This window comes from Eutrigla gurnardus, assembly GCF_963514095.1.
Source record: "Eutrigla gurnardus genome assembly, chromosome: 11".
Taxonomy (NCBI): domain Eukaryota; kingdom Metazoa; phylum Chordata; class Actinopteri; order Perciformes; family Triglidae; genus Eutrigla; species Eutrigla gurnardus.
This window is the reverse complement of record NC_139925.1, coordinates 11799850-12051472: the sequence shown is the minus strand read 5'-3', so window position 1 is coordinate 12051472 and position 251623 is coordinate 11799850. Positions and strand designations below refer to the sequence as shown.

Below are 251623 nucleotides of genomic sequence, written 5' to 3'. Positions count from 1 at the left end.
AATGCAGCGTGCTCATTGTCTATGTTGTGGGTAAGGAAATGATTGAGAACACCCTATACCCTCAGCAAACAGCCATGTTGAGGTTGCTGACTGTGTGTGTCCTCCGTTGTGGGTGGGAAACATCATATTACTGTCACTCTCACAGCTGACATTTTAGAGAAAGGTATAAATCACAAACACACACACACACACACACACACACACACACACACACACACACACACACACACACTCCATCACCAACTGTCAGCCACAGTCAGAGACAAAGGATTATGTTCATTGTGCATGACATCTTTTCCCCTAATTTTATATATCGTGGACATCTTACGTTCACAATACCCCTGCTGGTACAAACCACAAACGACACACGTCTGTTGGGGGAAAAAAGCCACTGTTGCATTTAACATCACTCTGAAGCCTCAGATCTCACATTAGATAAAAAAGGATAGGTATTTTGGGGGGATTGAAAGAAAGTGAGTGCATCTTGGGAAAAAAAGGAACAATTGAAAAGTTGTTTTACAGTTGAGCGACTGAAGATTGAACCGTCATGTGAATGCCAAGAGCTCTCAACCCTCAGCGTTGCCGCTGTTCCTTACCAGTAATGCAGGCGTCGAAGAATATATTTCCATATTTATTATTTCAAAGGCTGCCAGGCTTGTTAGAGCGCATTTCTCAGCAATAACTATAAAAGAAGGAAACTTAGACTCCCTGCCTGGTGTCACCGTTTGCCTTTCTCTGTGTGCACGGGCCAAATGTGGGATTGCAAATAAGCATCTCTATTTTTAGGGACTTTAAGACCAGTAGCACCCGTCTGGGTCATTCTATATCATTAGAAACAGCTCCAGAGATGAACAATTTCTCCTGGCACTCAAATAGAATTCTGGTCTTTTAGCCCACGTTGATTGAAAATGCCCACTACTTTGGTTATCTTGCACATCAAGTGTCCAGCTCAGCACATTCCTGAGGGGCTTGAATGGCGCTCAGAAGCCTCAATCTAACCCCCTGTTACCGAAATGTACATTGCAGCCCTTCTTTATACTCCGTGATTAACCATTCTAGCAGTCTTCATGGCTCTTTTCTCTGCCTTTGGCTGTTGGTAAACATTTGCTAGACTGCATTCAGAATTGGTAGTCCAATGTCTCTTTTGCATAATAGTTGTTGTGAAGGCCTCTATTGTCTCATTTAAACTGGCTACATAGTGTATTTTGGTGATGTTGGCAAGGGCTGGCTTCTCTACAACTCCAATTAGCATTCCTTCCAGATAAAACAATGATCACTTGAATACGACTGAGCTAAGCTCGCAGGAAGTGATCTAAAGAGCTGATAGGAACCCGTGATTACCAAGCAACTGCAGTCCTCCATGCATAATGTTTTAATTCAACACCCCCCCACCCCCAATCACCCCGTTTTGTCCCATCACTAATCTTGTCTTAAGTTATCTTCAAACTACCGCTTTGCCTGCGGCTACGGGCCTTATCATTTATTGATTATGTCTCTTAGATTAAAGGACCCTGCTTTCATTTCCACAAGAATGTGCCCCACTCTTTGTATCCATATGGAAGCGTTTGCCGGACAGATGGAGTTTTTCCCCTCTAGAAAAGGTCCCACTGGCCAGAAAGGGATTCACAGGGACTTGGTAACTAATGGTGCTGTTGATATCCAATTGTTGCTCGCTTTGAAGTCCATCTACCAGGTGATCTGGATTTGACCACGAGAGAGAACAATAAGAAAAAAACCTAAAACGAACAAGCAGTACACATTAGCATTATAGTGAAGCTAAAAATCTCCACATTATTCACCTGAGACAGTTTTCTTAATTCCTCCAGACAATTCATGGCTGCATAATAGTCCCCCCCAAACCCCCTAAAGCCTCCAAAACTTAATTCCATGTGCTGAGAAGCCGAATTGCCTGAATGTGGGTTACACACAAATGACGGACATTTTGTCTTGGGGTAATTACTAATATGCCACTGTTGTTGCCCAGGCTGCCTGTATCTGGGTTTTGGTTTAAATGTTGGGTTTACTCTCCTTGGGCTGTGTGGTTTGCAGCAGCTTAATCACAAAGCCACAAGCATCTCAGCCATTTTGATAGGAGCCAAACTGGGAAGGCTTCATATGTAACACTGTTTTTGCTTGTGCTACATATAGTAGTCTTTTCTGCAGAGTCAGCAGGGCAACTACATTGAAATAATTTATGTTGACAAATTGAAAATGTGCAAATAAAATGAGAAAATAAAACAAAAAAATCAAGGCAGTTATATAACTCTAATGAAGGAGGTTGGCAGAAACGTTTTAAAAAGCTCTGTGATTTTTAGTTTACTGGAAGTGAAAATCTTAAACTTTGAAAACATATAATCAGGATCTCAATAATGCTAACGCGTATTTTATATATATATATATATATACAGTATATATATGACATTTGATATTGCTATTGGGCATGTTCCTCTTGTTTTCTTTGCTTCAACGAATGGAGTCAGTGACAACAACTGGAGCATCTGGAGACAGTTAACAGATCAGCTTCAAGTTCGGAATGGAAGATGAGTAAGAAACCAAAGCACGGTTTGAAGATTAAAGAAAATAAAGTGATAAAAGACCTTAGATTGGACAAAAAGACCCATATGACGAGATAAAAACGGATCACCAGCCTGTGAACAACACATTGGCAGCTTTTCACTTATTTGCCCGAGACATATTACTCAGCATCTGAGCGTTCCGATCACAAACAATATTTCCCAGCACGCAGGTGTTTACGATCCCTTCCAAACAACCTTGTTTACAAAAACAACAGCGTCAAAAAAAAAAGGGTTGCAAAAAAAAAGTTACAGGCAACCAAGCAATTAACGCCTGTGTACCACGTTGAGTGCCTCAGCTCGCTACTAATGGTTTGGGGCTGAGTACCAAGTCTGCTTTTTATTGAACTTTCTTCTTGCTAGACGTCCAAACGTTGCCACAAGGGAGATTTGGGAACGCTGGCTCGCCAGAGACACAGAGGCTTTTTTGTTGTGCTGTGTATGTAATTTACAATCAATCTGATGAACTTAGAAAACTTGCTACTGTTAGACTCCTGCGGTGAAATCACATAAAGTACTTTTTTTTTTTTTTTTTAACTCGGTGCACTTTGGAGCTGTGAGACATTACATTCAGCGCGGTGCCAAGGTTTGGCCCTCGGAGCATGAGTTTTTCCACGAAGGAGAATAGCTGATACATTAAAAAAAAAAAATAGTGGCTCATTTATGATAAAGCTAAGTTAAAGTTGGGTGCGTATCAAGTTTCTCTCCCCTCGTTTCACCACATCTATTTATCGGTTCCACTCAAATATTGTGCATCGCTGCTCCTCTCATCCTTCGCTCTTTTTATCCTTTCTTACTTACTGACATCACGCACACAGCGAGGAAGCTAACCCGTGCTCCTCAGAGATCTGTGAGTACATCGTGAGGAATGTGTGTCCTTCCTGACATTACAACGCTCTTTATCAACTAACAAGAGGAGTAGGAGGGGAGTCAGGAGGAAGAGGGGAGGATGTTGAGATTTTAGGTCTGGAAGCGGAGGGGGGGGGGGAGGGGGGGAAGGAAAAAAAAGAGGGCTCTTTGTGGCCGCTTATCTGACAGGATATGAAGCCACTCAATGGCTTTGGCATTTGGCAAAATAGCTTCCTTCAATAGGCATTCACTACAAGAGGCATCCCCTGACATGAGGCCACATATGTCTGAGCAGCTGAGAGAGAGAGAGAGAGAGAGAGAGAGAGAGAGAGAGAGAGAGAGAGAGAGAGAGAGAGAGAGAGAGAGAGAGAGAGAGAGAGAGAGAGAGAGAGCATTTCAGGAAGAGAAGCAGCCAGAGGGTGTTTTAGAAGTTCCGTATTTTGTTAATTGCTCACGATAAGATGCAGCAATTTGCCGGTAGTTGAGATGATTATCGATGGCAGCAATTTAACAGATGTTGTTGGACTCTAGAACACATTATTCTTTCCAGCGGTAACTAAAGGACTGCACTGAAAAATATATACATTTTGGAGCAGTTATATGAGTTGAAGAGCCAAATTTAACTCACCAAAAGAACACTAAAAGCTCTTCCTACATGCACACACACACACACACACACACACACACACACACACACACAGGCGCACACACACACAGGCACGCACACACACTCACACGCCACAGTATGAGTATTATTTTTGTTAATGGGATGTGAGCGGACATCGTTTTCCTGATGTGGTGTAATTGAAGCTGCTGTATTAAAGGGTAGTGTTCCTCTCCTGCTGCTGAGACACAAAGTAATGCAAACCCCATCCCAGTTATTAACCCAGGAAGTCCCCACGGTGCACTGCACTCTAATGAGAGAGGCCGATACGTATTTTATTTTTTTTCTTTCTCTCATTTAGATGTTGCCCCTTTGACCCATGTGATGCTTATCCAGCACTCGGTGTCTCGGGAACTTACTATGTCTAAATGCTCTCAAATGCTCCCTGTTTTCTTTCTGATCAAATTAATATTGTAAGTTTGTCCTTTTCTAGTTAACCATATGTATACTTTTGGGACAGATCTTTGAAAGTGAAAGGAAATACAAATGAAGACTTTAATGCAGGTTTCAACCTCTTGAGCGTTACCTTTTGAACTTCATGAGAAAGACACACAACAGATTTGCTGCTTGTCATCTCAAAGCATCACATTTTATACCATCTCATTACGTGGTTAGAAGATGAATTGTATCACAGGCAGTCCCCATTCTCTCATGTTATGCTTTAATATCAAAATGTTTGCATACATTTATTGGCCTTTCTTCTCTTTAGCCTCGAAAACACACAGTTCTAATTGATTGCATCAGTGCACAAATATTTTCCATTCGTTAAGAATTGACGTATTCATTTGCCAACATTTGCAGATAAGTCTAATTGACGCTGTCCCAACCCACTCTCAACACAATAGGCCTCCTTCTCGCAACACAACAGCTCCTTGTCTTTAAACAAATTAACACTAATGCATCTTAATGGGGTTGAAATTACAACCCCATGTTACCCGGGGAACATTTCTGACAGAGATTCATCTTGTTTTTTTCCCCGATCTCCCGAACATCTGGAGTTTTTAACAAAGTAGATTTGTTTTATTGGTCCTCTGGCTTTTTCTCAGTTGTTCACCTGATGCTTCATACAGTGTACCTCCGGAGGAATGCCATCGCTGTTGTGTATCCAAAGGAGAGATTAACTCTACAGCACTCAAAACACTCCTGATTTTCTCACACAGGGCAAAAAAAGAAAAGCCAGCCACAGTTGTATTGTTGCGTTGCTTTGATGTAGGACTTTGAGCCCTGATGGACGTATAATATCGTTTACAGTCAAAAATCAGGGGTGGTCTTACCCGGTGTTAACAGCTCACCCCTGCTTTGTGTCGCGCTGATTCCAAAAAAAGACCAGATTTTTCTCAGGCTGTTGAACATTCACCGAGTGGTTTAATTGCAAGCAGACTCAAAGAGATGGATATTTGAATCATGCTGAGTAAAATATGTCTCCATCTGGATTTGATGAACTCATAAATGAATGCCATCTGATCCTGATTTTACACTTTACACTTCAAACAATTGCATTAATTCCAGGACACCTACTATACCATGACTGTGGAGTGAAAAAGGCAGTAATCATAGAGTAGACACGCGGTTAGAAAATACGTTGAGAATACTTCGTAGCTCCGGTTGTATCATCACAGGAAAAAAATAAAAACATTACGTGTTTTCTAAGTATAGTAAATAAATTAATTACGGATACGTTCGGCTTTGATGGAGAGTCTCATCCTTGGAGAAAAGACGTTGAAGTATTTCCAAATTTTAGGACCAAAACAGTTTTTACCCCATGTTTGGAACAGCAAAAACATTTGCTTAAAGATCTACTGCAATCCCCGACTCAGTAACATTTAGACACCAATAGCTCTGATCGCAAGAGTTCAAGAAATATGTGTCAAAACAGGTTGCAGAGGAAGCATGAATCTATAATTACACAGATGGTATAATTACGAATCAAGCACGTATACAATTCACGGTATAATTATGAACTTCTGCAGCTATAAGCCACTAATGGGAACTGGGATTGGGGAGTTATTCAACACGCAGACAGCGAATTACTGTGTAGGCCTCGTTAATTGGTTATGCCCGCTGTTTAGAACAGGAGCGTGATACGGTTGGCAGATTTATGGAGCAGGGCACGTGTTTTGAAGAAAGATTCTTTTCTATTTTTTTTTCGGGATCATTCAACTGTGTTTACCAGAAAAGGTATGTGTGACGGAGGGATTGACCGCATAGCGCAGGGAATTTGGCTCACAGCGAAGAGATGACACACACTAAGCCGTGACGTGTAGCAACAAATGATAACGATAAAAATCCGCTACCGTGTGTGATCCGGAGACTTTCACACACACACGACGAGTTGAAAAAAAGCAGCCGTGCAGAAACAGCCAAACGATTAGCTTTGTGGTAGTAAAAAAAAAAAAGAAAAGAAGAAAAAAAAAAGAAGCTTTGGGATCACCAAAGCAGCTTGGTTTTGTATGGAAACAACTGTGGCTGAATGTTTGGTTCTCATGAAAGCCACATGACAGGGAGGTCATGAGAGAGACAGCAGGCCCGGCACTGTGTGCGATCTCACCACACTCGTTCCCCACTGCACTTTTGATGTTTCCCTCCTCGACTTTTATCATTGCTCCTTGAGAGACCCCTACTCTCACTGTGAGGACACACACACACACACACACACTGAAGAAGTAGCCACACATTTTCACCTTCACAAAAGGATTTCAACAAGCATAGAAATCATGATGACTCTGGGATCCTGTACTTTTATTGATCTGCTCTCTCCGATCAAATGGATACTTCCTGGGCCAGGCCTGGTCAGCGTGGAAGAGAGGAAATGGGGAGGGTGTGCAGGACGAAGATGGGGAGTTGGGGGGGGGGTGCTCATGTGAGGCTGAAATGTGATCCGGGAGCCTGTGTCGCATTAGCCTTAACAGGCCGTGTGGCAGACGCACTGGCACCACAGAGTGGAGAAGACGGCTGGAGGAGGAGGACTGGGAGGAAGACGAGGGAGGCAAATCGCCGGACACCCTGACGCAGGAAAAGTATGTGGTTCTAAGCAGGAAGGAATGCCATCATCCAGACTCGAGTGTTTTTCTGCCCCCCCCCCCCCCAAAAAAAAAGAGACAACAGCAAGAGAGAGAGAGGGAGAATGATTCTTATCCCTCGATCTAAGTCACCTTTGTACCCGCAGCACACACATCATCACACATCCCCTGTCAGCCTGTCATCCCACAGGGTCACGGTCAAGCTGGCGCTCCCTCTCCCTGTGTGTCATGTTGTCTCTCTTCTGCTCTGTAATTTCCTTTTTTTTCCCTCTCCTCTTTCCCGGAAAGAATGTGTCTCCTGTCGCTCCACCAGTCAGTGTCAGGGGGCTAAACAGCCCATTTCACTGTCTGACTCAGTTACGGAGTCCCAGAGGTGCCTGGAGGATTCCAAGAATTCCAGCTTTTGCACACACAACTGTGACGCCAGCTGAGGGAATGCCATAGAGATCACACCAGACACTTCCTGCACCAACTCGGGATTCACCTTCGAGCGGCAACTCCTTCATGTCCAGGTGACAACATGATCAGGGTGAACTACAAATGAACTGCACACGAAGCATGTTTCTGACTGCAATACTGAATAAAATGTTCTTCTCGTGCACACACATGACCGTGAATGGAAGACAGAGTGATGATGACAGAGAGGATGAAGGAGCAAGAGAGCAACGGAGGAAAAGAGAGACAGAGCCAGAGTGAGAAGAGTGGAGGGGGTAATGACTAGGTCTGTTCAGGACAGAGGAGGCGACAGAGGGGGAAGCGTCTCCGATCGTCTCCTCGTGGCTCCTCTTTGGCGTCTGTGATCCTCGGACCCTTCACGCAATCTCCCTTATTACAAGGCTTCCCCTCTCCACACGGGCACCACTACAAAATGGAGCAATTACATTTAATTAGGCTGCAGAGGGTAGCTACCCTGCCCCATCCCAAAACCTCAGAGAAGCGTTCAGACTTCAGGTAACACAACGGTCGGGGAGAACTTCAAAGAGATGTAAAATTACAGCGCCATTAGTGGAGCCACCACAGAACTGATGTGAAGCCAGGGAATCATTTGACCCAGAGAGTAAGATTCAAAGGAGTTTAAAACTGAAAAGCAGAGCCGGAGAGACAAAAACATCTCAACTGCCAAAGATTAAGGGGCAGACTGAGCACTTCTAAACACTGTTTGTGTTGTATGGGAGACTTGAAAAATCAAGTCTTTAAAATGCCCATTAGTTATCTCATACCCCTACGGCCTCTCTGCAAGGATGCTCTTTTGGGTCATCACTATTTTGTGGTTTTACAGTTAAAAAAAACAACTCAACATGTTTTTATTCTGAAACAAACGGACCTGGATAATGTGTCCTAATTAGACATTCAGGCTGTCCTTGAAAAACGATATGCAAGGAAATCCCACTTTATTCTCTTGCTGTTTGAAGCGCTGGATTTTGGCTCACAGAGGGTATGATGGTCCTAAAATGTTTTTATTGATGCTGACTCACAAGGCCAGAGTGGAACATTCAGACTTCAATGCTGTTTGATCTGTCTCTGAGACAGAGGGACTCTTGTTTAAGTGCACATCCACACAGGTGAACCTCCAAACAAATATTACTCATTCTGCATTTTTCCAATTTTTCCTCTCAGCTGTAATGCAAAGTACGGAGGTTGAGTTAAGTGATGAATCACGGCTATTTACAATGACTTATTTACAATGACTTCACTCCAAACAATCTCTTCCAACATCAAAACACTGCAAGAGAATACACAGCCCAAGCTCAACATATTTCTTGTGGCCCCTATGTGGCATTTCTATACCCCTGATGTGTTTTGAGAAGGTGTGGGCCATAGCCCTTTAATGCACATTCTCCATCGCCAACCCAGAACCTTAACAAGACACATAATGTTGGCGTTTCCCTTAATTTGTCTGTACATTATTTCACGAGCATAAAAACAATAGTCGTTTTTTTTCCTCCGCTCTTTTCGTGGAACATTCTTTCACACATGTTAATGTGTCTTTTGTAGTTAACTGCGACTCCATAAAGAAAGGGCTGGGTCCAATTTTTCCCCCAACCACAAATTAGTCTCATGCTGCGTCATGATTTACTGTCTCTGTTATAGTAATCACAACCAGATCTGTGCTCACCGTAGACTACCAGCGACTGCTGGAAACTTTGACAGACGACCGGTTGTACTTTTGTCGCCTGTGTCACCAGTGCTCGGTATGAGAGAAACGCTCATCATATTTCAGAGACTGGGTTGATGGCTACCACAATGTTCAAACGTATTTACCCACTGGAATTAACATTTTGTTTTCTTCAAGTGGTCAACTAGAATAAGGGATTAAAGTAACATTCCTCATGAAATAGTGCAGAGATTATCATAAAATAAATATATACTGAAACTGAAAGAAAAAACAAGACCACTGGAAAACAGTGAGGTATAGCCCATTCAAATGATTTGGGGATCCTGAAGAGCAGCTTATGTAAAAAGCAGGTTCCTCATAAGCCCTTTATTTTAACCAAAAATTCAGAATAGAAAATACAGTGCAAGTGCAACACAATCACACCACTTAAAGGAGAAATCCGGTCATTTTTGACCCCATTGTCGTTGTCGCCAGGGTCATCCGAATTTCAGAAGCAAAAAACACGAAATTATCTTGACCTAGCCCGAGATCTGTACCTGCCTGGCAGACTTCCAGAATAGCTCCAATGCTAACCCAAATAAAATAATTCCAAGACCTATGCAACACAGGTTGGGTCCTTACGAGCCACGACAGCGCTCGTTTAGCTCAAATAGTGTGGCAAAACGACATAAATATGTGTTTTTGCACGGAGTTACTCACCTCAAATCACCCCGTAGCCATTAGCAGTAGAGTGCGGAGCACGCGCTCGTCCCTCCCAGTCACCGCAGAAACGAAAACGTTTTGCTCGTAGTTTTGATTTTGTATCCATAAAAAAACGATCGAGCAGTGCAGTCGTCATGTCCATAATAAATCCATGAAGCTGTTATGTCCATATGTACGACTATGTGACAACATAGCAACAATTGCTTACAGCTAAACAGCAGCTCATAGCCAAAACAATGCAAGTCTCGCTCGAGTTCCCGTCTGCCGTCCTCACTCTGGAGCTGTTTTCAAGCCAGTACAGTGACAAATCTTGGACAGTCGCGCGAGGGTCACTTTGACTACACCTGGAGTCGACAGCGACAATGGCGGGTACTAGCTAGCTAGCTTTGGAAGCTCTTGCTCGATCTCACTCTGCTGAGAGACTGCAGTCTGCACACAAGCCTACTGAGACTGCGCAAGATTTGTTGTCACTGTAGCAGGTTCAACTGTCACAAAGGCTAAGCAATCTTACTATGTAGTTACACTGTCATGTGGACATGACGGCACTGCTCGATAGAAAGTAGTTTGTCACTGTACTGGCTTGAAAACAGCTCCAGAGTGAGGACGTCAGACGGGAACTTGCGTGAGACTTGCATTTTTTGGCTATGGGCTGCTGTTTAGCTGTAAGCAATCTTTGCTATGTTGTAACATAGTCGTACATATGGACATAACAGCTTCATGGATTTAAAGCCTTTAACGTGTGGTGTGCGATTTGGCGACATCTAGCGGTGAGGTTGCATATTGCAACCAAGTGAAACTTCTCCTCTGTAAAAAGCATGAGCACACAACATGCAAACATTGGTCTCCTGCTTCAAAGTCCTGTGATTGTTTGGCCCATCCACTACACCCCCCAACCCATCATGGATGGGTTATTTTGGTCTTTATATCATGGCATCAACCTCCCAAAAGCATGTTTCTTATTTTCAGGTGATTATACACTAAAGAAAACATATATATTATTATTATTATATTACATTCCTGCCAATAGATTCCCCTAAGGTCCCCCTTGAACATTTAACAAGCTGTCTTTTATAGGATTTGGAACCATAACTGCCACAATTCAACGCAAAAAAACATACTTTAGATTCTCCTGAAGCAGCTTATTCTAATTGTCCTCACAGAAGTTGGTTGTGTGTGACGTGAAGCTGTAAAAACAGCAGGGGGAGGTTGATTTAAAGTGTGACTCGTGGCGTGAACCTTCAGAGTTCAAGATGACATTGAGTCTCGCTTACGTGTCACTCGGACTCGGCCTGCTGTGGCTGTATCGTGACGGCAACACGATAAGACCAAAAGCATTCCAGCGTTCATCAGCGACTATCTGAGCGAGGCCTGTCTCCACTTTAGACAGGATGGATCTCTTTAAAGAGAACTTAAATGCAGTGTCTGATGATGGGTGCAGCCTGTAGATACAGTGAATGATATAAATCTCTGGATAAGAGAAAGAGACACAAATAGATGTGAAGCCAGCGAAGTGAAACAAAGGCAGGGGCAGTGTCTTGTCTGAATGGTTCATGGAACACACCAAGGATATGAAGCATGTGGTGCCCATCGGAGTTAAGCCTGAAGCAAGTTCTTCCTGGTATAATATATGGCTGTGATAAAAGTGTTCCTAATGTGCTTCTATGCGGATACACTCATATATTCTCCTGTATGAAACAACAAGGCAAAATCTAAAGAATACATCATAATGATCGGTGTAGTGAGCCAACTAAAAAATAAAATGGACAGTGCCGGGTTATCAAAAGTAAGTTGAAGCAAAAATGCAGGCACACATTTAGAAATTAAAGATGATATCCACTTCTATATGGGGTTTGCTTTAAGATGTGGAGTGCTGGTTTGCGCCAAAGCCCACAGGAAAACATCCAAACAACGTCTGGCATGTCCCCCCCACAAGATGTTCTTGAATGTGAGCAGACGTCTAACCGCCTTTACAGCTGAGGGAGCGCACTGGCGCTCACTCATCTATGCAAGCATGTCATTGGTCACATGTGCATGGCATTAACAAAGACACAAACTAAGCAGGGGTGAACCACAACCCTATGATTAGGCTGATTTATGAAGATGTCAGAATGCACTCCACAAAAACATGATCCACTTTCCCTAAAAAGCTAAATGGATGAGCGTTTAATCCGGCGGCCTTCCTTTGGTGACATCAACTTGCAAATTGCTATGAATTAAGGAGGCTGCAAAATACTTGAATGTGATAGCAGAGTTTGAAAGAAGGCTTGAATTTGAAAGAAACTCACAAAAAAATATCTACTTTTACAAACAACAAATCGCTAAGGCAACAGGGGTCAAATAACTTTGAGGATCCTTACTGCAAGAGCATCAACAACAATGGCATCCCGCCTTAACAAAAAGGCCTCACTGCAGCGCTCCATCACATCACCGATCAATGAAATCTAGACAGACACAAAATACACTGCGGGCAGCATTGCCGCAAGGCCCTACTGTATCATAAATCATCGTTGAGACCACCGTGATGCCGAACCGCACAAGGCTTAGATTAAGGCTACTTTTAATGGGAATCATTTACGCTCGAACCCCTGTAAATGATTAAGAGCTGAGGTTATGAATGACATTTTGCATGTCGACAGCCGATTCTAAGCCTAAACTGTTTTCTGGAGTTTCAGATGCAGCTTTCAGGCCTCACTCTCCCTGATATATTGTGGAATTATTTCACTTAGAGATCTAGAGCGTGTCTCATAGCTGTCCAACACTCTACTGATGCTCCACTTTAATTCCCGGAAAATTGTCATTCTGTTTGCCACATTTTCGCCACACGCCAAGATGTGCAATTTGGTTTAGTGTCAATATACATCATTGCAGGATCATACGCAATCCTCCCTCTCAACACCTCTGCTATTTCTGCCCACAGTTTTTGAGTTACTGACTCTAGCCCTGATTGGCCAAATTTAGCAGCCCTGCTCCTCCATGGGAACCCTGGACCATACAGGTTGCATAACTCTCCCTCTCAAGAGGTCTCTCTCTCTATTTCTTTTTCTCCCTTGTCCTCCTTTCAGTAAACACCTCTACTTTGACAGGGGTGGCAATTTTCATCTCACTGATTGAAGAGTAAAGCTGCTGCTGGTCCGCCACACAGACTCCTGCCCTGCCCTGCCTCGCTCCCTCTCTCACTTTGTGCTATCAGTCATTTAAAAGAACCTCCCCCATAATCTTAATCCTTCAAGTCTCAAGGCCCCTTAAGAACGGAGTCTGAGCCCTGAGTGTCTCCTCTGGCCTGTTTTCATTTGCTCCGGAGATACAAAGCAGTGCAATTTTAAATAAGAAAAACGTCTTCGGCCACTAATCTGTTTTTCCAGCAGCGGGACTTTGCGCACAAATCCCCACATGCAAGTTAATAAGGATATTTAGACTCATGGACAAACAAACAAAAAAAACTTCACTAACTCAACCTTTAATGAGTTGACTGTTTGCAATAACACAAAGAGGCACTTTATTCTCTCCTCTTTTAATCTGCCAGTAGCCTGTCCCTTTAATAGCACTGCTTAATTGTAATGACTGTGTCTGTTTGTCTTGGGATGAATGCAGCTCTTGGATAGAAGGGAGGCGGCAGGCCTAGACCACAGCAGCAAGGCTGGGCAGTGGTGACGACTAACAGCTCATCAGTATTGGAGACGGAGGGCACCTCATCAAAGACTAAATCAACTAAACTGTCCCCCCGCAGATTAGAGCCACGAGTGGCCGAAGCCTCGAAACGATGTCTTTGGATAATCTTAACCTCACCAAAGCCTTAACTAATGTGAAGAGAAAACAGAAAACTAACCACAGATTGTGTCTAGACGGAGCCTTAATCTACTCTGATGACTTATTCCAAGAATTTGCAGATGGGGATATTGACATCACTGGTTTAGTTTAGAAAGAAGATTACACATGGAGGAACACAAGTGTACACTTATGCTTCTGTTTAAAGAAAACTGACTTTAAAACACGTTGGTATAATGCATTTATGAAAATAGTACAGAGATAAAAGTCCATGTCGACAAAAATAGCTTTCCAGTTTTTCTCAATTGTTTACACACTAATACTAGGACTCATCCACTCTGACTCCTCACATGGGCAAACGCAATTGTTCAAATGAACAATCTGAGTATTAAAAAATAAAAGGGCCACAGGTGAGCCCTTCTGTTTCGGAGCAATGGATGCCAACATAGTAGCGAGAGGCATGGCAAGGGTGAGGGAGGAGGACGGGAAGGAGGAGCAGGAGGAAGAGCAAGACCAAAACCAAAGAAAGTCATGATCTGTGATGAGATTTGGGCCACTTTAATCTAATGATGATGGACGCTGGACAGAGAGTGCATCCAAACTTGAGCAGGTTCACTGTAGGTAAGAAATCTACTCTCATTACCGTGTTGTAGTGCTGCGTATACAGTACACAATCATTACTGTAGTACAATATTGCAAGTGGACCGTAGTTGTAACGTGTACGTTACACATCCGACTTTGTGTTTGTTGGGATACTTATATTGTATTGTATTGTAAACAGATGATTTTGTTTGGCTTTATATGCGAGTATCTTTGTGTTTCTATTCTTTCCTACAAGTATGTGGGTTTTTAGTGGTAACTTGTGTTCTTGGCTTTAAAACAGTTATGAAAACATTGCTCAATCCCACAAAAGTAATTTGTACACACAAATTACGATCAAATCTGTGTGAACCTTTCAGGAATGAGGCCCAATATTTTCAAGCGAATGTGCGTGTCAATGAGAATGATAATATTACTACAGTATATATCATTTGCTGCAATATTACCTAGCTTTTAAGGACACGTGTATAATATATTCGTCCCTTGCGGCTGGTTAGAAGGAGTTTGCCTGCTCGCTGTATTTGCTTAGATGAACAGGAAAGCAGCAACAAAATAATAATAAGCTCTAAGGAAAATTTCAGACTGCAGCGTTCATTACAGCATGTGATGATAACACTATGTGTGATGACAGGAGCAAAACAACATGCCTCCTTTGCATTTCCCCCACTGCCTCAGTTGAGGTCCCTGCATGATGAAAGCATCCCATAATCCCGCTGGAATGACAGTGGACAAAACATGGATAAGAGCGAAGAGGAAATTGCAGTACAAACAGCCTGATGAGTGCCAGAGACACGGCCCAATGAGTATGGTCTGATCTGTGTTTGCACAGGACCGAAGCATGCAGATTGAAGCTCAAAGCCTTTGTGAGTGTGTGTGTGAGTGTGTGTTTGTGTGTGTGTGTGTGCTTCATTGAGCAACAAGTTGAGGTTGGGGTAACAACAGCGAGCGATGCCAACAGGTGATTCAGGAGCTGCGGAGATGGATTCCCATGGGATTTGTGGCAAACCCCCCCTCCCCAATGCTTGTTTCCTCTCATAGATCCCAGAGGTGTGACCAGAATGACTTAAAATAAGAGTGGATTATTGATAGGCAGTATCCGACGCACAATTAACATCTCTTTCTTCCGCATGAATAGAGCAAGGCACAAGGTTTTGGATGATAATCTTTTTCTTCCTCTCAAAAAGCGTCTAATTGCATTGGCTGGCGGCAAGCCCACACAGAATGGCATGCAGTTATGAATGGTGTGTTTACGCAGGTCGTTTTTATGTGAAGTGTATGTTTGCTCTCATATTGCATATAATTTGCCCAATAACACTCACATCTGCTATTAACTCCACCACAGAGTGACTTCAGGCAAAAAAACACAAGGGATTAACTCTTTGTGTTCCAGTCTGGACAGCAATGAAATGTTCGCAACAACAACAACAAAATACTGTCATTTTTCTGCTATAGAAATTCAATTGTAGGTTTAGAATGAAGAATTCAGCTCTTGTGGAGCACAGACGTCCCCTACATCATATTAAATTGCTGTCTTTTGAACTCTACATATAACCAGCCATCCAGTGGCTATTCAAACTGTCCCAGACGCCACGGGCACAGATATTAAAAAGACATTCATATTCAAAATCATTGTTAGAGCAGCTGTTATAGGTGGATAGTGTCTATTCCCATGCTCACATTGTCCCCCCACACATAGCCACGGCTAAATCAGTGGCGCCACAGCCGCCGAAGCAGGTAGTAATAAGGCCCTGGAGGGTGGCCCATAGATGTGTTAGCTGATGTGTTACTCAGAGGGCCCCTATGAAAAGACCCCAGGCGCCTATCCCAGTGCCTGTCTCCATAGCACTAAGCGACCATTAGGCTGGATTTAAAGGGCAAGACATTTAGGCTGCTGTCATCTTGTGTCAGTCCGCCACAGGGACCGCGCCGTGGTTAAACAGGCTCGTAAATAAACACCACACGCATACAGGCAGGGAGCTGGGCTATGGTGCTGCTGCTGCTGCTGCTGCTGCTGGGGGAGCCGACCGCAGGTTTGGACCAAGGCTCCTTTCAACGCCCCTCTCCCCGCCCCCGCCAGCAGCTCCGTGAATTGCCAGACCATAACCTTCAACTTCATCAGTCATCGACAAGTCTGACGGCTCCCCGCAAGTCGCTTTGTCCCAGAATTGCTTTCTCTCCTCCATCTTTCTTTCGCGTCCTCTCCCACACACACACACACACACACACATAGTTTGCATCTGCCCCACACTGTCCCCTGGCTCGGCTCACAGGCAACACCACCACCATGGTGGTGGCGACAGCAGTGATGGAAAAACTGAGGGCTTCTTTCTGAGCAGCCCTGGGGTCCGACCACCCCTCCCCTCCCCTCCCATGCTCCTCACACTCTGTCTCTCCCCTGTCTGTCTTCTTCTGGAGGACTGGGGACCACACAGATGTTCCAAACCACATCCAAGCAGTCTGGCTGTGATGAGCACATTTGCACACAAAGTGTTAGCTAACAATCTGCCAACAGCTAAAATGTGTCTGACTATGGCCTAGCACTAATCTTAGTCTAAGACAACGGCCACTGGAACTAAAATTGAAGCTGCTTGCGTAACTCTGGTAGACTTACTGGGAGACATGCACATAATGGCAAATTATCACATGGAATATGGGATGAGCTGTTGCTTTGGAAACAGGGCGAACAACGCGACGGCTCCGGGTTTGCCTTGTTGAAGTCTCTCAACTGTCAGCAGTAATGTTTTGATCATCGAGAAATAAGACCAAGTATAACACTGTTTGCAGAAAGGCTTGTGCCTGAAATCACTCATGAAATGAATGTACCGAGGAAGAAAGCCATGGATTAGAAATGTATTACAGTCAGGAACAGCCTAAATGGTGCGATTCAGTCAAAGTCCACTGAATAAAGAGCAATATAATACAAGTTACCGAATGCCACGTCCTCTTTGAGTAATCAGCCATCTTTACCAGCCTCACAGACATCAATGCAAGTATGTCTCACCCCTGTCATTTAAAACAGCTACTGTTTTAATGCACCAAAAACTAGTCAAACCCCTCAATTACTCTTCATGTGAATACTGTGTGTGTGTCTCTCTCTCTCTCTCTCTCTGAGAGTGTATGTGTGTGGTGCGCATACTCATCTGAAGTCTGTGGTTTGGTATGGTTTGGCGGGTGTGGGAAAGTGTGGTTAGAGCTACACTCACACAAATAGCGGTTTTCAGTGTGAGCAGACAGTGAAATTCTCATTTTAAGACAACAACACAGTGTGTACCTCAAGGCTCGCCAATGGCCAAACCGCACAATGTTTAAATCATTTTGGCTTAATTGCTTTTTAACAAGGTTCCCTACTGCGTTGACATTATACATTAACACTGTGGGTGCTGAAAGCTTGCAGTCTGACAAGTCTGGCCACGTACTGCTTCGTCTGACTCAGAATAACACGGGGGGCCTTTTCTCTATTATGTGCTGTTTATAAAATCACAAACAATGACAGCAAAGAAGGCCTCTAAAAAGCATTAAATTATATTTTAATGCCTCAAGAGCTATAATTTTTTTTTATGTACATATTTTTTTTTTCCAAATAGTGGCTTCATATCCTGGAATTACGTCTCCACGGTGTCTAATAGACTGAGCTCATTGCAGACTTGCGCTGCTGGCAGATATAGGATGAGATATAATCTGACCTTGTATCCAGTGATAGAGCGGTGCACGATACATGGTACATACAAACACAGGACTACCAGTCATAAACCCCTTCATTAGGAGAGCCAGACAGTGTGGAGCATGTATTTTACTACACACCCAACATTTCGGATAGAATATAACCTTTGGGCGGGATGTCGAAGGACTGGGCTCACTGCTGCACTGTGTGTGTTTGTGTGTGTGATTGTGTGTACGTGTGTTTGTGTGTATGACCTGTCTGTCAGTTAAACCTTACTTTGGGTTTTGAGAACATTTCCAAAATAACAATGTGCAGCATAGAAATTATAAAGCACTCAAGATGTACAATATATAGTTATGGGAACCCAAAAACATCTGAGATGACTTCTAAAATGGCATTAAGTCAGATGGCACGCGCTTCGTACACGACGGCCGACGAAGGTATAGAAATGTCAAAACAAAACATCCTGAGACATCCTAATATCCTTGAATTAGAAGTTTGAAAGCAGGTCCCCAGATAGCTTCGTCTGCGGTCATTGGGCGCCTATTTTGGAGAGGCACAGTCTTAAATAGCTGCAGGAAATGAGGAGATGATGATGGACTTGAATCTACCCTCTGCCTAAGCACCGCTCTCCTAAAATAGGAGTGATCTGTTGTCCTCTACATGCCAGAAAGAAAGAAGTGCTGACTAATTAGGCAGACAGCAGCAGTAACAAATCAGTACCATCATGGCCATGTTTCTAGGCATAAAGGCCCCCAAAAAATCTATTAATTTAATGCATATTTAAGAAATACTTAATTGGCTGCCACAGAAACACTGAAGATCAACATCAGCATCAGGAGAAGAGAAACTATTAAACTGTTGAATGCAGCAACAACTACTTTGTTATTAGTATTGCCATTTTCCTGTTTTGGTCAAATATCAGTTTCATCATGCTACAGCATGTCCTCACTTAGTGGAGAAATAAAACCCACACAAGATAAATAAGAAGCCGTGCTGCAGGGAATCACATGTCAAAAGAGAGTAAAACTCAACCATATGCATCTTTCATTTCCACTCTGCCAGTAACATCTCTTCATTGTCATCACTTCATTTCTCACAGGCAGAGATGAAGCCACAGTCGTGAGTTTGAGGCGCCATCTTGTGGCTGTGTGTATACAACATCAGTGTTCACACAACACGAGGCAGAAAATACATCATGAATTAGGTTTTATAGATGCACAGTATATATATATAATGTATATATATATATATATATATATATACAATATAACAATGTTACCATGACTGTGGAAGCAAAAAGCCCATTATTTCAAAACACAATATTTATTATCACATCATTGCTGCTTCCCTATTTATGATAAATAAAGTGTCCTGTATGACATGAGGAATACCCAGTGTCTGAGAGATAATTAGCATTTCATAACTGTGGCAATTAATACTATAAGTCCACTCTTCAAGAGAAGCAAAGGCAAATACAATATTATCCTTGGAAATGTTGCTGCTGCCAACGCTGGCAGGATTAAAAAAAAGAAAGAAAATTAAGTATATAATATGATGCAGGGCTGCATGGGAGTAACTTGTGCAACTTTATTTAATCCAATTTTACTCCAAATACTTTGTTCCATTGAAATATGAAGTTTAGCTCATGATGTTCTTGTTGGATCTTTATCATTTCTCAGGTGTCTCTCCGTGGGATTAACAGTTTTGGATGCTTCCACAGGGTCATGCAGGGATTCCCAAAGCTGTTCTCAGTCGGCTTCTTCTGCCATCCCTCCGATCAGACTTTAGACTCCACTGCACTCCGGCTGAAATCTAATTAGCAAGCAGTGATGTGCTGAAATGTGAAGTTGGGTTAAGTGTAATCTTAACAGGTGGCTGAGCTGCAGGCTAAAGCTGAAAAAAGGTGTGTGAGCCAAATTGATCGGCAGTGGCATTAGTGGCTTCTGAGGGCCCCGAAGAGTATTAACAGAATATTTATGAACTGGACTGGAGCGTGGTTAATCAAGTTGTCACCATTATTAAAGCTTCGATTAATTTAGCATCGATCAATGAAGGCCAAAGCTCAAACAATACTGTCACATGTCAGCAGGATTAATGAAAAGCTGCAAAAAAAAAGAAAAGAAAATCTAAGTTGATAAGTGTCTCAGCTTGGGAAGAAAAGGGCACAACAACAACACAACACAGTAACAGACACATAGGCCTACCTATGATATACTTTATCATTTAGTAAGGCAAACCTGATCAATTTCTTGTTATTGTTGTCTGGTATCCTTAGTGTAAGCTTGAACGGCATCCACAGGAAAAAAAAACTAAAGTGGCAGATTACATGCCATATTTATAGACATAAATACATTAAAGAAGGTACCCTGTGCAGAAATGATGCATATTGGAGAGGTCTGTGTGTTCCAATATGATCATGATATGATATGGTCTGTAATAGACATGGTCAGTCAGTGTGATGGACATTACTCAAGAATAGCATTGTCTCCAAAACTTCAAAATACCTGAAGCTGACATCACACACCATTTGAGGAGCGTATTCATCTTCTTTGTTGGTTCTTTCCACCAATGTTAAAGTATCCATAAAAGCACAATATACATCCTATGCATAATTATTAATCTGTGAGCACACCATTCCACAGACACAAGTCAAAATGTAGGGCTATATATTTTTTAAATGTCATTTATCACAGTCAGAAATGAACCAATCAAAAGTAGTTCCTGACAATTACAGAACAACATAGAAATTGTGTATTGTTTCTATAATATTCTATTTTGTTTTTGTACGTTATTTTATTCTTTTCCCAGGATGTACCCCGGCTTCGCCCAATGACAGCTGGGATCGGCTCCAGCCCCTCCGTGACGCTGAATACAGGATAAGCGGTAAACAATGGATGGATGGATGTAGTCATGATAAATTTGTACCGTGTAATAAATCTGCACACACTTACTGCTGTAAATAATGTGTAAAAAATCATCTTAGTGATGACACCCCAGATCACAAAGAAGCTGGCCCGGGACAACCCTGTGGGTGACCTTCATTGGAAACGAGGTCGGCAACATCCTGAACAGCATCCTGGCGGTGCAAGAGGGGCCGGAACTGGACAATGTGGTCTCTGGTGTAATGTAGCGTTCTGCCGGGCATGTTTTCCACACCCAGTGCCGATATATATGGACTCTGGCTGCTGCGTGAGTGAGGGGACGAGCAAGCTGCACGCCAGGTTTGCAGAGTGGCCAGACCTCCACATACGGCTGGACATCTGGCATTTTATGAGGCGACTGGCCGTCGGTGCCTTTATGGGCTGCCTCTCTGCCTGCATCTTTGAGTGGGACGCAGGGGACCTTGCTCTGTTGCGGCAGGCAAAACGAGAGCAGCTCAGGCAGGAGGTTGTGCCAGCCCTTACCGATTGAATGGTGGACAAGAGAATCACTAAAAGGAGCTGTGCCAGTATTGGCCCAGGAGGAGACGCGGGGAGGAGGCCAGCATCAAGAGAGAACTCATGGGGGTGCCGCTGCTAGACCAGGTGAGCATTGAGCACATTTGCCGTGTGCAGAAAAGCCCAATTAAATTTTTTTATGAAGGTATATTCGGATTGAAACGCAAACCCTGTTTTCATTGCCATCAATACTCTTTCTTGTTTCCCCAGGAAATAGTGCAAATACACTAAATTTCCAACTACTTCCTGGAAGGCCTGAACAACCCTGACTCAAAAGAAACAGATGACTTGCTGGAGGATTCAATAGTCTGCATCCAGCCAAGTACAGTCCAAATGCCTGGATGTGACTTGCTCCGCCGATTTTGTCAAAGACACATCGGATGTGTGGACTTTGGACAGCCAGGTATCCCAGAATGCATTTAACATTAACAACAAAGATGGCCCAGGAAAAAACACACAACTGAAAGTTATCATTTTGAAACACTACTGTTGCTGTGTCACAAAAAGCAGATGTAAGATTATCGTTGTTTTAAACCTGTGGTCAATTGATCAAGATAGAGCCTATTTGAAAATTTACTCCAACGTTTTCGGAAATGTGCGGTCTGTGGGATAGCTAGCATGACCGGGCAGTCAGCGTTCATGGTGCCGACTGAGAAAAGCCAAATTCGCCGTGGCAACTAATGTCTCTTTAGTGACTTATAATAATGTTATAAGTTATAATAATGTATTCTTTTTGGGTTTATCTAACGGGCACTTTTGAGTTTCAAGCTATTTATTGTTCCCGGGCATATCGGTTTAGTGATTGGAAAAGTTAAGGTTCATATTTTACTTCCTTTTCCTTGAGGATATCCCCTGCTCCCACACAAACGTTGTGAAGGATGCAGCAGACGCCAATCACCTTCGGGACGAACAGAGGCCGGATCTCCAGGGCCCCTCAAAAAGATGGCACGCCACCGCGTTTTGAGGATACCAACGCTCAATGATGTTCCTGCCTCTGGCACGGTGCCTGTTGTATCTTGATTCCACTTGGCCTGTTAATTAAAATTAATGGGGGAAATGTATGATGGATTCCAAAGTCACTAAAGTAACTGTGTGTGTGTGTGTGTGTGTGTGAGAGAGAAAGAGAGAGTGAGAGAGCGACCTGCTGTACTGAGGCTGCCAGTATGAGGTCATGATAGCAACAGGACGCTGCAGGCATGGGTACCCATCTCCTAATTGGAAGTGCCCAGCTGGTGGATATAAAGAGCCTGTTGGTACATGGGTGATCTTCTTAGGACAAGTGCTTCATGCACCGATCCTGGATTGCCAATGTACACATATAGAAATTGGCATCACAGATGCCCTGCAGTAGCACTGATGCAAAAGGTTTTCTATTTATATAGCATTTCTTCCGTGGCTCTGCAGGAGGAAGGACCCTGACGCGGCACCATCAATGGCACCGGCAGCACTGCGGAATGCCTCATGGCCAGCAAGGCGAGCAAAGCCGGCCCCCACCTCCTCCATCTCTCTTCAGGTTTTGGGAAATGAATAACTCGGTGGCGAATGGTCATCATTTCCTTGACAACATTGTGGACAGTCCTGCAAACCGTGGATATTGGTGAAGATGTCTGCAGTTACCCTGTAGGAGGCTCCACCTCACAGTCTCTGGTGTTGCACTCCTTCTATCAACTTGTGTCCTTTGACCCGACACTTCTTTTGTCCATGTTTTAATGCACCACCTTTATTGGTTCTTTTTCTCCTTAATGTTATGGCCTGCGCCAACATGCCATGAGTAAAATTAACTCGCCTTTAAAAAAAGATGTGAAACTTCTGCCTATGTCAACTTTAAAAGCCTCTAGGCTCTAAATTTTGATTGAAGTGTAGATTAGGTTATAAATACAGGTTTGTCAGGAGTTTAGGGCGATTATGTACATAAATAGAGTATAAATAGACATTTTATATACTATATATATATATATATATATATATATATACACACACACACACATGTAGTACATCTTATATTGCGCAAGTTTTGGTCTGCAAGGCAGTAAATGTAAACAGGTGAACATTGCAGAAAGTGAGATGCAACAGGTAAGCTGGTAACCATCTAAAAAGTCCAGACCATTCGTTGGTTGTTCCTCTATATTTTGAATAACATAATATTTCTGTAGATTCTATTATTGCTATTTTGTTTTGAGTTATTACATTTCTGTCCATCTTCAACTCATAATTGTACATGAATGACTTTAGGCCACTGGAAACAGCCTAGCATTTAAAAGGTATTAACCACAGTATCCTGTATTGTAACTAAGATACAGATGAAGAACACCCCAGAATCAGGAAAACTACCAGCATCCACCTTATTTGGATTCAAAGAAAATCATCAAAGCTTCAGCTTGTTAAACCTCACACCTCACAGCTGTGCTGTTTACTAAAGAAATGACCTCTACACCAGATGGCGTGTTTGGAATAAACAGTATTGCACAGCACCACCTAATGTAGCTCCGCTGTAATAATCAACCTGTGACCAGCCTCAGTCCCCCTTGCAGGATTAAACTATTCCCATCTGTCCCTGTGCCGGCTGCAGGGCAGATCTGATATAGTTTAATGAGTGAAAAGGCAGAGTTCACTGCATAACAAAAATAATGACACATCCGGTTACATGGCACACGCTGTAATTTCCCCAGTAGCTGTGCTCACAAAACATATACTCAGCCTCTGAATTTGGGCTCAGGAATAGACAATCTATATATTTTTGTAATCGTATTCCTAACCATAACTGATTTTGCAAAAATGAATGAATATGTGACCTCCAAGACTGAAGTAATGAAATGGATCATTTTATTTTGGAGGAAACGAAGAGTCCTGCCCTCCAGGTCTGGGCATGCAATAAGCAATGGTGACGGATAGGTATTATGAGGAGTTTTTCCTGCCTCCGTTGGGGATTTGTGATAATCTCCTTTAGAATGAGTCATGGGTAGATTACCATATTGCCTGCTGTAGGCCAGGATATCCTATATAGGCTATGCTAATAGGTGAAGCTCAGGAGGCTTGCCGTTGGACTTGGAATGAGAACAGTGCTTACCTGTATCTGGGAAACACATTCCTGAACAAGTGGAACTGGCATTAATGTATGAGCCACTCCTCCTGTGAACACAGAAAATCAAATCTGCATGCTTATGTTATTGCTTAAGCTATCAAACATCTCTTTACACATTTATGACATGGAGTAATAACATGCGATAAAAGAACACGCACAAACACACTCAGGGACAAATCAAATAGTAATCTTAATATTATTACTATTCTGTACATGATGATACAAACACCTAAAGGTCTTCATGAGGACTCTTATTGACTGCTAGTTCTATATATGCAGTATTTGCAAGGTTTTTGTTGCTTTTGAATTGAAGTGTTTCAAGATTGGACAGTTTGCCAAAGTGGTGCAGAAAATGATTCATTACCTTGAAAGAAAACATTCCTGAAATGTGAATTGTGTTTTTAAACGTTGGTGATAACAATAGGACTTCTATATCATAAGGAGCAGCTATGTAAGACAACCTTTTTTGACCCTTACATCAGGAATGCTCTCTAGTGCATAATTCGTGTGACATCAAATGCCATGAAATGGCATGAAAAAACAATGCCGGCAAGGGAACATTACTCCACAGGGTTGCTATCAGTCTACTAACACTTGCACATTTGAAAAAAAAAAGGAATAAAAAAAGAAACTGAATTCCTATTCCTATTGAGCGTATGTTTCTATTTTACATTCACTATGAATATTTGATTATGAGGTGATTGAATATTGATGCATTTCTGTGAAGTTGCTTCCACTTCTTCTTCCTGTCAAATTGAATGTTAACATATCAGGAGCTCCATCTGCTAGAGCGATACTACATCCTGTGCAAGCCAATGAATTTGTTCACTTGTTAAAGAGGCGTCAGGCATATCTGAATGCATGCACAAGCGTGTTGCACTGATTAAACTAAGGGCCAGGAACAAGGCCTCAATAGACCAATTAGAATAAGCAAACTGTCACAAGCTTGCATAGAAACAGAGCAAGATTCTGCACCATTGTTCCGCACATGCATTAGTAACTTTGCAGACTCCCCAGTGTATGAATAATAACCCTCTATAAAACCTTTCAAGATTTATGAATCTCTGTGAAGCACAGCAGTATTTCTGCGTGGTGATTTACATCCACGGGTCTATTACAGAGTTACTGCTTCAGAAATGGCTTCGCATAAACACAAACTGTGGCAGAACCTCTTTGGCGGAATGTAAAATACATTTAAATGAACCCTGAGGTGAAGATTATATGATACAGGGTGCAGAAATACGGCTCGCCACTTTTGTGATCAGTTCATAAAATTGAATTTCTACATATCTGGTTTACAATGAGGCTGAGATTACTGTCATAACAATTTACAGACACAACAGCTGAGGCTATATATTACTGCAGATGTCACCCATTTGCACAAACTGTCGCAACCTCACCTGTTCATGTTTGGAATCACTTGAAACGCACCTGGATATCTGCATTCATGTAGTGAATTGGCTTCTGAGGAAGGTCATAAGAGACGTTTTCAAACAGATTAGTAAACGGTTAAAGCAGATTATCAAATGGTTAGAAGGCCCTTTTGGCCCTCCCTTGACCCTGGCACCCCCCTTTGTCAGCGGCCCTGATGAGAATGTTATTCATTTTGAAAAGTTACCAAAATTGATCACCAAAGTCTAAGATGAATCATCTGGGGAACATGACTATCTGTACAAAACGTCAAGGCACTTGGTGCAGATTATCACGTTGTTTTTCACTCTACTCTCTTGTCCATAGGAGCCAGCCTCTGTTATGGCCGATAACCGATGTGACAGCGAACAGTAATGAAACTTCAGATCTGCTCAGAAATTTCCGGTAGGTGTGCAACATTTAATCATCTTTTGACACGTCTTGTTTTATAAATATTAAATGCAAATTACAAGCAAATCCTATTTGAGGAGACATTGGGTTTCAGGTTCTCTCTCGAGCAAAAATCATTACCATAGGGATATGTCCATTCTTAATGCTGTAATTTAATCTACTAAGTGAAATGATCAGGGTGAAGAGTTTAAAAAAAGGCTTGGGACATAATCCTGTGACAGACAGAAATGCTCAGTTGAAGCGCTTCCATTATTCGTTGAGCCAGATTTAATCCAATTCATCAGGAGAGTATTCCAAAAAGTGATTGGTGAAGTATGTCCTTGTGTTTGAGAAGACGGGGAAACTGATGCATTTCAAATCTACTGCTGATTTTTTTTTTCCGGAATACACATCCATTTTAAGGCTTTGTTAAATAATACATGCACGTTTTATGAGAAAATAGGCACAATATGGCAAATGGCACAATATGGGGCTCCATCTGCACTGAACAGGGTTTGTACAGTGCTGTTCTCCTGTCAGCAGCAGCCGTTCCTGTAAGAAAGCATGAGGAGAGGAGCGGGTGCATAGACAGCGAACACTGGAGAAAGCCTGTGCACATCCAAAAAAAAAAAAAAAACTATCCACACAAGATGTCAGTGATTTAACAGCTGAAAGAGACACAAGGGACAATTAAAACAGGCTCATCGTTATGTTCTCCTTTTACAGGTCTTGCTTGGTCTTTACTCCTCCTCCATCAGCACAGTGCAGAGATTTGTTTTGATCCTGTAGGACACCAAACTTGTTGTGGTGGGAACAAAGTTCCCTCCTGACCTATTTCTTTTTTTTTTTTTCTAAGCAGCTTTTCAAGCTACTTCACTCTGGCATTCAGCTCCAGTTCTTTTCTGAACTTCAGCCTCCAAAGAACTCTGTGAACTTGATTGGCATGCTCACAGTTTGATTGACTGCAGGACACTTTTTGGGAATGTCATTCCGGATGCCTTAGATGTGTCAATCTCTGATAAAACCAAGAAACAAATAGCAATAGGAATTGCTTGAGATTTCCGTCACCTGTTTTTGGTTGCAATCACTGAAATCTTTAAAAAAAAAACTTTTCTTAGGGGGGGTTGTTTTGTTGTTTGTTTCTGTTGACAGGTGAGAGAGTGGGCTCAAGAAGAGTGTCAGTTTCTCAGACTTCCCGGCATACTCCCATTGCTTTCCAGAGATATATTAACTATCCACATCCCGATGTTCGGTGACCTGTCGTTACTCTTCTTGAGAGAGAGCTCACTGCATGGAAGGAGCCCTCATTCTGACAAGCCCTTCTCTGCAGACATTTTTTGGCGTTTTCTGCTGAGTTCTACTGCTGTGTGCTGCCTTATATTCAACTTTCATTTCTATTATGAAATCCATGGACTGTATCTTTATAACCCCAAGCGTTCTGCACATAGTCACAAAGGCACACAATCATTTATATCTATCTTTTCATAACTTTGAGCTACTATTAACATTACCTACGTTGCTAAAGCACCTTGGCATTGAGGGTAGGATGAAGTGGCAGAAATAGTCAAATCCTGCAATTATACTTCACAATTTACGTTAAAATAGGTTAGAACTTTATTGTTGAATCTGGTACATATTTTTGTTGTTGTCCTTTTCGTGGTGTGCCAGTAAATAAATTATCATGAACAGAGTGAATCTGCATCATGTGAAGGAGGTAAGTAAATTCCGTAGTTACAAATGTCCATATAAAAACACTATGATCACACTGTCATATCTCACTGTTGAAATACAGTGATAACAGTCACGTGGGTATTATGTCTTTAATGTCATATGTTAGATTCTCCATCTCTGTTAGATACAAAATAGACAAAAATAATTTCATATATTTTTCAGAAATTTTCAAAAACATTGTCAAGTGATCACAACATAAAATAATCAATGACAATCTTAATCATTTGCAAGTGAAATGCGATTAGCAAAATAAGTTTCTTTGACTTTATCATAGACTATATAATCACAATTTCTTCTTATGTTCACCTTGATTTCTCTGTAAATATCTTCAGTGAAATGACTGAAAAACAGACAAAACTGAGACTGGAAAAAAAGAAAATAAAATAAATCATGGAATCACTCAATAAAAGAGTCCCATCTGAACGAAGAGTTAAAATTACAGTCAAAGGTTCACATAAAATTTCAGATTTCTTTGAGGCACTCATTGCCTTGCAGCTCCCATCCATAATAGCCCTGTCTTCGATAAACACTTGGTACAAGTAAGCTCATGGTTAAATAAAATTTGACAATAAGTGCAATCATCTGTCTTAGACAGTGATCAGAGCGTATCCAGTTGAGGCACACAATCATTTTTCTATGACCATTTTCTGAACAAAAACAACAACACGATAAAGATAGGAAAATAACAAAAAGGAAAATGTTTTTTCTGTATGGTCAGTCAGAGTTTTGTCATTGGTATGTGCAGGCTGTTCCAGGGTCCCATCCACAGTTCCTCCTCGTCTGATAATGTGTGGTCACTGTGGGACTCCAGTGTCTCCCTACTGTTCTTGTGGTTGTCAACGGAAGTATCCTGCTCCTCGTTGACACACTGGGCGCTACTGTTTCTGTCAATCAAGGCTTTGTCGATATTGATTTTGGACCCAAAACTTTTCAAATCCGTGATGGTGGATCCGAGGGAGCCACAGGAGGGCCGGGTGTTGAGGTTGACGTCCACGTTAGAAGAAACACACGTCCCTGCTTCATTTTCCGTGTCGTTTCCTACGTCATCAGTGCTATTTATGGGAGCAGGTTCTTCATGAGTCACACCTAACTTGTCTAGTTTTTTAAATTGCTTACCAAGCCGGCACGGTGAACCCAACTTCAAGGTGTTTGGGTGGGGAGGCCGCCAAGTTCGGACGATAGTGCCGTTCTGTGCGAGGTAGATGTTCCCGTTGATGTTGCTGTGGCTGTTGGGGAGTCTGCTCCGCTGGGTCTCCGTGGTGCTCTCCTCTCCCGTGGAGCTGGTCTCATTCTCCCGATCAACCACCAACTTAATCCGCTTCTTTTTCCCGGGCTGAGGGGTATAGAATGGGTCAAAGTCAATATATTGTTTTTTCAGAAGGTACTGTGTATGTAGGTTTATCTGGGGGAAAGAAGGCAAACAGAAACATTGCTGGTAGCTAGCTGGGTTGTACACCAGGTATTAATAATCCATTGCCATAACTTAAACTAAACCAGCAACTGTACTGATACAAAGATGCCTTCCACAAATCTTGTTCATGCTACCAAAAAATATAGACATCCAACCATAAAATGGTATTTTCACATTACATTTTTGCGAATAACCTCACTTTTCTACGTTAAAGACTAATACTGTATATCCCAAGAAAGTAATAACTTCAAGATCACAGCAAAACATTCAGTAAAAGCAGACTGCAACATGCAAAATCTCACAGCAGAAACAAGAGCATAATGGTATACGAAAAGTTAAGACATAAAAACACACCCAGGGAACATCCAAGAGATGAATAAGTGTGTGGGAGAGGTGTAAGGTGTAAGAGAGATATTTTGCAGCCGGAAACCACCAAAGTTTTTCCTTGCTTAGGGGAAATAAGGAAAAAGTGGACATTTGAAACACTCTGCAGCGGCAAGCAATATTTCTTCACTCCCATGCAAGGGTAATTGATTTTATTCACTCTTACTTCACAGTGGACAATATATCTCCCTAGAAGGCAGTTGAGTTTCCTTCAGACTCTGAATCAGCATCTGAAGTAGCTTCTGTTTCTCCTGACTCCTTCGATGCACTGCCGCTCTCGGATCCGGTGCCGCTGGCTGAAGATTTGTCAGAGGAGATGGCGTCCTCGTCCACCTCGGTGATAGGGGAAAGTCCTCCATATGTCTCTACAGAGGTGTCACCGATGCTCCTGATCTCAGGGCTGTATGGCGGACCAGAATAGGAAGCAGAGGGCCCAGGGTCTCCGGGCGCTACACTGGACCTAGCTGCCGATACATCGTCACTGACCTCGCTGGCTGATTCTTTGCTCTCGTCAGAAGTCTCAGATTCTTCCTCATCCTCTTCTTCACTCTGCTCTGTGATTGTGTCCTCAGATCCTTGCCTCAGGATGGACTTTTGGGAACGGCGGCTGCCACCGGTGGACCGGGAAGAAGCTGAACTCTTCTCGCTGCCCAGGGAACTCTGGTCTGTCATGTGGCTGCCAGAGGAAGAGCCTTCACCGGACTCTGACCCAGACATTTTCCTCTGGCTGGAACTCCGAGATATCGAGAGTTCACTTCCTGACCCTGACGCTGACTCTGCCTCGCTGGCTGTCCCTGTCCCTGACTCGCTCTCACTGAGTTCTTCACCGGATTTTTCAGAGGTTACTGCGCTTCCTGATGATCTGGTTTTCTGTGATGACCTTGAGCCAGATAAAGAGGCAGATCTACTCGCGCTGCCACTCTCACCTGTACTTTCACTTTCTCTGGTATCAGTCTCGCTGCCACCACCACTCCCACTACCACTTCCAGTCCCACCAGCACTCCCACTACCACTCCCACCAGCACTCCCACCAGCACTCCCACTCCCACTCCCACTCCCACTAGCACTCCCACTCCCACCACCACTACCACTACCACTCCCACTCCCACTCCCACTTCCACTTCCACTTCCACTCCCACTACCACTCCCACTGGCTTCAGTAGCTGATGATCTCATTGAAGAGCGGGCAGAGGACCCACTTTCTCTAGTACTCCCCGAAGCCTCTCCTTCCTCAGACTCTTCATCAGAGTCTCTCTCTGTCCCTGAATCCTTTTCTGTGCTTGTTTCCTTCTCTGTTGCGGTGCCTGTTCCTGATTCTGTTTCTTTCTCAGATCCAGACTCTTTCTCAGTTTCCGACTCTTTCTCCGTAGCCGATGACCTATCTAACTCTGACTCTTTCTGCGACTCCGACTCTTTCTCCGAATCCGAATCTTTCTCCGACTCCGAATCTCTTTCAGTCCCAGATTCTTTCTCACTGACAGATTCCTTCTCCGTTTCTTCTCCTTCAGATTTGGACTTGCTTTCCTCATCAGAATCCCCCAGCTCTTCATCAGGCTCTTCCTCTGAGTCCACGGTGCTTTCGTTGGCATCGTCCCGGTCCAAATCTACTTTGAGATAATCCGTGGCAACACTGCTTTTCTCCGAGGATTCCCCATCGGAGTCTTTCTCCTTACTGCTTCCACTTGCACCTGCTTCTGGCTCACTTTCTGTAACACTAATGGACACTTTAGAATTCTTGTCATCCTCACTGGCTCCTTGTGAGGCCTCCTCGTCTCTCTCGCTGCCTGTGGCTGAGCCACGACTCACGCTACTCTGTGACTTCCTCCGAAACTGCAACTTGTTGCCTAAGTTGATTTTCTTCAAAACTTTGCCAAGCCGGCTGCGGGTGTCAGACTTGCTGTCAATTGGTCCCAAAGCTGCTGGTCCGCCAGTCAGACTCTCCTGGCTGTCAATGCGGCGGGCTGACATCAGTTTGGCATAATCCTGGTCCTTCTTCCCGGCACCAAACATCCTGAGCATCTTGGCTTTCTTCCATGGAGATGTGCCGGAAGGACCGGCTTCAGACGGCTGCTTGCTGGCTGCCAGCAGTTTGCTGAGTTTCATGACAGACTTCAGTTTCTTGGCAGCCTTAGAAGGCTCGCCTCCCTCTGCTGGCTCAGCTTGTTCAATTTCATCCCCTGGCGGCATGTCCCTAAATGCAACCCTCTTGGTTGCACCTCGACCACGACCCCTGCCTCTGCCTCTGCCCCGGTCCTAAGACAGTCATATTTAATTCAGCAACTTCTTGATATGATACATCTGCAAAGTTTGTCTAAGACGTCATACGTCATACATCAATTTAGGCAATAACATCTCTCTATCTTGACATTTTCAATGCAAGTATGACATTTTTGTAGATAGAAAGATAATACCTCGGGGCCATGTGGACTGTAGAAATACCCGTCATCCTCCACGATCACCTCTCCATATTCATCATACATGGGAGTTATCAGCCTCCTCCGACTGCCATATTGAGGAATGTCATACCTGAGGAATAGATTTAAACAAAATATGAACACAGTTGTTAGAATGACTGTGGACTACCCTGATCATTTGCTTGTTTTAATAAATCCTAATGTACACACCATCAGCAACAATGATTTAATGATTTTTAATTTTAATAAACGTATTCATCTAAATCTCCTAAATATCCCTCTATTTTACCAGGCTATTTTACCTACTCACTGTTTTTTTTTAATTAGATTTGGAATTATCTTCATTCAGTTAGGCAGTAAATGCTGTGGTGATTTGCTGCACTTATGGGCACTTGTTAGTCTGGGGGGGTATAATGGAGAGAAAGAAAGTTGCAAAGGTGCAAGAGCTCTTCCAAAAATAAACATAGTGGAGTACATATTTGCCATATCAAAGGGGTGTAATAACTTACATGAATGCAAACACATGCTGAGATGGGAACCTGTGGAGTCATGAGTAATGCCTAAAAGCCCATTTAAACACTTGACTAATATCAGGTTGCATAACTCATCTCTATGCACATGTTTTTTAAATTTTATTCCAGTTTGCCTACATGGCTTTTGTCAGGGGAGTGTAAAAAGAGATCTAAAACTCTACTCGAGAGAAGAATGCAGTTTTATTTTATTTTTATTACCATTTAAATGAGAGATAATAAAGAAGAAGAGATTTAATCCTTTTATCTATTTTTTTGTCTATTATTTCAACTGCATCCATCATTAAGTTGTCTGCATTACTGCGTTGAATGACCTCAGTTAGATTGCGTCATTGATATTAAGCATGTGAATTATTCCTCTTAGTCTGCAACAGTGAATTACAGAAAAAGCCTAAAGGAAAGACGGTCTGGCGGTCGCTGGAGCAAAAACTTGACCGCAATGATGATGATGGTACACTCATCGGCAGTAGCGGCTTACACACTGAACTTTGTGACATGCTATTAAATTATAATTACAGCTTGTTGACAATGAAGACCAGCATGATTCAGACAGCTTGAGCAGATTAGAGTAAGTAAAGATTACATGAAGTAAATCGCTGAGTCACTATGAAGGTGATTACGATGCTTGATCTCAACATGGGCAGTTTGGAACATTAAGCCTGTAAGGTACAGCATCTCCTCCCTCTTTTGATACACTAGTAATTCCCCGGAGTGGTGTAAGTCACCTGCCATGGAGCGGAAGCGTTTAATGAATAACAATTTCTCAGCAGCTGTTATGGCTTTGAGTTCCATGTTTTTCCTTTTTAGACCATATGGGCTGTGTAACAGGCAAGCCAAAGCAAACCCTATCCATTAAACCATGGGAAAACACATCCACACTCTCAGGTGCCCGACTCAAGGCTGTATAATTGATCTAATTTGACGGGAGCAGATAGGGTAAACGCTCGGATGTTCTGTACAGCTGAAGGCGAAGTGCGAGTTATGCTCATCATTTTATCCTGAACCTCTTTAAAATGCTCTGCTCTCCCCATGGACCTGAGAAATGGGAGCTGGAAGGCAAGGTCGCAATAAATAAGTTCTAACGATGTTATTTTTCTAAGCTTTAAAGGAACTGATCGGTTCCATGGATTAGAGCAAGAATAATGAGAGATGAGATGGTCAGCGGGCCGCATGCTCACCCTTGGTCGTAATTATAGTAGTCTTGTGTGTAGTAGTCCTGGCCCGGGTCGATACCTGACTCCATGGAGAGTTCCTTCATTTCAGAGAGGCAGAGAGAGAAATTACTCAGCACTCCTCGGAGAAAGGCAGAAGAACCAGAAGAGCAGCAGCAGCACACAGGGTGAGTACACAGCAGAATGACTACAATCCCTCTGAATTAAGAAAAGCAGGAGTTTTTCTACCTCAGGTCTCAGAAGAGATGGCCTCAGCAGTTGCTGTTGCTGCCAAAGATTAGTACAGAAGAAGGATAAGGCAATGGAGGGAAGGGATGGCCATGAGAGACACAAACACAAGGAAGTGTTCACTTCACATTTCAGATTTAAATCCAGATAATGCAGGCCTCTGTTATGTGCATTGCTAAGTCTGTGTTATACACAATGGCGGAGCAAGGCGAAAAGGTTGATACGAAAATTGATGGAAATGAAGCAAGGAAAAAAAGAGGAAATACAAGAAATGGGAGTATGTAAGAAATATAAACTATAATGACATGAAACACCCTGCCTGTGTTAGATGCTGACAGGTTGTAGATTATTGGAAGTTGACAGAAAAGTGTCATTTTGTTTGGTTCCTGATTAGTTCTTCCCAAGCACAAGATTAAAATTCATCCAAATGCTTATCTGCCATTTGACAGGAAAATTGGTGAGTACAACAGACTTTCAATCAAACGTAAACTGTAATGTCAGAAGTCCTATCTTCCGGGATCTCCGTCAGTCTCATTCAGTGTTTTCCATCGAGTGAGTTGTAGATAAGAATAATAGGATATAAGCTGCGTCAAGCTGCTTTGAGTGTGACAAAATGTCTCGGTGCAACAATAAGATAAGAATACATCACAACAGTAGTGCTTACCTGTCTGCCGTAGCCTCGCCTGCTGTGCGCCGCCGAACGGGAGGAAAACAAGACAAATAGTGAATATGGATCGACGGCGTCATTTTGAGTGCTTTCAGATAAATGAAATGTTGAATCTACGGGACTTTATTCTGCTGACCAGTGAGGAAATTGCAGGCTTTACTTACTGTGCATTTTCATGTGTTAAATTACACAGTTGCAGATGTTTTTTCAGTTTTATAAGATGCCTACGGCGACAATGTTATCGTGTTGGTGTGGGCTGTTCACCCCCCCGCTGTTATCTCAACCAAAAACAGAGAGGGGTAAAAAAAAAAAAGATGCAATAATGCAAATATCAAGAGGCTGGGAGGTTTTGAATTTGAAAAAAAAAAAAGTGAGTGTTTCTACAGACATATCTAGAGCATCTCCTAGCAGATATGAAAAGGACATCGTGATTCAGGGAAGAATTACTGACTCAAAGAACGTTAATAAAATTGCTTTAGTTATCACATAAGAATAAGCCATTTTCTATTCAACAGTTTTTTGTTGTTAAACTGAAGTAAGTAGATCTTAGGAATTTCACTGTATCACGTGAAATTGCTTTAGTTATCACATAAGAATAAGCCATTTTCTATTCAACAGTTTTTTTTTGTTAAACTGAAGTAAGTAGTTCTTAGGAATTTCACTGTATAACATGAAATTGCTTTAGTTATCACATAAGAATAAGCCATTTTCTATTCAACGCATTTTTTTGGGGGTTAAAATGAAGTAAGTAGATCTTAGGAATTTCAATGTATCACACACATTAAAAAAACAACTCATAGCTGCTCCCGAGGACAACAATGCATCTGCAGTGTATTCAGTACAAGTCAATGAGAACCGGCGAGTAATGGAGCAGCCAGCCTGAACCCTCCAGTTTCACAAGCGTACAACTGTAACCTGTCTGGGCCCATAAATAATGACGACTTTCACACTCAGATATATAGCCAAGCAATGATGTGAGCTTCCTCTGGAGAGCTGTAATCTGTTATTATGGGCAGGGACCAGGGGACAGGGCACGGCCATATGGCCACACCTCCCAGGCAGAGTGGATGATGGGAGTGGGATCTGATGGATGACCTGTTGGCTTGGCTGCTGGCTACGGCTGCTTCATGAAACATCAAGAAAAATGGCCCAGTGGACGGCAGCCATGGGGAGTTTGCACAAGAGGGGACTTGGGGGTGGGGTGGGGGATTGATGGGTGATAAGGTTGGGAAAATAGAAGAGGTGCAGAACCCAGTGCAACAATAAGGCGATCTTCACAAATAACCAGCTTTACAGGTTTTAACTGCATATTTCTATGTAGATAGATTGTATTATACCGCCAACAATAAGTATTTACCCAACCCACTGTAGAAGAAATCAGTTAAGGAAATAGTTTGAAATATGTGTATCCTTGCAGGGAGTTAGATGAGAAGAATGATACCACTCCGTACTCCTTATGGGAGTGGTATCGATCTTCTCATCAAACTCTCGGTACAAAAGGGAATAAATGTATTTCCCAAAATGTTGAATGATAGTAAAAATATGACGCACTATGAGCAGATGTATTCTAGCCTAAAATGTTCCCTACCATATCTTTGGTTGGTATACCATGCAGAGATCTAGTTAGTTGAAACAGGTACATTTTGAAATGTCTACTCGAAACATACTTTTATTTTTAGGCTTGTCTTGATTTGCGTTATGTTTTAAATCTCTATTTACTTCCATTTATTAAAAAAGTGCTCTAGAAATAAAGTGTAGAGCTACTTAAACGGCATAATAATTGAATTCTGTCTTTCATGTGATTATTTTTTTTCACCTTACTGCAATTAATTATCAGTCACTCAGGAAACACACACACACACACACAAACACACACACAATGTAAAAATTGGGTATAAAGAATACCATCCATTAAGGCTTGCTGCTCTTTGGTTTGAAAAAAACAACAACAACAAAACACCACATGAGCTACTTGCCTTTCTACAAAAGAAATTACCCCATGAAGTGAACATGGAATGCAGAATTAACAAGTCTTCGATCTGCCTCGTCAGGGGAACGCGTGATGAATCAAACATCGCATTGCTCTGGAAGGGAGGTATGCTAAGCCAATTTGCCTTTGGGCATGGATGGTGAAACAAACACATGAGGGGAATGTGGAAGAAAGACGAGGAGGAGTGGAAGCGAAAAAACCTGAGCACAGAAAGGAAGAGAGAGCGGGGGGACAGAGGCCGCATTGCAATGAGTGTAAAGAAGGTAATGGAATCTCCTGAGGACCACGGGGAAAGATTAACAAGTGGAGGCCAAGCGTTGGAAAGTATTAGAACCAACTACAGGGGGAGAGAAAGTGAGAGAGAAACACAGATAAATGGGACAGGCAGAAGGTCAGAGAGACGGGGGGGAAAAAAGAGAGGGTAACTGTAGTTGACAGTCCCAAAGGCAGCGGCCCTACTTAACGATTGATTGGTTCTCTAATTAGCCTTTTCCAGTGTGCACCCGGACATCACAGTGACTACTTTATCATGCTGGGAGGATCCCTGCACACATGTGAAAAGACAGGTCCCCCAGAGGTTGGCTCTCCTCATTCAACATGAGCCTGCCGGGAAACCCAGCTGAGGTATTTTTATATGTGATGTTTCAACCGACGTTGATGTTTTCACTTAGGAGCGCCCTGTCTTTATCTGCATCTAACTGCATACATTTAAATAAAATTATTTACTGTAGCCTGCCTTTTGCTATGTAACCCCCATGCTCATTAGCGCGAACAACAATTTCTCTTTTCACCGCATCGTACATTGGTAACGTTTATGCCTCACATATATTCATCGCAGTTAGTTGTTTAATAATGCTTGTTTCATTGTATCTGCATACCTTTGGGAAACAGTTATGGTAATTTTCCCTTTCAAAAACATTTTTTTTTTTTTTTTGTGTGCCTAATTTGGATTCTGCACATAGCGTCCCAAATGTTCGTGTTCTTGTTTTATGTGGAAAAGTAAAGGAACACTTTCAAAATCGGCAACATGCAGCCAGCAAAGAGTTTAGGAAACAGTTGTTGGATTTGTAATGTTGATGTTAAGTATAATTTAATTAAATTATCTTTGCTTATGAACTGTGAACATCATGAACTAACAAATTAACTAACATATAAATGAATAAATAACATATAAAACTTATGACATGATTTCTGAGGTATGCGTAACACTATCATAGATCTTATAGCAGTTCAGATCATTCTGCAAATGAACAGAGCCGAACTGACACTGTGCCTCTTTTATGTCCTAATGCAAGCATGTAAGGATATCGTAATCTGAACTGCAATTTGATTTCCACACAAAGTAAAAAAAGCATTTGGTCTGAAAGACTGAACCTCGTCAGACATGGCTAAAGCTTCTATAAATATACACACAAACAATTAAAACAACAGAAAAACAGGAAGGAATATGCAGAAATGGAAATAATGATGGTGTGGAGATGAAAAGGAGAAAGTCAGAACACAGTGGATTGAGAGGAAGAGTGCTCAGCGGTGTTTGGGCTGTTGGAGTTCAATTGGTTCGTCTGCTGAACATCTGCTGCCATGTTCAGTTCACTCGTTCCATTTTCAGCACGGTTCGTACTTGTTGTCGAGTTGATTTGGACTGCAGAGCTGGAGACGGCTGTTTTTGGCGGGCTCTGCTCATCCCGGGGATCAGAGTGCTGCGGTTTGTTAGCCCCCTCCGATTCTTCAGTCACTTGTGGTTTCTTGTGAAACTTGGGCACCTTGGAAGTTTTGTCTACTTGGCTGTACAGATTGGCAACAGACCTTTCTATGTCGGCTAGATTCTGGATGTTTTTCAGGATCCCTTTAAGCTCCTTCTTCCTGACATCCGCTTGTGACGGGTCAAGGGGAGGAGGGCGTTTACGCTCTGAGACGGGGCGAAGCGAGGACGCGGGCGGCAAGGACGTCGGGACAAACTGGACTACCGGCCGCAAATGATCGCTGATAGCCGGCGAGGATGGGAATTGGGGAGGAGGAGGAGGAGGAGGCGGGGGAGGAAGAGGCGGGGGAGGTGGGGGTGCAACCTGTTTATTGACTGGAGGAGGGGAGGAGTGAGGGGTGTATTGAGGTTCATGAAGGTAAGGGGGTGAAGGTGGAGTAGAAGGTGGACTAGGGGGAAGAGATGCGGGCGGGGAAGGTGGATGTTGCTGTGGGTTAGAAGGAGGAGGAGGAGGGGGATTTTCTGGTGGGTCTGGTATGATCTCCACAGTGATCTGACATGACGGCTGAGCCGTCATGTAGCTGGAGATGCTGGAGCTGAACTTCCTGAGGACGGGCGGAGTCGGTCTCTGGCTGGCCAGGGGCCATGAGTCGTCTCCCTGATTAATGATAATGCTGGGGGGCACGTCCCTGCCCACCGGAGTGGGGCTGTAGGGGTAATCCAGGATGGAGAGCAGAGTTTCTGAGGTCAGCTCCAGAATCTCATCGCTGTCTCTATCTCGGACAACGATGGAAGCGAGGGAGCCTTGTGAGCCTCTGTTTTGCCTGAGGGTCTGTTCATGGAGGGCCTGTTGCTCAAACTGCCTGGCCTGCTCACGGACTGACAGCTTGGTCTCCGAGCCGCCGCTCAGGTGAAGCGTTTCCAAACTCTGCGGCATCCGCATGCTGCCGGTCATGGCTGCTCTGAGTATGTGAAGCTCCCAGTCGTCCGGGTCCATGAGGGCTTGTCTCCTCGGCGCCTCGTAACTGTGCAGCCCCCCGTGAATGCGAGCAGGCATTGACCAGACACAGTCCGGCCCCTCCGAGTGGTGAGGAGAGAAGGCGAACCGCTTCTCAAACGGACTCTCCCCCCGCGCCGAGACCTCGGGACTGCTGTCGTCGTACATGGGGTTGTGAGTGGTGAGCGGGTTGCAGTCAGAGAAGAAGGTCACGTTGCTCTCCGACTTGGGCAAGTTGACGTGCAGCGCTCCGTTGCCGCGGGCTGCAATGGCGCGACAGGCAAAGGTGCTAAGAATCCTCTGGTGTTCGGCCTCCTGAATGACAGACTTTTTAGCCCTGCCCCATTAAAAGGTGGAGGTGAAGAAGAAGAAAAAAAACGTGAAACAGGTGGAGATTGATGGGCTGAGGGTGAGCGAAGCAAAGAAGAAAGAGCGAGGCAAAAGCAACACTGCTATCGTTTGTACCTGCATCTTAACTGATTATGACTCCCTTGTATTGTGACTGTTGCTGAGAACAAGTGAAAAAGATAAGTATTCGAAAGAATTTAAATGAATTCTATTTCTAAACTGTAAAAAGATCATGCCCACAGATGTGCTGGGCTTCGCAAGAGTTGGTATAACGTAAATAACCAACCTCAGCTCATATTCGATGCATAAAGGCAATCAGTCACAAAACTAAGAGGCGTGAAGCTACAAAAGGAGTTGGATGTTTAGTGGGAAGGGAGACTAATGATATCTACTAAGTTCAGTATATGTAAACAAACTTTTCCTGAATACATGGAAGTTAAAGAGTTACTGCTACCACTTCACCAAGGTCAATAAACAAGACAGGGTTTGCCAATTAAAATGTATTAATACACAAGGGTATACAAGGTAGAAGAAAAAACCATCCTACCATTTGAACCAAATAATATCTATATATATAGTCTATGCATATAAGCTCAGCCAAAGCGATAAGCAAAGGGGGAGCTGAGGGTGCTATATTTACAAATTATGATCATAGACCTCCGATGTCATATGTTTGGGGATTACTTACTGCAGTCTGAATCCAGAGAGACAGGGGAATAGAAATGATGGAAAAGATGAAGAACAACAGATGGTAAGAAGACTAAAGCAGAGGTGTAAGAGGTGTCGATGAAACGTGAGCTCAAAGGTGCGTCAATACTGTACTGATTTATTAGCTGTGTGCATCTGAGTGTATGCAGGACTGGTGGCACAAACGTGTGAACACACACACACACACACTCTGTTTTTTATAGAAAACTACACACTAAATATGGAGATTTTAATGGGGATGTTTATAGGACTCTCTCGTCTTAGAAAATAACCTCTAAATAAACGCTGCTTGGCTGCAATACAATCCCCTTTAGAGCTCGTCTCCTGCTCGTTGTCGAGTGTTGGTCGACATCTGTTTTAAAAATTACAAAAGCTCTCGACAGCTTGTTGTTAACTTTTAATGTTTTAATTTTTTTACTTACTTTTTTGCTGTGATTGTGATGCTTATAATAGTATTCTTTAACATGTAGTAAATCAAAATGATTACACCCATTGGGACAGCAGTTTCAATTCAATTTAATTTAATTTACTAATTTAAAATGAATTGAATCAGCAAGTATTAAAAACTCATTCAAGATTCAGGGTAGTATAAAGTGAAAGGTGAAATCGGAGGGCAAAACGTTGGACATAAAGCTCAGGAAGCATGCAATATGGGTTTTAATCAAAGGACCGAATTACATTTTTTTTTTAAAAATAGATTAAGATCAGGCCAGACTCTCTGTTTCTATCTCTAGTTTAAGTTTGTCTAATTTTATGAATGTAAACACACTCTTACCTTAAGAAAAGGTCTTGCAAAAATGCATACACGGTCAAAATAAGAACCTGGTGTTAGTTAAAGTTTCGCCACTGACTACAGTGTGATTCACTTTCATCTAAAGTGGATGATGGTGGATGTCTGAGGTCAACATGCAGAGCTGCCAGTGGTCATTTTTCGAATAGCTGAGGGAAATGATTTTGAATCCAAGATAACAGTTGGAGTAAAAGGCAGTAGTACTAGAATTCGACATGAATTCTTCTGGGTTTTGACTCAGAAGCTCAATGAAAGGAACCAGCAGAGCAACCTGCTCATCATGGGAACAGGTGGTAAGGGAGCTAGATATAATAAAGGGCCAGGGGTTGACTCACATGCTGCTGTCGCCCAGCTCCTCATACAGGTTAGCACTGGGAGCACCTGCTGGAGCTGCTTTCCCTCCCGGTGGTAAAGCCATCTGAATCCTGGCAGTTTTGGCACACTCCGCCTGTCGCCTGTGCAAAGTGTTAACATTTACTTTTACCAAAATATGTGTTTCTGGTTGACATGCAAAATGAAATAAAGAAGAAAAACAAGGAAAAACAATTGCAAAGAAACACACAGAAAAATCGACCCAAAATAAAAGTCCAAGTTAAGAATGAATCCTACTTGGTAAAAAAGTAAGCAGAAGCCAGACACATCACTTATGCATGAAGTCTCTACTATGAATTAAACATGTGTTTTCACAAGGCAAAAAAAAAGAGGCACATGCGCTAACTGTAGTAACATCTATTATCTTATTTTGACTCAAAGCTGCATTCAACTTTTCACCCAAACAAACCTTTCATTAAACTATATCAATGGATTTCCTATAGATAACATGCTAGCAGTCTACTGCAAGCGAGGCCAATATTCATTGCCATCTTAGTCCTGGCTTGTTCCACCGATGCCTGATAAAAATAAATAGCTCGTTCAACTCTCTTCACCGGCTACTTGTTCACCGTGAAAGCTGCACGGAGCTGCAGGTATTGATTCTAAATCGGATTGGCCATGTGAGCAATCCATTCCCCTTTAGGCAGCCATTTGTTTCTGTACTAACACCAAACATGAGGCATGCAACACATGAGTGTTTTTGATGATATGACAATATCGTCCTCTAAGTCTCTTTGAGGAAAATCATGGGAAATTATATTGACTAGTATGATACATAAGAACTGAAAAGTCATTGTAGATTTTAGATATTATAACTGAGATACTAATATACTTTTCTTAACTAGGACTAACATTAATGCACATGCAGAACTGATGTTATCAGGTTTTCTTCAGTATGATGAATGTACAATTGGATGAGTGGATTAAGAGGATATTAATACACAACTCTATGTCTTGATTTTGAGTTGATTTCCCTTTTGAATTTCCAAATGAATCCAGACATCCAAATTAAACATTCATTCCGTAGCCGACGTTTTAAAAGGGTGGCGTAAGCCAGCATGCATTTTCACCATCATCTTTGCACAGTCAACTCATCTTTAAATAATGGATAATGAAGGTGAGAGAAACTATACACATACACCCACTTCAAGGAATGAAAGAGCAATCACTTGTAAAACACGACGAAGAAGAATCACTTACTCTTTGAACCTGGTTAAAGGTTTTGATTCAGAAGAAATGACAGGAAGAGAAAGAGGTTGGAGACAAAGAAAGACAAGTCATTATATTATTTTTTAAGAGTGTAACCCTGTAATATGTTAATGCTAGGAAGTACTTAATGTTGAGAGATGACAGACACATTTGATTAAATAATCAACATCATTCATGCAGTCCTTTCTCAGACAACAAATTATATTCATATTACATCCAATTATCGTTTTAACAACAAAACAGGAGAAAACTTTCTGTATGTTCTCTCCCATTTCCATGCAAAAGCAGGAAGCACTCAAGCCTCCAGCAGCGACTCCAGGGCTACATGCAAAAAAAGCTGTGTGTGTGTTTTTTTCTTCTTCTTAAGTGAATCTTCCATGCTTCATATCACCATCACTTATTCACAACATTCGATTATTCCACATGAATAAACAGGATCATGTTTTAAATATTGCGCTCATTCCCAAATTTTAGGTGAATTATGTTGGAAAAAAACGATTTTCCGAAATTATTTAATTTCACCAAAGAGAAACGTGGCATCAAAGTGCCATCTGCCGTGACAGTTTGTGCGATGGGTCTAATGTCACCATTGACAGCTTTCTGCTGTGTGTTTGGTCTGTTCGTGTGCGAGAGGACAACCACTCAGCCCCATCTGCCGCGAATAAACATTCCGTGAACAGTGATGTTCGGGGGAACAGTGATGCCAGCATGCCAACGAGGGGATATAGGACGGCCCGGCTCCTGCCAAGCAAGAGTTCAACCGTCTCACCTTCGAACAGCGTAAACTGAACACTCACGCGTGTGTGAGAGTGGTAGAACAAGCCAGACGCTGTGTATTGTGCGCGTGCAAGGCCCTAGGAGAATACGTAGCGTGCGGACGCGCTGTGACGGTCACAAATGGCTGTAGATATTTGTCACAAATGAGTGTTAATTAATCTGCTTTCACAGAGCATGAGCAGGGAGATTAGCCCAGCAGAGTGCGCAGTCAGCATGTCTGATAAGAGAAAGACACAGATAGAGAGGCAGAGAGAGAGAGAGAGAGAGAGAGAGAGAGAGAGAGAGAGAGAGAGAGAGAGAGAGAGAGAGAGAGAGAGAGACACAAACACAAGAAGGCAGCAACCAAGTGCTCTCGATTTATCTTAAATGCTTGACAAATGCCCTTTTCATCATCGCTGTTTGTGGGGTACAGAATGTAAACAATAGTTTACATTATTATGATAAAAACAACAATAAATATGTGATTTGTCTGTGAGGAGAAAACACTTTCCCTCAAATCAAGTGTAACACAGCATCTCCTATGACAATGGTCTGCTTAATTAAAATGTATTCCCCCCTCTTAATTCCATGACAACCGGTTAAATGTGATTAATCTATCGCAGAAGCCAGCGATGATTACTGTGGGCGAGAGCACTCACTGTTTGTAGGTGACCATGACGATGAGGATGGCGGGGATGCAGCAGAGGATGATGATGATGGCCAGGGCCAGGAGGGCTCCCTCCGTGTAGCCCACAGCCTGGGCCGCCTTCTTCACACTGGCCACGATGTCTGGGGAGCGGATCTCCAGGATGCGGCCGCCCTCGCCCAGGTACGGCTGGAACTCCTTGTTTATTTCCAACACGTTCCCATCGAGAAATCTGTGATTTATTATAAACAGTGAGAACAAGATATGAAGTGTTTGTTTTTTTTTGCAGCACAGTTATTCTTCTTAATCTTAATCTAGAACTCTTGAATATACTTTTTATCTTAATGCAGCTATAATCTATATTTTTGGGGAGAAACAATGTATCAAATGATTATGTGAAAACAATGAGAGAATGTGAAAGGAGTTTCTCACTAGTGATGAACCTAACAAGAATAATCACCTGAAGCTGCATCCCTGCTTTACAAAACTAGCTATAAAACAAACAATAGCTCATTGTTTCATTGTTAAGCTGTCCGACCTACTCTCACAGTTCTTATAGTGTCTTTTTTCATTGCAGCAGGCAGCTGTTTTCTCAGGAAAAGTTTGGAAAACCACTATCGACTTATGGCAGATGGCACAGTTAGTAACTTGTGATGAGCTAAAGAGTCAGCCAGCCGTCAGAAGTTGGTACAGACCAGACTGCAACTTTGGGGTCTGAATAATGAAGCATAAGTGCATTCGACTTGCATTCTTTCTAATAACCAGCAGAGGGCGACTCCTCTGGTTGCAAAAATAACTAAAACTATATTTATGACTTCAATAAACATTGCAAACATGAGCTTATGGTCTCATTTGCTACTTTCAAGTTTTATTGAAAGTGTTGCCTTGCCTTATTAAACACAGCAAGATGTTCATTTAGTAAATTATGGTCCCATTTACAGCAATATAGCCGATAAAGCAGGGTATGCCTTAGGGCATACCTGTGATTCTGGGTCTGGGAGTCGTCTGTGTTTTCGTTTTACTACTTGAGTTTGAGAAAGTCAATTATAACCTTTTTGGTCGCCTAAAAATGTCTTCAGCGTTCAGTGTACTTATCTCCACCCTCTCGTGTCATATCTGGTTGCAAAGAGCCAAGATGGTGATGGCTAAAATACATAATTTGAGGCTTCAAAACACAAACAATGGATGACATCAACGGTGACTATATCCTCTTCTTAAACTATAGTCCAGGTGGAGACCCAAAATGGAGCTAAAAAAAGAGTGTCTCCAAATTAATATATGAATATACATTTTATGTAACTGCTGGGTTTGTAAATACCATACGTAACTGCTTACTAAAAAGTTTGCCATCTCAACTCAAATGGTAATATGTCAGTGTTGTGTACAACTTCTTTCCGCTGCCTCAAAATTGACAACAACAGCAAAAAATTAAATATTGCAGGTTTAACTATCTAATTTGTTGAGAAGGGATTATTTCAAGGTCAGTGGCCTCTGGCCATTTAGATAATCTCATTATGAATGTGACAGGCGATCTGCATACTGCTCAGAGAAATTCATTTGTTATCTTGAGGCTCAAATGATTTGTCAAAAGTTAGAAGATGAAGATAAATGATATACTTCATGTGACCTTTCTACTAAAGAAATGTTATTTTTAACTTCTACAGAGTTTCAATAAGAGACATGCGGCAAAATTTGCATAAGTATTGTAGTAAAATAACCATGCATGCAAGCACTCCACGCGCTGTTCTTCCGTCATTTTCCTTACAATAACCGGGGCGGCTTTCAAACATTCTGCTTCACAAAGGAGTGAGCACACTGCCACATCCAATTACTGTCATTTTTGTTTTTCTATAGGTGAATAAATGAGACGAGATGAAGGTTATCAACTGGCTTCTTGGGCAATCTATCCTCCAGAGAAGTCAAGCGGTAGAGTGCGCTGTATTCAAGGTGGCATAAGGACACTCTATAATGCAAGAATTCACTCACTATGTTGCCTTTCTCTTTCTCCCTCAGTGATCTGACAGCAAAGTCACAGATATATTACATGCAATTACCCCACAACACTGTCAGACATGGACTGCATGCACAAGAAGCCTTTCTCCTCCACTCTGTTGTTCCTGTCACTATCTGTATATAAAGTAGCAGACTCGTATTAAAGCTGGGCTGTAGCAAGCCTCTCCTAAAATTGCCTTGGCTCTCTTAAAAGCTGCCACTTGTGATAATGGCTAAAATGACTAGTTTTTGGTTGAAGCTGAGAAGGCTGCTCTTATGACACAAGTGCCGCACTTCCAATGGCTCCAGCCTCCATTTAAAAGACAGCTAAGGCACCTCTCTCATAGTCAAGGACGTCAAGATAGTGCTTATAGATGAATTCACTACATGCACAAAGCACATCTTAATGTCATTTGAGTGGAGCATTTACAAATGAACACAAATGGTCTCATTTCAAAGAGAAGGAGGGTGATTTCCTCGAAGTCACGCACCAACGCAAACCAACATTTGCAGTTATAAGGATTCAGAAAGATAGAGGGTGGTGTCAGATAGCTCAATGTAAGGCAAGCAGAAGAGAAAATTGGCAGAGTGAAGGGGACAACTCAGAAGTGGGGGGGGGGGGGTTTCCTACTGATTGGAAACTCTCGTGCTCTGATGGAGTTGCCTTTATAATATCGGTGTCTGATCGGTTTCAGAGAAGGGCTGAAAAACAGGAGCGAGCCAACATTGTTCTTAGGTGTCAGCCTGTGTATTTTCTCTTCTGAAGGGATGAAAAATTGTCATGTAACGGCAACTTTTTTCACTTTTTTCTATGTTGTTTAACAGCACGTGAACATGGCCTCTCAGTGGTACAAGGAATAAGAAATATGTCCCCAAAGAAAAGGAATAAATGTATTGCTGGCACATCTCCAGGCTCTTTGAGGCACTGACATGATGGATTGGATGGACTGATTGAAATACTCCCCGCTTCGCTCTGACTTTGCCCCTCCCTAACATCACCCCCTCCCTTATATCTGCCCCTTTACTATGACATACGAAAGATTTGCTGCACCTGCAGGATAAACAATGTCTTATTAAACAAGTAAAGGCAGAGGAAAAAATGGAGACGCTGTTGAGGAGGAAGCCTACGGGAGCCTGCTGATTCACTGCATGGATGAAGGGTAAAAAGGAAATGTGGGGGAGAAGACATGCAGGACAGCAGGGACATTAGGACATTCATTTGAACCCAAATGTTGGATCGTCGTAATCAAATTCACCCACTCACGTGAAGAGCTCCTTGGGGGAAATGGCCCGGTTGGTGAGCGGGTCAATGGCGTACACCATCAGATCGGACTTACTGTAGTCCTCTAGTTCATAGCCATCGCCATGACGACGCGGCCCGATTGACTCTACAATCACCTTGGCACCTGGGATCTGGTCCTGGATGTGACGCTCCAGGATACTGACATGAACACAAAACTACAAGTCAAACTTGTAGAACTATAAAGAAAGCAATAACGGCATCGATAAAACAAAAAAGAAGCAAATTATGCCTTGACTTATTTAAGCCAATATCCCGGTTGCATTAATTTCTGGCACCTCTGTGCCCAAAGCAATATGATTGCCACCAATCTTAAGTACTCCATTCTGGCAATGATTACGTTACTGGCCTGCATTTTGATTCTCCACATTGGGCTCTTGGCAAAGCAAGGGTTTTGATAATCCTTTTTCAGGCACGGAGAAATCCACACCTCAAATCACAGCCACTAAAGGAAAGCCTTGCCATCTGCCTTTGCCAAGGTGGATAAACAGTTTGAGCACTCAGGTAAAATGGCCCCTCGGTCTTCACCAGCACTGTGCAAAATTGTAGACCTCTCAAATGTTATCAATTCAAAGAGCTTAGCGTGACTAAAGAGCAGTGCCACTTGTGTAGGAGAGACAGAGCATGCTCTTGAAAAACAAATATTAACTCCCAGTTGCCTTTCAGATTGACTAATTTCATTAAACACGGTGCCACTAGAGCTGCAAAAAAGATATTTCATGATTCTCTATCATAAATTAATTATGACCTAGAAAACCGACTATTAACTCTTTGGTCTATGGATACTGAATAACAACCGACAAGTTGTGTGTAACATTAATTTAAATTGGCTCCTGGCAATTATCATGTGAGCAAGCAGAATCATATATGTCACTCCAGGCCTTGTTATATGCAAATGAAGGGTCCACATTGAAACAAGTTCACCTTATATAATAGTACCGCACAAAAAGATACAAATCACTTTTCAGTGTCAATTGCTCCTGAGATCATTGAGCAGAGAGACTATTAAAGGGTAAGGAAATGTACAGAAAGGATGTGTTGCATGGATGAGAGCGGGATAAAAGACTTTTATATTCAAATAAATACAAACATGTACTCCTAACGCTGATATTGGTCTTCTCATTGAGCATGTTCATTTGGTTTCTTTTTCATGTCATTCATGGTAAATGCTGTCTTACCTAATGAGCTGCTCCTTATGCTCTTCCACTAAAGTGGGCGGGACAGTGGAAACCACAACCTGCATGTCCAACGCGTTGACCACGGAAACCTGCGAGAGATTAGAGTTGAGGGAAAGAGAGAATATCAAAAGGTGAAAACAGACAGCAGAAAATCATGATGTTAAAGCTATTAAGCCAACGGGTCACATACAGTATGTCCTGCTGTGAGTTTGGTCGACTCATTCAAAATACTTCTGTCGGTGGATCAAAGGAGATCCTGTAATTGCTTGCTTGCATTGATGCCATCGGGAAAACTTAACAGGACTTAATTCTGATGCTGCATTTAGGTGCATAGGCAAACAGCCTCTGTGGTCCGAAGCCAAATCTGCCATGCGACTCCTGTGAAATTAAGTTTCCTCTTGAAAATTAACGAGCACCATGGTTACGCACTCGCTGCTCTCCAATATCCAGGCAATGTCCCAGACCCGCCTTCTGTCTTGTTAGAGGCTTGTTAGCCAGACATATTTCACTGAAATGAAAAACAAGCCTTCGTACAGCCAGGAAAGATAAGCATTGAATTGGGAGCAAAGATGAGCCCAATCACAGCGTGTGCATGGGGAAATTATTGAGAAAAAGACCGGCACACATAGACGAAATACATTACGGCAAAAACACAGACACAGATAGAGACACGTAATGTCTATCAAGTTAATGCACATGGCTGAAAGAAAGAGTCTAATTGGATGATCAGCCAGTGGCCGAGGCCACATGTTGTGCGTCCTGTACCTACTGTGAATAATGTAATAGACTGGAGCCAAAACATTTAGCCCACACTTAGCAAAAACAGAAAAAAAGCATTATCTAAAATACATCATTATAAAGAGTAACAGAGCAGAAGTTTCAAACTGAATGGACCAAATATACAGATTGTGGTTTTTCTTCAGGCATCTTTTGATGTATTGACAGAATTGAAAAATAGCCTTTCATTCCTAAATTTCTACTCTACTGGATACTCCAGCAATTTGACGTGATTGGTATCAGTCTTCTCATCTAACTGCCGATTAAGCGTACGTCCCAAAATGTTCAACATTTGTGATAAACAATGTAAAATCCTAATCCAAGTTTACTAAAGTGATGTCACTTCAATAGTTTTCTTTCGTAAAACTCCTCCAGAGCTACAGAAGACCTTACTACCTTGTAAAATTGGTGGGATTCTCCTTTGATAAGGCTACTCAACATTAATTATAGACACACAATTAGAAAATTATAGAAATTTCAAACCAGTTCCATATTTTAATGGACTGTTCTCTCCAGATTTACCATGTTGTGAATGCCACATACACCATGCAATCTATCTGGCACTGGTGTTCAGGCACAGTGTGCATGTGCAGTATAATTATATAGACTAGTATAAGCCACAATACTACTTACCACCACTTCAGCACTGCTGCTGAGACCTTTCCCGTAGTCATCCGTGGCAATAACTTCAAACTTGAAGTAGGACCTGCGCATATTTCGAAACATGATGGCCGACTTGACGATGCCCGTGTAGGTCTCGATGACGAAGCTGTCCTGGCCCTCTGGTGTGGGTGGGATAATCAGGCGGTATGCCATCTCACTGTAATTCCCAGTGTCCTTATCGGTGGCCTATGACACACATGTAGCATACACAAACAGTTAGAAAGGGGAAAAAAAACACATTTTATACCCAAACCAATAAGAACATGAGAAAACAATGTGTGGATATTTCAATACAGCCTGAGCTTGAATCCACCAATCATTGCTTGAGCATTTGGCCATCATGGTGGCTCTTTGGTTCCAGATATTATACTTCTGGCCACTTTCCAAATAGCCATATCACAAGAGACATTTGGCAGCTGACAGGGAACACCTGCTGTGACGTCAGTGGACGGGCCGGAAGAGCAATGCGCTTGAAAGTCCAGGCAGGCAGGGTTTTTCTTGTGTGACCCCCCTCATCCCCCAAACCCCAACCCAGCGGTGCATCAATCTTGCTGTTCTGCAGCCATGTGACAAGTCAAAATGATTAAACTTTCCCATCACGATCTGTCCAGTTATAGAACTTATTTTCTTGCATTGCCTTCATTGTACCCACGATTAGTTATCTAATGATGTCATAACCAATGATGGATAACTATTATGACGTTGTTATAAGCTTGCTGGAGTGAGAACCACCAACAGGTTGGCACATTTTTATTAGCTATTAATTGTTCGCCTGTCATGGTCTTGGGTTTGGTCATGCTCCTGTTTTATTTTGAAGTTCCCTGCCTCTCGTTTCCTGTCTGAGGCACACATTCTCACTGGCCACTGAGCTCACACACACAGGCATCAATTTTCAGAGCTCTTGTCTGTAGCAAGTGACACTGATAAATAGGAGCAATCTCTATTTTTTTCTCCAGCTATTGGAAAAGGAGGGGAGCAAGGTCCCAAATGAAAGGACTGCACAAATCAACAGAGTGAGATATCCTCATTGGGTAAAATCTGTGAATATATGTACCGGTATATAAATGGTAAATGGTCCTCATTTATATTGCGCTTTTATCCAAAGCACTTTACAGTGTTGACTGACATTCACCCATTCATACACACATTCACACCGACGGCGGAGTCAACCACGCAGGGCGACAGCCAGCTCGTATGAAGCAATTAGGGTGAGGCGTCTTGCTCAGGGACACAGGACACACAGCTAGGAGGAGCCGTGGATCGAACCAGCAATCTTACCAGCCAACCCTGCTCTACCTCCTGAGCTAATGCCCCCATATACATGTCACTATAAACAGACAAGAACCAAAGAGATGCTGAGAAAAACAAAAAGTAGTCAAATTACTAAGTGATCAAGTAAGTGCCACAAGGAGGGTGTAATTATGCAAACCAACTTTTAATCTAAACAGCGCACTTTTACCTTGTTAATGAACTTTTTTCAACATAACTTTTCCAAACTACTGCAATTAAAAATAAAGCAAACGTGTCGAGCATTTGCTTCCATAAAAAATAAATAGTCTGGTAGTTACTGCTCGTGACTACTTTATATTAGAGTATGCCAAATGTTGATGGTATTTCTCCAGAGGAAGGGGCGCTCAGCCTCATTACTGATGAAGTCAAGTACAAACACTTCACACTAGCCATACTCCAAAGATGCCTTGGCCTCCGGGGAAATTATATATAGCACTTGACCCATAATTCTACACGTTGGTGTCTACTCCAAGTTAAAGTAAGACTGGGAAAGGATTGCAAACTGGTCGAGTTGTTCAGCCGATGATGATCTACCGTATATCTGAGCCTACACAAAATGGGTTTATACATATTAAGATGTCGTGTGCAATGACGCATCATTTCTAAAACATCTTCATCATTCATGATTTGAAAACAAATTATGATTTTGCTCTGCACTCCTTATCTGAAGGCAGCAATGACTTCCGTCCCTTCTTCAGATTTTAGAATCAACTTTACATATTCACACACACACACACACACACACACACACACACACACACACACACACACACACACACACACACACACACACACACACACACACACACACACACACACACACACACACACACACACACACACACACCAGATTTTAAATTGCTGCTGGACCCACAAATGTATTTTCATTCGAAAGACATTGCAGGTAATAACGTTTAATGGCATCCATGCCAGGTATATATAGTGTGTCGCAATTTGTATGAAGATCATTTTCACTGTAGAGTTTCAAAAGTAACAGCAGGAGGAACGTAGCTCAAATATTTTTATGGGTATCTGTTTTGACAATTGTGTCATTTTTCTAGTCTATCACGAAGGAACAAAGCCCTCATGAGATGGTTAATGCATATGACAATGTGGGGTCTTGATTGAGACAATAAAATATTCAGATATTTTTACTTTTAGATTTCTTTTGGGGATTTCTAAGATGAGTGACAGCTCCCTCCTCTGTATCCTTTGATGATTTGGAACGATTTTCATCTGCAGGAAGGCCTTAAATACTTTTTATGAATCTCCCTTTGTGACCTTTGTAATCCTCAACATGCCTGCAAGATATTATATTACACTCTCTTCTTTTCTTAGACTTTCCCTCGACACCATGGGTGTCCATTATACTGTAAAAAGCCCCCATGTTTATTGCCAGGTCCCACTTTAATATAAACTGTCTGCAGCTCCTCCCAATGACGTTTCCGTTCGCATCCAAAATATTTGAAAAGGGGTCCTGAGATCCATAATACACTATAAATAATAAGGCACAATATTTAGCAGTTTAAATGATTTCTGAGCATTCTTATGTGGAATAAAAGTCTTGAGCCAAACAGGCAAATAACACTTAAAGCGCACCGAACAGATAAGGAATGAACATCACCTTATATCCATTTCTCCACATTTCTTCTTTCTATCATTTTGTGGACAGTCAGCCCAAAACCACGCTTGAGGCACAAGTTAGCTCATTATATCAAAGATACAGCCTAGTAGCCTCGGTCAGACAACACTACACACACTATGTGTTATGCAGGTGGCAGAGTCAAGCTGAATGCATTTTCACTGACATTGACAGCAGAGATGTTTGATCATGGTAGGCACTAAAGTTATTCTGCCTCAAAATCCTGGTCTAAAATTGTTTTTGACACCGGCTTTGGTGCCTGGGGAGAAGGAGAATTCAGGGACTTTAGTATTAAAATAATCCTAACACAATAAAGGCGAGGGGAACAAAAATAGGATTTTTTTTTGAAAAACTGGAAATTACACCCTTTTATGGCTGTAAATACTCAATTATCCAATTGGAAAAAAAATGGATACATAATGCCAACAAATCCTTAAACCTTGACAAATACACACATCTGTCATGAGATATTGTACATTCGCACATATATGCATGACTGTGTGTCAGCTGTAGTGCTGATATTCAAGGTAGGCTATGAAGACTCTCGGTTCCGGATGGATTTTTTGCACACAACCACAAAACCAAGTACACACCAAAACACCCACGCATAGAGAAAATAGACCTACAGGCTAGTATGCGGGATGACAAAGTGAAACCTTCCTGGCAGAGCGGGCTGCTAATCAGACAGGATGTCCAGCCATGCTTCTGTGAACATACTGGGATTACACTGCTCGACTCGCTCTGATCCCACCTGCTCTCGGAGAAGGCAAGACAGCGGGGAGAAACGGAATTGAGGAAGAGATGCAGCGAGCGATACGGGCGAGGAGATGAAACTGCGTTGCAGGGAGCAGCAGATCGGATGGATTCTGGCGCCGTGGCCGCAGGGTAAGCGTTGAAGGATCGGAAGCACAAACCAACAACACCAAAGATGTTTTTCTCACCGCTATCTTGAGCACAGAGCTGAAGATCTTGCTGTCCTCCGTCACGCCGCCGATGTAGAGCTTCCTGGAGAAGACGGGATGGTGGTCATTCTCATCCTGCACCTCAATGTACACCTTGGCTGTGTTGGCTGCAAAAAAGCAAACGGCATCTCAATGCATTCAAGTTCCTTGGGAGGTATACATATCTACTATGTGTCTAGCATATTATTAGACCTAAATCCAGTCTGTGTACTTCAAAGACCCTATTCACCTGCTGCACCATCACAAAATAAGAATTGGACCACGCAATTCTATAAAGTTTATACTGCCATGGCCTCTAACTGTTGAATAACCACATCTCTGAAATCATCCGAACTGGAGTTGATCAAGTGTTGCATAACTTAGCCCCAACTCGGTCACGTCAATATCATTTTTTCCACGGTCATCAGCCGGTCCGCAACTTCAAAAGATAGCTTGAAATCATTTCCCCAGAATGCTTTGCAAGTAAGTCATCGCTGAAAACATCACAGCGTCTTTTCAAATGAGATCCCGTCGCTCGCCATCATCAATTGTAAATAAAGAGGGTGGTTTGACGAATTTGGAAATCAATTTTAGATACCCGAAGTGAGGAAAACGAGGGCACATTCATGCCATTTGCTGTTTTTTGTATTATTATTTTTATTATTATAGCAAAAGTGTACTGAATTAATTTAGGATAACTCCTTTTAATTTAGCAGACTAAATTAAAGACCATTTGGATTTGATTCGTAATTCCACGCAGGAAAGAGAAACATCCTTTAGTCCTATCGGAATCCTTTCTAATAAAATAGCATGAGAAGCAATTTAGGTGAAGCGGACAACTTTGCATCAATAATGAGGAGGTTAATTTTGTTTTGATTACAGCAAAATATTCAGAATCACTCAACAGTGAGTCTGAAGTGTGTTGATGACCTCTCTCTCACTGTCCCCCGATAAGTAGTTTTGGAAAACAACCGAGCAAGTTTGCATTCAGTTTACCAACCAATTACTGAGAACACTCACACTTTGAGTAAAATATGGCGCTGCAAAATAATAAAAAACGATGATGAAACCTTGCCTTCTGAGCCATTATTTTTAAGTGAGGTCTACCTTTGCATCATTCATTGTAGAGGAGTTTGTTTTCCTCACGACTTGGTGCACTAAATAAAAGAGTCTGAAAGTTAAACCTGCAAACAATTTCCCACATTATAGGGAATAATTGTTTGAAGGGCAGCCGACAATCAAGCAGCAGAGTAAGGAAACGCTGCTAGAAAAGAAATGGGGAATGGAAGCAGACAATTTGGCATTTTAATAATAAATTGCCCCATAACTGGCCCTTTTTTGGCTTGTGATATATTCATGCTGCCCCTTTAAAGAGCAAAAATTGTCACTCACACCTATGCAATGAACAGCATAAATAAATAGCACAAACATCCTTCCAACTCTGCAGTTTAGGTGAAAATAAATATGCATAGTCAAGGACCATTTTTCTTCTGGTGGCATACAAAAAAATGTAAAGCCGTGTGGCATTGGAGCTAAGGATACACCAGGGGAATTGGACAAACAAAAACACAGCACATCAAATTACAGGCACACAAAGCAGTGAGTGTGAGGCACAGAGGAAGGACTCCAGGGGTTTGGAAACTTTCTCTCCCTTCCCTCTCTTTGTAGAAAGTGGATAAATTCCATCCGCAGAGCGTCAGGATATAAAAATATAAATACAGCCCACTCCCTCCTCCCCTCACGCACTCATAAAGATGCATGAAAGTAACTGTTAAGAGGAGGCTAAGGCAGGGAGAGCTTGAGTGGGAATATCATTTAGAAAACATGTTAAATGAAATCTAGTCTGGATTATCACACGCGTGCATGCACATTTAAATGCATGAGTGCATATTTGCCTTGTGCATACATAGACAGTGCATTGGTCTTAGTCCAGAAATGCTGTGAGAATTTAAATTCAACACAGAGAAGAAAGAGTCAGGGAGTCCTGATCTGCACTGCAGTACAGTAATATAAGCGAGAAAAGACAGTTTCTCCCCACTCTGCCAAAAGGCCAATGTCAGCCTGTAACGCCCCGCAAGAGAGATAGTCCCCGTCTTTACATCCATCAGATAAGTGCCGTGAGTGGGTGTTTGTGCCGGAGTGTTGTGTACGTGTAATTGCCGTCATCAGACAGGCGGACGAGGGGAGGCAGGTAGAGTAGGTCATTGATTATTCAGCTCAAATGGATCCAGAGTGAGGCATGAACCCAACTAGTTGCTCGCACTTCATCCATCATTTCACAAAACTTTCGTCCGCGAGCGAGCCTAATGATATTCCGGGTGAAGTTTGGCCGTCTGAAGGTCTCCGTATTTGCGCCCCACATCTGACGATTGAAGGTAATTATCCGAAACGGACGACCTGACAATAACGCCCGCTTCACGGAGCAATTGGCCAGGTATGATAAAAAGTCAGTGTGGACATTCTCTCTGTCGTCTTCAACTCTTCCTACTTCCGTCACTTTTTGTGTGTGCACAACCGAGCGCAACATTGGGGGAGAACATATATTATTCACCTTATGCAACGCATCGGACCCGGACTGCGAAGCCATGAAAAAGACACTGGAGAGAGAGATCGGGGAGGCGGTGGGACACAGCCAGGAGCAGGCTTTTAGCCCCTCAGAATGGAAATGCACAGCGATTTGCATGAACTTAGAATTTGCTATGATTAATATCTTGTCACCCGCCCTCGTTTTGGGGTTGGTCTCGCCAAATTAAAACAAATGGGCTATTTCTGATCGTTAGACCCCCCCTTGCAACACATTTAAACCTAATGATTTTTAAGGATTGATGAAAGGCTGCTTTTTGAATATATGGATAAATCCTATTTTTAAGGTTGTTTTTAACAATCGCTGTGAGTGGCAGATGAGAGTCGAATCTGCCTCTGCATTTATTACATAATTCATGTTTTCTACACGTTCACACTCAACTTTTCACATTGCGAGCAGTCTAGCTGTGACAGTTCTAGGCAGAGCTCGCACCCGGCGGCGGGAACGGAGGGTGGTCAAATATTAAACACGTTTTAAAAGCTTTTGAGATATTCCACAAATTAATAGAAAATAACCGCTGGCACTGCGGCACAGTTACTCAAATAATATGACATCTCATCTTAGCCTCCACGCATGAAAACGCCATAGTGGTCCAACGCAGTCAGACAAACGGGCAGACTGAAGTGTGAAGCTGAACCCCCAATTACAGGCTGAATAAAGCTGCCAACAAGTATACAAATGGATCGGTGCAGTTGAGAAAGGCAACAGTGCATAAAGCATGAAAGTGCAGCTATACACACTGTGACACAATATTTGCCTGGTTTTGATCTGCAGCATAACAGTGCGGGCAGCACATGCAGATTTAACGCGCACACGGGCAGAATTAAGCATGTGATAATCCACACATATGGACAAATATATAATGCAGGATATAAATAGGCTGCAACAGAATTTCTACGTATGTATTTAACCACGATCTGTCACAGAGAGGGATTATTAAATATAAATGCAACATCTGGAATAATATGAAACAGAATTTCCTCCCTGATCTACGGTACAACTCAACCAGCCACGTGCAGCCGTTCACCGGATGCTATTTCTTACTTTTGGAAGGCACACGCAGGTTGGACATGACAACCAGCATCGAGTCTGCCTGGACCCGGAGGACATAGCTGGTCACGTTTTCATAATCCAGAGGTTTGGCTGTGAAGATGACGCCCGTCCTGTTGTTCACCTGAAAATGACCTAGAAACAAATCAGAGTGCATTAGGGCTGTGGGAACAAGACGAAGCCATAGAAGATATGCAAGAGAGTGGATGAAAGCAGATGTTTAACCTGCATAGGTTAACTACTGCACACAGTGCTCCTATCAGAGCTATACGGCTCGGCTTTGTTCTCGCTCTTGGCCCTTCACATTTCTAGGTCAATGTCGTTTAAACGTGACTCTGCAGGTATTAAAACTGAATACATATACAGTATAAACTCCTTCACAGGCTTATAGCAAAGTGGTCCTGATGATGAGCTGAATAGAGCCTTTTTAGCACCTTAATTCACACAACAAAGTTGAATTCAACTATCTAGATGCCAAAGTCATTGTAAATCTTTACACATGTGCAATAGATAACAACAGCTTGGATTCTGATGGAGGCTGCTGTCTTAAAAAATTTCACTGAAATACAGCATAAATAGCTGTTTCCACCTGTCAATGGTATGGGCAGACCCTAACAGCCCATAACTGCGGCTATGTAAAAAGACCATGCTTCAGAAAGGCTTTTGCTTTGCCTGAGGATATCTTTGCCAGGTGCCTGAAAGTAGATTCATAGCACTCTTATTAGGTGTTCAACCTGCAATTTACAGGAGCATAAATGATTCTAGCTGACGATTCCATGACACAGACCATTACAGGAGCACTTGAGATGCATGGTGGATACTCACAAGTGCGTCTCCAAGCCATCTCCTAAATACTTTCTCTCCCAATATGCAATTCTGCTCTTCAGACTTTCAGTTTGAAAAGCAGAACACAGCTTGATGTATGTCACAATGTACTTACTTCTAAGCAAGGACGGGACAAACGCTAAGATGTGCATCCTGCAATTTTCAAAAATGATCAGGAAGCTTTTCCAGGAGTATTTTAAATATATGATTGCACACCTTTTGTTGTCAGTAAAAGCACATATTACTTTTGCAGTTTCCATTACAGCGAATAAAATCTGGTTTGTGACATCTGCATCTGTCAGACAAAAGCTTCTGTAGAAGTTGACACACACAAAAGTATGTTTGCTTTATGTAGAGAAATAAATAGAGAAAATGAACAAGAGGGTTTTTGTACTTCAAATATAGAGGATGCGTTATGATTGTACTAAGTGTAAGAGTGTTGGGAAACATATATGTTCTGTAGCACATACCTAGTTCATTTCCTGCCACAATGGAGTAGAAGATGGTCTGATTGATAGCAGCAGCTAGAATAGTGCCCACCGGTGTGCCGAATGGAGCCAGTTCGCTCACTAGTGGAAACCTGGAAAGACATAGAACACAAATTATAAGACAATTAGAAGGTAAGACTTGATGGACTAATTAAGCTGCGTACTCCAATAACACAGGGAACATGGTTAAAATGAATACAAAGGTTGTCACGGTGGCTATAGTATCTACATACATCATAAGAAACAATGCAATGATTGAGTATTGATTTCAATCATTGAATTCTTACATTCATGAAATGCATGAAGAAGATTCAGTACATTACAGTCAAAGTACATGGAAAGTATTAATAACTGTGTAAATGTCTGTAAATAATGTTGCCATTTACTATAATCATTTATAATATCTTGGAAAGAACTGTCTGCCTTAGGCACAGTTTCGCAGTGAGGTTTAGTGGTTTCAATTCTAAGCATTTATTGGTAAATAAATTTGTTTTTACAGTTTTTTTCCTCTTAAGAATTCACTGTTAATGAGCTCTTGTTGTCATGTGTATATCTTTCAAATCTGCTTTGAATGAGATATACATTGACAAATGCAACGTTACAACATCTAAGTGTTAAACAACAACCATTTATTTGTTCCAATGAACTGGTTTCGCTTCAATCTATTATGTCTTTTCTTCCGCTAGTTTTACTTCGCTCCAGTCCCCAGATAACAATACAGCACATTATTTTTTTCACACTGATAAATGAATAAGTAAACAATTTTCCTCATAAGGAGCACAAAGTAGTTTGTGGGGGGAAAATATGACTAGTAGATAAATAATTCACCACTGCTTGGGCCGGCGCCAATTTTCCACACATATTCAATAATAGCTACATAGCGAGGCGGATAGGAACCTTCAATGGGCTAATGGCGCCTTTGTATCCAATGTGTGGTGGTAAGGAGAGAGCTGAGCTACGAAGCAAAGCTCCTATTTTTCTGCTCGGCCTTTGTCTCGACTCTTAACTGTGGTCAAGAGGTTTAGCTAGTGGCCGCGAGAATGAGACTGAAGATTAAAAGCAGCTGAGATGAGGTTTCTCTGCAGGGTGGCTGCTCTCACTTCACTCTATAATGCGAGTCGTTCAGCAGTTCAGTTCAAGCAAACCTCTCTATTGAGCTTCTGCTCCTTTCTATTGGAGGAGAACCAGCTGAGCTCGTTTGAGCTCGTTTTGAGATGCCTCGCTTGGCTCGTCCAATGATGGCTTGAATCGCGACGGCAGCTGCCAAAACGTATGGAGGAAAGGAGAAATGCTTTTTACTTGCACAATCAATTATTTGGAATATGACATTGTTTGAGCAAAGACCTTTTCAACAATAATCTAACTTCTGCACTATTTTATTATCAGATAAAAAAATCCAAACAAAAATATATGATCATAATTGCTCTGTGGACAGATTTGAATGTTATTTTCCCCCTGATGAGTCAGACTTTGTATCGGCTAATGACTATGCATGACTATCATGTACACAAGGAGGCAATCATATCCAGCAGATATGATTGTCTCCACAGGAATTACCGCTGCCATAAATGGCAGGGAAACCCCGTCTTGGCGGTTTGTCTGCATTGGGCTGATTTAAGCCGATAATGTCATCTCACTCCGACAACCCTGTTGCGAAACTGTCACTGCTTTCTCACTTGTTCTCTCATCTCTGCATATGCTGTGTGTGTGTGTGTGTGTGTGTGCGCGCACGTGTGCGTGTGCACTGTGCGGTACGGCTTCTTCTGCACTTTTCAATTAAAGTTTGACTATTATTCACAGCAGCAGGAAGAAATCGGTGACAACGTCGTGGGAGTCATACTTAATACTCATAATCTGTGACAGTCAGGTACTATTATACAGTCAATGTCAGCGTATTTTGGGACAAAAAGATGCTATCTTGGCAGTTGGACTTACAGACATGGGCCAAAGGTGATTCGATGCCTCCAGTACATGTTTAATGCTTTCACTGATTCCTTAATTCTAACACATGATTAATAAAATCGTCCAGAGAAGGAAAACGCTGTGAGCCACAATTTTCCCTTCAGGCTTGATTGTTATTTTATGTTTGTGGTCGTGGGAGGTTTCACAAGGGAGATTGAACCAATCTCTCCGGGTCTGTCAGATGAAGAGTGGGACAACTTTCATTCCCGCAGAAACAGAGACGTGGGAGTAGGATGTGCAAGTGTAGCAAGTATATCAATACACACTCCGAAACTTAACTTGGCAACAGTTGGCAAGGATAACGGTCACTGTAAGAATGTGTGTCTTCCTCCTCAAGGTTTCTGAGGCAAACAGAATGTTCTTAAAGGACGTTAGAGGAGAAAAAAAAGAGAGCCAGACCTATTCATCCTGGGGGCAACAGTTGCTGTCTCTGGAGACAAACAATCCCCAAGGATATCTCAGGTGGAGAATAATTCTGGAAAATTCCAGCCATTCTCCTGGACAGAGGGTGATGTAACACGCCATCCTGAGAGATAATATTGTTGAACCTAACTCACAAAGCCTTTAATGAAAAATACACAGATGATGTGTGAATAATGCGTTGTTTGGATAACACTAAATGACTTCTGATCAATTTCCCTCAAGGTGTGCTGCTGGCCTGTCACTGAATAATTGCCATCTCCGTGGCGTCCAGGAGCATTAAGCCCCACCACGCTCCACAGTGATGGGAAGCAATTCATTAATGTGGCCTCCACACGAGCAAATCAAGCGCTTGACTCGGGAATAGGCTCCGCAAAAACACGGAGGCGAGACCTTGAACAATGTGAGCACAGCGAGGTGCAGCACAACACGTCGCAGTAAATCACTCACATACAGTAATGTGCCATTCACTGGAACCGAGGGTTGTCACTACATGTATCTGCAAATGTGTGTGCCTTCACATTTTTGCTCATTATGACACGTCAACAATATACATACAGGTTGTTAAATAATAACTCCTTCACTTTTAACACACTTTTCAGCAATCTAATGAAACTCCTGCAAGTGTGTGTGTGTGTGCGTGTGTGTGTGTGTGTGTGAGAGAGAGAGATACAGTTGTTTTAAGCTGCTCAGTAAGCTTGAGCAATGGCTGGCTGGCATTGCTTGGATGTTGCTTTAAGTGGTTGGTTGCAATGCAGTAAATATTAATATCAGGATGGATGATGTGAACAATGAGGACTCATTTCATCGATCACTCAAATCACCTTTTTCAGCCTCTATCTCCTGTTGCACCTGTGCATACATACCACGTGTCCACCATTTACTGCGAAGGCCAGGTAAAGTCAACCTCATGTGTAACATGGCTGAAGCCCCGGAGCACGATTTTTCCTCCTCAACCCTTTCCTGGCAGTTATTGCAGCCAGAAAAATAAATTCTGGTCTCAGTGTGGAGACTGAGTGAAGAGCTGGAAGCAAGCAAACCACCCAAGCTGAATTTTATCGGTTGAAAGACCCCCAATCAAGGCCAAAAATGCCCTCAAAAATACTTGTTATTCAGCCTTGCTGCTGTTAATAATCACTTTCAAATTTACCACCAGACATGGCACACATTGCTCCCAGCCCAATTCACCCACATCTCTTAACTGCAGAAACTTAAATAGTTCTTTTCAATCTGATTAACAACACCTATTCACGAGGAGGTTTGCATTCATGAGATCTGATCATTTGCATACTCAATGCCTCCAAATTGCTATATAGAGCGAATGGAGTTGAACAAGACAGCCCTTAACAAAAGTGTTAACGTGAACGTCACACTGTCAGCATATGAAACATAGCACATAGTGAATAGAGCGACATGAACATATGGCTTTCTTAAGCAGAGCGGTCTTGGATTGAAGGAAGTCAAGGGGATGTGACAATCACCGAGATAGATGACAGAATATTGTACAATATCATTTTACGCTGTCAGGTGCAAACGAGGATGATCTTTTAGACAGGCGTACAAATCTGAGGTAGCTGTCAGAGTGAGAACAAGTTCCTCGCAGCGACTGTTGCAAAATATGCCAATAAAATCATTGAATCCCCAAACAATAAAAAAACCCGAAAAAAAGTAGTAACGTTGTAGTAAATTGGCAAGCCATGCTGCACATCGCACGGATATGACTAATAAATCATTCATTTTATACATAATGTTTTATTACTTAAGTCCATTTCTGTAACACATTAAACTCTAAACACTGTACGATGATTGCATTATAAGTCAAAAAAGGTAGACTGAAGCATCTTTTTTCATGCCTGAATGAAAATATGATGATGGAAAATAGTTAAAATCAGATAATATGACACATTTTCTTGTGTTTTTGCATGACGTGCTTCAGAGATGTTCTTGGAGATTTCAGATTTGGTGGTTGGAACTTTGATAAAACTCAGATCTGGAGCTTTGGTTGGACAGTCTGTTCTGACCCATTCATAGCTTGTTTCTTCTTTACTCCGTATTGTTCTTTGAGTGAGTGGGAATATGCAATCCTGAGCCGAGCTGACGCGTTATCACTTCCCCTACAAAGTGGCTCTGCCTGACGTTTGTAAGCTGCTGTGACATGCCAAGGGATGTGCGCAGGTGTAAGAAGTGTGCAGATTAATATTTTCGGTGTATCCACGTGTGCACCGAAAACATGACAGGAAGGAAAGATACAGTAGACACTGATAGGCAGATAGAAAGACTGAAGGAAAACAGACGGAACAATGCACTGTCGGCAGATCAATTATCATAGAGGAACAACGATCTAAAGAGCCGCCGGAGCACAAGCGCCCTAATAATATCCGATAATTGAATGAACTTGCTGATACGCTGAGACTCGGAGGTACTCCAGAAGGTAAATAAGTTGCGCATTCAAGAGTCAAGCGGTGGGCGAATTCAAAGAGTCAATTATGCATAATGCAATACCGTGTAGCAGTGAGCGGGGCAAAGCCACATTTCATTCCTTTCATATTCAGATGAGGGAAAAAAAATCCCATCTAGACAGAGCGAGAGGGAGAGAGAGATAGAGAGTGAGAAGGGGAAGATGCTGACATGTCTACAGGCAACTGCAGAGAGTCCCGGTGTCAACATGAGAGCGGGTGAATGACACGCCACTGAGAAGCGCGGGCGGCACACAGGTGTCAACGAGCACTCTTGCCCCTGGGCCAATGGCTGACTGATGCTTACGAGACAAGGCAGAGGCGTACAAACCTTGTCGTGCGCCACGGGGGCCTCTGTTACCGTGTTGACTCTCTTTCTACCTGCCTCCCCTCTCTATCCACGCATTGCATCACCGAGTGAACAAGCTGCGCCGGGAGATGGGAGGAGTGACCTCGCCGCATGCAAGTCTCTGCTAGAGTCGGAGCGGATACGTCGATGCGGCGCCGAATGAAGGTTCTCAAAGAGCAACGGAGACACGAGTCGTTTAACTGACTCGCCAGCAAACATCATAAACAGCGTGCGGATGCGATCCCCATAAATATTTACTTGCAAATGCGTTGCAGCACATTTCTGCCTGACTACTGATGGCGGCATTACACGGCACATTTCGTTTCAGCAATTATGAACGAGCCTAATTCGATGATCATTAAAAAGGGGGGGGGGGACATGCACTGTTTGTTAGCGAGCTGTTATGTCACCTTGCTGTGAACTTGTTTGTGAAGGATATTGAATGACAAACAGAGAGTCCTCTGACTTGAATGAATTAAAAATGGGGACCGTGTTTCAGCTCGCCCCGGAACACGGGCAGACAGAAAGGAAACTCCTGTCCTCCATTAAAAACACAGTTCTGAGTGATTTTGACAGCAAAGGCAAAGTCAGCTCAGTCACACAGCATGATTTACGTAGGGAATAGGCTTTTAACCTGAATCTCATTATTATTCATACAAAAATTGAAAAGAAAGAGATACTGCATGCTGATTGCTTTTATTTAACATTAACATATTACGTTATTCCAAGCTAAATGAACAGCACAATAGTGTCTGCCGTCTGCTATCGGAGTCATTAAAATCTATTTCACATATTGATTGTGACAGGAAATCTCTGTCTGAATATATTAAGCAATTATATCAAAAGGTCGAGAAAAGCTCAGTCTTTAATTATTTAAGTGTCTATGGTAATATAGTCTTTATACGTGAATAATGACAAGTTACATTTTGGTATATGAAGAAGCGATTCATGCAGCCGTGTAACTTATTTCAGTTACTATTGTAGCAATTAGGTCTTTTGTATATAAATTACAATTGGTAGCGTTTCATAATCGTTGAGACACAAAGACAAGGCGATGCACTGTTAATAAAAGAGACGATGGGGCAACTTAAAAAACGCTCTGCATCAAAGGCTCATCTAAATGTGGAGTTTCTGTAATGGATTAAGTGTAAATTTTGGCCTTCCAGCTTCCGAGCATTGCACGGCTTATGCTAAATAAGAAAGCCCCGCAGCTTTCGAATACAACATTGTCCCTTGCGACTCCAATTCACAACTATTATTACGCGTTTATTCATACCAATCTAGGCTTCCTCAAATTCCTAAAATTGTGTACAAACGAACAATTCATCACCTCCTCCAGCGAATGCTCTCGCAGTTGTAAACCACATTCAACATGAGCCGATATTAGCATATAATGTTTATGAGCATTTGGCTCACTTGCTAAGAGGATTTTGCAAAAGAAAAAAAAAAATCCTCTTGTGCTCACAAACATTTCAGAAATGCAACACCTCTGACATGAAGTATTGCTTCAGCAAGTGTTTGTATTAAAACCACCGTGTTCTATAAAACAACTGGGGGGAATGAAAAAAAATGCTTACAACCTTCCGTCTGATCATGTTCCTCCCTGAGCTATTCCTCTGATCACTTATCTTGCCACACCAGACCCAGAGTTTCTTTTGTGTTCACACTGAGCCATTTTTTTCCTGAGTTCCACAAGAAATACAGGCTGCTTCAACCAAAATTATCTTCCGGATGGCAAGATGGAAAACATCATGAAAAAGCTATAGAAACAACGCTCGCTGTGCAGCCCAGACAGTGGTACCGCTCCGTGCCAGCTCAACCATGTCAGCCCACAGGACATCGCTTCACATATCATCCGCTGGTCCATTTAGTACACAAGAGGAGACCCGGCCAGCGAATCTCTGGATGCCGCTGAATGAGCGTGTTGTCCAAACCGGCCCAGCCGCTGAGGCTTGCAATGTGATACCCACGGTGCCAATGGGGACTGATGCCACCCTGTATGTTTTACTGTCAAATTGTGTTCTATCCCACAACACAGCAACACCTGGATGCCTGACCCACAGAAAAACAAGAGTACCTCTAACGGGAATTGTGTGCTGGACTTATTTCTTAAAAATGACAGAAACCCATTTTTTTTTTTGTTTCCGATAAGCATCCAGTCACATCTAATGCCGTGTTCTCATATTAAGACTCCAATTTCATGTCATCAAGGTGGTTGTATGATTACAGAGAGACATCAATTATTGTGCATTGATGATATAACACCATATCTATTACAATGAACAGTGGACTTCCATATTATTAATTCCCAAGTCAGATCAATGAAATATGTTTTTAATGTCCCCCTTGTGCTTCACTGTGCTGCATGTAGCTCAATTTTCTGACATGGATCTCAACTCATAACAAGACTGGAGAGAGCTGCATTATTTGTCTTTGAGTAAAGTGATAAAACCTGCACATTCTCAGAGGCATTTCAGTTATCATGTTAAAATTAGAGGACAGATAACTTGTTCCTGCTAATTATCTGGAAAGTTAGCCTTTAATAACAGGTCGTCCTGCTTTGTTCCCTGGCATTCAGCACCGACCTTTAGCTGATATGTGGGATGAGTACAATGAGTGTGACTCAGCGGCTGTGAGACAGGTAAGTGATACCTGCCTACTTGGCAGAGACGAGTGAAAGGTCAGCGCACCCCTGATGCTCAGAGGTTCAACACTCAGGGCAGCAGATTCAAACCTGCGGCTGGAAATCAATCGTGCTCTCCATAAGTATGAAAGCACTCACTTTCAGCTGTGATTCAGAAGAGGAAGGTGATGGCTGAGGAGAAAGGAATACGAGAGGGCTGAGGTTGCTTTTTTTAAATGTTTGCTGTGAGGCATGAAGACAGTGTGTGGGATGGCACACTGTGGGGTTTACAGCTAACCCTTTAAATGCCTGGCAATGAGCACGGATGAGTAGGCTGGGAGCACCCCCATCACTTGTATGCACGTCTGGAAAGACAACAGTTGCAAGAAGCCTGCCTCTAAAAGAGCTGTATGCTATGAAAGCATGTCATCTGCCTAATTGTGGGAGAATTACAGCCTTGTCTGAATCAAAATATGGCTGGATTTGTTGAATGCTATTTCCTCCACGCGTCAGGAAGAGTTGATGAAGGGGACGGGAGGGAAGGGGGAGTTGGGTTCTTCACTTTTCCTCAATTGTTTTCACAAATACTGGTACTTGGGACATGAGGACCACAACACATAACAACCAACCCACTGAACCAATTCTGCTAAAACACAAGCACATTCCCTGCTTTACACTTTTTTTCGTGCTTTGCTCAAATTTGGCCCAATCTTCATGAATGAAATCTCTTGTGTTCACATGGAACAGTCAAAATGCCAGATGCACAAGTCCGCCCACCCACTTGGGACTCCTCACATGTTGCACAATTGTTCAAATGAACAATCAGAGCTTTTGTGATAGGAGCGCCGCAGGTGAGCTCTTCTATTTGGAGCATTGGATGCCAATATTGGAGAGAGGCATGGCAACAACGAGGGAGAATTGGAGTGGAATGTAGTACTACAAAGGGAGAGTATGTTTCATATATATGAGATTGGGGAAAAACGTACATTCATACCTATACAGTGTTGGCCAGAGAGAACATTGACTGTGATGTTAATAAGCTCTTTTTATACCGTAGCATCATAGGCACAATTTCATAGAAATATCTGTCTATATGATGTCGTCCTGATAATACGATGAATGCTTTTAGAAAATGTGCCTAAACAATCGAGAACAACCGTAATGAGCAGCAATGTTTTTTTCCTCTTTAATTGGATGACACTGCATTGCTTGTATGAGGCTAATGGTTGCAGAGTCCGGTGTGGCTGTAATTTCAAGTGACAGGATATGTCGACTTCAGGTACTTAAGGTGCAGCCATTTGTGAGTCAGATTCATTATGAACATTGAATCAGTGGTCACACTGTGATCAGCCTCCATGGTGTGTAAACATCAAGAAGGAACGAGACATGCTGTATAATATTACGCAGTTTTGGGCTATTGCCTCTGATATTTATTTTAATGGCCAGAGTAACAATGTCTGCAGGAGAAATAGGAAAAAGCTATGTCTCAAGGTTGTGCACGACTGCAGGCTGCAAACAAGGAGATTTTCTATATGCTTGTTGATGTATGAGCGGGGGGGGAGCAAGGGCCTACACGGCCATACTGTCACTGTGTAATTAGTGGGGCGGCAAGCATAAGGTGACAGCACTTTGTTAATTGTAATACTCGACGTTGACACTGTTTACAGTACTAACAGTATAACTAAGAGCATTGCTCCATAATGGGCCGCGGTGCTCTTCTCAGGTTGGACAGACTGCATATTAAAGTGACCGGTATGGCACAACATCTGCTGTCTGTGACTACAGTGAACGCTGATTAATGGCTTGACATTTCACGCCCATAGATATCCTGTTTGATCACTAAAAAGACCACTTATTACGCTATGGAGGCAACATAGAAACAGCTACCTCTGCCTTGTATGATGTATACTTTGTAAAAACTTACTATACAACACTCAAAGCAAAGAGTTTGGGCCAAAATAGGTGGAAGTGAGGACTTTATCCCCTCGCTGAGGAGAAAACGAAGGGCTACTGACTGAACAGGGAAGAGAGTAGAAAAGGGGAGACAAAGTGAGAAACAAACTGACAGAGATATAAGCTGAGAGGGAAAAAAACTATTGCTATGGGGGCTTGGGGGGGGGGGGGGGGGGGGGTGGGGTAAATGGAGGAAGAAATGACATACTCAGGAGCGGTGAGGCAAAAGTCTCATGTGATTTAGAGTAGATTTAGAAGGGAAGTGCTGAGAGGGAGATAAGCAGCACAGAAAACTGCTCACAGACCACAGGTTTGCAACACCAGGCCAATGAAGTCGCCTCGGTACAAGAGCAGGGAATTCACATTGTGGGACCATGTTAAGATAGCGGCTTCCCTCTCCTCGTATACACACACACACACACACACACACACACACACACACACACACACACACACACACACACACACACACACACACACACACACACACACACACACACACACACACACACACACACACACACACACACACACGGAGGGGGGAAAATAAATATTCATTCTCCTCCCATGTGCCCAGTGCTAAAGACTTCTGTGTCCGTGAGTTTCATGTAAATGAGCCATTCGCAGCAGTTTAATGATAACCGCCCCTCCCCTCTCCCAGCGCTAAGGCAAGCCAAGGCAAGTTTATGTGTATTGCATCTTTCAACAACAAGGCAAAGCAAAGTGCTTTTCGACAGAAAGGCATGAGCACAACATGAAAAAGATACACAAAGCGATAGACAAAGGCAATAGAAGAAGACACATGAATAGGATTTCCAAAAGGGTAGCGCAACTATAAAAGAGGAGAGTTGAAAAATAAGCTGAAATTGAAGAAGGCAAATCAAACAGTAGGATGAAAATTGCAGCGCAGTGCAAGATATTAATAAATCGTCCCGAGTTAAACTTGATAAGAAGCGGTGGCAAACAAAAGACATCCGTCCTAATTTAAAAGAACAAATCTCAAGTTTCCTCTATTTGTTCCAGAAATGTGGTGCAAAGAACTAGACTATACTGCTGTTTAGTTTTGATACTGTGTTGTGAGTTAACTCCTCGGTCACGACATGTTGAGGTTCAAATCATTGTTGAATCATTAATTGAAAATGCCTGCCAAACTATTTTAGTTCAGAGCTGAAGACAGACTGTGTGTGACAAGGAATTGATCATGCGGCTTCTGTGTTGATGAGAAATCGAGAAGAAACAGGGTGAAAGAAAAAGCTTTGAAGAAAAACCACAACATCAATCAGAATAAAGAAATATTATAATGATGACAGTTAAAACCAAAAATATACTTTGCAAACGAGTTGCAAGCAGCCGATGCAGCTACCGAGATGATGCTAACAAGACTCGCACCCAAAAAGGTATAGCCACAAGGGGATTACAGAGTCAATTACTCATCACCTGGCTGGAGGTAAAGCTATAGAATAAGACAATTCTGTAGTTATTTTGGGAGGGAGAAGTCTGGGCAAGCGATGCTACAGGAAAAAATGGTAAAATAATAAATTAGATATACTAGTTACAGTGATTAGTATTTGTTGTGTTTATATTTAGATACAGACTAAAAAAAGAAAGCAATACATAATTCAATCCAAGATTTTTTCCTATGAATTGAGAGAGAAAATTGTAACATTAAATCTGAGTAAGAATGTTATTCTTATTTTTTACAGAATCATGCAGCCCTTGACAGAAAGACACATCGCACGTACGCATTCAACAGATAATGAGCAACATGAACATTCCATTGAGCTCATTTCTGGCCACTTTACAGTTGAGACTTCACTCTCCCTTTTTGGCTCACTGGCCCAAAATATGAGACTCCGTCTTTTTACTTTATTCACCAAGTAGTGTTGCACTTCAAGCTGGGTCGGCAGCACACACTTCAGTATTATACTGCAATCATTTAAGGGTGGTTGATGGGGCAAGTCCGACTCATATAGTCTACCTGAACTAAATCTGTGTAAAGCTGCAGCGTTGTGTGACAATTCTCTGTCAGTTCAGCACTAAAAGCAACCTTATTCACATGACACCATAATACCAACAATATCACTTCATGCGGATTTAAAAATTGTTGCGGAAGTCTAAACATATCATTTCCCACAACAACAACAACATAAGGTGTTTTGCTCAAACCTTTTGAAACTGGCAACATGCTGCTACAGTAGCAGCCGCGATATGAGCCATTTATTTTAGCCAACAATGACTAGGAGCCCCTCATTTCCCTCTGACAGATGGAGGGGACCAACCATAAAGCAGGCGCAGAAATCATTAAGTCAGCCAAAGCCCCGCAGAGTTGTTTTAATTGTGTGCTCTGGAGCTGCAGGCATAGCTCACCTGATTGCTGCCATAACTAACTGCCTTTACAGAGACAGACGAGATCTTCCGTGGACATTTAGAGAGTGATTTGTGTCCAGAAGGTTCCCCGGGGAGAGGACGATGGGGAAGGGAGAGACGGAGAGGTGAAGGAACGAGGAGACAAGTCCTTCACAGGGGCGAGCAGATTGGCTGTCGCAGAGAGAGCCGCGTCCAGCAGGAGAGGCTCGAGCACCTGGTTAATGCTTCGGCGGCTCACGATTTACAGCGGGGCCTGCCACTGCGTGCGGTTGGCATTGTCAGCGTGACACCTTGCAGAGGTCTGTGCCTACGGTCCCGACCTTCTGTGTGCGTGTCACACAGAGCACTCATTCAAAGTGTTAATCGATGGCCTTTCAACCGCCGCGCCGCCGTGCCTGTGTATCAATCACTACATAAAGCTGAGCAACGGGAGAGGACGTGAGCTCACACACTAAGTGCTGTATTACAAAAGGACGTATGCAACACATTCAGACTCATCAGCATTAGCGAGTCGCCCACACAAACGCGTACACACACACATTCGTGAAAGGAAGTGAGACGGGCAGAGCGGCACTCACCTCGCTTGTTGACAGGGCGTGTTAGGACTTAAATAGCCCCGTCTTATGCATAAAGGCGTATCAAATTCCATCACAGAAGATGGCCTGCCAACACTCCCAACCTCGCCTGACATGCAAGTTAGTAAAACAATCCACTTAAAACAAGCTTTACTTTAAGCTCCTACAGACCGCATTGTGCCAGGCAACTTTGCCATCAGACCTTGAGGCTCCAATCTCCTGAACAGCACAACAAACTAGACGGCATGCATTCAAACTAGCACGCTCGCAGTGGAAGATTTTTCAAAGCAAGCTTCAGCTTGGACCGTTAATAATCCATGTTTATTTTTAATTATAAATGACTTCTTGGCCTCCTCCTGAGCCACAGTGCAGAGAAACTCCACCCAGCTCGGGCCCAGCATATCAGCCCTATATCACATGTGTAGCAGCATGTCATCTCAGAGCACTATAGATTATGTTCCCTCACCCTGCATCTCTCTCTCTTGCTGCCAGTTTAACAGTCTGAACACTTAATCTTGTCAAAGAGGAACTCTTAATAAACTCGGAGGGGAAACCCGGCTTTAGAAGCAAATGTGGTTTACACTGGTGATGATCTGCACTATCTACTCAACGCTCTGATGCATATTTATAATCAAAACTCATTAATCAGTCATGATTGGGAGACAGCGCAATAAAGATGGAGACACAGAATCTAAACCGGGGGCCTGCTTGATTGGGTGAACACGGTAATTTGGGCGGCTCAGGGGTAGAGCGAGTCTGCATGCTGAAGTGCCCTTGGGCAAGATGCTGAACCTGAAATTGGCCCTGATTGGCGTAAATTAGTTAGATTAGATTAGATCCCGATGTGCACCTTGAGTAGTCGAAGTTTTGTGGCCATTGGAGGTATATTATATAATTCACCTAAAGACTGAACCTTATTGAGGTTGATGATAACACAAGCTGAATGGAAGATGAGACCACAGGTGTAAATGAGTGTCATGGGGTGTTTTTTTTTGCTGCGTCTACTACCTCCTCCAACCTTCTTCCCTATCGCTCCCTGTCTGGCACTACAGCCCCAGCTACCCTTTCATGTGTGAATTTACAGACGGTGGCAGCTGCGTTGACGGCGTGCCGAGGAGACGTACCTGTACTCTTCCTGGGTGAAGATCGGGATACGGGAGGGCTGAAGGACAGTGATCTCCACCAAAGTCCTGTTGGTCTTCACCGGCTCCCCGTCATCATAGGCTACCACGAACAGCTGCAGTGGGCAGGAGAGCACACATGAACAATTATTATTATTTTTTTGTGCCATACTCACTACATAAATAATTCCCTTTCTGAGATTGCCAAGTATTTTTCATCTTTGGAATCGTAATAAAGACAGACTGGCAAAATATAATCTGGCGAGCAGCCTGCAAAGCTCCCAGTGAGCGAGTATGAATGTATTGATCTACATTCATGCACTGTGGAGAATGGAGCCTCGGGGAAGGCATAAAGAGAATAAACCAGACAAATGTATAAAAGCAAAAAAAAAACAGAAAGACAAAAAACAGAGGAGAAATAAGAAAGAGACAGAGGATGGAGGAGAACAGACAACATAGTGTAAGTGGCACTTCTGCATTAGGACCCAATATCACGAAGGACCTGGTCCATTGTTCAACATATAGTTCTGCAAAGTCACTTTGAGTTGGTGAGAACCCTTCATGTGAGCACTTGGGAGGGAATTTGTTTCACCGATAAAAAAAAAAACTCTTACCAGTCAGACACAAGAGAAGCAATGGAGTGATCACTGAGACGATCGCGTTATAATGCCCTAAAACTCTCCTCCGACTTTAAACAGTCAATGTGCACATTTCTGACCCATTGATCTTCACTGCATCTTACACACACTAACGCAAGGCAGAGCACTAAATATCTATGGAGAGTAGATGCACTATGCAGTGTGAAAGAACTCTGATTCTTGTATCTGTGATATAGGATGAGATTTTAATGGCGCTTATGATTATCATTATAATGGTATCATGAATTCTAGCAGTTGCCTGGGTAACAGTATAGGGCTGCACCTAATTATTTATTTTTTTATCAATTAATGCAACGACTGTTTTATCCATTAGTCAATTAATATATTGACTAATTTATTGATGTTTCTAAATATTATTTTTAAATAATTTAATGTAATTTAAAAGAATTGTAAATCTAACATTACAGACTGCTGTTATAGTTTCTCACTCATACAGCCATCAGAGTGAACAAATATAAAACGTTAGGTGACTCAGTGTAATTTCACATCACCATAACAACAGCAGTGCCAAAATTACATTTAATATGTGGTGATGAAGAAACATTTAGAAAATCCATGTTGAGTGCCTACTACTAAAAGCAATAGTTTGTGTGTTGATAATCCGGACGCATCATTTTTTGGTGGGGATGAAAAGCAAACTGGACATGGCGCTGTCTTGCTGCTGCTGCTGCTGCCTTGACAAGGGACTCCAGGTGCTTTCACGCATAACAGTCGTGCTGCTGTGATAAGACATTTCCAATTTGCAGAGCTTACAGAACGCTATGTTGTTCGATTTCTGTCCAAAATACATCCACATTTTTAGGGGTTTACGTTTTTCAACTTGTGCAACTTGTTCTCTGGGGAGAATGCATGCTTTGACAGGGCGGCGCCATACTTGTACACTTGTACAGCATCTGACTACTTATGTCCTGCAAAGGAAGTATGCTGGTGCACAGCGTGGACAAGAGCCTCCTCTCACTATCTGCTGATACGCCGTCCTCCACCACCCTCATCTCCTCCATTGCTATTGTTGATTTTCATACCGGCATTACAAGCAGCAGCCACCATATTCACCGGCCACTCACCTTAAAGGTGACACTGGGCTCCTCGTTGAGGTTGACCTTAGTGATGACTCGTCCGGTTTCCTCTTCCACGTCAAAGATGCTCCCGCTGTAAGGTGACCTGTCCAGGTCCACTCTGTAGCGGACGAAGCTGGCCGGAGTGCCCTGGAGGAAGGAGAAAGGAGAACATGAACCACATCAATCCACTTATCTGGACGCCACCTCACACGGGGACAAGCTGCGAAGATGAAGAAAGGACATGTGGAAGTAATTAGGTTCTGTAAAATCTATTAAGCCCGTGGGTGTAGCAATACTGTTTGCTTAGGATTACAACTCCTTGATAATTGCTACATTCATTTTCTCATCGTGTGACAGAGCTGGAGTTGTAGCTCTCCTCTATGAAACATGGAAATTACCTTAATGTCTCACACGTCTGTCTCCACATCAGACAGCCTAATGTAAACTTACTGTTATTCATTGATTCGGCTGTTCTTCCCTTTCATTCGGAATAAAAAAAAACCCATCTCCATTAAACTGCAAGTCTCCGGAGATACTTGCATTCATTAAGCGAGAGCCTGGACTTTAATATGACCCTTTGATTAAGATTAATCAGGGCTCGTGATTACCAATCATCTCTATAGCATATTTGATTCCCGTTTCATCCCTTTGGACCTGAAATTTGCTCTGTTTTTTAATAAGCTTTTTTTTTTTTTTTTAACTCTGCTCCCTTGCCTAGACTGATTTTGCTCACCAGGGACAGGGTAGAAACCTGCGGCTGGAGAGAGAGAGGCAAATCCTGTAGCAGCAGCGGATCCCTCGAGAGGCTTACTCATACAAATGTGTCTAAGAGGTTACAAAACTATCTGAGTGAATTCACAGAGGGGATTCTCAGAAAACAGGGCCTCGTCCCTAAAAGCTCTTCAACTTGTTTTCCAACATGAAATGGAAAAGATGTCAGGACAGGGTCATTAATAAGAAAACACCTCCCACAGAAGAATCATGGCTTCATTTGCCTTTAAGAACCCTCAGCGTTAGAACATCAAACCAATAATAACACAGTACCATTCAAAACCGTAACCTGAGTTTTCCTGAGCACCATCTCAGATTTGACAGACATTTACTTGCAACAGAGGCTCAGAAATGAGTGAAGAGCTGAATGCACTGTAGTAACAGTAACATCTCATACCATCTCCTTCTGCAGACATTACCAGCTGCACGACACCTTTCTTGTCTGGCATTTGACTCGCAGACTATGAATGTTTTATGTCCACCGCTGACTGACCTCGCTGTGTCATTAACATTGCAGATGAGCGACAAAAAAAAGTAGACATCCGGTACTTAGTTGTTGCTATCAAAATAGTTTTTTTTTTATTGCAACATGGAGCAATTTTTTTTTTCTCCGAGAATCCAATTCTCTTTGGTATAAAATAGCCAGGACATGAATTAAAGAACAGGCTCAAAAGCATGCGGAAGCACCGACTGATGCTTTGGAGACGCACAACGCAGCTTGAGCTGCGAGAATAAAAACAGCAAATTCAACACATTCACACAACTTCATTTGGAAAGGTTGAAATGGTGACTGACTAATGACTGGTGGACAGGGACAAAGAACATTCACTTAAAACAAGGAGAGATGTAATGTACTTTCGTCTCGCGAAGAAATGGGAATCTCTAAAAACTCTGCAAAAACAACTTTCACTGTCACAAATAACAGACTCAAATCTTGTGCTGACAAATAACCTGTAACGTTTGTTTCCATGGTTTCCTCACTGAGGGCGATACAAACATTGAGGTTCTGGGGTTGAGTGGCACTGCCAAAATACACTTTTTAGAAAACCATTAGTATCACTTTTCCACAAGGTGCAGGTGGATAGATATAGTGCCCTCTTTCCAAAACATAGAAAAGCGTAGGAGAGGGAACGGTCTAGTGCACCATTATAACTTCCAGACAAAATATGCATTGACTCATGTTTGTCGCATCGAGACTCCGAGCCAAAGTGAGGCTCTTCCTCTCCTTCTTTCTTTGTGCACGCAGGTCTTTATGTGGCTGAGTAATAGAGAGAATGCGTGTGTGTGTGTGTGTGTGCACATAGTCGTGTGTGTATTTAGCAAGCACTCGACTAAGCCCTGTTCAACCATGAGGTGTCTATGACAGGCATCCTGTCAATAAAATGCTTTGAGCTCCCGAATCCAGGTCAATACGAGACTGGGTTAGTCAGCTCCCGTTTGAAAACCTAATCCCTCTGTCTGTCACTCCCATGTCTCACTTGTAACCACTGTGCTGGTGGCGACATCGGGATGATTTCCTCCTATCACACAACCTTTTGATGCGCTTTAATTTGAACACCTGTCTTCATTACACTTCATACCCCGATGAAAGCTCGAGCGCTGGTTACACGTAAAAATGTTAACTTATGATGCTTTTTCTAGACTGCCAACCAATACAACGGACTGGACTTCCATTAAAAGTAAGCTGGACAATCCCTGTCTCTTATTTTTACTCGACTACTTGTCCTAACCTTGAACAGCACCTGATTTTTTTACCAACTACAAGTTCCTTGACCCGTTACACTCCCTAATTTTCTTCATTATCAGTGGTGAGTTGCACCGTTCTGCTGCTCCAGAACATATAGTGGGGTCTTTTCATACTAGTCATGTCACGGAGGCATAGTTATACATTTTTTCCTCTGCAATGAATAAGGCAATGATCTCATTGTGAAAGATCCTTTGTTCAACATCACGAACCACCGAGGCACAGGCTCTCACCTAGATTAAAAAAAAAAAAATCTTGGAAAAGGACAAGGAATTTAAATTACATGTTATCTCACTTTCTGACTACTGGAGAGAGGAAATGATCCCCAGAGGTGTTAGAATTACAAAGTTTCCCTCCTTCGGCGGGGACGACCCAGACTTCAAAAACAAATGGGAGGCGGCCCTTAATAAATGTTCCCTGGATTTCAAAGGGCAAGTAAAACAAAAGCTCTCGCGCCTGAGCACGGTGAAATAACTGAATCGACGGAGAGGAAAATCTGCGAGGACACTGTCAAACATTCCAAATCTCTGGCACAGACTAAAGTGAAAAAAAAGAAAAAAGCAGGACTCCAAGGAGGGGACAATGTATTCCTGATCACACACGTCTACCTGTTCATCTTACAGGAACGGGCAAGTTCGCTCCGTATCATTTAGCCTGCCTAGCATATCCATTGCTGGAGAGGATAAGGAGGCACTACCCTTCACCTCAGTTTTGCCGTTTTTTAGACAATGGAATGGACACAGACCACAAAGTAGGAAATCATGACGCGGCAGACTGAGGACACAGACAGCCTCAGGACTACCATCTACAGCCATAAAGCTTTCCCCGAAAACAAACCATGAGACGTGGATCAATATCACAGATACACCTCTTCCTTCTGACCATGTACCAATCCTGTCCATGTCTTTCCATTGCCCCTACCTATAATAAAAACTTTCTGACGAAAGTGGATTCATTTTTTTATCATAATTTACATAAGAAGGAATGGTATAAACCCATAGTCCTTGTACTAGAAGTTCTTCCTGATCATCACTCAATGGTGGAACCGAGGTGGTGCTACACTTTCAGCATGACCTATCATATCTGACACTTTATCTCTATAAAACTGGGATATTTGGCTCAGTGACCCCCTACCTCCAGTGTTTGCTGAGCCTCTGCCTTCTCTTTCATAAACACTGAAAGACAGCCTGATGGGAATACACCTACCAGCCCTCTAAACTAAACACCTTTCTGTTTTCTGTCTCTGTATACCATCATCATACCTTCCTCTTAGTATTTAACGTCATTGGTGTTACGTCATGTCTCTGGACAAGTACTACTGAGGGTGATCCATTGTAGTAGGGCCCTATGGGGTTACTGTCTATTCAAACTATTGTGTATCTTTGTCTGATTTTCCTTGTCGTTATTTATTTGTTGTGCAGGGTTATTGTTGTTAGTAAATCATTAGTTATTTTCACACTCATTGTCCATCATTTATTAATTTGGGATTTACTCACTGTTCTTTGCCAGTGTACGTTATAGTACATGTTTACACATATTTTGTTTGTGTCATTTCTTGTAAGTGAGGGCAAGTGGGCAGTCGTAACCTGTCACATGACCTCTTTCTCTTGTTGCACTTTATATGCTGATGAAGACTTGTTGAGTCATTGGTTATCTACGTATAGATAAAGGAACTTTAACTTACACTTTAACAATACCATGGACTCTTATTTTATTTTTTACTTTTCCTACCTATTATTTAGGCCTCAGCACTGTTGTATATTTTCTACTGCACCATATTTCTCTGCAGTTCAGGGAATAAAATCCTGTATTGGGGAAAAAGTTCAGATTAAAAAGAATGATTTCATATCTGCACAGACCGAGAGGTTGAGAGCAAATAGGCAGGGGAAGTAGAAGGAGGGAGAGAAGTGAGATGTACAGCCGTTGTTGTGGCGCTCTGAGGATGTTTTACCACCCACAGCTTGGACTGACAGGCATCCATATCCCTCAGCGTTTATGTGCTGTGGAGAGTACATAAGCTCACCCAGCCCTGGTGAGATCCCATCAGCAGGAGGGCCACTGATAACAAGCATCGAGTCCAGCCGCACAGAGCTTCACTGAAAAACGCATTCAGAGCTGGAGACTATTAGGGCAAGGCAGGAAGGCCGCTGGGCGAATGCTATTTCCCGTTTTTATAGAGGAAATGTTTCAAATTAAATAAGAAAAAGACACAATGTGTCATGAGAAAAAAGCTGGTTTGGGGAAGTGTCTATAAAAGAAGAAAAAAGTTAGTAGCACAGCCCAAAAGAAAGAGAAGATTGGAGCAAGAAGACTGCTGACTCACCAAGAGCAATAACATAAGGTGGGTGGTAGTGCCCAATAAAAGAAGTTCAGCTGAGGTGAATGACGTGGAACCAAACATGACCAGGACCATCCATACATACATCCAATGCTATTGACAAACTCAAAGCAATAAACTTTAAAAGTCACATGCACAACACACAATGTTCTCCATGGCTCCTGTGTTGCCTCCTTCTATGACATAGAATTTCTAGTCTACACAGGGTGGCACGATTTCTCTTCTGCATTGTGTGATTGTGCTCCTCGGTTCGCAGATGCCATAAAAAAAAGAGAAAACACTCCTCTTAGCTCCATTCCCCGGAGAACCTGCTCAGACACAGTGGTGTGTGAAGGCGTCTGAGGAATTGTGACGCTGTCTGAGACAACCGATAGATGACTCACACAAGTGAAGACCCCCTTAAGATATATACACACACATCACTGTAGCTCTAATGAGAGCATCAGAGTGCTGAAAACATCTTTTAAATCCATCTATGAAATGCTACGGCTGAACGTGGCTGATGTTCCGAGAGCACAACATGCAGTGAACCGCTGCCTTCAATAAAGACAGAGATGGAATCAACATGTGCTATTTAATACAGAGATCTTCAACAGGGGGTCCTGGACCCCTAGGGGGTTTGCAGAGTTACAGCAGGGGGTCCCCAAAATAATTTGATCTCTAACTTTCTTTCTTCCAAAATTTAAAATGTCGAAAATACCTTTAATCTAAACATCTAATAAGCAAATATAAATGTTAATTGTTGTGTTAATGTGAAATTCTTATGTAGAAAAACAACAACAACCAACATAGAATTACAATATGTTCTATACATATGTGAATTTGTCAACAATTATTATTTTAATAGCTTAGCATTGTATACATACATCATTACAAAGTACCTTTATACATGGCCCTATAGGCTGCACATTATTATTGGCCCTGTTTAATAAGAAACACAATTTTATATGATATGTAATAGGGGGTCCCCTCCACCGTCACTATCAGCCAAGGGTTCCTTGGCCTAAAAAAATGTTGAAAACCTCTGATTTAATACTCACCGGTGGGTCTTGGTCCTCAGCAAACACGGTTGTGATGACCGTTCCTTTCTCTGCATTGGGGGCCACCATGCCCTGATACAGGTCTTGGGTAAAGACGGGGGAGAAGTCATTCATGTCCTAAAAAAAAATTAAAAAAAGGGAGACATTCCATAAATGTAGGCGTATTAAATGCATTGGTGATATTTGTAACCATGGTTAAATTGCAGTTATACACCATTATCGACTCGGCAAAGTACAAAAATGTTCAGCTACAGTGCAGATTAAGAGGTAATAGAAGACGGGCAGGACAGATATCCCTTCAGACAGGTCAGATTTGGCATTAAAAGGGTGAAATACATTTATCAATGTATTCTACTACTACTTTTGCTGATGCTGTCAGCATGCATAAAGAGACATATTATTTGCAGATTTTCCGGCTGCTTCTTTTTTTTGGATATCAGCACTTCCAGCAAGTTATTGTGGATTCAGGCAAAAATATCCCACTGCAGAAATTCACCATGGCCCCAGGCTTTGTCCATGTACTTTAAGAACTGTGCATCTGAGCTGAATGTGATCATGTGCATTCACTGTAATCCACAGTATTACAGATGAAAAAAATCCATCTAAATTTAAAATATTAAATTGACCCTCAAAAATTAGACCTTGCATACTATTTTGTCTGGCTGATTAACACTAAATAGTACATTGTGGAAATTGAATCAATAGAACATTTATTCTGTTTTCTAAGCCTTGTGTTGATATATTGGTCATTAATCATGCCATCTAATTAAATGTTGACAAAATACTGCTGCTGCTATGTAATTTTTCATAATTAACGATATGTTCATAATGGTATGTTTTCATTAGTGAGTAACTGAAACTAAGGATTACAGTTTTTTCGTTACTTTAGAATGAGCCCTTGATATTTCGGAGTACGCCATGTTGCACCACTATGTTTCCAGCAGTCCGAACTAAAAAAACAAAACACTGCTGTAGCAAGGGCCTCTCATGTTTTTCAGTTACCTGAAGGCCTCCGTAGTTCTCCAACACATGTGAAACCGCGGTAATGTAAGCCAATGGTGTGACAGTGTGGTACGCCTAGCTGCCGTCTGATTTCCGTTGCTCCTAAAGTAGTGTCATTACGGTAAGGCTGGCCTCTGCGGCTCACGTTATCGCAGTTTTAGAAAGGGAGAAGCTGGTTGCAATCTGCAACCGCACCTCTAGATCCTCCAAACTGTGCCATTAAAGCATTGAATAAAGCAACATACATTTAATACCTGCTTTATTCTCTCACGAATCATGGGGCCTGAATCCTAAGCACCCTTATGGGCATTTACATTTTCTTAAGATGGCACCAAGAACAAGGTTTTCTTATCTTGCTGAATGTACAGTCTGATGTTTAATTGGAGAGCAAGTGATCTCCTATCTTTTCTACCCCTTTAGGCAGCGAAACAGTTTAGTTGGGATTAAGTGATATAGCTTCCCTGAACACTCTAAATATCACCTATTGCTTTTAATCACGTTCTCCCTGTAAATAATGCACAGCACAGCCCGACTTTATGGGCCGGCGAAGAAATGAGATCTTGTTAACTGTGTGCAACAGTTTGCTTTGCTTTGTGAGGAAGGCAAACTGGGTAAGCCAGTCGCACATCTCTCAGGAATAGATTAGTTCTGTGGTATAACCTCTGGAGCCTGATCTTCCTGTCTCTTGACTTTTTCTCTTTACTTTCCACTGTTTTGACTGTGCCACGGGCAACGGAATGTGTTCTTTTAAACTCAGTGGCAGAGGGCAGTCTCACTTTGATCTATACATAGGTTTAGTGTTCCCCAGCAGAAAATCTATGATCCAGCTTTCACTTTGAACAACAAAGCCTAATCATTGTGCTGCAAGCGTTCACAGAATGCGAGCCCAGACACAGTCATGTTTGCTCGAGTCATGCATGTGCTCCATACACACACACACACACACATACAAAGTCAAGGTGTCTGTCTTACATTTCTCAAGTGCAAGAATAGAAGAAAGGGTATGGGATACTTGTTCGGAACAAAAAAGACACGAAGGACACTCGATCTGTCATCGCAAGGCATCCGACAACAAAGAGGCAGCAACAAAACAACACGTGGGGAAATCAAACACAGACGACTTCAAATAACCCTCTGGAGGTGTGATATGAGGGCGGAAACGGAATGAGTCGTGTCAGCTCCGACTCCACAGAGAAGCTTGTGTGATTCCATTAGGCTCATTCGAATTCATGTCTGCCGTTTCAAATAGCAGACGTTGGTTAGATATCAGCGGCTGTGAAAATGCCTTATCCTATCAAACGCAGTTCCTCGGCGACGGCGTGAACACACTGCAACAAAGCTTTGGTCTTATCAGAGGACAAACTCGATCCACAGGTTGGCAAGCCATTCAGTGAGCCTGCTTGAATGAGCTCAGATGCTTTCATTCAGTGTAATATAGGAACGCTTGATTCCGAACAGCCGGGTGGACTGAATTTACACAGATGTGAATTCACAAATTTTGAAGAGCAGAATTATTCACAGAGGAAAAAACAACACACACACACACACAAACACATGTGCACACACAAATAGCAGCACAGTGTAAGGTGTCTAATCCTTTCGTTGGGATTCGGCAGTTAATCTCTTGAAAGGTTGTAAAGGGAATACAAGCTCCTGAAAAAAAACCCTGACATAATTGCTGTCACAAAGCTAATGAGTCATTCAGATCCGGCATAGCACCGTGTGCAAGGCGGAAAACACCTCTCCCTCAAATTCCTTTGTCCCGGTAATGCTACCAGGGCGAGCGGGTCGGGAGGCCAAAGCATGTTTCACAAAAGGAAAATGCATTCAGCTTTTTCGCACTGAATGGAGCGAAACTCAATTTGATGTTGCAAAAGCAGCACAGGTGCAGTCCGGTACAATATGTCTCCAATCCCCTTTTGGACTGTAGCTTGGAAGAGCTGCTGTTGCTGTAGAAGTCCGCTAATGAGGGGCCACGTATTCACAGCCAGTGCTGCTGCTCCTGAGGGGACGATGAGGATGGATGGAAGAAGAATAGATCACGGAGAGGTCGTGGTGCACTGACTACCAGGGGGGCTCTTACCGTGATGCGGACCGTGACGGTAGCGAGCCCCGGGGGCATGACCCCTCCTTGGTCGACAGCTTCCACCTGGAAAGTGAAAGAGGCCCCCATGCCCATGGCTGCCAGGTTCTCGAAGTCCAGGGTCTGCAGCATCGCTATCTCCCCTGTGACGGGGTTCAGTGAAAACAGCTGCCTGGCCGACTCAGTCTTGATCCGATATGTGACGTTGGAGAAGAGGTCCGAGTCCGTCGCCTATGAGGGAGGAAGAGGAGAGCTATTAGGGGAAACGGTCATAGTACACAAACAGAGGGCATGCGTGGAGAAAAAGTGAAGAGAGAGCGAGAGGAAGACACATACACTTTAAAAAATTGGACCTTACATATACACGTAAGCACTGGGGCTGCGGATAATAAATATTAATGTTTCTATTTGAATTCTACATTTTTATGCTGCAGGGGTTACTTACATCAATCATTAATAGGTTCTGATTAAATTAAACCACTAAGGGGAGCTTAAGTTGGTCCTCATTGCATAAAATCACAACTCTCAGAGTAGATATCATTCGCAAAGGCTACTGCAACACACACACACACACACACACACACACACACACACACACACACACACGCACACACACGCACACACACGCACACGCACGCACACGCACGCACACACACACACACACACACACACACACACACACACACACACACACACACACACACACAGTTCAGTTTCAAGCTACTGAACTCGCCCACTTCCTTTTCTCAGAGTCTCCATTTAAGGCTGAGTTATGCTTCCGCGTCGACACAACGCAAGGGGGCTTGCGGACCCCTTACGTCCTTGCGGACCCCCCTTACGTCCAACGCAAGGGCCTGACGTGCACCTCCCAAAAATCCTAGACGCGCGTCGAGGCGACACAACACCAACACAACACCAACGCAGCGGCATTGGCTGTGATTGGTCCGCTAACTACATCCGCTGGAGACCGCTTTCCGGTGTCCACTCATAAACACCGCCATTTAAACTTTTAAAAGGCTACTTTTATTGTTTTCACCTCGTTTTATTGTTTTCACCTCGTTTTATTGTTTGCACCTTGTCGCTTTTGCACAAAGAAATAAAACACAAAGTTCTGAAAAATTGTGGATGTTTAAAGCCGGAAAGTAAACAAATAGGCTATAACGAGGCTAACGATGATATATGTCAAGAGTCTCGGTCGGTCGGTCAGTCTTTACAAAAAACATAGCGCCCTCTACCGGTGTGGCATTGAATTGCATTTAGACACGTAAACCCAACGCAGAACCATCACGATCTCCCAGCAACTGCGTGGCCGTTGCGTGATCACTACGCGGAAGCATAATCAGGGCTTTAGAGTTAACGTGACGTTGTCTAGGAGATTAACGGTGTCACAGTCCTCACTGTCACTCACACCGCTAAGCCTCCCTGCTCTAACGTTATCCCATCCATCCATCCATCCATCCATCATCTTCCGCTTAGCCAAGGGTCAGGTCACGGTGACAGCAGGGCATTCCAGGTGTCCCTCTCCCCAGCAACACTGGCCAGCTCCTCCTGGGGGATCCCCAGGCACTCCCTGACCAGTGTGATTCCTCGGTAATTTGAGCACACTCTCCAGTCCCCCCTTTTTTTTTCAAATGGGGACCAACACCCCGGTCTGCCACTCCACAGGCACTGAACCCGCCTAGCGACATTAAAGAGACGTGTCAGCCATGACAGCCCCACAACGTCCAGAGCCTTTAGCATCTCAGGGCGAATCTCATCCACCCACGGCGCCTTGCCACTGTGCAGCTTATTAACTACCTCAGTGACCTCTGCCAGGGATATGGGTGAACCCCCCCAAGTCTTCAGGCTCTGCCTACTCCATAGAAGACGTGATGATTGGGTTCAGGAGATCCTCAAAGTGTTCCTTCCACCACCCGACATCGGCGGCTGCTGTTATCCCTCTCTGGGAAATGTCACTCACAATATGCCAGCAATTAGTCTCTCCTACACTCAGTGGCTCTGAACACACATGGTTTCCTTTCATTTCCAAATAGAAAAATGTTGTTTTCCCCCCCATAATGTATGGAGCATTATGTTCATGTTTGTCAGGAAGGATGGGAACATATAATTAAAGCGTGTTGTGAAAAAAAGAAAAATCCAGCTTTAAGTCTCCTTCCATTTGAGTCTAAAATGCCCAAACAACTGTCACGATGACAGTTTGGAGAAAAAAAAAAAAAGTTCCTCTCTGCTGTGTATATAAGGCCCTGTTTCTGCCTGTCTCTGTAAATGTTGCTGCCAAGAAGATTTTGACATTTAAACACCTAATTGCTTGTACTTGAAGTTTAGAGATGTTAAAAGCTTGTAACTACAGCGGTTTACAGAAACTGTGTTACATTATATAAAAAAAGAAGGACAGGCGATGTTTAAGGATGAAGAGAGAAAGAATAAATGGCAATAAACATGCACATAATTACTCACGCTTAGCTTCAGGACCACTGTTCCCACAGGGCTGTTCTCGGGTACGTTCACCACGTACGTTTGCTGGGAGAACACCGGGCTGTTGTCATTGATATCCGTGACCTGGATCGAGAGGGTCAAGGTGGTCCGCCGTGGATCCACTGCCCCATCCGAGGCCTCTACCACCAGGTCATATTGGCTCCTTAGCTCCCGGTCGAGAGGCACTCTGGTGTAGATACTGCCGTTAGCGCTGATTATAAATAGATCTGGATGATTCACGATCCTGTAGCGCACCTGGCCATTAAGCCCTGCATCTGGATCTGTGGCCTGAGGAGAAAGAAAATCATCATATGGCTCCATTATGGGTATATACATATACTTATCTTTGTTTACTCAGTGTAGGAATATACTAGGAAATGTTCCCCATGCTACAGTAATACAAGTGTTTTTTTGGACAGTTAAGGTGATCTAATGTCTGACATTTTCGTCTTGCTGATGTAGTTTTCAGCCAATCCTCATATAATTCAGCCAAGCTCATAATGCAAGTAAGTGAACTTTAATGACTGTAATTCATTGGTCTGTGCCGACGCAGACTGAACAGACACGCAGAGTGAAATATAGCCTGGATAATCAAATGGAAGCATAATAGTGAGTTAATGTTGCAACGGCCATTATCCTACACTGGACTGAGGGACGGCATATGTTGGGAATAAAATGCGAGTTAGTGGGGTTGCAAAATGAAACATCAATATACATCAATAGTAGCAGAGAGGTAGAAATATTCACCAACACAGCATAGGAACAACACATGTTAATTCTGAATCGCAGAGGTATTTCCCTTCAAGCAAACAGCTGTTGTGAGTCCATTACATGATCCATTAAAGCCCGGCTTCACCCTAACACCTTATATATTTACAGAGGGTACTGTTGATACTATTGCTTCTGTTAATACTACCACTACTGCTATGTACTAATGTACTAAAATGTACTAACTCTGACAATCATGAGCGTATTCTACTCCTGCGCAATGTGTTAGGTGTTCTGCTATGACATCTGTTGTGTTATGACACTATACATAAAATTGAATTGAAATTGAAAGCACAAGGCCATGTAAGCTAGAGTGCAACCGAGCATTATCAACTGTTGATGCATTTGAGTCCTGTTTCCTTTGCTTCATATTGAGATAAGAGTCTCTGGCCTTCCTAAAAAAATATTTCAGAGAAACAGTTATGTGAGGCACATGTTACTATTGGGGGGGTTAAAATAAGCTATCTGCTTGACAAAAATGAAAATGCGTGTGTGGTGTGTTTGCGTGTGTTTGTTGTAATTGAGAGAGACAAAAAGAGGGCGATCAAGCCACATTTCATCTGGCTGTTTGGCAATATTTTATGGACCTGAGTGCAAGTAGGGACAAGGCAGCACCGGGAGGGAAAATCAGGGAACAGTTGAAGAGGGAGGAGGCAGACATATGGTTGCTAAAAGCTAACCCCAATTTGTTTTACACGGAGTGCCTGACAAATATTCAAAGCCAAGGCTAAAAATTGAACCTCAGCATTAAGCCTTTGCAAAACAGACTAAAGCGCATCATGCCGATATGTGCATACGGATCACTACTTCTTTGAAGTCATTACATAACAAACATTCTCACAGCCCTTGCCTTGTAAGGCGTGTAATCCAATTATTTCACAGCCAATATAAGCAAATAAAATATGCATTTTTCCATAGCCTCCAATGGACAAAGTATACTGTGTAGGTATTGTAGAGATCTGTGCAGGACTAATCAGATGTTGGCAGACGTAACAACAGTGGTAATGTTGTACTGCCTGGCCTTGGTGGAGGCTGGAAAGCCTTCATTTGTTTGCCCAAATTATTATGAACATAATGATTTGGCCACTTTTTTGGCAATAAATCACAGCTCATCGTCTTCCTTAGACTGTAACAGCATGGTGTGGCAATCTTTGACATAGTCTTTCAATCAAGACTCATTACTGATGGTAACTGGCACAGACTTTGGGTTGTGAGCTGGCGGGCAGGCATGAAGGGGAAAATGGAAAAACCTCCTGCAGATGATTTCAGCACAAGAAACAGCTTGAGCAGGTGGCAGCAGTCCTTAACAAAACATGCACACGCTTTGCAAGATTGATGCTGAAACCTAAAATTTGGTTTAAATTGCCCACTAATACCGTCGGCAGAAGGATGATTTGCTAAACCCTGGGCAAAGTGTTTCCTAAACATAACATAAAGCTGTCAGCCCCTTAAAATCAGACAAAAAGATCCGATACCTAGAAGTGTGTTAACCAAGTGAAATGCATCCAATCAGTGCTTGAAAATGTCTTCAGTTAGGAGGAAGATAAAACCATCAAAAACACTTCATCAAGGCATTTTTCTTGGTTGGAAAATAAATGTGCATTATATTGAACAGCCTCACCAATTAGCGAGAATTCCACATGAAACAAAAATCACTCTACTAGCACAAACAGCAAAGCATTCAATTGTGATAACCTATGGTGTAGAATGAAAACAGGTGAGAACCAGTTCCATTTACTGGAACAATAATCCCAAACGCTTCAGGGCTAGCATTAGGCTACTTAATAGCATTATACATTTGCACTGCTGTCATCTTCACCGTTGGCAATTGCCCAAAGCCTTGTGGTTGACTGCATTATTACACTTTCTCTGAAGGGAAATTCAAGGTGCTACAGGAAAACAGTTAAGTAGCCCGGTAACCTATCCAATGTAAACACAAAATAACAAAAATAGCAGCTTAATCTCATCGATTCCTCCATCGCCACTTGACTTTTACTTAGCAAGTCATGTGACAGCAAGCTGTAAGCTTTTATTCTGATGATGCTCTCGCTCCACAACTCTTGTTTTTTCCCCAATATTCTCTTTCACCATTGGCCCATCATGGTGTGTGAGTGTGTCTCCCATTGTACAAAACCAACAGATCTAATATTCAACAAGTGGTCCTAAATGGTAAATGGGGTAAACTGGTCCTCCTCCTTTGTTGAAACCTTGGATTGGAGAGTCTGTTAAACAGAAAAATCCCTGACATTTTCCCCTCTAAAACTTTGAATTGTATCCTTCTTGACTGTCTGTGTACCTTGTGGATGACATAATGGGCCTAAGTGAGAATTGCCACATCTTTATCTATGGCTGGAATAGGGAGGGGGATTCATTAAAGCAAGACCCATAGTTTATTAAATCACCTTGCGACTTGCTTGCAACTAGACATACAATCTTAGAGAAACACACTCTCACTTTACAACCTATTACAAAAACAATTAAAAATTTGCTTTTGGGTCATTGCCTTGATAAGACGCTAAAAGATTTCTAACTTGGTGTTTGGTCTTTATTTGCCAAACGAGTTCAGGTGAGTTCAGGTGAGTAATAACGTTCCTCCTTGTTGAACTATATATATATATTTTTTTCGTTTTCTGTAACTGAAATCCCTTCTAAGTACCGACTCAATAAGTCTAGATAAGCACACTCTTTTCGTTTAAGAGCAAAGTAAATCTGGGTGTCGTCTGCGTAGCTATGGTCTTGCAGCATTTTGCCCAAACATAAGAATTCAGAAAAAAGAAGGGTGCCTCCAGTTAACCATCTGCAACATTTGCAGTGAAAATGAGATGCCCAACTCAATATCATCATATTATCTAATCTCTATTTTTCCATCCCTTCATGATCAGCTACAACAGCCTCCCTATGGGCATGTGCATGGACAGTAGGATTGTGTTGAGCTAAGTACTTTTCTTTCATTCAGAAAGGCACAGCTTCCACTCAAGTTGGCTGAGAAAACCTTCCAAGGCAGAGTGTGAGAGAGAGAGAGAGAGAGAGAGAGAGAGAGAGAGAGAGAGAGAGAGAGAGAGAGAGAGAGAGATGATGGAGGGAAAGGGTGGGGTGGGCTAAGCTATAATCTAGCTGCTGGCTGCATTTGTGAGGAAAGACTTGGGAGTTAGCTTTACCTCTTTCAAACACCGAGCTTCCCCACATGTCCTTTTGTCTTATTTCACAGTTCATAAACTCCCAACATTTTCCGGTGGTTCATTCTATTACCTCCTGAAAAATGTAATGGGATGGCTAATGTTAAAAGTATATATTCTGAAAGGCGACCAAATGTGACTCATGTAAGAGTGCCTGTTTACCCTTGGTAAATGTATTGTTTGCATAAGCAATTACAACATTTAAATAGCACGGAAACAAATACTCCAATAACAATGTAACTTTCTGGATTTTTTGTAATGTTTCGAATGCTTAAAAAGGTACAAGACTTCAAAACTATTTTTATAATATAAAACGTAGAGACTGGTTTTGTAATATCACCTTAACTCCACTGTAAATCCCCCCAAATATCTCTTAGTCCAATGTTTGTAAACTTTAATCTGAACTGAGTTTTAAAATGATGTTTCAGAACAGTGATTTGGGAGAAAATATGGGGATTTGCGGATGCTATTTGATTCGAAAGAGAAGAGAAACAGATCCAGCTCCTGGATCATATTGCCTCATCGGCCACTTTGTAAGCATGTACTGTAGGTGCAGAGGATGTCTGCTGTCATTATTCCACAAGTAATCCACTGACAAACATCAGGCCAATTCATCTACAACAGCAATTACAAAAGTCTGGCTGCTCGGTGGAGCTGAACAGAGCCAGTTAACAGGGATGCAGCTCCGGGTGACAAATCTGCCCAAAAACATTGGCCTTGTTGGGGAACATGGCAGGTCATTTTTTAATGGACAACAACAATGAGAACTGAGACACAGTTGCGATTCAGCGGTTTGTACAACTAAGGACACATGGATATACATCAGTGGGAAGAACAGCTGATCTACTGTGGATTGTTAAAAAAAGAAGGATATGTGGATGTTGGTGAAACATCAGCTTAGTCATTTCAAAAGAACACAACAACATACTCACCACGACTTGTCCGACAAATAAATTGGCCTCTTCTTCTCGAACGGTAAAATTAGTGGGTATGGTGAGGTCAAACTCGGGGTCGTTATCGTTGACATCAGTGACTACCATGTTCACAGTGGCAGTGGATGTCTAAAGAAAAAAAGACAATAGAGACCAATATTATTCAATGTTCATTTTATAAAGTAGACCATAAACACAGATAATATTATTTGGCCAAAATCTGGAGTCAACTTTTAAAATAAAAACACGTGTTGACTTAAATTATCTCACGCCTAATTAGCAGAAGCATTAGAATGAATTAAAGTTGACTGCTGAAAACCATAACGAATGAGTATCAAGTAGCATCTTCTCAATATTTTGTACTTATCGCATCCAGTACAACCTCGCGGAGTTGCTAAGAGGCTATTAGTGTTGTTGACACATGAAACACCAATTAATGTCAAATTACCGACAACAACATAGACAGTGTCACAACCCCTATGAAAGTGAATATTACAATAATTAAATACGCAGAGGAATACGCCTCCAAGCACTTACATACTATCGGGGACATCAGGTGGAATTTGAATGTCAACACAGATGCACAGATGTGTGCAAACAGTGTACTAATTCAGTTTGTATTGACCTTCTGCTTCTTGTCGAGGCAGATGCATTGGTGGTTATTAAGAGCAAACTGTAAAAGGTTGTAAGATTGGGGGGGCGTAAAAAAATAAATGAAATCAGATCTATCACATCTTTCGTCCTCTCATTAAACACCTTACTTTTAGAGCCATGGTTCCGCATGCCAACAATGCAGAATTGTGTTACTCAACCAATTTGTAACATCACTTTTTATGGTATTAGAGGATGTCATGGACTATATTTTTTTAATTTACTTGAGTAAATCAAATTATGTGTCTATTTTGTCTAATGTTCACCATTTGGTTTTGTCAGAATCATTTGAGGTGCTCATTCATTTGCAGCTCAATAGCGAGGCAATGCCGTTGACCTTCAAACAAAGACACAGAACACACAGTTATGGCATTTCTATAAATCAAACGTAGAACAAAAATGACTGAATAATATGCGTAATCTATAAACTCTCAGTGCAATGAGACAAAGCCACATGCAAATCATGTTGTAAACGTTCTCCCTTGTGGCTGAAAGGGTGGGCGGGTTGTGTTGGCCTGGGTGAGAGAGAAAATAGTTCCTGGAAGACAGCTGTTTGAAGTTGCCCTGGCAGTGGAGACACTCAGCAGCAATGTCGCCAAACGAAATGACCTAATTAATGTCACCTTCATCTCTCTGTCTATTGGGAACTCCTCCGCCATTGTTGCTCTCGTTGCTCCGGCTCCGAAGACGAACATAATCAGTCCTTTCATGAATGACTCGACATGGCAACCGATGCTGAACAGCATCACACTTCGTGCCTCTCACTACCAGGATATAAAAGAAGCTGCGGCTTCAACATCAGTGATGGGATCTACTTATTTTCAATTTCACAGAGGACCCGAAGCCAATAAGCGTCTCTGTCCTGGCGTGGGCGTTCTTATCAAAGCCAAAAGTCTACCTCGACGACCGGGAGTGTGATTAATGAGCCGCTATTATTTATTTAACATAAATTAGACGGGGCTCTGTGAAGTCTTCTGTCCTCGCTGTCTGAGAGATCCAGAGGTTGCTGAAGGTTCTGTTGCCTTTCAAGTGAACACTGGCCCAAAGCCATGTTGCAGGGATATGATCAGGCTGTTATGTAGTCCCTCCCCTGAGGGGAAGGAACACCTTCATCCACCATCTCTTTTAGGATCGGAGACTGCTTGGTGGTGATGATTACAGCTTGCCTGGTTGAGGAATCATGTTTTGAACCGGTCACGCACGTGAGCACAGTTACTTTCACGCACTAGTAGATGCAAGAGTTAAAATTCAACGGAGAGAAAAAAGTTGTGTGTGCAGATTTGACGATTCTTAAAGAGCACGGGGGGGTGGGGGTGAAGGCGGCTTCCCTCTCTCCTGGTGTCAGGTTCCCATGGTTACCGAAGGTCTGTTCTAATTACACATATGAATCCCCGGTGTCCCCCTCCTCTCCTCTGCCGCGTTGTCCTTTCTGTGCCCTCCTCCTGTGTTTATTTTGATCCCCCCCCCCCCCCACCCTTCCTCAGCACTTTGTCTTGCTGAATGAGTCCATCACCTGCACCTTCCCACAACCCTTTAACCCTCTCAGACCTTCCACTTCCTTCCTGTTGTGACAGCATTTCCTCCTGCCTGTGACATGAATCCGCCAGTAATTAACTCTGTGGTCGAGACAGCATGCACACACACACACACACACACACACACACACACACACACACACACACACACACACACACACACACACACACACACACACACTGTACAGGTAAAGTTCTGCAAGTGTTTTTGCATGTGTAGGTGAGTGGAGGGCCACTCGACATCACTCCTGGGACGGTTCATCGGCTAATGTTCATTACCTATCACACAAGGCATTTTACAAAGAGGAAACCGTGTTTCACCTCTGCCTGGAACAGAGAGACAGCTGTGAAAACTGAGCCAGCTGAGGTGAAGTCTAATTCAATTAAGATGGTTTATATGATTATCTGCTCACGATGGGAGACGGAGAAGCCAGCGTTGCGTTCACTTTCAGTTATAGCGTCTGCTGTATCTCCGGACTAAGTCACAGAGACAGCTCTGCGAATGTAAACACTTAAAAGTCGCAACGGCTCATCTTCTCTTCATATCGTACAGGCAGTAGTTTTAGAAAGGAGCGCTCTGCTGGTTTTACAATTAAAGATGAGATACTAGCTGTGAAACAGGTTATTCATGTCTGCAAACATAACTTAGATGATGTCACAGTGGAGTCGTTAAGGTTATCACATGGGAAATGTAGGATCCAGTCTTTTTGGAGCTTGACCATATTAGGATCTAAAAGTCTAACATTCTGGCGTTAGCTGCTTGGAGTTTGACCATTTTCATTAAAATTATGTTAGCTCATGTTGTCATTAAAAAATTCTCACAGGGTAGTTTTGCCCATTGCATTAGTTATTGCAAAGCGGAACAGTTGATGAGTCAGAATCACTGTTGAGGTTTGAAAAAAAATAAGTTAATTAATAAAAGACTGACGGACCTGAATGTCAGTTCTGATGAACACATCTGTGGGAAAACATAACTCGAACAACACAATTATATTCACAGCGGCCCTTTTTCGCAATTACTTTTATCATATCGAATCGCAAAATAATAATTTCTTCATGAACAGGGAGCCCTTCTTATTCTGGTGTCACATTGGTTTGGCGCAAAGAAGCGGTCCTCCTGACTCCCAGTGCCACCACATATTTTATGCATCTGTGACAAAAATCACACTGTATTTAAGTCTGCGAGTTCAAACGCACTATTAGATTTCCCAGGCTAATGAAGCACTTGGGTTCAAAGAGACACGTCTCTGAGCTAATAAGATTGCACGAGAAGATGTTAATGTGTTTGAGGATCATGGACTCCGGAGGAATCGGGCCAATAGTTTGATAAAGAGGGTCGAGCCTCACCCCTCCTGGGTTGCCGTCGGAGGCTGTGACGATGAGGCGATACTGATCGGTGGTCTCTCTGTCCAGAGGCTCTCCCAGAAGCAGAAGGCCGATCCTGTGGAGAGGGATCAGAGAAGACACTCGGATTACTATCCCACACTCCATAAGGACATAGCAAATTCACAAAACGTGGCACAAATCTCACATTGCTTTGTTTGTCATATGAAGAAAGGATATTAATTATACAAAAGTTTTGAATACTTTTCCCACAGAGAGGGCGGCACTTCAGAGTTTATTTACTTCCAGATTAACCAGATTTATGAAAACACGGTGGCTGATAGAGGAGGATGAGATCCGGGTTTAGAGTAGGTGGGCTTTTAAAAGCTCCCACTCTCTGGCTCTCTCTCTCTCTCTCTCTCTGTAGCCTGCCTCTTGCTCCCAAAGCCCGAGGACTACAGACGGAAAGATTCATGTTTCCCTTCCAAAGACTGCAGCAGACGCAGCGGACCTCCTGCTCATTCACAAGGTATAATTTGGCACTCCGACACGGGAAACACAAAGTGTGGATGCATTCCCGGAGCAGAACGCCCGAATTATCTTTGTTTGCACACACACGCGCGGGCGCAGGAGCACGCACGCCCACGCACGCGGCGTGCACAAAACAATTTCCCTGCAACACTCAGGCTCTGCCAGAGCCGCCGACGGGAGGGGAAGACGAATGCATCCAAACGCAATGCGAGATTAATGCCTGTTGCAAGTCTCTGCTGTCCCCCTTGCTCCCTCACATTTCTAATTTAAAGCTCCTTTGGCCAAACAGTCCATGCAGAACCTGACCGAAGCTTCCCTCCCTGCCTGGCCCATAACCTTCAAACTATAGAGCCTCATCTTAAAAGAAATCTGACAGGCACATTGCAGAAAACTTTTTCCATTTTCAAATCAGTTACCCCAAGTTTAGTGAACACATTTCTTTCAGTCTAATGCCTCCGATAGTTGATGGTTCAAGAGGGCAAACGCAGCTTTAAAAAAAAAAAAAAAACAGCATAAAAATGTGGCGCCGCATCCACACTGGCCGCTGTGCTCATGTTTATTTATAAGAGACGGAAGAAAATAGGCCACTTTGTGCTCAGTTGAGCTAAAGGTGCGATGATGCGAACGTGATAATGAAGATGCACGTGATAATTGTCATAATTACGGTGTTAATGATGATGATCTGGATGCTGATGATGACAAAGATTAGAATGATTAATGTCCTTTAGCCAGCCTGCGGAGTTTGTTCCTTTACCACAGCTGGAGTGCCGCACTACACTCGAGAGGCTGGGGCTGAGAGGTTCACTGATCATGTGCGATAGCGTCCTGCCTCTTCTTCCCAGCAGCCACAAATGAAAAGATGTTGTCAGGCTGACAGGGCGCCTCTGGCAGCGTTGTCTAGAGCGACCACGGCGCAGGTTAGAGGCTGTCCATCCAACTCACACTCTAGACGAGTCAGTTTCTCATTCTGTCTCTAAATGGTGAATTAGACTCGATGTACGGGACGATAGTGCCGGGTGGCAAGAATGATTTTACCTCTGATACAATAACAATTGTGTTAAGCTCTGTATCACCATGAGGGTAGTATATGATGATGTTGAACGTCCCTCGAGGTTCCCAAAGGCCCCCGCTAATTTACCAACACGTCATCCGCCGACATTTGCCTCTAAAATCAAAACAACAACTGGAAGACCAAAATGTTCCTGTCGATATGGAAGAAAGCGATTTTGATAGTGTAACGCTAGAATCGGACACTCAGGACTACGATATGAGCCAGGATACAGTGTGGAGGAATTACAGCGTATGGAGGAGGAAGAGGCCGCCACAGCCAAGAGTCACACACTGCCAGCCAGGGAGGATAACAGGGAGGGGGGGGGCAACTCATGCACAGATGGAAACTGAAGTTGCTGTGCTGCAGAAATGTTCACAGAGGCGAGTTTCTTTTGGATGAAGTTGCGGAATTCATGGTTATAGAATAAGGGGCAAACGTTGCATCCAAGCTGTGGGCCACATACGGATGGGGGGGGCTGCAGATATATTTCAGGATGTAGAAAAAAAAAACAACCGAAGCCAGCAGGGGAAAAACAGATGTCTATAGACTAAATGCAATAGGGACAATGCTTTTTTGTTTTTTTCTGAAATGTCACCATAAAACTGGTTTATCGTTGGAGATAGTATTGTCATTTGTCTACTCCGCGGCGACAACAAGCTCAGTGCATTCTGGAAGGAGATTGAAGTTTGTTTACCCTCTTGGGAGAAAGGGAATACCACAGCCCTTTTTCTCCGTTGTCTCTGATCATGTAGCACTGATCTAAAACAAATAATAGCCATTTTTCAAACCTAAATACACAACAAAAACCAATCTTGAAACAAATCCTTTAGAAATCATGTATTTAAAGAACTCCTATCCTATTTTCTCAGTGTAAAAATAAACTCAGTGGTCTTTGATGGACAAACTATGTAATAATGGCACCATCTGCAATAAGCTAATATCAATCTGGCTGATTTATCCATAGCTATATTTACTATTTGCACACTTTCCATTGAAATGCTAAACTTCATAAAGGATTAACTATAAATAAAGATCAAATTGTATTGAGGCTGATCCGATATAGATACCTGTGACTTTATATATCTGTATTTGAGGGTGACATATAGGCTGCTGTCCTTTTTTTTTTTACAAGGATCCCTTAAATTGGTGTTATTAACAGTATTTAACTGTAAATCGACTTGATATGAAAAGAGCTCTATAAATAAAATGTGTTATTATTATTAATAATTCTGACAGTATGTACTGAATTGGACATTTTACACTTAAAAATTAACTTTTCAATCCTCTCTAGTAGACAAACTATAAATTTGACACAGTGTTAAGTCTAAGTGACCTCAAAGAAATCTTTGACATTTATGTGGCGACATTTCGACTTTATTGCCTGAAATATACGCCGACGCCCATATATCTGTGAAAAGCTACAGTGGAGTGATATATTGGTCTGGCTGTCATGCATATTTCATCAGGAAGCATTTTTCCGGGTACTTGTATACAGCATAGATTGGATTTATTTTGCCCTAAACCGACACCGTCCACGATATTCAAAGTTCATGTCAGTCAGTGCTGCGTACGGGATGTGTGACAAAGTCGTAAGCGCTTATTAGTTCCACCAGACCTGGGACTGCATTAGATACACTTGAGACTTGTTTATGATGTGTGAACTGTGATCCCGCCTCTGCCGTCTTACGTGTCATTACCCGACGCTCTCCGTGTCGCGTCTGGAGGCTGACAGACTCCGAGCCGCCGATTCTAGGGTGCTTCTCTCCCGCTGGCGACCATAATGGTGAGCGAGTCTGAAGCGTTTCCCACCTCACACCCCTCAAAAGAACCTGCCCCATTTATCGGAAGTTATAGACTCGGGAGCTCATTATTCATAATAGCTGGATTGAGCCGGCCGTATGTAGCCTGGATCTGAACATGCAGCAATGCGGAAATCTCTGCCACTGAATCACACTGGAGTTCTGAAGGGTTGAGAAATGAGAGCGTGAAATAAGACTCTGTATACTGCGCACTCATCAAGCATACCAGCTAATCATTCTTTGATTCATCGTGTGCTAAATCAGCACCTGCTTGAAGATATTATATCGCTTGGTTGGTGAGAGCTCGTGATGGGGCTTATAATATTTTTGCTTTATGGAGGCTGCACTGAAGGAGGGGTATCTATTTCAACAAGATTTCCCTGATATCTGGTTTTAATAAGCCGGTAACGGCAGCAATCACAATCTCCCATTATTCGATCGTGTCAGCGTGTGTCCACTTACCATTAAGTGTACATGCCTCCGTAATACAAAACCATTTAAACACTGGAGCAGATTAAGAGTAAACAAAAGGCACTGCTGCGACACAGCTTGTCCTCGCATAGCTGGGAGACCGAGGATGCAGACAAAAGAGGCTTTAATCAATTAGTGGAAAACGTGTCTGGCAGGCTCTTGCATTCTCAGTCTCCCCACGTCTCCTCTCTCCATATTTGCTTGCTTATTTAATGCTAAAATGCACGGACCACTTCAATATTTTATGCCTTAATCTTGATTGACCGAGGTGGGTTTTGCAAATTATTCACGCTGATTGTGAAGGTTACGGTCAAATATTTTGGATATTTCCTGTCTATCCGACAGCAAAAGGCTGAGAGGGGAATCGAATCTGAAAAAGAACCAGCGATCAAATCAACGTGATATCCTGTGTGATTATTTCCACAGTTCTTCTATGTTGCAAGTGAGCTCTGCCTATAAGCTTTTGCTAGCTCTGATCTAATCACCCCAGCTTGGTAGAAATGAACGTCTCTCGTTGTTTTCTTTCGGCTTTAATGTATATGAATGGCAGATGGAATACGAAAAAGAAACTTTTCTTTTAACTTTTCAATAGACGTCTGATCTAAGACATCGGCCCTCGAAAGGTGTTTGGCATGTTACTTTCAAAATGCGATATATTTCATATTACTAGTTCCATTTGAAAGTTATAAGTTGTTACCTGTCCATATGTGTTAAGTAATGCTGATAACACTACTTTTGGGATGATTCATCCCGGCACTGCATGTTGGTTTAGTTTCTATGACAACTACATCTTTACATGTCACCCTTCTAAGCACCGTTGTATGACAGACTAAATCACCACTTTGCTTTTTATGATCTATTTCATGTACTGTCTATTTGTTTGACATCGTCTTTGTCCCGGAGGATGCTGACCCTCATGCTTCGAGTGGATAAGCATACAGAATGCATGGCGGAAATCCCTTTGAGGCAAATTTGTGTTTTGCTTTTCAACTTGGTTCATTTGGAATTCTTGATGGTGCCAGCATCCGGCACCAGTGATCATAAAACAAAGTCATATATTGGCTAATAAATCAGCCAAAACCAATAATAGGCACGTCAGCATCTACTCCCTATCATCGCAATCCCTTCTCCTCTCGTTCCTTCATCCTCGCCAACCATCACTCGCTCTGGCAGTCTGTATCATCAGAGGGGAGATAATGATTATAGTCAGCCCCTGCCGATGCTGTTGTTCCACGGGCTTCTTCCTTGGCCATTAGAGAGAAGGCAAGAATACTGTGCTTTTCAATATATTATTACTGTTTGACCGCGTTTGACCTTCAAACTGTATCTACCAAAACATTTAACAATCCATCTATTTTAGTGGGCCACATGATATATAGATAAACATATTCTCACAGTTCACAGACAACTGCCGACAAGCTGTTGGACTTTGAGAGGAAACCAGAGGACCTGGAGGGAACCCATGATGAACATGCCGACTCCTGTTTCCTATACCTATCATCATATTAACAAACGTTAAACTTATGAGAAATACTCTGAAATCAATCAATAATTTACTAGCCCATCCATCCATATAAATGCACAACCTTCCTTCCATCTCAAACAGAGGGGGGGATATCGGGACTTACGTTTCAGAGAGATTGAAGACCTTCTGGGAATCTCCGCTCACGATGCGATATGTGATCGGATCATTTTCTCTGTCTGTGGCCTGGGGGAAGGAAAAGGAAAAACAGGATCCTGAAGATCAAATAGTGCCATTAAAGTTGAAAGCTATGAGATATGACAGCTGAGCAACAACGATGCTGGTCTGGAGTGAAGGTGAGCATACTGTATGCTGGAGAGAAGGGGAAAAAAGGGAGGAAATGTGTTGTTGCCAAAAGGTACTATATACCTTAACAAGGCATTAAAAATGTCACCAAACTGCAGCATCATCCCCGAATGCCTCATTAAATTCCCCATTGCCTTGTCTGCGTGTGTGTCATTTGAGGGTTAGTGAGTCACCTGCAGATTGAGCAGAATAGCTCCTATCCTCATGGCCTCACTGACTTCCAGGTTGTAGGTGAGGAGAGGGAAGCGTGGCGGGCTCTGGTTGTTGGGAGGCAGAACCTCAATGTACACTGTGGTGATGGAGCTCCTGGCAGAAAGAGAAGCACACATCAGCCCACTGACAGCACCATGACAACCTATTGAACCATGCCAAGTGTCTCTCCCAGAGCATAGAAAAGATGTTCCTATAATGCAGAATAGAAGAAAAAAACTGCCATAAAGGTACAGATGTATCTGATGATGTTCAGTAATCATTTTGCATTGGATCATTATGTCAACTTGTAGCGTGCTGTAGCTTGTTTTAATCCTGGGCGGTTTAAATGTATCTTTGCCTAGTCTCTTCTCCCCCCCAGATACAAGGCATTCTACTTTGAGCTGATCTTGCATTGCACAAACTGGATCCTTGGCTTTTTAATCACAATTTGAGACAATGTATCAATGTACCCGTAACCGAATTCCACGGTTTTACATGAAGCAAGACCATCTGTTTTTTGATTCACAACCACTAAAATGTTATTTCTTCACAATTCAGCCAAGCGATAACTTCCAAAAACATGTGAATTATTCTGACAAAATATTGTATTAAACAAGACTGGTAGCTCCTGTACACATCTGAGGAAGCAGGCTTGTTTTTTTGTAATGGAAAAATAAACCTTTCATTTTATTGATGGAGACCTTCTTTTCTTTTAAACAAGCAAAGAAATCACACATAAAAACAGAGCCACTGTACAATACCTTCTCTGGGTCTCTGGTGCGTTGTCGGAAGCCTTGACAGTGAGTGCGTAAGATCGTCCCACTGTTAAAGTGACACCAGGCGCCACAGTGATGCGTCCAGTGCGATTACTGATGATGAAATGTCCCTGGGCACCCGCCAGTATCTCATAGGTCACCAGGCCATTGAGTCCCTCGTCAGCATCTGCTGCTGTTAACTGGAAGAGAGACATCTTCGCATTATAATATGTTGACGTTTTCTATCTTTCTCTTTTTGGCTTTACAGGTAGAGTTCTGCACAGCTGCCAACAACATGCTTACTGACCCAGTCAAGCAGTAAAATGTCTCCCAGTAGGGGGTTGTGACTGACTTCAGTCAAGTTGCCCACCCACAGCACAATCCATGTCGCTGCCCTATTATCAACTAATAGAGACGTGACCTTTGTTTCATGTGAAGATAGGAACAATTGGTTGGCATTTAGCCAAAGCTATATATGCTACTGACTAGCAATCTGAACAGCTGTTTCTGCTGCCTGCAATGTCCTCGCTCCCAGTGGTTACAGGTTAAAGTTTAGATTGGATGGAATTAATTCTTTACTACCTCTCATATGGATTACAAAGATGCGGAAAGACAGCTGGTGGAGATGGAGAAAAAATGATATAGATTTTTGCAGTCTCTTATCAAATGAATTAAGCGGCCACAATTTTCTTTGAGCCCATTATTTAGGGCATCCCGCTGCCTGTAATTATGAATCCTTGTGGTGTAGTTGGCTGCTTATCTTTAAGGCCTTTAATCCAAGCTGCCCGTACCTCCCGTTTCATGCTCCTGACGCCGGAGTAAAAAAAGCCGCAGCATCAAATAAGCAGCAGCATCCTCCGGTGGCCTGCGGCTCTCATAAACGGCTTATAAAAATCGGTTAGCGTTCATACCAGACACTCCATGACCCTTGGCCTCATTTTGGGGAGGGCGAAACGGCTGATTTTTAAGACAGATTAAACTTGACCTTTTCAGGGTCTGACATTTATTTTTGGAGAGGCTGCGCTGAGAGGACAGATGAACTAAAGGACAGAAAAGATCATGCTCCAACCACCAAATAAGGGACAGTGAAATGATGCAACTCCCCACATGAACAGAAATAGCAGAATGGGGTTATGAATTTACATGTTGAAGACTGTGTGCATAGTTTATGTCCCTTCCACATGTGCATGAAACCTTGCTTTAGCTGGTTTTACTATGTGCATGTGTGCATCCGTGAAAATAATTTTTCACAATATTTAAAGCCAGTGCTCAAACAAATTTCTCAATACAAAACATATGAAATATTGCTTTTAAAATCCTTTTCATGCACAGGAAAAGTTTGAGAAATGGTCACCGATAGCAACCATGGTTAATTCACAATTCAGTAATAATAGCAGCTGTTCTGCAGGGTGAAGTGGTCCTGTGCACTGGAGATGGAGGGAAACTCGTCTGACACTCGTTATGACTTCAGATGAGACGAAGGGAACTGTAACCGTGCACTTGATTGTTGTGGTTATTTACTTCAAGAATGAAAGAGTGTGTGTGTGTGTGTGTGTGTGTGTGTGTGTGTGTGTGTGTGTGTGTGTGTGTGTGTTTGTGTGAGAGAGCTTCTGTGCAACAGGGACAAGGACGGTGGCAAAAGCAGAATGCCAGAGCCGGGAGAAAGGCGAGAGAGAGGTTGTTGAATTGATTACCTGCAGTACCGTCTCCCCCGGCTGCATGTTTGTAAAGACCTCGACGCTGTAGGAGACCTCGGCAAACATGGGCGTATTGTCATTGGCGTCAATGACCAGGATGTTGACAGTTACTGGAATACTCTGCTGGACGCCATCTGATGCCAACATCTGCAAACACGAGAAAGAGGAAATACATATTGTAGCTTCAGAAACAAGTCAACAGTCCGTCCGTCTAAATAAGGCTTATGCTTCCGGGACTGTTTTGCTTTGATAAGACAAGGCCTCAAACTTCAACATGTTTTTTTTTTTTTTTTCTTTTCCTTTGTATACAGTATGTATGTACGTTTTTTTTCTTTCCCTGAATGTTGGAAATGCCTTAAAAGAGAAGAGAGAGCTTGTACAAAGCTTGCCCAAAGGACAATTTGTAGACTGCATGTTTATTTGTCCTTGGCAGCACAGATCTCCAGGACTTGGCAGGACTAAGTAGAACAACAAATGAAGTGTAAAAGAGAGGAACAACAACAACAGCAGCAGAGGCAGCAGCAGCAGCAAGACATACATGTTACTATAGGGGGAAATAGCTTTCCCCCAAAACATTTGCGCTGAAATGGAAATTAAGCATGTTGCTGGTTATGCTGTACATAACGAGATGCCTTTAGTAGCAGACATTCACAGTGAAGGTGATGAGAACATACAGCAGGTTCTTTTTCTCCTATCAAACAGTGTCTCTGTTATCCAGCCAAACCAAGGAGAGAGATGCCAGACACTTTTTGGGAACCAAAGGGAGAAAACAGATTTGGATTCACTGAGTCATCACAACTGTATGTATAGACACTCCACACTCCATACCCATGTGGTGACACTTCTCTGCACAACACACACACACACACACACACACACACACACACACACACACACACACACACAGAACAAATGTAAACAATGTCACGCCCGCCTCCTCATCCCTCTCTTTCACCGACGGCTGACATTTATCTCAGTTGGAGTGCCGTGATAAGCTCGGAAATAATATCATGTTAGGAAAAGCAAAAGCACAACTCTCACGACTGGCATCTAATAAACATTATGTTAACAAGCTGTTTGCACAAACCCAGAAATCATTGAATTGACTTTTCATATCTGACAATGTAGCCAATTAAGATTATTTCTGCCATCCAAAAATACGCTTAAATCCATGTTCATGTGACTGTATGAATGTGGTTCACTTCACACCGTGGCTTCCTGGGATTTTAGTTGGAACAGTATAGGGCTTTTGTTAGATAACATAAAGCTAGAGCCGTATTTGAGCCCGAGACCCCGGTTCACTGGTCCTGCTGTGGTCGCTGTCTCTGTTGTTGCGCCAGTAAAACCTTGGCAGAAGAAAATCAAATGGCTAGTGAAGTCGGGAGCGCTGTGCCGTGTTAAGGTTGCCCTCAGACAACTGCAATAATCACAGTGATGAGTTGTTACTGTCTGACTGAATGTTTCACTGTGGTATGCATGGGTGAAACAGTCACCCCTACAAAGTAGAGGCGAGCTCTCAGCTCTCATTCTAAAAAAGGGCTTTTAAGAAACAAAACCAGCATTTAAGATCCTCATAGCCCACAGCGGGAGAGAAAACTGTACTGGAACACGGATGAAAGTGGCAAATAAATCTTTCTACACGCACAATAAACATATCATATTGTCATGAATCACTGATGAAGCAGACGTGCATCTGAATCCTCCCTGTCCAGAAAGTCTTCGGGGAACAATTCCCACAGAGTTGGCTGTAGGTTCGCTGATGCAAAGTCCCCCTGGAGCTCCTCTACTGCAAAGCTACTGGACCCTTGCAACACAGCTGCAACTGCTAAGTGGAGCTACGCTATTTCTCAAGACGATGCCGCCCCCTCCGAGCAGCACAAAAACAAGTCACTCTGGCGAACAAGGCTGTTGACGTGGACGTGACGGCAGTAACACAGAAACTAGATTAAATTAGCCCACTAAAAACTCCATCCAACAAGAAGATTAATAAAACATTCTAGGGATCGAGTAACCCACTTCGGAATCCTAATGGAACATGAAGGTAGCTGCGGAGTTCAGTGAGACCGAACAGAGTCATATATCAAAGGTTTAGAGAGTTCCCACAGAATACACTCTCTCGATGTCTATATGTCTCTTTAAAATGAATAGTTTGACATTCAGGAAAACGCTCATACGCTTTCTTGAGTTGGAGTCAGATGAGATGTGAGACGATAGATGTTGGTGTTTGAATCATATGTAACCAAGTTGTGTTTTTACTGGTGGTAATAATGCTGTAAGACATGTTTTTGTACCGCAAGCAAATACATAAAACACCAAGGAAAGCAAAGCAAATAGAAAAAAACAAACATTAATGGACACAAGCTGTGTTGAATTACAGTATATGGCTCTGCATGGTATAAAATAGAGATTAACAGGAGAAAAGGCTGACAGGCCTTTGGTTCACCTTTGGATGAGAGTTTATAGATGGGAGTGAACAGTCTGTTTTACTCCACTGCTTTTTGATCACCGATAAAGGTCATATTGCTCTTCGAGTGTCGGGTCAGCTTTGTATCTTCCAAGTGCCTCTTGGTATAGAACTAACCTGCGACTTCTATTCATATACACAGCATAAGGGATGTAGGTCAAAGGGCTTTTTTTTGCCGTTTTGCAGACATGGAGGCCTACCGTGAAAGTATAGGCCATCTGCTTCTCCCGGTCCACAGGTTTGATGAGCCTCAGGTAGCGGATTATCCCACTCGGGGTCAGGCTGAAGATCGTGGTGTATTCATCCAGGGTAATCTTTACCATGGGGTCTTTCGTCTTCCAACAGAAAAGACATACAAGAAGAAATGCGTTACCATAGTGACACGAGTGTTTCATCATTTTTTTCCCCTCCCAAGGCCGCAGCTGTGGGGTTGAGAAAACCTATCAAACAGTACATTTTGATCTGGCAAAGAGTTGAAAAAAGTAATCTGCTGGCAGGTCTCCCATTTTCCCCAGTTTTCAGAATACAACGGAGAAGGGAGCTGAGGACGGAAGCAGGAACCGATGTGTTTCTTAACATGGCAGCCTTAATAAAGAAAGAACGAGAGGAAATTACTTCTGCTAATACACCATACACCTATTAAAGCATCCGATCCTTTTTGAGGGAAACATATCAACCACTTTAAGCACAAGAGGTTCAGGTTTTACAGCTTTGGCTTTGGGGACCCTGGTTTTTTTTTAAAGAGACCTTTACCAAAGATGTCATGACTGTTGTGGTTAGATTGTGTTCACAAATAACCCTGGAGTCCACCGCGGCCCATCGCCAAGAGTCGGCTTCGATTCACGTCGATCAATGAGTCTTCTTAAGAGAGTTTGGTAAACATCAGGACTGGGTGGCTTATTGATTTTCCTTATCTCTGAATCCACTCCACTTTGATTTGTTAATCTTCTCCAAAGACTAAAATCCTATCCAAAGGGATATTTCAAAAGATGAACTAAAAGGCAGCAGCCACTTTGTTTTGGCTCGCTCTCTCTCTCTCTCTGTGTGTGTGTGTGTGTGTGTGTGTGTGTGGTTGGTAAACACGCATGCAGACATGCCTCCACACGATCACACACTTTGTTAAATGTGTCAAACAAACATGTCAAAAACAAACCCCTTCATCCAACCGCACACCCGACACACAATTCATCTAATAAAACTCTTTTGAAAGAGATATTCAAAGTGAATCATCGCAGAACGTTTGACTGATGCAACTACAGAAACCATAGAAGAAGAGAAAAAAACACACATTTGCATATAAAGAAGAAGAACACGCCACAGCAGGACACTCCAAACACACACTCCCATTAGGATAGGAAATTTAGTGCTGCTCTTCAGCTAGATTAATCTTCACACACTTGTCATTACTGGAGAGTATTTAATGCATCGTTTACACAATTTTTAAAACAACAGAAGAAAAAAATGTATTTCTGCTGTTGCCAACACACAGGGGAGCTTACAAATGGTTGTTTCGGATGTCTCCAGCAGTGATAAGTGCTTTCAGTTTGTTTGAAACTTTTTGCAAATTGATGCAAGAATTAACGGTAGGGATGTCCCGAGTCATTTCACAGTGCGGGGTCAAGCTGATCAAGGCTTTTTTTAATGGATCACTGTCGGCAATGTTTAGGCTATCAACAATATCAGCCTGTGTTTATTGGAACATATTCCTGGTGGACAGCAATGTTTCCATATGTTGTGCATTTACATTCCTACTTCTATTGTAATATTTAGTGATTGCTTTTTCACAATAATTCTGTTTTTTCTTCAACCTAATACTACACACTTAATGCTGAATATCTGTAAATAATGTTCTGTTGATTACATATTGTGCTTTATTTAGAAACGGCTTCATTCAATAGCAGAGATTTACGGAAAGGTTGTATTGTTTTCTTATAGAAATTGATGTATGTCTTAAATTATTGTTACTTTATTTATTTATTTCACTTCACAGTCACAGCTTTTGTGCCATAATCGTTGTAATTGTTCTATGCTGTAAAAAAAAAAAAAAAAAAAAAAAAAAAATCATAAATACACGTGGGAAGCAATTTGTGGGAAGTTCTCATTTTTGTATAATAATTTAGAGCATTTCATCTTTTGATAGCTAATGTGTGGTTACGGTCCATCAAATGTTTTAAACTCTATTACACAGTGAATATTGAACTGACTTTAAAAGAAATATGTATTTGAAACCAAATTGCAGTATCTGTCAGAAAAATCTAAATGACACATTTTCAGCCAAACCATTTAATCCCAGAATAATGGGAAACTAAATAGCAGAAGTCAGATTCAATTAGTGATATCCACACTGACATTTGGGCACAGCGAGTACTTTCTAGGTTCACCAGACAGAACAAAATGTTAAACCCAGTGTTTTTTTTTTTTTTGTTAAGGTGGCGATGAAGAGAAGTTGTGTACATTCTGTCCAAACTGCCCTGCCTCTGACACTCCTTCTTTTTTGCAAAGATATTACAGAAAACACTGCAGGACACTGTAAAGATGAATATTTTAAGAAGCCAATTAAAGCTGCGATGCAGGTTTAATGGAGACATGTTAAGCAGTCAAATCCCTTAATTTAATTGGCTTTAATGATATAAATCGAGGCCTACTTTAAGCTATTAAGTGTGCACTGTACTGTATTATGCAGGGAAACATAAATATTTGATTAATCACTGAATCAAACGGCATTCAATATTGAAAAGGAATTAAAATGGGTTGATGAAATGATTGATGATTAAACAACACCTGGATCGGGACATCCCTATAGTATCCCTATATTACACTTGTGTGTGTGTGTGTGTGTGTGTGTGTGTGTGTGTGTGTGTGTGTGTGTGTGTGTGTGTGTGTGTGTGTGTGTGAGATAGACATTGTATCTAAAAGCAACCCCCCCCTTTTACCTACAGGTGTATCACCAGGAGCCAGCTTCAACAAGGAGACAAATAGAGCAGGAGAATGACTCATGAATGTATTATTTTTTGCGAGTGCACAGCAGAAACACATGAATACATTTACTCAATATTTAATCAATGCACTACAAGCGCGTTGTGTTCGTATGCACACATGCGCTGCACGGCGCGTGTAGAAGTGTAGGCAGCAGTGAGCACAGACAGATAAAAGGCCCATTTCTTTCTACCTCCTCAATGTCATTATCCAGAGCGACGATTCCCAGGGGGGCAGTGAGGTTGGCGCTGGCTGAGATGGTCGTACCCACCGGGGAGGACTCGCTCACATAGCCCTGATAGGTGGCAAACTGGAAATATGGTGCCTGGTTGTTTTCATCTAGGATTTCAATAATGAGGTCAGCGTAGGCCGGGAGGGGGTGACCATTGTCCTGTTCAGCCTGAAATGAAAAGAAGAAAGAACAAAAAGAGAAAGTCAGTGGGTCATATATATCCACAACCCTTTAAGGAAGTGTACATTTACTATAAAAAAAAAAACAACACATGGATATTTATTAAGATGTTCTAACAATGAGTTGGCTGATGGAAGTGATGCCGTCCCAACTTCTATGCAGGCGCAGAAGCAGAAAGACGTAATTTCTCTGAGTGTCATTTCAATTACAAAAAAGCTACATTGACTAAATTTAATCAGGGGTCCTCTTGGGATTAGGCCTTAGTAATTACCAGAGCACTTTACACAAATACCATCATTAGTTTGGGAGAAGCAGTAATTGTTGGCTCTCGCCACTCTGTCGAGTGGGTGACCAGTGATAGAAGGAGGCTCAATGGAAATATTACCCGCTCAGTCAGTGCCAGAATTGACCAATTAACTAGTAAACGAGGGTACTAGCACTTGTTTCCAGAGGGATCTTTCTCCATTAATGATTGTGGAAAACCCCCCCCTGAGCTGAATCCTGTGAGTTCCTGTACGCTGTCGCTGTTTCGCCTGAAAGCTCGAATGAACCACAGAACTGTCTGATGTGATTAAAAAAAAGTATTTTTGGCACATTAATATCATTCTCCAAAAAACTGACATGCAACACAACTCAAGGTGGGATTGTGATTGCTGAATCAGGTAATGGTCAGTTCTTGAGTAAACCAAAAAAAAATACATGAAATCAATACACGTAACATATAAAATATTACAAAACACTGCAACCTGCAGGGTACTGAATGTTACAAGATGGCTTGCACGTAACCTCCCCAGAGCTGAACAGTCTCAAAAACTGCTTCAGCAAATACGACCAACACTGGTTGGTATTGGTGTCACAGGCACGGACCGAAGTGTACGGCACAATCACCAGAATGTAAACACTTCATGCCCTTGATTTTCCAGCACAGTTGGTGGGTGACATGACTGTTTAAGTAGCACCGTACATGACCACAAATCAAAATGTGAAAAAAACAACCCTTTAGAGGCTGTTGCTGAGGCTGAGTCGTGTCCTGTGAGACCAGACCAAGTGAATTTGGTCTGGTCTGATTGTCACCGCAATCCCCCCCCCCCTTTGAAAATACAGATGGAGAGAGGGAGTGAAGCGACATCAGTTTAAGCCATGACCTGGAACTAATTCTGCACATTAGCTCAATTTTACTGGGCTTGTGTTGCAGAGTGCCAATTGCAACGGGAGAATTTAGTTCGACTGCTACGCGGTTAAGTGCTGGGACCAAAAAAGAAAAGAGAAAAAAAAACCCACTGTAGTTTCTTCAGAGCCCTGTTACATGCAGTTTTGGCAGATCAAGTTGAGTTTTTACTCCGGTTCCTATTTTTCATTGGCATCACAGAGCTATGTCCAACTATCTTTCCCAAACATCTTCTACCTTCTCCTCTTATCCAAGTGATATTAAAGAACTCCCACACCGCGCTGACCCAAAGATCCAATCTGCTCACACAAACACCCAAGGGAAACCTGGTGTCACTGACAGACAAAGTGAATGTGTGTTCTTGACATTCCTACACACACATTTTTTTGTCTGAGAGAGAAAGGGCAGGATGTAGGATCCCAGTGTTCCCCGGTGATTTGGCTCTTTAGCCGTGTCCCTATTTCAGGGAGGCTTTGCTAAATGACCTGCGCTCCGCCGCTACACAACACGGGCCTGCAGGAGATTCGCCGCTCCCAGAGAGTCCCTGTTTATCTGCCTTGATTGTGACTCCATCATCCTTAAGAGTGTCAAACCAGATCGCCTTGCTTTCTTCTCGCTATTTAAGCAGACTATTTCACCACCTGCCTTTGCCACTCGTCTTCATTTCGTCCCAGTTACCCTGGCGGATATGGCTCCATCAGGATCAATCATGACATTTGAAGAAAAACAGATGTGTATTTCTAGAATAGGTTTGAGAAGATGTAGTTTTTAAATCCCCTAAAGAATTATCTTTGTACACCACAAGCTTCCCTGCATCACAGCACTCTCGAGTCTCATTCTCACTTCCCTGCCCCTCGGAGTCCTTGAGCAACGGTTCCTCCCCCTCCCTATGACTCAGGTAGATAAGGATCCTACATAACCATCCTCCACACACATCCCTCTATCCATCTCTATGCTTTCCTGCTTCCCCCCTTTAAACCGTCTGCCTCTCCCCTAGCTGTGCATAGTCCTCCCGGAGATACGCAAAATGCCTCTCACATATCAATTCCCCCCCCCCCAACGTCTTCGTCTGTGTGGAAATCAGCTCTCCCTCTCATCTCCATGCTCCCCAGATATCCTGGTAAACAGCAGGTTACACAGCGCTCAGAGGTGTCTAGAGGTTAGTGATGGCTGGATGGAAAGTTCATCTGCACTGCTGCTCTGCACCAGCAAGGACGAGGCAATCCCTGACTCCGCTTTAAATTAGGATTCATGCGAGTGCAGCAGCCTATCCTCCTGCTAAGTCCATAAATCATAACATCTTTTTCAACACCCCCCCCACCACCATCTCCAAAGCAGCTAAAGATAAAGTTAATGGCCTTCGGAAGTGGGGTTATCTCGGTAGAGAGGGTTAAACTTGATGTGGCACAAGCACATTAAAAATATGCATACAAAAATAGAGATGCTTCATAAAATGTTGCGCCCCTGATGCAGAGGCCCCAAGGATAATCAATATGTTACCTCAGGCCGAACCCTGATCAGTCAAGCTCCATCTGGTTCGGTAAATGTAGGGATCATTCATATCTCACCTCGCACGGCAGCAGGATTCTTGTGACGTCACCATATTACAGCAAAATCCATTCTGTCAGGCTTCAAATAATGCGTTTGTGTCCGGTAAGCTGAGTAATCAGCGTCCTGTCCTACTGGCAGCTATGGGCCGTAACCTTTGAGAATATAAAACACTGTTTGGGGATTTTATTGCTTACCTTGATGATGAGCGTGAACCTTTGATACAAGTCCCTGCTGATAGGCTGCAGAACGCGCAGCTCCGCAGTGGTCCTGTTCAGGGAGAAATACTCTGGATGTGTGACTGGATGACCTGCAATAAAGAGGAAGAACATTCACAGATTTGGATTCGGTGCACTTTATGATAACATCCAAGAACACCGAAATGAACATCCAGAAAGTCAAGTCGCGGCATGCGTACCGGAGCCGAAGAACATTAAATGTGTAAAAATCAATCAAGATACGTGATGAACCTACCAACCAGAATGTAGTAAAGAATGCTAGGTCTGTCAGACGGGGGCTGGATGTTTCGGTCCATGTCCACAGCCCGGATAGCAGGGGTCACATTCAGCGGGTTCAGTTTGCTCTGCAACGAGGGGAGGAGGGGGGAGTCGGTCAACAACCGTGGCGAGACAATCAGTCGCAAAGCTGTTTATTTTATGTGGACTACGATGCCGTAGCCTATACACAGATATATTCTCTCTTATGCATGATTATGCAGAGATTTCTGTGTCTTACGAAATGGAAAATTCCACTTAGGAAGGAATTTCATCAGCCCTGAAAAACATTGTGGGTGCTATATATCAATATGTGTTGCTGTATAATCTTATGTGACATGTTCTATATCAGTTGCAACTAGGCTCCCTAAAAAAACCCCCAGCTCTATATAGAAGCTGCCTGGACTCTCTTCCTGGCCTATTAAAGTATTTTCTACTTTTTAAAGGGGATGAGGGAGGCTGCTGGGCAATCTTGAAGACTGAAATAAAAAAGAAACAAAAACAATATTTCTGGTGTCCAATTAAAGAAAAAAAACATCCTGATGTAAGACAGTAACAATCCATAGCGCATTGTTGGGATATTTAAATAATAAGCGAGTGTTATTAGATCTATTTCTCGTCAGTCTGCTTGTAAATACGCCTAATGTAGTCGCCTTTCAAGGATAATCTGTTTGCGCTGCTGAAGGCTACCTTCCTGCTCATGCATACTCAGACATCATCAGCACTAATTGCCCAGCTACCTCCACACTTCTGCACCAACATATGGCTAACTGGGAATATGTTTAGCACATCACATTTAAGAATATCCCTCCTCGTGAAAACATGCCTCAATATGGCTGATATGATATGCATGAGAATGCTGAGAGGCCCATGCTAAACTTCCTTAGCATAGGCATGCACATGGCTAACAGCTCTCTGGCAGGAAGAATCCCTCCCTGAGGGGGCATATTTATATCCCTCAGCTCTGGAGTAATCCTTACACCCCTCCCTAACCAACCCTCTCGCTTTTTACAATGTCTGGAGGTGCGTTAAATCAAATCCCCCTAGCTCTGCACAATGATGATTAGCTATAATACCCTCCTCCAGCAGTCATTATCCGGGGGACTCCAGAGCCCACATTATATCCCCCCAGGGCAAAAAATAAATACAGATCAACTTAATAATGCCTGTCTAGCCATTGTGATTAATTACAATACATTCATCAATTATGAGAAGACAAATCTCCCCGTGGACAGATATGTTAGCATAATGGTTACACTGCAGAATGGAGAGAAATCAGAGAGCAGCAGAAATCACTGAAAACTGCAAAGCTAATGTAGGCCATCCCTAAAACATTTATGAAATTTAATTGCACACTGTTTAAGTAAAGTAAAAGAAGGAGAAAAGGAGACAAATGTTGAATGAATGAATGAAAAAGACTTAACACACTGGGAATATTTCAGAAAAAATGCATGTAAAGCGGTGACATCCTATTGAGAGTAATGTAACTTCCCACAGTTAAGGGAAATGTAAAATGTACTTAGGTAGGATGAAGCCATACAGCGTTTCCAGGGGGGAAAGCAGAAAGACGGGGAGAACGGCCAACATTTTCTCACACTAATGAAAAAGCTTTGGTTTGTGCCGCCGTGGCTCCCAGGTCCTGCAGACAGAGCAGTATGCAAACCTTTTATCATAAATTATATATTGCATGGGCAAACTCTGAATGGACATTCTGAACAAACAACCGTGACGCAATATGGCAGTTCCCCTTCAAACGGACACACACGGAGTACACATTGAACGTATACCTTTTTTTTTTCCCCATCAAGGCCTCAATCTACATCCTTTAATTTCCTCAACCAACCAAAACAGCTGCCATTGTGTTGTTATTGCAGGCTTCTGTGTTGTTTCTGTGTTTGTCTCAGTTCATTTCAGTTCAACATGTTCCAAACATGTCAACTGAGCACACTTAACCCATGCTTGATGATGTGTTTTTCCCAATACTGCCTAAGAGAGAATCCTACAGTTTGATCACACTTCAGTCAGCAGCGCTAATTAAATTAAAGAATGGATTGCCAAACTACAACTAATAAAATCCAAAGCACTTGGGGCTTATTTGTAAAAAGAAAAAACAAAAACGATTCAATATATTACAAAAACTAAAATGCTCTGACATTACAGTGATGCGTTCACATTAACAACATATAGGGAATATACTGTTAGTTGTACATGTGATAGTAGTACTAAATGTGTTTTTTTTTTTTGCAGCACATTAACTCGCGAAACCTTCCTGCCTCGAGGACGCCGCGATGCCAACCTCAATCCGGTCCGGTAAATCCAATCAAACCCAATCCCGACTTCTCCAGTCCAATCCAATTCTATTCAATACAGTTCAATCCAGTCCACTCCAGCCTAGCCCGGACTGCTGATGAGGACTCTGTTCCGTTGAAAGCCGCAGAACAAGCGAGCGAGTAATCTTTTGAGTTGAGATTGTTTTGTCAATTGCTGTTTCCAAGTTCAAGAATAAAACTGTCAAACTCAACTCACGAGAAGGACTAGAGGTCCTCTGAATCAGTTGATAGATCTACAGTTCCATGGCAACTGATCGGACTCATGATCGGACTGATGAAGATCATGTGATGCAATTGAAACCGCCAAGATGAATTTAAGACGAATTTCAGTTCAGATCTTTCATGCACAGGGAGACACAGTAGATAGAGACGTCTATAGACATAGATAAAATATTTAGACATACACAAAATATCTATTTGTGCACAACGTCAGACGCTTTATCTCATCCCAACCTCTATTTTTTCTTTGCTTCTGCAAATTCCGGTCATGTTTGGCTGTCCTCCCAGGTCAACTCAGCCTTCAGCTCTAATTGCTAGTCCAACAGACCAGAAAATGCCCCTGGAATTTCCATGCTGAGACAGAATGGCAAAGCCTGCTCTGCCTCCAGGTGTGGAGGCGAAAATGAGGCGCAAGCGGACAATTAGGCTATTTAACAGCTCTGGAATAGTGCAGACTGGGCAGGAATGTCCATACGGGGCACAACTGTATCACAAATATCTGGATTATGTGGCAAAAATGTAACACAGGATGAAGACACAACCTGCATGCCTGAAAATACAAATATGCACATACTATTATCAGGTGGGGTTCTGTGAAAATGACCTTGCGGAACAGTGAGGTGTTTGCAGTCTGCCTGTCTGCCTGACGCTTACCGGTTCAGTGAATTCAGGGATGGCAACACGGTAGGTGAGGGGGTTGCAGTCGTGGGTGTTGTTCACCAAGACGCAAGGCAGGAACATGGGACCCAGGTCGTCTCCGTCCAGAACGTCCACCGTCAGAGTCGTGGTAGCTGTCCGCCTGTTGGGGGGGTACGGGGCGCGGTCCTGGGAGATGAACAAATACCTATTGTTTAAACCACAAGCATTCACTGAACCGCCTAATTTACTGCATAACAAACTCGTATCTATTTTGAATGGAAGAGATGTGTTATAATGCCAAAAGAAAAAAAAATATGCCCAACAAAACACACAGTACTCTATATTCTAATTAACCTTTTCTTCTCGAGGAAATCATTCTTGGCAATAAAACATATGTTTCTAGCAGCTATCCTGAGGAGACCTTCCCTCGTGGTAGCTGTTGCTTCCCAGAGTAGCAACCTGAGCAGTGAGCAACACGGCACTTCAAAGAGCTGCGCTGTTAGCGTAATTGAACTCTTGACATAAGCAGGACAGAGTTCTAGTAGATACCATGTCTTCTTTCTTTCTCTGCTCTGACGTCTTTTTGCCAGAGAAAATACAAAAAAGTCTCCCTCGAGGACTTTTTGCCAGAGTGAAGGGTTGAGGTTTTTTTTTTTTTTGCTCCCCCGTGCAGGAAACGGGGAGAATAGGAGGTTAACTGCTAAGTGTTTATCCGCCCTGCAGTACTTCCAGTTTATAGTATGGAGTGGAATATTACACCAGTGCTTGTTATGGTAAGTAATTATGCAATCAGCTACCGGGAAGTGATTATGATGATGTGAATTATGATAATCTTTTTTTGTTAAAGAAAAGCATCAATCAGGCTCTGAAAGCACCCAGCGCTGTTCATAAAAGAACGGGGAAGTCTTAAATGCCAGCGTTGGTGTCGCGTAATTGAAGACAAATTCTTGGCCAGTGGCTTTGTGGTAGCTCACACCAACATCATTAGGATTTCTTGTTTTTACAATATTATCTCTGTCATGCTGCCCCGTCGCACTGTGAAGGAAAAGTCCCTTCCTCAAGTAGAACTCATAATTATGCATCCATAATTAATTCTGATTTGCAAAGCTGCTCTGCTATGCTCTGGTAAGTACAGACAGTTATCTCAGAATGTCTCAAAGAAAGCTTCAATCACTTTTAATGAAAGAAAAAAAAAAGTAGTAATGGAACCCTGGAGGGTTCAATCATCTCCGCTTGATATTGCTGACCGTGAGCAATATCTGAATTGGTATAGAGTTAAATGGGAGTTAAAGAGCTTGTTTGTGCGATGTCAACGGAGAAATCTCTAAAGAGAAAACAACGATCCCTTTTTCCTTTTTGTAAAACTGAAAATAAAAAGAGCCATTCGCTAAATGATGACCACAACGTACGCCAGGTCGTGCCTTAAAACTGCACTCAAGGAGAGAAATGATGCAGACTTGAACTCATTGAAGCAGCAGACTATTGACTTCATGTTCAAAACACTCCCTGAAATAACCCAACGATCTGAACTAACACTGAAAGAAACAGGACCTTAAGTGCTCCGATCCCACACTCCAAATGAAAATATGCGAATGCAGCAGCAGCTATTGAATACAAAGCACACTTTGAGATATCAGCTTAGTGGTGTTGAGGTACAAATCCCTCAAACAAATCAGGGGCCTATTTTTTTAATCTGCTGACATTGAACACTTACTGATCTTAACACACAAATAAGTGACTCACGTTGGCTTGGACCAGGACCAGGTAGCGAGTTCTCTCCTCGTAGTTTAGCCTCTCTGCCAGAATGATGTGTCCTGAAAGAGTGTTTGCGACACTCACCGTCCTGTTAGATGCCTGAAAGAAAAAACAGATCGTGGATATGATAAGACAGAAAAAAGGGTGGATGAGGGCAATAAGTCATGACTGTTGGAGAAATTTACAATGGTGTAGAGGGTATTTATCATGGCGTGACTTGTCCATATACCGGGTCATTGGGGTTGTAAAGGATCCCGTATTCTATATGTCCATTGGGCCCGTCGTCAATGTCCGTCGCTCCGTTGTTTCCTGAGAAGCCCGTGAAAATGGTCGTTCCGACTGGAGTGAGCTGGAGAAAGAAATACGAGAGTGGGCATAAAGGAAAGCCAACAGCGCAAACAGCCCCTTGCGAGTACAACATCTACTTACAGCAGAGAGCCAGCCATGCATACAGCCACTCCAGCCCCATTAGTACACAAAAAAGAAAAAAATATATATATATCAAAAAAGAGTGGAAATGTTGTAGTCAGCAGCAGTCTGAAGGCTGACAGAGTAACAAAAAAGTAAGTATGAGAACCACCGCTGTTCCCCAGAGGCCTTAGCAACGTCCAGAGGACCAGGCAGGGAGCAGTTGAATGTAGAATGACTCACTATACTGACAGGGCGACTGCATACGGCGAGGACAACACGCCGTGTCAGGAATTCTGCTAATGCAATGTACACATAGTGTGAACAAGGGAGATGAATGACACGGCTGTCGAGATCCCGGCGGGGAATTATTTCTGCATTTCAAAACACGTGACTGTTAAGCCAGATGATTAGATGAATCGGTTTGAATTATTGCAGGTGATACAGGTTTGTTTTGGCGGTTAAAGGTTGCCGCGGTGATCTCAGGACGTACTATACATAGATGAATTCAGAGCAGGCTGAAGGTCTGGATGCTTTCCTGACCTGCCAGTTTGCAGGAATGCATACTATTTAAAATGGACAAATGTGAGATAAAATGATATGATATGAAGAAAACTGCGAATGGAAATTAGCTTCTAGCTAAATCCGGCATATTTACACGAAGTGATGTATTTGCACCAAGTGTTCATCAATATGCATTGTCCTCTCCAAATAAAAAAAATAAATATTGTGTGTGACAGGGAAGTAACAATGGTTTTTAAAGCCACAGAACAGAATTGAAATAGTAAAATATTGAAGTTGCTATGATTTCAAATATCACAACTGAAACAATGTATAGCAGCAGGGAAAAATGTATTTGACTCTTCAGGACTATGTCTACAGTCAAGGGTGTGTGATTTGAACATTTTAGACGTTTCTGACCACAGTGCTAGCACAAAAAAGATTCTGTGGCAGACAGACATGCATGCCACTGCCATCGTTTTGCGGCTCCAACCCTGGCGACACAGAGATGAATGGGCTGAAAGCAATAAATAGCCTGCGCCAATTTTCACCGAGATTGCCTCATTTTTCAAAAGCCCCAAAAAAAAAAAAAAAATGTGTCAAATCAAAATTTAAATTCTCCACATGTTACAAACCCGGAACAGGAGTCATTCCCTCACCTCGTTTACGGCAACGTAGTAGCGCGGCTGCTGAAAGCGAGGGGTGTTGTCGTTCTTGTCCCTCACGACAATCCGTACCTCGTGCAGAATGACGGTGCCAACCAGCTCGTTGGTGCACTGGATCTGAACCACGATGGTGGTGATGAGATGAGGGGGCTGGGAGAGGGAAAAAGAAGACCGGGTCATCTACTGTATGAGTACAACAAACATCGTTATAATCGTACTTAAGCCCTTGGGAAGATAAAAATATGTGTACTCAGTCAGAAATGATAACATAAAAGCTGCACTGACCTTCACTGGTTTCAAATACTTCCAGTAAACAAGACACCTAACCAGTACAGCACACAATCAATACATAAAAACATTGTCAAAGTGATACAAAGGAGAAAAGAGAGGGTTTGGGTTTTTACCAGCATTCACCAGGGTTGAACCAATTTCTCCAATTTACCATTGCATTTCTGTAAAAGTAAGTTTTGTATTATTATTATTATTATTATTATTATTATTATTATTTTAAATTGGACTGTGCAGCCTGAGTTTCAAATTGTTTAATACTGCATGGAATAAATAATTAAAATGTCCGATCAAAGGGAGAGCTGCGAGCCTTGTGCCATGTTCTGTTTATAATGTACATTGGACAGCAGCAGCTCGTCTCACTGCCGCCACGACTTGTCAGACATCATCTGAATTTAGAAGCAGTAATGGTGTAACACTGCCTGCTTCGCTTCTCCCTCCACCTCTCTCTCCCACTCTCTCTCGCTCACTTGCAAAAGGTTTGACTCCCGTGTACTCCTCCGCTGTTGTCATTCCTCCTGCTAATTGGCTGCTTCTGCCGAGATATTCCCATTAGTAGCTTCGCTGTGCAACTCCATCCTCATAGTCCATATAACACAAGCAACACACACTTCAAAAACAGCTCCTTTCCCACGGCGGCCACAGCACTTAACACCCGGGTGAACCCCGCTCCTCTACTCCTATACTGTATCATTTAAACTGATCTGTAATCGCCGCAGGTTTGCTGGGTACCCTGGAGAACTGAACTGACCCTATTACATACAGACACAGTGTCTGGATTTATTCATGCACTTACTATATTTTGCATGAGGTGAGGAATTATCATGCTAGACTGAAACCAATGGCCGCCAACACGGTGTTACATTACGTCAAGTGTATGTGGAGCTAAACAGTAAAAAAAAAAACGCCATGAAAATGATTATTATAAAGTTTTTAAAATTATATCAACTTTGAAATAGTTGCTTTCATCAGTCGAAAAGCTGTCTTTGAAAGATTCCAAAATAGTAAAGGGCCACACAAAGTAGTATTTTGGTTATGTGATGCACATGTAAAACACCATATTCTGGATTCAAATATCCTCAATAAGCATTTATTCTGGGTATGCTAGCTGGAGTACCTTTGATAGAAAGCTGGATTTTGTGGCAACATAGTTATGTTTTTTTATAATATTAAAGTCCCAGTCAACAAGTCTGGCAGATCGAGGGCACTCTGTCAGATTTTGAATGTTTACAACTCTCACGCTCCTCCCCCACGACCACCGAGCTCCTTGCTCCGTGCCCTTTGAAATCCCTTAGATCACGCCACCTTTGAAACACGGGTCCGATGTTGACTCTCGTTTTATCACGGGCACCGTCGCAATCTTTCTTTTTTTCCTTATTTTCCCCCGGTGTTTTCTTTTCCTTGGTTGTTTTGGACCTCCTCGTTTCAGTTTTTAACGAGGAATTAGAAGCTTGTTGCTACTTCCCTCCGCCTCCCCTTGTGATAGTGGAACGACCCGAGGGGGGAGGGGCTCTGTGTGTGCACGAACACAGCCCTGTGTGCTGATTGGACAGGATGATCCGGGCTCTGTCGATCATCCTGTCCAATCAAAAAGTGCCAATCAAAAAACAACAGGCGCACTTTTTTTTCTAAAACCGGATGATTTATGTTCTTTTATCGGAGCATAGTATCGGCTTTAGTGAATATGATAAAAAAAACTGGGAGTTTACCCATGTTACCTTGCCCCTTACCTTCACTGGCTGCTTTCATAAGAAGTTGTGCGATTTTCAGAACTCTTTTCAAATTTATGTCAATGTTAATGTGAAAGAAATACCCATAACCCCCCAAATAGCAAATTAAACACATTGACTATGCTTTATTACTTTTCCATTATTTGGATGCCCCCCCCCCACTGGCCTCATGAATTATAATAATGTTGAGTAATTAGTATATTTAAACAGTAATCACAAAATGAAATGTGAGGAAACTGACTCATCTATGATTAACATAAACAGGGAAACAGTGTTTGTCAAGACCTGATATGACCAGACAAATAGTTTATAATTAGCTTATGTGAAATAGTGTTCTCTAAACAGCACACTGATGATATAACATTAATAAATGATGGAAACGTATTTACTTTGCAGAAGTGAGACTTTACTTTCCCTGATCTCTCAAACAGATTGCCGCCCTCAGTCCCGTACTCACGTCTCTGTCCAGACGGCGGCCGGTGCTGTTGAGGTAGAGCCTCTGACGCGTCGGTTCCAGGATCACCCAGTAGTCATAGTTGTCCAGCAACGTCAGCGAGATCGTCCTGCCCGGGTCTTGTGCGCGGCCATTTATCTGCATGTTATCCACCAACACTGTACCTGCAAAGGCAGAGCAATCTTCAATCACTAAAGGGCCCTCATGTTGAAGGCCAGGTTTTTATTAAATCAGGTTGGTGGTGGAAAAGACATGAAACATGACATCGGTCTGTGTTCACCACTGACAGAATGCTTGCTGTTGAAAATGAGCAGTGAAAAGCACTCAGTGATAACGATCATATTACTTCAAGTGATCAGTTTAAATGACAAGAAATTTTAAATAAAGGAGCACAGTTTTGTTGAATTATGTCCCCATGAAGCTTATTTGAATTAAGGTTTTATAATATCTAAAACAATAGCATGATTATCTTATACCATTTCTAAAAAAACAAAAACAAAACTAATGTGCTTTTCAAATTGTAATCCTACATTCACACTCAACAGCCAGAGAAGAAAGAAGGGAATAATGCCTCCGATATATGTGGACTTTTCTTGTATAATATGTATGCACATCTCTAAAATTGATAATTATCATCTTCGAGGGCACCAACACTTTCTGGTTTATATTCCACGGCTTTTAATCAGTGACTGATTAAACTTTGCCACAGCAGTCCTCTGGGATAAAGCTCCCAAAGCCTGTTAAATCTGAGGATTGTTTGATTTATTCCAAATTTAGTGGATTTAAGAAATAACTGCTGGTTCACTGAGGGAAAAAAAGACCAATCCAGGAGGAGAAGTGGTGATACATTTTAATAGAGATCAGTGATTCAAAAAGGAATTAAAATCCATACTTATGTAAAAGTAAAAAACTTGCTGGAAAAGTATAAAAAATAAGATACAGTATATAAAGTAACAAAAAAGTTTTCTAAAATATACCTAATCTGCAGCCATTTACAATTATCTCCCATAAAAATATCTTGGTTTGACAAATTATAGATTTATATTAGTCATACTAAAAAAAATAAAATAAAACATATTGAATCAATTAAGTTTTGAATTGAGTATCATATTGTTACATATTTGATTTCCAGCCAGACAGTTAAAACATATGATGCATATCACCTACCCAACCAAAACACACAGGGTCTTTCCATGCCAACATGAAACATGTTTCAATTACTATCAATGCCAACAAAACAATAAGCATCCAAACACACAATACCATGTTTTATCGCAATAAGTTCACTCAGATAACACACATTCATTTACAACCCTAGAAAACGATCCGTGTCATGTAGATATATACTCATTTGAATACACCGTCGAGTAGAATAGAAAGCTTACAGGCATTAGGAGGCACATCACCATGACAGGCTGAACCATGTGAGCAAAATCACAGCTGCCGGGGATAAAATACACATGGGTTGTACTGAGTTCTTAATCATTCATTGCTGTATTTTTTTCTCTCCAGAATGACCTTAATTATTTTCACACTCACACACACATAATCGAAAATGACATTGCGTTTCTAGCTGGTAAACAACCATAGATGATCAAATACGGTGGCGACTAAAAGTACTTGACATGCCAGCTGTAAAACCTAAAAGGGTGATGGCATTTTAATGTGTGTGTGTTTTTTTTTAGTTTTTCTTTTTTAATCACAGCCCATAACATCTTGACTTTCTTCATATCATAAAGCAGGCTCATCCATTTTGCAGGTACTCAAGACTCTCGGATACCTGACGACGAGCACAGATGGATCTGTGACGGACGCTTGCCTTTCAGCTTTCGCGTCGTAATTATAATACCCACACGTCTGCATTCTCATGCTACTATTAACGAGCGCACTCCGTGTTTGCAGCAGCCGGGGCGTGATGCATCCGTGTGATGTAATCACGAGGAACTATGATTATCTGTCTTACTTGGGCTGAACTTCATCTGAAAAATGGATCTTTGAAAAATTTAATTTAAAAGTCAAAAGACCCCCCCTTCGCTTGGTTCATTAATCTAAAACACAACTTTTCATAAATATATGTGCCTCACTAACTTGAGTGGTGAGCTACATCTTTTCCAAACTCCCGGGTCGTAAATTACAACACTAATGATATTACAAGGGAGGGCACGGAGAGCCTCCTTTCTTTTTCAAGTTAATTGAACTTCACTTCACTCCCCCCCCCCCCCCTTTTTTTTTTTTGCAGTGACAGCCAATCCTCCCACAGTTCTGGGCCCTCTCAATCTCAGTCATGCAGCAAAATCGTTGTCCTCATCAGTCAAGAAGACTATCTGTCAGATCTATATACAAACAAGTGCAACGAAGAGTTCCACTGCTAAATATGGGCTTCATTATAAATAAACACTCGGGTTCATTTCTGGTCAGGGGTGCCTCTGATCTGGCCTTCACAGTGGAATAACCCCATAGAGACAACAGAGGGCTGACTTTTATCCCAAATATCAATAATGCTGGCATCCGTAGATTATGGCACCAGATAAGTGTGGAGGCCGGTTTCTGATAGCGCTCCAGATTTAGTAGAAAAAAAAAAAAAGGTTAGAGGACAGAGTCCTGTAAGATGTGTGCTTCAAGCTTAATCCATGATCTTAATTCATAAAAGGTTCAGGGCGCCACAAGGAAGCGAATAAATTAGTGGTTTGATTCTGGCCGTGGGACCTTTGTTGCATGTAATTCCTCTCTCTCTCTCTCTCTCTCTCTCTCTCTCTCTCTCTCTCTCTCTCTCTCTCTCTCTCTCTCTCTCTCTCTCTCTCTCTCTCTCTCTCTCTCTCTCATAAAGGTGACATCATTTGATCCCTCTCCTTCAAATTAAGGTAGATAACAAGCAAAAGTGTAGATGTTGTGTTTAATTTTGTGAGAAAATGCTTGAAATGATTGTACACAGATAGCTCAACATGAATTACAGTTCACTCACTGAGTAGTAAAGCTCTCCTCAACAGGAGTTTAGTGATCCTACAGTTGCTTTTTTTATTGTTCAGTAGATTTAGCAATTGCTGGGTGGCCATTACTAACACAGCACTTTACTGTTTTTAACTTGTTGGCAAAACCTTTGGTGTAGGTCTGACTGACTGTATGTTTAGGTCATTTCGGAACATCTCTGCAGGGAACCCTCTGTTTTCATTCCATATTTTCAAACGGCCTCGTTAACATCTTATTCACCCTCATAACTCTTAAGTGGATTCCTCATCAAAACAAGCATACTGTCTTTGTAATGTCCCCTTTGGATTATTGTAAAAAAAAAAAAAAAAGTTTCATTTTGGCACTAAAATGAGAGCCTGGCATCACTTCACTGGCTACTAATTCATTTTAGAAGTGATTTTAACATCCTACTGATGACTTTTAAAGCACATGGCGGAGTCCAGATGTGACAGCTTGCTGGCCGAGATCCTGTGAAGTTTCGCGTTTTGGATGTTCAAAAAGTTTGAAGACCAAACAAGATCAGCCGTTGCGATTCAGGTGCATAGAGTCTCAAATGAGATAAATTAGGAGCTCATGGCCTAGTTTCCTGATAATGATAACAATCTTAAAGTCCAAGAACATTTCTTCTAACAACCTTACATTTTTACAGGCATTTGAGCAAACAACATTCTGAGGCGAGCATATCTGCAGGACCTCTAAGAGCCTCTTAATTCGCTGCCCTATATGCAAAATTATCACACTGTTTACATTATGAAAATGTAACCGAAATTAATGGACAACAGATAGAGCTTACAGCTTTTTGCATCGCATATATGCGTGCATAATATCCGTTTTCATTAGCATGCACGCACTGGAATAAAAAATGAGAAAATATATAAACGGTAAATAAATGCAGCAATTAGAGTTATCAAGGAGGACAAAAACAGTATATGGATTATATTTTTCTCTTTTGTTTTATCTGCTTCGCCGACCACTTAATGTGTGGCTCTTTTAGATGTGTCCTTCCCCCTCCACAGATTAAAAAATACAACATCTAGGGTGAATGGCTCAATAAATATATAATGAAAGCTAAAATAACATCCAGTAGCCTGCACTCTTCTCCATCAGGGCCTTGTGCATACTATGGGGCCTCTGTAGCGCAGCATTGCTGTCTGATACCTGACCTGACTAGTGAAGTAGTGAAGTTGTGAAAGCACATTTATAGAGTCATAGAGTCAAATTGTAAGTCTAGGGCGTATTTGTCTCAGAAAACCCATATACGTTTCCAACTTAGGCACAAACTCATAAACACAAACCGGTAGTTACAAATGTGCACCAGCTGTCAAGGGGCCCACTGTGCAGCCCGCGTTGCAAAAAGAAAAAATCTTTGCATTACAGCTACCAAACGAGGAGGGATGTAAAATCACTGCCATCTTAGCACTCCAAACGGTTAATTACTTTGATATAATTTGACAGGAAAAACATCTGTCTGTTTATGCATGTCTGCCAAAGAAAAGTAGAGGCTGAGAGACAAAGGGGGGAAAAAAGCTGCAGCTGTGTCATTCAGTAAACAGGGATCCCAAATGGTATTGCAGCAATCTCTTCCTCTGGAGAAGCATGAAGTGATTTTTAATTCCCTTTCATACCGGGCGAGGTGCATGTCATATGTATGCACATGCAACACTTATATGGGGCCCTGAGCGTAATTTGTCAATGCATAAAATTACACCCTACCATTCTTGGAAATCGGGCTAATTTCAGCCTGAGTGAAACCATCAACTCCTTTCCATCACTTTAGCAGGCTGCTAATTTGCCTCCATGGAATTCCCAAAATAACCTGAATACAAACATCACTTCCTGACTGCAAATTTATAATTGAAAACCACTACCGTTCAATACCGTAGTGATGTCAAACCTTGTGATGCAACTCCTTCCCTATTTTTACTCTTCAAGTCGAGCTGAAATGAAAAAAAAGCGCCCTTCTAACCCTTTTAGGTCACACCCCTGGTTGAATTGTGCACCTATTTAACAATACAAAATAATACATTTCTTCATATTTTAACTTAAAATCTAACGTACAAAACATGACACATGCTTATATTAAGCATTAAGCTACCAACCAATTTCAACCAATAATATCACGACATCCATCCATCAAGCTGTAACTTCAGGTCAATTCGAGAAAACCAACCACTCACTTTATGAAAAATATGGTAAATAATAATAATAGTAAAAATGTTTTACTACCAACACGTGATTCATTCTGAGGATAACCAGATGCATCAAGTGAGTGCAGAGTGGAGCGCAATGTATTTACTAACGATATGACAGATATGACTCAGTTTGTAAGCTTTTGTAAGTCTTTGTAGTATACTTGTCCAATCCAAAATACCTGATAAACAAACTTTATTGCAAGGACACAACTCCCAATTATTAGTTATATAAAACTGGCTGGGTCATGGCATTGTCCTCGGTACACAATATTCCTGAAGTACTCCATGACCCAGCCAGGATAAAGATCAAATCCACATTTATCCTCCTGGATCTGAGGTTCGACAATCAGTCGGCAGCATACTTGAGCAGTGTGATAACCCGATAATTGGAGCACACTCTCCTATCCTCTTTTGAAAATTCTCACCTCAGGCACTGTTCCCCGACCTCCACACGCCACCCAAGAGATGCCTTTAAACCAAGAGGCTGTTTAAGAAGCACGGTGACCTCTGCCAGGGATAGGGCAGAGGTCCCTAACCATCTCCCCGAGTCTTTAAACTCTGCCTCCTCCATGGAGGACATTTTGATCGGGGTCAGGAACTCCTCGATGTGCTCTTTCCACCACTCGACAATATCCAGGTCTGCAGTTCTCCCACCTGGCTGAACACAGCCTGAGTAAAGTCCTGCTTTCCCTTTCTGAGTCATCTAAAGGTTGAAACTGAAATTTCCTTTTCCGTACTCTTCCCGATCTCCTCCCACACCTGTGGGTTGTCCCTCAACTTGATGGCCTCCTTCATGCCTGGTATCCACCAGCAAGTTCAACATGAACCAATGACCTCATCGATCACTGCAAAACAATTGCACACACCTGCCAATGAACCAATAATTTCTATTTAAAGATTATGATGTTTAAGTCATCAGGCACGAATTTCATAAAAATCAAAATAGATCTCTTGCTGTGTGGTAGCAGATGCCTGCAATCAAAATAGCTAATGCGCTAACAATATGATGCATTATTATTTAATTCAGTCTGACCCACATAGTCAGGATGATTTCAGTAACAATACTATTCCTAACTGAAAAAAGACAATAAAAACATTAGTCAAAAAACAAAACAAAAAAAATAATACTATTCCTTTTGAATGTGACCCAAGGAAAAACTGGTCCAGCTAATTCGTTTTGACAGTGTAACTTGCATGAATTCATAATAATATTTTGTGTTTTTTGTTCTGTAGGCGATATTATAATGTGGTGGTCTGGGCAGCCAGTCATACGGGTAAATGTCACATATAGTATGCATCAATAGGCCAATATGTTAAATGATGTATATTTTCATCCTTGTAAATCCAGAACAGAAGAAAAACAGTCCGTTTAGGATGGCGGGATGTTATTTACATAAGAAACAACTGACTTCATAGTCTTTCCAAGGGGTTAACACGGTCGCTTTGTGGCAGGAGGCTGTGTGTTGAAAGGAAAGAAGGACAACACAGACATAATGTTGAGGATGGAAAGTACATTAAGCCATCAGCACTGTTTCTAAATAGACAGAAGTAAAATAGATGGTGAGGCTGCCGTGGCTTTGTCTGCTGAAAGTGATTATTTCTCTTCCAGCTGAACACTGGAATCAGGAAAGCTGCTCTTCAGTATATAGACATATACTTATACAAACAGGAAGGCAATCCAGTGTTGCCAAAATCCTAGATCAAGTAACAAGGAAGGAGATTCATATTTTTTTTTAAAAAGGTAATGGTAGTGGCTTAATCAAAAACAGGTAATACATTTTAATGTCTTTGTCAGGACATATTGTTAATTTCAAGAAACAGTAACTTGATCAAATATTCAGTCATGACTGGGATTGATATTACAATCCACATGATTAAGTTGAAATCATTTGAAACCTAGCAAACACATGAATTGATAACTTCACTGTAAGGTGTATCAATGAATGAACAGATAAATGAATTATCTTTATTTATGCTTTTCATAGCACCACTAAACTTTGCGTGCCAACGCCTGCAGTCGACTTTTTAAGGCTTACTGCAAAACCGCCAGCTGTGTTTTCGTAAGTAGCCCGTCTAATGAGTCTAAGTGTCTGTGCGATCAAAACAATTCTTAATGCATTTTGTCATCAATTATTCTGCTAATATTTGTCAAACATTGCAGACCACTCTCTGCCCTCTAGTCAGTAGGAACAAAAACTCGGAGCTGAGCCTGCACACACACATTCATATGCTGTAGAGCATGTGGGGGCCGGACTGATACAGACAGATATGCACACTTCCCCATCATGATCCCATTGTTTAGAAGCGGAGGCTAGCGGTTGTAAAATGTTAAGTACACTCATAGCAACCGTAATGTGTTAATCAATACTATTCACAGTCAATATAACAAAGTAGCTGGTTGGACTGAAATGTGTAGTAGGCTGTTTGGCCAGCAGCTGGTGCATATAGATTGCTGCGAAGCATTGTTCCAGCAGAAGAATGGTCACATCTAAGCCTCGAGTTGGCATTTAATATTGGGACTTTTTTGGTGGAATGATCCGTAAACTCTGCAAAACTGTAATGCTACAATATGGAATGGCTTTTGCATATTCAAAATGCAAACTGCTGCCTTGTACCCCTCCTAAAAATCTGTCTGCACCTTCAGTACGTGATGTCACATTTTAGGACTTTCGGATGTTAAGTATTAGCATATGTCCTCGATTAGAAGAAGTAGATAGGAGGCTGCTTCCCTCAGTGGGAAAAACAGAAAAGCGGGGCATTGAATAAAACCAGTGTCTGTAAAAGGCTCAGTTGGTATCTGAAGCACAAATAAATGTGATCTGTCCGAAGCTCATATTTCAGGATCCATGCTTTTTCATCTGTGATGTCGTTCTGATGTACAACCTGGAGCTGCTTCATTGATAATGAATAGGAGACTGACTTTGTGCATTCCTAGAACGTTACCTTGAAAGATCTTCGGAGTATCGGAACTGACTCCCATCCAGTGACTGCCATCGTTTCTAAGCATTTCTCTATGCAACTGTACTTTGGAATGACATCAGCAATGGGGCAACCCCATTTATTTCACTTCACCTGTTTCTTACTTTGGGAGTGAGTGATGAATATTCACTCATACACCCCGAACTGTTACAGGGCATACAACCAACATTTTTTTCTGAAGAAAATAAAATAATTATAAAACACTTAGAAACTAAGGATAGGGTTCTCTTCTTCACATGACTGAATATGTTGCAGTTGCTGCAAACCTAGAGTGAGCAAAAACATTCTGATTATCTTTAAGTCCCACCCAGTCCCTGTTAAACAGACAGACTCAAATCAGTGCACACTCATTAAAAATAAAGCTGCATTCATTTACACAAACATTTGCAATAGAATAAAATCATTAAAATGTGACTGAGAAACATGGTTCATTTATTTGGGGTACGGTATTTAGAGAAACCTGGTATGCACAGCCAGATTCATGGTTTCTTGGCCATTAGTCATGTTTTGTGTTAAGAAAAAAAAAAACTGCTCTCATACTACAAAGTGTAACCTCCCACTGTGGTGTGACTCCAAATGCTCTGAAATCCTTGAGCTGAGGTGTCACATACAGTATCACAGCTGCACTTTAAGTATTGCAGCCTTCATTCAAAAATGTGGCAAAGCACCATGGGGGAAAAATCTCATTACTGCCCCTACATGGGTTTTAAACTAACCAGGTTACTCCAGTGCATGTAAACTCCAATTTGCTGCCTTAACCTGATTTCTTCCAACAGACCGGTTTCTTGTGAGCATGTAAAGAAATCATAAGCATTAGCCCACCTCGCAATTTCACTCGTCTTTGACTTATATTTCATTTGCCTGATTTTTAACTATAATTATTGTCTAGGCCAGACTAGTCTCGCTTCGCCAACCCCTTCTCCAAAGTAGAAGGGTCTGGCTACAGTATATCACATCTCCTGGATCAGGGAAAAAAGCATTCTGGCTCGTTTGTATTTCTTTCAACCAATAAAAATGGTCTTGGTCTTCGGAAGCCGCTGTGGTGTGGCAGCAAAATAGTGTCGGGAGGAAACTTGTTTCCAATAGCCAATCACACCATCCAAAAACAGCCGGGGGCCAGTAGGAACCACTGATAGACTGGTTGTAAATCCATCTTGTAGATGTTAAGATATTTCACTGTATAAGGAAAAACTTTCACCTGCATGTGTACTGCTAGATGAAAAGTCTGTGAATTCCCATTAAGGTCCATCCTCTTGGGACAATAAATGCTCGTTAAAAATGCCACAGCAATCCATCCAATGGTTGTTGAGATATTTCAGTTTAGAAAGCGGACCAAACAGCCGATGACCCCGAGAGCAAAGGCAAACTACGGCCACTCCACATTAACTCTTAAGGTCAAGTAGGCAAGGTAGTTGTGTTGTTGCCGAGCAACAATTGGCAAATGGAGGCAGCTTTAGCTCAGGAGGTGTCGTGTTGGGTAAAAACAAGGTTAGTGGTTTAATCCTTGAATAACCTCAAATTGCTCCCAGTGTGTCAATTGGTGAATCAAACACAAACAGAGACTGAAAAGGGAAAATATGAATGTAATCCATTTACCATCACCATTTTAAATCTTGATTTACTCTCTACAACTACATTTCCATTGTTGGACGTTTAATTTGTATTGCTTGAAAATTAGATGCTAACATGAAATATGAATGACCAATCATTTTAATGTCTGTTCAGCCTAATGGGAGGATTAAACTAATCCACAATCTCATTACAATATGCTGGAAATTAATTAGTGAATGCTCCATATCTTATTAACAGACGGATGCAAATTACCAGCTGACAAAACACATAAATCCAACAATATGGACAGCGTTTAGAGGCGTTTCTTGTTTTTAAGGAGAAGCCTTGAAAAATGTTTGCAAGCACACACAAAAACATATATACAGTGTGTGGGTTCCCTACAATGGAGAAATTATTGATTTCCTTCCTTCAATACACCGTAGATGCAAAAACCCACCAATGCCCACCGGTACAAACCTCTGTATTTCCCCAAGCTGTGGTTTAATGTAGAATATACTATACAATCAGTTAGATGACAATTTTCCATCACAAAGCAACAACCTTGAGCCTTTCTGTGGACAATGAGCCGTGTGCAAACTACAAAGACTCAAGGAGGTTTTGATTAACTTTAATTTTATCGCAATGTTAACGGTTATGAGACAGAAAATGCCAGCATCATTAAAATCGCCCCCGGGCATTATGCTGGTGTCCACAAGCTTGGCATCATTGTTTCAGTGGAGCAGCTCCAGCATCTCTCTATTGATGATGCCATCAATACAGCTTTCGGGGGGAACTATCTGAATGTCAAGTGAGATGCAACATAAAAAGCTTGATTTTCTGTTTCAAAAATCTCACTATTTAAATAATCTGTAAACCGTTTCCCCTGTTTATTATATTTGTGCAGGAGATTTTACTGCGGTGCTGCTTGTGGGGGGACAAAATGTGCACACACCCGGACAAAGATACAAAAGGCACTAACAGTGGGCAGACCTTATTTGTGCATTGCTCATGCAGAGGCCAACAAGTTATTTTTTATGTACTGCAATCATCTCTGCTGTGCCACAGAACAGTGTGGAAAACTAGCAACTGCCATTCTGCTCTGTAGTCTCTCCACGTACTTACAGTAGGGAGAGATGCAGCATTGGAGTACACATGGATTCCCTTAGAGAGATATGGATAAATAAATGAAAACATAGATTCTTCAATGACACTATTAATCTACATTGACAATCCCATGATATTCTAGGGTAAACCCATTGAATAATGCAGCGAGGGTTGTGCGCCAACACCAGGACCCACTCATAAAAAAAGCATTTCATTCCATCAGCTTTAAAAGAAAACCAAAAAATCTGGTGATAGAAAACAAACAATTTGGCTGAATTTAGCCGATCATTTACTCAACTTTTTTTTCTCCCTCTGATCATGCATGAAGTAAACACATTAAATTAGATTAAGCAATTTGACTCGGAGCTTATTTGCATCTGAGAGACTGAGAATATTACATTGATATTTAAACCAGTGAATCCAAGTATGTTTATGCAAATAATATTACAGTGCGTCGTAACACATGAAAGGCCTGTTTTATAGCGTAATCAGGATAAGCACAAAGTGATTTACAACCAGGAACGCAAGGAAGGAATTATGCTGACCATTTATCCCCCCAATATTCTATAATCGCTGTCTTTATTTGCATATCAAACATTCAAATATGCTCTCCACTTCTAAAGACAAACAATCGCATTAACATGACTAGTGGTGTCATTAGGGGCAAGTAGATGGGAAAGTACAGGCTGCCACCCAATCTAAAGCTGATTAACAAAGAGCTTCAACATTTGGAAACCAGACAGGATTTACCAAAAAGTCATAAAAATAATGGCAGCATTCAGAGATAAAGATGTTGTACTGAGGTAGTCAGAGTATATGTAATGTTACTGAACCTCACTGTGTGCCCTGCCCCTGTTTTACTCTCTAATCCACCAGGAGCAGGTGCAGTGCACTAATCCCGCCTTTCAGCTACGCTCTAATTATATATTGATGACCTCGCAATCATACACAGAGAGAGAGAGAGAGAGAGAGAGAGAGAGAGAGAGAGAGAGAGAGAGAGAGAGAGAGAGAGAGAGAGCTATAAGAACACGTTCAAACCCTAATCAGACATCTGCAGAGAATGATATAGTCTCCACACACACACACACACACACACACACACACACACACACACACACACACACACACACACACACACACACACACACACACACACACACACACACACACACACACACACACACACACACACACACACACACACACACATACACACACACATTGCAAATGCTTGAATACGGGTGCACACAAAACAGCAGTGCATGTTCTGTTTACAGAGTAACAGATTCACAGTTCCACAAAACACATTGGCCACTTGAACAGATTTTCCTAGATGTTTCCTCTGTTGCTAAGTTGCAATTACTATGGAAGAATTGGCAAAAGCCAAACCTTACAAGAGTAACAAACTTATTTTTTAATGTTTTTTTGTTTTTGTTGGTTTTAAATGGAAGTTGTTTGTATCTAGTATCTGATTCAGTGCATTCGGTTTGGTGAGTGGGTGGATAATAAAGCACTTTTTGTTTAATGCAAACTATTTTGAAGTGAGCAAAAGAACATGCAGCTCTGAGAATCGATGCAACCCGGATTCTTCAGGGAGTCGAGGGTTAAGTTTTATGGATGGGGCTAGAACAGGTTCAATGGCGTTGTTTGTTCCTACCATGTAGCCAGGTTGCTAACGCTAGCTCACCTGCCTAGAGTTATCAAGCTAGCAGACTTTCAGTTTCTACCTTGACTGTGTTGACACCAATTTTTAAACTGGATGTTGTCATTGTACTGACAATATAGCGTTATGGGTTTTTGGCTGGGCCTAAATTGCAGGATGCGATCATAACTCCTCATCACTTTGTTCCCATTTCAGAAAGATTGCTTCCAGTGTACAGCAGTAGAACAGTAAAGTGCATATATCATTTATAATGAGCAGACGGGAGTAATTTCAATATACAAAATGAGTCTGCAATGTAACATACATAACGGTCTGTAGGAACTGAACTCAACAAGAATTGTTATGACAACCACAATGAATGCCCTGCAGCCGTTGTGAGTTTGTTTTGTTGAGTGTATTCATGATTTATTAGGCAGATATTAATAACCATGTCCTAAAAGTAGCGCATAGGATAGCCTGTATTTGAAAAGCAGAAGTTGAATTTGTCGTTTCCATATTTAAGTAATAAAATATGGTGCAGCTGGATTTTCCTAATGAACTGATGGGGCTATATGCCATGTACATTTTTGTACAAGTAACAAGACTTTTTCACCCCGCTTGGCAAACAGGTTACAAATTATCCCCTTGCTATTTGTGCAGGGCCCCACTAAAAGCATCAATTTGCCCCCCTGCTGACAACTACTATCGTGTGTAAGTGGAATTCAGGGTGTTTTGAGATTCATCAAAATAAGGCGAACACCTAACTGGAGTGTTGGGACTAACTTCCAGGTATTCCCTCTGGGATGTAGTGGACTACTACTCAAGTACAAATACTTCAAAATTGTACTTAAGCACAGTACTTCAGTAGCCTAAATGAACCAATATGGGTATCAGTATCAGGTTCGATATTGTGTCAATGTACTTGTAAAAACTACTTGCACCAGATACCACTATGGCAATGTGACCTTAACCTCCCATCAGTCGAGCCCAATAAGCCACCCAGCTGCGACAATAACCTGATGCACAAACATGTTAAATCCATCGTTTATCGCCAGCTCCAGTGTATGTGCATAACAGCCAGTTCCCAGTAAGTCTCCAACACATCAATTAGTTTAGCTGTGAGGTTGGAGCTGTGTGTCTGACTGGCATAATCTGTCAGGGTGTCTGCCAGTGTATTGCATGCCCGGCATGACATTAGCAAGAGTCCGGTCGAGAGAGGGGGACAGAGAGAGAGAGAGAGAGAGAGAGAGAGAGAGAGAGAGAGAGAGAGAGAGAGAGAGGTGATGATGATGATGATGAGTATAAAGGCAGCAGTAAAGTTGTAGCCGTGATTGAATCAGTGCAGCCCCAAAGTTAGCAACAACTTCAGCTCTGCCACAGTTATGGTGGGCTGACCTTTAAGGGGGACCAACAGAACTCGTTGACAAGCCGCTCCTCTGGGTTTTGCTCAGCTTTTTTTTTATTTTTAAGTGTTTACCTCATTTGTAAAAAACAAAGTTGAATGTTTAATTGTCATCAACAGAACCATGTTGTATTTTCAATGTGTTACAGTCAGAAAGTGAGGATTATCTGATGAAAATAAAACATAATTTTAAGGTAATCGTTGGTGGTGTTATTAAGTACTCACATAGGTACTCAGCATCGGCAGGTACTCAAATATAAGCACTAGTACTCTGTCTAAAAAAAGTGGTATTGGTGCACCCTTACTAAATGCACTTACACTCCACCACGGCTTGAACAAGAGCATAACATAGTGAACAAGTTTAGCTCTAAAAGTGCACCAGATTGATTCAGTTAACTTTAAAATGTACATTTCCTGGGGAGTGTGCCTGATAGACAGGCACCAAACAGAATAACGACACAACATGTCAATGTAAAGGAATGAAGCGACAGAGAGTACAGTCATACTAATGACAGGCTCGGTGGAGAGAAACAGTGTAAGGAATTGAATTAACTTTAAGGAGAGGACCTAATGAGTTCATGGCGGCTGAGAAAAACTCTCACATAGACTGGCTCAGCTCATTAATTGTTTAAACCTGCTAACACATTTAACCCCTTCTAGACCTCCCTTTGAGCTCTTTAATCCTGGAGGTAAACCAGGAGACAGAAGACCTGTTTCGCTCAGGAGGAAAGCCTGCACCATCTCTACAAGAGCTGCGTGGTATTTAGTAGCCGCCGCACTCATTTTCTCTGCTCCATCAGATCTGTGAATGCTGCATCTAGGCTGCTCTGTGGCCAGTTGTCTTTGGTCTATAAACAGAAGCGCAGTCTGAACGGCATGTACAAACACGACATTGAAAGCGAGGCGACGACAATAGACCAGAGAAAACAGCTAAAGGCTAAAGTTTTAAGTTGATCTCTTTGTTCGTCTCCGTACAGACACTTGCACAGTTGTCACATCACTTTTTGTCAGACAAGCTTGGCGCGTTGACTTTAGTGCAAACTCAGAGATGCAGAGGCAGAGAGGAGACGCAGATTTTGTTTCCAAAAAGAGTGTACTTTCCATCAAGTGAGAAAGGGCATCAGGTGATGGAAGGGTAAGGAGGGCTTTGTGTTTGAGAGCCGCTCAAGTTATCATCTCCGTCACTATCTAATTCAAACAGAGCGTATCATTGTTTAGGACCTTACTTAACTGGAGTTAAATAATCTCCACACCTTTAATATGGAGGGAGACATCACATCAATACTCAATATGCCATAATATTAACAGCTTGCTGTGCAAACATGAAATTGTTATCACCTTTCTTTTGAAATGGCTTTAAGACCGGTGGTGACTGTAGCCTGCAATGGGAGGCTTATAGAGACTTAAGGATGTTGTCACAGCAATTACTGTAAGTCTACTGTAGGTGCATATTGCAGTGGCTAAAGGTTAAATCTGGAACACTGGCATGGCTTGCCATAAACTTGCAAAAAATAAACAGTTTCCTAAATCAGTTTAATTGCCTACTAGATGAAAAACGATATACTGTATACCCCAGGGCATCTAAGGGAAAAACAACTCCTTCTCTAAGTAAGTGACTGTTACAAAGCAAACAGTACAATAACCAAAGTTGTTCCTCTAGGAAGGAGTAGGTTCGATAACCCATCAAAACACCTGTTCTGGTCATTCAATTTGGGAAGTGTTTAGGGTCATGACTGCATCACTTTGACTTCATCAATCAAGATGGGAGCCTTCCTAAGATGCAATGATCTATCAGAATGTTGAGTGAGTCTACCTTGGCAGATATAGGCCACAGAAAAGAATGCTAAACCGACTCCTTTTTAATAAAGCCCTTCAGTGACTCTCGTTTCAGAATTGCTATAAGCTGTTGCTCAATATGCAGAGGGTTGAGCAGATCCTCACACACTTCAGGCAACAGATACAAATCATGAATTTGCAGAGACGAGATAAAAGCAGGGAGACGGCACACTCATTTATGGACACACTGGTCTCCCAACTGCTGTTGTAGGAAGCTCTGCGTCAATAAAATAAATATTGCCTCCCTCTCTCCTCCATATCCAGCTACCCCTATCCTATGAGATAGAAATCTCCTCAATCTGATTAACTGCTTTTTGGATTTAGCTCATGGCTGAATAAGCAAAGGAGCCTATAGAAAACCAGCTTTGTCTTCCGAATCGAGCCCTAGTCTGCAACAAGCCAGTTAGAATCTATGCGTCATGTCTGGCACCTGTCAGTGGCTCTGCAGAAGCAGCAGCTTGGATAAATTAAACATGTTACGCTTCATTTGAGCAACTGGGTTGCATCCCCTCGTGACTATCTGCTTCTTTAAAGTGAAAACCTCCACGAATAAAACACAGCATGCTGAAGGGCGGAAAGAGGGAAACTTGGACCAAGAAAATCGTCTGATTTAAAAAATGTCTAAGCCGAGGTCTATTGTCTTAACCGAGTCGTATATAATACCACCGTAGACAATGAATGAATGAACAACTGAATGAGCAACGACAGTTGTAAATGTTATCATGTTTCCGAGCAACACATCTCTTTCACAGGGAATGCTGGACTTTCTTGGCTCCCATGACTGATGTCGAATTTGCTCTTTTAACGAAACCAAGGAGAACAGAATTTTAAATCCATTTAAATCCGTTTGTCTATGTTTTCTGATCTTGGTCAAACACAGCCAGGCAGACAGGTGTGTTTGCTTCTCGCTGACATGGATGACCATCACGGCAAACCGCTCAGAAAAGATCTCATTACGTGTCATTTGTATGTTTTTTTTCTGTGTGACAGAAGAAAAGAAACACACATAGGAGGGTAATTGCTTGGCTCAATAACGGCTGGGTGCCTGTTTTACATTCCATTATGGGGGAGGACGGGTCCTGGGCCGTTTTCATCACGGAAAGATAAATAAAAGGACGGCGGAGCCAGAAGAGAGCTGTATCCCAGGTAAATGAGTGCTTTATGAGGAAGATTAGCGCAAATCCCTCACCCACACACAGAGCATCGGCACATGTGGGGCGAGGGAGGCTTTCAGATGCAGGCTTGGCTACCTCCATCTCACACATTCCCCCGGGAATCGATCAAAGCCCCAAATCACAGCGGCACACAAAGAGAGGAAGGACTAGGTGAGACAGCATGACAGTCCGAATCGGGAGGCTATTGCATTGACGAATGGTGGCCTCAACTGACACAGAGCCACCCAATCAACTCTTGGGATACAAATACGCATAGACGGTGTATGCATTCTATGCACACACACACACAACTTCTCCTTCAGAACCAACCACAAAGCAGTGCCCAGAGCACATACTGCAGGGAAGTGGAGCATCTGTGGAGTTGTATCCTGATTGTATAAACAAGCTCTGGATTCCATCTTCAATCAAAGCTGCTCATTAAACTCTATTAACCTGCAGAACTAATATCTGCAGGGAGAACTGAGACAAACACACACCTGCTCCATTTAAAGAGTGTACATTTTTCATTCTCACATTGAACATATAGCTCCTCCCCAAGCAGCAGTTGGCACACGCTGATCAGCACAGAATGCAGATGAACACTCATAGCAAGGAGGAAGGTGAGAGAGGAAAAGAAAAGAAAACTGGAGACAGAGAGAGAGAGAGCTGAGCAGTTGATGCAGGTTGAAGGAGAGACCAGAAGAAGAAGATCCCCACCCTTGTCACTGTGTCATGGTTGTTGTGTCCTTGGGCAAGACACTTCACCCAGCTTGCCTCGTATGAATGTGTATGACTGCTGTATATTTGAGGTGGTGGACGGAGGGGCCGTAGGCGCAGAATGGCAGCCACGCATCCGTCAGTCTGCCCCAGGGCAGCTGTGGCTACTATCGTAGTTTACCACCACTGGTGTGTGAATGAATGGAACCTGGAACCCTGTCAGAGTGATTTAAGTGTCTAGAAAAGCACCATACAAATCCAATCCATTATTATTAAGAAGATAAAGAAAGAAACGTAAGAAAAAGAGGAGCGGAATAGTTGCTACGGAACGCCACTTTATCATTTAATCAGCTGAGTTGTCGATGGCGACGGATTTATCGATAAACCGGTTTAATTAGCCTATTGCAGATATACCACTATCACATACCCTGTCTGATATGTGCACATACTACATGCCAATTTCCGAATAATTTTATACAGTAAGTGCTGCTGGTCTACTCTGGGGAATATATCATTACATAGCTTGGCCAGCAGGATGCTCATAAGCCACTCAACCCGGTATAATGTTATACAACACAGAGGTTTTGGCAGATGTCCTTGAGGCAAAATACAGCTGGAATCATGAATTTTAACAGCAACTTCACTAATGGTCAAAACTATAACCCAGCACACAAATGACCAATACAAAACACTGACACATTACACATTAAGACACCAACACATCACAAACACTGACAAAACAATTTTGCATTGTGGAACTCAAACAGAATCTTAATGAACAACTCAGTCCAGCATTAGGCTTTGGGCAGGCATGATGGGAAATATACTGGGAGGGGTTCACCACTAGCTTATTAGCAGACTTTCCCTTACTCGTAGCTCTTGTACTCGTCTTGGTTTTGAGTCACTGCATCTCCCAAAATAACACCACGGTCCAATTCCAGCCTGAATGTGCCTTTTTTCAGGCTAACTTTATTGAAACAGGGCAGCTAATACTGGTGCCGAGTGCAACAACTTAGAAGACTGAGGATTGTTTGAATTATGTGCAGATCAGATATTGTGAAGATTTTAAAAAAGAAAATAGGTGAACATTGTGGTTGTGGTTGGTATTTGCCATCCCCTGTGGTTGGCTTGCCAGTGCAGCATTGCAGTATTGCAATATTGCTGGTATTTATTTATTTATTTATTTATTTCGGGCATGTCAGTTAAATCATCATCATCACACTTTGTTCAAATAATACAATACACATGGCCGAAAGGGAAAGCGGGAGAAGCCAAGGCTTATCTAGTCCCGCCCCCATTACCCACAGGATAAAATCGTCATCATAATATTATCTTATAAATTATTGCCACAGCCCTGGGCATCATATCATTAAAGATTTACCTCAAAGCAACTGGTTGACTTTTAAATAGGCTATGTCGAGCTCATGACTATTTCAATGTTGCTAATGATTTGTGAAAAGGCATTATGTTCTGTTGGCAACACCAGTGGCATACATTTGCAGAATATGTCGGTGAAGATAATCATTCAAATTCAATGGGCCAATCATTGCAGGCATATAAACATGACCATAATCATTTTGGATAGACAAGCACAAAATAGACAAGCAAAAAAATCCTTATTTGATATCTAGAATTAAATTCTGATGAGTTATAAAAGGAATTGTAGATATATTTAAAAAAATAAGTGTCACTAGTTTCAAATCTAATAAATGCAATATGAGATTTAATTTGTACTAGTCAGAATTTAATTTGAGATAACTAGAATACGTTTCATGATTGTAGATACATGCAAAGAACATTGCCGCTTGTACGAATTGCTTTGTCATTACTTAGAAATGCAATTAATCAAAAGGACATTGTGGACTTGGAATTAAAAACACATCAAAATTGAATCATAGACATGTGTAGTTGAAGTTTGAATAGAAGTCAGTGGTCAAAGTGACCCGTCCTAATTAAGGTCACAGATATCTACAATGAACATTTCCACTCTTAAGATTCATTCCACTCTGACGGGTGGGAAATGAATTGTAGATGTCTTTAATTAGAATTGCCACTCGTCTAAATGACACCATGGGTATGTGGGCCACCGCTACTGATTAAATGTTAAAAAGGGCTTGCCATAATGTGTCTCTATGCATCAGCGATTCCTGCACTGCCGTAGCACAGGTATACCACAATAAAGGGGGAACACACAACTCATTATTGGAGCACTGTGTCACATCTGTATGCCAACCACCATCTGCATGCACTCAATCAGACACACACACACGCACGCCACCGGGGGAGCAGAACAAATATATACACAGCAAGAAAAACTAGAATGTATTTATCTTTAATTTAAAATACAATCAAAATGACAATGTGTCTGACAAAAACATCTCCCGGAAACCAACCTGCCCCGAGAGATGATCAGCTGAGTGACTGTACGACCACAAGAGCAGCATTAATATGAATTGCATTGCCAATGTAACTGATGCAATCCCAGCAGTGTAATTCCAGCCACTTGAGTGAAGAAGCGTTTACCATGCAGGAGTACGGATTGAAAGTGTAGCGAACAATAGTGAGTGAGTGTTGGTGGGCGAGCGTTTGGTACGTACCGTTGGGGCTCTCCTCGTCAATGGTCACTATGGTTGCAGGGGGGCCTGGTCGGGACAGCTTACACTCTGTATACGCAACAAGAAAAAGGCAAATCAACACCTAAGACACCCGAAGCATCTGTGCTACATTTAAATAATTGACTTTCAGTACATTGTGCTTCGTGGCAGCTTATGAAAATGATTGCGTTTTGTGTGAAGCAGGGGTTTTCAAAGCCGGAGACTGTGGGCCTCCCCGCCAGACAAACCTGAGAAAAAGGCATTCCCCTCACCACCCTTATTTTACTTGCTTATTTGGCTCAAAGCTGGATGACTATGGGAGCAAGATTATAACATTATTATTATATTAACTATTTTACAGAAAATTCAACAGAACAGCTGTATCTCTGAACTAACGCTTTACCCAAATCACACACATTTAGGATGTTTTTTCTTTTCTTTTCTTTTTTTCCCACTACCTTTCAGTGAGCCTCCCTAGGGTGGCCCACTCCCACTTTGAAAACCTCTGGTGGAGAGTAAAACATAATTTCAGAGGCAGATGTACTTTTAACTTCACATATTTTTTTTGACAGGTGTACATTTTATAGGATAAATGTTACATGATAAACTGATATTTCTGAGGATTGAAGATAGTTTAATTTAAATTACTGTTTGAGGCCCAAAGCAGTAAAATATTTAAAATATAAAACATTTCACCAGAAAATCTATTTTAAAAAAAGGCCAAAGCCCTTTGTTGCCTACTGCTGGAAAAATGACCTATTTGATTCATAAAGCAACCAAAAGTAGTTGCACTTCAGCAGTAGAATGCTACTTAAGGTACGCACTCATACTCAATGTATACAATTTTAATGGAGTTATATACAACAGGGGCTTTGATTCTTCAAGTACATTTTGCTGATGATACCGCATGTACAGTAGAATTTTGAATGAAAGATTGATGTGAAGTATGTCAACGAGTTACGATAGAATCCCTGACATTGTACATATTTCATCAGACTGAGGAGATCTAAAATGTTGTATCGGTGTCTTCCTGTCATGCCATAAGTTGTCACGTCGACATATCTTTTATTATAGCAGGCGACATCCGCGACTGCTACCGCACAGACATCAACGGGGGGTGGACTGTACGATACTGACACCAGACAAACAGGGTGGTCAAAGCATGTGGCAACATCACAGGCGACGCGCTGACGAGAGCGGGCTTCACAGATGGTGAGGTCACAGCAGCTAGATGGTACGTGCACATGGAACACAGGTAATGGCAGCTTGACAGACAGCGCCAGATGGGGCAGCAGGAGAGGTGGAGAGGAGGAGACAGGAGGATGGGAGGCGTCGAGTGCGGAGGAGTAGGTGCCGTGAGGCGACACGCTCTGCAGCCGATGTGAGGAAAGTTCAGGATTAAGTGTCTTTCGACAGGTGAGAGAGAGGAGGGGGAGCCGGAGGGGGAGAGAGGAAAACGTGAATGAGAATACAGGAATGTAATGAAATAAAAAGAGGAAAACAGACAACGGATGGTTGCCCTCTTACCCTCATACTGCCAGTCTGAAGGGGTCGGGGGGTTAGTGGAGCCAGAGGAAAGCAGAGCAGAAGCATGGAAGAAAAGAAAAAGTATAAAGTACAGTTGGTTCAGTAACAGCTGTTATGTTAGGAAAGGAGGAATAAGATCATTATAAGACCAGATATTAGAAAATAAGAGAAATGGGAGGCAGTTTCAGGTAGGAAGCCTCTGCTAGAGAAATGGTTTATGTTAGTGAAACATACAGTTTTAACACATACTTCTTCCTGCTGCCTGTGCATCATGAATACGAATCAATTCAAATATGACAACCCTTCATCTATCTGTAAGTTAAATGGCACAGTGTTTTGCGGGAAAGGAATAAAAGGGAGGATGGACCTCTTTCTTAAATCCTTCCACCCACGTCTTGACAGATATTGAATCTCAAGCGGCTTGCTGTCAGGTGGTGTCCACTTCCATTACATGTAATCAGAGATGGACAGAAGAAGAATAAAGGACACATGGCCAGCGACACCACACCGACACACCGACAGTCTGTGTTCTAAGGTTACACGGCCACCTTCTGCTGCCTGACTTCACATGTGCAACTCTGCACCTGTTGTCAGGCGCGTAACGATTAAATATCTTCTGATTAAATATGCATGACCTCACCATGCCTTCGCTAATGCGGTGGTTTGAAAGTGCATTTTCATCAGAGATAATAAAAAAAAAAATCAACCGTAGGATGTGAAGTTACTGAATTTTGTAATGGCTGTCTCTAAAGTGCAGATACACGCAATAATTAGCAATTAAATGGCAATGAAATCCTGTTGCAACAGCATGGAGATCCGCACATTCTTGACTGCATTTCCATCACCTTGCTTCTTATTTAAGTCGGTGTGTCACGATCTAGACATTTTCATAAAGCGTTGAACAGAGTAAGCATACGCAACCTTTTCTCATTCAAATCCTTGGGGAGTAATTATGGAAAACATCCTCATCTTGCGCCATTTAAGTCCGAGGTGGACTGACTGGTCGTTTTAAGAGCTCTATGATTCTATAGCAGTCAGAAAACCTGTACCTATCTGTTGCAGGAACAGCAGGATGATCCTTCAAAAGGTGCAAAATGAAGAGAGCAAGTGGGTCACACCTCGCAACTGGAGACATACACAACAAGCACCATCAAAAATAAATATGCAAATCCGAGTGAAGTGCAAAGAGTGTGCACGTGTGTGCGATTGTTTAGGATGAACGTTATACTTGAACTCATTTTTAAAAGGGATCACAGACAGTCTGTTATGTCAGTTTTGCATCCGTGTGTTTCGGGTAAGGAATGTGCGTGTGCACATACGTGTGTGCGTCTGTGTGTGTAGCTTGAAGTGGTAGTCGTGGCAGTAGGAGAGGAAGATGTGAAGAGCCCGCTTTGAACACAAAAGGCGGAACCAAGCAGAGAAAAGGAACAGTGCCTCCCTTGGCGCGGCGCTTACGGGCCTATGTATTGCAATCAGAGAACAAACATGTTGCGCGTACACATACGTGTGAAGAAAAACACAAAGCTCGAAGCAACAAGGTCCACTCAGTCATTAGTTGCAAATTGCAAATTTCAATTCAAAAATCTCCGACTCTTGCTCAGATTTACACCCATTATACACCTGTTTTCTAATGATATTCAACAAGCTGTCTGCCCATTAAGAAGCCTTCTGGAACAATACTTTCCTCGTGGTATTCTGGGTATACAAGTGTATACACAGAAAGCACCAAATAGTCCTACCAATTCTCCTGTGCACCCCCTCCCTGCAGCACTCAAGATATTAATGAACCCACACATGCACTGCAACATACATGATTGGAAAACTACTTAAAGCTTAATCTACTTATCTAGAAGACCATGAAATGAAGAACAGCACAAGGGTCAAGCTGCATAAAAAAAAAAGATACTATGGGAATATGGAGGGTACACAGAATGCAGAGTAATTTGGGGAAAAGGGTAACACTAAATGAATTATGTCCGTCTCAATCAGCAAAAGTGATTGTTGGTGTGTTGTGGCTGTTTAAAAAGGTAATTAGTAGAAAAAAACAATACAGAGCTGGAGGATGGAAGACAAAAATGAGTCTAGAGGTAACATGACGTAGGTGGATGAAAGAAACGTTTCTTGAATGCGGTGACGTTGAGGTCAGCGTGTACGTATTATGGCGACTTACAATGGTCAACAGCTCTATTGGAACTCGTCGGATCAAGGCCACAACTGTTCACATAATGTAAGACAAGCATAAAGCACCACTGGAGAGGAAATGGGTTTAACTGGCTGCCTTGCAGGAGACAATGAGAAAAAAAGGCATCTTCTTCATCGCCAATATAAAGTATATTTCTATGATATTTCCACCTGTAAGATTAGATCTGCATGTTCATAAGCCAAACAGTTGAGACACAAGTAAATCCCAAATAATTAGGTCTAGATAGATAAGTCATTTACACACCGTTTGATGTCCATAATCTATATTCTTCATAACCAAGGGAACATAACTTCAAAGCCAATAACTTGATTCAACTTGTTTTTTTTTTCCCCTCACACAGCAGGAGCATCGCAGACTAACTTTTGGTTTGTTGGCATGCTGCATGAAGTTAGCTTCAAACAGAACAACTGAGAGCTGTGGCCCTGTGCTTATCCTTAACAAAGACTGCAGCTTCAATATTACAGTTTGTACTTGTGTATTTCTAGCTGTTATGGCTGTAGTCTCTCTCTCTCTCTCTCTCTCTCTCTCTGGAAACATTTCTTTTAACGACCTGATTTCTCTGTTCTAAATGAAATGAGTATTAGGTAGGGGTCAGGGTAGAGTCGGGGATTTAAAAGGGGATGCAGCAGGCAGCATTCAGTCCTAATCAGGGCACTGTACTCTTCAGAGGCTAATCCAAAGACAATCAAAAGGTTCTAATTTTGACCTAGGGGTAATTTGCTCTCACCTAAAAAGATCTTCTCACTAATCAACCTAACAATGGTGAGTCGGAGCCATGAAACTTCAATTATAGAATGATAACGGCTCATCTCACAGAGGGATCAGGTGGGGGAATGGCTGCAAGCAAGCTTCAAACCATTTTGTAAAATGATTGTGATTGAACAAATCAGCATTTTCACTTGTAAAACAATGACTTTTTGGGGGAAAAGATAGCGAAACGCAAACATGGCTCGTTTAACATTTCCCTTCTTTAAAACGTGTAGGCCTTTAACCATATTCATGCTGATAATGACTTAAAAATCAATTGTGCTTTGGAGAACCTAAAGAGTGTCTATACTCCAGAGAAAATTATAGCTTTCATACACACCATCAACGTATGTTGTTTTGTTTTCTTGTTCAACCCATAGTTCTTTCATCGTGCTTTCGAAATAATACTGTCTGAGATGCACAACCTCCTGAGAAATGCAAGTCTTTACAAGGCAGCACATCGACCGCTGTATGACAGAAGCAACGGGGCAGTGCCGAGATTCTGCTCGCTGACATTTACTTTCAAAAGGCATTTTTACCCGACACTCGATTCAATAGCCAGTGCTTTCTCGTGGCTTCATCTGCAAAAGTGCCTTTTTAGCAACCAATAAATCAAATTGCTGCTCCCTGGCAGCGGATATGTAACCCCCCCTTCCCCCCTCCCAAAATAAACAGACTTTAAAGGACAAAAAACCCCAAAAGCCTCAATCAATGTGACACACCTTCACAACAAACCTACAAAGGGATCTGACGTATTGTATTTTGAGAACTATGAGGTGCATATGTTTTCACATTTACAGAGAGCAAAACATAATTGACCTCTCTCCGAAGTAGGGGGACTGAAAAGAGAAAGAGGCAGAGCTTCTTGAGAAAGGGCAGAGGCAACGAAGAGGACATTCGTAATTTCTCATCCGTTAGATGGATGGCAAACTGCCCGCTCCACACAAGGTTCCTCTCATCATAAAACGGCTCATACTGTGTGTCCATATGCAACCGTAAATGTTTCTGCCCGGTCATATAAATAACAGACCTATGGTATTAACAGAACCTATGGAAAGGTCCTCCGGCAAGGACAGGAACGTATGAATGGATCTTTTTTTTCTTTTTCGTTGCCAGAACACCAGGTGTCCACTTGGCTGATACTGAGTATCCAATACCGGTGTTTTAATGAATAAGCTGTATGCCTCACTGTGTGGAATTGACTGTGATAATTCATGTATGTGTCGTGCAACAACAGGCTTGCCTTCAATATTGCTTTTCTAACTTTGCAACAACTACCCACACGGACATAGTTGTTATTTAAATCATAAATTGTACAGCAAAAGCTTGTTAATCTGTAGAATGAACAGTATTCACAAGTTAAGTGTGAACCTTTTATATGTGGCAACAAATTGGTCAAATCTGGAATTTGTAAATGGAATCCCAGTCTATAATGTGTATAATATATAAACATAGATCTGAATTTAATAGATCGGCCCCATTGTGGCCACTACCCGATCCAGTTATTTGAGTCAGTATCGGCTTGATATCCGATTCGGTATTGGTATTGCTATAGGTGCTGCCCTCCAGCTGACCTCTGCTTTGACGAGCATCTACTTAAAAAGCTCCAGGTTGGAGGTCAGAGTTATCATTAATCCCAGCGGTGGCAGGCAGCCCAGGACAGGGATGAGTGGAGACGGAGCAAACAGGGACCATGTTTTTAATTTCCCAATTGGATTGATAGTTTACTTTGCGTGGATCCATTTCCAGTGGCATTCTGGGCGAGGTCCAGTAGGCCCTGGCACAAGGGACGGTGAGACCAACAAAGGGGAGCTGGCCAGTCTTACACATTGCCAGGTAATAGCTGCTCATGGGCAGACAGCAGGTCAAAACAAATGAGTAGTGTGTGTAATAGTAAGGGGAGCTGGGGCCATTTGTCCAAAGGGTTGGCTGTCAAAGCCATGCATTACAGTTCACCTTGTCCTGGGTATACGCTCTCAGAGCCTTTACATGTTCATACGAGTGATTTCGGAGAGTTCGGAGATTTTCAGAGAGAACACCTTCTTACAAAACCAATAAAAGTGATAGATAAAAATATAGGGAGAGCTTTAATTAAATATAATAGATGGTAATAGATCAGCAGCTAATAATGCAAGATTTCAAACCCAACTCAATGCAAAACAATAGTCGTGGATCTGTGAGTCACTTCTGTTTTGTGAACAACCAAAACTCTTGCAGAACACCCCATTTACATGTATTCAGTCGTTCATCACGCCCTCCTTACTTCGGAGGGGGCAAAAACCAGCCGAATCGATGTGCAGAACAACAGCGTCGTCTTCTTGCAGCGAGTCTATGCTTGGCACAAGAAACGCAATCACTGCCTCCGTCTCTCTCCAAACCTCGGCCTCTCTCCTAACAAATCACCCCTTCTGTGTGGCCTCTCGCTGTAATTGCGTGTATGTACTCCGACGTAAGATAGAATGTGTTGGTACGAAAATGGAAAGAAAAGTGCGACACAGGCACTGCAGAAAGAAACGCGGAGCGGTGACGGAGCCCACCAGAGAAAGGAGGCGAGAATGAATTCCTGCAGCATCATGGGAATCATTAGTGGCTGATGATGGAAGAGAGAAAGGGATTACTTTACTGGTGTGTAATCCCTCTGCAGAAGCTCCCCCCTCCAACTCTTCTTTAGACTGCACTCTCGCTGCTGCCTGTCTGTTTCCGAACCAGCCAGGCAAGAGGGCAAAGGTTGCAATCACACTCCCGGCGAAGAGTTCAGGACACACACGCTCACATACTGAGCCCCAGGTTGAGCACATCAGCCGGCAACACGGAGCCCCGGTCTCACCAAGAGTGGCCCCCCCCCCTCTTGTGCAGCCCGGAGCCTGATTACGGCCTGCTGGCGGGCAGATTAAACCACCCCCCACCCTCCCCACCCCCATCGGTCTGCTGCTCCCCCCACTCCCCAGGCTCCCGCTGCAGTCAGACACAGTCTGCACATCTGGCCCCTAATCAGACAATCCCAAAAATAGACAAACAATTGTGGGTCAGAAAGGATGTGCAGATGGGAAGAGAGGGAGACAGCCAGCGAGACAGAAATAGTGTGAAGAGGGGAAGGTAGGCCGATATCACATGGCAGAAGTGTCCACAGGCATATTAACTAATCCTCAGCACACACAGACACGGATACAAGCATGTTAGTGCGTGGGCGTGCGTACATGCATTTGTCCTACATCTGGATTTAGCAAGTGGGATTTAGAGGTATGGCTGGTGTGCATCTGTCTGCTCTGGGGTCTCACTTTAAAAAGCGTTACATATGCTGAAAAAACGGGCCCTGAAAGATGCGCACGTCACCTCCCCCGCAAAACTTGTGATCTATAAAAAACAAGAATGTGCCCACCTGCACTGAAACGGCGACCCTTGCGAATACATATATTATGGAGACGGGGGAAATTGGCTACACAGATGGCGAGGTGGTGAATTGAAAGCACTTCATATCACCCGTTACTTTATCATAAACATTTAAAACCAGCAGCACTAGTGATCCATAACTATTCCATAAGCACGTTTTGATTGTATTAAACAAACTCAAATCATGTCTGCACCCCCGAGGGCAGAAGACAGGGTCGGACTACTGACATGGTGGTGATCGTGATCATAACGCCGGTCAAGTTTTCCATCACGAAACTCAAATAAATAAATAAATGATCCACCCATCAAACTTCCATTTTGAAACGGACGCCACCGATCCTCGCAATCATTTTGGAAGCAAACAGTCTGATAGCTGTAAAGACACCTGACGCATGTAATGCGTTATACCGGATGATGGATTCACTGTTGAGACAAGGTGAATGTAAGCAAAAAGGAAAAAAATAAAAAAGGAGGTTTTATAATTCAGACTATTTTTGGGGGCTTTTTTTTCTCATTTCTGCGTATGCAAAACATTCAGTGTGGATGTCAAACATCACACGATGCGAGGTAAGGAGGAGATGCATGGCACATGTATAGGAGGATTATGCATGAAAAATGTCAGCAGCACAGGTGTTAGGAAAAGGAACTGACGACCAGAACACTGAGGGAACGTGGGAGGAAAGGAACACGATGTGAGACAAATCGGTCATTAAAGTCTTGAAAGACATTCTTTGCTTAACAGTTCTTTCTGTATGTTTCATGATTGAGCTATGAGTCATTACTGGAAACTGACAAGCAGTAGTATTCGAAAACACACTTTTGTCTTTAATAAAGAATATATTTCAAAAGATCCCTGCGTGAACGTATTGCTCTGACGAGGGGTTGAGTCGATGCTTTTATCAGGTAAATCAACTAATTGATGAGTTGAAGTCAGCATAATGTTCCCCAAGGTCAGCCCTGTTCTCTCACAGCCTTCACATTCACATTAATTACAAGCTCTAGATTCATATTGGCTCTCTGCTGAGTCAATACATCCATTTCCAGTGGAAATGGATGTATTGAATCACTTTGCAGCTTAATGCCGGAAAAAAAAAATCAGGTTGTTATTTTCTATTTGATTTGAAAAAGTCAACAGAGCCAAATTTCAAGAGCGGGTCATGGGTGAAAAGATGTGGGACGGGTGAGATGAGAGAGGATGACCTTGGCTCAAGCCAAGTTCACCCTTGGGTGACACTGAACGGCCAAGGGGAGTCGGACGTCCACATTCGCCCACATCCTTCGCTCTGATATACACTGTCTCATCCTCCGCTCCCTCATAACAACGATGACACAGTGGGTCATTCGCCGGCAGACTCCGGTGCAATCTGAGCTCATTTGCATGCATGGTAACTATCGCTAATACCGAGCTGCTCCCCCCTTTCTTAATTGTTTCTGTCTGCAACCAGTCAAATTACATGCTGCAGCCACGTCTACGATCAGGCAGAACGAAGCCCACCCGTTACGCTCGCAGGACCATACCACGCTCCATAGCATTCCAAAGCATCATATTAAATGTACACTTTTATACAGTTAATAAAACATTTTGTAAGACATGAGATGCTGCACAAATTACACTTCATATTAACAATATAAAGTAGGACTGGTTGGCACCTTTTATGTGAACTGGCAGTCTTTCTTTTTTGTTGTTGTTTGTTTGTTTCTGTAATGTCGTTGTACTTGTCATGTCTGCTTTATTATTATTTTTATGCTTCTGTAAAATGGACACATTTTTCAAAAGAAAATACATTGAAAATACGCCTTACAAAATGTTGGTTAATGTAGCAGAATATGTATTTTATGTCACAATCCTGAACTTCCAACCACGCTGACATCCTGCCTACGACTAGTCTGCAGTTATGTTCCTACAGAAAAATGTTGCCAGGGAACAGTATATAAGCGACAATTATATATCCCCTTGCAATCAGCAAAGCAAATGAGTCATAGTCAATCATCATTTCTAGGGGACCGATTTGGATTTAAAACTTGTTCCCACCATAAAAAAATAGGCTATACTGTATAATATTTAATTGAACTTATCAAAGCATAAGACACAAATTAAACAATGGATTATGGATTAATAAAATGACGATACCATTGTATAGTAACGCGCTCACCGGTTATAAACTAAATTACCCCCAAACCCATATTCTGCAGGGCCCTTTTCGAGTTCCACATCTGTTATATTTGGGGTAAATGGCTTCCTCACTCCACACAACAACACTTATCTATTAATGCGGTCAGAGCCCTGAGGGGAGACTTCATCCAAAAGGAAACCACAAGGCACTCATTCACCTTCAAAGGATCAGTCAGTCATGAAGCAAGTCGTTCCTCTACCAAAATCATATCACACAACCCTATGAAGCGAACCGCTCGGAATAAAAATCATGACTCAAATGACAATAAGCAGAGATTATGCTCTTATCTGAAAACGCCATTAGTGAGCTTGTCGAGGAAGGAGTGTAAAGCAGGAGAGGGATGAAAAGAAATCAGGAATCGGGGTTGGATCTTAAAATTGACCGTAATGATGCGCAATATTGCCACACGAGGGGGGAATTAAAACGTGTCCCTGTGCGGCTTCGTCTCCGCACCGTCTTTAAAGACCTGCCAATCTTAGAAGGCCGAAATCCACTTTTAACTGGCATCTGCTACAAAGTCAGTGAGTTGAGACTATAAATGCTAAGAGTCCTCAGTAATGTGGGAACGTGCACATAAAAGTAGAAGGAGAAACCTCTAAACACTATCAGTGCACCGTGTAGGAAGAAAGGTGGATTCACGCCCCTGAACTTTAACGAATGTCTTTGGAAAAATATTATGTAAATCTGTGAAATTGTGAAGGGAAAGTGACTTTCTTTTTTGTGTGCACATCATTAAGAGAACACTTAAGAGCAAAGTCTCCTCCACCACTTCAATGAAATCCTCAAAAACTTCAACAACTATGTACCACCTTCAACAAAATGTACCATTTCTATTGCCAAAGGCACATGTTTAGACAAACATTCTTACCATCCATTAAGGCAACATTGCAATATTTGCAATACAATTCGGTGGGTGGCAGCAGTATGGTATGTAAGCCGAAAATAAATATACATATGTATGACTTTTCGGACAGCGTTTGCATGTCAAAATCTTGACCTACGGTATAAAATATGCAGTGAAATGAAATAATGTTCGCAAATTTAAAAAGGAGTTTGAGTTCCAGTCAGTTAAGCAAAAGTTTGTAAAAGTGTTCATTAGTCAGAAGCAATTCATCAGTTATGTACACCACACTGGTCCTCTGAGGGTGAAAAAGAAACCACATTAGAACTTTCCTCTTGGCAGTGCAACTCCAGTTAACTGAAAAGGGGGAGGCGTCATACCTTCTGTGTCCTGGCCCCAGCTGTGGGTTAGCAAAGAAAGGATTGCCATTCCTGTCCCCAGCCATCGGACGAGCCACCACCCTCGTCGCATCTTCTATCAAGCCTTATTGCCTGCCCACCTGGACAGAAACGAAACAAAAGGAAGGAAACGGGAGATGATTTTTCCATTCATGTCTCATCGAGCCCTCCGGCCCTCACAGCTGTGACCAGCGCACAGACACACGTTGACCTACAGCATCGTCATTAGTTTCATATTTACAAAATACACGTTCATCTCACAATCCAATTCCGTTTACAGTAAATAACATCATCCACAGGATTATCTGAATTAAGCATTTGACTGGATTTTCTAAAATGCAGCAATGCTTTGATCGGTCATACAGGCAGATTTAAAATGGGATATTATTTAACTTGCATCATCTCATGGGCCATTGACACCAATGTATTTCTGTTGTTTAATTTGTTGAGGTTGAAACCTTTTTTGCTGACTATTCCTTGGAAGACTGTGAGCAGGTGACATTCATGTTCCTCTTCCCTAACAGACAATGCATGAGTGTTTGGTGTGCCACCCATGAGAGTATGATCGGCCTGAGATGGTGCACCCAGGTGAGCACTGAGCTCCTCTTAACCAATCAATCTGTGGGGCTACTTGTGATTTGTGATATTAGGCTTTATAGATAAGTTTGGTGCCTGAATACAAACATGCATTTAATATAATGGATTATGTTGAAAGTAATGCTTGAGGCGCTTCTCTGAATTAGTTTGTGTTAGTTAACTGACGAATGGAATCAAATCAAGCTGACCCCAACCTTTATTATCACAGCGCTGTATTACTACAGCACAAACGTTTTGAAAGTGCGTGAGTCTACAGGGAGGGAACAAAATACATATCTGGTGGAAATGAATAGCATAACACAAAACATCTCCGTCAGAAGTTACAACCTTGTATCAACAAAATCACAAGCCGCAAGCAGCCAAGAATCGGGGCAAACTGCAGCACGGACATTTTATCAGCTCCATACATTATGACGGCGCCTGAATCACACTGACAGACAGGATTGTACAGTAAATTCCAGCTGTAGTGTCACAAATCACAAAGCCGAAGCGGTGTGTGCGGAAATGGCGGCTTTGTGGTGCATCGCACAGCACACAGGCTTCACTCTGAGCTGGAGGAAAGCAAGGTGTCAGTCGGAGGAAGAGAGGGGGTTCCTGTCTGTCGGAGCTATTTGATGTCACACCTTCCTCACAGGGCTTATTCTCAGAGCAGGCGATAAGCTGTGAAATCAGCTTTCAGAGCATATGCGAAAGGGACAGGACGGGGACTCACAAGCATCAACACTATCATATCAAAGCATGTTTGACAGTATCTAAGTCTTCCGACTCACAATATCTACACTCGGAGTGATTCCCCCTCTCTTACGCTAACTTCCTCTTTAATCGTACATTATATTCACTTACAAATCTGTGCAGACAGTCACCCAAACACATTTTTACCCCACTGAACCCGTCGCTCCCAAACAACAGACATCTTGCGCGAACAGTCCGCGAGACAGCAGGACACAGATGTGCTCCCTCCTCTTGGAGTGCAACAAGAGCGATTTCACACTGGTTCCCCATTTTCCCACCGCCTTCTCATCTCTCCGGCTCCCAGTGGCGTTCCCCCTTTTTGAAGAAGAAGATTTGGATGCCCCACGTTTGTACATCTATCTTTCTTAACGGGGCAGCGTAAGACTGCTTTGATCCCTTTCACATGAGAAAACGCAAGACCCGCACAGCCTGCCACCCTGAAGAGGGAAGTCATCTCTTTTGCACAGCTTCCTCCAGATCTCCACTCGGTTGACATGGGAACGCTGTATCTCATTTGCATATGCTAACAACGATGTTCCTTCAAACTTAATGAACAGAGAAAGTGGAGAGATTGCTGACTGGGTGCTGAGAGAAGAAACGGCTGCAAGACTCGACTTGTCCTCCAATGGCCCACGAGTCAAAGCGTCTGAGACGACTGTGTTTTCAGCAATAACACAAAGCTTGCATGCAGCTTTAAGAACAACAGGTCGATTCCACTGAATGCATAACACGTTACCGCAATTCAAGTTAATGTTAAATGCCGAATTAAAATGCATGCCTGGATTATGCGTCATATCTTGGGGCGAAGGGGGGTGTTATTGAACTTATGATGCAGGGGGCGGACAGTCAAGAAAAGACGGTGTTTAAGGAAGGGCGGGGAGGGGCGAATGAAGCAATCAAAGTTATGGATTACACAGAGAGTGGAGATGCAGTTATTTATCCCCTAAGTGCAGGGGGTTTTGCGTTCTCTGGACGAAAAAGGAGAAGAAGGAAACAGCTCGTCTCGTTCTTTCTTCCTCTGTCTGTGTTCCTTCGATCGCCTCTCATCCGGCATCGAGTTCTCTTTCCGTCTCCCACTGTTCATGTACTTTGGTGTTGACGGACTGTCAGAGATGTCTTGACAACAGAAATCTTTTTTGTCTTAAATCCTAAAAGCCAAACATGTCACTGACAGCAGTGATCATAATATTATATAATAAATGTACTGTATGTCAAAATGTGTAAAGAGCTATTAATTAATGGGAGACTCATAGTCACCAAACAGAAGCAGTAGAACATCAACAATGCAAATTTATAGTTGTCAGTTTGAAATCCTAGTATTGTGACAACCCTAATACCTACCTAACCCTGAATACCATCAGAGCTCCCATGGAACCCCCCCAAGCTGTTATACCTGCATTCCCTGCATAAGTACCTATCTAATCTTTGGGGGGAAAAAACAGACAGCGATTTCAGAGAAGAGCATGCAGACAGGTTGACGATATGCGTTTGAAGGTGATATCCAGGATGTCAAACTGATTGTGGTGGTGAAAACAGGTTAAAAAGATGCTAAAGCCTGAAGTTACAGATGAAAGTGAACCACCACATCACGAGTTCTTGGCAGGCACAATTTAATCACACTTGGTGTTGTCAGAAAGAAAAGAAAATTCTCCAAGCACATCTGGGTTATAGTCTTCCCTCTGTTCAAACAATCACCATCTCTGGTTTAGTGAAAATAAACCCTTAATTCCCTGTGTTAGATGTGAAAATAGTCTGACTACAGCTGTCGTCACCCCCCCTCACCCCGCTGCTTCTCGCTCCTCTCCTGATATTTTCAAGAATAACAGTAGATTAAGAGTTCATTGAGGGTCATTGTTGAAATAGGTGTTTTTGGTAAGTATTATTTATTTCCACAGAGTCTGAATTGTTCTGTTGTATTTTGCGAGAGATGCTGCCATTTCATTTCTGGTTAAATAAAAGGGATTTTACACTTTAACAAAAAGAAAAAGGTTATCTCTGTAGGGCCTCTTTATTTTATTCAATATTACAGACATTAAGGTTGAGTAGGTAATTCTCTTTAGAAACATTTTTTGTTATATTACTTGAAATCCTCATAACATATAGCAATGAAGGATTTAAATGCTCTGATGTAAAAATATTTTTAAAATGTCATCTGTGGCCGTGGGTTAATCAAAAAAGTCGGGCAGGAGAAAATAATTGGATGGCCTGCATGTCTGTCAATGCTAACTTCCTGATGTCGCGCACTCTGCCAATCTGGATCACTCGTTTGGGAGCGGCTTTGAACAGAGCTTTTTTTCTGTTTGGCGATGCATTCAAAGTCAAAATCTGTGGTTTTTCATTTTCCAAATGACCTACTCAACCTTTAAAGAGCAAACACATACTGTGTATACACTTTCAGTAGCTAGCATAGCATAAAAGTGTTTGAGTGGCATGTCTTGGTGAAGGGTTAACTGGGAACTGTTAAACAACCAAAACAAGATCATTCGATGGCAGGTACTTTACAACGACAGCTTGATTCTCCATTAAGAGGTGCACCTGAATGCATCAGGAATGCCCCACAAAGCATGTGGACGCTCGATCGGTTTTAAGTGGAGATGGTGCGACCGTGACTGAAATCACCAAACAAGTTAACAAGTGTTGTTTTCTGTGCTCCCTTAGTTGCTGCAGTCTCTACATCTGTTGTTAACACACTTTATAGGGAAGGCAAAGTGTTCAGGGAAGCAGGAGGATTTTAGAGTTTTGTTGTGTCTCCGTCATCTCCGACTCCAGCCGCGGCCACGGTGCTTCAAAAAGTGCAGCTGCAGGCTATTGGTAAGCTATGCTGTGTCGTCTTTGAAGTGATGTTTTTTTTTTCCCCCAATCGGACACAATAAAGTAGGCAAAGGTGGAGAGAAAACAATACTGGGAGATTGTTTTTCTTCTTTCTTTTTTAAAACCAGTTTTCTTAATTGAGGTGTCATTTACTCAAGCACAAATCAACGTTTTTAAAGTGGTCACAATAACAACAAAAGACCAACATGCTGAACAAAGAAATTGAGAAAATAATTGCGCGTGTTTCACTTTTCATTTTCTTTTTTACTGCTTTATAATTTTGAAGAGTTATTTTCCAAATGACAGAGCTTTCAAATCCACAGTGGAAAAAAAATATCAAAAGAACATTTCCGAAGATATACACTGATGGCTGGAAAAGTCCACATGGCTCCAGCCTCGACGTAATAAGCAGCAAATTATTCCTTTCATGTGTAGACTGTATGAAACCAAACAGTGTTTTTTCCCCCCATCAATAGTTGTTTTATTTCCAAATACGTCCATTGAGCACTAGAAAAACTGTGATGGTAACAGTGACTCACTCTTGTTTTCTTTAGCTTTAAAGTGGAGGTATGGTTGCTGCTTCACTTTGATAGCTGACAGTGGAGGATTGTTGAGAGGGTCACACCATTAACTCTTAAATCCATAACAGCACTGTAGCAGAACAAAATTGACTATGCAGAAAAGAAATCCAACTCTGTCCAATGTACCAATCTCTCATCTTGACTGTTACAGTTTAAATAATATTGCTAGGCTATGGTTAAGATAACTGTATTTACAAGAATATTTATATTATAATGAAACTAACTATGAATTGCTTTCCCAAGGAAATAATATTGTATATAATATTCCCACATATTGGGAAAAGTGCCTCTGCTTTTAAACTTTAAAACCTGCTTTGACTTTGTCAAATTCTTCGTACACACATGCGTAAAAAAACTGCAAATGTGCAGACGATACACTCAGTTTATTAGGTGCACCTAGCTCAAATTACTTGCAATAAATCCTATCTTGAGAAGGTTATAATGTTCCGTTTTTATTGAGAGAGGTGTCGATTCAACTGAATGATAATTTTGGAAGCTGCAGTTTAGGTGCTGTTGAACTGTATTATATTATACAGAGAGGCGTTTCTGTCATTTAACCTGCCCTCATGGGTATAAATAGAGTGGACAAAATAATAGAAACACCTGTCCGTCCATCACAACCAACAGATGAAATAAAATACGCGTTAAAAAAAAGAAAACACATTTAGTCACAAGGTTTTTTGCTTCGGTTTCCAAATTAATAATTCTATACTTTGAAATAGCCATGGTCTTCCAAAGATGCATTAAACTGAGCTTCATAGTGATGGTGCAATAAGCTTACCGAGGTTTTGGAAAGCAGTTGGAGACGCTGAATTCTTTGAAATCCCCAACTGAGCTGAACGTTCTGCAACAAAGTGCCTCATACGTCAAAAATAGAAAACAGTCATTTCTCAAGAGTTTTGACGGCCTCATCAATCCCACATCAGTATCCTCCCCTTAGTGCAGGTAATGAAAATTGCAGACTCATCAGTATGACAAAAGCACCAGATTGCATCTTTTAGTGGCTCCTCCCCATCCACCATGTCATCGGAATGATCGAGTGACCAAATAAAAAACAAAGCACTATAATTTATGCAAAAAATGTGTCATAAAATCTGAGAGATGCCTGCAGCACATGGGCTCATAAATTAGTTATCAGTGGATGCTATATTACCCATACTGCCGGAGTGCTCAAACAAACTGCAACACAAGGAGTATTTGTTTAATTACCTTGTTTACAATTTGATCACATCCCCATTAGAGTCATAATAGCAGTAGACTGTCCTGTAATATTCATATTTAAGGCACCCATAGGCAACGAGCGCTCTTTGCATTTTTTTTGCAGGAACAAGGAGAACAATATGATAAAACAAACAATGGATTATGAACTATACAGCCAACCTGGAGCAATTAAAATGCTTTGATAGGCGGATACCAAAAAAAGCAGAGCCGATAAGCATAGATTCATAACATAATTATGTAAAATGAATAACAGATATGGGCCGGCACAGTGGCTCAGCTCCCACAGGGACGACTCATTTCTGTGTGTAGTTTACACAATTCTACTATTTGCAAAAGATCTGCAGCCCAGGTGAAGTGGAAACTAAACTTCACCACATGTGAAATGGTTCGGATTTTTGTAGAATTCACGCTGTTTTTTGCTAACGCGGCAAATTTACCCTTTGCTAAGCCGCGCACCCTGCTGCTACTCCAAGCTGTCAGAGCTACTAAAGCAAGCTACTAAAAAAAAAAAAAAAAAAAAACTAACTGCACTCCCTGAATTAATATTATCTCTTTTTTTTGGAACATAAAAATGATTTCAGAGGAAGGCAGACAGGAGGGTTTACAATATGCATATGAAGGATGTATATCCATGGTGTCATACTGATTCATCAGCAAAAACGTAAAAGAGATAAAAAGGTAGAAGTTACAGCCTACAGATCCGTGTTGAAGTTTACCACCGAATCACATGGTTATCGATACAGAAGTCAATTAAATGAATGAACATGTAAAGTTGGGTCGTGTATTTTAACAGTTGCATTCATTAAAAAGCAAAATCAGTATGTTTACATTCAGTATACATTCAGTACCTAGCGTAGCTTAGTGCTAACGCTAGTTAAAAAGCAACTGCACACGTTACTGATGACTGTACTGTGATGAAACACAATAATGCTGGCGTTAATATTGACATTTCTTACCAAATGTATACAAATGTGCATACAATGGTTAAAATTCTGACAGTGTCGGACTAATTTACAGCTTGAAATAAAAGTGTGCTAACAAGCTCTAATCAAACACCCCTGATGTGGAAGGACTGCGGGGTATAATTAGTGTCTCATTTGTGGTCTGATAAACAGTAAATTCATCAAATTCATTGCTCCATACCATGTTGCTGCTTTCCAAGCTTCTGTAGCAGATGTGTCCATGCTGCGTCGAGACTTTCCTTATACAGAAGTGGGTGTGGTTTAATCCTGCAGTGCCTTGACCACTTTTTCATTTTTTTAAATTATGCTGTAGTTGGCTCAGTATAGTTAAACTAATAATGTGTGAAACTAATAATGTGGTACTGTACTGCTCCGATGTGAGCTCCACAGGTTTTTACCACGTTTGGACCCAGGGACGCAACTGATGGTATGCTATGATTGGCCAGTCTGTGTTTGAGGGGCGGGGCTTACCCAAGGGACATTTAATGTCAGCTTGCCATTTCACAATTTAGATGTCAAAATATGCCTCATCACTATGCTCATCAGCTCTGCTGGCACTCCCAAAAGACTGTCAATGTCATTAGCAAATCCCTTCATGGAAAAAATACATACAACTCAGGGAAGGACAAAAAAACACACATATTGTGTATCTGCAGCCACACGTTCAGACTCTCACCTGTCCAGACTGACAGGGTTGGCAGGGCACCAGACATGATATGCTATATTCCAGACACCCTGGAAGGAAGAATTGTCTTCTTCAACAGACGGTATTTTACTTTCATTCAAATATATTATACGTGGTCTGTTGTTTCTAATACATGATGTAACTTTACATCTTTTTTTTTCTTTTTTCGTCAGCAACTTGTCCCAGGCTTATAGACCAATGTCCCAAATTGAAGTTGTCGTTTATTTCATTCCACACAATAAATGTTATTTTATTATGATCATAAACTATTTATTATAAACTATGCAACTTAACTCACATCTTTTCATTGACTCACTATGGTCCACTATGGAAGTATTTTACTATTTGCAGCCCAAACAAGCAAGAGGGAGAGGGAGAGAGAGAGAGAGAGACACACAGAGAGACACAGAGAGAGAGAGAGAGAGAGAGAGACAGAAAGAGAGAGACAGAGAGAGAGAAACAGAAAGAGAGAGACAGAGAGAGAGAAGGGCGAGTGTGAGGTGGTCAAGCGAGCTAGAGAGTAAATGCAGAGAGGGACCAGCATTTGTGAGAACAAAGCCGTGAATCACGAGGAATAAAGCGTAATTCCTGATTATCTTTTTCACGGCGGTAGCCTCGTCCTGCTGTAGCGTGTCTGTCAGGCCTGTGAGGTCTGTGTGTTTGACCTGGGAGTGAAAACAGGCTGCACACCCTGCCACGTGGGGGCAAAAGGCTCTTTACCGATGCCCAGAAGAGTCCCAAACACCGCAAAAATAATAATAAAAAAAGAGAAATGGGAAGGGTGATAAGTGATGATTGAGAGGGATTACTTTTGTATCCTTCCATACATTTTTGAGGGGAATTTGTTGCATATTTTACCTTTAATATTCTGTTACCTATTAAAACATCTCGTTTTGTCTGACCAGTTCAAAAACCAACAATATTCAGTTTACAATTATGTAAAATACAGCACAGACACACCCATTTTTTTCTGTCCCCATTCGCACCCAATTACCAAAAAGTCTCAATAGGTGACATCGTCACAGGTGTTTCATGTCTCATCTGGGCCTGTAAGTTGAGCTAAACGTGGCGACAGCAAGCGAAATCAACCATGTGATATACCAGTCACAGTAACCTAACACCAGCTGCTCAAGTGTGTAACTCAAACCTAGGGAACGTTAACAAATCTGCCTCTATATGCTACACGTGCAACAAATCCCCCCCCCCCCCCCCCCAAAAAAAAGCAAATGTAAAGTTACTTTGGTTAAGTGTGCTAGCCCAATGCAGAGCTATTCATTACCTACTGAGAGATGTAATCAGCGGTGGCAAGGGAGCCCCGGAGCTCTAATGACGGGAGTGATTAGCCCGAACAGACCGGCCTGCACATGGCTCACACCCAGCTAGAGATAGCATTCAAAACCCAACAGAAAGCAGGCCAAACATCCAGGCAAGCAGCTGGCGTTGGAGTCTTATCTCTCTCCAGTGCATTAGATAAAAAGACAATTCATTAACTGATTAACGTAAGGCATTTGAGAGGTCACTGTAACTCAGACATTCCCCTCACTCTCCCCAACAATTTTTAGCTGCAAAGGCAACCGAGTTTCGTAAAACTAAAAGGTCAACCTGGTTTTAACATCGGTAAACTGCACCGACTGCACCCAACTGCATGCGCGCTTATACTTTATTTACTAATCCACATAGTCAGCGATGCTTTAAATGAAAGGAAACTAACGGGACAGTTGCCTGTGAATGGAGCATTCACTTGCTGCTCTTTCTTCTTTGGTCTTAAAGTCACACTGAAATGAAAAATAGCTGCTACACCTCATTAGCTTTTCCATTTTCCATGCCATCATACACACCTATTTAGCAGTAAACACCTAAAGACGTATTTTCCTATTTAATTCCTACGAAAGAGTGCATCTTCAATGATTTGTCTAATGGCAAAAAAAGTAGACTAACTTCAATCGGGTACCTTGCAAACTTTCAAACAACATTCTAAATGGGCGCCTTTGTATTTCATGTTGCGATGTTTGCAGTAGCTGACAGGGAGTAAATACTGATGCTCTACAAGAGAATGGTATTGTATGTATTGTTTTTACTAAATCAACTCAATTATCTTCCTGCCAGATATCAGAGTGGTTTAAGTCTGAGTCATCACTCCCTGCATTATTGTTATTATACATACAGCCTGAAATTATCTTTCATTACAGTAAGTATAGACAAATGACAGAATACATATTTTAAATTGAGGTCCCTTGTTTGCCTTAAATCACCAACACTGCAGGGTCGTCCCTCTATCTGATGATGTAACTACTATTGTGACGAGTGATCCCTGAGTGCTCACTGTGTGCATGCGGCCATGGGAGAGAATAGCCCTCAGTGCAAACAGCGTTCTCAATGTGCACTTGACACAGAAATGAAAAGCCATTATGCAGTTTATGTTCATTCGGCTTGCCTAATTATGTATATCCCTATGGGGGAGCATGTGGAGCTGGCTGGTGCTGATTCTAGACATAGGTATAAACAAAGGTGGGGTTGTTTAACCGGGGTATTTCAGCTGGAAGCGCTGACCCTGATGGGAAAATGTATCTAACGCCATTATGTGCTTTTTCCGGTGCGGCTAGCAGCGAATGAAAGATTTTCAGTGGGCCATAAGTGCTCTCATGATTATTGTTATGGGCTGAGATGGTTTGAACATGATAAAACCTGTGCACCTGTTCATGCAATGTATTTTCACGGACAAAAAATATGATTGTTCTGAGTAGAAGAGCTGAAAAGGAAATGAGCTCCCCAGTGTTTGTTATGATTGTTGGAAGTCCGGATGATGAGGATGTGTTCTAGATTAATAGCAATGAAGACTTAATACATAAGTAAACATGTGATCTGTACCCATGAATATATCAGAGGGTTGTGTACAAAGGTCAACCATGGACAAAATCATCTCACTCTGGCTGTTTACCTCTTGTGCTTTTCCTCCCTGCAATATTCAAAACCGACCGGCTCACCAAAATAGCCCCACATGTGTCTACATTGTGTTGTGTGGTCTATTTTTTTTTTTACTGAGCAAAAGCACTACAGCTGCTTCACAAAGGCCTCCCACTGGTGGAAAGCTTTTAATGTGAAGTAGCACGAGACGAGCGCAACAGCGTAGGAGTGATGATATCCTCCAAACCAAGATTCATTTAAAAGCGTACTGAGGACTGGATAAGGAGACTTTTACACACAGCACTTTCCTTCTGGACATCAGCGAAAGCCACACATGTATTGAGACCATTAACAATCCAAAGCTTTGGTTTGATGGCCCCTTTGCCAAGGAGCATGACAATAGCTTTATATCTACTGTTTCCAAATCCAGCTAAAGTAACATGCAGGTAAAGTCCAGGCCTGTGGATTTTACCGAAGCTAAATGTTGAACCTATAATCAGCGAAGGGCTATAATCACACATTATTGCACATTTTGATACAGGCTATTACATATAATAAAGGAAAGCAGGATAACATATGATAAGCAGTAATGGGCAGTTGGTTTTTATGCTACTGCATTATCTTGTGTCAAGAGATGGCTGCAGGACGTCGGGGGAGCTGAGATGAGGAGCGTGCAACGGAAAAGCAGGATGATATCGATGAAACCTTCTTTTGAAGTCAGTAACATTTTTAAAATCAATTTCACAGTGTAAAAAGAAAATAAACCAAAAGAAAATTGGACCAAAGAGAAAGTACTTCAGCACTAGTACATAACATGCATCATTACAATGTTAAAAAATTATATAAAAATACTAATAACTCTGCAATTTTAAGTCTAATTTACTATTCAATAACCCATAACAGGACGCTGCCGAGTAAACCTACATGCAGCGGAGTAAGTAGCAAATGTGTTCAGCTGCATTTAATGTCAACGGGGGCCTGGTGGTCCTCTAAACCTCTCATTTTCTCTAATTCAGGGCGAGCGAGGCAGATCTCTTAGGGTCTAATCCCCGAGCCTTAGTCATCTCATGACCGCATTTTATATCTCTAAACCCTCGCTGAGCTCCGTCCATGTGGGTGCAACCACCACTCAGAGCTGTCTGCTTAGCATCAACAATGGCCTATCCGTGTCACAAGGCGCGCTGCTCGGCACAATAGGAACCACTTAGCCACACGCACTCAAACACACGCCGCCGGTGCCAGACAATGGAGCGTTTCTGACTTTGTGGTAAAGTCACTCACCTCAGTGGGTGACTTTTGACCCCCCGCTAATTGCGACACGACTGTGACAGTCACAAGGTTGGTCCTGAAGCCTGAACACACAAAGGAACGGCAAATCCTTTCACTGGGAAATAAAATCCAAAAGGGAACGTTCAGAATTAGGAAGCATGCGGTCGCATGTATCTGGATGAGCCGTATTGATGTGAAAAGATGAAAAGTAGTAATGAATCACATGGTTCCCCTGTAATTAGAATTCAGCCAGGCTGGTCAAAGTCAGCTCATTGCTGATATATTAGTAGCTGCATATATGTGGGTCAATAAGTGACAACTGCAGTGCAAAAATGCCAAAGTAAGCTAATTTAGAAACAATCACACAGAAAGTACTGACAAGTTTATTTTTCAACTGTAAAAAAAGTCCTGCTCAGTATGCATCTCGGTCACAATAACAATAAAACAACAATGGATTCTCTGTCACTGTAGTTTTTTGAAAAATGACTGTTGGTCAATATCGTTTTTTTTGTTTCAAACTCCAGCATCGCTTGCTATAATTATTTCTGTCCATCGAGTTCAGTTTGTATTGTGCTGGTAATGCGCGATACAGTATTTCAGGGTATAGGAATAAATAGTGAGTGGATTATTCTATGCATTGCCATCTGCCACTTGACTGCAATGCAGACCTTTGATACGCTGATAGATATATTGTATTATTCGCTTCTGCTTATCTGGTCAGGACAATAACTCGCTCCACTTCAGAAAATACATATCTGGCAGATGCACTAGGCTGTATAGATTTGCAAGAAGAAATGTCTCCTTTTAAGAGTCTTCTTAAGTGGGGTGTGAGCCGCCACGCAACACAATCCACTCACCTCTGTAACTTCTTGACTACCACAAATGCGTCGGAGGATTCTGTAATGGCCGGCATAAAAGGCAAAGTGCACTCATTTGTATTGAAATGGCCCTTTTATGTGCCAACAATGTCTTGTGAGTAACATTCCGCCAAATATTATGTCACAGTGGTTCTTGAAAAACGCAGTTACTACCTGGGAACTTAAATCCAACAGATCTCTGAACTCAGCCCCATGTCCTTAAAGCAACACTTAAAGCAACACTAAAGAACTTTTCCTCTTCGGTCCCCCTACAGGTTGGAAGGGAATTGTCCATTACTGCCGTCGTAAATAATTAATCCTATCGCAGCCTACCATTGCATGCACGTTATTTGTTTGTATGCAGAACCTGCTCTGGAAATGATGAACGATTTGAACGATGTCCAGTGACAAGGTAGAGTAGCTAACGCCTTAGCTAACATGAGCCATAGCGATAGTTACATATTAGCACAATAGCTAACGCCTTAGCTAACATGAGCCAATAAAATAATCGACAATGTATTGTACACAGATGCACACTGTTGGAAAAAAAATGATTACCGGTATTATTTACGAGTCCAGCAGCAACAAAGCCAAGTCACCATCCGTCTTGCATTTTGTAGCCTCCTTCCGCTCTCGCCAACGAGTGTGAGCCGGTCTGATATTCACTCTCGTTCGAGCTCTTTCTTTGTCATGCTCCCGTTTTCTTTTCTTCACCTCATCGGACATTATACTCCTCCTTTTCTTTGCAGGCTCTGCCATGACACCAATTTAAAAACTACCTAGCTGCAAGGTATCTTCCACGCACCTGCCGGGTGTTCTCCCACTGATCTCCACGCAGAACCTCCACCTACCGGCTTTTGTAACGCTTACCGTAAAGCAGGTCAAATTTGTAGTCTCATTAAAACTACAAAACCACTACCCGACGAGGCAAAGTTACGGTTACAGCCGATAAGAGGGCCGCTGAGCGAATGCTGAAGTGCCGTTCACCCGGTTTTGAGGTGATGAACCACTGAAACTATTTTGGAAACATTATTTTAAGGCACTAAAAACTCTTTAGTGTTGCTTTAAGGTAAACTGGAACATCTGGGTCTACGTCAGAAACCGGGACATTAGAAGAAGACAGCCAAGCTATCGAATGGTTACAAAGAAATGCTTGTGTTTGTTGCATCAGGTGTAGCAATAGGAACAGACACTGAAGACATAAAAGTTTACACAGAAGAGTAGACGGTGTCTGGTAGGCAAGGGATGGATCCGTATGATAATGTGACAATACTTTCAGTAATTTCAGTAAGTGTTCAGTGTGGTTAAGGTCAGAGTAAGAATCTGCAACAGTGGTTAATAACTGTTCAACAAGGGCCTGACTCAGTTTTTTTCTTTTCTTTTCATGCACACCAACGCAGGTGACAGTCAGTCCTTGCCCTCCACAAGATACATTTGCATGCAATACAATGTCTTCCTGTGGTTGTGAGATAACGTCTGTGGAGATTCTCCAGATAGCTCACCGTCTTATTATACAACAATAATTACCAATAGTAGGCTTCCTGTCTGATTTTTTTGTCTTAAAAAAGGCGGTTGCTAATGGGTGGCGAAATTAGACTAAGAAGGTCTCACCATCATGTTGAACGCTAGTCTGCCTTTACAGCCTCATTGCTTAAATACTCATGTTCATTGAAGATGTAATTTGTTTATAACTGGATGTTGGCTTTTTACTTCCGGCAGTAAAGTCGAGTTCAATTGTTAATTTTGTCTTGCTAAAGAAAACATGCAAGTAGTACTTTTCTGAATGCCCCATTGGCTTTTTGTCGAGGGAACCAGGGGAGCTGCTAAATTCCGGGTTGGCCTACAATAAATAAGTCATCCCTGCAGCGCTCTATTATGTAACAGAATAGAACGTAAGCAATTGCACTGGACGGTAATTGTTTAAAACATGGCTGAGGACCATTTTCAGAAAGTTCAGCACACAGTGTTGTTTCCACCGCAGACAGTTTAAAGCGTGACTCAAGGGAATTTCCACAGTGGTGACAGGCACCACAGATGTAATGCCAGCCACCCTCTTCTCACAGCTGGAACAGACTCAGACTGACTAAAGTCACTATGAACAAATAAATAATACAAATGCCCAAAATTCAAACTGCATTTTTGTGTTTGTTTGTTAATTTGCTTCAGCTCAGCATGGATTGAAGGGTTTTTTCTTTTACAATAAATAGAATTATTATTTGTCAAAGGCAAATACACTTTTATTTGTTCTCCAAGCTAGAGCATCTTATTAGCATTTTAACTAACAGGGCTGAGTTTTAAAAGCAGATTTTCCTATCCATATCGATCTTCATTTGAAAGACGCAACATCAATTCATACAATCCTTCCGTCAAGTTTTCTGTATCCTCCGCCTTAAGTCTCGGGTGACCACGCAACGAGATCCGTCCACCTGAGACAAAGGTAAACCAGACAGAAGCTGCTCCACTGAAAGCAGACATGAAGGCAGATGTCTGGCAGCATTTTGGTCTCGTAAAAGCAAAGCCATATGCAAGATGTGCAAACTAGAGGTCAAATGTTGTGGAAATACCACAAATCTCCGAAAACCAATTAACCAGACATCACAGAAACGTTATCAGCAAAGATGACCAAGCCGAATAAAACCGCGCTGGAGGAGACATTTGCAGCCAAGTTACCATCATATTCTCTATGTGCTCAAAAATATACTGAGGGCGTAGTGATGTTCATGTGCAAGGACATATGCCTGTAGAGCTTGGTTGAATATGATGGCTTCTGAAGACTTGTTTACGACTTGAACCACATACTTGAATCATCACTCACAACTGTACTGTAGAGATGAACTGTAGACTCTAGTGTGAGGGTCATATATATTTTAAAAAGTGGATTAATGTAACTGCTTTGGGGTCTATTCTGAACAAACTTTTTTTTTAAACTTTTTTTCAATAATGCACCAGACCTTTTTGTACAATTTGCAGAATTAGTTCTGTGAACAATCTCTTTCATAACCAAGCACAATTGCTATGGAAACTGAAATATCTTGAGTGAATTGATATGGAATTGAAACCGTGCGAATAGCAAGAAACCAAACCAATCCGATGTTGACTATAGCTACAATATGTGATATGTGACAGTTACTTCGAGGAAAAAGTCCCATGCTCCAGTGATCTCACTGCTCGACTTCTGTACAAAACCATTATCTCCTGTGAGCTTAAGTGTTGCTTATTTTTCCCCACACTTTATTCTGAGTTTTTCAGAGAATCCATAATGCAGTTGTATTGCAGCCTTGAGATATTACCTCTATTCAAGCTCACACTCTGGAATGGCAAAGGTGAGACGAGGGCTCGAACAAAGAACTGACTTCACAATGACTGAATGTAGAATGATCACATTGCACAAAAGATTTCAATATGGAATTAGTTCTCTCACATATAAGGCCGACATGCACATTTTGTGGCAGATCTATAATTGACAGTAATAAGGACAGCTGTAGCAGGGTGAAAAGTCAGAATGGGTGATAAGATGCAGACAATGCGGGAGGAAGAAAGATCCCCCACTGAAGAAATGTGTCATTATTAAAATAGATGATTTGAAACTACAATACAGCATTCCCCTGGTGCAGAGATCAGATAAAAATCCAGAATCCTGCACCACCCATGTGTCTTTCACTCATTTCCTGCTCATTACAGCCTGTTATACTGGTTCGCTACTAATGGTTCCCATTGACACAATTCACACCACTACAGGTGGCGCAGTTTACTAACTCTGATATCTGACACTGAGCTACCGATCTGATAATGGTGTTCTCGCTGTGCAGTACGTGCCCTTCCCCACGTGGAAGCAGGGAAGGGAGAAGGTGCTAAATCATGACGCGGGGGGTGCAACCCGCACCAGCGTCCCTTCTGACTCTGTGAAAGAACATCATTTGGAATCGAAACACCAGGACGAAGGTGACAAGAAAGAAAACCGCATTTTTACAAATTTCCTCTTCCTCTCACCGTACACTCAGGCCCAAATCATTTCAGGCATCACTGCCCACGAGTCTCTTATCAAATAATATTCAAATGGTTACCCCGCGGTGTCCATCATGCATATGAATAAAGCCATATTTGCTGAATGATAAGTAAGTTATGATAGCTATGCACTGTAGGGAAAATATCCTATGATGAAATTCCATTTTCATAACTCATCCTGTTGCTTCCCTGTAAAGCCAGAGCCTGAGCAAAAATTCTAACTTGAAAAGCACTTGTTGTATTGCGATATATTAAAGTCATGCCAACTCTACAGTGTTTAATAGTGTTTAACAGGTGCGGGCAATATCTGCTCTATATTTGAATATGAAGAAAAGATTTAATGACAAAGATCTAGAGGGCTTTATAGTGTCTTTCAGCTCATTGTTTTGGTCTCCTAACACATTTGCCTTAATGAATTAAACAAGATAATCTGTCAGTGCTATGGTTACGACTTGTTACACGGACCCCAAGTGGCCAAAAATAAAATGATCAACTGGTTCAAAACAACTCCCCCGAGCTCAAAACGTCATTTCAAAGTTCCGCCTGTGTTGCCGAAGCCCGATATAGTGTAGCTCATTACTCTGCGCCATAGACCTCTATTGATGTCCCCCAAAAAATATTAAAAACTCAATCAATGTGGCACACCATTCCACTGGGTGACATGTTCCTTCATTATGATCAACATGGGTGCTGTTTATTTGGAGCGGCTGCTGGATTTGCTTGCGCACCAAAACACGTGGCTGGATAAAGTCCCTTACAAATGCACTATTTAATAAACTATTTTCGAAAATTTACTTGCCTGACTTTAAAAGAAAATTCTGACCCGCTTTTAGAGATTTGCATCTTCGGTTGTTAACCAGTGGGCTTGTTTTTAATGAGATGTGTTACTGGCGGTGGCTTATGTTACGCATTTTAGAAATGACTAAAAAGCCTAAAAGGGGACTATTTATTAAACTCCCGAGATTCAGTGTTCAGGGGCTGCAAAATTACTGCAGTCTTATTTATTCCAGCACCAGAATGCATTTTGTGTGAAGCGCTGATACAACAGACAAGATTAGATCATTAGTCAGCTATGGGATTGTTGCAGCCCTTGTTAATTACCGTTTTATCACACACACAAACACACACACACGCACATACACACACATCTGCCTGGCGTGAGCGCATGTAATAAAGAGGTGAGGACTAAATGAATGCAAACTGTTCCCCCCAAAGCGATGTGAGCATGAGGTGCCTTGAGCTGTGTAACCGCAGATTGCTGAGCATTCTATTTCAATATTGAAAGATAATGCTGAGGTTGGAAAGAACGCAGAAAGCGATCCAGTTCGCTAACAAGCCGCTGTGTAACGGTGGAGGTCGGACCCCCCGGCGGAATGATTAGTTTCATTTTGATTTCCACCTGTGTGATCCACACCTCGAAAGGCTTCCCTCTCCATCCTTTGGTATGAACAAGACCATTACTTCTAAGGATATTCCACCACTGCCTAATTTATCCCCCCTGGTTCACTTCAGTTACCAGAGTATTTTATAACCTCTTAACATTAGTTCACCATATTAATACTTAAAGAGAAGATCGCCTTGAGCTTCCTGTCTTCAATAGGGACAGTAAAAAAAGCTATAAACCCTATGCTAGTGAAGCTCACAGCAGAGGTAAGACCTCACATCAATCAAGCAAAGAAACCGCCAAAGCTGAAGTGCGGAAGCGCCTTGATATGCAGTTCACCTGATGGCCACTAAACACTGGCTCCAAGAAAGAAAACTCAAAAGTTCAGGGCCTTGATAATGGTTTTAAAACTTCCACTCACAAACCTCAAAGATGTCAAGATATTTTCTATTTCTTCATCTGTAGAAATGCTATTGTAACGGGAAGATCAAGGATAAAGTTTTCTGTCATGCTTTTATATAAGCTAAACCATGACCGGAGAACCACCAACAACAAGATCTCATTATTCTCCGTGAAGTTTGCTGGAAGAGATGCAATGCAGACTTGGAATGTAAGGACCCTTTTTACTGCTGCTGTGTATTGTTTGTCATATAGTAACTTAGGAGGCAATTTGGCCTCATGTGTACTCTTCTTTTCAAATAATTGTTGTGGGGTTATAAATGATGCCATTGTGAAGCGTGGTTCACGTCGATTTTTAAAATGAATTGAAACATTAAAGTGAATGGTATTTGGTGTGTTGCTTTGAACAGTTTCCACCATTTTCCCCACTGAAAGTAACGTTACATACATTACAATGCACTTTATTTATGGGCACCTTTCTGAAAACTGAAGGACACCATAGAGAATACAAGTGGGTACAAGTGTTTCCAAGGAAAGACAACTGCGGGAGACCTTTAACAAGCACCTCACAATTGTTTACATTTGTGAACATCTGTTACGCCCTCAGCTGTTGTGTCTCAGACCTCGTCACGTCATTAATTAAAGAAGACAGGAAGACTTCTGACATTTATGTGCTGAATGCCAAGGTGTACAGATAAACCGCAGCACGCACACATCAGCTCATCTTCCTTTCAGACACGTCCTGACTTTAGATAGTTTCCCACAATGTTATTTAGGGTAATATTAAAGTAGTTTGCCAAAAAAAAAACGCTTTTTACCATTCAAGACAGTGGATACTGGATAGCACTGCCTCCTCATACGAACCATTTATACTTGCCGTAGCACAGGTACAGCTAATAACTTCAAAAAGGCACAGCAGGATATGCCGTTAGAACACCTAAATGGAATGCAGCCGCCATGAATATTAAGTATTAGACCTGTCCTTTTGCTGCTATGACAAATATCTGCAGATACAAATACTTCTACCATTCTACATACAGCTGAGAAGTAACAAGATCACACCTGACATGACGTTTAGCACCAAAATGACGCAAACCCCCCCAACGAACAAAAGGGCCATAATTAATAATTGATTAAGGCTGGCTGAGCAGCAGCGGTGTTGAGTTATTAGCCTTTGGGCTGATGGTTAACATGGATGTTTTTTAACGGGAGCATGATGTTTCAAGGGGAACTGTCACATTCAGTCATGTAGAGTTAAGACTGTGTCGTTATAACACGAGTCACTTAGTAAGTAAAGTGAACATGAAGCATTGAATTAAAGTTGACTATATTATCAACATCACTATCTGTTGCATGCCAAATCAATTATGGAGTGCCCCAAATTATCCCAAAGACCTGTGAGGTCCCAAAACACCATTAGAATCCCTATAGGGCTCTTTAATGCTGTTCAGGTAAGATGGTGGTGCATCTATAACCTCCACCATGAGGACTTTTACTCTTAAAGTGAATATATCCTGCAGTCATTTAAGTTTTTTAAACCAGTTTCTAATACCTAATTAGATATTAAGATCTAATATATCTTCACGTGTCTGTGGGAGTCTGTGCATAGACCGTGTGAGTGAAAGAAGTTTCGTTGCCTCCTGCGGCGCGACGTCGCTCCCATTCAGGAGGGACAAGTTGCTGCATGCCAGTCGCGTTCTGGATAATAAAAGCGCTTATTTATATTCATATGAGGCGAGATATAAAAGTCGACTAATAGAGATGCAGCCGGCGAACCTACGCGCTCATTGAGGCTGTCTCGTTATTAACCAAATAAAATGAGGATAAGCACTCATAATAGCTCGTGGAAATAATTTAAACACACCCGCAGTTTGCACACCAATAACTGCGTTTTACGGTGAAGCACGCGCGCCTGCCGGGATATCACGCTTTAGATAATCCCAACCAAGTGAACGCCGTTTGAAAAACTTCCCCCTCCCGCAGATTAGCGGCACAGTTGCGGTGACCGACTGCGCCTCGCCGATGGATAATTCATGCCCCGAGCCTGGGACCGACACGGTACGGTGAGAACCACGGCAATGCGAGCGTAACGGAACAAGCTCCCGTTCCGTGGTCAGCAAGACAATTGCGCGGCGGAGGGGGACGGCGCGTGCGTTATCGTGACGCCCATGTGGCGCGTTCACCAGTGCGATACTCTACCAGAAAACAACAGAAAACAAACAAAACAAACAAAAAACGTCTTACCATGTTTCGGCTCCAGAAGTGCGTGACGCTAAAATCCCGTTCGGACGGGAAAGGAAGCCACGAACGGCGGCTGGCGGGCACAGCCAGCACCACTTCACCGGTTGGGATGTATCCTGGGTGTAATGTGAGCAAACTATGTAGCAGCCAGCTTGCAGTCTCTCCCCCTCCCTCCTTCCCTCTCTCTCTCTCTCCCTCTCCCTCTCCCCTCTCTCTCTGGTCATGACGCGTGTAGCAGGTACTAGGCTAATCTCATTACACCGGTCAGTAAAGGTGATCCCAGCTAAAGCTCCGTTGCCCCTCCCCCAACCTCATATCTGGTATAGATACGCAACCCCCCCTGAGACAAACGCACCACATTTAACTGGATGTAGTTCCTAATTTATAGTGATGAACACGACGGGAAGGAAAAAGTCACCGACTCACGAAGGTCAAAGTAATCCATAACTTATTACAGTGGATGCTCAAAAGTGTACCTGGGAGTTTGTGAGTGAAGGTCACCAAAAGCTATTTGCTGTCACTTGTCAATTAGTTCACAGTTAAACCCATCAGTCCGCTCCGTCTGCGCCCATTGGAGATGAGAAATAATACCACTGGAGGCAGCTGGCTATGATTCACCTGTCACTTCGCAACAATCACCAATCCCCCAGCTTAGCCAGCAACAAAAAAGTGTCCCATCAATACACTCTAATTAGGTGTTGGTGCTGAATAAGTCCCGAATGAAGGTTGCAGTAAATATTCAATAATAACAACTGCTGCACCAGAAACACAGTGTGGAGTCTTGTTCACAGGAGACACGTCAACAGCGGTAGGAATCCAGGCAATTGCCTCTCGAACAGCACATGTTATTTGTTGAGACATGAGCAATTTGACTTTTAACGAAAGCACGTTGACCTCGAATTGCATGCAAAAAAAGGGAAAAATAACCATCCAAACAGATGAAAATTAAACTGACGCTCGTGAATCCACGCGTCCTCAAACTCAGCATAGCTGATGTGAAAACAGCTCAACAGATTGACGGTTTAAATGTGACCCTACATGACTGATGATAAATCAGGGGTACTTGTAGCCAAGGGGATACTTCTGCAGATGCAAAGGGAAATGGAGACAGATTGTGGCGTAGCTCAACTAATCTCAAAAATGCTCAACAAAATACTGACGTTGAGGTGCAGTTTTTAGATCAACAGCAGCAGCTTTGGCGTTCTGGTTAACCTGCAAAACATGACAGGAAAGATCCAAAATAAAACAAATACATAAGGTTGCAATATGCTGATGTTCAGCAGGACTGGGGATAACATAGGTCAGTAGGATTCATCCTCTTGGAACAATGAATGTTTGTACAATATGTCATGGCAATCCATCAAATAGTTATATATTTAATAGATATTTTAGTCCGGAAAGTGGCGGGCCAAAAACATTAAAAAGAAGAGACCAAAGTTACAACTTGACAATATTGTAACAATATGCATTTTTTAAATAATAATAGGCGTTAACTAACCCAGTTTATAGCATGAAAAGTAGTGTCAGTGAAAGGGTATCGGAGGGCTTTATACCCCGGACAAAACCAGCTTGGGCTCCACTGCTCTAAATATTACTTCTGCCATGTATAATTCAGAGTGGAATGGATGTTCGTTCTTGACCTTTGGCAACGGTAAGAATCCAAACACAAAAGGGCCATTTACTCACATTTGGGGTTTTTGAACTCACAGTATCCACTGAACGACTGGATACGCCACCATGTATAATTCAAGACTTGGATCGTTAAAGAGACGAGCAGAGGTAGAACCTTTTTTTTCGAAGAAGGCAGCAGTATTATTATTTTTTTATTATTGTTTGGTAATGTGAAATACGTGCAGCACGTTTGTAAACGATAAATCAGAAACATTAGGAGGCAAGAAATTGCACGATTATTATCATTCACGCTAAAGATTCAACTGAGAAGGTGTATAAAAATAGCCCTCTAACTGCCGTGCACCAGCCCTGGATGACTATGCAGAGCTAATCCGGGTTAAGTCATCACTACCTCCACTTGGCCTAGCTTGTTTTTGGTGTGAGGAAGGCTTTGAGCAGAAGCTCTCTAATAATCATGCTCCTGCCAAAGCACTAATTCTCCCTCTCATCTCGTCTCTGTTGCTGCAAAGAAAACGAGGGGCCGGGGGTTCAGGCAGGAGTGAAGACACTCCACGGAGGAGGGTGATTAAGGGATATGATGCTCTGGGGAACATCTCTTCCCTCAGCGGGCCCGATGAAGTCTTCTCAGTGAGAAATCCCCAAACAGACATCATACATGGGTATGTGAGGTGTGTGTGCGTTCATAGTGAAGGTTTATGTGGGAATGTATGGGCCTGTACGTTAGTTAATGAAGAAAAATGAGGAAGGAATTGTGTGTGTGTGTGTGTGTGTGTGTGTGGGGGGGGGTAACAATAACCGCAGGCACTTGTCTAATAACGTCTAACTAAAAAATTAACAGGCTTCACACTCCTCAATCTTCAATTATTCATGATATCATTCTTCAAATATCTGCAGTGTGCGCCCGTCTTAATTATGTTTTTTATTAAAACCAAAATCAGTCTTTTTTATATGAGAAAGGTTATGTTTCAGCTGCGGACAAGTAAAACACGGTAATTAAATTAAAAGATTTCCAAGCTCTCTTTCTCTCTCAAAAACTAATTATGCAGGCAGAAAATGCTTTTAACCAGAAGCGGTGAAGTTTGAGGTATTATGTATTCTTCAGAGAACGCTCAAAGTTGTATCAATGTTTGTGCCTTTTTCTCTGTACAACCAGGGAAGCCTGAGGGTCCCTCTATGAATGAGGCACACTGTTTATTTGTATTCAATTGAGGGTTTAATCACCAAGAAGACAGTCTTCTTCAGGGAAAATGATTCCTATTAGCGATGTTGCGTTAATACAGCACCTTCAGTCATTCCTTTAAAGCTGAGGAAACTGATTTTGCCTCGCAGATGAGAACTCCCTGCTGTGACAGACAGCAACGCTTTAATTGTTCTCAATTCGTTCTGTCTTACATTTGGGGGCTGGGAGAGTGTTTACTCATTCAATTTTGGGTGGAAGGTGCATCGTTAAACCCATCGGTTCTTTATTGATGCATATAATAACACAAAAAAAGAGAAGCGGTATATGGTAATATAATAAAATGCAAGGGTGGGTTGAAAAGAACCCCCCCAGAAACCCAGGGGCTTGTAAAAGGAACCCACCGAACATTAAAAGAAGAAAGAAAAGACAAACAAGAAATACTACAGAGAAAAACTCAGGCAGGAAGAAAAGGAAATATAAAAAAAACATTACAAATATTTGTACTGCTTTCCTACATTGGATACCTAATTTACATGGCACTGTATTCCATCAAGAGAAGTTGTTTAAGATTTTTCTTTATAGGAAATGAATGTTCCAAAAAGATGGGCGAATTGAAAACTGTCCAAGTTCTGTAGAACTGAATATATATAGTTTTACCAGACCATTAAACTTGTTTTGGGATCATTAAAAACTCTGAATATGACTCATTTTTCAAGAATGACCAGATGTTTTTCGGATTGTTCCATTTGCAGCAGTGTTTAGCACAATCAATTTGTCCCCCCCAAAATGTGAGATCCAAACAACCATCCGCAAGGACGTGGGAAGGAGCGCAAGTGAAGCGAACCATTCTCCTTATTTGAGAATGAGTCAACTGGTGGCGTGAGCTCTATGAATCAACGGCACAATAAATCATCCAGAGGTCTCTTTTCTGGGAGACTGTGGTCATACTTGGGTGAGCAGAAAATGAACACAATTCCTTGGACGCCTTCGTTCCCAAATCAGTTTTGTTTATATTGCTTCGCCTCTTTAAGGTGAGCTCTTAAAGCATATTGTCAACACGCTCATCAAAGCCGCTCCGAACACCATGCAAGAGAAATCAAGAGAAAAACATAGTGGCACTACAAAACGGCATGCTTCGTCTTAAATATGGGTTTTTCACTCAGGACAAATTGAACAATTCTTCTTGCTGAAGTGCCATTTCCCCGGACTGCGTCTATGCACTCAGCTGTTCAGTCCTGAAATCCTCTGCCTGTGAGCTCCCTTTAGGCAATCCCACGGGAGCGCGTGCACGCTCGGAGGAGCGCCGGTGCACCTGCGTGTGCAGACACACGCAGATCTAAAGCTGCAAAACAGCTGAAGGGCTCAAATCTTAGCACTGCAATTGAACCTGCAACATCTTTCGAGAAGTAGGCTCGCGTTGACCTAACGATGCTAAACGAGACGCGGCTTTCCCTCAGTTTTGCTCTCCATCCTTTTCTTCTAGAGTTGATTCTCAATGACACATTACATCGCATTAATAGTAGGGCTGCAATATGGCCAAAATCCTTCCAATTATATACATATTTAAATATTTACACTTCAGTTACTGTTGTCATACTCCTTAGGTCTCCTTTTTTACTTAGTCTTCACCTCTCATTTCCTTTCAGATCACTCCACCTCCTCCCTTGTGCGTTTTCCTGTCAGTTTTGATCGCCCTGATTAGTTTCACCTATTCCACAAGGTGGAAGTAGTTCAGTCGTTTAGAGATGTATGCTGGTAAGAGCAAACTGATACAAAATATCTCTCTCTTTGTACCCTCTGTCGTGCACCAAGTACCACAGGTTGAAAGATGAGAGGACAGCTTCCTGATGTACTGATGTGTGACACCATGTGTGAAGAAACTCCAGGATAGGATGGGCATGCCTTGCTCTTTGAACACAGTGTGCTGCAAAGGCACATTCTCTCTCTCTTCCTCTCTCAGTACATTTTCTGGAGGCATGTGAACTGGATTTCATAGTGCAGTCCTCCAAAAGAGCACCACCCCTGCATTTTCTTGGAAGTGACACTTTGTAGACAACATACATAACCATGTTTTCTTTTTCTCTACAATTTTAGAGGAATTACTTTTGAATCCTGCACAAGAACACGACAGAGAACTAAAAAAAAAAAAAAACCTGACCACTGACCAGCATTGTAGCTACAAGTATTCAGTACTTCAGCACACTTGAATGGTGAAAGTGTGTCGTTAGCTATCCATGGTTACGCCGATTTGGGCAGGAGGCAGCCTCCCACACGGTGAACTATCTGACGCTGTCCATGGTGCTGAAAGGCAGCCCGCTCTGTGAAGCACAACAGCACCATGCAGTCCCATCGGTAAGCCTTCTGCTGCGAGACTCAATTAGTATGGCAATTATCTCTCCAATGGGTTGTTTTGAATTAAGCTGATTTATCTAAGAAGTAAGAAATGTCCATGGAATGCACTTGACAAGTCAATATTTGTACTTGTCAAGCTGTTTAAAATGGACGGTGGGTAGTTAATTGCCAAAAGGAGGGCTCAGATAGCTTCCGTGGTTGAGTGAGCCACCCTTTAAAAAAGGGAAACAAACGCACACGCCGGCGTTCACACAAAGACACACTGGTGTCTGCTCAGGGTGCTTGTTTCTGTGTTCAACTTTGGCTTAGTCTGACTGCAGGCTTTACTCTAGCCCCCACCCGAGCCACTATAAAAATTGAAATTGGCTATGTGCAAATGGAAATGCTGAGGGGAGTCTGAGTCAAAGAAGTGTCAAGGGACACTCATAGTTTGGCACTGACAGCTTGCGTGTTCTTGAGAGGTCAGAGCAACTGAGACGGCGGGCGAGCAAGAGAGACGGACAGAGGTCAGAAGAAGCCAACAGTCTTACTGTGTGTGTGTGTGTGTATGTGTGTGTGTGTGTGTGTGTGTGTGTGTGTTTGTGTGTGTGTGTGTGTGTGTGTGTGTGCTTGTGTGACAGAGAAAAAGAGGTTAAAGAAAACAAGTGAACAAAAGAGTAAAAGAATAAAAGACATGTGGAGTGTACTTGAGCCTTACACAGCCATTATTGCCAGAGAAAGGAACACGAAAACATCAATAAAATAATTCTGTCCTATTGGAAACTGCCTTTTCATAATAAACACTGGAAGATGATGCTGCTACTTGAACGTCAATAAGAATATCCAACACATTTGAGTTTAGAAAAAAAAGTTGCAAATTTGCTACTTTATAATAGCTGTCACAGAGCAAGTAAACATGTGCTTGACTGAATGTTTGCCGTTGCTATGCCAATAAGTGAAAGCTACTGCTAGCATTTTAGCCCAACCAACCGAACAATAAACACCTATAATCACCGTAAGGACCTTAGCAAGGCGTTGGCACACGTTGTGATGTATTAATTAGAATAAATAGAATAAATGCAACATACAATATTGCCCACCTCTCTCGGCTCCATTTTTTTCCTTCCCTACAGTGGCCCTAATACGCCGCCGTAGATTTAACTGCTATTCTAATACAAAAATGAAAAAGAGAGGTGGGTTTAGGCCAGAGACATCCACCGACTTACCAGTTTAGCATATAATATCTGTGGGCTTATGTCTGCGCAGGGGGTGGATTTAAAAATAACTGTGGGACTAGTTTATTCAAAATGCCGTGTTATGGTGTTTCCCTGATCCTTTTGAGGTAGGAAATATGGAATGCAAGAATGTGAATTTGAATCCAAGCGCTAATCTGACCATGCCCTATTCAATTGTTTTGAAAATGCATAATTGTGCAAAATCCAACTGCTCCCAGACTTTATTATTTAGTATTACGTAGTTGATCTTTACGTTATTATCCTTGGTGTGAAAAGACTTGTGATGTGGTGCATCGGGGTTAACTCATGTCAATCATGGCAATCACACATAAAGAACATAAGTGAAGCTCACCACATGCAGCAGTTATGATTATTTCTGCAGACACGTGTCTTGAGATTTTTAAACCTGCAATAACAGATTTTCTGTAGGTGCGGCCAAAGCAAGCTGTGAACACAACAATGGCGTATTGTCGCCTTTAGCTGCTAAATGCTTCGCTGTGTTGGGCGGTGGGTTTATTTCAGCTTTTCCGCTGTAAACCGCCTAAAAAGAATTATGTTATGAGAGCGGGAAAACCGCAACAGTGAGCTGAAAGTTTATTTGTAATAAAAGTACTCGTAATTATGCAAGGAGACGGAATAATTTCTACTATTAATAACTGGCTGCAACTGAAACAAAGAATAATGAAGTGGTTATTTTTCTAATAATCTTTGAAATTCTTTCTTGGAGTTGCCCTCCAGCTGTGTGACAACAAGTACACGAGTTGTGATTTTTCTGGGCAAAGTAGTTTGATAATTGGAATACACGGTGACCAGAGAACTAGTAATCAGAGCTGTTACCAGGAATCCCAGCGGCTATAGAAATCAACAGTAGGGCTGTAATGAAAATGTTCCCTCTTACTGTGTTTTTTCCTGCCTTTTCTCATCCTTTTGCACCTGGCCAACCTTGGGGAGAGAGTCCTTTTGACAGCTACCACAGGTTATTACTTTCGTGACCAGGGGCAACCGAAGCACTAGTGAGTCAATTAGCACCTAGAAGAGCACTTGACTTTTATAACTGGCTAGCAGAGACGTTCAAACTTCAAAAAGTCTATCGCACCGATATTAAAACTGATTAAATAAAAAATCTCACCTCCAGTTCTCGTTGCAAAGGATTACTACAATAACTTGTAGCAATATTAGTTCCATTTTCAAGGATACAAGAATCATGTCATAGAGACACTGAGGTGCACAGCGGAATTCAGTCGTAGCCCTTTTGCTACTCAAGAAAACCATCAGATACAAAACCAAAACAGTGGTGCAATCCTGGAGCACATTAAAAAGAAAATGTCTCAACATTTCTTCCCCATGAGATGCTGTGAGAGAGATTGTGGGTGCATCCCAGGTCTCTTAAATTGCATCCACGTTTTCCTCACTGGAGAAGAGATACATTTTGGAGAAATGAGACGTCATTTCCTCCGAAGCGTCGCGTGAAGTGACGTCTGCTTCTGATGACGGCAGCAGCTGATCAGAGCTGGATCACCTTCGGTCGGATGTAACAGCTGAAGAGACTTCGGATTTGTGTTTCCCCGTTGCAGCCTTAAACCGGTTTAACGAGCAAGCTGCATTCTGTATTCCTGCTGTGTCCTGAACAGTTTCTACTGGAGAGAATGTGTTTGTATTATTTATTCATTATCTGGGTCTGTATTGATGATCTGATTGTGAATTCATTATTTAATAAACCAGAGTATGATTGCTGTCTTTTGAATACTGGAAATAATCTATTAGTCTTAATTATGTAACACATATCAAACCAAACGCTCAGGTCAAACTGTCTGACTTTGAATGTATCCATGATAAAAAGTTAATGGGGGGATCATGAAAAGAGAAACTTCCTAATGAACAAATACAATCATTTGCGGTCCTTTAGTTGTTACGACCTACAATTAACACAGCTATCCAATGAAGGGGCCGTTAACAGAATTCCATAAAGGCTGCCTCTGTGTATCCACGCTCATGGCTCCTCAGAGATCTGTCCTCGATCCTCGCGCCTCAAAGAGAAAATAACAGCTTGGAGACAGCCTTCAAGATGGTAGACCAGAATGAATTCTGGTTCAAGAGAGGATCGGGGAGCGAGGAAATATCAAATAACGCGGGATGCGACCTAATCTTAATATCCCGTAATGTCTGGTGCAACGTTATGTTTGAAATAGTTTAGTGTGTGCATGTTTGAGATTAGAGAGAAGAACTCCCTCCTTATGATGCAACCAAAAAGGGGAAATAAATTATGCAGTCTGAAGCAGTCTTAAATTCCTGGTTCAAAAAAAATATTTTCTTCATTAACCGTGATAAAAAAAAATATTTTTAATTATTAAAATTACAAATTTAAAATACACTGTTTGACTGTGTTCTGCAGTTGAGAGGATGACTAAAAAAAAACAACTTTTGTGAGTACAGAGCTGAACGGCACCAACGGAAAAACCTTTGAATCCTTCTTTTTCTCACTCTCACACCATTTATTCACCCTGAATGTTTCCCTTTATCTCTCTCTCTCTCCCTATTGCACTGCATTTCCTTATGTCTGGCACGGCCGATAAGATGCGACGGATAAAGGACATAGATGCCATTGGGAGATAAGAATGAGATGGGGCTAAGATAAAGACGCAGCAGAGAGGAAGAACAAAAGCTACAAAACGTCCCATCATTGAAAAAAGGCCCTTGACCTGCGTGTCCAGTAAACAAAACCCTAATCTACCTCCGTACGAGACAGGAAGATTGTCTTGTCAAACAGGGGGCTGACAAATCAAAAAGAAAAATCTGATTCAAACCGATTCCGCCAAATGTGTTTAGTTGACGCCGTTCTCCATCTAGACTTCATCTGGGCCATTTTATTTATCACCAGCATAATAACCGAACCTCTCAGAGGCACACACCTCATCTATAAAACCCAGCCTGCCATTTCCACCTGAAAACACCCCGAGTGGCATCGGCAACTTCATTTTCGTGCTCACTTCTTTCCCCATTTCCTGTTTTGCAGTGTGTGTGTTGTGTGTGTGTGTGCACACGCATGTGTGTGATGAATGATGTGTCATTTCAGACATTTATATATACGCCTTTCACGCAGGGAATCAGGCAGAGGTGACATGACAGAGATTGGATTTGAAGGTGTCGGAGTGGGCAGATTTTTTAAGATCTGCGTTGCAGCAACATCCAGAATACACAGGAGGCAGAATGGAGCCGGAGACGGACAGGTGTCACATGAACAGCGAAAGAAGCAAATTAGAATTGTGGGCCTAATCATATCTTTGGGCTTAGCAGCGGAGGCTCATGCATTTTATTACTTGTTAGACACCGTGTCTGCTGAACGTGCCCCTTTCACCTCAGACACGCTTATTCAAGTGGATGTGGGAAAGCAGGCTACAATGATTTCAGGGTGACTTGATAATATATTTTCCTTTTATTTAAAACGAATGCTAATTATTTTGTGCGTACGGTCAACTTATGAAATAAAAAAACCCTAAAAGGTTGAGTAGGTGATTCTATTCAGAAACATTTTCTGTTATATAACTTAAAATCCTTGTAACATAGTAGCAATGAATGAATTAAATGCTCTTACATAAAACATAAAAAAATGTTATCTGTTGCCATGGCAGGACTGTTAAACCGTTCAATCAAAAAAGTCTGCCGATGTCGAGCACTCGTTTGGCGTTCTGGGGGAGTGGCTTTGAACAGGTCTTAACAAAGTGGGTGGGACTTTTTCGGTTCGGCGATGCGTTCAAAGTCAAAATCTCTGTGGTCTTCCCAAATGACCTACTCCACCTTTAAACTCAAAATCAAAACAGAAGTTTTTTTCCCCCGCAAGCACAAACTTATATTTTTGGTTCAGCAAGAAGTGTGATTAGAAACACTTAACTACTTGGTTTAATAATGCAAATATCTCGTGGGTTTCTTCAACATTAACAGCAGAGCAGGGAGCAGGATAAATATGTGCTTCATTACACACCACCGCACAACGGTACAAAACGACTTGTTAAAAAAAGAAAAAAACTTTATGGATTTCAGTTAAAACTTTCAAACTGTTCAGGAAGTGAAATAAGAAAGGTCATTCCATAACAAGTGACAATAAATGTCCTTTTTTACCCCACACAGCACAAAAGAGATAGTGGCCAGTACCGACGCTCCTAGATTCTCACTCCCCCGTGCCGCCATAGCCGCACAACCATTTGGACCAACAGTGACATTTACGCTACAAGAAATGAAGACTGATGTTGCGATTGTGATGAGATTGGCAAAATAAGAGGGAATGATCATTTTGAAATTCCATATTCCCTAAGCTGCTGGACTTTTTATTTAATGTGCACTTGTGAATTTTTTGATTTTCTTTTATATAGGTCTGTAATTTTTTGATATATGTTGGTCTGTCATGTTGTTTGTTGTTGTAGTTGCTACTGGTTGCTTGAAATTTCCCTCGGGATCAATAACGTTTTTATCCATCTATCTATTTATTCTGGTTTTAATTGAAAAACATTAAAATGATTATGGTGTGTTATTTTGCAGGTATTTCAACCAAATAAAGATGGAGGCAGGGCACCTCTGCAGTATGACGATATATAGTTTGAAATGGTATCTTGACTCATATGACTGATATTGTGCCTCCCGCGTTTTCGATCCAATTTGATTAATTGTTCTTCCCTGATGCCGTGACAAGCACGCAGACACACAAGAAAAAAGGCCAAGTCGTCAGACAGCAAAGCCTCCGTCAACTTTGTGTTCTGCCTGCTGGAAACATCCAAATGAAATTGGAGATGAAACAACAGTCATAAACATGCTGCAGTTTTTAACATCCCATTAAGGGGATGCGAGGCAGAGGGAACAGTGCACTGATTACTGCATTGTCAGGGAGATGCATTCGGGGCTTGACTGATGAGGTAGATCATGTTAGCGTTACAGAGAAGCTGTAGAAGACGAGCGCTGAATTGGATTGCCTCAAAGGCATGCGTTTCTCATCCTCCTCTATTCTGATGGAAACCCCATAAAAGACACATAGGCTGAACGTTTCATGTAATGGAGGTGAGATTGCATCTCAGCATCTCATATTAAGGAATAATATTGGAACAGTGTCTCATATTCAGGAGTATCTCATATTTAGGAATAATATTGCAACAATCACAACCCATCATTTCTGCTTAATTCTTATCTAACTGCCAACAAACTCAATGTAGTGGTTGATCCCAGAAAGATGAAGAACATTGGGACATAATAACATTGATCATAAATCAATCCTCTCCTCTCTTTCCTAGCCTGATTCCTTGAGATCTGTGGATCCATATCTTGGTCAGTTTCAAGTCATATAATTTAAAATCTCATCCTCATTAGTAATCGTTTGGTCTGGTTCCTTACACATCCCCAGAGAACTTAAGCACAAAGTGGAATCCATATTTATGTGCATTTTATTTTGAATATATTTTTAATCTATTTAGCATTTTTTCCTACAAAGGCTTTGAAAACGATCCAGAAATCAACTTTCTTTTTTTCCTATTATTGCTGTGTTTTGCATGTGTCCTAATCTTTGTTTTGTAATCATACAATCATTTATGAATTGTACAAGCTTGAAGATTTCAAAAAGCATCTCTAGATTTGAAAGCATTCAAGTTTAGAAATAATATGAATAATATATTGACTGACTAGATCAGTGGTTTTCAATCTGGGGGCGCGGTGTCGAGGGCCCTATGATGAAATGCAGGCTTGGGGCGGTCGGTGGCGCAGTGGTTAGGGCAGCCGCACATGTACAGAGGCTCAAGGTCCTCGACGCGGTCCCGCGGTCCCGGGTTCGACTCTCGCGTGTCATCTCCCTCTGAATAAAAAGGCTTCAATGGCACCAAAAAATAATCTTTAAAAAAAAAGAAAACACAGACTGAATCGCAGAATTTGACAATGAAAATTGAACCAAATGTAAAACGCAGAATTTTGTTGAATTTATAAAAACCACACCTAAGGCGGAAGAAAAGAGGAAAAAACCTGTTGTTGAGAGTCTCTACTGATCTCAGTCTGTTTCACCGAGGGGAGGGGCTGAGACACACACACACACACACACACACGTCGGAGACGTTGATTATAACTTTTCTCTGAGTTTTGTCAACATAAGAATGAGTCGACCCACAAGAATCTGTGTGATGAGTAGCTACAGACCGAATATCACATCAGAAACGTTAAGAAATGAACTGAGAGACAGAGAGGGGGGGGTTGGTCGATTCCATCCAATAGCACGCTGACACGCCTACATCGTTAGCCAGTCATATTGCTGCTGTCTCCATTACATTATCTCACTGCCTTAACGTCCATGCTGCCATTATATGCACCCTTCCACCTACCCAGCACCACACGATCCTCACAGCTTCTTCAGATTTATCATTTCATCAGCCTACCAATCTCAGCAGAATCATCCACCGCCGCCGCAACCGGTGTCTGGACTCCGCGGGGGGATTTATATGCTGAAGTTTGTGGTAGACGCCCTTCGATTACAAATCTCCCTGTTGAGTCTAAAAGCCAAAGACTTTCTTTCACTGACTTTATTCTCACACATCATCTGTTATAATAAACTTCCTTTCTTCAATAACTTGTCTCCCTTTTTTGAAATGCGATTAATGAGCCGATCCTCTGTTGCAGCGCCTTGATGGTTCCTCCATTATGTAGTGCAGGTGTACAATAGTCCTTTTGATCGAGACCACTGAGCCGACGCCACTCACCAACCTCAGCTGTGATTTCATCGACTTACACATAGAAAGTTGACTCGCATGTCCAATCTCTGATCCCCATCCCCATTTTTGGCAACACGTGAGGCAAATGTCTGTACCTGTGCTCGAGCGAATATAACATCTATGAGCATAACCTCCTGAACCTCATCATCGCTCCTCACGCTCCGACCACTTGCTAAGCATAAATCCTCCATATGCTGCGGTACATGCACCGCGTCCTGCTCCGCTGCCTTTTTATCATCCTTCTCCTCCTTGGTCTTCACCTTATACACAAACTCTAAACCCGTCGCTCAGTTTGTGGAACGCAACATCTGTTTGCTTAGACTTCCTATTTCATGAATGGTGACTGAGAAAGCTAAAGGCAGAGACACAAAGAGTGAAAAAAAAAATTAATTATCAACACATGAGTGCTAATTTGCATTTCCAAAAAATTAGGAGTACTTGCATCTGGCAGCTATGAAAAGGTTTTTTTTTTTTTTTCCCTCCGGGAGAAAATTAGAAAAGCTGCATTAATTGACAGTAGAGCGAAGAATTTACATGACACAAACATCAGCTAAAAAGTCCTTAGAACCAGGTGCGATAAGCCATTTGAATAATAATTCTGTCAATAATTACATAAATCTCCGTTTGAGTGCGGCGCCCTCCGGCACAGAGAGCTGTGCTTAACCAAACTGCTGTTGCTAAGCAGAAGATCAATCAAATGCTTTCTGAAATGTCACTTCTGATTCTGTCCAGCATGCACGTTACATTACTCAGAGAATGCAGATACTTTAAACACTTGCAGTGTTTAAATCGTGTATTATCAAACACACAATGTTTCCTCGGGAGCTCTGCGGAGGCAGCAGCTCCTGCATCAAACTGGCCCTATTTTTCCCAGCAGCCACTGTGACGTGTCACGGCAGGGTAAACACAGGTGTAATTGATAAAATGAATTATGTCCCATTCTAGCTAATGTGCCTTTGCAGTGAGACATCATGCGGAGACACCTAAATGGAACAGGGCTATAATTAATAATATTAATTACACCTGCGTTTACGCTGCAATAGCATGTCAAAACGGGCCACTGTTTTGTCTTCTAACCACCTCGCCCTCCCAGTACGGATACTGAGAGTGAGTAGCAACGGAAAAAAAAAAGCAAACTGTAGACAGAACCGCCATGGCGAACAGAGATTCCATTGAGGCAATAATAAAGGCGGGGCTTGTCGAGCCCTTAAGAGTCCTTAGGGTCAAGGCAAAGCACATGATAAAGCTCCACTTAGAATATGTGTGACATTGAGTAAAATGATTGCCTACAATGGGAAATGGTTGCTAGCATTGTGAGTCCCACTGGAAATGAACTCACACACACTGCAGCTGCTCTATGCAGATCTAAAAATCGCCGGTGTGGTTGAGTCACAATAGCTCAAAGGCTTGTTGTTGGTTTTAAGGAGTGTAGTTCCCGTCCTAGCTTTAAAAGGTTAAGGTAGGCCTTGGTAATCCCTAATAAGAGTAAAAGTCCCTAAAGACACACAACCTGGACCTCAGACGCTGGTCAACACTGATGGAGGACCCCTTCAATATTTACCAAGTGGACCCTGGACACGCTGTTTTATGTTTTATGATGGCAAGAGATGTGCTCGAGTCGGAGAGCCTCGGCAAATGTCAGGGCGAATCATCTTAGGGACATGAATAAAACATAGCAAAGGAATGCTTTAAAAACCTCCACGGTCCATCTGTCCGATTCAGTATGTCTCTCGAACGTCCCACTCCGGGTCAACTGATGCGCAAAATCATGCGCGCAACACAAACATTAAGATCTGAAAAAAGAAATACCTGATTTGAGTTCCTGTGATCACACCACATCTCGCCCGTTAATGAAATTCACACACACACACCTATACAGAAAAAAAGAAGAAGAAAGAATTAGATCCATAATGCACATGATGTAAGACAACTCTGAACATCTGAATGCAGAAGCAAAAGCGTGCCTCGGTCGACCAATCATCTTTTCATTTAGTTGTGAAAATTAGTATAATTCACAATCTCATTCTTGGATCAAATCCCTTCAGCCTCCCACGTTCCCTGTCAGTCTCCATTATAGTGCTCAGACATGCATGCAATAGCTGCCCTCCAAACACCTGAGTTTGTCTTGTGCAAAGATGGTGAGCAGCCTTCTACTCTACAGGGTTATATGCTGCAATGTGGTGGATCTTCAGTGGCATTTTCCTGATCATTTATAATTATCAGCTTGGCTGGTTTATTGATATAATTAATCTGGTTGATTTGTCTTATTATCCAATTCAGATATCATTTTCTGGACCAAAGCTGGACCCTTTTACACACTCGACCATGGGAGAGAAACACTGTGCTGTTGTATAAACGTGAATTGAGCCGTACAGGGCTATAACTAGGGCAACACACATGCATCTTTTGTTTAAATGCACACAAAGAGAAGTTTATTTCTGTTTTCTAGGTTTATAATGTTTGGGGCTCTAATTGTATAATTGTATAGCCTACTTATTCTTGTGGGTAACCCTGATCAACATGCTGCTATTTCCACACCTAAACAGTAAATGAGGAAAAGCTTAGTTTTTTCACAATAGATCAGATAACAAACATCCTTTTACCACATAATTAACAAACATGATAGAAACCATTAGTAGGAAATGGTTTCCCGCCATGGGCAGTTATCTTACATTTTGGAGCTACTTTTTGATCAACACCTGCTGGGCAGAGTGACACAAAACTATATCCACAGGCGAGCTCTCTTGTCATGTTGAGACTTTTATATGGCAGATGAATCCTCTACTTTGGTCTCCAGCCTGACATATCATGTCTCCCTTATGATACGCGGATGGGATGATGTAGGATTGTATCACAGATCAGAATAAAAAACATTTTAATAAGATTATGATTAATTTTCTTTATTTTTCTTTTTTATAATTGTCAAAAACGCCATGAGTGACTTGAAAAAGAGTCTAGCTCGCTATCAATTTAGCCAATTTTTATATTATCCCATGCCTACACACAATATCGTTATAAGTTTTCAATCATGAAAATGAAATGTTTGAAATGTCATTGAGCATGTTAGCATGCTAAAGTTAGCATTTGGCTGCACCATAAGCACAGACTTGCAGTGCTGCTAGCATGGCCATATCTCTTGTCTGTTAATTCACAGCTGTCTGACATTGATTCTGCTGCATCAAGTCACACAGACGATTGACTTCCATCTATGGAGTTTTCCCCCCAGGACAAATATAAAATCCTGGATCAGTTTGTATACCTTATAATTAGCAAGGCTCACATGAATATTACTCCCACCAATTACGACACATTAACAACAATTATAATGCTGTGAAAATATCAGCTTATTAACTAATCATTACTTATCAACTTAATGCATTAATGCAATCACAATGACCTGTACTGTGACATCAATCTCTAAAACCCTCAACAGATCATTTTTTAGTCGCCTGTAGGCTGAGCAATTATCAAATTGGGTTTCTAATGGAGTGAAATGACCTGTGGGGAAAGTAAGAATTCAGGGAATTCTATCAGCACGGGGAGACTTCAAGACTTGTTCACCTCATCAGAGTAATCAAACAAATTAAACAGCCATTAAATGAAACTGCAGAGCCCCACTAAGAAGGAAGGAATCTTCTACCCACACGCTCCACAAACACCACTGCAGGTATTTAACGGCAGAGAAAAAGCAAAAGAAAATGCTACACATGCATTTTTTTTACACGGATATTAGCTCAATGAAATTCTTGATTCATTCAAATAAATGTGAAACGTCAAGTTGTCATCACAAATCCATACGGGGCATCAGTCATGTCGCCGTGAAGAGGAGGAAGGCGTTTGCTTGCATTAAAGCTGGTTGATGGAGGGTGAATAATAGCGCTTGCTCTATGAGACAGATTGACTCAAGGAATTCATCAAGGGCCACATAAAAACAGCACCATGCAGTGTTGGCATTAGCGTATATGAATATGCGAGAAAGAGACAGACAGAAGAGGAGGGAGGAGGGAGGCCGGATCAGATTTCAAAGGGAGGTTCATACAGTCAACTGTGAGGTGTAGCTTCAAGAAATCGTGGGAGTGGATAAACACATGTCTCCGATGCTTCAGCAGACGATAGTATATGCTACAGTCAAGGTTTTTTTTTTTCTTTCCTCAAAGCATTCATTGTGCTTCATTTCCCCTTCCATCCTACAGTAATGAATAGCATTCATCACTGCATGGATGTGTCTGCATGCAAGGACGAAAAACAGGAGGGGGAAGACAAAGACAATGGAAGGGCGAGCATTTGTTTTTCTCCTCTACGCTGACATGCTGCACTGATGAAACTCAATAATTACAGTCAATAAGGCCCTGACATGCAAATCTTCTGGCCTCCATAATTACAGCGTGATAGCGTCTGACGCTTCCAGTCGAGAAACGGACAGTTGTCGAGGTTCAACAATCAGAGCCACGGGCACAGATAGGCGTGTTCTCTGGAAATGATCCATCGCTGTACGTCAGCCACGCTGCGTGTGATGTACTCTGGTGACTGCTCCGAGGATCAAGGCGCCGTGCGGCCATTGTCACTGTCACCGCACGCCGACTATACCTCTGATGCCGCCTCCGCCCCTCCCCGTCCCCCCTGTGGTCATGAGGACAAGATTCTCCTTCGCTGCACTGTGCCACGCAGACTTCAGTCTGGATTTCCCTACGAGCTTAACAGGGAGTGAAGCCCTCTCATTGTTTCGCACTTCAAAGCAAACAAGAGAAAGGAGATGGGAGCAAGAGAGAGAGCGAGAGGGGGAGGAGAGAAAAGGAAATGACAGACACAGGGTGAACGAGGGAACATGAAAAAGGAAAAGGCAGAGGGGAAGCAGCAAAGGAACTGAGCAGGGGAGTGGGAGGGAGAATATGAGAGAAATAAGAAGTGAAGAGATGGACAGAGTTTGAATGCAAGTTCCAGCTTCCACAGCAGCTAACCTGCCAACTGTATCCATGTAGGCTGTCCATGGAAAGAAGAAGAAAAGATTCATGCATGACAAGGAGCAGGTTCCGTAGTGTATACTGCAGCTATGAGTGATACAGAAAGTACATAAGTGTAAAGTTAAAAACAACTGCTTTGGTTCGTGAAGTCCTATAATATTTTAAACATACCAAATGCCTAGAAATCACATTTGTTGTTTTAGTTATTGTGCACATAAACTGACTATCTAAAGTGCACACATCTCTGTTGAGGCCATATGCATGCTTTTCAGCCAGTAGGTGGATTTCTTTCTTTTTCGGCAGAACCAGGTTTCCCCCAAGTTTCTAATCTTTACGCTAAATTGAGCTTAAATGTGTCCCAGCTGTATCTTTGTATTCAAAAGACATATATGAGAGTTGTGCTTATAGCTATGTTCCAAAAACTATTCAGTCAAGATACTGCATTAGGTTAAAACACTTGGTTATTTGAAATACTGTTGCAATTTTGAAGCTTATGGAAAGCTCACTGACTTTCAAGCAAGGATATACACACTACATTGATCCACCAGGCCAGCCTCCAAACACATCTGGTAGTTTCCCCAGAGGGGGCAGTCTCTAACACTAAAGTGGTCGTGTATATTTTGAACTTCAGTTTTGATAAAACCACACGCTTAAGTACAGAAAGGATTTAACTTTGGGGAAAATAACTGCTTTGTTGAGATAATGAAGAATTATGAGGAGCACGAACGTCGTCCCCCCATCACTCAACCACACTCTTAATTACCTGTCTCAGAGTCTGGCTGTTGTGATAGTGAGAGGGCATTAGTTAATCCATGTAGCGTTAAGAAAAGAACAGCCCCTCTGCATATAAACACGATCCAATGAGGATGTTCACACTCAAAATCAAACCTGTACGTTTTCTAGTATTCATTTTGTAATTTCAATGATGCATTTACACAAATTCCAATCCCAAGGAAAATGCATTGTCATTTACATTAAGACTAAACAATTATTAATATGAATTTAATCTCTTCACGGATGTGTGTTCATGTTGCATTCAAGAGATTTTCTGCGGGCTAATCAATGTCTTGTTGAATTATATGCAAAAGCTTAGATTAAAAGGACTTGGTCGTCTAAAACAGGAAACAGACAGTTGAAGATTAAGATTCTCAGCTACACAGTAGGAGCTATCAAGTTATAAGTAGGGACTAATATTCATAAAAAAGGACAAATGAGGAATGATTTGATGATCCAACGGCAGATATTTAAATGCTTCTTCAATATGCATATTAATTGTTGCATCACTCTTTTCACATCTGTCCTCGGTTAAAGAGCCTGCTGTGAACTCTGGGAGATAAAATGCAGCATACGAGTACTGAAACAGCACCTATAGAAGAAGAACAATAATTATCATAATAATAAGAAATGCAGCGGAAAAAAGAACCCATTGCAAGATCCAGGTGTGTTTGTTGTTGATCACGAAGAACGATGAAGGGCTGTGAATGTCTGTTAAATGTCTTTAGGACAAACCCCGTCACTCACTGTCAACACAATTACAATATCCACTGCACTGCATGAGATAAACGTGTACATTCAAAATCATATCAACCGCATCAACAAGATGGAAGCTGCTTTCCTGCATTTTAACATACCGAGAAAGATGTTAGCCATGTCCTGAATGTAATAGCTGACTCAACGCATGAATTAAATATTTTGTCTTCCCAATGCACAAACATTGCGCTACCAGCAGTCTCCTGTTACACAAAAGGCTCTCTTCCAACAATTCACTCAATCCGACCATGCGTATCTCAGTACCAGCAGAGATTCAAGCTGGATGACTTTGGCATCAACATTGGGGACATTCTTTTCATGAGTTTAATCTGTGGAGCAATGTCTCGTCTCAGGCTGCTTTGGAAGATGAAGAAACTCTAATTGCAGCACAAACATTAGCCCCAAACATCTCCGATATTCGATTTGTGGTGAATGCTGGGAGGTCTGTGAAAGTGGACCCGTTACCTTAGTACATTTCTCATGTTTAAAAAAACATTTTCTTCTGGCAAAGAAGTGCAAGTCGGGTACACGGCTTTGCATTAGAATTAAGGATTTACTAAGACTGGGTGATGCCAATAAATTATTAACAAATTATGCATAGCAATTTGGTGTGCATCTGTTCCTCCTGACAGTACAATGGGTGAACTTTATGAGACTGTAGTGCCTTCAATAACAACGCCAGCTGATGCTTCTTGAAACAAAGAAACAAAGCAAGGCCTGCAAAAAAAAAAAAATTGTCATCCAACAAATATTTAGTCTAGTCTGTGTTCCAGAGGGGGAAGCCAGAGAGGGATTACATCCTTGACACAGCACTAGCAAGCACCTTCGTAGAGGTGGCTGGGGTATAGTATAACGAATAACCTTGCATTTATAGTCTGAATTTAGTAATACAGCAATTTTTGGATGTGCATACTGACATTTAAATATTATAAATTACAAATATTAGAAAACCATTAAAGTGTCTGTTTTAGTCAGAAACTTACGATGACTCTTCTGTTAGCCAAGCGTTAGTTCAAACAGTCAATGACTGGTTAGCCGTTAGCACAACGAACCATTTCTTTTTTCAACTAACCATCCAACATATACACGTACACAAATGTAATCACCTTGCATGTAGCGCGCGATGCAACTTAATATGACCATCCATCGGGACCGTCAGTGTCACGGTGCCAAAAGCAGCTCCCCTTTATGAATTCTTTCAGGATGTGACACTCACAGTGTGACAGCTCTGGACCTGTGCTGGTGGTCATTAAGCTGAGATATTCCTCATTATTAACACGTGTCACTGCTGATGTGCTTTAATGGACAGTAAAAGCCATTGAGGCACACTCTAGTGAGAAAACAGCCACATTCAAACTGCCGCTTTGGAGCAGAGCGGTGGACGGACTCAGTACATGAAAGACAGCAAGACGGCGAGATAGAAAGGGGACAGAGCTCTTTCCATTTGGTCCAGGAAATTACAGCAGATGCAATTAAAGCCCACAGTCAGTCAGTAGAAAAGACTAATGCGGTTTATTGAGTTTTATCTTATCTTTCACAGCACAGCGATGATCAATGATGGCTGTTTTCCAGAGTGTACAAAACACATTTTGAGGGCTCGGGTTTTGAACTGAACGTCTCAAAACACTCTGCACTCTGAGCTTTCCATCTATAGACCTGTACAAAGTCTGAATTAGCTGTAAAGGTTTACACGGGCGGTTTTATAATTCACACGTAATAATGTATGTACTTCACTGGCATTCATTGTTTTTCACAAGGGAGTTTGGCTCTTTTACTAGAGCTCTTGCTCTTTTGCTTTCCTGCAGCCAGTACACAGATGACCTTTGTGGAACGTGTGCAGAAACAAAGCAACGAGAGAAACGAGACTAAAATTGTAAACTAAGAAGGATTTCAAAGATAAATGAGTGCTATGCGGTCCCTCTGTGGTGTTTATTTTAACCTTTGTGTCCTTTACCCTCAGGTGGACTTCATCTTTCCTGGCTGCTGAAGAGGCCAGGAACACTAAGGACTCTTCACTGTCACCCTTCCTGCCCCAGCAACACCCTTTGTTATAGTCTGATACTTTGTGTTGGGCAGGTATAGGTAGTCTCGCTCTGTTACTGTTGCGTTATAGTTTTCCTTATCTTTTAGCCTCCGTAGCTGTAGAATGATAATCTCTTGAAACCTTTTTTAGCCACACTAGGAACATGGCTCACGCCATTGTTGCAATATTTGTAATTTGTAATAACTTTGTTGATGCTTTGACTTTACATCCAACTTTACATCAGTATGCATTCAATACGTTGGTGTATGACCAAAGAACTGCAAAACTAATAACATTCCTATCAACCAGGCTGTACTTGCCGGTTTAATGCAAATTAGCAAATGTTAGCATGCTAAGATGGTGAGCACGCTTAGCATAATACCTGCTAAACCTAACTGTTATGAATTGCTAGCGTGGCTGTAGACTCTTTACCATCTTAAACACCACCTCTATAAAAATGCATTAAAAGACTTACTTTATGGCTACATAAAATAAAATGAGCCCTTTTGATGTTGTGAACAAAGAGGAAGCACCTCTGTTAACCAGGTGATGTTTATTCCCATTATGTCCTTTCAAATAAGATTACCCAGCGAAGATATTAACTTCACAGCTGCAATAATCAGTACAAGCACTGCCTTACATGGGTATAATTTAATTATTGGTGCACATTCAATGGTCCCTTTCATGAACGGATGAATGGTGACTTGAATTGCATGTGGGCTCATTTGAAATGCATAATAGGGAATTTCCGCCATTTTAACCAGGACCAAGATTATCGCTCATGTACAGAGATTATGTTGGTAGTAATTATCATTGATCTTACTTAGCAGGGATTTACACGAAAGCAGAATATACTATGAAGCCAACAGCATTGCAAGCAGTCTGAATGTCCATGCTTCTGACTGCACCCTGTAGGTTTGTGTCGAAACAAGACCTGGGCCTGACCTGCTGCTAAATAAAACAGACGCGGCCGTTAGGTGTTTATGTGGTGCTGTGGCCTACTGTGGTAAACACCAGAATAAAAGCTGTGCGCCATGTGTTCGAGCACTGCATTGGTTTGCAATCATTTAACAAACATAAAGTTTAATGCAAAGGTCTGGGGCCATGGCTTTTCCCCCACTATAACACTTCCAGTAAAAAAGAAGAACGTTGGCCATTGATTGCTCATTGAAGCATAGTTGGCCTTTCCAAAAGGTGGCCTAGATTTTTTTTTTCTCTCTGGGTTCAGCAAATAAAAAAAATCGATTGAAGGAAACTATAAACATAAATAGACCACGGCACTGGGCACAGTTCTATATTCTGAACTTAAGGTCACAAAGCACAACATCCATAAGCTAGCGTGACACCAATTTAGCAGGATAACCTATCATAGTGCACAACACTGTAAGAAACAGAAGCTGAAATTGGAACCCCTTATGGAGAGTGTGTGTGTGTGGGGGGGGGGGCACAGGAACACAGACATAAATAATTTAAATTGTACAATTATAATTCAGTGGACTGGCAATATAATCAGCAGACTCAAACCTACAGCAACCCTGACATTGGCAGATAAAGTGAAAGACACAAAATTAGCATGATCTATGATTTACTTTGTATTCCAGAGGTCTGTCATGCTCTATTTGTTCAGGGGGAAAAATAAATAAAAAAATAAAGTAAGTAGCCCACCTCGAAAGTGAAGTAAAGAAAGAAAGCAAAAAGAGAGAGAGAGAGAGAGAGGGCTTGAATTCAAATCTGACATCAGCACAACTCTGCATTTCACAGCTAATTTACTTAGATCACAAGGTGTGTGTGGCTACTGCACAATCCTGCTGAGTGCCAATAAAAACTCTGGCCCGATTTCTTTCAAATTCAGAAAAAAAAAACATTTTTGAAGCCTCTAGCTGAGAGGACGCCTGTTTATCGTCAGCTTTACAAGTGCAAACAAGTGCAACGTGGCACTTTCTTAAATGTCACTGTCTGTTACTTTGATAAAGGCTACGCTCACTGTATATGCTTAGGGTGTGTGTGTGTGTGTGTGTGGGGGGGGGGGGGGTAAATGTCATCCCTCAGAGGAGTGGGAACATAACAGGGCATTATCTCCTCTTGTGGCCCCTTGATCTGGCCAAATGAATTTGAAGACAAAGAGTCTGGTTGATTGCTCTGGTAGCCAAAGAAAAATATTTTCAAAAGCTAGCTGTGAAACATGTTTGCTATAGTCACAATCACACTGGCTGCATACAGCCGTCTATGCAATTTCTACCGGCAGTCAATTATTATTGATTCCATCTGCAGCACATTGTATGTACACTATCATCAGAGTCATGTGGTCCTGCGACTGTTCGGAAGTCTGCGTGCAATCACTTGAGGTTCTGGCTGAGTGCTGGAAGGCTGACAGCATGACGACCAGAATGCCTTTTTTCACCTTGAGTCCCTCATCCATCAGCATGAGTCCCCGTCCAGACGTTTCCCCTCTGAATACTATGAGCACCGGCAATCAGCGCTAACAAGGTGCATTCTTTCCGACAACTTGTTTCAGAAGCTTTCAGTGATTAACTTTTTAAAAAGGGGGAGTTTATTTAAACGGTAGGTATGGATCTCTTCGTCTGAGTCAAACGTTGAGAAGGATGAGGGCAGCAAAGTTCAGCTCTAATAGGAGTGAAAAATCCTCAACTTCATCTAGGGGCGACAATGTCAAGTGTGGATGAGCGAGAGAGGACGTAATTGGTCGTGAAATTGTCATCGCACCTGCGAGATATTCCAACGCCGCTCGGGGGAAAGTGATCACCTTCACGATGGGACGCAAGGTTACTCAGCCGTTTGCTCCCGGAGCCTGCCCCGATGAATAAATGCACCGTCAAACCTGGGGAAATATTTGCAAGAGGCCCCGTTGCAGTGATTGTGCTTGCCAACTGGCTTTCGAATGCAAACTGCAGTTTTGGGTGTATAAATAGCCCTCTGGCGCCAGGTGTTATCAGAGTTGTAAGGAGAATTCTTAAGGGAGGTACTGTGCAAGGGGAGGAAGGATTAGACGAGAGCAGAGCGCATTCTGCCAAAAGGTTCGAGTTGGACGTCCTCCTCAGAGCAGCAAGTATAAAGACGAGGATATAAGATGGCCAATGGAAAGTGGACATTTATCGATTTTCACTAGAACGACATTAATAAAGGTTATAAAAATTGTCCTTTTCATAGTGGCTCACTACCATGAGGTTATTCTTGTTCAAAATTACTCATTCGCTGATGCATAACTGCAAGAAACAAATCAGTTTAAAACCATAACAACATGTGACAGATAAATGAATGAATGAATGAAGTTTTATTGGAGGAGGTATTTTTCTGATGTAGCCTTACCGGAGTTGCAAGCAGTCATTAACAAAAAACTTGGAAAGCTTATTGCAGATGTCGCTTCGGTGAGTTTTACCACAGACATCTGGTCGTCAAGTGTTAGCCTGTTAGCATTTATGTCTGCATTTGCTGTTGGGCCGACACAATAAGAGTATAAATAACAATATGGTAACGATATCGGTTATCGGCCAAATGAGTTCTAAAATATCGGCAGAAAATCCAATATTGTGCATCCCTAATAAAAATATCTTCAAATCAATAAATATATTATATGTTACTGTTACATTTTACTCTTCGCTGCCGGGTGGTTAGCCTCAGAAAATAATCGCCCAATACATTATTGTAGATATGTGTTCCTCTCCTAGAGTGAAACCACCACTATATAGTTCACAGTACATTTGTATTGCACTATTTGTCTATTTAATTCCATTTGATGAATTCATATTTCATCAAATCTGAAGTAATTGGAATGCAGCTTTTTTTTTTTTTGCATCTGCAGGCATCTCAGTGTGTCTTTGAGTCTACACACACTTACTAAATGTTACACCAGTAATTCCAAGTGAGTCAGTTTTCGTACTCAGCGTGAGCTCTCAGTCCACTGCCTGAGGTGGGATCACATCTGAAACACACAAGATGCCGTTTGAGGGCAATTGGGATGGAAAGAGAGCTGATGTTTGACTAAAGCCTTTCTCATTGTAATGTGCATTTGATTCTGTGCCAAGGGTTGAGAAATATCTGCAAATCTCTCCAGTTATTCAGTGGAATCTGCTGAATCGCTGAGTGGGAGGACACATTGTGAGTTTTAAATGCATACATTATTCCCAAAGTCATCTACAATGTCAGCTCTATGCGCATAATGTGTTCCCTCGAAAAAGTGGTCCGCATCGTCGGCTGTAAACGTTCATCAACGCAACAGCACAAACGTGATTGCAGTAAATTGCGTGTCTTATGCAGGTCATGATTTTTTCATCATGTTGACTTGTGAGAAAGAGACTGTTCCGGAAAGCGGCATTGTCAATCTCTGTAGCAAGAAAAGTGTTTATTCTCATATGAAGTATTCACTTATTTCACTGGGCCAAAAAGTCATTTTCTATATTGAATGTACTACCACTCACTGGTTATGTAATGGCCCTTGACCATGTGCTTTTACACACTGCCGTCATCCACGAGTGTCACACACAATGCACTCGCAATTGCACCCCCTCCCCTCACTGAAGGTATATCTGATAAAGAAAAAAAAAACATGCCACAGTAAGAGCAGAAAGAAACCATTCGTTCCTCATCTTCCAGTGTGAGAAGATGCAGAAGCACTGACATCCAAAGTAGCCCACATGAGCAAAAGGTTAAGGATTTCTGCTAAGAAGAGCAAAGTGCAGAAAAATAGGTCTTTTTTCAATTTAATTGAGGCTCTCACATTAACTTCAAAGCGACTGACAAGTAATTCCCACTCTTTGCTGGTGTTCATTTTCCCAAGCTAAAACCTTTTCCTCTTCATTAAAATCCCATCCCCCCTCATCCCCTTGAGCCTGTCATGTTCAAACAGTGTTCTCAGCTCCTTGCTAGGCTGGATTAATGAAATATTTGATATAAAATGTCAAAATAAGGGAAAAGCAGCATGGAATAGGGACCACAGTGATTATTACCAGGAGAGAAAAAAAAATAATAATGAGGTAAAAAAAAAAAAAAAGGGAAAAAAGTCTACAGCCTACACTGTACTGTGGTACTTAAAAGTTTAAATAGATTTTACCAAGAGGAAACCTTGCAGCTTGCCTTGAAACGCCCCGGTGTCCTCAGATATTTTTTGGTTCATCCTTTTCATAGCATTTTAAAAGATACCAAATGCATTCAAAGAAATGCCTCAGTGGCCATGGATGTCAAATGTTACCTTGAACAGTAAATAGTTGTCCCGTCCCTGTCTTTATTTGCTGTGGTTATGGTCCCAAAGCATAGCACCGTTGCTAATAGTAGCCAGTGGGAGCATACTGAGTTGAACACTTGAATACTGGTTTGAACACCATCCATCGTACAAATTACTTTGGCATTGGGTTAAAACATTGGCCATGCAGACATAGGTGTGAATGCAACTGCTGCATTTAGAATACGAGTATAGGATGAGGAACAACTTGAAAATACCCATTTGGCCACTACTCAAAGTTGTAACTCTGCCACACTCAACTGGCTGGCTTGCTGATACAGATGGCACTTACACACTTTGCATCACTTCTTACTATACCCAAGTTATGTCAATTAACAAGTATGTACAATTAATCACGTTAAGTATGATTAATTGTAGAGGTTCATCGTATTACTACGGAGCTGAACAAGAAGCCCCAAAACTTTGCAGTTACACAAGAACACTACAGTTGATCCATTGACCAAGTTTCTTGTAATGCAGGGTAACAGTCAGATACAGCATCATTTTTTTTCTGATGTGCATCATTTCAGCCTTCCTCTCCTGGGAATAAGTATCTAATTATACATTTCCCCTTTCAGCAGCCGCCTGAATGTATGATAGCCGCTTCAAGCCAAATGTAATGGACTTTCATTATTCAGTTCAAAGACATGTACTGTGGTATTTCAGTCGGCGCGATCTTCAGTGAGCATCTACAGTTACAGAGAGGTTAATTGGGTGAAGGTGCCCGTAATTGACTAAACCACTCGTGACTCTCTCACTACCCAATCTTAACCCCACGAGCGGGACTGTAGACAAGGAAACGGGAGTTCATCAGTCTTTGTGAAGTCATAAATCAAGCTATAATTTCCCTCTTCTCAAGCACAATCTATAATATTGGGTTCAGCATTTCTAGTACTCCTTTAGATGTACAACATCAAGGAAAACTCAAATAAAACAGCAGAGCTGCATGGTATAAGTCAATGAATGGCAGGTAAAGAGCAACATGATGTAGGTGCCGTTTCCAAATATTTCAAATATTCTGACCTTGTGTCATGTGTAATTGGCTCCTTGACTTCTATCTTTTTTCAACAGCCATTACTAATGTGAGTGTGTCACCCAAACACACTCACCCCAACACATGCACATTAAAGGGCATTTTGTCTTTAAAGGGTCGCACAGACCTCCATGGTATAGCCAACAGGACCCTGACAGCTGTTAGGTACAGGGATGTAATCCTGAGAGCGACTGTCAGACCTTACACTAGCGCAGTGGGTCCTGGGTTCCTCCTGGCACAGTGGGTCCTGGGTTCCTCCTGGCACAGTGGGCCCTGGGTTCCTCCTGGCACATCCCTCCATCCATCCATTGTCTACCGCTTATCCTGTATTCAGGGTCGCGGGGGGGCTGGAGCCGATCCCAGCTGTCATTGGGCGAAGGCATGGTTCACCCTGGACAGGACGTCTATCACAGGGCCGACATGTAGAGACAAACAACCATTCACGCTCACATTCACACCTACGGGCAATTTAGAGTCATCAATTAACCTATCCCCATCCTGCATGTCTTTGGACTGTGGGAGGAAGCTGGAGAACCCGGAGAGAACCCACGCTTACATGGGGAGAACATGCAAACTCCAACCAAAAGGGAATCGAACCTGCGACCCTCTCGCTGTGAGGCAACAGTGCTACCCACTACACCACCATGCAGCCCCCTCCTGGCACAGTGGGTCCTATGTTGCTCCTACTGCAGGACAATATTCGGCACACTAGTGTCCAGAGTGTGTAGGGAGTCCCTGGATGACAAAAACATTGATTGACTGGCCCTCACGTAACGATGCATCCGACGCCGCCAATTACCACCACAGAATGTTTTACTTTGATTTTCAGTGTGGTTTTGAATCCAGCCCACAATGGGTTGATGAATGTGGTTTTCCATTGACCACTGTCAATTTGTTCTCAACAAACTATACAATGTACATCAGTAAGAAATTTAATAATTTCATCAAGTTCTGATGTGTGATATAAGTGTTCCCTTGTTTAGTCTGAGCCATGCAGATCAAGGTTTATTCTTAGCAATTAGCTTAGCAACTTTAAAGGCTTTCCTGAGTGGATAGATATACATTATCAAACATGCATTTACAAGACTCGACTGCTTCTCAAAATCACAGCACTAAACCGTCATTGCTCATTGTTGGGCGTGTAATGTGTGTGTGTGTCTGTGTGTGTTACAGATGAGGCTCTACATTAGTTTTAATAAAGTCAGGCTCTACTTCATCTGACCTGATTATCTGCAGAGGCGTCAAAAAGAATTATGTCCTGTTTCTTATGAGGAATGGGTTGATTTTTTATTTCTTTTTTAGGTCAAATCAGTCATAAGTAAGCTTTGATCAATATTCCATCTAAGACTTTACTACAGATCTGTGGTAAGGCCTTGTTGGAATGAAATGCTGCAGACCAAAGGGACACATTCGATAAAAGTATGGCTTTTCACAGAAAAATCATTCTAGAGACAAAACAAACCTCCAAAAGAAAAGTTAGTCTTGAATTCATAGTTGATATCTTAAGGAGCCTATGGGGTGACAGTGAATAGACTTATAGTGTGAAATTAGGAGGCTTTATTTATTCTCACCTGAAGTAAAATGCAGCTAAAGCAACAACGGACTTCACGCTCATACTTCCATTTTATAGATTAAATAGTCTCTGAATATAAGATATTCTCTCATACAATGTTTACAGCTGATAACGGTGTTTGATGGCGTTGGTGTTGGATGGCTGGCTTTAATATACTGTAGCTTATGCAAGGTCAGAGAAATATTGTATTATTTTTGTGTTGATGAAAGAATGAGTATTGTAAGTGCTGGGATGAACTGGTCCAGAGCCAACTAGTCATAAAAACATGGAAATGATAGCACCCACATGTTTTCTTAAATATTCATCAAGAAATCTCAGTCTACATTAATAATATTCTTCTATTGTTTCATTTTGGCCTCTGCCTCTTGACCCAGTTTCTTCTTTGGATCCCTGTCCTCTCTCCCAAATAACCAGGAGGACAGTTCTGGGAATAATAGTCTGATGATAATGCTCAGATGCTAAATAAATGCATCAAAATGGAATAAGCTGTATTTTTTCTCTTCTTTTAGCAAACCGGCAACCAATACAAACAGATCTATCACTGCACAATTACATTCCCCATAGGTCAACTATCCTATTATTAAAAAAAGAAGAAATTCTCATGAATATGAATGTCCAAAGGAGGCTTGTGTGTCAGCTTCAGGATTTTTTTATCAATATATTTTGACTGTACAGATTAACCGGTCCTAGACAAGATGAAGCCACACTCAATTCTCATCTCTGCTCACATCTGCTTATTAGGTGAGCAGATGACCCTGCAGCATTCGACCCAACATGGGACCTCGATGGATAGAGGATGATGAAAAAATAACATCTGGCGGCAAATATGACTTAACTCAGGCTTCTCCTCCTCAAACTAAATGCTGAACCCTTGTTAGCTGCTGATGATAGGCAAGTTCTCTTTCGCTGCCATCTAGTCACATGAACAGAGGTGGGAAAGGATCCACTCACTCACTCAAATTTAGCGAAAGAATCCGTCCACCTCCATTGACTACCAACTGCTGTCATAAAACAATTTGAGATCGTCCTCTTAATGGCTTTGCTTCACAACACATATCAGACATGCTGTCAGTATATCAATATTTTAGGTAAAGGTCAAATCTGATGAAATTGCATTTAGCATTTATTCAGAATCGAATCTAAAGACCCCTCCTAGTATTGGCGTTAAAAATTCTCAATCTGTTTCCCATAAATGAATTAGAATTTAAAATGTGTAATTACTTAAAATACTGCCGGGTAAGGAGTGAGCATGCATGTTTTATGCGATTCATGCCTTAAATAAGTGTTTTGTAGGCAGGTCAGCTCTTTCATGAGCCGTACTGTCTGGGGCAAAAAAAAAAAAAGAAGGCAAATGAAAAGACAGGACGATGATCAGATATAATTGCCGTTCATATCTCAGTAACAAATAGAGGTTTTGTTTAACAATATGCACAGGGAGGATTTCCTCCTACGCCAAACAGAATGGAAACTGCGACGTGACTGAAAATACTCAATTATCATGCAAGATGTTTGATTTAAATGCAAACAAAGCAGAAACTTTACTTAGACACTTGGATTAAATGCTACTTGGTTTGATTAACATCTGAATAAGCACACTTCTGGTTTAGACATAACTGTAGATTAAAAGGATTACATTTTTTCATTGCTTTATTTAAAATCTAGAAACACTTGGAAAAAGCTGTATTTTAGCCATTAGTGTACTCCATATATTACACTCTTTGAAGAAGTTTTCATTTGCATTTATGAGGAAAATATCACAAACCAAAAATTCGACAAACATCATTACAATCTAGTCATGAATAAATTGAATTGCCTGTCAATCATGTTGTGTGATGAGAAAAAATCAATCACAACCGCTTTACGTTGTCTATCATTTCAAGCGTAATCAGTGAAATGTCAACCTGGAATCACGCATAGTGCTCGGCACGGCATTGTGTGTGCATCTTCCTATTTTTAGGCTTGAAATAGATATAAAAGGAGAGCTGTATACGTGAGTGTCTGTGTGTTTGAGTGTGTGTTCAAAAAAGAGGGAGAGAGAGAGTGAGAAAGAGTGAGAGAGAATTTGGAGATGTGTTATTGGTGAGGTGGGAGGGTGGATCTTGTGTGCTTTCAGGATTCATCCCTCTGAGACTAAAATGCTTCTCATGCCTTAGTAGGTTGCCTTGAGTCTTGATGTTTAGTAATTTGTGTGATATTGCCAACAGTGTAACCTAGATGCTTGGAATTATGGGAAATTCCAAACGTAAAAAAACAGAGATTTCAGCTCTGGCATCATTATAACGATGGCGGCACAACTCTGAGAGGCTGGTTGAGTGCACAGCTCCAGCATCAGAGCTGGGCTCTTCATCGAGCGAGTTTCAGACGTAGCTGGATGCAGTCTGTTATTTCTATATTGCAAGTGGATGCGTGACTAAGTTTCTCAAATCAATCATTTCAAATTAGCAATGTGTGATGTCTTTTCGATGTCAAAGAGGTTGCTCGTCGTGACAAACCCAGCAATTTGTTTTGGTTTTACAGCCCGCAAGATGTTGTGCTTCACTCTTATCAGCATTGTTTTCAACAAAAAAAGCTCAAAAAGTCCAGTGTAAACCTACCAGTCCAGCACCAAATTGCACAAATGCATGGTAAGCAACTAGCTGGTGAAGATAGTGGAGCATTAAAAAAAAACCATGGGCTCACACGCAAACAGTATGCGGACACCGGGGAAGTCATAGATTTCTTGATGCACCAGCTGGGAGGACCTGGAAGACTACATGGCTACAGGTGGCTTTACAGCAAATCCTTGGAAAACGCCATTCATGAAAAAAAAGGAAGATGTGTGTTTGATTCTTGCAGCTCTGGACCCTCACGCCTCCAGGCGACTTAACTGGAGACATACTTTGCTCAAGGAGCCAACTATATCTGGCATGTAGATTCTTATAAGTTAAACCCATATGGAATCTGCATAAATGGTTGCATAGATGGCTTTTCTTGCATCATTTGGTTGAAAGCTGCAAACACAAGCAGCGACCCCTAGTTTATTGGGGGCTACTTTATGAAGTCCATGGAGCAGTTTGGTGGTTGTCCCCGGATCATCCAGACAGATCTGGGAATGAAAAATGTGGTTGTCATGGATACAGCTGTCCCCCCTAGTTAAATTGTAGGTTTCTAATGAGTTAATATGAAAGTTTAATTACCTTTATTCTGCATAAACTTCATATAGAGCAAACTGACAACATCCCCGCGACATCTGAAGCATGTATTGACGTTATATCGTTCCCACGCCTTAATAACGCGTGGCCGTGTCTTATTTATCTCATTCCCATGCCTTAATAATGCATGGCCATGCCATAATAACTCGTGGCCACACGTTATTAAGCAATAATATTTTTTGGAGTTCCTTCCTAGGGCAGATGCTAAAGGGAGATGATGCTTAATGTTCTCTTACTGAAACACTGGTTTGATGGTGCTCATTAGATTGACTTTAACTGAAGTGTGAGTAAACAACAAACAGCTTTAAGCCTCCATCTAATTATTGAGTCAAAGGGCAAAAGCTCCAAACATCAAACGCATGATAAACGCTCAATTTTAGAATTTTTGCAGCTGGTGTAATTGGCAAGTTGGTATTGTAGTTAGACACTCTTATTAGAATGGGCAATTCAATGAAGAGTAAACACTATTATGCAGCCTCTTTATTACTCACAGACACATCTGCTGAGTTTCATGTGGAGGAAAGGGCACACACACACACACACAAACACAGAAACACACACACACACACACACACACACAGCTTACATACAGCTAATGAGCACAACTCTTGTTCCGCCAACTACAATCACAAGCTCAGAGTTGCCAAACATATTTCTGTCTCAAGACACGGCTGTCCAGTCAGCAGTAGTTACTGTACTCCACATTCATGGCCCTAACAAGCTCGAGAACAAATTGCCCTTCAGGATTCTGTTGGGTTCTACTTCATCCGACCGGGCTCCCAGCTACAAAAAAAAAGTCTGTCTGTGAACCGGATCTGAAAGTTAGGATCCAACTTTTTGCAATAAAATGATTTTATGAGGAGAAAGAGAAGAAGAAGATAAGGTTCTTATCCGAGGTAGGTGCAGTGGCATGGATGGAACTCGTCATTGTGTTTGAGAGTGACAAGAAAAGAGATAAAGCAACGGGAAAGAACAAGAGAAGGGAAGCACAGAATAGATCTGCAGTGTGTCTATATGCATGGTTTTTCATATTCAAATCAAGTTCCCTTTCCATTCATTTTGGGACTGTTGGTGTTGCCACACACAGATAACTTATATGAAATCATCTCCTCCCCTTTTATGCCTCGGTGGGGACTTGGACACAGATTTCTGCTGCAGCTAGGTATGATGGTTAGTCAAGCTCTACTACGGCTTAATGCAGCCAGAAGCTTTTGGCTATAAATTCACAGCAAGTCAGGCCCAAGCTGATGAAATGGTCTCGATCTGTAGGTCATAGCAGCCCATGAAAAAAGAAAGAAAGAAGAGAAGTCCTCTGAATCTTTACTGGCTCTTTTGACAGTTTTATGTCATTTTATTATTAATTTGAATTTGATTGCTCTATAATGCTTAATGGCTATTATCAATTATCTCGTCTTGTTACAATGGTACGGGTATAAAACTTTAATTTGCAGTCACTATTTCAAAACATATACATACACATGCCACATCACTCTATATGAACCCTTCAATCATTTAAAATAACAGTTTCAAGCAGAATGGCAGCAAATGTGAAAGGTTTAAATACCTAAAAAGTGAGGACAAAGAAGAATCGATGCCGAGCTGAGATTGCAATCATACCTTTGCAGCCACTTGTCGACTTCCTCTTTACAAGTTACTTTAATTCCTTTGACTCAGAGGAGTTTCTTTGTTACTCCCTCATGGTTTCACCCTTCCTGCAGTTCCTTTCTCCGTTTAAAAAATAAAACTACTGCCTCGGCCACTTCTACTTGAAATGGCACACAGGCAGCCATTAGTCCGTGCAACTTTTTGTGTGCGTGACTCTTCGCTGTTATTTCATTCTCTCCCCAAAGCAACGGAGGCTCCGGCTTCGTCACCGGCCCTGGACAGCATACTGCAGGGCATTGCAATTTCACGCACTCACGACAGATAAATCTTTACGCTTGGCAGGCGGTGAATCTTCTGGGGCCGAGGAGCCACACAGTGTGGCACTGTTGCACCTGGTGATAGCAGAAGCTGCACCCTTTGAAACTTGGGATGCACCTGCATTGCTCGGAATTGCCATCTAGGGTGCAATTAGAGAAACTTAAAAAGAGAAAAAGGGCCAGAGGAGCTCTGAAAGAGTCAGGTGGGATTTTGTTAAATGTGCATCCGACATCAATTCTACTCCTAGAGAGTAAAAGTAAATAAAAAGATAGATAGACTATGCAGCTCTTACACAAACACACCATCAGCCATTACTGCGAGCACGTATGTTTAACCTTCAGCAAATGAACCTTTAGTTTCCTCTCCGAGCTGGCTTTAAACCCTCTTGCATACCCCTCAATCATCAGACGCTATCCCACTGAGTGAGCCATGACAATGGGCTGCCTATGGAGCAGGACACAAGCGGAATATCAATGGAGTCTGGCTGGCCTGAGCCACGCTGCTCTTCATCTCTCATTTCCCAAATGTGAGCCTCTGGAAAGGACTCGCCCGTACCTAGACTGATGAAGACACCCTGTGGCAACGCTTGTGAAGTATTCCCTGCACACTTGTGCAACTCCACCCAAACCTGTGGCTGTTGGGATTCAGTATAGAATGAAATGACATAGGAGGAAAATGCACACGCTATAATATCCATACATTTCGGAGATTAATACCCATCAGTCGAATTAATATGCAGCAGGGTCGGCAATAAGTGTGTGCCGCAATTCTCAGAGATCTACAAACTGGAACTTGACTAAACTTGGTGGTGGTGTCATTCAAACTGCACTGGGCTGAAACACAGTTATGTTCTTTATTCATGCCACTCAATACTATAGGCAATTTTTTGTGCTTCTACATTTGGCCTTCAGTTGCTTGCTGTACGATCAATAGACTTATGCGTACAGCTTAAAATAAAGCATTATTATGCTGTGCAATGACACAATGATGCTTTATGCTGTATGCAGAATCGCATGCTCCCCAAGTTCAGTTCCATCATTGGTGAACAACAAATAGGAAATTCTTTAAAGCTGGCGCAGAGGCAGTCTGCTATACGTGAGCATTATGGAATGTATTTAATGCCACGCTCTTCAGTGTTTCACCAAGTGTTTCAAGTAAGAGTCTTCCCCGTATGAAGCTTGTTACACATGTTATGACAAGGATGTCTCCCATGGCTTCTGGCGTGGAGAGAGAAAAAAAAAATGATGGCACCGTCTCAGACGATCCAAACACGTCCCTTAAATAGTGCCACTCCGAGGGAAGGGAGCCCACACCGAGATGATGCTGGATGCCAAGATCAGAGCGAGACGTAGACATTTTATGGCAGCTTCGACCCCGTAAGCACCAAACACGCACAGTAACGCGGACTGAAAACGCCAATTCCCCTAAGTATCGAACGAGTGCTCATCCTGCAGATTGAGCCTGCGTAAGTATGGAGCGTCGTTTTCTCCGGAGCGCCTGAGCAGGCTGACGTGTTGAGCTTGTGAAATTCCTAATGCATGGTGCCTACAGAAAGCCGCACAACGTGCGACGTGAGGGACATCCCTCCTACAACACTACGCCTGTCAAACACACGTAGATTTTTATTATGTGTAAAGGCAAGGACTGCGATGGCACCTGTGTGCGTAACGCCGTCATTCCAACTGCACGAGTAGACTTAACTGTCTAACACAATGTAATTATTCCAACATAAGAAAAGAAACAGTAATAACAGAATATATGATTGCCTTACCTCACGGACGCACCCGCTGTATTCCAAGTGCGGCAAAGGTCATTGCGCAAATGTTCAGAGGACAAGATGTGGGAGTGATGAGAAGTAGGTTAGACTGCACAATACCTAATCCAGTTCTTAGTGTCCTTCAGACGTCGTCAACCCCTCTAATCTTCAAAGCGCGAGGTGAGCCTCGCGGGCGCTCAGAGACTCCGTTTATAATCTCAGCGCCGTCACTTCACTTTCTTCCCGCGCAGCCGGGCACACAAAGTTGTTTCCGCCTTTATTTCACTAATGCACGCGACCCTGCAAGGGGGAAAAACGTTTTTTCAAATGAAAAAAAAAAAAAAAGTAGGGAGATGTGGGCTCGGTGTGCAGCCGGGAAGAGCGTTTACCATTTCTGACAGGTGGCAAGTCGAGAACAAGCCGCTGAAAAGATTCACACATCATCCGGCGGGATGTGGTGAGACCGCCGAAGCCAGAAAGCGATTCTCCGGGCAGATTAACCCAGTCGGTGTGTGTGTGTGTGTGTGCGCGCGTGTGTGTGGATTTCCCTCCGTCTTCTCGTTTTCTTGCACTCTGGCGCCACCCAAAGTTGTCCCGGAGAGTTTGATTTCCACCCCAACGCAGGGATTCCCGAATGTCTCCATGTCCAACCGCATATATTTGATTTAGAGACACACCTTACGAGATTACTTCTGTTGAGTGATATCATGCGGCGCAGGGAAATGCGATTTCACTCTGATATTGTTATTCTACTTGGTGCCTCAAATAAATTACATATCAGTCAGTTGGAACTAATCCGAATCCTCTCCGGTGGAGGCCTTCATTTACGCGTCCAGGTGCAATTTATGGAACAAATAATACAACATGACAAAATGACTATCAATACATCTTCTTCACACTTCTTAAAATGAGCTCCCCTGCTGTTGGTTTGCCAGTCACTAATTCTTCCGGTTGTCTTCTTCCTGCCTTCAGCCGTCACGTGACAGTCACGTTCACCTGCGCACCTGTTAACAATTCCCTAATCAGATCCCAGCGTTTAAACTACGCACATGGCCTCATTTCCCCAGCCAGGTCCGCAGTGTGTCTCGCGGCTGTTGTCTGCCTTTTCTCCCCCCCTGTCGTTAACGGGGAGGGTTAACGAGAGTCCGACCCTGTTTTGAATAACCAATGCAGTAACTTTTATCTGCCTTCTTCCTGCATTTAAACCCAATCAGGGTCCTGGAGACCTCTTGGTCTCTTAATACATCTTAAAAACGTTGTTAACAGTGTTGTCACCTTTATACACCACTACTTGTATACACTTGTTAAGTCCACATTTGTTTGTTAATGTCATCTTGCCAAGTAAAAGTATAATTTCCATGTGCAACATAGGCTGTATGGTATTATATATTGTATAATGTGTTTTTATGCTGTAATACCAATTTGATTCATGGACATTTCTATAATTTGTCACCTTCATTAAAGGGTTAAAAGTTAGGGTTATCACTTTAATAGCCTACGTTAGGTCAGAGGAGGGGGGGTTAGTGTGACTTTGCAATTATTATCATTGTTAAAGGCTGCACTATGTGAGTGTGTAGTCAGTGATGCTAAGGTCAACAAAGCATGATGATTAAATCCAACACCTGCAGCATTGAGTTTACATCATACCCTACATAAACTCCTATATAACAGCAATTCACAGCTGCCTCAGACCATGGCGTTACAACTGACTTCCTGTTTGAGGGAGAGGAACTGTGGAGGAACCTGCTGTGTTTGTGTTTACGTAATATCTGTCCATCAGGTGGGATTGGAAAGATCAGTTGTGATTTGTTTATATGTGTTCCTGTAAATCTTGTTTAGCGGCGTGAACACAGCCTCAGCATCAAGCGCATTAGATGTAAGTGCTGACTCGGCACATGGGATTGTTTAGTATGCATGATCTCATCCCGCAGTGATCCTATGTAAGCTCTGATCTGCGAAATTCCAAACTTCCAACCTGGTGTAGCTTTCGAGAACAGATGAGACCTAAACCTGAACTTAATCCAGTTAGAAATACGATTGGGGTCAAAAGTCAGAGGAAGGAAAACATGGGTAATTTCAAAATAAAAGAAAAACCTTTATGTTTAATGGCATTTTTTTAGGTAAAATTCTTCGCATTTAACACTCACGGTTTATGTGAGTCAGATTTCATGCTTAACTCATGATGTGAGATTGCCTGATTTAATTACCCTACAACCCCAAGCACTGACCCTGTTGATCCTGTTGATTCCACACACGTTAAGAGGGCAATGGTCAAATCGCCTCTCCACATTTGGTCCGTTATGAATACAACTGCCCAAAGGAAGTAGAAGTGATTGTGAATCATTGTCACTTCCTTTGGTCCAAATGAAAGTGACAACAAGTGCATGGAGAGACAAGAGCAAGACAACCACCAAAAAGGAAATGGTTTTGATGCGGTGGCCATATATAGTTCCTCTCTCCTTCTGCTTCCTGACTGATTCGTTTTGTGTTTTGTGTTCTGCTAGTGTCCTTGTCCTTTCTTGTAGCATAAGGCTGCATAATCAGGTTCACAGATGGTCCAGATCGTTCTAGTACAGGCTAGATATTGACATCTAATCTGTCTGTTTGTGATGTGGAATAAAGTTGACTGGTTATAGTTTTACCTGGTTGGTTACCATGGCAGCTGTGCACACATAAACTACTGTGTTATTCCTAAGCATCATCTTACTCTGGATATCTGTAAAGAGCATTGCTGTCATGAGGAAAATTAATTTCACAATGTTCTTACAAGACTTGACATGCTGACATTAATTTGCTCTCATGTATTGTGAACCATGTTGTGACATGCCAGTAATTTGTTATTACTTATTTCTTTACAACAAAAGAAATCAAATGAAAAGCAATTTCACAAGTTTGATTTAGTAAATCAGCTGTTAAATTTGTTGAAATGTGTCTTTTAATTTGAAACTGCTGTAGTATAAATCTCATGATAATATAAATCACAAGATAGAAATAAACCAATGTATGTTCTCTACAGTCTGATATCCATGTAAAATGCACTTATCAATTCAAACTTCAAGGCTTTTTTCTCTCTAATGCATGCAGTCAAAGACCTCAACCCATCCAAATCTGAAACTTACAGAATGGATTTCAGGAAAATTAAAAAGTAAGTCATTAAAAAGACATGAAACCACAACGGTGCATAAAGATGCCACATAATTATAGGACATAAATTGAAGTGTGGAAATGGTAAAACTGTTATCAGCACTAGGTGACCAAAATACAATATATTGCTTGTATTTGTCATTTTCAAAATGCAGGATCCAAATTGCAGGAACGTTTCTAACTTGGTTTGAGTACATATTTTACAGATCATGTAACTGTGTCCAATTACTCTGCTTTCCCATAAATACAGAAAAATATGAGTTGTGAGGTTGTAAGCAAATTAAGGAAAATACAACACTGCCAACAAACATGACTTCCGATTACCATAAACCAAAGCGTCTGATATGGAATTATTCTAAAACACGAGAAGCAGAGCAGCGCTGCCATATGAAATGGTAAATAACAAACTTTTATCTGACTGTGTTTGCGAACACTTGGGTTCCAAGGGATTCTCAATTGAGCATGAGGGGGAAGTTGAGAAACCCTTCACTACTACCTCTACTGTGTTACGGCGCCCCGAGCAATGGCACACTTGACATCCTACTATGTCTAAAAGATGTGTGAAGTTCAGGTGGGAAAGTTATTAGGGATTAAAAGCCATATTTGAATCTAAGACGGGCATTAAAGCAGCTTATGCTTCTCTACACAACCTAAATGACTAAGCTCCGCCGGTATTGAATGTAATTACTCACCGTGTGGAAAGCTGGAGAAACTTTATTATGCAACGCTGGCTACTTCTCCTGAAAATGGTCCTTGAGGTGTCCCTTATCGATTTTCACGTAGGGTGGAATCATTCGTCCATAAACACTGAGCTTAATCATAATAACTCAATCCGTCTGGTCCAATCAGGAGCTAGGCCTGACTGCGGAGAGATGTTTAATCTAATTAAAATCCATTTGTGGTTGTCTGACAGATCCATTAGCCAACAGATTTAAAGGATATAGTATTGTTGTTAAAGCACAAACAATAACAGCTATTTCAGGGGGAATTAGCGCTAAATGGCTCAACACGGCAGCACTTTGCCAAACCACAAATCTCCCAGTAAGCTCTCAATGAATAAAACATGTGGATTATATCAAAGAAATGTTGAGGTTTTTTTCTCTGTCTGTAAGAAGTCACCATCCTCCCTTGTTATGCAGATAAAGATGTCAGATGTGGCTCTCCTTTACCACGCAGCATTCCTTGGCAGCTTGAATCATTCATAACACGGCTGTTGTACGTCTGGCTATGAACGCAGCGCTAACGGCTCTGATTTACAGGACGGATATTACTTTCTCTCATTAGCAATTTGAGACATATTCAGTTTTCACAGTCACACCTCATCTCTTGCAGCCCGTTGGTTCTTCTGTCCTTGTTGAAGTGGCGTATGCATGTTTCATTTGTATTATCAAACCCGCTTTGACATATGAGTACCGACATCAAAACAGGTTGAGAGTCCAAAAATGAATGTCACCATTTCAAGTAGTTGATTCGTCTTCATGAAAAAACATCATTTTTCATAGGTGTCTATTTGTTTATACCACAGAATGGTTGCTTTATTCAAATGTGGTTAAATATTTATAAAATTCATATAATATGCTTTTGACCTATATAATAAAAAGAAGAAAAAACATGAAAACATGTTTTACCTAATGTCTCCATTTACATTTCCACCTGTCAACAAGTCGCCATGGCCTGTTTGTGATTTTTTATTGTTAATTAATATCCTGGACACTGTGAACATGACACAGATATCGCAGCACATAACAAATTGTGACATAATTTGAGTTAATATTCCACTGTGTTACGCCTGGGATAAACAAAAAAAAAAAAAAATTCAGTGTGCGTTGCCAAAATTTGATTCCCTGCCACTAAAAAAAGTCATGTATTGTCATCACTGGTGATACCACAATTTGTCTTCTATAATCAGATAATGAACAATCAATTTAACCTCCTGTGCTGCTTGGCATGCACGAAGGCAGCGCACATGTTGGGATGGCTTCTTGGAATGAGGATTAAATCAAACAAGAGCCTGGCCAATGACAGGTGGTTGCCGATCACTGTGTGTCAATGGCAGGTGGTACTCACTCATGAGTGTGCCAACTCATTTGGCTCCCCCCGCTGCACATTGTTTATGAGGCAAGTGTCAGGACCAGCAAGTGAGTGGTGACAGCGAACGCATGGAAGAAGTCACGTAGACAGACGTTATTATTATACATCATGGTAAACAAATTTGATAAATGACAATAGATATGATAGAAGCAATAATGACTTCATTAAAAAGCAAGTGACACACTTTCCGGCAGGGCTTCATGGACTCAGACTTGGAGGTACTGACTCTCATCCCGACTGCTTCACACTTGGATGCAAACCACCCCAGTAAGCACTGCAGGTCACATTCTGAAGGAGCCAACAGAACCACATCATCTGCGATAAGTAGGGATGCAATTCTGAGCTCCCCAAGCTGGATACTCCCCCCCCCCCCCCCCCCCGGCTGCGCTTTTTAAATCCTGTCCATGAAAATCACAAACAGGATTGGTCACAAGGGACAACCCCTTTTTAAAACTAGGAACCTCGATGACCTCTGCCAGAGAAATGGGCGAGCCTTCTCTATATGACAAACAAAGTCAATAAGAAATGATTTATTTAACTTAATAATCTGTAAATAGTTGTGATAGTTTATGAAATAAGAATATAATTGTGTTTCTAGTTCACAAAAAGAAAAGCTTTAAGTGCTATTTGTTTGTTTTAAAAAGGTAACGATCCAAAGGTTGCAGCTTCTCACATCATGTTACATGGCACAACACCAAATTACTCTGATTCTTCTGCACTTAAAGCTGACAAGGTGCAATGCTCAATTACATTTGGTGAAAATTGAGTTTTCCAAGTGAGAGTCTCATTTGTGACCAAAATCCCTCTTCTTTTTGGGCCTCTTTTGAGACTTTGAGACTGGGAATGGAGGGGGAGAGAGGGGTATGACATGCAACAAAAGTCCCAAGGCTGGAATCGTACCATGGATGTTGCTGTAATGTGGCATGTGCCATAACCACTCGGCTGTGAATGTGCTCCAGAGGACCCACGTTCTGTTGCTTTCTATCTGTATATTTGAGTTTATTTGACTGTCTGTGAAATTTCTATGGAGCCAAAAACACAGAGGCGGGTGATTGACCATCCAGGCTTTGGCTGCTACTGCAGAGCTCTGGCCCTGAAGAAAGCCATGTGGGCTGGAGCACACTAGAATTACTTAACGTGTCAATACACCATTTGGTCACTGACTCTGAGGACTGGGATCAAACACTAACAAACACACAAAGACAGGACTCCCCCCCCCCCCCATCAGTCAACTCTGTTCACACACAGGTGCTCCACATCAGCAATCCAGCCACTATAAGCCTCTCGGAGGAGGAGCACTGACCAAGTGGTGGTATTTGATGCATTGGGTGGAGAATGTCTTGTCCGTGACTCAAGTTTGTCCAAGTTATTAATTTTTCAATACTGGGCTCGGTGTGGGTGGATGATTTTGTCCGGCTCACACCGACTTAGTTTAAGAAGCACTCTGAAAGGAAGGAAAAGGCTGCTATCGGGGGTCTTTCTAAGTTGTGGGAGAGGAGGTGTGAGCAAATCAATACTTGTTTTATGTAGAACCATGATATGGTAATATGCACAATAGCTGTTTTTCGAGGCGAGATGTCAACCTTGCAGCTACATCTCGTATGTTGCTGTAACCACGCAGGAAGGGCTTATTAATGGAGCAGCTTTTCTTTATTAAGACGGACTGAAGGAGATTCATGGCTTTGACTTCACTTCACCGTGACTGGTGGAAAATTGATAAATGCATGGATAGCCTCTCAAAACATGTCCGCTATCAATTCAAGGCCGAAAGTCTGAGACGTAAAAGCAGGCCTGAGAATATATTAGATATACTGAGGCCTATTTTCTAATGTCCCATTAATTTAGGGTGTTTTTCATTATGGATCAAACATTATGCTCTAAACATCTAACCCTGCAAACTATGGCAAACCTGACTGACAATATGTTATTATTCTGACAAATGTCTCATATCAAATCTCTAATGCATTAGAATCCCAATCACTGTGCTGCTGTTGTAATCACTTCTGCATGCTTCTGTTCCCAAAGCCATTAGCCTGGTGGCTAAGGTACTGAAGCACCGGCAGACCCAAAAAACCCTGAGCGTGTGTATTTGTGCCCCATTGTCTCCAGAGAGATTTGATTTATATCCTGCCTCAGTCTGTTGTTTGGCATCTTCTCACTCCCTGCTACCCTCTGTTCCCCAGAGCAGGAGCGAGCCAACCCTTCCACATCAACACGCATTACTTCCATGCCGGCGCTCTCACACAGCCACCTATTACCCACTTTTAATGAGAACTAGACAACAGTAGAGATGTTTTAAAGCATTTTAATACAGATTAGTAGTTCATCTGTACAAAGCAAGTCAATGGTCACCGCAATCTATTTTCAAGGTGGAATATTTATGAGAATGTATAATGTTGTCAAAGTGATTTCTTATTGGCTGCAGAGGCTGCGATCTTCAATGTTTGAACAAACACCCATCCCAGCTTTAAGAAAAACAAGACAATTTGACGTTTGTACTATAGTGGTGGGCGCAATGGCCCAACCCCGGAGCCACAAGAACGAATGTCAGCATCAATTTTAAGGAGCATAACACTCTAACATCATCCACCGCTGTTGCCCAAGTGCTAAAGATCAAATAGAAGAAAGCCGGAGAAATAGAAACAATCTCCAGGGCACTGAGATTGACCAGATAGACATATGGATGGACCACATCAGTGCTTTGGTTCGGTGATGAGAACAAATCACCTCAGTGGCTCTGGGCTGTTACTCAGATCAATTCCTTTGAAAAGGTTTAGACAAGGCACATGAAGGCACTCAAACTCTCTCAGCCGCTGCGTTTGGTGTTGCCACTTTGTGGCTGTCTCGCTAGCTACAGGTACCATATAATCATATGAAAATCCATATATAGTTTTTTTTTTGAAACCATGACCTGGTGTGTGCACTCAATCGTCCAATTAAAAAATAATGGGCAGATATAGCCAGCAGCAAGGCAGGTGTGAGGCGAAGGATAAGAGGACTTATCTGCATAAGAGCAAATACACTAAAAAAAGATCCCATTTGCATAGTTTTTGCCTGGGAACTAAACTCTTGAGGGGAGTTGCTGGCAATGGCACATGGAGATTAGAAAAAAAATATGAGAATAAATAAGTGTGCTTGTTCCTCGAGGCTGTTAGCAACACAAGAGTGGTGAGGTTGGTGAGGGTGGTGGCGGCAATGTGGTTTAGTCCCCTGCAGGGCTCATAGCACCATCCGTCTTATTCTGATCCCCAATGAAACTGTTTATCCATTAATTTCCTCTTCATTTAATTGGCAGGATGGTGGAGCCTCCTCCTCCTCCTTCCGAACTAGCCTGCAGGATTATTAGTCCCACCACAGTGGGCCACCTTCTCCTACATCTCATTCATTTCACTTTTGTTGTCAATGCAGGCTGTGAACTTGATGGCTTTGCCCTTTATCTCTCATTTTAGTTAACACCCTAACAGATGATTGAATCGAGAGAGAAAAATTCCCCTCAGGAAGAATTGATATAGCCTAATGTTATAGATCAGAGAGACATGTACTGGTTTGCACATTCTGTGCAAGGATCAATAACATTTTTGTATGAAGATGTATGAAAAAATGTTATAATACAGTATTTTGTAAAGGTTTGTTTATTGCTATTGACTCCAAATTAGAGCTCAATTTTAAGATTTACAGTATGTTGTGTTATTTGGTCGTGAGTAATTGTCCATTTTACAGTTATTTTCCTAATTGTTTGTGTAATTAATTACAGAATGAAAAAAATCTCAGTTTTTAATTTAATTTTAAGTTGCCAGCAAAACACTACTATAGGTTATTCACTTTGTGGAAGAAGAAGATAAAGTGAGAAGACACAATCTGAGATGATATCTGTAGAAATATGCATAACATAATGCTCCACAGTAATGCTAGTGGCTCTGTGAGGCTGTATTAAAATGATAATATGCTCACAATGACAATGCCAATATACGCAGATTTTATGAGTTATCACATATAATAGTCACCATGTTTGGCATCTTTGTTCAACATGCTATAATGGTAAATAATAAATGGAATGGCATTTATACAGCGCTTTTCTAGTTTTTTCGACCGCTCAAAGCTGTCTACATTCACCCGTTGTGTGTATACACACATCATGCCTTTAGGGGCAAATTGGGGTTGCCCAAGGACACAATTTGGGTTCTTGCCCAAGGACAGATCGGCATGTGGATTGATGGAGCTGGGGATTTCTCTACCTCTGAGCCACAGCTGCCTCAGCATGTTAACATTAGCACTAAAAACAGTTGTACAGCTGAGTCTGATGATGTCATTTGTTTAGCGAATGTGTAGTTATAAAACAATGTATTGGACTGATGATGGCGCTTAATGAAAAGTTACGTGAAAACCAATGTTATTTCAGTTTGTCGTGCAATCCTTTTAGTTGTTGAGACGTTTCACAAATGTCGACCTCATGGTGGCGCCACCAGGGGAGAAGTCTGCAGTGCCGTGTTGCCAGAACTATCTCCACAGTGCTGAGTCAGCGCTAAAGAAAGGTCTGGCACCACACATGATCATTCTGGCTGAGGGGGAAAACATGTTTGGGCTCGGTTGTATTTCTTTAAACCAATCACAGTCGTCTTGGGCGGGGCTTAGCCCAGGATGCAGTGATGGTGCCCTTGAAAAATAAATGGTGGAAGTAGAGGAGAATGGTGGCTTGTAAGTTTACATCTGGTCAGTCTAGGGTATCACAAAAGTCATGAGGTAGGAAACTTGGATATCATGGATGCCAAATTTCCTGTCAGTCCAATAGCTGTTGGAGATACTCGGGGCTGGATCAAAGTGGTACGGAATGACTGACGGTTTCAATTATTCTGACTGAATTACATTAGATGCTCTCAGACAGCTGATAAAATGATAGCTATGATATCGCACATAGAATCACTGGTCTAATGTGCAAATATAATCATAATTAAATCTGGTGTTTTTTTTGGCAGGATGAAAGAAAAAAAAGGACAGGATGAAACAAAAAGCAACACTTCACAGGGTTATTGGAGCGCTGAAAGAAGTCAAGACCAAATGTTAATGCAAATGTAGTTTTGTGTAAATGGTGTAGCCTGTTGCTCTCATAATGTGAACATAGCATGAATCCTAGCCTAACACAAAATAATCCTACATTAATGAGACTTTTGATATCTGTTATCACAATTTAAAGTGCCTTGTATTTCATCTTAAAGGGCTGATGCGTTTTGGAAGCACTGATTCAATTCCATCCTGCATGTTTCTACCTATTTGTCATGCTTTCTTTCCCTTAACGGTAACTGCCCAACCTTTATCGCTGATTCATGATGGTCACTGCTCATGACTATATAAAAGCCCCCGTGAGAAGATGGTTTGGCGGCACAACGGTGTCTGCTCTATGTCAGGGCTAAAGGCTGTGTGCCTGCTGTGTGTGCCTGTCGTCCACGCAGCACAAAATGATAAACAGCATTGCAGAAGGTCATGTTAGGAAGTGTGAGAGCACAATCGGAGTGGAAGGAGGTAGAGAGATGGAGTGCGCCGTGAAAAAAACCCATCAACTGTCCCACACCCCCCCTCCCCCCTTCAAACAACCCCCCCCCCCTTATTTTCAGCTCAGTGCACTCTTTAGCAGAATTATTGATGGTGCTTGTGAGGTACAGAGGATGAAGATGTCTCAATGCCTGGGCTGCAAAACAAGAGCTATGGTAAAGGGTGGGACAGCAGGAGGAACAACACATGCAGTATTTATTGCTGTGTTCAATACAAGGAAAGAGACGGAGAAAGAGAGAAAGTGATCTCAAACACGAAGCAACATAGAAGTCATCCTATACTGCTGTTACTGTATTAGGAGTGGTGGAAGAAATGTGGCAATAATATGGAATTACAAGAAAAATACTCCTGGATTCAACATTTGACTTAAGTGGAGATATATTAACAGCAATAATATGTCCAATGTGAAAATAGTCATAATGAAGTTTTATAGTATTACATAGCCTATATTATATGATTGGATTATAAAGTAGATTTAGTAGTAGATTTCTATGATATTTTATTATCTGATTATGTGTTTTATGTATGTAATGTCTAGGCTACAGCTGTCAAATAAATGTAGCAAAAAAATAAATAAAAATACATTTGCCTCTGAGCTGTAATATGGAAATACTCACATAAAGGACAAACACTTTAATACACAGTTATATTTAAACCTGCTTTAATTGATGCATTTGGCCTCTTGGGAGCAGCAGAAATAAGCTGTAAACACAACATAAATATATCATCACATTTTAATAAATCCTTTAGCGAACAGTTATTCATTCATAAATCCAGCACAAGCATGCATTTGGAGTGTTGAATGGCAGTCCAATATTTGCTCTCTTTTTAGCTTTGTTTTGGTCTCCACCGACTCATGAGGGAAATATCTTGCTTATCTTAATATATCGTTGGTTTATCAAAGCTCTTCCATTGTAAACAGCTGCCTGCTGCAACCGAAAATGACACTGATGAGAGTAAACCAAAGCGGGTTTCAGGATGTAAATCCCCAAAATGCACTGTAAGATGTTAAATAGCTCAGTAGAGATGATGGGAACTACAGAGACATGTGATAATTCTTTGTGGATTTCTCACTAAGAGGGATCCCTTTAACATAGGCGTCCTAATATGATCCATTGTGGATATAGAAATATTGATAACATCAGCTTCGAGTACAGTACTTGAGGCCTGACTATCCAACCCTACAGTTTCAGTAAAATCACATTTAATATCTGAGAGGAACAAATGGACAGGACGTTTACCTAAACATTGTGCAAATTCTACCCAGGAAGCTGGAAAGAACATTTTCTATTTTCTATCTATTCTAGTATCATAAGTGCTCTGGGTAGGTTTTTCACAATGGATGTTCACAGCTTAGTTCAGGTGTGAAAAGAGTTTATGAGACCGGTGGCAAATGGGTGTTTTTATTTTTTGTGTGAGGATGTCCTGTTTCCTCAGTTGCATCATGCTTACAGTACTTTACTCGCCTCCTCCTTGGAGCTCACTGGTAACTAATCTGTTTCTTCTCTCTATTCCCAGGATGTAAAGGATGTCATCAGAATGCTGCTGTTGCCACGTGTAGATAAAGAGGCAGCAGTGGAGGGATGGAGAGATGATATTTCAGTAGCACAAAATGATCTTTTTCATTATGATTCCCATGTCTCTGAGCTGTTTTGAGCTTACGTGTGTCATGCAAAGAAGAAAAGGGAGTGTATGTCCTTTCTGAGGATGTCCCTGATTGATGAATGCTCGTGATTAAACAAGGGATGTGTCCTGTTTTCTCAGTTGACAGTTAATGAAACTCACTGACGTAAGATTCATTAATACACTCATAAACTACAGCCCGCCCTTGATGTGTATTCATAGGATGGGAAAGAAGAAAGCATGTCTCAAGGCAGACATGCAACCTGGAGTTGTGTCCCCTTTGATGAATGCCACGGCCATAGAGAGGAATGACATCATCATCAGAAGGTGACTTTTCACAGCGTGGTCTTATTATAAAATAACTGAAGCATGTATAAACCTCCTTCCTCCATTAGGAAGATTACAGAACACACAAGACAGCTTATAATAATTACCTCGCCTTGTTTCCATGACCCGGTTGCCTGTGCGATGATGCTGATGCACATTCCTTTTGTTTTTGTGTTATCGCTTATGACACATTCACCTATTTTCATCATTACGCTTCTGTCTGATCAATCTGCAGCCTCTTTATTTTCTTCCTCATCCTCTTTCTAGTGGGAGTGTCACCCCCTCCATGCATTACAGCATGTCTCCCTGATTTCATTCATCTTATTTTGCTTTTAATGTGTTTGTGACACCCTCTAGAGGAAGATGAACGACATCACAGGAATAAACTGTTGCTGCTGATGCCGTTATTAGGATGTGTCATCCCTCTGGGTTGCACATCTTTCAGGAAGTAAACATCATTATTCTTCACAATTGTTGCTGCTCTGATATTGCATTGGGCAGCATTGTGGTATACAGATGTTATTGTGTTATTGCTTCATACAGGTGAATAAAAGGACACTTTATAATGTGTTGTTTTTGGCCGAATCTTCCAAATTGAGTGAAACCTTTCATTCCGTCATCTTCAGTAGCACCCACGGTTTGCTGTCCTGCCACTCATTGCTTTGTCTTTATCTTGAGTTTTTCCACTGAGCTGACACCCCAGATATGAGGACTTCCTTTTTTTCCAAGAAGACTACAGTTCCTAAAATACCAAGTTGTGACACACTCTGATAAGGAGTGGGAGACATCTGTTGCAACATAAGTTAAGTGACAGCCCAGTCAAGTTTTAAGAGTAACTACAACTAGGACTACAACTGTGAAATGGAGAAAGCAACTCCATCTGTGTGATTAATAAACAGATACTGTATTACATATATGTAACATATTATGTTATCATGTTTTATGGTGAAATTGCTCTGCTTTTACATGCATTTTGAAGTGTTGTAAATGAAGACTGTAATGGAATCATCTTTTTCACTGCAACTCACTTGCCACATTGAGCAATCAGGAGAAGAGGAACCTTTATTTCTCCAGAAATAGGCCGACTGCTGCCTGACTCAGGTCAGACATTGTGATGATTCAATTCATGCACTCATGGTTACTCATATTTTAGCTAAATATAGAATTAGGATATACACATTCTGGTGACACATGTTAATTTCTGGGTTTTTAGAGCATATTAAAGACAACCACAGAAAACAAAAGACAGGAAAAAATATGTAATTTGAAGGTGGCTACATTTGTGGGACATTTACTGAGATTAGTTTGAGTGCAGCGAGATATGTGTGATCATTTGTAACTTTGGTATTTTCATCAGAACTGACGAACTACCTCTTTTTATTCTACACTACAAAGTTGAGAGACATCAGCTGAGCGGCACGTTAAATAATAAAAATAAAACCACACTGAAGAGGAAGCTGGTTGACCACTCCTCATTGTCACACAACCAACTGCACAACTTCCTGCTTCTTGTGTGTGTGCGTGGGTGTGTGTGTGTGTGGTTTTGAGAGAGAGAGAGAGGTGGATTGTGTTTTAACAGTCACTCAAACGAGTGACACAAGTTCAGAGTAGCAAGTAGCAAAGAGCAAGAAGTGCCATGGAGCCGCAACAGATCAGAGAGGGATACTTGGTGAAAAAGGTAAGAATAACCAGAAAAAAACACACTATCCACTTCTTATGTAGCGTAGAACATATTTTCTTTTTACAACAATGAAGATAAAATAACAGAATTGTTAGCTTTGGCTACTTCTTGACTGCTTCTGTGTACGTAGCGGTTTGGTAGCGACACACATAGGTAAGGGTGTTAAACAATGCAGAATGTAAAAATGTGTAAAGGTTTTGACCCTTTTTGAGTTTTTGAACCTCACAGAGTTGACAGAGGTTAGCCATGCAGCCGTCCCCCAAACTGTGACCAAAATGAATTTCTAATCATCTTGTAAAAGTCTGAATATACAGCGGTTGTAAAGAGGAATAGGTTCCAAGTCAAACCACCACCTAGGAACAGATGTGCCCTTTACTCACACTCACAACTTCACACTTCTGTTCTACAGTTGCCAACAAAAACATTTGTGCTTCTGCCCAGACATTGCCCCTGACTTTAAAAAACAAGAATGCAATTATCTCCAATAAACAAAATATGCCATGAATATACTGCAAAATCACCAAACACCCAATAAACTATTTCCAGCGTCTATAATTAACAGCAGTAGCCAGACATTGTTTCCGCACAATTAATTTTTTTGATTAGATTAAGAAATGAGTTTCCACAGACCTAACATGTATAAACAGTATATTCATTGTGTTATGGTTTATTGTTTTGTATTGAGTTATATTTGGTATTACAACACTTAATTCTCCTGCATGTTCTTTTCATTTTTTCCCCCTATATTTTCAAGCACTTTGTAAACTCTGGGTCAATGTGGACGACTGTTACAAAATCATTATTGGTGCTTCTGCTGTTTGATGATGATTAACATATCATGAAGTGTTTTGTGCTATGAATAATCTGTGATGACACTGTGAATGCTATAAATAGCTACAGCTGTGCATAATGGACATGCCTAAATATGGCTAGGGCGTTGTCAGATACATCATGGACAGAGTGGCGGAACAGACAGACAGGTAATATGCAAACAGCTAATGAAAATGCATATATATGTACTTCTGAGCAGTTTTGTTGAAATGTTATAATTTCTCCAAAGAATCATGGAAATTCCTTTCAAACTAAAATTGTATCACCTGAACAAAACGTTCCACTCTCCTGACGATGAGTAAGTGTTAATAGCAAAATACTTGTGTGTTTTCTGTAACAACCACATCCTCGACACAATGCTTTCACACTATTGCTCAAGGGTGGCTGTCGTCAACTGTCTCACTGATCCTCAGGGGACGGTGCTGAGCTCCTGGAAGGCAGTGTGGGTGGTGCTGTCAGAAGATGGCGTGGAATTCTACAAAAAGAAAACAGACCGGTCACCGAAAGGAATGATCCCACTAAAGGGATCCACGCTCACCAGTCCTTGCCAGGATTTTAGCAAGAGGACGGTACGAAAATGTCAAGTATAGCTTTAGAAAAACATGAACCAACATTGAAGGAGTAGACATGTGTGTTATACCAGATTAGTTACAAGGCTCAAGACAACAGTCAATGTTTAAGTTTAACACTCAAGTTGAAGATTGAATGAATCCATTAATTATCCACTAACTGCTGACTAATAATGCTCCATTTAGCTGGTTTTCCAGATTACCACTGACAAGAAGCAGGGCCACTTCTTCCAAGCATCGCATGTGGAGGAGAGAGAGTTTTGGGTCAAGGACATCAAGAGAGCCATTACCTGCCTAGAGGGGGGGAGAAAGTTTGCCAGGAAGTCCACGAGACGCTCCATTCGCCTGCCTGACAAAATCAACCTGACGTATGTGTCAACTCTTCTTGTGGAAACGGTCATTAGAACAGACGAATACATTGATTTATCAGTCCTTAGTCCTATGTAAGGTTACTTTTGTTACACATCCTCATTCATTGTGGCAGAACCTGGTTTATTGACTAGTTTATTCAAAGAATGCATGCATGGGCAAGAAACAGAGGTGAATGAACACTGATGTTTCTTCAATAGTGTGTTTCACTTTTAAAGTTGCAAGAGAAAAAGCTTTGAGGGTGAAATAATCAGCAAGGAATGGGTTTGTTTCAGTTCCCCAAATGCAATGAAAGGATATGCTGAAGTATTAAAAATAGCATCTGAGACCAGTTCACACACAGTTAAAGTGTTGATCGTGAACAGGGCTTTTTTCCTGTAATTGCATAAAACTAATGTCGGTAAAGATCTGATTCTTGGCCTTGGACCCATGTTAGCATTATTGGCAGTTAGCTGGTTAGCTGGACTACTTATGATAATGCTTTTGTGCTTTGGGTTTTGGAAACACAGAAAAACAATCCAGAGTTTTTGTTTACCACTGTTTTGTGTGAAGAGTGACGTTGTTGGCTTTAGTCTATCAGGAAACTGCTAGTGCTAAGTGACAGAATGACGGCATGGCGAGACATGTTAACAGTGTCTACACTGTGTTTATTCTCAGTGAATTGTACACACTGATGAAAGACCAAGACCATGGAGTAAAAGAGTTAAAACTGGAGCAGGAGAACCGGACCTTCAACCACTGCTTCACTGGTACTGTAGTCCTTGTTTTTATTGTTACAAATGTGGAAGAGGTTGAATTTTTTTTATTTTTTAATGCTCTCGCCATTTTTTTTGCTCCCTCATAATCTTTGCGCAGGTGCGACAGTGGTGGATTGGCTGATTTCAAAGGAGAAAGCGAGAAATAGGCCCGAGGCCCTCATGATAGCGACGGGGCTCATGAACGAGGGTTTCGTCCAGCCGGCCGGTGACCTCTCCAAGGAGGGAGCAGAGAGTGCAGAGCAAACGGCCTTCTTAGATCAGACTCTTGCTCTTTATTACTTTGTAAGTTTGAGAAGGTTACCATTGAATGATGAAGAAACATGATTTGTGTGCATCTATGCGTGACGGGAGTGTACTGGGCTGTGCTCTGTGGCAGGCGGACAGTGGGTTCTTCTGCGAAGGCTACTCCAGCGATGAGGACGTGCTCCTGAAAGACGAATTCAGAGGAAACATCATAAAACAGGGCTGTTTACTGAAACAGGTGAGTCAGCCAAAGCTCAGCCAAAGGTGTTTGTGTCATGATGCTTATTTACACTGTATTAAAAGAGGAAGGCTATCTTGATGAGGAGTGGGGTTCTCTGTTGCCACACCCACAGGGAGAGGAAAATACCCTGCGGTGGAAAGTGAATATGTTTTGTTTACGATTTGACAACTCATTTGTCACATTCACTGAAAGAGGAAGTGTCCTTCATATATTCTTGACAGGGCGCCATGTTTGATGGTTAGTAATGTGCAGCACATCAGCTGAAGCAAGTTGTGTTATTTTACCACAGGGACATAAGAGAAAAAACTGGAAGGTGCGAAAGTTCATCCTCAGAGACGACCCTGCTTATATGCATTATTATGATCCCTCAAAGGTAAATATACTGACTTGCACAAGCCAAAATATGAAGGAATAAATCATAGGAGTCTCTTTTACTCAAATCATGTTTTTTGCTCCTACTTTCTGTTTTCTTTTGTCTTCGTGTCAGGGTGACGATCCTCTGGGCTCCATCCATCTCCGTGGGTCTGTAGTTACAGCTGTGGAGTTTGTGCCTGATGGTGAGTGGGGGGGCCGCGGTCACATGGGACACATGTTTACTGTCCGTGGCTTCTAATCCCTTTCAACTCCTTTTCCCTCATCTTTTCAGCCAAAAAGTACGACATTGACGGCAACCTCTTTGAGATCATCACCTCAGATGAGACTCACTACTTCCTCCAAGCTGCTACGGCGGAGGAAAGAAAGAGCTGGATCAAAGCAATACAGGAAGTGTCGAAAACTGGAAAATAACGGGAGCAGTGTGACAGCCACAGTGGAACCAATTGCTTGTGAAATTCCATCTTCAAACTGCCTTTAATCTCATTTAACAGTGTTACTGTATTGTTATCACATTCTAATTCTGTGTCGTTGTAGAGTAACTGGCACTCCTCTATAATATCAAACTAATGTTTTGTATATGAATATGTAACTCATTCAAGATAAATTAAGGTTTAATCTAAATGTAACAGTGTATCTTTTTTATCACCATTGCCTAATTGCAATTTTCTATGCAGACGATGTCACAATAGTGTGCTGTGTGGCAATATCTTTGTCTAGTCGCTAGAACTTTTCAGCTCAGTCAAAACAAGGCCATGAGGAGTAATATATTGGGGACATCAATAAGGTGACATTATAGTAATTACACATTTAATAACCTTGAAATATTTTAAATATTGTGGGAGTGTGAGGATTTATTTTCTATAGTAAGCAAATAGAGAGTTTACTAGGAAGAACATCTGAATAAAAATACAAACAGAAGTAAATATCCATCAATATTAAAATGGAAATAACAGGTTGATAACAGTCTAATCTGCTCAAAATAATCTTTTCATGTTCCCAAGAAGACAAGTCATGTTATCTAAAAAGACATTACATTGTTTAACCCTTGTCTTTGTAAATGCTTGGTATATAATATGCTGTATGCTGATCTTAATTTGCTAACTAACCGGAAAAGTAGGCTAATGTTACTACATTTGTCAAAGAAGACATAGCTATTTTACAAGAGGGCTGAAAGTCAGGAAAAACATGTTGTTTGAATACCAAAGGCAGAATGGAAAGAGTGGTTACAAGCTCTGTTTTACGTTTGAGGTTTACTATTCTGCCCAACGTTTGTGTGTTGTGTTATTTTCTGATTTCCTGCTTGTGCACTTGTCTTTCAGAAGTTTGAGATAGCTTGAGCTATCATACAAGCACATTCAGTTCCTCCGTGTGAACTCTGAATCATATTCCGCTTTCACACTTCAGTGTCACTTGTGGCTTACAGGCCTGCTGCAGCTGTGAGAGAATTTATCTGTGCTGAAAATGACTGGCTTGAGTTGCAGAATGACTCCATGAAAGAAAAACAACTTCTCTCATAGCTTTTCAAGATATTTATGGGATAATGTCAAGTTTGTTGCAACTTGGGGCTCATAGTTTTAAGCCTTTTTGGCCATGATTTATATTAGTAGTAATACTAATATACTTGATACCAATGACTCGGACAACATTTTTTTGTCTGATATTTTTTGGCATTTCTGCTTTTTTCTTAGTGAAGGATTAGAGAGAGAGAGTGGGCAGCATACAGCACAGGATCCAGGCTGGGATTGAACCCCAGGCCTCTGCAATAAAGTCTCAGACTTACACTCTCAAGTGATCATTTCCTACTCAGTTTACAGGTTCAACTTTGACCTACTTACCATAGTTGTGTTCCTGTGGAATGAATTGCCCCTTGATCTGTATTATCTTGTTTATTAAATGTTATCATCTTTTACCAAAAAATGGTTTTCCTCCATCAAGGCAATGACATTACATCTCATCATCTACATTACATTTATTTTGCTAACGCTTTTTATCCTTACACAAAGTGCAATCATTCTTGCAACATTGTCAACCGCTCTTCAGTACAGCTCAACAACTACCATGTAACCCTGTGAAAACTCTGGTGCTTCTTTATACATTGTTTTCAGTATATCTGTACTGTTAGAGGAGTAAGCATAATAAGCTGTCTTCAGCTGCTGCCTGTTTTGCCATTTGAACACAGGAGGGCGCTATATATCAACCTAACCTCCCTGTGACGTTAGTCATTGAAAAGTTGAAACAAGCTTTCAATTGTTATTGGTCAATTTACTATAATTGAAAAATACATGGAGAAAAGTACATCATCAACATTCAGCCCACGTTCACCCAGACCCGCCTCAGAACTTGATGTACTCCTTAATGGAAAAAAGAAGAAGAAAGAAATTCATGCTTCTACGAATTATATTTGAAAGATGGAAACTACTACCATTTAATAAAGCTTCAGTAAAGTTGTTACTATATATGACGCAATTATGTTGCTACCAATTACTATATATCACATAGTATTAGACCCTAAGAGGACATTTAATGAACAATTTAACAGCGTTGTGCACACACGAACTGATGAATAATGTGAGGCCTAAACAGCTATTGAGTGAAATCAGCTATCAGTGTCGTTTGACGTACGTGGCCCAATAAGAGGTTGTTCATGCATGTTCGTGCACACTGTTGTAATATGGCTGCTGTGCACAGTTAATAGACCTGTAGCTCATTGCAATTCTCTCCACATAAATATGATTGAGTTAGATTCAGCGAGGAGCTGTGAACGGATCAAAAACCCAAAGAATGTTACAGCATTGAAAACATTCTGTTGAAAACGTTCCCTTCTGTTCCAATAGACACAAACAGGGATGTGGGAAGATAATAAACACATAATTCAATAGAGACGTCTTCCAGGAACAGTCGGCATGCAGTGGTAGTGGCAGATCAAAGCAGAGCACCAAGACACAGCACCTTCGCTGTGTGAAACACTGATCCTGGAGAAGAAGAAAGGGAGTTTCTAGTCTAACGTACAGGCAGTTCAACACATTATATTGAATCAAAAAGTGACTATTAATTTCTGACACAATTTGATCAGATAAAGGAGAATGCATCGTTCATATTAATGGACAATCTGACATGGGCAGGAACCTCTGCAATTCAAGTTGATGAAAACTATATGAAAATGCAATACAGCTAAATATGTCTTATCGTAAAAAATTGCATGTGTGCAAATTAATTGAATGCATTTTCTTAAGCCCCATCTCTGCTAAGAAACACAGTTTACTATCACAGATGGAGAAAGCGCTGGAACTAGAAATTAAAAGATTATTGTAAATTAACAACTAGAACTTGGCACTCAAAACATTATCCAAAAATCAGAGGGGAGCATATTTTAAATGTAATTTTGCAATTTGTGAAAAATGTGTTTTTCAAAAACCTTGTCCAAGTTGGCAAAGTTGCTATGTTTCAATGTTTGTAACTGTCATATTTATTTAATTTGAGGCTGACCACATAACACAGTTATATATCTCTGCTTCTACTTTCATTTCACTACACAATTTTAAAATGGCAATCTATCTCAATGCCCTATTAACGTATCCTGATCTTTGCTTAACTGGTACCACTTGCTGTATAACTGTTGATAATGCCACTGTATAATAATGGTGCATTTGTTTTACCCTGCTGGCACAAAGCAGAGTTATTTTTCAAAACAGTCCATCTATTAAGCCACAAGTCTGACTGGAATATAGAGAACTGCACCATTTTTATATTCTCCTACTGCCAATTGCACTTAATTGGAGGACACAGAGCACTTTTCTATTGTTCAGTGTAAAATGGAAAAAAATACAAGCATTTTCAAGTTTATCTTAACTTGATTTATTTGGATCACAATCACCACGTACATACAGGTGCATCTGCCTGCTGACAGATTGCAGTTCACTTTCCGTCCAGGTGGACTACTTCAAAGCTCCACAGAATAAAACCCCCTGTCTTCCATCAACATACACATGCTTTGTCTGCAGATTGGCCCTGTCACCTACTAACAGCATTCAAAATGAGTACTTCAAAGGTCCTGATGCTTGACTCCTCAGACAATGCACTGAAATAACTTGTTTTGGTTCCACATGGAAATATATATTCAGGGTACTTCATGATTTATTAAATGAAAAAAAGGTCATATACATACAAAAATAAATAATAAAATCTCATGTTAGTTTGTTTCAATTTCATAGGATGAGACAGTACCTTGTCTTTGATGAAACACAAGCCACAAAGGGAAGTACAAAGACTTTTGTTGGATGTAGGTCGAAATCCTCAGCAGGGATGGAGGCCCTGCTGAAGAGCCATCGCCGAATGATGTGATGAGTATGAAAAGAATACAAATCATACATGGTTCATGATCTGTGGTGAAAAGCCCCCTTAATCTCTGTAGCGCTGCAGAAAATTGTGTTCATATTGTGGGTTACTCATTGCCAGCGTAATTTTTTCTTTAAGTTGAAAGCCGGCGGAAAAGCAGGGCGGTTTTGCACACACTCCCGGCAAAATCAGTGGGAGACTTGAGGGAAGGATGCCCTCCTGAGTGACTGGAGCAGCTCTTAAAAAGATACCTCAGGTGTATTGAAGTGTGGTTATATGATGTACTTAAGAGGTATAGTCAGTGACAGGAATACTAACAGACAAAGTAATGTACTGCTGTGAATAGTGTTAGCTGCAAAATGTATATTAGCCACCTGAGAGCAGGGCTCAACTAAGAAAATGTTCTATATTTAGAATATCTTCAACCATTTATCTGTCACACTGACAGGTAAATGAAGTGAGAGTGAAACATATAAGTATGTTACAGACTGTATATTTGAAGTGGATGTTATCATCGTGACCTCAGCCATTGGTTTGTGAACTGGAGTTTGACATTTTGCCCGTTGCCATGATCGGTAGCCGTCATGAAAAATGCCTATTAACCCCTTTGATGGCCTAAATAAAAAAATCTATATTTTCTATATATATTCTTTATAATATTCTTCGAAAAAGAAGCAAAAATAATTGTATATTTTTATAATTATAATCATTTGCGACTTTATAATCTCATAAATTTACGACTTTTTTCTCATAAATTAGCTTTTTTCTTAGAACATTGCCCCCCTCTCTTGGCTCTGTTTTCTTTTGTGGACCTAATACGCCATTGTACATCCCCTGTCATATTGTACATAAATATATATCACAGAAAATTACAGAAAAAATTCTATCAAAATATAAAATAGTTTTTCTTCCTGTAAAACCAAATATGACGCTTGCGTAGATCCACGAGTACCAACCAATTTCAGCCAATAATATAACATCCATCAATGAATCTGAAACTTTTAGCAGTGCAGACCAAGAGAAGGTTGTGGGATTATCCTTTCAATGATCATATCAAATTCCTCCCAATGTTACGTCCTGCCTGCCTATTGTGTTTCACTCCAGAATACTTCATATGGAAGATAGATACACTGGAAATGCTGTTTCAGCTTTTCTACAAGGCATTAGGCATGCCAAAAGTATAACCTGCGTTTATGTAGCAATAACTGTCTGGACAGGAGCAGGAACAGCATTGAGCCATTTCTTGGATATGAATGGATTCTTTCAAAGACTGACTTCCTGCTACATATAACATGCTGCATTTCCCTAAAGGCTGGGTCCAATAACTGGTAATGTAAGGAGCCTGATAGCTCTGTCAAACCTCACTGCGTGGTTCGCTCCACACAATTCACTCCCTCATTCCGTTTACAGATACATCCATAAATTGCTTATATTCTGTGCCTCCTTCTCAATAATGATCATTTGGTGTCGACTATCTGGACTCTACTTTTTAATAACTACAGTCAGAGTCATAACCATTGGGAAACAACGTTCACCCTGCACCTTGTCACCAATTCTGTTCATGATTTCCACAGAGCCTCAGCAATAGTCATTGGAAATTGCTTTTACAATGCTAAAAAACCCTTTCCTGACAATCTATCATTTGCAATGTTTTCCAGTTACCTGGTGGCACACACTACCGACGCCACCGTTTTGCACTCTCCATTGTAAATATTCCAATTTTAGTTATAAATAATCATATTCAACACATTCATACATGATCAACGGTTTGGTTGCTCATAGAGCTGCAGCCCAGCCTCCCAACTTCCCTTCTATCACTTTCGACCTCTCCATTACCTAAACCCAAGTACCTACATTGCAAATCTTAATGTATAAAAACTCCCTTTGAATTAGAAACCAGTTCAGAAGACACTTCAGTCACTTTTTCACTGCTAACACTCAACCACCATTTGGATTCAGGCCTAAATATTCCACAGAATTAGCCAACTGCTATCTTATTGAGAGGGGCAAGGGTCTAATGGTCAAGGGACATGTTGTGGGGACAGTGTTCTTGGACCTCAAAAAGGCTTTCGACACTGTCGACCACAGTGTCCTCTTGGCCAAGTTAAAACGTTTTAAAATGTCTACAGATGCCACTCAGTGGTTTAAATCATATCTGGGGGAAAGACAACAATGTGTCAAGGTAAATGGGGAAAAATCCCAACTTCTCACCAACAACATGGGAGTACCACAGGGGTCCATACTTGGACCACTGTTGTTCACTATGTACATCAATGACCTGCCACTAAGTTGTCCAGGTGTCAGCTGCCAGATGTACGCTGACGATACAGTCATCTATGCATCTGCTAAAACAGCTAGCAAAGCAGCTGACCACCTCACGCAAGCACTTAAGAGAGTCACTCATTGGCTTGAAATGTCTCACTTAACCCTGAATGTCAAGAAAACTCTTTCTATGTGTATTTCTATTCGCAATAGGCCTGTGAACGATCTGTTTGAGGTGAAGATCAAAAATGAAATAATTACTGTGGTGAATGAGGTTAAATACCTGGGGATTATACTAGACAAAAATTTTAAATTTGATGAACAAGTACATCACATCTGCAAGAAGGTTAAACCAAATCTCAATTGTTTTCGTTTTATTCGAAGAGACCTGTCATGTAAAGCTGCACAACTCTACATGCATGCTATGATTCTCTCTCATTTGTCATATTGCATCACGTCTTGGTCTCAAGCCTCTCAAGTCACTTTGAAACCCATAATAGCAATATATAAGCAAGCAATAAAAATTATGGATCAAAAACCAATGAGATGGCACCACTGCGGCATCCTGAGAAAACACAACCTTCTTGCATTTGAAAACTTTATAATTTACTGTAATATCAGACTCGATTTTAAATGTCTTCATAACTGTGTATCATCCCTGTTTTCTGCACTGATAAAAAGACGCTGTAGCTCAAGCCGAGTAAACACACGAGCCTCCCACAATGGCGACTGCATTGTTCCCAAGTGTACAACATCATTTGAACAGTCTGCCTTTTCAATAAAAGGGGTTAACCTATGGAACACTTTACCCACTCACCTGAAACTGGAGACTGACACAAACTTGTTTAACAGAGGACTAAAAGCATGGTTTAAAGCAAAACAACAATGCTCACATGTATAAATATGGACTTTTTTATTGTTACTATTTTGATTTCTGTTTGCTCAATCTCCTCTCGTTGATCTTGTGCTCTGTATTTTTTAGTATGCTACTGTCATGATGTAGTGTCATGCACTTGGTTTTATCTAACACTGTTGATAATATGTTCTGTATTTTTAGATTAGCCGCCTATGGACTGGTGTTGAAAATTAGCACTTGTGCTAAACACACTCAAGCAAAGCATCTGGTCTGTCTACTGGAACAGTCTTAATGTATTTGTGATGTCCATATCAAATAAATAAACATAACATAACATAACATTTCATATCATCACAAATAGATTGTGTTAGTTGTGTGGAAGCATGTTTTATATTGCTTGTCTGACTAATTTATTAATACCAATTTTACTTCATGTGACACAACAATTATATCCCTGGGTCACACCGTTTTAGATTCTTTCAGGTTCAGAGCTTGCCTAAAAAGCATTTTCCATCCTTCCCTTGTACTCCACCAGTCAATCCAGTGCACCAACATTTAGATCTTAACCTGTATGGGAGGGGCCTAATCTCCAGGGTACATACAAACATTAAGGTCTTTACGTGGGCCGACAGGGGTTAGGTTGGGGTTAAAACCTTGTTAGCAGCTTGGCAAGAAGACATTGGGGAAGATATATGGAAAGATATTAGAGAATGCATCCATACCACATACCCCGTTGTATAAGACATGGATTAATAATTTGTTTAAAGTCCTTTACCTGCCTTTTCCAAATAGACTAGATAAATATTCACTACAGTAAGTACCAAATGTGTCATGGGTTTTCGTTGGTAGAAAGTTTAGCCCCATGTTGTGGCAAAGACAGGGAAGGTTATCTATTTCTTAGAATATTGTTATTGCATTTGCATCTCTCTTTGCCTGCCATTTCATTCTTCTCAGTTGGAAATAATTAAATAAATAAATAACAATAATAAATCGTAAGAGAGGATGATTTCTCTGAAATTATAAAAAGACAGGTATGTAGTTTGTGGGTCCCAGTAAAAGTACTATACAACTTGATTTCCTTTTTATAACATATTTTGCTTGAATCAAGCCCTTTCTTGTAAAACTTTTGGTAACTCAATGCCTGTACCAAAAATAAAATACCACGTTCCAGATGTGTCCAGCTTTTCCTTACTCCAAACTCTTCAAATGCTAAAGGGGGCCTTGAGCAATGGTATAAGACAGTCGGTTGTCTTATACCATTGCTCAAGGCCCCCTTTAGCGTCTGTATGAGACCCACCAGGCAATGTAAGTAATTGCAATGTAAATCCACTCTAGTCATTACTACACACTCAGAGAAAGCTCCAGGAGTGTGTTGATGGGCCTGGAAAGACTGAAAAAACTCACAAAGGCTCAATGGCAAGGCTAGTGGATGGATCTTAATTTGACGAGTTGGGAATAACGTGTTGAACGTTCATAGTCTCTCTTTCTCTCTCTCCTAAATTATCTAAATGGTCCATTTTCAGTCTATTTAGAAAATGATGTTTATGTTTGTTGTTGTTAAATTTATTACTATGATGTATGTATGTACCATGCAAAGGGTTGGAATGGGGAAGGGGGCTTCAGAAGGGTGATCTGCAACTTTGAACCTACTCTTCTGAACAGGAAAAGCAAAATACAGCACAAAGTAAACCTTGGAGCGAATCATAGTGTTTCATTAAACAAATCATGGTGAGAAAAGCCTTTCCTTGCAAATTTCAACTCGATATTTACAATTTTATGAGCAAATTCTACAAAACAAAGACGTTTGTTTGTTAGTTCTAATTACCAAAAATGTTATGAACAAATGATGACTCAGTAGTTTTCAGTAACTAAAACTACTTGGTTAAGTTACAGGAAAATTACCTTTATTGTCTCTAACTCCAACTCTATGTTCACCTTTGTCAGCTGATAGAGGATGGTCATTATTGTAAAAGGTTGCTTGTCAAGACTATTTTTCTGAGTAGTGCAGTCTCTCTCTGCAGTAATCCACTTTGGGCTGTAATCTTTCACTGTCCAAAAAAAACAAGAAAAAGAACAAGACATTGGACAAAAGGTCAGAGGACGCTTGAAATGATTCCCACAATTTGTTATTTGGAAGGTCGTGCTGCGGGAGGTATTTACTTCCCACACAGGATGAAATCATCCCATTTCACCTCAGTTTGTTCTGAGCTTCATTGAACAGAACAAATGATACTATGTAGTGAAAATGATCATGTCTGATTCTGAATTTAAATAAAAAGTTCCATCTTAAAGCAGAGATTACAGTGTTAATTTATTATCTACACAGGAGTAAAAAGGACGTTTGAATGATGTATTTGACATCTGTATTAAGGTGGACGTCTGCTATACAATAATTTTATTACAAATATAATACAACTTCCGTATCAATGTTTAGATTCAGTCAGATTGTGTGGCAACATGGCATTGTTTCTGACTATTCATTTGAGTTACACAGATATTTAAACCGCTCTTGGCAGCTCTCCAGTGTGCAGTTTTAACAAAGCACAGACATGACTGTAATCCTCCCCCCTCCCCCCAAAAAAAGACTTTTCTCCCAATGTTCTTCTCATCCCTGAGGGGAAGGAGAAACTATTTCTGAAGCCAGCAAACCAGAACATTTAATTCTCTTACTCTCCTCTCCATGACACCAGAGAGGCTCATTGGATTTGTGTCCAGGTTCAATAAATGACCAGTGAAATGCAGAGTAAAGAAACAAATGTCCACAAACAAGCCTGTTCTTTTATTTTAGTTAATAAGAAATGTTCTTTATCTATATAGCCAGAATGTGAATTACAGTCACAGTGCCTTCATGTTTGACAATGACAACGACTGAAGGATGTGATTTCCAAGAGTCTCAAGCCCCGCTGGTACGTGACGCTGGTGAGTTTGTTATTGACGGAGGGTCCTGGCAGGGAGTTGATAGATGATGGGAATTGTACACATGGCAAGCTTTGTTTACCTGTCCGAACTACTCTCACTTAACAGCCTTTCATCACTTAAGCCACGCTAACAGCAACGCAGTCAGAAGGCTAGTTTGAAAGCAATTGCGAAAATGCCTGGCGAAAATGCTCCGACTGATGTGATGCTGCTTTAAGGATTAGAATGACGTGTGTCGTACTTAATTATGTCCTGTGCTGCTTGAATTTCTCATGTGGCTTGGTTACGTTGTCACATTGCACCGTGAGAGCTAAAGGACTGAAGCGTTAATAGCAAAACAGCCTGCGTACGCCTTGTTGAGTCGGGCCCAGCCGTAAGGTACCTTATGATTCATTCTAAACATGTTTTAGATTGAAGCTTTTTATCAGTTTTGTCAAAGGCAAAACCAGCACACCATACTCAGCAGGTCATCCTGTTGCCATGCCCCTGTAACTTGCCTTTGTGGGTCATGTGAAGGCTGGGTAGGTCTTTATTCAATTAATAAAAACAAAATCAGCAAATGTATATGTCCATAGCTGGTCGATCCTATGCCACGATTGGTTATAAAGTGTTATAAGAATTTTGTGATGACTACACAGACAAGGACTACGTGACGATGACTACTGTTATAAGAATTTTGTATAACCTTGTGTCTTAGGTATGAATAACCTCATGTCTTAGGTATGCCTAATTGTTGTCAGGGACCTTGTGCACATGATGTCTTGGTCTACACGAAGGTTTACTGTCAGTGACGCATCTCTTCTGAACCCTTTAAAAAGACTCAAGTCACAGCACTGATTTGAGCACTTTCTGTGTAACATCCTCATACGTTGTTGCATTGTAACTGCTCCTCTTGTACAAGATTAAAGTCAGACGTCGACTTTACTTCTGTCTCTGATCTCCTCCTTGGGTTAATTTATATGTTTACGGACAAATTCTTTTAACATAAAGCATTTTCTATTTACCATAACTTATTGCACACTAAAAATGTATGCTCAGACTAAAGCATCAACACCTTAACTTTGCACTCGGTTCCAGTTCTACAATACAACTTCTTAGAAAGCACACACTGTTTCTTACCTTACCCACATATTCAAAAATAAATTCTGACACCACTTTTATGCAAAGTGCAAAACACAGACACGAACTGAACAGCCATCAGTCGAAGCCACAGGACTACAAACAGATCTCAGGTAAGCTCTGCTTTTTTGTGAGAACTATGCAAACAATGAGGCAGTTGGAGCGAGAGGAGGAGAAAGGGGATGAGGACAACGACAAAGAACGGGAAAAGGGATGACATTGATGTGGACGAGGTGATTCCCTAAGGCGGGATCCAAAACTCTCCACCATCCAGGTTGTGATTGTGTAGAATTTTGACATAGAAGTGAGATGTTAACCGACCAGCGTTTTGACACAATGAGCCAAATTCCAGTGCATTCAAATGCAAAAAAAGGAGATGAATGATTGGAGTGGTCTTTGTAAGGAAAACACAATGAAAACCGTAGACAAATGAACAGTGCTGAATTTAAGCTGTTAAAGGAACTATATTGATCAAGCTGTTCTCGAGTGACTCATTATTCATGATCAGCCAATGATTTGCTTTCACAGGATGTCTCTTGCCTGCAAAGCTGTAGGCCATGTAAGAGTGGGAAGTGCACAAACATCGCATTAAACTGTTATCTAAGACACGTGGACGTCTTAAAGTATAAAATGCATTAGTCCGCCGAATGAGCTTGCTCCTGGCAAGACCTTCACACCTGTTGATCTAAAGAGAAGATTCTCTTTGCTTCTGAAATGGAGGAGTATCGAGCAGAATCCAAATACAGTGAGACTTCTCTGTAGGCAATGGTGCACACACGTTAGATTTGTAAACCTTTAATCATTTCCCTCTATTTTATCTGAGGTTTCACACAATTTAAAGTTTGCATGTAAAATGAAGTGACATAATATATTATGTCAATAGGTTAGATAGTTAGGACATTTCCATTTCTCTCAACTCTTCCTGTTAAAGGAAGAGGTTGTTGTTTGCTTTCCTGTTGCGAGTCAGATGAGAAGATCGATGCACTAGATTTACTCCAAACAATGCCCGTTGTGTCTTTAAATCACCAAATTTGCTAATTAAGAGCTATGAGGAGGTAATGGTGCGACACTATATGCCGTAGAGAAACTGGGTGTTTTGGAACATATTGAACATATAGATTGAGGGCAGAGGAGTGAATTATGCTGCAGGTGGTTTGAGAAGTCCATACGGGTATTTCTGTGTTGACAAGATTTTTCCAGTACAGTTAATTTACTTCCACTTCAATAAACACAAAAATAGAAAGGCTTCGGGAAAATGTTTTGTTGCAGTTGTTTGACAATCGCAGGTTTTTACAACAACCAAAAACACAAGGAAAAGTACGGTTATCAATAACAGTAAATACAAAAAAATTTCAGCATTTTGAGTAGAGGTGTTTTCATAATAATTACGCTAGAAGTAACAATAGAGTCAATACTGACAGACGAGAAAACCATTTTGCGGGCTGTGGAACTCAGACCACATCCCCGCTGTTTTCACTGATGAAATGAATACAGAATGGAGGAAATCCTATGAGTTTCATCATGCAGTGGATAAAAGGTTGATCCTGATATCATTGTCAGTCAGGTGTGCTCCTTCATGGCAGTTTCCAGTTCTGCAAATTGATTTTTGCCAGCAACGAAATCCCTGGGGCTTCAGAAAAGAAAATGTCCGATATTCATGTCAGATTGTCTCAGAAAAAAACATTTTCATACAGTTTTCATGGTCTTGCTTTTTTCTTTTTCTTTAGTCTGTTTCTTGTTTTATTTTGAAAGAACACTTTACATGTGTCCACTTTGTGCGTTTCCCCACCTTTTTTTATCGTGTCTCTGCCCTGATCAGTTTTACCTGTCCCTCATGAGTCCTGCACTCACTCCACCTCCCGCTCACCTGTTAGTCTTGCCTTGCTGTAAAATGTTTTCAATTTCATGCTCGAGGCATAAAAATTGTAGTCCACAAACCAATGTGTGACATCACGATGACTATGTCCGCTGGTTATATACAGTCTATGATCTGCCTACCTGTTTGAATCAGTAAGCTTTTTTGTGCTTTTCAAATATTATCACTGAATCTGCCAGGTTCTGCATTCGGCATTTGGGTCTTTCCTAACCGTCCTGCTCCCTGCACCGTGACAGTATTAATTAATTCCCCTCATCCAGAGATCCCACCCCCATGACAACCATAAATGAACCCAACTAGTCCTGCATGGTTGCAGTTAATAGCATGCAACCTGTCTGTCAGAAGACAACACACCTGCATATACTGACACTTCACCCACAGGGAACAAAGCACAGAGACTAATGTGGGCAATAAGCAAGGACCCTGATAATGGCAAACATTTCCCAGCTTCAAACAGCCTGTAAGAGAATTAGCATAAGAGGCGACAAAGCTGTTGATATACTAAACAATAACATATGAGCCAAATCAGGAGAAGTATGGCTAAACTAATTGCAAAACAGTATGAGTGACGCACATTGCAGAATGAGGTCAATAGGAAAAAAGGTCAGCTGCAGCTTGTTCAACAGTGTACGAGAATCAGAATGGGACTAATCTTCTTAACCCACCGCTGCGTTTACATAAAGCTTTTATACGTCACCGGGTCATAATTGCTGATGTGCTGTGATTTAACCGTTCACAATAGCAGGAGGTGGGAGCTAACTAAAGTATTGTACATTTTCCACATCCTCTTTTAAGGTCCTGTTCAATAATGACCAAAGTTAACACATGCCACAGATCCCACCTCCCCCCTCACGCATGTTACAATATCACAGGCACACGCCTCAAGCTAGGCATACGCTAAATGACGTTAGCAGTTGCTATCTATGAGTAAGTTAGCCAGCCTACCTCTGTGTAGCGTGTACTCCATGCCGACTATCGATGAGAGAAGACACGGGCGCGTTCACAGGAATCTGGTGCACACGCACTGACGAGCACTCGATGGGAGGGAGGGGAGGAGCTCTGGGGTAGAGGGGGAGGGGCCTGAGTGTTGTAAACGTTCCAAATTTGACTGAGTCAACTCGATCTGCCAGACTTGCCGACTGCTTTATTTAGCCTATGTATAATTTGCACACACACACACACACACACACACACACACACACACACACACACACACACACACACACACACACACACACACACACACACACACACACACACTAATACATTTTTAAATTTCTCTTGCTTTACCAGAGGTGGGGTTAATGACTTAATCAGGAGTGTAATATAGTCTATGCCTGCATTCTTCTGATTTTATGTGTTTTATGAACCATCTTAAATTCATTTTGTTAATGTTTCTGTGTAAATATAATGTGACAGGCTAAACACCCATGTGCAGTCCCCTTTGTTTACCTTGTCTGTATTTCTGCACACTATTCCCGAGGGAATTACCCACAATTCATAGTGTTGTGACATTAAACCACAGGGTTACCAGGGAAACCCTGGAGGAATAATAATAATGAAAAAAAAAAATAGGTCAACAGAGTGCATGGGTGTTCAGACTGCGTTACACCAAAACTTTAAGGGTTTAAAATGTTGAATATGTTATTTTTTGATAAAACAGTTGAGATCAGAGGAATGTGCTGTAATACATTATTCATCACCCATTTCTTTTCATTTGCTTATTGAAGCTATTTTGACTAAATCAAATACATAGATTATTATTAAAGTGGGAGGCGAGAAGACGTTCAAATCAAGCCCCACAATTTCAAGCCTCTGCAGCCTCTCACATCCAACCATTAACCAGCTGATGTCAGTTTAGTCGCTGAGGGTTCAGGGCTCAAGGCCTTATACATCCGCACTGTGATACTTTGAACACATTTAAATATGAACCTTTTGGGATGTTGAATGCATTTTTGCAGCGACTCGTATCAGATATTCCCAAAGAGGTTTATAACAAAAAGAAGCAGACATGAATGTGCTGCTTTAATTCAGCAGCAGACGCATACTGGTATGTACAATTCATGAGCTGTCCACGTTGGTTTCAGGATTTCAAATTAAAAAAGATATAAGCATCAGTGCACAAAGTAAGCCTAAGAAACCCTTGCATAGCGATTCTTGAGAAATTAAACCAAAACTTGAAGTCTTTTCAACTACTTATCATCCACTGTGAATTTCTAATGTATCCGCAAGAAAGATTAATATTGATAGACAATGTGTATTAACCCAGGAATCCCATGAGGCTTTTGGATTTTAAAAGATTTGTGCTTGCGTTCCAGTTGTCCAACAATCCTACCGCTCCTGATTTTCTTAAACTTTAACTACAATTGGTATTTACATACATGAAATTTGACCTCTGCATTTAGCGATGGCAACAATCCTGAATCTCAACTAACAGTAAAATAAATAAAAGTAGCTTTCCAGGGTCTTGGTTTTTAATGCAATAAGCACACATATAGTCCATTCATTTACAAAGAAAGCATGCAGTGTATTGATTCTTTTCACGTACAAATAATCAAGAAAAAAATTTATTATATAATATTTTACAAAAGACATTGAAATATGCCTTGGTTAAGATGAACCTTCCCAATGCTTAACATTCCACAAAACAACATCGACTGTGAAATCCTGAATGTAAAAACATTTGAAATCACACACAACTTAAAATACCAAAGACACATAGTAAAAGAAAGGATTTCTTTAGTACATAAATATGTGTTTGCTGTGACTGATGCCACAGGGTTCGACAGAGCATCCGTATGTGGTGAGTTGTAATGAGAAGGTGTTCTTATGGCAGTAGTAGCTGTTTTTACAAATCCTACGAGATATCTTAGTCACATGCTACAACACTTCACAGTAACACAGCGTACGGTCACAGTGTGCACGACAATTACATGTACGTACTGTTGACGGACAACGACTGAGCCACGTTGCTCCATTAATCGATGTACCATTCAAAATGTCAAACACATTAAACACGATAGGAATGTTCCATGTCAAAGACTCCACTGTTGATTGTTTCTGCACATCAACAGCACACATCTTAACGACTGCTATATCAAAGGCTTTCTTCTCTTCACCTCAAGTGAATGCACTCGATCTCCTCGGTTACAGGCATGGAGGAGGTCCTGATCTCCATCTCGTCCACAGCCTTACTGGGAGCGTACTTTGACCTCCAGCGCATCAGCACAATCTTCTTCAGGTACTTCACAGTGTTGTTCTTGACGCTGACGAAACAGAAGGTGTTGATGATGCTGTTGCTCATGGCGATGCACTCGATGATGTAGAAGGCCACCAGCGAGTTCTTCTGGCGGGAGATGAGCGTCGGGTGGAAGTCACGTAGGATGGTGAAGCCGTAGTATGGCGCCCAGCACAGGATGTACGCCGTCAGGATCCCGATCAGGACCATCACCGTCTTGCGGCGGCAGCGCAGCCTCTTCCTGATCTGCTCCGTCTGGAAGCCCGGAACGTTCTTGAACCAGAGCTCGCGGGAGATCCGGGCGTAACACATGGCCATGACGATCACGGGGCAGACGAACTCCACGGCAAAGACGAACAGGAAGTAGGAGCGGTAGTAGGCCTGCTGGTCCACGGGCCAGATCTGGGCACAGAAGACTTTGTGAGTGTTCAGGGTGGTGCTGACATGAGGGTACATGGTCTCGGAGGCAAAGTAGGCGGAGGGGACTGAGATCAGGATGGGAACCACCCAGACCGCTATTATCAGGCAGTAGGCTGTTTGGTACTTCATGCGAGGCCTCAGAGGATGAACTATCGCCATGTACCTGTAAAACACAGACATATTGTTTCACTGAAGAGGCAGGCACTAAACAAGGAATACAATGCAATCAAACCCACCTGTTTAGCAGTCTGAGTGCTGCGTGAAGTCAATAGAGTCAGAAAATGGCTCTCAGTCACTCATGAAAGATTGAAGTATAATATACAGCGCTCTATTATTCAGTACTCTGGATTTTTTTTCATATTGGTGGAAGGTACAGAGGCTTTCTGTCTCACGATCTCTTATCAGAGCAAGAGGTAAATGTATGAACTAGCAAAATAATTCGTTATTCTTGTTTGTTAGAATTAAAATGATTACATCTATATTTTTGTTGTTGTATTTCCAATCACTTCATTCATTTTTTAAAGACAAAAAATATGCAGTTTTAAGGTCAAGCTTCAAAGTGGCTACTTATATCATATTCATGCAGTCAAACAGATCACTTTTAAAAATGATATTCAATATCCAAAATTATCCCAAAGGTTTTTTTTTTATACATCAGGTTGAAAAAGAATTAGTTCATTTTTCAGAAACCTCGTTTTGAGGGTGAAGTTGCGAAACTACTCCTATCAGTGACTGCAAAGCTGTCTTCTGGTTCGTTTCGCTTGCACGGATATATGAATGTAAATTCAAATATTGAAATCTCACTGTGCAGTGGTCCTCTGTGTATTGATGATGTGACTCCATAGGGCTCTGAATATAAGGCCTCTTATTACCATTAACACTAAATATGCAGCCTGCCACATTCAAATACAGAGCACCACCCACCGAGAAGTAAATGATCACTAGTTGGGCAGCAGGCCCATGGATTCTGTTGTTTCATGGATAACACAAGTTATTTCAAAAGTCCAGCAGATAATTGACTGAACAATGGATTATAATAATCAATTTGTGACGCCGTTTATGCTGCGTGCACTCATGCATCCCTCTACTTTTATGTGTGCACTAAAACAAAATCAACAGTCACGGCGTTATTGCATTGTGTGAAGGTGCTCAAGTCTGCCACAAGGCAGGCAAAAATCAATATCCACCATTTGAGTTACTGAGACCTCCATCGCTGCTTTCAGAAATTCAGATTCAGGGCCTTTAATATTTGAGACACAGGTGCAGACAATGAAGCAGACAGTTAAATCAATTAGAGACAGAATGTGCTTCGTTACTATATGGGCAACATATAGCGCCGATGATGATCAGCGTCTCTCCCAAAGCAATTATGGTCTTTAGCATCGTTTATCGAGCTTTCTAACTCCCGAGGGCCTTTGCAGTGAATGTGAATACAGCCCTTTTTTTCACAGCAGACACTGTTGACTTGTTGGGGAAGGAAAAAACGCAGGCCTAACTTTTTCCATTAAGGACAGCTCTGTTGTATATACGTGTCATTCATGTGACAGCACAGTGAGCTGGCATGCACACTGCCAGGACCCTGGAACAGAGGCGGCTCCATTAAAGCCATAATTATTGATTGCGCCTGTGTTTTCTAAGACTTATTGAACACGCGTGTATCTGTGCTGTTACATCCACCCTCCAATTACCTGAACATGCTCATCCGTTGAGAAATAGTCACAAAACGTTTCCCTAGATGACAAGATGTCTTTATTTTTTATTGAATACTGCAGATACTGTTTGGTATGTAAACAGCATGCTCAACCCATCAGTGTTTGACACGTTTGAAGTACATATCAGTCTGTGGGGGCTAAATGGATATAGCTGGCACAGTCGGATGAAGACATACAGATTTCTCATGAGATGAGACCTGTTGCATTATGCAGAGCAGCAAGGAAACCGCTTTCAGTCTAATTAACGATCAAGAACGTATCGACACATGTTTTAATACAGCCTTGGAAGCACTAGTGATGAGCACGAATCATTTATCTTGATAAGTTATACATCAAGACAAATCTCAATCGCAATATAGTGCCAGGTTTTGCCCTGGGAGGGAGTGCATTTTTAATTATAGTAGAAATATGTTCCTCAGTGTGAACTATGGACCAGGGAGTCAACCCACTGCCGTTGAACTTGTAGTATATTTTTGCAACAAGAATCAATGCAAGACAGTGAGTGGCCTGAATGTCACATCAACAAAGATGATTGGGGGGCTTTATTGATCGAAGTCTCTGTAGATAATTCTGAAAGGTTGAAGCAACAACCCCCCACCCCAAACACACAGAAATAGAAAGGGGAAAACAACACTCACCTGTCGACTGCGATTGCAAGCAACGCGTTTGTGGACACGTAGAGGGAAACTGTCCGGAGGTAGTTGACAGACGCACAGAGCACTAATCCGTGATCCCAGGAAAGCTGCTTCACCACGTAGTAGTCCATCAGGAACGGGCAGCACACCACTGCCACGAGGAAGTCTGAGATGGCCAGGTTGGCAATGAGCAGGTTGGTGAGGTTGCGTAGCTTTTTGTAACGCATGAGCGTGGCAATGAATATGAAGTTTCCGAAGCCACAGACGAGCATGATGCAGACGAGGACCACGCCAATAATGATGGTGGCCACAAAGAAGGCCTGACCCTGCGTCGTGTCTGGGATCTCGTCGGGAGGGATGCCGTAGTCCACATAGTTGTCCATGTAATCCAGCTTGCCTGCTGGGAGACTCGCCTGCGTCTCTGTGTAAGCTGCTACCATGTGGCTGATGTTGGAGTTCTGCATCTTCTTGGATGACAAGACTTGTATTTGAGGACAATTTTGATCCAACAAATTAGGTGAAAAATAATGAGGCTTTTTGGTGCATGGTGCCAATAATTCCTTGAAAACAGCTTAATTACAGTTTAAAGTTGTTTGTGTGTCGATGACAGTTTTCTTCTTTGGAAAAAGCAGTACATCTTCACCTGGAACAGAAAGTTCCCATCTCAGCATTACTCATGAAGGGTTCAGGATTCATGGCGACAGGATATGAGCAAAACAGTTGAAATGATTGACGAATCACGTTAGCCGGTGAGGTCATATATCCAAAAAAAGACCTCAATGTAATTTATTAGGACACTTTACTGCATGCCAACATCACGGAAGAGGCTCGGCGTGATGTCAGCGCATTTGATTTGCAAACTTAATTTGATTTAATTAGAATTAAAAACAAACAATACATTCAAGCAGATTATGTCAGATGTATACATTAGCACAAGGCAATAGAGTGCACTGACCCATGATCTCTGATTCATGTGATCTCCACTGAGGTAGTGTGTTTCATTAGATAACAAATTGCTTAAGCTGTTAGAGATCATCACATCCAGGAGGGGGGGATTTAAATCAAATAAAAAAAAAAACACACACACTCAAGCATGACTTTATAGATGACAGAGAGATGATTTCACTGTCTTTATTGCAGGAAATATTGATCTCTAATGAGTTCCATGTCATACGTCATTAAAACAAGTTAAAATAAAAAAGACCCTTACCACTAAACGTCGAAGAAGCTCCCGCGACTTTTTTCCTGCTGTATATCATTCAAATTGTCCACTCAGGTGGTGTATTATTGGACAAGCCCACCGCTGCCTGCAAACAGCCTCTTTGTGCTGCAAGTCCGCTCCGCTCTCCTCAGGAGCGCTTCGAAGGAGGGAGGGGGGCAAAGTTACGTCTGTTTCTCCTCCGAGGAAGAAGCGCGATGGAGAGAGCAGACCTCCAGGAAGGCGGATACGAGCACGCCCACGAGGTCTGAAACCCTTCAAAATGCTTTTAACCACAGAGGATTGATGGAAGCAGACATTTCTAAAAAAGTAACATCACACTCCGTGATTGATAAATCAGCAATAACTGATCGTTTTGTCCACTTGGGGGTAGTAAAAACAAGCTGCAACACAGCAATGACCAATAACCAATCCTCGTTAAACTCTTTTTGTGGTCTCCATTGTCTCCGGGGGAAAGATTGTGCTCTTTAGCTGCTAAATGCTAACGTGCTGACACCCCAACACATGCATTTAATTCCATTATGACACTACGCTAAACACTTGCAAGCTAGAGAGTTGCTTGCATTAGCTAACGTGTAAATAAGCATGTTTTTTTGTTGCTGTAATTCTGACGGCCAGGGACATACAGTAGATGAGAGGGATCCCAGAATGTGCATTAGTGATCTTCCCCTTCAAAGATATTAATTCACAGAAAATTATTCAAATGACTGGCTCACCACTGCATTGCTTGTTTTCTGGTAAGCTTAGCTTTAGCTTTGTTTTTTTCTGGTTAGTCCCACTTTGTCTGGAAATCCACAATGCCTAAGGAATGACCTGATAAGATTCTTGGAAATAAATGGTGGAGGAAAAAAAACAAACAATGAGCATCTCTGAATTCCTAGTGTTATAGCCTATAACTCTACTTTGCAATACCAAGTCAGGCCTTTAAAAACTCCTACACCAGCATTTTGAACACCACCAAACTAGCTTTTCATTAAAGAGGACCTATTATGCTTATCTGCTATTTCCTTTTCCTATAGCTTGTTTTTTGGATCTAAAACGTCTCCAGACTTGCAAAGCCTAAACATCCATGCCCAAATGGAATTAGTCCCCCCCACAAAGAAACACTCCTCCTGAACTCCCTGAAATGCCTGATTTAAATCCTTTTCTTCCATAAAGTGATGAGTCACCATGTAACACATTTGCATTATACCTGCCAAGCCGCTGATTTGGCGAACCTTCGATGAAAGGTACTTAGAGCATGGTGGAGCATAATCTGAAGGCCTTGGCCATGTTGAGAAGACACTGTTTTCCTGCTCTTGCATACCAAGAATAGTGTTCCATATATGGAACACTATTCTTGGTGATCTGGTTATGGTAAGGGCCGTGGCATTGCTGACAAACACACTTAGCAGTTGAGCAGTCACAACAGAGTGTACCAGCTGACCAATCTGAGCAGACTGGGCTTTTTGGGAGGGAGGGGCAAGAGCTTCAACCTTAAACACAGGTATGCACTAGAATTTACCATTTACCATTTAGAAAAGGAGCAGAATAGGTTCTCTTTAATGTGGAGCTATCGCCTATTGAGTAAATCAAATTGAAATGAATATAGCTAAAACACCTGAACATATTACTTTTAAACACTGTTTTAGCTTCACCCCTTTAATGTTCATCAATTCAAGTGGCTGATCTGAAATGATAGCATGACAGTGTACAAGTCCCAGAGGTTGTTTTTTTCCCCCTACAATTTACATTTTTATTAGTTCCCATGTAATGCAGATATTAAAATGCACATACATTTAAGTGCCATTTTGCTCTAAAGGGGCAATGTTGTGGCACGTGTTCTTCTATGTGCGGCTGGCCAACATGTTTGATATTCACAGTGACGGCTGGTACGGACACTGATTGCATTGTGGCATGGGAATAGTAATTAATATGGAGTATTTTTTCCTCATGATAAACAAGGAAGGACAAGAAACCGTGTCTTGCGGTCGGGTTAATGATAAACAGCATCCTTTTGAGACCCCCCCCCTCTTTCTGGTTGGGGGTCAATGTATGGGCGGAGCATCTCTCTGTGGCTAACCATCCTGAACAGTGGATGAACAGGCACACACACAACAGCACTGATTACTTCTGAGGATCAATTCCTTATTGTGATGAAAAGCTAGCACCACTGTGATCTGTATCGCCTCTGACAATCATCTGTCGGTAGCGGTGAGATTACTTTTTTGTGTCATCTCACGTTGTGTGCAGCGGGCTGGACAGTTTAAACGTAATAACGGATAACAAGGGATATAAGTGAACCGGTGGAAAACTCCTTCCGTCATCTGCAATGGACCCAGGAAGATAAAAACACTTATTTCCCTTTTATTTCCATAATTTGAACATATCCACCCTTCAGCTTGTAAGAAATGAGGAGACTGCCTTTCTTGTTCATGTTAATCTTTTGTTGTTTTTATTACCCTCTACTACTACTTGCTTGGGCTTTACTTATGTCTTTCACTGTAGCCCGGGAGGCCTGACCGGCAGGATAAACACTAGACTCTCATTTCCAACTCTGAGCGGCTCTTTAATCTCAACCGGGCCTCAGATTTACTGCCACTCGTAAACGGCGAATATAGATGGGAAATGACGGCAGTGTGATCCCGGCGTCCTCTCCTCTGCCGTGGAGAATATGCACAAGACTTATAATCTATGGCCTCTGCTTGAGGTTGGACACGTGGTGATGTAGGTTATTGGCGACAATGGGGGATAAGCAGCAATGAAACAAAACCCATGCAAATATATACACAGGATTTAAATCTGACCAGAGGCAGTCTGTGTTTTCTCTGCTTGCTCATTCTGTCTCGATATGTGAATGCCGTGTTGCTTCTATGGGACGCAGCAGGAGTGCGTTAGCATGCTTGTGAGAGCCCTTCTTGCTTCACATTGTTTGTAAAATCACTTCCAAATCAACTGGCTGCAGGTTGGAGGTGATCTGCCACAGTTCACAATGTGGAAAAAGCATTTCAAATCCAATTTCACACTGAAATGGCTCATCCATGAATTGGAAGACTGGCGGTTCGATCCTCCAGTCTGCATGTTGAAGTGTCCAAGGGCAAGATGCCGAACCCCAATTAGCTCCCGAAGGCTGTGTCAATTTTTGCGTGTGTGTGTGTGAGAGTTTGATCCCGGAAGGCAGTTCGGCACATTGTATGGCAGCCTCTGCTGTCAATGAACAAATGTATGTGCGAATGGAATGTTAAGCACTTTGACACCAGCAGTGTATGTCACACAGTATGCAATAACTTGTAACCTTCACATTCTGTAGAAGAACAACGTCTCAGTGGGCTCATTGTTTGAAACGGCACGTTGTGGAATTGAACACCATGACACATAAATGAAGACTGATTCATATTCGACTGGAAGTATGCATCCAGTACATGAGATACTGATCCCCAACACCCGAACATGGAGCTGAGGATCCTCGGAGAGATTGTTGGAGGGAACGCTCCTCGTGTGTGCTCGAGGCTAAATTATAGACAAGAAGGTCTGAATGTGATATCAAGTCCTTTTATACTGTAGGTGATACCTCACATCAGATGTTCACAGTAACCATAGCGTTGGAAGGAAGTGGGTAAGAGGATGATTTAATCTATTCAAGCCACTTTCAAAAAACTTTTTTTGCACTTTTCGACAAACTTTATCAAGTTATTCTTTTGTACACTACCGTCGGTTAAAGTGCAGTAAGTTGTAGTATGTAAAGGCCATCAAATTATCTCTGCTTATATGTATTTGATCAAATAGGTGTGGATGTGAACTCGTTTATGTCCATGAAGTTTTTTGTCGAGTAGCTTACTTTTCATACTACAGTCTGCCATTAAGCTGTGGCCGTTGCGGTGTCATAATATGCTGAAATGCTGACGTAAACCCATTCGACGCGTGTTACATTCAGCCATTTCAGCTTGCTAGATCTGTCTCGATGGACATTTGTACTGACCTTGTGCCATAGCCTGCAGGGAGCGAGCCAACGCAGAATCTCATCTCTGCTAAAAGTTACT

At 41.8% G+C, this 251623-nt stretch overlaps 4 protein-coding genes across 4 annotated transcripts; 1 reads left to right on the top strand and 3 right to left on the bottom strand.

The window, feature by feature from the left end:
- Window positions 1–29343: 29343 nt before the first annotated feature.
- On the bottom strand, window positions 29344–209452 carry LOC311021239 (protocadherin-15-like). Its single transcript, XM_084021693.1, has 39 exons — window positions 209233–209452; window positions 187801–187860; window positions 152214–152332; window positions 142479–142493; window positions 140955–141020; window positions 120817–120977; window positions 118336–118491; window positions 116997–117116; window positions 116756–116866; window positions 115028–115198; window positions 111805–111913; window positions 111528–111640; window positions 108396–108602; window positions 105427–105561; window positions 102760–102909; window positions 101072–101265; window positions 100292–100424; window positions 99919–99998; window positions 94463–94556; window positions 90930–91058; window positions 86036–86341; window positions 83579–83809; window positions 80494–80610; window positions 74607–74747; window positions 72887–72999; window positions 59040–59149; window positions 57739–57879; window positions 54111–54238; window positions 50208–50423; window positions 48798–48886; window positions 47584–47760; window positions 44341–44559; window positions 41680–41799; window positions 34807–34828; window positions 34143–34181; window positions 33921–33994; window positions 32210–32324; window positions 30887–32051; window positions 29344–30739 (listed from the first exon to the last, which is right to left on the bottom strand). The coding sequence occupies exons 3-39, from the start codon at window positions 152302–152304 to the stop codon at window positions 29988–29990; spliced, it is 6510 nt and encodes a 2169-aa protein (XP_083877819.1). The 5' UTR covers window positions 152305–152332; window positions 187801–187860; window positions 209233–209452; the 3' UTR covers window positions 29344–29987.
- Window positions 38077–40530, bottom strand: LOC311021233 (protocadherin-15-like). Its single transcript, XM_084021686.1, has 2 exons — window positions 40487–40530; window positions 38077–39835 (listed from the first exon to the last, which is right to left on the bottom strand). Exons 1-2 carry the CDS (start codon window positions 40513–40515, stop codon window positions 38293–38295), a joined length of 1572 nt encoding a protein of 523 aa, XP_083877812.1. The 5' UTR covers window positions 40516–40530; the 3' UTR covers window positions 38077–38292.
- Window positions 209453–223494: 14042 nt separating the features above from the next.
- On the top strand, window positions 223495–227637 carry plek (pleckstrin). Its single transcript, XM_084021367.1, has 9 exons — window positions 223495–223627; window positions 224875–225030; window positions 225217–225398; window positions 226057–226148; window positions 226255–226439; window positions 226534–226638; window positions 226931–227014; window positions 227129–227198; window positions 227288–227637. The coding sequence occupies exons 1-9, from the start codon at window positions 223586–223588 to the stop codon at window positions 227425–227427; spliced, it is 1056 nt and encodes a 351-aa protein (XP_083877493.1). The 5' UTR covers window positions 223495–223585; the 3' UTR covers window positions 227428–227637.
- A 15372-nt stretch (window positions 227638–243009) lies between these two features.
- prokr1b (prokineticin receptor 1b) lies at window positions 243010–246849 on the bottom strand (the record flags this gene model as incomplete). Its single annotated transcript, XM_084022015.1, has 2 exons — window positions 243010–244201; window positions 246389–246849. The coding sequence occupies 2 exons, from the start codon at window positions 246847–246849 to the stop codon at window positions 243496–243498; spliced, it is 1167 nt and encodes a 388-aa protein (XP_083878141.1). The 3' UTR covers window positions 243010–243495.
- Window positions 246850–251623: the final 4774 nt, after the last annotated feature.

Coding starts and splice junctions, on each gene's coding strand:
- LOC311021233 (XM_084021686.1), bottom strand. CDS start 40,515: ATGACATCGGAGGTCTATGATCATAATTT. Junction 39,836..40,486: donor GAGGTCTATGATCATAATTT/GTAAATATAGCA, acceptor TTAATGGGGCAG/GGCTAAAAAGTCTGTCATTC.
- LOC311021239 (XM_084021693.1), bottom strand. CDS start 152,304: ATGCGACGAGGGTGGTGGCTCGTCCGATGGCTGGGGACAGGAATGGCA. Junction 108,603..111,527: donor GGTTCACGCTCATCATCAAG/GTAAGCAATAAA, acceptor TTTTCATTTCAG/GCTGAACAGGACAATGGTCA. Junction 86,342..90,929: donor TATTTGTCGGACAAGTCGTG/GTGAGTATGTTG, acceptor CTTTCTCCTCAG/GCCACAGATCCAGATGCAGG.
- plek (XM_084021367.1), top strand. CDS start 223,586: ATGGAGCCGCAACAGATCAGAGAGGGATACTTGGTGAAAAAG. Junction 226,440..226,533: donor CTCTTGCTCTTTATTACTTT/GTAAGTTTGAGA, acceptor GCTCTGTGGCAG/GCGGACAGTGGGTTCTTCTG. Junction 227,199..227,287: donor TGTGGAGTTTGTGCCTGATG/GTGAGTGGGGGG, acceptor TCATCTTTTCAG/CCAAAAAGTACGACATTGAC.